We start from the raw sequence: 288,358 nt of genomic DNA on the forward strand, positions 1-288,358 counted from the left end.
ACAATTTAACATTTCTATTTAATTATTTAAAATAAAATAAATAAAAAAAATTACAGTCCACATTTCATTCATTCTGTTCCTCCTTTTGCATCCTTTCTTTAATGATTCCATTCCACCATTTCTTTGATAGTAGTTTAACTCCTGTCCAGCAGCGAATTGGCTGCAGCGAATTGTCATAGACCTGTCCCACCAGATGTACTTCCTTGATAGTGGAGAGCTGCACTATCAAGCCTTGCCTTCTTGCTCTGGTGAGCCAAGTAGATGCAATAGGGGAGAGGTGATGCACCAAATAACTTGGCCCCAAGCCATGTACGTTCCAAGCCAGGTAAGTTCCAGGAAGATGGCTAGGAAACCTGAAACCTAAGAATAGCCAGAAGAAAGAAGATGCAGTCTTAGACTCAGCAATGGTGGCAGAGCAAACTCCATGTGATTCGAATCCTGAATATTGGGCAAGAGAGAATTAAGAAGAGAATCTGTTAACATTCCTAAATTTGTAGTTAAGTCAGCATGAGGAGAGAGAATAAACTAGCAGCAAAGCAGTTTGTATGATAAAACTAGGACTTTTTTTTAATTTAAGTTCTAAGTATTAAGTTGATACCAGAGTACATACTGATGCTAAGTCAATATAGAAGGTAAATAAGCACCAATACACACTTGTAAATATATGTAAGACTATATTTGTACAGTAATTATCAATACTGTATTCACCTTTAAAGTGGGGCAGTGGCTCAGCAGTTAAGAGGCTGGGATTGTCGGTGGCAAAACTGGCAGCCCAGGTTCAAGACCCAAGCTCCATGCAACAGGGTGAGCTCCCGTCCTCGCCACTGCTCCTGCCCACCTAGCAGTTTGAAAGCATGAAAATGCTAGTAGATAAATAAGTGCCACTTTGGTGGGAAGGTAACAGCACTCCATGATCACAGAAATTCTTTGACTAGCACGGGATTGAAACGGAGACGAGCACCACCTCCTATACTTGGCAATGACTAGTGGATTAAAATCTGCAGGGACTCCTTTACTTTTACTTTACTCATTAACTTTTGTGTGTGGCTTCTTTCCCATCCATTTCCTTCTCCTAATGGTTGTAAGTCCAAATTAGAATAAGACCAGCCGAATTATGTATTTTCACATTTATTATCTTTGGGCTTAGGGCTATAATAAAGGTTTGATTCATAACTGGGTTGCAAAAATCCAGATGGCCTCCAGAAGCTAGCAAACCGAGTTCATCATTTTGCTTGCTAGCAACACACACACACACACACACACACACACACAGACACAGACCAGAACTGATTGAGACAATAAGCATAGCAGCACAAAAACAAACATTAAGCATTAGATCACGGATGTCAAACTTGATTGCATCATCATGACCTATCATGACGTTTTTTGCCTTTGCAGAGCCTGGGAGAGCAGGCCCTGCGAGTGACGCATCCGGCCCATGGGCTGCCACGCCTGCATTAGATCCACAGAAGCAGGATCTACCACACTAAACAGGACCCAAGCTGCAGATTACGCAGAGAGACTTCAGAGATAGTCCAATGCAGGATGTAAGATGCTGACAGGAACAGCATACACTGAGTGGGACAACCAAACAACTGGCATTGTGTATAGGAGCATCTGCACTGTGTATAGACTAGATCTTCCCAAGTGCAGATGGGAGAAGATCTGGAGAGTAGGAAAGCTAAGATCCTGTGGGACTTCCAGGCAAGTATTAGCCAATCAAACAGACATTGTGGTAGTAGCAAGGATCAGGAGACAGTAGTGGTGATAGATATAGTGGTTCCAAGCAGTGGTGGGATTCAAATACCTGAACAACTGGTTCTCTTATTGGATGCAGGCCTGGGCCTCTGAGGCCTAGAACGGATTTCCAGAAGTGGGATCCATGTATTTCTGGTGGGCTGTTCTAGGCCTAGAAGGCCTCCAGGCCTCCGAGGCCTAAAATGGACTTCCAGAAGTGGCATCCATGCACTTCTGGTGGGCTGTTCTAGGCTTGGGAGGCCTCTTCCAGACCTCCAAGGCCTAGACTGGACTTCTGTAAGCACTGTGCATTAAGCCAGTTCTCCAAACTCAGCAAACTTTAGCTATCGATTCTGCAGAACTGGTGCAAACTGGCTGAATCCCACCACTAGTTCCAAGTGACAATAACATCAGGAAGAATGAATATAAGAAGCTGGAGAAGGACCAGAGCCTGAAGGAGGAACTAGAGAGATTGTGAAAAGCAAAGGCCAAAGTAGTCGCAGTGGCGATAGGAGCACTTCGAGCTGTGACTTCTAATCAAGGAACATGGCCACAACAGGAACAACATCAAAGCTCTCCTTCTAGAAGAGTTCAGTCCTAGGAACAGTTAAGTTCTTGCACTGGACCCTCAAATTCCCAGACCTCTGATAGAGGACCCAAGATTGAGGAAGACACACACCACCCATTGAGATAAGGAGTATATGAGTTTGTGTGAGAAACAAAAATCCTTTCTTAGCCTTGTTTATGAATCAGCTAAGACATGTTTTGAGAAGAACTTAAAGCTACTCCTGATTAGTTGATTGGAGAGAAGATATTTTCCTGCATTATAATAGCTGTCATTCAGAAAATGATGGATATGATAAGAAATTTGGTGGGCCAGGCTAATAATATCTTTGGGGAGATCAGTAATAGGAGAGGTTAATTAAAACCCCATGCTGGTTTTAAATAAAACAGGAAAGCAATATTCAGGTACCTCAACAGGATGCCTAATATGATAACAATGAACATTTGAGTCTGTTCATCATTGTGTAGGGAGATAGATTTTAACAACCCTTATTTTCCTGTCCATTACTTACACAAAAGCCCCATAAGACAGCGAACTTATCCACATGATGCTTTGATTCCTTACTGGAAGCAACAGGAAAGTCCAATTATCATTATTCTAAATGCAGGACTGCAGCTGTGATATCTGAATGGAAGGCTTAAACAATGAGCTACAAGTGGCTCTTTGCAGTTTAGGAATTCTCCACTAATGTATTTTGCATTATAAGAAAGCTACTTTAACAGCTCACCTGTACCTAAGGTAGTTAACATAGCCTATATTCTGGGCCATCAAAGTAGATGGGAAGAGAAGCATCCTTATTTTAGAGCAGAAGCTAGTAACACTGGCTGAAGGGGTACATGGTGTATGGTGGAAACAGGGTTGGAAGAGAAGAAGATTCAAACCAGCAATCGGTTGGGAAACATATAGAAGATCTAGTCCAAATTCTCTGTATGTAAATTTATGTGACTTCCAAAATTGTCTGCAGTAGACCAATAAATTAGTATATGTTTGTGTCTGATGTATACATACTGTAGTTAATTGAACTAGCCTGGAAGAAGGCTTGCGTACAGTCACTCATGCCCTTGTGACCTCTCGTCTAGACTACTGCAATGCTCTTTACATGGGGCTGCCCTTGAGATCCACTCAGAAGCTTCAGCTGGTACAGAGTGCAGCTGCGTGAGTTCTTTTGGGGGTCTCCCGATACTCCCATGTTACACCTCTGCTCCGTGAGCTGCATTGGCTTCCAGTTGCCTTCCGGGTGAAATTCAAGGTGCTGGTGATGACATACAAAGCCCTACATGGCATGGGTCCGGATTACCTACGGGAGCACCTACTGCCGGCGTCAACTTCCCTCTGTTCTGTACGTTCCCACAGAGAGGGCCTCCTCAGGGTACCACCGGTCAGAGAATGTCGGCTGGTGACCCCCAGGGGGAGAGCATTCTCGGTGGGTGCACCAATCCTCTGGAACCGCTTACCGGCTGAACTCCGGATGGCCCCCGACCTTCGCTCCTTCCGGCGTGATCTAAAAACTTATCTACTCGAACAAGCCGGCCTGGCCTGATGGGTTTGGGTTTTAACATTATTTTAACTAACCTACTACATTGGGCACAATCATTTAACTTTAAATCTTGTATCCTGTATTCCTATTTTGTTGCCCTGTACACCGCCCTGAGTCCTTCGGGAGAAGGGCGGTATATAAATCAAACAAACAAACAAATAAACAAACAAACAAATAAATAAATAAATAAATAATAAAGATGCTGGATGTCAGCTGGAAAGGTTTGAGCTGAGCTCCCATTACTTGCCCCAGCTCCTGCCCACCTAGCAGTTTGAAAGCATGCAAGTAAATAAATAGGTACCACTTCAGTGTTCTGTGCACCTTGGTGTATAGTTATGCTGGCCACATGACCATGGGCAATGCTGGCTCCCTTGGCTAAGAAACAGAGGTGAGCATTGCCCCCGAGAATTGGACACAATTGGACAGGGGAAACCTTTACCATTAGAAGAATAGGAGAATAATGAACCATAGCTGTTTCTTCTGATACTCATCTGCTAGTGCTTAAAAAGAACCCTTCTCTGAATACTTTACTGGCTGGCAAGAAAAAAAAGGACAAACAGAGAAAGGATATTTGATTCATGGTGCAATCTTGTCCAACACCTGCTGTCCTCCATTTCTGGAAGGTGGGGATAATAAAGCTTTCAGAAATGGAATTGTCTTTCCATTTCTGGATGTTTTATCATTCTCAGCCAACAGGTACAGGTACTCTTTGAACTATGACAGTAACTGAGCAAAGAATTACAGTTGTAAATCGTTGAGGTCGTAAGTCAAGGCATCACGTAGGTGGACCTGATTTTTCAACATTTTTGGTGGAGTTAATACATTTTCTGCACTAATAATTTTTTCCCAATCAGTGTTTTTTTCCCCCCACCAGAAATTAAAAGTAAATGGTCAAAACCAGCAAAAAACATTGTAAATCAGGGTTACATGACCACGGGATGATGTAAACAGCCAAAACGTTGAGCCAGTTGCTAAGCACCCAAAATGCAGTGGTGTGACTTGGCGGGAGGGCATAGTAACTTTGAAAAGAGATCACAACTAGCCTTGAGGGGGTCCATCATAACTTCAGACAGTTGTTAATCAACTGGTCGTGGGTTGAGAACTGCTTGTAAGTATGTATATGTCTTTTTTTTCTTTAGATGGATGCTCAAATTATAATTAATTAAAAATATGTGCCTCTAATTCTTGTGGCAAACTTTACTAGCCCTGCTTTCTAAATAAAAATGTTTGGGAGACAAGCTTTAAGAAATTAAGTATGTAAGGTATCCATAGAAATAGACGCTTATCAATTATAACTCTCTAGTTGAGATCCTTGTTTATTACTCTCTTCTTCCAACACTATCTTGTGCCAATTTATCTGCAATTTGGTTTTAAACTGAGAGCAAACAGCTTTTGTGGTGACAGAGCCTTCTTGTATCTTTCAAGAATGTATAAAAATTCAGCAAAGCAATCAGGAATTTTGCTTTCAAATCCAGCCCCTGAGGCAGGAATAGGCAACCTTGGCTCTTTTATGACTCGTGGACTTCAACTTCCAGAATTCTTGAGCCAGCATGGCTCAGCTTGGAAACCTCTCCCTTTCCCCTCATGATGGCTGGCTGAGGAATTCTGGGAGTTGAAGTCCACAAGTCATAAAAGAGCCAAGGTTGCCTACCCCTGCCCTAAGGAATAGCTAAGCAAATCCAGCCTAAAAACATTGTTTGAATTTCCACCTTTATTTGTCTATATGGTGCTGGTTTCACTGGCTTAATTTTTTCACAGGCTTAATTTTTCTAAGAATAATGGCAAAATCTATGTAACCTCAGAATTTTAATTCCTAGCTTAATTCCTATGCTGTAAGTATTTAATTTTCTCATTATTAATTTATTATGTTGTGAAATATTTAATACCAGCCTTCTTCCAGTGATCCATCCAAATTCACTAATTGTAGCAGACCAACACCATTTTGTCATCTGCTTAGAACATTGCTCATATTTTTGTAATTGTTTAAATAAATTAGCTCATGTATGTTTATTTTATTTTCTTAAAATGAAAGTTGGTTTACTTTGTCCCTTATGAGATTGGTATAAAATTCAAAGTTAAGAAAAAAGATGCATGCCTTTATGCTACAAGGCCAGGAGTCTGCATAGAAAATATACATGTTCCCCTTTTAATCAACAGAAAAAACATACAGTTGAGCATCTTATCTCTTTCACAAGCTGAATTTGGAGGAAGGTGCAGGCAAGGCAGTCTATAGAACAGGGGTGTCAAACTCGTCACTGATGTGTCATGACGTATCGCAATGTATTGCAACTTTCCCCCCCCATTGCTGGAGCTGGGGTGGGCACGCTTTTGGCATGATGCATCTGGCCCCCAGGCCAGCAGTTTGACACCTCTGCTCTACAAGATAAGTGGTGAGGTCAGATCTTCTGTGTACAGAGTTATCCTATCTTGTATTTCAGCTAGTAGAAAGCATTATTCTAAGGATGGAATTACAGTTCATTTTGCTGTGATTGACCCATTATTCCAGCAATTCTCAAAATATGGTCTGGAGGGTCCTTCGGGATCCCCAAGACTTTTAGAGTGTGGTCAAATATTTTAAAATTTCTCAGTTCTAATTTCTAATATAATAAATATTGATAGATAATTCACACAAAACAATGCTTTTTATAGTCTCCAGTCATTCTTAAGAAAGTAAAGAATTCCTGGAATTCACAGCATTATGGAATACAATTCACAAACATCTTGCTTGATCAGACACCACACATCCTCCTCACGACCTGTTTTCCTAGTTACCTTCTGGGAGGAGGGGGCTCCGTGGTATCCAAAGCAGAACACCCAGATTCAGTCACAGCTTTGTTCCATACAGTATTAACCTTGTGAACTCTCAAGCAGTGATGGCAAACCTTTTAGAGACCGAGTGCCCAAACCACAACCCAAAACACACTTATTTATCGCAAAGTGCCATGGCCGCATCAGTATTGTGGTGCAGGGAGGCACCTCTGAGTGCTGCTTCTGGCATGCAAAAACTGGGGGTGCAAAAATGGCTAGTGAGTATCATGTAGGCACTCACGTCTGTACTCACGGCCCCGTGCACGCATGCACGCATGTAAAATGCTTCCCCCTCCCTTTTCTTCCAGTCCACCAATCGACAATGGTGGACTACTCCACCACCTCTACTCAAGCTTGCTAGTTGGCTGCTTCGTCTCCTTTGTGTTGGGCGGGGCTCCTGCTAAGGGCGGTTGCAGTGGCCCAATGGACCTGCTGCTGGCAGCAGTAGGGCCCGTGCCAACAGAGAGGGCTCTGGTGTCACCTCTGGCACGCATGCCATAAGTTCGCCACCACTGTTCTAAAGCTTCCTCCTTCTGTTATGTATTCAGGATGGACAGTGAATGATATTTACATGTTATTTATATGTAAGGGTGTAGGTCTATACATATGTTGTTTATAGTATGTTTTGAATGTGTTATGTATGTGTACACTTTGAGAGGAAGCAACTAAATTTCATTTTTGATGTGTGCCATTGTGCCCACAGGAAAAAATGACAATAAGGGTTATCTATCTATCTATCTATCTATCTATCTATCTATCTATCTATCTATCTATCTATCTATCTATCTTCTATCTATCTTGATAGCTTTATTTTATAATTCTTATGAACTTTCAGAATTTATTCTTAACTTTCTCATTACTATGTTTTATGGTTCATTCTTAATGTTAAATATATTAAATTATCATGATTCAGTAGCCAGGTATTGCTGTATATTACAGCATACAGTGGAGGTTGAAATCCACAAATTTCAACTTGCATGAAGATTCAGATTTTATATCCAGCTTATCAAAGTGCAGAATTCTTTTGTCTTCAATAAAAGTAGACAAGGGTTTCTGATAAGACATTTATCTCACAGGGATGAGAAGAAGTACCAGACACTTAAAAAAATATCTTCTCCTATTGATGTCCAGAGCTGTTCTGCATTACGAACTTCAAGAGTGTAATTTACCTGAATTGCTTTCAAGGAATCCTTGCAATGGCTAAATTTAAAAAAAAAGTCAAGAAAAAGCCAACAATCCAGACAAAAGTTTACAGATGCAATCTTAAGAAATGAGGTTTGAGTATCCTTTTTTCCCCACTATGAAAGAAATTGCTACAATGGAATAGATTTGAAGAACCAGACATAAGTGACACTTGCAAATGAGGACCCCGAGGGAAAAAAAATTGGTTAATTACAGATCACATATCCCATCTTTCACAAAAACTGAATTCTGCATGTAATCCTAAGGCCAAAAACTGCCTTGAAAAACATCTAAAATTAAGTATTTACAGGAACCGGAGCTAAAATACAATATATAAAGCTGGTAGCTTCCACGTTTCATGTAGGCTGTGAGCTACCAGATGCTTATTCCACTGTAAAGTGGAGTTGCAGAAGTTGGGTTTCATTGCAAAGACTATTTATGGGATCTTAAGTAACTCAGACCTTTTGAGAGCTGAGGTTCTGATCTCAAACTATGTTGAAAATAATGCTTATAGAAAGCTTAGTGCCAAAAATAATTGCTATAGAATATCCTTTAAGCTGTGTGCCGATTGTTTCTTTAAAAAAACATGTTTAGGTATCTTCTCTGCTTTATTTAGTCAGCAATTTAGATCTTACATTTGCTGAATGCCAAATATAAATATTGATTTCTGAGAAATGCATGATGAACATCTAATAATTGCCAGGCTTTTTTCTTTCCCCTTTGACAGCAGAACAATAATTCTAACAGTTCAACAACAGACTTGCACAATCTAGCAAGTGAAGTGTTTTCCCTCTAGAATTTAGAATAGAATAGAAAGAATAGAATAGAATAGAATAGAATAGAATAGAATAGAATAGAATAGAATAGAATAGAATAGAATAGAATAGAATAGAATAGAATAGAATCACAAGGCTAGAGAGATCTTCTAGTCCAGGGCTTTTCAACCGGTGGTACACATACCACTAGTGGTACGTCAGCACCTGGCAGGTGGTATACATACAACAGGTTGAACAGCACTGAAAAAAGTGTAAAAAAGTGTAAAATTGGATGAGGTGAAGCAGCAACAGTGCTGCACAGGCTTGTGGGAAAGTCAGCTGGAACTCTGCGAGGCATTGCCTGGGTCCTATTGAGAGCCCAGGATTGAGGTGCGCAGCTTCAGCTGATTGGGGGTGGCAGGTAGCCTCATGCAGTCTTCAGGCAGAGATTAAGCTGGAGCTGTGTGAGGCGTTGCCTGGGTCCTGCTGAGGGGGAGAGAAGAGAGGATATAAAAGAAGGAGGAGGGAGAGAATATAAAGGGGGGGAGAGAAGAGAGGATATAAATGGGGAGAGAAGAGAGGATACAAAGGGGGGAAGTGAAGATGATATAAAGGGGAGAGAGGCTATAAAGGGGAGAGAAGAGAGGATATAAAAGGAGGGGTGAGAAATTTGTTAAATGAGTTTTGCTCAATTTTATGACTTTTCTTGCCACAGTTGTTAAGTGAATCACTGCAGTTGTTAAATTAGTAACATAGTTGTTAAGTGAATCTGATTTCCCCACTGACTTTGCTTGTCAGAAGGTTGCAAAAGGGGATCCCATGACGCTGGGACAATGTGACCATCGTAAATACGAATCGGTTGCCAAGCATCCGAATGTAAATCACATGACCCTGGGGATGCTGCAATGGTCATAAGTGTGAAAAATGGTCATAAGTCACTTTTTCAGTGCCATTGTATCTTTGAACAGTCCCTAAGAGAACTGTTGTAAGTCAAGGACTACCTGTACTTTATCACTTATTTCCCTTTTTTTTTTGGTCACCAAGTTTTTGACATCTCGCTAGGCAACTGGTGGTACTCAGATTTTGCCATATCCTAAAAGTGGTACAATCGGTGAAAAGGTTAAAAAGCCCTGTTCTAGTCAACCCCCCTGCCCAAGGCAGAGACCCTATACTTGGGTTCCTTGGTGCTCTCTGAGCTTGGTGGTTTTCTTGCTGACATTTTATTACCAAACCAGGTAAGCATCAACATGATGATGATATCACCTAGATTGGTAATAAAACATCTGCAAGAAAAGCATAAAGCTCAAAGCACCAAGAACCCCATATTTCAACCCTGAGCTACAAATATTATCTTCTCTCAGTTCCTTATTCCAAACTGATCAAATGGTTGTCCAATCTATTCTTGAAAACTTCCAGTGATGGCAAACCCACAAATCCAGGAGGTAACTGTTCCACTGCTTAATTATTCTCATTGTCAGGAAATTTCTCCTTAGTTCCAGGTTAGATACCTTTTTTAACGAGCTTATATCCATAATGTCTATGGAAGGTCGGCAGTTTGGCGGGTCGAATCCCGAGTGCCGCGTAACAGAGTGAGCGCCTGTTACTCGTCCCAGCTTCTGCCAACCTAGCAGTTCGAAAGCACGTAAAAATGCAAGTAGAAAAATAGGGACCACCACGGTGGGAAGGTAACAGCGTTCCGTGCGCCTTTGGCGTCTAGTCATGCCGGCCACATGACCACGGAGACGTCCTCAGACAAGCGCTGGCTCTTCGGCTTTGAAACGGAGATGAGCAGCGGCCCCTAGAGTTGGAAACGACTAGCACGCATGTGCGGGGGAACCTTTACCTTTTTAATAGGAGAAAAGCCTAATAATTGGCCAGGTAGTAAGACTGAAATCTCCCCCAATTTTATTTACCCCCCCAAGCCAGTAGTGCTTTCACTGTTATTTTTTTTGTAAAGGAGAAGTGGGATTCCTGTTTTTATTTTGTTTTTCAAAATAACACCATCCCAAGAATTAAGGCAACAGAAAAAGTTTTTTTTAACTGTTAGTAAATCAGTTGTGGAATATTTTTGGGAGAAGAATGGGGTTTTGGTTTTTTAGATGAAGGCAAAATTCCAAGAGACATTGTAAATCTGGGTGGCATGGAGGAGGGATTTTAATTTAATTTAATTTTTTGGGTTTAGGTGGAGAAGACACATCAGGCAGATAAGAAAGTTCTACTTGTTATTGTTGTTCTTTGCTGTGTAAGTCTCCCAATTGGTGGTGCAATGTTTAAAATTTATTAGTGATACGAAAAGCTTTTCTTCTGTTACCACTCTACAAAGAATCTAAGGAAAGAATTTATGATCCAACAAACACACACACAATTTTATTCGGAGAGATCTGCTCTTATGGCATCACATTGTGGCTTTGGGTTATAATATTTGCTAGCTTGCCAAAGAGGGGGAAAAATCCTATCTTTACACTCTCTACATATAAATCCTGCCATTTTAATCTGTGATACACTGATCTGTCTTAAAGGGCTTCATGCTATATAATTCTTATTTAATTCAGGTCACTGTTTCTTCGCTCCCGTCACCATCATGACTTCAAGGCAAAAATCTCTCCTAAATTCCTTGGCTGGAAATAAATCTAGAACATCTGTAAAAGGTGATGTGGTGACACCTTCCTAAAAGGGATGTAGCAATGAATCTAATCCTCTATTTACCAGCATTAGAGCTGTTTCTTCCTGAAAAAGAAATGGATACTTTTGTAGTTGAACCAACACTTTTAGGTGATCCTAGAACACATTCATAACATTGTATGAATAATTGAAAAGGAAAGGAAGTTCCAAAAAAGACATCTCTTTTGCTTTATTAGTTAGGCTAGGCATTTCACTCTACACTCTACACCGTGGATAATACACAATACGGTTGTTACCAAACTACTTCATCTACCTGCAGGTAATCCTCAACTTACGACCACAACAACTGAGCTCAAAATTTCTGTTGCTAAGTGAAACATTTGTTAAATGAGTTTCGCCCCATTTTATGATCTTTTCTGCCACAGTTGTTAAGTAAATTGCTGCAGTTGTTAAGTTAGTAACCCAGTCGTTAAGTGAATCTGGATTCCCCATTGACTTTGCTTGTCAGAAGGTCACAAAAGGGGATCACATGACTTTGAGACACAGCAACAGTCTTAAGTATGAGTCAGTTGCTAGGCATCTGAATTTTGATCACGTGATCACGCTTGAAGGACAAATGGCAGGTATAGCTAGGAGACCTACATACAAATTCATCTGAACTGGGAGGCCTTTGGATAGTTACTCCTAGTTTGGATACTACCTCACATATGAACTACTGCAATGCATTATACGTAGGGCTGCCCTTGAAAACCACTTATAAATTGCATCTGGTCCAGAATACACCAGCAACAAGAAGGTCTATCTAACACTCTGGAAGGCCTAAAAAATTAATCATGAAATCAAGATTTTATCTGGGGCCATTAAATTTCTCTTTACCTGCAATGTCGGAAACAACTACCGTATATAGTCTTCTTAATTTATACCTGCTTTCTGTGGGTATCTCTGAGTCACTTACTGAATTGATTCAGCTGTTACAGAGACAGAGGATGAGATAGTTAAAATAGTGCCTCCGAGCTTGAAATAATCTCTGCCTTTCTTATCTCCTTTTTTGGGGTGTGTAGCAAAACCGTTAATAAGGCTTCTCTAGATGTGACATTCTTCCAGAGGTATTTTTTCTACTTTTGAGGGCTTTTTGCTTAATTAAATATGGCCTTGGTGAAAACTGAGTACAAATAGTTCTTGATTTCCAACCATTCATTTAGCAACTGTTTGAAGTTACAAAGGCCTGAAAAAAGTGACTTACAAGTCCTCAAATTCATGACCATTGCAGTATCGCTTTGGTCACCAAATTCAGGTGCCTGGCAACTGGCATGTATTTACAACTGTTGTAGCATCCCGTAGTCATGGGGTCACCATTTGCAACCTTTCCAGCCAGCTTTCGACAAGCAAAATCAATGGGGAAAGACAGATTCCCTTAACAACTGGGTGATTTACTTTAACAGCTGCAGTGATTCACTTAACAACCATGGGAAAAGGGTTGTAAAATTGGCATGGATCACTTAACAACCAACTTGCTTAGGAATGGAAATTCGGATCACACTTATGGTCATAAGGCAAGGAGGATTCCTGGATTCTGGTTCCTTGAATGTGTTAACAATTTCAGCAGAAATTAGATTGCCTGTAGTAGAACTAAGTCTATGATCAAAATTAAGGTTGATTTTTTAATGTCAGGGAAAGTTCAAGTTTGGTATAATTTAAATGGGGATACATGTTTTATTCCTCAGAGGAGGAAAAGAGGAAGAGGACTGTCTGAAAAGGAATAAAACTCCCATTGAGAAATGTGTTTGGAAAGCTGTTTGGTGCTTGGTAATTCAATATGTTGATACTGATAACATTTGTGTAAGTCTATAGCAGGACATGTGGCCTGTTAACCCCATCTGGAATTAAATAGATTTTAACCTGATTTGTTTGCAAATATTTAGGTCATTTAACATTTTTCCCTTTCTTTGGTGTGACATTTAATTAGCCAAGAATGGGAGGAACTGTTTGCATCTCTTAATTGTGCTAGCATGTATCCCCAGGCCCTCTTCTTATATTGTCTTTCAAACAAATGTCAAGATGTCTTTGAGCAAAAAGTTCAAAAGAGCTGCTGTCAAGTACTGCTCAAGGAGAGTAATAATGGTTATTGCTCATCCTCTTCAGGGAAGAGATACTTTCCAGACAAAGTTTGTTGTTATGGGAGATAGGAATATTTATTTATTTATTTTATTTTTATTACATTTATATCCCACCCTTCTCCGAAGACTCAGGGCGGCTTACAAGCTTAGCAGTAGCCTTCATTCTATGTATATGCCTGCTTATTAGGGCTTTCATACACCCCCCAAGCGGCATTATGGTCATAAATTGAGAACTATGTGCAGTTAAAATTGCTAACACATCCTACATGTGGGCCTCCTCAGGGTGCCACCGGTCAGAGAATGTCGTCTGGTGGCCCCCAGGGGGAGGTCCTTCTCTGTGGGCACCCCGGATTTATGGAATCGGTTGCCAGTCGAGCTCCGGATGGCGCCCGACCTTCGGTCCTTCCGACGCGATCTGAAGACGCACTTATTCGAACAAGCCGGCCTGGCCTGATGGGTGGATGGGTTTGGGATTTTATTGTTTTTTAATATATGTATTTACTGTTTTAGTTTGGGCATTGTATTTAATTCTTTTTTAACTTTTGTATTTTTGTATTTTTATATATTTGCCCTGTTCACCGCCCTGAGTCCTTCGGGAAAAGGGCGGTATATAAATAAAAGTATTATGATTATGATTATGATTATGATTATGATTATGATTATGATTATGATTATTTCCTCTCGAGTTGAAAGTTGGTATTGTTTCCTCCTACACTTTGGACTTTCTTACTCTCCATCCTGGATGGCAGTTTGTATTTTATATTTTCAGCCTTCCTATCATAGGAAATTTATTTCTTAATATGTCTTTCACAAATATGGATTCTTTAAATAATTCCTTAGCTTGAAACATGACTTTCAGGTTTATTTAAAGCAATCCTTAGTTTGCAGCAATCATTTGTCTTAAGTGTAACTTCACAATGTGATTCAGCTTGATCACAGTGCAGATATTCTTTATTAATTGTGCTGCAGTGACTATTTTTTTAAAAAAAAATGGGAGCATAAACCTACATTTAAAATAAAGGCTTTTAATTCAGGAATTATGCTTGTTAGTCAAACTCTGGTGAATGAAGTATTTTCTCAATTTAATTTTGTATAATCAATGGCATGATATACTGGATCAGATTCTCACTGATGACACAGGTAAGCTGTCAATCTCTTCTCCATTGCTCCTCTGTGGAAGCAGCTCATAGGCATAAAAGAGGATTCATATGATAGGTATGACAGCAACCATAGCAACAACAATATTAAACTTGAATGCCACCCAGATCCCTGGATGTCTCTGGGTGGCAAAATTGAATGACACTAGAATAGTTTGTAAGTGGACAAAGCTACAATTTCTGGGTTGTTCTCAGTATGTGTGGTTACTTCACTTTCAGTTGTGCTAAGATTATCTATCAGCCGATACACCTTTTTGCTTTCATTCCTGCCAAAATGGGGGAGAAAGTACACCTCTGCTTAGTATTACTACTAAGTACTACTACTACTAACTACTACTACCTTCCGGCGCGATTTAAAAACTTATTTATTTGAACAATCTGGCCTGGTTTGATGGGTTTAGGGTTGGATCTAATTTTAACATAGTTTTAATCATTGTATTATATTGGGCATGATGATTTAATTCTTTTAACTTCTTTTAACTTTTGTATTTATATTTTGATATTTATTGCCCTGTACACCGCCCTGAGTCCTTCGGGAGAAGGGCGGTATAAAAATTTAATAAATAATAAAATAATAATAAAATATTACTGTCTGATTTCATAAATATCGTTTCTGGAGTTTCTACTTCAAAAAAATCTCCAAGAATTTGGAAGTTGCTGCATGACAATCACCCATTGTAACATCAAGTAATTAATACAGGCTTCTGGTTTTGAGCAGTTAGCATGACAGCTGAGGGATAGTGGGGCTCTGCACCCTACAGCTGATTTCTCTCTGCTAGGGGACCCTAAATGGGCCTGAAGTTGCCTTGGAGAGGCAATGAAGAAGGAGCGCCTCATGGACCGTGGTGGTCAATACAGTCAGCTGGGGAAAACCCACCAGAAATCATCAGAAGAAAGGCTAGCTCCATTCCAGAGTCTACCTCAAGCTACAAGCAGCCAAAGCCAAAAAGTACTTATTTAAGCTTGATCATAAACAGCGTGATTGGAACTGGGTAAGAACATCAATTTTCTCTCTTCTACTTAATAATTGATTTCCTGGGGGGGGGGGGAGAAACCTCAAGAAGCAAAATCCTCCAAAAGTGAGAAGGAGGGGGAGCTTTGCCCCACCCTCCCATAGAAGGAAGTGGTGAATTAAACTTTTATGGGGGGCAGAAATATATTGAAATTAAATGAATATAAGACTTAAATCTGGATAAGTTTGAAACTGGTGGAATTTGTTAAGATTTTCTTTTCAAAAGATTATTGAAAACAGAAGAAAGTACTGTAATTGTTTGTTTTGAAAATTGAAAAATCAATCTGGTGCTGACAGGAAAATATACAACTGTATTTACTCTAATACAGGAACTGACAGTAAGCCCAGTAAAAGATATCTTGTTTTTGTGACCTTCAATGTCTTAACTAAACAGAGAACAGCTGCAACAAAAAGAAAACATTTTGGGCTATTTACAAGGCAAGAACTATAAACCTTGGGGGGGGGGAAATTGACCTTCCTGGATTATAAATACTTATAGAATTGTGACTTTAAAGCTGTCTGCAGAGAAACTAAAACTTTGATTCTTGGCTATCATGGAACATCAGAGACATGCAGAAAGAACATATCAAGAAAAAACAAATACCTTCCAGGAGGAAATGTTTCCTATTTTGCAACTAATCCAAATGAAAATGATTTCAAACCACGAGGAAATTAAAAACAACTTTGAAATTTCAAATGAACACATCTTCAATTTAACCTTACAACAACAAAAAACTCAGAAAATAAAAATAGAGAGCGATCAGATAAAGCAGACAACTGAATATAAACCAGAGGAAAGAGATTTAAAGATGGAACTCAACAATGGAAGGAATTATGATTTAACTCAGACAGAGAAAAACTTGCAGGAAATATTGGACATTGAAAAGATAACCTATACTTCAAGATTGCAAAATAAGTCTGAGGACAAGAAAAACGATTTGACAAAATGGATTACAGAGCTGTCAGGAGAACTACGAGAACTTGAGAGAAAAAAATGATAAGAGAAATTAAGAGAGAAAGAAAGAAAAAGATTTTCAATGCATATGAAGGGGCGAAACCCTCCCACAGAAACATTTTACTGGATTTGTCTCTTGTACCTACGACAACATCTACAAGACTATGGGAAGACTTTTTGGTCCAGCGGAGCATATTGATTAGGAAAGATGTTTGGCAAAAAAAAAGGCTAAAGTTAGAATTAATAAATTGATGATGGGACCTATCAGATGGAATATTTAAAGATTAAACATTTGTTTGAAGATGGTTAAAAAAACAGACAGATTCTGGATATAAATGTACTTTAGTTTAAGAGGGACATAACATAATATTTTTATTTATTTACTTTTTATGATATGAGAAATATAAAAATGTTGGGACGGTTTATATGAGGGAAAGGTTTTAGATATGTAAGTGTAATTGATCTTGAGAAAATCTCAATTGATAAGAATATTCCAAATAGATTCAAAACATTAGATGATTGGATTTATTAGATGGAATATTTAAAGAGTAAACATTTATTTGAATATGGTTAAAAAGAATAGAAAAACTTTGGATATAAATGTATTTTAGCTTAAGAGGGATATGTTTTTCAAGTAGTATATTATTTCCTTTTTTTAAGATATGAGAAATGTAACACTGTTGGGATGGCTTATATGAGGGAAAAAAATTAATAGTTAAATGTAATTAACTCTGAAAAAATCTTAACTGGTAAGAATGTTTTGAACATTGCAGGGAAAACAAATCTAAATAAGAACTTTGAAAACAGGATTTATGATGAGGTAATTAAGATGATTACTTAGAAAAGAAGCTTTATATTGATGTGGTTGTTAAATACTAGAAAAATGTTTATATTCAATTGATATCTATCAAAACATTAAGAAATGTACTAATTTAAGGTTGGAAAAGGGGAATATTATTGGAAGAAGAGAAAAACAAAGAAAGCTACTATGTGGATTATGGAATTATAGAAATTAATTGTTATAGATTGTTTTTAAATGTAAACCCAGACAACACACTGTTTACCAAATATTAAGGTGAATATGTTAAAAAAATCAATAAAATATAATAATAATAATAATAATAATAATAATAATAATAACAACAACAACAACAACAACAACAACAACAACAACAACAACAACACGATAGATATCCTGGGCATTCAGTACTGATAAAAAGAAGAATATAGTCCAAGGGCATGGTCTTCCATTTGTTTTGCATCCCAAAAACTTATTCGTGATGTCTTTTGCAGTTCATCAACCTTGCTGACATCAACTCCTGATTAACTCCTTTTTGTTATGCCAAACTTGGAAGATATTACATATTTAATTGCAACAGGCATGCCAGGAAAGTCCAAGGGGAGCTCTAAGAAAAAAGCAAAGTGCTGTCATAAACAGCCAAATAGCTAAGTCATAATGTTAAAAGTCAGAGAGCATCTTTCATAACAAATTTAAGCTGGGACTTGAAGGTCTGAATACATTCGATCCAGAGAATCTAAATGCCACTTCAAGATGCACCACATCCAGCTGCGGAAAAGTCTGGTTGTTGAACACCTATTGTGACAGTTCTGTGCCCTTAGGCAATGCATAGAAGATGTAAAATATAAAAAGACATCAGTATAGAATTAGATGTTGTTATGATGCATTGCAGTGTTTTATCTGAAGTGCTATATTTAACAGCCTGGATTGGAAACTTGCAGATTCTTCTGTGCCAGAATAACAGAGTTGGAAGGGACCTTGGAGGTCTTCTAGTCCAACCTCCGACTCAAGGAGACCTATCTTCGAGCGGTGGCACGCTCCGACCCTCCGGTTAGCACCCTCTTACCCGGGGATGAGGGTGATCAGGCCCCTGAGCTCAGGCTGGTCTATTTTAACGCTAGATCCGTAGTTAATAAAGCTCCCCTCATCCGTGATCGGATCGAGGAGGAATGTGCGGATCTAGCGTGCATCACGGAAACTTGGCTGGGCTCGGAGGGAGGGGTGCCTCTCACCGAGTTATGCCCGCCGGGTTTCCGGGTGCTGCACCAGCCACGGGCTCAGGGCAGGGATGGTGGGGTGGCAGTGGTTATTCGGGAGACTTTGTGTCCCCGGGAGGCCACCATTGTCCAGATGGCCGGGAGTGAATCCCTCCTCTTGAGGTGTGGTCCTCGGGTTCAGTTGGGCTTGTTGCTTACATACCTGGCGCCCAGCTGTGTGGCAACAGCCCTGCCCGAGCTGCTCGACACCCTCTCAGGGTTGGCGGTGGAGTTCCCCAGGCTTATAGTCCTGGGTGACTTCAACCTGCCATCACTGGGAGGGTCGTCGGAGTTAGCTCGGGAGTTCATGGCTTCCATGACAGCCATGGGCCTGACCCAGGTTATTGAGGGCCCGACTCATGAGGGGGGTCACACTCTCGACCTGGTGTTCCTGTCTGGACAGTGGTTGCATGATCTGGGAGGGGGCTCTCCATCCATCACCCCTCTGTCATGGTCAAATCATCACCTCCTGAGGCTGGTTTTCCGTCATGCCATCCCCCGCCGCTGGGCGGCGGAGCCGACCAGGTGGTTCCGCCCCAGGCGCCTAATGGACCCAGATCGGTTCCAGAGGGCGCTTGGGCCTATACCTATCACCCTTACCCACAGCCCAGTCGATGCCCTGGTGGAGGCCTGGGAAACGGCAGCCACCAGGGCACTCGACTGCGTTGTACCCATGCGACCTCTGACCCGACGCAGATCCCGTTGGGCCCCATGGTTCTCTGTGGAGCTCCGGGAGATGAAGCGGCGGAGACGAGGTCTAGAGAGCGGTTGGAGATCCAGCCGATCCGAATCCGACCGATTGCAGTTAAGAACCTTTATAAGGTCTTATCTTGCGGCGATAAGGACAGCGAAGTCTAACTACTTTGCCGCCCTTATCGCGTCCGCAGATAATCGCCCAGCCGCCCTGTTTAGGGTGACTCGCTCCCTCCTTAATCAGGAGGTGCGAGAGGATCCCTTGCAGGGACGAGCCGAGGAGTTTAGTCATCATCTGGTGGACAAAATCGCTCGGATCCGGACTGGCTTGGACTCTGACTGGGCAGAGTCTAATGTGGAGGAATCAGGCGGTCTTGAGCACGTTATCTGGAATGAGTTTGACCCTGTTTCCCCTGATGATGTGGACAGGATCATGGGGAGACTGAGCACCACCACCTGTTTGTTGGATCCGTGCCCCTCCTGGCTAGCTTATGCGGCTCGGGAAGGAACACGAGGCTGGTTCCATGCAGTAATAACTGCTTCCTTGAAGGAGGGTGTCTTTCCTGCTGCCTTGAAGGAGGCGGTGGTGAGACCCCTTCTCAAGAAGCCTGCTTTGGACCCGGCTGTTTTAAACAACTACCGTCCAGTCTCCAACCTTCGCTTTCTGGAGAAGGTTGTTGAGAGCGTGGTGGCGCATCAGCTCCCTCTGTTCCTGGAGGAAACTGATTATCTGGACCCGTACCAATCGGGCTTCAGGCCCGGACACAGCACGGAGATGGCATTGGTCGCGCTGGTGAATGATCTCTGGAGGGCTAGGGACAGGGGTTGCTCCTCTGTCCTGGTCCTATTAGATCTCTCAGCGGCGTTCGATACCATCGACCATGGTATCCTACTGCGGCGTCTCAGGGGGCTGGGAGTGGGAGGCACCATTCTACGGTGGTTCTCCTCCTACCTCCAGGGCCGCTCGCAGTCGGTGTTGACAGGAGGGCAGAAATCCGCCCCGAGGTCTCTCATTTGTGGAGTTCCTCAGGGGTCAGTTCTCTCGCCTCTCCTGTTCAACATCTATATGAAGCTGCTGGGCGAGATCATTCGTGGTTTTGGGGTGGGGTATCATCAGTACGCTGATGATACCCAACTTTTTCTTTCCACCCCGAACCAACCCAGTGATGCCCTCTCCGTGATGTCCCGGTGCCTGGAGGCGGTTCAGGTCTGGATGGGGAGAAACAGGCTTCGTCTCAATCCCGCCAAGACTGAGTGGCTGTGCATATCGGCATCTCGGGTTAACCAAGATATTCCATCCTTAATGATGGGGGGTGAGGTGTTACCCCCCGTCGATAGGGCTCGCAACTTGGGCGTCCTCCTGGTTTCACAGCTCAATTTCGAAGACCATATAGGAGCCGTGACCAGGGGGGCTTTTGCTCAGGTTCGCCTGGTGCGCCAGTTGCGGCCCTATCTGGACCGAGACGCCCTACGCACAGTTACTCATGCGCTTGTGACCTCCCGTCTGGACTACTGTAACGCTCTCTACATGGGGCTGCCCTTGAAGACCACTCGGAGGCTTCAACTGGTGCAGAATGCGGCCGCACGAGTTGTAATGGGGGTTTCCCGATACTCCCATGTAACACCTCTACTCCGTGAGCTGCATTGGCTTCCGGTTGCCCTCCGGGTGAAATTCAAGGTGCTGGTTATCACCTATAAAGCCTTACATGGCCTGGGTCCGGGATATCTGAGGGAACACCTGCTGCCGGCATCAAGTTCCCTTCGTCCAGTGCACTCCCACAGGGAGGGTCTTTTCAGGGTGCCACCGGTAAGAGATTGCCGGCGGGTAACACCCAGGGATAGGGCCTTCTCAGTGGGGGCACGTGCCCTTTGGAACCAACTGCCGGTGGAGCTGAGGACTGCCCCCGACCTCCGATCATTCCGCCGGGGCCTGAAGACCTGGCTCTTCGAGCTCTCGGGCCCAGACTGAGGAGAAATTTTTAATTTTGGGTTCTTTTTAATTGAGTACAGGGTCAATTTAATATTTTTTAATTTGGTTCTTAATTTTTGTATTTTGGATTTTTAATTCCCTGTAAACCGCCCTGAGTCCTCAGGGAATAGGGCGGTATATAAATATAACTAAATAAATAAATAAATAATGCCTCCTTAAGTAACACCAGCTGCCCGCAATTAGTGCAGGTTCGAGTCCCACCAGGCTCAAGGTTGACTCAGCCTTCCATCCTTCCGAGGTAGGTAAAATGAGGACCCAGATTGTTGGGGGCAATAAACTGACTTTGTAATAATGCCACTTGGGGTGTGTGTGTGAAAGCCCCAATAAGCAGGCATATACATAGAATGAAGGCTATTGCTAAGCACATTGATTTGTGCTTAAATTGTAAGCCGCCCTGAGTCTTCAGAGAAGGGCGGGATATAAATGGGATTAAAAAAAATAAATATTTACCCAAGCCATTCAAAACCCAGGTTGCTATGCAGAATACTATATACCTTCATTAATAAAGTGCATGTAAACCTGTCAAGGTTTTCAGGTTTTCTAAGCCTGGGTCAAAACACGAGAAGATTTTCAATTTCTGATGGGAAAGGCTGCCTATTAACACCACCAGCACCCTTTCTCACAGTAGGAAGTTGTCTTTGGGTGAGCCAAGAAAAGAATAGGTGGGTGGTACAAAGGCAACATCAATGTTTGGGAGTCAGGCTCTTTCAGCTTTGCTGCTGAAGAGATGCCCAGGGTGAAGCATTTTTAAAAATCTTGAGTGTACTGTCATGGTCAAGACTCACATCTGGACTACTGCAACATGCTCTATGTGGGGCTCCCCTTGAAGAGTATTCAGAAGCTACAGTTGGCACAGAATGCAGCTGCGCATACAGTTCTTAGAGCCCCTAGGGTGGTGCATATACTGTAGCCCCACTGCTGTATGAGCTGTACTGGTTGCCATTGCTTCAGAGTGTTGGTTATTACCTTTAAAGCCCTTCATGGCATGGGTGCAGGATATCAAAGGAACTATCTCACCCCAATGGGTCGACCTGCCTCAATTATACCAGCAGAAGTGTAGTATATGCGGCTAAAGCATACACAGGCTGTCAGCACAGCAAGGGGCTGGACAGCTCCAGGCTATAACCGCATTTGGCGGGAAAGCCTGGTTTGAACGAGTTTGACAGCCCTGGGCTATGGCCAGCCCTGGCGGGAAGCCAGGGTTTAAATCTATTGGTCACCTGCACTGGCAGGAAGCCCAGGTTTGAATCCATTGGTTGGTATTCACCTGGGCAGGTATAAAGATACGCCAGGTAACCCCCTTTCCCCAGCTTCGTTCCTGACCTAAATAAAGAAGTTACCACCCAGCTGAGTGTCCGTCTCTGTGTGCGCCCACACTACATTACAAGAAGAAACATTCTTGGACCCTGTCAATCAAGGAATTCCATTTGGTGGGGTCAAGGAGAAGAGCCTTATTCTGTCATGGCTCCCACCCGCTGAAACATCATGTCCCTCCAGGTGAGATCCCAGAACCTCGCACTGCTGATTGGCCTGGGGTCCCTTTGAGGGTATTTCCTACTGGAGGTGGTTATTGGACTGAGAAAAGATTCTGCCTCCACCTAGTTTGTAGCCTGCTTCCTTCCTTAGCCATTTTTAGTAATTTTAATGCTAATATTTACTTTCTTAATATTTTAATGTTTTATATTGCTGTTTTTGTTGCGCTGATGTTGAGATGGGCACCAGGTAAATGTAATAAATCAATAATGTTCCTTATAGCCAGTGGTGGGATTCAAATATGTGAACAACCGGTTCTCTGTGTGGATGCCGCTTCCAGGAGTCCATTCTGGGCCTGGGCAACAAAAAAATTAGCGACTGGTTCTGCCGAAGTGGTGCGAACCAGCTTTAATCCCACCACTGCTTCCAGCTATTACAGCACTCTGCCTATTGTTTTAGCAACATGGAATTCAACATCCAAAGTTCAGCTGCCATTTTAAGGAGGTTATCATTTATAATGTATGCTTTTGAAGTAACGGTCGATACAAAGCAGACTTAAACCATCAGTTCAATGTTGTTTGAACATTTAGAACTGCAGCCATGGAAGACTTTGCCCACCATTTCTTTTTTCCGTCTAATCTCAAAAGAACAGAGTTGGAAGGAACCTTAGATTGTAATCCAATCCCCTGCTCAAACAGGAAACCTACACCATCTCAGACAAATGTCTGTCTAATCTCTTTTTAAACGCCTCCAGTGATGGAGCACCCACAACTTCTCAAGGCAAGTCATTCCACGGGTTAATTGGTCTAACTGTTAGGAAATTTCTCCTTAGTTCTAGGTTGCTTCTCTCCTTGATTGGTTTCCATCATCTTCTCTTATTCAGGGCTCATAAAACCATGCAGATTCAAAGTGGGACCTCCTCTAAGATTAGATGAAATCAGAATTATGGCTTTTGCTTGCCTGGTGCTCTTTTCCAGGAGGCAAAAGCAAGAGAAATTTCAGAGACAACCTGTATCACCACCTTTAGCTATTGGAAGCTATTTTTGCAAGATCTACTTCAAAGTTGTTGCTACGCAGCAAAGCGCCAAATGACTTATTTGCAAAGATAGACATGGTGGGTGAAAGCATTAACTCTGCACACAATTTCATGATTTATAGCTTTTAACATTTGAGTTGACTTATCTCAACGTTAATTATAAGGCACAAGATAAGGAGCCATGAAATAATATTACAGCAATTCAGATCACTAGTCCATTAAATAACCCTGTACTTTTTTCTTTTGCCTGACATGAGAGGCTGCACCAGAGACATTTCTTATCTTCTGTTTTCTGGCTACTTAACTAAAGATGTTGTTAGGAACTTAATTCATCATCTATGTTTGCAGGTTCTACCTAATTATATCTACTGTTCAAGAGTCTTTCATCTTACTGCAAGGGAACTCTGCTATCTTTACAGTAAGTAAAGGTAAAAGTAAAGTTTCCCCCGCACATGCGTGCGACTCTAGGGGCCAGTGCTCATCTCCGTTTCAAAGCCGAAGAGCCAGCGCTTGCCGAGGATGTCTCCATGGTCATGTGGCCAGCATGACTAGATGCCAAAGGTGCACGGAATGCTGTTACCTTCCCACCATAGTGGTCCCTATTTTTCTACTTGCATTTTTACATGCTTTCGAATTGCTAGGTTGGCAGAAGCTGGGACGAGTAACAGGCGCCCACTCTGTTATGCGGCACTTGGGATTCGACCTGCCAAACTGCTGACCTTCTGATCGACAAGCTCAGCATCCTATTAACTATGTATTTCCTGCAGTCAATGTTAGATTTTCACTTTCTTCTCACTGAAATAATTGTTACATGACTTGATATATATTTTTTTTCCAGGGGAGCAAGAAGTAAATAAAACCCTCCCTTGTGCAGGAGTTGTCTCCATGAAGTTCAATCTCACATGGGATTTATGCAAACAAATTCAGAATCCCTTCATTGATCCATATTAAAGAACACATAAAAGAACTTAAATAAACATGCCTATTTCTGACCATGAAGTAGACATGCATTGTTTTAAAAGATGCATTACAATAAACTTTTTTTTATGAGTGTCACACAGTTATTCTCAAGAGCAATATAGATTTAAAAATATGGCGTGCCAGTAGCTTTCTTGCATATTTAACAAAACTGTTGTAAAATTTCAGTGTTGTTTAGCAGCAGTGCTTATGCTAAACACAAGATTTAAACTCACATAATTACACTCTGTGGTCAGAATTTAAAAGCTACTTTAGATGTTACAGAGTCTCCAATGCCCTAGTATAGTTTTTTTGAATAATATTTTTCCTGTCATCGTGGCCTCAATGGAAATTTCTCTAAATCAGGGCTTTTCAACCTTTTCACCCATTGTACCACTTTTAGGGTATGGCAACATCCGAGTACCACCAGTCGCCTAGCAAGGTGTCAAAAACTTGATGACCCCCCCCCCCAAAAAAGGAAAAAGTGATGAAGTACACGTAGTCCTCGACTTACAACAGTTTGCTTAGTGACTGTTCAAAGTTACAGTGGCACTGAAAAAAGTGCCCCCCCAAGCCACAGCTGAGCAAGACACCTGTCTGCCTGCCCGGCGGTGCTCTTCCTCGTGTCCGAGGTTTTCATTGTTGCGAGCATTTCTGTTGAAGATTGGCAGCAGGGGGGTGGGTAGGGTGGGGGAGTATTTGGTTTTTATTTCCCCCTCTGCTGGGTGGTTGCAGCAGGTTTTGGTCACTTCGCATGACCCTGGAACGCTGTGACTGTCATAAATATGAATCAGTTGCCAAGCATCTGAAAGTAAGTCACAAGACCCTGGAGATGCTGCAAGATTCCAGCTGGAGCCTGGCACTGATCCTGGCGCTTCCACTGAGCCCTGACAGCCCTGCAGCTCCAGCTGTCTCTCACTCAGGCTTGTGCAGTGCTGCCACCGGTTCAGCTCATTCCCCTCCCCCGCTACTATTTTTCTAGGATGGTCACGTACCACCTGCCAGGTGCCAATGTACCACAGGTGGTACCCGTACCACTGGTTGAAAAGTCCTGCTCTAAAGCAGAGGGAGAGAGAGAGAGAGAGAGAGAGAGAGCACTCTTGGTTGTGATGCTGATAAAAGAGCTATTACATAAGCAACACAAATCCAAAATTGGAATACAATCGTGTATAAGCAATACCTTATCAGATATTTTAATCCTAGCATTGTATTGGTGCACAGTTTTTTTCTTTCCAAATTATATGTATTTCTTCTTCTCACAAGAAGAATGTGATGCCTTTTATTATTCATAGGTTTAGACACAGGAAAATCAATTTCACAGACTGGCATGTGTAAAGCCATCTTCTTTTTTAAATAGAAAAATCTGTGGGTGACTGAAAGAGGACATGTTCCCCTTATAAACTACTCTTATCTTCAAGATTATTGGTGGAAACTCTTTTTGTGGTGGGTGGGTTATTTATTTCCAGAATATCCTTCCAGTAACAAGTTAAAATTCATTTACTCTGTCATTTTACCATACGGGAAAGAAACTTGTTAAGGGCATTTGTGGTTGACTGGATTTGAAAGATGCACTGCAGAAGGTAGAAACATTAATGAGACAATTAAAGGACTTGGTTTTAATAATCAGAAGACAAAGATATTAACGAAAATCAGCAATTAGAAAATCAAATAGAACTGATGGAGAAAGCTAATTTCAAAAAGAAAAAATACTTGTGTATTTCTATGATAAATGTGAACTTGTGTTAAGATATGGGACGGAATTAAGAAGGGATGTTAAGACGGGAGACATTAAAACTGGCACTGTTGAGAAGAATCTCTGTGATAAAAATGAAAGTTTTGCCAAAAATGATGTTTTTGTTTCAGACAATTCTTGTTTTAAAAAATGATCTACCCTTCAAGCAATGGCAAAAAGATAAATCTATATGGCTGCAGGGGTGGGGTGGGGGATATAAGTGTAAATATAAAGTGTTACAAGATGCAAAAAAAAAGTGGTATAGGTTTTGGGTGCATATGAACCAGAGCCAGCTGAGTGGTTAAGGCACCAGGCTAGAAAGCGAGATACTGTGAGTTCAAGTTCCGCTTTGCCACGAAAGCCATCTGGTTGACCTCGGGGCAGTCATTCTCTCTGACTAACTCACCTCACAGGTTTGGTGTTGTGGGGAAAATAGGAGCATGAAGGTGTGCTGGATATGTTTGCTAACTTGAGTTATTAGTAAAAATATAAAGGTGGAATACACATACATACATACATAAAGGTAAAGGTTCCCCCGCACATGTGTGCTAGTTGTTTCCGACTCTAAGGGCTGGTGCTCATCTCTGTTTCAAAGCCAAAGAGCCAGCGCTTGTATACATACATACATACATACATACATACAAACAAACATACATTCATAGTGTCAGTTCATCTTCTGTAGAATGTAAGGCAGAGGACCTTGAGAAAAAATATGGAAGAATTGTTTAATAAGGAAAGAAGGTTAAAAGTTTAAATTCCAAGAAGCAAAATAATTTCAACAGAAGAGAACATCTGCAAATTCATGGTTAAACTGTAAAGTCCTTGATGGTCTCTGAGCTTGATTGATTGCGTGTTTGTAGATATTTCATGATCCAACCAGATAACATCATCAATGCTGGTAAATCTGCAGTTGACTGCCTATATTTGTACTGAGGTAGTGACAGATTTTATTTTCCTGGGCTCCAAGATCACTGCAGATGGGGACTGTAGCCAAGAAAGTAAAAGACGCTTGCTCCTGGGGAGGAAAGCCATGGCAAATCTAGACAGCACACTAAAAAGCAGAGACATCACCCTGTCAACAAAAGTGCGAATAGTCAAGGCTATGGTCTTCCCAGTTGCAATGTATGGCAGTGAAAGCTGGACCATAAGAAAGGCCGAGTGCCAAAGAATTGAGGCCTTTGAACTATGGTGCTGGAGAAGACTCCTGCGAGTCCCTTGGACTGCAAGGCGATCAAACCGGTCAGTACTAGAGGAGATCAAGCCTGACTGCTCTTTAGAAGGCCAGATCCTGAAGCTAAAACTCAAATACTTTGGCCACCTAATGAGAAGGAAGGACTCACTGGAGAAGAGCCTAATGCTGGGAAAGGTTGAGGGCAAGAGAAGAAGGGGACGACAGAGAATGAGGTGGCTGGATGGAGTCACTGAAGCAGTAGGCGTGAGCTTAAATGGACTCGAGAAGATGGTAGAGGACAGGAAGGCCTGGAGGAATGTTGTCCATAGGGTCGCGATGGGTCGGACACGACTTCGCAGCTAACAACAACAACAACATTTGTACTGATGGTGTTACCCAGCTGGGTAATAAAATGTCTGCAAGCAAGCTCAGAGACGTCTGTTTACAAGCAGGATAATAATCACGCTCCTACCTAATTTATTGGAGTCTATGAAGGAAGGGAGGTGAAGCTCAATCAGGATTCTGTTATTATAATCTATATTCAATATCATAGTTTTAGTCTTCTTGTAGGGCTTGTTTCCTGGTCAGACCTGCCCAGTGGTGCTGACAGATAAAAGATACATTTAGTCAAATCATAAGTTTAATTAATTTAGCTACTGGAAGATGGGAAATTTCCTTGAGGCAACGTTTTTCAGGGAACATCCTCAGGGCTTTTATCATGCAAAACATACACTCTATCACTAAAATAATCTTCAATTTCTCAACTAGCTTTAAGATGTCATTAATCCAACAAGAACTAACTTTGCTTAATATACTTCCATTTTAGATAGCAATGGTTATTAGATTTTGAGTTTTAATTCCCAGGACTTAAAAAAAGCCTAACAGCTGCAAGCCTAAATCAATCTGTACTGTACTGCCTTCCCTGATGGGAGGAAGGAAGGATGGTAGGAACAGAGGGAGGGAGGGAGGGAAGGAAGGAAGGTCTTTGAATCAAAACAGTATCAAAGTTCTAAATAATTTATTAAAAATACAGGATACTATGTGAAGTCAAATAAACACAAAAAGCAGGGTAGGAAAAAAGAAAGCTCCAAATTCAGAAAACTAAATTTTATTTTTTGCAAATAAAAAGTAAGTCATGCAGATTATAGGGAGACTTACAGGATGGATTTCAAAGGGGAAAAAATGACTTGGAAGACTCTACAGAAACGTGATTATCTTGAGCCAACCTGCCCATGGATATTCTCACTAAACATATCATAAAATTCTTGACTTTGACAACCTGGCTAACTGTGTAGCATAAAAATATCTTTCTATATACTCTCCATATTCCTTGATCAATAGAAAAATCACTATGTAATGCATTTTAATTTCAAATATATTATTGTCGAGTCGGTCTGGATTATTTCCTTAAATTCCAGTTACTTTTTTGTTTTTATTCCTTCAATTCTTCTCTCTACAGCATCACAGTAAAACAGGAGGGGGCAACTGGAAAAGCATAACATTCCTTTGAGGATCTTCAAAGGTCACCTTAACCCAAAATATGACAGATCAAGCAGTATCACCATTATGGGTCCCACTGAATTGAACACATCAAGATGCTAGAATTAAACACAAAACTACCCTATTCATGTGCGGGCTTGCCCAGCCAAGTTATTTTTTAATCCAAGTTTCAAATACACCCCAAAAATGCTCAGGGAATTCACCAACTTGACTGAAACATTTATTCTCCAGTGTGCTGATCCAACACAACATCAGTGGGATTCAAATATGTGAACAACCAGTTCTCTGTGTGGATGCCACTTCTGGGAGTCCATTCTGGACCTTGGCAACAAAAAATTAGCTACCGGTTCTGCCGAAGTGGTGCGAACCGTCTGAATACCACCACTGCACAACATGAACCCTTACACTTCAAGCCACTTTTTTTTTTACTGTTTCTCAAAATACAACTCCTGAATTCATAAATACAAACCACAGTCAGCCAAAAATAAATTTGGTGAAACAGTGTACGACTCTTATTTCCTTGGTTACAGAAGGACGGCTTTTCTTTACATTTTTATTCAATATCAGACAAGTAAACAAATTAGACTAATTTTTGTAACCAATACTATATAAGAATTGTACGATAAAGATTCAGTTCCTTTCATCCATTTTACTAAGCTTTCTACTGTACCACTATAAATAGGATCCAGGCCAAGATTATGTGATGTGATCCTAATTCCTAAGCACCTAAGTAAAAACTGCATAAGTGTAAGTTCTAGACTCGCCTGTCACTTACTCTCAACCACTGAAAGAACACAATGGCCAACTACTTCCAAAGATGTTGCCAAGGCAGTTGCTAGGAGTCAAGAAAATACACATATGGCTGGAAAAACGACAAAAAACAAATTAACTGCAGCAAGAACTATATTTGCCCAATATTGGAAAAATGAAAACTTACCAACGGAAGAACTAATTAAGAAAATTTTAGATTGTGCAGAAAGCCCCAAAGGCCCGCGTGCACACACATGCACACATACAATTTTCTTAGTTGCCAAATGTATACAGAATTAAGTTGCTTATAGACTGCCGTGGTCGCTATCAAGGAAAGAACAGTGGCTCATTGATTTAACTGCTTAAGTTAATTCTTTTCCTGGATGGTTCAATGCCTCTAATTTTATTAGATAATTTTCATTCTGCTCAGAGGAATTCTCCAGTAGGAAAGCTATAGTTTTATGGATATACTTCTGATTTTTAAAAAGTTTTTGTATGCTCGGATAGCTCCAAATTGTCCTCAAACAGGGAACACACTGAACCTCAGAAAGATTTAAGTGCAATAGTCTTTTCTTTTAGGATGGCTTCTATTGTGTAGTGGGTTCTGGAACGCAGGAAAGACACCAGGCAGAGGAGTTCAGCATGCAGCTCTTTATTGGTGGTAGAAACGGTACTGGCCAAGCACCTGGGGATGCTGTAATGGTCATAAGTGTGAGGACGGGTTCCATATTGCTTTTTTCAATACTGTTGTAACTTCAAACAGTTGCTAAATGAATGGTTGTTAAGTTGAGGAGTACCTGTAACTAAACTGGCTTGATACACTTATCATTTCCTCCTCTTTCAAATTATGATGCAGTAGATTCTGAATAAACGGGCATATTTTTGACAGTGGCTATTTATATCACTTCAACAATTGACCAAACTGAAATAATTCCATTGGTGTTACTTTTGAAATAATTTGATTTTGTGCTTCCTGAAAATGATGTACTCTATGCATGTATTTTGATTTATGGCAGGCTTATACATTTATGCATTTGTTTATTTCCTGCCTTTATTATTTTTGCAAATAAATCAAGGCAATGAACACATCCAATGCACCTACTTCCTCCTATTTCCCCACAGCAATCCTTTTTCAGAAAGGTCATTATCTGCCCCTCCCCCTCCCCAAATCAGGAGACCAAGCTAGATGGCTGAGGCTTCTTTCAAAAACATATATTGCATATGACTTCATATATTTAAGCAACCTTACTCAAAATGGATTTTTTAAAATCCATAGTCTTTAATTATAAAATCTATGCTCTGTGGGAAAACTGAGCAAATATGTACATGAAATTTATTTTATAATTATCTCTTTTCCCCCTTCTTTATAACTTTTAGGCTAGGAATTGATCCAAAGGGTTGGACTAAAACTGAAGGATTCACATGTGCAGTGGTCCTCAACTTGCACCCATTAGTTTAGTGACTGTTCAAAATTACAACAGCACTCAAAAAATAAAATCGTTCTTCACACTTACAATTGCCACAGCATCACCATGATCATGTCATCAAAACATGGGCACTGAGTAACCAGCATATATTTGCAAGAGTTGCAGCATCTGTAGGCATGTGATCACCATCTGCAACCTTCTCAGCTGGCTTTTGACAGGCAAAGACAATGGGGGAAGACAGATTAGTTTAACAAATACACAATTCACTTATTGCAGTGATTTACTTAACAACCATGGCAAAAGGTCATAAAGTTGGGCGTGACTGACTTAAAAACCAACTTGCTTAGCAACTGAAATTCTGATCTCAGTCATGGTCATAAATTGAGAATTACCTGTAATCACCATTCAGCCCAAAAGCACACTGACTATCTTTCTGCCATATAACTGCTCTCAAACTGACCTATCAAATGAACAGTATAAGCAGAAACCCAGAGAATAATTATGTGTTGCATTCAATTCTTGGATGAAAAAAAATCTAGTGAGCAAACAAATCTCAAAGACTAACAGGAAACTCTACTGGAAACTGCAGATTACAAAAATAAACTAAAATAAAATAACATTATGTATTAAATAAAATATCTCAGGGGCTGCCACAAAGAAGAGGGAGTCAAGCTATTCTCCAAAGCGCCTGAAGGCAGGACAAGAAGCAACGGATGGAAACTAGTCAAGGAGAGAAGCAACCTAGAACTAAGGAGAAACTTCCTGACAGTTAGAACAATTAACCAGTGGAACAACCAGCCTCCAGAAGCTGTGAATGCTCCAACACTAGAAGAAGAGACTGGACAGCCATTTGTCTGAAATGGTATATGTTGTTGTTGTTGTTAAATGTGTTACTATATTATCCAAATTAGTTCAAAGAGGGATGCAACAATGTTAAGCTAATTTATTGCATTTGTAAATATCTCATCTTTAGGATTGTAATTCTTTCTAAAGAAACTACCTAGTAACAAGTTACAACTGGAAAAAAAACCCAAGACTATACTTTTATAAAAACCCACTATACTTTTATAATGAGAAACTTTTTTTTAACTTTTGCAATCACACTGTCCTGAGGTAACTATGTTAATATTAAAAAAACCAGGTAGTCCTCATTTAATGACCATTCAAAGTTTCAACAGCACTGAAAAAGTGACTTATGATCAATTTCCACACTTTTGACTGTTCAGCATCCCTCCTTTCATGTGATCAGACTTTGGGGGCTTGGCAATGGCACGTATTTACCATAGTGGCAGCATCCTTGGCCTCCAGGATTGTCCTTTGTAGGCTTCCCAGTCAGCTTCTGACAAGCCAAGTCAATAGGGAAAGCTCGACCACATGATTCTCCTTCAGCGATTCTCTTAACAACCAAGGCAAAAATACAGCATGATTCCCTTAATAACTGTCCTGCTTAGCAATGGAAATTGTGAGCTCAATTGTGTTGTAAGTCAAGGACTACCTGTAGAGCAATTCAGAATTAAAAGGCTCTTTTGGGGTTATGTATGGATATAGAAAGGGACGTGGTGGCTCAGTGGGTTAGGACTCTGAACTTGTCGATCGGAAGGTCGGCAGTTTGGCGGGTCGAATCCCGAGTGCCGTGTAGCAGAGTGAGCGCCTGTTACTCGTCCCAGCTTCTGCCAACCTAGCAGTTCGAAAGCACGTTAAAAAAAATGCAAGTAGAAAAATAGGGACCACAACGGTGGGAAGGTAACAGCATTCTGTGCGCCTTTGGCGTCTAGTCATGCCGGCCACATGACTACGGAGACGTCCTCGGACAAGCGCTGGCTCTTCGGCTTTGAAACGGAGATGAGCACCGCCCCCTAGAGTCGGAAACGACTAGCACGCATGTGCAGGGGAACCTTTACCTTTACCTTTATGGATATAGAGCATGGTTTCAAAGAAGTGTTTATTATGTATGCAAGACGTGTATAGTTAGTGCTTTTCCTGAACACTTAGAACAGCAACTGTTAGTTAATATTGCAAGTGAATACGGAATAAAACTTTACTGTCTGTTTAGCACTCATTAAAAATGAAAACAGCCAAACTTGGTATCCCAAATAAAAAAGAGACCTTTAGCAAGAAAAGAAAGCAAAACAAAACCCTGGGCTATTTGATGTGGGTTTAATCACACCTAGTTTGATCTTCTCTTTATGTGGACATCAACCATTTCAGGCAATTAAATATGTATGACTTGTATATACAATAAAGAGACTAGGGCTGTGTGAAGTTTTGATTTGGAGATTTAATCCAAATCACTGAATCAAACTGAAATGGAAAGTCAAATAAAATCTGAAAATGGAATCTGATTTTGCTGAATGGCAAACAGAATGCAACAGAATCAGAGTATCTTGAATAATGAGATAGTTTTAACTGCTATCTAAATTATTGAAGTATTATTCGGACATCAGACAGTTGTCCAGAATTTACAATCTACCAGACAGAATGAAATGCATTAAAACACAAAAGGGGGAAAAAAGCCTTTTTCTACTGCAACATCAAACATTTGCAAGACACTGCAAAATCTGATTGATCATGACATATATTTTATGGAGAATTATGAAATTACACAGTCTGGATTGAATCACATTGTAGTAAATCACTGGCTTTAATGCTGTGAATCTGGATGGTGTTTAACTGGGCATTAAGTAGTGTATACAATGAAACTGTATGCTTGTTTTATGAGATAATTTCATTATATTATATTAATACATATAAAATAAAGAAGCCAGTTTTGTGTAGTAGTTAAAGTAGAAACAGGGAAATTGTGAGATCTAGTCCTGCCTTGGGCACAAAGCTAGCTGGATGACCCTGGGCCAGTCCTTCTCTTTCTGCCCTAGGAAGGAGGCAATGGAAAGCTGCTTCTAAAAAAAACTTTGCAAAGTAAATTTCAGGGACTTGTCAAGAAAGTCTCTGAGAATAAGACAAGACTTAATAGGGAAAAAACCACACAAAATAATCACAGTTTTCCCCAAATATTCTACAAAACATGAAAAAGGTAGAATTTAGAACTAAGCATATTTTCTGCTCTCCTCAAAACGATAAGAGAGCTACAGTATTATGGATCAGGAGACATCACTGAAAAATTTATAACTAAAAAGTATAGTGCAGCAACATACAAAACAAATACAATAAATATCTCATTCCTCTGTGCTTCCTGTCTTCCACGTGTTGTGATGTGCTACACAATGCATGAAGATCAGAAAATTTCCTCTTAGTTGTTACTTGAGAAAAACAAGCATATTTTAGTATGAGTATAACCAGTGCTTTTTTTCTAAAATAAAAAAAGGTGCTGGAACTCTCATCTTGGCAGGCGCAGGAGGCGGGGGCAGGCGGCACTGCTGCAGTCACGGGTGCGAGGGGTGTTGGTGGTGGGCTGCCCCCCAGAGCCAGAGCTGGTGTGGCTGGTGCAGTGGGAGCAGCGGGGCCCGCTCTATATGGCGGGGCTGCGCGGGGCGGGTGGCAGAGGCGGTGCAGGCCAGGCGATGCAGGGCGGCCACTTAGGTGCGCAGGGCGAGGTGACGGTGGCGCAGGTCCAGCACCAGGTAGGCCACCAGCCTGGCTGACACGGGTGAGCATAAGGAAGGAGTGCACATGGACTCTGCAGAACCCACCTCCCACTCCTTGTCCTCTCTTACTTACCCAGTTGAGATGGTGTAGTTGGGCAGCAGGGAGGGATGCAAAGTTCCTGCCAACTTAACTTCGCTGCAGACAACTTGCCAGTGCAACATTTGCCAGCCAGGTCTTTTGGCGCGCTCACCAGCAATTCCTATTGGCTTTCAAAAGCCAATAGGCTTTTGAAAGCCAATAGAGGGAGTAGCATAGCTTGTGCAAAAGCTTTTTTATGTGTGTGTGTGTGTGTGTGCAAAAAAAGATGCTGGAATGCCATTCTGAGCATTCTATGAGAAAAAAAGCCCTGAGTATAACAGAGTTGGCAGGGATCTCGAACAGGTCTTCCAGTTCAATCTCCTGCCCAAGCAGGAGACTACATACAATCACAAATGGCTTTCCATCTCTTCCCAAAAATCTCCAGTGATGGTGCAACCACAATCCCTGAAGGCAAGCATTCCACTGTTCCCACTGTCAACGTCTCACTGTCAACTTCTCTAGGCATTTTTTTTTAAAAAACAAAAAACTGGCAATGCTGCATCTGATATAGTAGGCTGAGAAATTGGAACAAGTATTACCACAGTACAACAATACAAACTGACCCGGACATACTCAGATTAAATGAAACCTGGCTCAAAAGCAGTAACTGTGAGAGGGATTTTAGAGTCCTAGTGGACAATCACTTAAATATGAGCCAGCAGTCTGCTGCAGCTGCCAAAAAAGCTAATGCAATCCTTGGTTGCATAAACAGAGGGATAAGATCAAGATCACATGAAGTATTAGTTGTTGTTCTTAGTTGCGAAGTTGTGTCCAACCCATCGCGAGCCCATGGACAACGTTTCTCCAGGCCTTCCTGTCCTCTACCATCTTCTGGAGTCCATTTAAGCTCATGCCTACTGCTTCAGTGACTCCATCCAGCCACCTCATTCTCTGTCATCCTCGAAGTATTAGTACTATGTAACAGTAAGCAGGATCACACCTGGAATATTGGTCACCACATTATAAAGATTTTGAGACTTTGGAAAGAGTGCAGAGAAGGACAACAAAGATAATTAGGAGGCTAGAGGTTAAAATATATGAAGAACAGTTGGAGGAACTGGTTACGGCTAGTCCAGAGAAAATAAGGACTAAGGGTGACATGATAGCAGTTTTCCAATATTTGTAAGGTAAAGGTTCCCCCGCACATGCGTGCTAGTTGTTTCCAACTCTAGGGTTTGGTGCTCATCTCCGTTTCAAAGCCAAAGAGCCAGTGTTTGTCCGAGGACGTCTCTGTGGTCATGTGGCTGGCATGACTAGACACCAAAGGCGCACGGAACGCTGTTACCTTCCCACCGGAGTGGTCCCTATTGTTCTACTTGCATTTTTACGTGCTTTAGAACTGCTAGGTTGGCAGAAGCTGGGACGAGTAACAGGTGCTCACTCTGCTATGTGGCACTCGGGATTCGACCCACCAAACTGCCGATCTTCTGATCAACAAGCTCAGAGCCACTACATCCCTTATCCAATATTCGAGAGGCTGTCAAAAAGAAGAAGGGATTAACCTATTTTCGAAAGCACCAGAAGGCAAGACAAGAAACAATGGATGGAAACTAATCAAGGAGAGAAGCAATCTGGAATTAAGGAGAAACTTTCTGGCAATAAAAACAATTAACCAGTGGAACAACTTGCCTCTAGAAGTTGTGGGTCCTCCATCACTGGAGATTTTTAAGAAGAGACTAGAGAATCACTTGTCTGAAATAGCATAGGGTCTCCTGTTTGAGCAGGGGTTGGACTAGTAGACCTCCAATGTCACTTCTGAGTCTATTATTCTATATTATTTTGTATTCTATTCTATAACATCTATAATGCCATAAAGGGTGCTCATAGTTCCCCAATAATAAACTACTCAATTAAAAATAAAACGTTCAATATCTAAAAACATTCAATATCTAAACTCTCACATATAGTTGGCATAAATATGTCAACACACCCCTGTTAAAATGTCATGGTTTTGAGATGTAAAAAATATATATATCAGGCCAAGATAAAGTGCTTATATTTTCTCCCCACATTTAATATAATGTGTAAGCTGTAGAATTCAAAGGAATAGCAAATTGAAAACTTTTAGGGGGGAAAAATAGCAATTGAATATACGTGGGTGACCTGAAGAGGGCTATGCACAAAAGATGCCCTGGCAATCTGACAGATTTGGACCGCTTTTGCAAGGGAGAGTGGGCAAAGATTCCCAAGGCAAGATGTGCAGGCTGAATGCCATCATAAAATAAAAAAGGTGCTTCAACAAAGTATTAGTTTAAGGGTGCACATCTTTATGCAGTCACATTATTGTATGTTTTTATTGTTATTTTTTTCTCTCTCAAAAGATTTCAGTTTGGTTTTCAATTGAATCGTACAGCTTATATGGGATATTAAAGGTGAAAAAAAATCTGAAGTGATTTAGTTGATTTTTATAAAAGGGAGCAAAACTCACTTAACAAATGTTATACCTTAGCAACAAATTATGGGTTCAATTATAGTCATAAGTTGAGGACTACCTCTAACTCAGGGGTGTCAAACTGCTGGCCCATGGGCCAGACGCGTCATGGCAAAACCGCGCCCACCTCATTGCCGACAATGGCAAAAAAGTCATGATATGTCACGACACGTCACGTGACATTGCGAGTTTGACACCCCTGCTCTAGCTGTACAACAGTTGCTCAACTTCATGGGCACCAAATGTCACATCAGCTAACCAGTAATTCATGAGTAGGAGGGAAGTCTCAAATGTAAAGTCTCCCTTGATATTTTTATTGTTATAACATTTTGCATCATTTTATAAGCTTGCATGTCTTTCCTCTACTTAAAATTGTTGGTCCTCTCTAGTGTCCAGTTTTTTGAAATCATGACAGCGCTTACATTAGTTATGTCTTGTAAAAACCAAATGAAGATTAATTTCTCACAAGTTGTTTGTTGTTTATGATTAATTCCAAAATCTTATTGTAAAAGTTTAAATATTCCAATTTTATCTGGACCCTTCGTTTTGTAACAACAAAACCTTATTTAGCTTTCTGCTGTTTATTTCAGATTCTTTATATTCTTATTATTAACAAGTTTTTTTTTCCATTCAGGATTGAAGATAGACTTACCTGATATTCTCAAACTTGTCTTTCTAATGGTCAGTAACAGCTTAGATTTCCTTGGGAGGAAAGCCATGGCAAATCTAGACAGCACACTAAAAAGCAGAGACATCACCCTGTCAACAAAAGTGCGTATAGTCAAGGCTATGGTCTTCCCAGGTGCAATGTATGGCAGTGAAAGCTGGACCATAAGAAAGGCTGAGCGCCAAAGAATTGAAGCCTTTGAACTGTGGTGCTGGAGAAGACTCCTGCGAGTCCCTTGGACTGCAAGGTGATCAAACCGGTCAGTCCTAGAGGAGATCAACCCTGACTGCTCTTTAGAAGGCCAGATCCTGAAGCTAAAACTCAAATACTTTGGCCACCTAATGAGAAGGAAGGACTCACTGGAGAAGAGCCTAATGCTGGGAAAGATTGAGGGGACGACAGAGAATGAGGTGGCTGGATGGAGTCACTGAAGCAGTAGGCGTGAGCCTAGATGGACTCCAGAAGATGGTAGAGGACAGGAAGGCCTGGAGGAATGTTGTCCATAGGGTCGCGATGGGTCGGACACGACTTCGCAACTAACAACAACAACAACAAACAGCTTAGAAGTAGTTGTCGAGCAATTTCCAAAAGTGAGCAGACAGTGCGAGTTGCAAATTTAGTTTCCTTTAAAAGTCTCCACCGTGATTTTGAGCCAGATGGCTAATCCCATAGACTCCCAATACTGAACTGAATAACAGAATAACAGAGTTGGAAGAGACTTTGGAGGTCATCTAGTCTAACACCCCTGTTCAAGCAGGAGACCCTATGCCATTTCAGACAAATGGTTGTTCAATCTCTTCTTAAAAGCCTCCAGTTTTGGAGCACCCACAACTTCTGAAGACAGGCTGTTGCACTGGTTGATTGTTCTCACTACCAGGACATTTCTGTTTAATTCTAGGTTGCTTCTTTCCTTGATTACTTTCCATCCATTGCTTCTTTTTCCTGCCTGCTGGTGCTTTGGTGAATAGGCTGATCCCCTCTTCTTTGTGTCAGCCTCTTAGATGTTGAAACACTATCTTCTCACCCCTAGTCCTTCTTTTCACTAGACTAGACATACCCAATTCTCACAACCATTCTTCTTATGTTTTAGCATCCAACTTTCTAATCATCTTCGTTGCTCTTTTCTACACCCTTTCTAGAGTCTCAACATCTTTTTTCATATCATGGCAAACAAAAATGGAATATTCCAAGTGTGGCCTTACCAAGGCATTATACAGTGATATAATGTGATCTTGATTCTATCTCTTGGTTAATGCAGCCTAGAACTGTGTTGTCTTTTTTTGGGAGCTGCAGCACACTGCTGGCTCATATTTAAGTGATTGCTCACTAGGATACCAAGATCCCTCTCACAGTTACTACTGTTGAGCAGGTATACTATACTATACCTGTGTGCTTGGTTTTTCTTGCCTAAATGTAGAATTTTACTTTTTTCACCATTGAAATGCATCCCATGGAACATTACTGTCCTGCAGTTTCCTTATGGTGAACAGATGTCTGGAATACATGTGGGCAATCTCCTGTCCTCTCCTTATCTGGATAGGTGGTTTGTTTGTTTGCCACAGTTGTCTGCTCTGCTTTACAAAGCTGCCTTCAAGTTCACCATATGTTGCCCGGAAGTGTCAATGTGGCTTCATTCAAGATTTTCAACGAACCAAGCCCTGTGTGTGAATTTAAGTCTAGCTAAGCCATTAAGAGTTAGGAGATCTGTAATTTACTGCTAAGTATCCTAACACCAAGAGTAGTTGTGTTATTTCCTCTTATACTACGATAACATTTTCACCTGCACAGAGGTTAATTTTGAGGGGCTTATGTACAACACATTTGAATAGGAAGTGATTAACAAAGAGTGAGCCCGGGGGGAACCGGTATATATTTGTGACAAGTTGTTGATCTTTTTAGATAGTGAAAAATTTAAATTTGCAAAACACGTTTCCTTTAGCTAAACACCCAGACATGTGCGATGTCAGCCTACTCGGTGGCTTTAGCTTTTAGCATATGGCAGATTGAATAATAAAAGCAAACACCATACATTGCTCCTCCACATGGTAATAGAAGTTGTGACACAGAGGGAGAAGTGCTGGAACATATTTATAAGTGTGAAAGAACCTCTCACAAAAATCATTAGTGTTAGTCACAGCTGCCAGGAACATCAAAGGGAGCTCTTTAATATGGCCCTGAGTAACACGTTTGTTATTCTTTTCATAATTCTGACTCAAGTTGGGAATCCCCTTTTCTAGCAAGCCAGTAAAAGTGATTATAGAGGAGTGGGAGGAAAGTCCCAATTAATCAACTGAAAATCTACACCACAAACTTCATCTATGGCACTCCTCAAAATTCACTCACTCTTTCAACATAGAGAGAAAAAAGTAAAGGCCCATGTAAAAATGGAGCAGGATCTCAACCATTCAGTCATTGAATGAAGCACTATTCAATCACAGCCACCATTTTGATTTTTTTGTTTTTAATCCCATCCCGTCCCTTGCAACCATTCCTGAAATATGCCTTCATAAGAATATGAAGTCCTGCTGGGTTGGGTCAAGGTCCACCTTGATGTCCATTTTATTTCCGAAGACTGTCCTAAAAGATGCTTTTCGGATGCTCACAAGTGTGATATGAAGATACAACCCTTTCCTGCTGCAGCTCATCGTCAACTGGTATGGTACCCCAATCAGAGATAACAATGAATCTTCAAGAGTCATCAATTATCTCAAGACTTATCTTCCACGAATCTATCCAATTCTTCTCTGACTGAAGAATTCCATAGGTTAAATATATGCTATGGGATATGACACCACCCATCTCCTGTTTACAACACTGTCCTTTCAGCAGTTCCAAGAAGCTTCCACAACTATTTGCACTGTTCAGGTGACCCCGAGGGCAGAGATAAATCTCCAAGTACCCTCAATGACTCTCAGAAAGAGGGCTAATGACCAGATGACTGCAAGAAATGTAAATCCTTCCATCTTCCACCATCATTCTGAACTGAAGAAGCTTCTTAGTTGAGAAGCGAAGCATCTTCAAGCAAAAAGCAAAGTCCAGTTCCCTTTTGAAAAAAATGATATCTTTGGGGCAAATGCTATGGGAAGATACATTTCCTTTTGTCTGTTGCAAATCTAGTTCCAATCAGCTAATTAAATGACCCTTAATGCTAGTGTTGGAGCAGGGGGCCGAAAATCTTCCTTTTTCACTTTCTCCATAACCCACACGATTTTATATACTTTAACTATATTTGCCCATCCATCACTCTTTTTCCAAGCTAAAGAATTCCAAACCTTTTAGACTTTTCTTGTAAGGAAGATAATCAAGTTTACAATCCCTTTAGTTGTTCTTGTTGATTGTTTTTTTTTTAGATCTGTATTCTTTTTTTAAAAAAATATGCCAACGAGAAGTGTACATAATGCTCTAGGGATGGATTCCAAGGTGTTACAGCATAACAATTTCATTTTCAATCCCTTTCTTAATCGGGACTAACATGGCATCTGTCTTAATCTGGCTTTTTCTGAAGCGGCATTATGCCCCTAAATGACCTAAAAGGACTTGAATCCCAGAGTTAATACATCAGCCATGCTGACTCAGGATTTCTGAGAGTTGAAGTCCACAGGTCATAAAGGGGCCATGTTGCCCACCCTCTTTTATGCCTTTTTCTAAAGCCTTCTTCTGAAAAAAATTCCTTTTCCTAGTCTAGTCTATAATCATAGGAAATTCCAAGTGATCCATCAGCCAGGTACTCATGAGGTCTGAAGTCCACTTCTGCTGTGCATGGTTTGTTTTGGTGTCTTCAAATAAATATTTGACTCTTTAAAAACTCCCTGGAAAAGTCCCTGCAATTTTCTTAGCAAGGTTTTTCAGAAGTGGTTCACTACTGCATGCTTTCTAGGATTCATAATCTCAAGTTTCTAGCTTGGTGCGCTAATCACTACATCAAAATGGCTTATTTGTTGTTTTAGTACAGTGGTGACGAACCGTTCAGAGATTGAGTGCCCAAACTGCAACCCAAAACCCACTTATCGCTGGGTGCCAGGTGGGCGTGGCCCTCTGGGTGGGTGTGGCAAGGGCCTGACACCACCGGCTCCCACATGGGAGCCAATGGTGTCCGTCCGCAGCCACAGCCTGCCGGCCCCTTGACAGGCACACTCTGGGGCTCTGCAGCCCGTCGCCAGCAGTTCAAAGAAGCCGCCTCCGAGATGGATGGTCGGCCGACAGCTGAGGAGGCGATGCAGTGGGTCGTGCCTGGGAAAAGGAGAGCATGTGAGGCCAGGAGGGACGGGATGGGGGGGAGGGAAACCAGCCATGCCGGGATGCATTCAGCCACGTGGGACCTCAGCAAATTAGCAGGTGGCTGGTTGAAGAGGGACAGTTGCCACCTCTGAGGCATGGCGCGGGTGCCCACAGAGAGGGCTCTGAGTGCTGCCTCTGGCACCCATGCCATAGGTTCGCCACCACTGTTTTAGTTTATAACAATAGCAACAGCAAGGCAATAAACACAATTTGCTTTGGACTGATTCAAACTCCATCTCATTTTCTGTGCATAATTCACTCACAACCCATGTCTCAGTGTAGAAGCCCAATTCTCTCATGAACTATCCCTGGTCATAATTCAGTGGCTAAAACTTCTTTTTTACAAAAATATGAATACATAATATGCAGTGCTCTTTTTGTAAAAGAAAAAGGTGCCGGAACTCACACATGTCGTACAACCCGCCTTGCCTACTCTACAAGGTTCCATCCCAAAAAGGTGCCGGAACTCCGTTCTGAGCGTTCTATGAGAAAAAAAGCCCTGATAATATGACTTTTTAGGGGTGATACAAAGAATAGACCAATTTCAAGCAGGTGTCACTGTATCTCTTTTTTCATTTTGAACATGCTTAGCAAGTTAATTACAAAGGCTGTTCAGTTTTGGGATGCCAGGGTCAGAAACTGTTTAAAGCAGCTGTGTCTTTTACAGGGATACTGCAGATTCCCTCCTTGGCTGTAGTATGATCTCAGGAAAAGGCACAACGCCCCCTCCCAGCAGGGGCTATATGAGTACCCCCATCTGCTCTGAAGCACTTTCTCCTGGAATCTGAAGCACCACATAGCCTTTCTCACTGTCATGACTGACAGCTGTTTTTAACCCTATAGGCAAATGATCAAGAAGTGCTATTTATACCTGCATGGGCTTTTAAGAGTATGTTGAATCAGTTATCTTTAAAAAGCACAATTTAAACTGTTATCTTTAAAAGCATAATTTAAATTGGAATCTTTAAAAGCTCACTGTAGTTTAATTTCAGTCACGTGTGATGTAATGAAGGCAAAAAACATCATCTTTCCTATGATTTAAATGCAAACAGGGCTTGGAATTGCAGCCTCTACTCTAGTCCTCTGCAGGTTCAGCCTCCTGCTCTTTGGATTGCTAACACCATTTGGAGCCATGTTCCCCAAAGACCATTAAATGCCATCCCATCCATCACACTCTCCTTCTTCTGAAGTCTCCTTCATCACCAATCTCCATGATGTGGAGCAGGTTTTCTTCACTTACATATCTAATGCATTTCTCCATAACGGTTGAATAAAACCCATTAATCCCTCTAGTGTCCCCATCAAACTGCCTAGACACTAAACTTTCTTGTTCATCATATCTGACCTGTCTTTTACGTTTTACAAAAGAACATCCCTTCATTTTGCCAGGAAGGGGGGAGGTAGGGAGGGGAGGAGGGAGGGGGAAGGGGGTTTTTTAAAGGAAAACTGTACTTTAAAACTTTTCAATAAAAAAAAAAAGAACATCCCTTCATTTTGCCAGGAAAATAATTACTGCAGAAGGAAAATAAATGCCCTGAATTGGCTACTATGGTACAGAATGGAAATTTTTCTTCCATGTGTTTGCTGTGAACAAACCAACCAAATCACATCATATATTAAGATGTGGCAAGGTAACAAGACTCAGAACAAGTTAGCTATGGATTATAGTACCAATTAACCAGGTATGGTTTGCGTTTCAGTAAATGGAAATATTTGTGAAGAGAAAATACAATATACTTAAGTTTGTTAGTAGAAAGAATATTAAGCTTTTTCCTTGTTTGTGGCTTATATCGACACCAGAATATTCTGGCGCTCCAATGTTGATGCATCATCTATCTTGAATCCTTTCACACTCACGAGAGATCTAAGTCCAGCCCACCTTGAATTCCTTTGACTTTTATTTACCACCAATTCACTTTGACTGTTAGTAGTTCAGATTCTTGTAGAGAGCTTTAGCGTGCAATAAACCAATTCATTTGAATTGCCTGGATTCCTACTTTCCTGTGCTTGACAGTTGCACTTTGATCATATAATGATGATATGATAATGCATTTGTCATCGGATGTGTAGGTGAGGGGAAGAGATGCAGCCTAGGAAGCAATCAGACAAGAGAGTTGCCCCCCACCCCCAATGGATTAACAGAGGACTTAGGAAAGACCTGTCCTAATTGATCAGGTAGTTAAAAGGAGTGGCAGGAAGACCCTTACCCTTGCAAGATTCTGTTAATGTAGCCTTATTATAATAAAGTGGAATTAGCTTATCTAATTATGTTTCCTGCCTGGTTTACCCAGAAAGGGTGACCGCGCTGCAGTGAATTAAAGACTGAAACAGTATTAGGTCTATCCTTCACATTCTGAAAAATAATGACTTTGACCTACTTAATCCACCATGTAGCTTTGTAACAGAGTAAACTCTATTATGCTTCCTAATGTACATGCACACACACATATGCTCCGGCATTGTGGAACCAACTGCCGGTGGAGCTCCGGATGGCATCAGACCTCCGAACCTTCCGTTGCGGGCTGAAGACCCACTTATTTGAATTAGCTGGTTTGGCCTGATGGGGGATTATGGGTTTTTAAATTGGTGTTTTTTAGTAATTTATTATTGTTTTTTTAACTGGGCACTGGTTTAATTTCTTTTTAACTTTTGTATCGTTATTTATATATGCCCTGTGAACCGCCCTGAGTCCCTAGGGAGAAGGGCGGTATAGAAATCAAATAAAACTAAACTAAACTAATATGCAATCTTGCTCAGCCTCTGCTAGTTTCACAGGTGCCTGTATTTTAGGGTGGAGAACTAGCAACACTGTTACTTGCATACGAACCACTACAGTATACGGAATTGTCCTGTCCTTTCTGCAATTCTTGTCTGCAGAGAAACATGTCTGTAAAATCAAAACACGACTGAATGACTTTCTCTTTGGCTCAGAAGTGGAATTGATCTTCTGCACAGTAAAGAAAACAGAAGCTTGAAAAGCAAGAGGAACAGCAGAAACAAAAGAGGAGGAGGAGGAGGAGGAGGAGAAATAGGCACAGATCTGGATTTAACGTGCTGAATTTTAGTCCAGGGTTACAGGAGTGAGGGAGTCTTTCCCAGACAGCAAAAAGAGAGCAGAGTTTGGAATGTCTCGTGGGCAAGAAAAGAGCAAATCAGGCCCTCCCTAGCAATTCACAGAATATGCTCTAGAGTTATTGCAGACAATTGCTTCAGTCTGGCAAGATTCAGTCTGTAGGTGCAGAGAAATAAAAGAACTAATTCCACATAGCTCTTTGGGTTCTTTGCGTCTGACACTTAAGTGGCAAAATGTGATCTGGAACAAATATGGTCATGCACTTAAACCAAACTGGCCTTTCCTAGGAATATTTATTTATTTAGAAAATTTCTAAACAAATGTCTATGATCACCCAACTCAGAGTGACTCTAGGCAGCTCACAGAAATGAAACTCCAGCACAACCCAATAAACCCTGAACCCCTTGGAGACAACAATCAAACCAGCCACCATTTGAAGGGCTCCACGTTACCTTAGGGTCCCAGACCTGTTGGCAAAACCATGTCTTCAAGGCCTCTTATAAGAGTGTCAAAGTGGGGCCAATCTTATTTCCAGAGGGTTGATGTCCCACAAGGAGGGAATCACCACAGAGAAGGCCCTTCTTTTTGGTCCCAGCAGATGGATCTCCTTGAGAGACAGGGCCCATAATATACCCCTGAAATCACATTTTGCCTTTTAAATCCAGCTCTAGTCAACAGCAATTCTCTTTTTAACTATCTCAGCTGTAGTAGCTTATAGTATCAGCTTCTATTACAGTAGGGGTGTCAAACTGCCAGCCCACAAAACCATGCGCACCCCAGCTCCAGCAATGGGGAGAAAGTCGCGATACATCGTGACACGTCATGTGACATGGCGAGTTCGACACCCCTGTACTACAGTATCATTCATCCTGGCTTAGGCTATCTGAGCTTCTGTTACAGCAAATTAAGAGGGTTATCTGATTTATGATTTGGCTCTAAATCAGACATGTCAAACACAAGGCCCGGGGGCCGGATCCGGCCCGTGAAGTGGTTTCATGTGGCCCGCAAAGCCATCCTGGAAACAGTGAGGGAATGGCCCCGACTGCCTTGGCCCTGGCCCAGAGACCCTCCTTCTGCCAGAGACCCTCAGATCTGTCCCACTCCTGCCCAGGCCCCCATAGGCACCCTTGATGCGAACGATGTAGAGCTGGCCACGCCCACCCAGTAGGCCATACGCACTCTAGCCACACCCACCCTGGCCATGCCCACCCGGCCCCCTGAGGGCAACCACAATGCTGATGCGGCCCTCAATGAAATTGAGTTTGACACCCCTGCTCTAACTTATCTCATTCCTCACTATGAATTGACTGTAAATGGATGGCAAAACTCATTTCAGATCTACAGCTTTGTGAAAAAAACTTCTTCTCTGCTGGATGAATTCTTCATTTCCTTAATTTAGTTAATTTTTTTGTGCTTGTCTGCTTTTTTTTTAACTTCAGCAACTTTCAGTGGAAAGATAGAATGTAGATTTAGTAAATAAAATAAATAACTAATTCTTATCATTGGTTATGAGAATGCTGCATAGCGCTTTTTTAAAAGCAGCTTTGCAAATAAATGATCATTGTTTTATTAGTCTCATGTATCAGCACATTTTTCTTAGTTGCATGACAGAAGCATTTTTCCACTTGTATTTTTAGCAGCTATATTATTGCTTTTATTATATTTTTTAATTAATTAATCAAATTTATACAGCCACCCATCTCACAATTGATATTCTGGGCAGCATACAGTAATTACTCCTCTTATTGTTTTTTTATACTGAAATAGTTAAGCATACAAACATATTTAACCTGTAAAATATTGTTTAAAAAATGTATCAGGGCTACTATGTCAATGCTGAATAAAAGTGATAACTGTACTATGAAAAGTCCACTGTTTTAAAAATGTTCTTCACTCAAGAACCACTGTTGATGGTAACTATTCTTTTCACTGCTTATTCTCAATTATTTCCCCTTTGCCTTCAGCCTTTTGTTGCACTGTATTATTTTTAGACTCTGAAAAGCTTCTTTGCAAGAGTGTCGACTGGCGGCCCCCAGGGGGAGGGCATTCTCTGTGAGCGCGCCAGACCTGTGGAACTGTTTACCGGTGGAGCTCCGGACGGCTCCCGACCTTTGCTCCTTCCGACGTGACCTAAAAACATATTTATTTGAACAAGCCGGCCTGGTCTGATGGGTTTAGGGGTATTTTAATGTTTTGTAATTTATTAAACTGGGCTATTGTATTTAATTTTTTTTAATTTTTATATATTGTATTTTATTGTATTGCCCTGTACACCGCCCTGAGTCCTTCGGGAGAAGGGCGGTATAAAAATTAAATAAATAAATAAATAAATAAACAAACAAACTCAGTCATGGGTAGAGATACTGTATTTAATTGTTTCAGATTACACAGTAAAACATGCTTTCAAATAAATACTGTCCTAGTGTGTTTAAAATACTGTATATACATGTTCTATTAACCAGTGATTATTCTGATTATGCGCTATGAAGACAGGATTGACTCTTAGTGGCCACATACAAATAGTCCTCAACTTATGACCACAACAGCCCAAAATTTCTATTGCTAAGCAAGGCTGCTGTTAAATGTGTTTTGCCCCATTGTATGACCTGTCACAGTTCTTAAGCAAATTACTGCAGTTGTTAAGTGAATCACACATTTGTTATGTGAATCCAGCTTTCCCCCATTGACTTTGCTCGTTGAAAGCCAATTGGGAAGGTCACAAAAAGTGATCACATAACTCTGAGACAGTGCAACTGTCATAAATACATGCCAGTTGCCAAGTGTCTGAGTTTCGATCACATGACCACAGAGATGCAGCAATAGTTGTGTGAAAAATAGTCATGTCACGTTTTTCAATGCTGTTGTAACTTCAGTCACTAAATGAATGGTTGTAAGTCAAGGACTACCTGTAGATTTTCTCCAAAAGATCTGTCCCTAATCTGATCTTCAAGAGCACCAAAATCACCACTATAACTCAGTCCATTGCTCCCTTAGTACTGCTCATCTTCTTCTTTTGCTTTCTACCATTCCCAGCATCTAAGCATTCTTTAGAGATATAGGTTTTCTCATTGAATAATTATAGGCTATTGTTGTTAGTGACAATCTGTTTCTCACCTGGTCTTTCAGCTCTTCCAGCTGTTCACCCTTCACTACTGTACCTGAACATATCCACCTTGTTGCTAGTCACCATTTTCTCTTGCCTTCCATCATCTTGCCTTCCCTTATATACAATTCCCATAGCATCTTTGTAAAATAGGTATTAAGAAGAGAGAGGTATTAAGAAGAGAGAAGAGAGAAGGCAGTTAAAAAGAAAATAAAATTCCAGGTTAGTGTGTATGTGTGTGTGTGTGTGTGTGTGTTATATCTATCTATCTATCTATCTATCTATCTATCTATCTATCTATCTATCTATCTATCTATAGATATATAGGGACATGGTGGCTCAGTGGGTTAGGACGCTGAGCTTGTCGATCAGAAGATCGGCAGTTTGGCGGGTCGAATCCCGAGTGCCGCGTAGCAGAGTGAGCGCCTGTTACTTGTCCCAGCTTCTGCCAACCTAGCAGTTCGAAAGCACGTAAAAATGCAAGTAGAAAAATAGGGACCACTCCGGTGGGAAGGTAACAGTGTTCCGTGCGCCTTTGGCATCCAGTCATGCTGGCCACGGAGACGTCCTCGGACAAGCGCTGGCTCTTTGGCTTTGAAATGGAGATGAGCACTGGCCCCTAGAGTCGGAAATGACTAGCACGCGTGTGCAGGAGAACCTTTACCTTTACCTTATAGATATATAAAGATAGATAGATAGATAGATAGATAGATAGATAGATAGATAGATAGATAGATAGATAGATAGATAGATAGATGATAGATAGATAGATAGATAGATAGATAGATAGATAGATAGATAGATAGATAGATAGATAGATAGATAGATAGATACAGACAGACAGACAGACAGACAGACAGACAGACAAATAGATAGATAAATACATTAGTCCAAGACAGGAAATGATTCAGTGGCTGGAATTCTTGCAGCCCAAATTGCTGTCTTCTCAGTGAATTTTGCTAAAGAATTACTTTTTGGTTCAGGCAGATGGCAAAAACATGAAAAAGGAGGCAGGGGCAACTGTATTGATTATGGATTGAATAATTGCTCATGAAGCTTTGCACAAGTTCTTGAGCATCTGAAAATCTAAAGCAATGGTCTCCAAGCTTTCAGCCTCCAGGGACTGGCAGAGGTGGCAGCAGCAGCAAGGGATGGTGGGTTTCATGCTTGCCACCTAGATCCTGTGCATGCACAAATGAAGCTTCACCCATCCCACTGAACGACCGGGCTTGGGGACCCCTGGTCTAAAGAAAAAAGAACAGCCCATATGACTATCTATCCACACATGTATATACAGAACTTAAGTTTTAATTTTTTTCCTGAATTTAAAGTTCTAGATTTCCTCTTACAGTAAATAATACAATTTTCTATTCCAGATTTTATATATGCACTATATTTACAGTGTAATCTTATGCTTATCTACTCAGAAGTAAGTCCTGGTGAATTCAATAATGCTTTCTCTTAGGTAAATACTGGGTTAAAAACACAATAATCAGGACTCTTTTCCTTAAGCTGATGCCACTGAGATGTGTGATAGTATTGCATTTCCGGGAATTTCCAATCATTCTGAAGAATAACAAGTTGGGAAAGCTCACAAGTATCTTGACTTGTGTTGTTTTTCTGGTTCTGTTCTGAAAAAGTGAAATTTTCTTTCAAGTTTCCACCAAACCCTACTGCTATGTTTGAAAGCAAAAGGGTGCTTCAGAGCTTGTGAGATAAAAGGTAAAGGTAAAGGTTCCCCCGCACATGTGTGCTAGTCATTTCCGACTCTAGGGGCCAGTGCTCATCTCCGTTTCAAAGCCAAAGAGCCAGCGCTTGTCCGAGGACGTCTCCGTGGTCATGTGGCCGGCATGACTAGACGCCAAAGGCGCACGGAACGCTGTTACCTTCCCACCGTAGCGGTCCCTATTTTTCTACTTGCATTTTTTACCTGCTTTCGAACTGCTAGGTTGGCAGAAGCTGGGACGAGTAACAGGCGCTCACTCTGTTACGCGGCACTCGGGATTCGACCCGCCAAACTGCCGACCATCTGATCGACAAGCTCAGCGTCTACTTGCCAAAGTTGTTGTTGTTCTACAGTCTTTCTCCTGCCTATCTTTGAGAGACAAAGGAAGGGGACAACAAAAAAGAAACATAGCTCGGATTAAGTTATACCAACAGCATTCACCATACTGTGCAATTGGGTCCCATTTTCTGTGCATGTATTGGTGATCCTAGTTCATTGGTATTTGCTATTATTAGCATGATGGCTTTAACCAGTGCTTTTTTTGTAAAAGAAAAAGGTGCCGGAACTCACACATGTCATACAACCCGCCTTGCTTATCCTACAACAGACATGTCAAACACAAGGCCCGGGGGCCAGATCCGGCCCGCGAAGTGGTTTCATGCGGCCCGTGAAGCCATCCTGGAAACAGTGAGGGAACAGCCCCCACTGCCTTGGCCCTGGCCCAGGGACCCTCCTCCTGCCAGAGACCCTCAGATCTGTCCCACTCCTGCCCAGGCCCCCATAGGCACCCTTGATGCGAATGATGTAGAGCTGGCCATGCCCACCCAGTAGGCCATACGCACTCTAGCCACGCCCACCCAGTAGGCCACGCCCACCCTGGCCATTACCCACCCGGCCCCCTGAGGGCAACCGCAATGCTGATGCGGCTCTCAATGAAATTGAGTTTGACACCCCTGTCCTACAAGGTTCCATCCAAAAAAGGTGCCGGAATTCCGTTCTGAGCATTCTATGAGAAAAAAAGCCCTGGCTTTAACCTTGGAGCGCTGTGGCCATGCATTCCAAGGATTCAAAGATAAAGAAGGAAAGCGCCTGTTTTGCTGGATGCGATTCAGGAACTGAAAAGCTATTTTTATGCATGTGTTGTTTTTACTCTCGGTGTTGGTTTTAGCATGTGTGTTTCTTGTTGCTGGAAAAAAATTAATCAATAAATAATAAAAAACTTTTGGATTTAACAGACATTTGGATTTAACAGACAAACAGTTCCATCAATTAGTCTGTTAAATTAAAGGCTTACGACGCTTTAAACAACCTAGAGGTCCATACCTGCCATGTTCTTATTTAATTTTTAATTTTTTAAGTACTTCAGTATTATGTAGTTGTGTTAGTTTTATCTGTGTGATACAATCTTCACTAAAATTATTGGAAAAATAAAGGAATATAGTGAGTTGAAATTTGCAGCAATATTGATCGTTCTTTTGGAGAACACCAAGGCTAAAATCTGAGATCTCTTAAGAATTTATTGTGCAAAGGGAAAAAAAAATCTCCATAAGAAATGATTCGGTTTTGCTAAATATTATGAAGATAATTGAGAGCCAATCTTATACAGCTGCTGTTAACAAACCAGTCCAGAAATTGGGAGACTGTTCCACTTTAGGCATGAAGCCAGCTGTGTGACCTAGCCACACTCTCAGCCCTAGAAAGGTGCCAATGGGAACTCACTTCTAAACCTGCAAGGATTAATCCAGGCTATCACCAGGAGTCAACATTGATTCAAAGGCACGAAAAAGATAATGAAATAGAGTGGATACTTCAAAAGCCTTTTTCATTCAATAGAATGTCCATTGTTATACCATCCCACTAACTCAGACAACCTCGGCTCTTTTATGCCTCGTGGACTTCAACTCCCAGAATTCCTAAGCCAGCATGGCTCAGCTTGGAAACCTCTCCCTTTCCTCTCATCATGGCTGGCTCTGGGAGTTGAAGTCCACAAGTCATAAAAGAGCCGAGGTTGCCTACCCCTGCACTAACCCAATTTTAAAAAGATACATGTTTTCAGGATGATATAATGAAGCACATCATGTAAAATGGTAAAAATAAATGTTCTTTTTCTTAAACCCCCCCCCTTTCTGCAGTTGAATGACCTCACCAATGATGGTCTGATTTGAGGGCACTTGCCAGCTGTTCCCGAATGTAATCCTTACTCTTCGTTGTCCACAAAGGGTTTTCATTTCCACATTTAACTCAATGTTTAGACCAATCTGAACTACTTTAAGATATGTGGAGGAATTTAGATTTAGTTTTTTTAAAAATATCCTGCCTTTATTATTGTTATTTATTTATTATATTTTATGCCACTCATCTCCCCATAACATGAGTCTATTATTTACAAATAACACAGCGACCCTACCTAATATTCCCTTCTTCCTTCTATTTTCCCCACAACAGCCCTGTGAAATGGGTTGAGTTGAGAAAGAAAGTGATTGGCCCAAAGTCACCCAGCTGGCTTTCATGCCCAAGGCAGGATTAGAACTCACTGCCTCATGATGATTGGCCCAAAGTTATGCTGCTGGCTTTCATACCTAAGGAGGGACTAGAACTCCCATTCTCCTGGTGATTGGCCCAAAGTCATCCAGCTGGCTTTTGGGGCTAAGAGAGGACTAGAACTCACTGCCTCATGATGATTGGCCCAAAGTTATGCTGCTGGCTTTCATGCCTAAAGAGGGACTAGAACTCACAGTCTCCTAGTGGTTGGCTCAAAGTCACCCAGCTGTCTTTTGTGGCTAAGGGAGGACTAGAACTCACTGTCTCCTGGATTCAGGTCTGATCCTTTAACCACTAGACCAAACTGGCCCTAAAGTCCACACATTTTAAAGTTGCTGGTGTTGAGAATCACTGGTCTAGAGAAATATACGTGGACTAAAGATTATAAAAGCTACTGTGTAAATGTATGCCTTCTTTTTTCTAATATTGTTTCAAACTAGATAGTCCTGGCTGGGGATTGTTACTGAACTGGGCCTCATGCTACATGCCTCCGAATCAGGAGGGGAGGAGGGCATATAAAGTTTTAGAGCAGACATGTCAAACTCGCGATGTCACGTGACGTTGCGCAATGTATCGGGTCAGTTTTGCCATTGCCAGCAATGGGGTGGGCGTGGCTTCCAGATGATCTGTCTGGCCCACAGGCCAGGAGTTTGACACCCCTGTTTTAGAGCCTGTATTAGCTACTGACTAGTAGAAGGCCTCTAACAGGTAGATCTTGCCTTACAACCATTCATGTAGTGACCGTTCAAAGTTTCAAAGCCCTGGAAAAGTGACTTATGACCATTTTTCACATTTGCAGCCTCTCCATGGCCACATGATCAAAATTCAGATGCTTGGCAACTGGGTTGTATTTATGACGGTTGCAGTGCCCCAGTGTCATGTGATTACATTTTGCAACCTTCTGGCAAGCAAAGTCAATGGGGGAGCCAGATTCACTTAACAACCATGGCAAGGTAGGTTATAAAATGGGGCATGACTCACTTAGCAATGGCGTTGCCTAGCAACAGAAATTTTGGGCTCAATTGTGGTCATAAGTCGAGGACTACCTGATTACGACTGGTTTTGTCCTTCTGGAATGATTTCATCCTTATGGACTCTTCAAGTTTATGTATTGCCCAAACTACATACCTGCGTAGGAATTAGAGTTTGTTCAAAGCAGAACCTCATTCCCCTTTGGAGACCAGATTCATTGCTCAGTATTTATTTTTATGTATTTGTTTAAAACATTTACCTAGCCACCCACCTTCTAACAATTTTTGAACTCACAGAGCATTTTATCACTTTTCTCTTCCTTGTCACCTGTAATTATTCCTATCTAGGCCCATGTTTTAGCTGTCCCACAACTGGACTACTGTAACATGTTGTACATGGAACTACCCTTGAATATTAATAAGAAGCCTCAGGTAAGAAGTAAGGAAAATGACCTTGATACGCAAAGCATACCTGAAGCATTTTATTTAGTCTCCAAGGATAAAGATATTGTGGAGCCCTTGATGCTTTCTGAGCTTGGCTGTTTGTTTGAAGATGTTTTATCCTAACACTGATGTTACTTAATTGGGTAATGAAAGAACAAATAACCAGGTTCAGAGACCACCAAGGCCTCCACAGTTCAACATATATTCTCTTCTATTGATTCAAATACATATGTAGATTCAAGTAGACGCCTTCCTAATTTACTAAACTATAAGGGGAAAGATGCAGAGCAGAACCAGATTTGAGAGGTGTTGCTATTATGGGCCATCTCAATCAAAGTAACTTACCTTACCTGTGAGGTTGATTCCTGTCTGATCTGCCTACTGAGAATGACAATCTACTAATGTAGACAGCGGTAGCAGCTAGAATGTTAAGAGATCCATCCATTTTACAGTGATTCTAATGGAACTGCACAGATAATCTATTTGCTCTGGGATCCAGTTCAAGATTTTGATATTTTTAAGGCTGTAAAATATTTGGGCTCTGAGCACTTAAAGAACTTGCCTGTAGATGCTTGTCCCATAAAGATCTGCAGGTAGGACTGTGGGTATTAAGGCACTTTTAAGACAGCTCACATAGGCTAGAGAGCCCACCAATATCAATCTAGCAATCCTAGACATTTTCCATTGGCGGTGAGTATTTTAAGATGTTTATCTCACTGTGTTTTTTATTTCTTTCTCATGATGATCTTGAGACAGTAACTTTCATCATTTATTATATAGCTATATCAGTGACGATCATCCTGCCTCTAAAGGACTTTTCCCAAAGCATCTTTGCGTTAGAGAGGTTACTCTACCTTCAGAGAGTCTGAAACACAGTCTGTTGGGAGATTGTGTGACACCGGGGCTGCCGCCTTGTCGTGTATAAGAGACCACACGCACAAGATCCAGCACACTTTTCAGCAACACGTTTGCACATTTCACAGCGTTTATTTCGCTCCTTTCCATTCCACCAGCTAGAAAATGCGGAAATGCCAAAGATTCAGTCTGGTCCCGGGCAGTTCACGCTAATTCCTCAACTAAGACGCGCTGGAAACGCGCGGCAGGAAAAAGGAGAAGGGGATAAAACGCGATAAAAAGAAATAGCTTGGGATAACTTGCAAAGCAAGACACGTCGCCACGACGCGCCTCCCGTTTTGCTCTTGCAAACCTCTTCCAAGAAGCACCAACACCACCCCCACCCCCGTGCGCGGGCAGCTACGTGCAAAGCTGGGGGAAAACACCCCACAGCGCTGCGTTTTTAGATCTGCTCCAACGTGGCAAAGTACAGGTGGCAAAAGCTCGATCAGGTGAAGCGCGCCGTTCTCCAAACCTTTCCTAGGAAACAGCGTGTAAGTGTACATGCTTCTTAAAAAAAGCATAACTGGTTGTTTTTTTTTAAAGCATAATTGGGTGCACGCACGCGCGCCGTCAACCAGCAAATAACTTAGCTGTGTAAGAAACCAACGGGAGCTGTCCCCATTTACACACACACACACACACACCCCTTTCCTCTTTGTGCACCCCAAACTTTCCCAAGGCACATTCGGGGGCTTCCTTCTTCTTTGTTTTTTTTTTTAACCACAGAAGCCATCAGCTTCCCACATACCTTCATTCCTCCTTTGCCGCTGGGGCAGCGGACGGTGTTGGAAACGCCGGCCGTCTGGTTCATTTTTGCGAAGTTTTGCGGGAGAGGGAGAGGAAGGTCCTTCGAAGTTTTCACCCAGGCGCTTTCTTCCCTGGCGAGCGGGTCGCGTTGGAAGGCGGACAGAGAAGCCCAGCTGCTTCCTTTCTCGTGGGGACCCGGGAAGGGGGTGGCTGAGGTGGCGTTGCGTTTCCCAGGCGCGCGGGGAGGGGAGTGTCCAGAAAAAGCGCGAGGAAATCCGGCTTCCCTTTCTGGTGTGGAAGACGAAGCTGACGGAGCCGCAGCAGCCTCTTCGGCGAAGGTTTTGCTTGGAGAGTGGCTGGACTTTCCGCAGTAGAGGCGCTCCACCTCCACGCGGCCGGGAACCCGAAGTTTCTGCTGGAGAAGAGGGCGAGGCAGGAGAGGAGGCGAGGCGCTAGGCGCGGCGCCAAAGATGCCGCTGGCTGAGAAAACCGCTCTTCAAGAAAATGGGTCTGTTGCCCACGCTGGGGATACCCGGCATCCCACCTTCTTCTTCAGCCCCTTGGTTGCGCTGGAGGGAGGGGTTGTCTTCCTTCCAACCGGAGCTTTTCCTCACACCTTTTCCCCTCACGCCCGGCCACTCTGAGGCGAGGCTGTTTGGCAGTGGGCGCGAGAGGTGGGGCGGGGGGACTCCTTAACTGGCCGTCAAAGAAACAAAGCTCAGCCGCCGCCCCCTTTCCTGCCGGCTCCCTGCCCTGCCGCTTTCTGACGAGCGGTGCGTGACCCAGCCCGATGCGAAGCTGAAGTGCCTGTTAATGGCCAGGTGGCCACGCCGAACCGGAGAGGCGGGCCGGTAGCTGCGACGTAGGGGACCCCTCGCCCACCACAGGCTCCACGCTGGCCGAGCAGAGCTTCCTCACGGTTTGAACCCTACAACCCCGCCTTTTCTACAGACTTAGCCAGCTATGAATCCTGTTGGATTCCAGAAACCCGCTTCCCGCAAAGCAGGAGCCAGTCAGGGCTTCCAAGGCAAAACGCCAGCCTGTCTACAGCTGGTTTTCTACAGCGCGGGTTTCTGAAAGTTCCTTTCTTTCCGTGGTCCTGAAATTCCGTGACTTTTAAGAGCTGGACTGCACTTTTCACTTCTGTCCTAATATCATCTCTCTCTCTCTCTCTCTCTCTCTCTCTCTCTCTCTCTCTCTCTCTCTCTCTCTCTCTCTCTCTCTCTCTCTCTCTCTCTTTCCCCCCCTCCCCCATAGCCTCGGAGATGCTGGTTTGCACTTCTCGGGCACTCTTGAACACTGAAAATTTTTAAAGGAACCGGATCTTCCTTGCAACCATGGGCTCTGTTACTCAAATGTGGTGTCCTGAAAACGGTGAGAAAGTTGGGGAGAGCAAGTCTGTGGTTTGTTTGCCACAATAAAACCACGAGGCTCTTGAACTTTGGCAACTTTAAGATGTCTGGACTTCAAACTCCCAGAAATTCTAGAAGTCTAGCTATCTTAAAGTTGTCAAGTTAGAAACACAGACCCAAGTATTTGTAAGCACCAAGAGAAATCTAAGGCACATGTGTGCTAGTTGTTTCCATCTCTAGGGGCCGGTGCTCATCTCCATTTCAAAGCCAAAGAGCTAGCGCTGGCATGACTAGACGCCAAAGGCACATGGAACACTGTTACCTTCCCACCATAGTGGTCCCTATTTTTCTTCTTGCATTTTTACGTGCTTTCGAACTGCTAGGTTGGCAGAAGCTGGGACAAGTAACAGGCGCTCACTCTGTTATGCGGCACTCGGGATTCGACCCGCCAAACTGCCAATCTTCTGATCAACAAGCTCAGCGTCCTTACCCACTGAGCCACCGCGTCCCTATAAAAGAAATCTGTACAGATTTAAAACTGTGGACTTGGCCTTGAAATAGCTACACCAATTTTTAGATATCCTTGCTTGTTTTATGACATTTTGCCTAGGAATAAATATTTTAGGTAGCTGTAGAGCAGGGGTCTTCAAACTCGGCCCTTTTATGACTCATGGACTTCAACTCCCAGAATTCCTCAGCCAGCATGCCTGGCTGAGGAATTCTGGGAGTTGAAGTCCATGAGTCATAAAAGGGCCGAGTTTGAAGACCCCTGCTGTAGAGTTTGAAGTTTCCCCCATAGATCAGTACATCTACATCTAGTGCAATTTTTTTTGTATTCTTTATAATTCCTAAAGAGTTTCTATGCAACTATTAAAAGGAATACTCTATTTCTTTATCTCTGGTTATCCTAAATGCAGCAGGTTTTCTAAATTACCATGTGACATTGACATTTCTGTATTGTATGACTATCAAAAATATAGTTGCACATGTTTTATGTGGGATTATAGTCTAATAAAGGTTGCATTTCCATTCAAGTAGAAAATTATTCCACTTAAATTTTGGTTGTATTCCAGTGATTGTGGTTATCCCCGTTGAGTAAAATTTCCAGATTATTATGCCCTGCTTTGCACAACAGATTTTTTATATTCTGATTCATAAGACACAGATTGGTTTTCAAGGCCAACTTGTTAGTAGAAAAATAAGAACTTCACAGAACACATAATGCTAAAATAAGTGATATTTCCTTTTTTTTTCTTTTTCATTTATCTAGTCTGGCCAAACAAGAAAAAGCATACAGTGTACATCACTGATAAGCAAGCATGATAGGATGATTATAGAGTTATAAAGAATTGTTTTTTATTGTTACGTGGGCACTGGTTCAAAATGACACATCCACATTTTAATCCTTGAGATGATTGTGAGATTGTTCGGCTAGAAATGTAAATAAAACTTCCTTCCAAGACTGTGGAGTTCTTAAGCAGAAGTAATATCAGAATTTGTAATAACTCATCTATAAATTTGGTAAATAAATCCATTGGTGGGAAGTGCTGCCTGACAAGCTGTGCTATAAATTCCATGGTTCCTCCCTTCTCTGTACAGTGATGTTGAATCACCAGTCATTTGACACCAAAGAAGATTTAAAATATTCTGTTCCAAGTTCACGGTTTAGTAGGATGGTGTTCACTCTTTGCTGAGCAAAGTACTTTTCCTCTTATAAATCAAGCTACAAATTTTGCATTGCATCCCTTAAAAATATTAGTTGAGTTGAGTCTCCTGGATATGAAACAGTACAGTAACCTTGTACAAGGAAAGATATGATTAAGGTTGACTTAAGTCCCCAGCATCTTTGGACCAGTAGGAATATTTAGAACAGGAGTCTTCACACTTGGCCCTTTTATGACTTGTGGACTTCAACTCCCAGAATTCCTCAGCCAGGCACACTGGCTAAGGAATTCTGGGAGTTGAAGTTCACAAGTCATAAAAGGGCCAAGTTTGAAGACCCCTGATTTAGAACCTTAAAATCAGAACCTTGGAGGTCTTCAACCCCCTACCCAGGGCAGGAGTCTTTATACCACCCTGGACAAATGGTTGTCCAATCTTTTGTTGAAATCCTCCAGCAATGGAGCACCCGCAACTACAGGAAGTGAGCAATTCCATTGGTAATTGTTCTCCCTTTCAAGAAATTCTCCTTTTTTCCAGATTGCATCTCCCTTCTGCAGTATATGCCTCCCAGCATACACAAAGGACAGCACAGCAGGAGGCTGATGGTGCAGATCAGCAGAGGGGTTGGACAGCTCCGGGCGATGACTGCTCACTCAGGATAAGCCTAAGGAGTTAAGTTGTTGACAGCCCCAGGCATGGTCAGCCTGGTGGGAGGCCAGGATCTACACCCATTGTCACCTGCACTGGCAGGAAGCCCAGGTTTGAACTGATTGGATGCCATCCACCTGGGCAGGTACAAATAGACGCCAGGCTTCCCTGTTTCCCCAGTTCGTTCTGTTCAGAATAAACTCATCTTTACCCCAGCTTTGTGTCCGTCTCTATGTGAAGCACGCGACTTTACACCTTCTACCTGTTGTTTCTTGTCCTGCCCCCAGCCACTATGGAGAATAAATCAATCCCTTCCTCCCCTTGACAGTCCTTTCAAGTATTAGAAGACAGCTACCATGTTTCCCTCAAGTCATCTCTTCATTAGGCTAAACATCTTGACAAGACGTAGTAGGAACTTTTACATATTAATGGTGGTAGGGGAACTCTGCTCAGTCCTTGGCACTAAATTGGAAGTGGCCAGCCATAAAAACCTACTGTGCTTCCTTGAAGATAAACTGATGATTTCAAGCAAATTGGTAGCTAATTATTATGTTTCCATGGAAAACTCCATGTCCTCAGTTTTCTCTTTCTATGATTGTTGTGATTAAGTTAAGCAAAATAATAGATTTTTTTTTTGATAAATTTACCCACCAATTATGCCAATTTTCCTGGTATTCCACAAAGCCCAGTGATTAGAGCCAGCAACCCTACTCCTACTTACCTAAACAAATCAGGGAGCTTTTTTCACTGTTGTGCAAATACTCAGCAGCAAGGAAAGCAAGTAAGAACTTGCTTTTCAGCTGAAGGCAATTTTTATCCAAAAAATAGATGAGCATTTCTTTTCCTCTTACTAGTTGTTCTTCTCCCCAATTTGTCTCTCTTCTTTTATCACTAACATCTATCTGTGTCTTGCACTCCACACATCATGAATGTCTTTGCTTCTATTAGCTCCTTGGCTAATTATTTTCCCCTCCTTTCTTTATCTTATTCTACTCCTTTTCCTCTTCATTATTACCCAGCTAATGAACTATTCTTTAACTCTTGGTAATGTGCCAGTCTTTTAAGCAAGGTCTTCTCTGTTCCTAATGGAAGAAATCTTGTTTGGTCTTGCATCTCTGCTTTTTGTGTTCGTTCGTTCGTTTGTTTGTTTTATACTGTATCCCACGTTTATTATTCAATTCAAGGCGGCAAACATATCTAATATTCTTCATTCCTCCTATTTCCCCTGTAACAATAAACCTGATAGGTGAGTTGGCTGAGAGAGTGTGTGTGACTGGCTCAAGGTCACCCAACCAGCTATCATTGCTAAGGCTGGACTTGAATTCAGTCTTCTACTTTCTAGCTTGTGCCTTAAGTAGACCAAATTGGCTCCCTTCTTCCTTGTTTTAATTTTTATCATTCACGTTTCATTTTGTCCCTCCTTTTGCATCCTTTCTTTAATTATTCTATTCCACCATTTCTTTGATATTAGTGTAACTCTTGTCCTGCAGTGAGTTGTCTCCCAGCAAGTTGCCCATGGCAATTTGGCTGCGGTGAGTTGGTTGTGCTGAATTGTCATAGACCCTTCTCCACCTAGATTAGTATTTGCCAAACTTGGCCACTGAAGATGTATGGACTTCAGTTCCCAGACTTCCTTAGCCAACCAGGCAGGTTGTGGAATTCTGGTTTTGGTCAGAAAGGAATATGCAATATTCTAAATAAAAATCAAGGCCAGCAAAAGAAATGTTTGCAAAACAACAAGTTGCTCAGAAATTTTTATCTATCTAGATATCACTTTCACTGCTTTTTTTAACCCAAGCAATGATTAAAGAAAAGTAAAACAAAATTAAATTAGAGTGATGTAGATATTCAGGATTCCTGGCAAATAGATGGGGAAGAAATGGAGGTAGTCACAGATTTTATTTTCCTGGGCTCCAAGATCATCGCTGACAGGGGACTGCAACCAAGAAATTAAGACACTTGCTCCTGGGGAGGAAAGCCATGGCAAATCTAGACAACACACTAAAAAGCAGAGACATCACCCTGCCAACAAAAGTGCGTATAGTCAAGGCCATGGTCTTCCCAGTTGCAATGTATGGCTGTGAAAGTTGGACCATAAGAAAGGCTGAGCTCCAAAGAATTGAGGCCTTTGAACTTTGGTGCTGGAGAAGACTCCTGCGAGTCCCTTGGACTGCAAGGCGATCAAACCAGTCAGTTCTAGAGGAGATCAACCCTGACTGCTCTTTAGAAGGCCAGATCCTGAAGTTGAAACTCAAATACTTTGGCCACCTAATGAGAAGGAAGGACTCACTGGAGAAGAGCCTAATGCTGGGAAAGGTTGAGGGCAAGAGAAGAAGGGGACGACAGAGAATGAGGTGGCTGGATGGAGTCACTGAAGCAGTAGATGTGAGCCTAAATGGACTCCAGAAAATGTTAGAGGACAGGAAGGCCCAGAGGAACATTGTCCATGGGGTCACGATGGGTCGGACACAACTTCGCAACTAACAACAACAACAGATATTTAGGATGTCCAAGGAGACATAAATCTGCAGTTTGGAAACTGAGGCTGAAATCCAGATGATAGCTGGCGAATTCAACGTCATCTTTTAAGGACTACATTTGGAAGCTCTACATTCAATCACTGATAAGTCAATCCTCTCCAGTATCAATTATTTTACCTCATTGCTTGTCTTCAGAAACCTGAATGAGAATAATTTTAAGAAGTCACCCATTTAGCATACTTTGTACTCCATAGCAGCAGCAAGCAATATATATTGAAACTGAGCAAGGGAAGCATGCTCTGTACATTATATTCAAAATCTGTAATTAAATTAGTAGCCACCAATTCTATATTTGGGGTCTGTGATGTCAACGGCAAATATATAATACTTATAAAACAGGTAGTCATCAATTTACAACTATGGATAGATGGATATATGGATAGACAGACAGACAGACAGACAGATAGAATATATTCCTTCTGGTTTTTTTTTTGTTTTTTTTGCCGGCTCCAAAGATGGCGGACGTGCTGGGGAGAGCTCCGTAACCCCCCAGTGGTAAGGCGTCCCCCCAGGAGCCCCCCAGGGATGTCATCAGACCCCTGGGGTGGGGTCAGAAGTTTGGGCAGCTGAGTTGGGCAATGTGCCGCCCGCTGCCTCCCCGCATCAGCTGTAGGGGTGCCGGGCCATCCCCCCCCCGCCTGGGCCGTTGGCGGCCGTTTTAAATGGGGCCAACATCTTCGCTCTGCCTCAGCCGCCTGATCTACTCCGGGCGGCGTCGGCGTCTCCGAAGGATCAAAGGAGACACTGCAGATCATCTGTGAGGCGGAGGCGGCGACGGCGAGCACAACAGCAGCGGTGAGAGCGAGAGAGAGATCATCTTCCCCAGGGGGCTTAAAACAGCGGTGGCGGTGGCGGTGGCGGCGTGGCATCTCCGGCCCGCCCCCTGAGCCGCTGCAGCTGTACAGCCTCTGAAGTGAGACCGACGCCTCCGCACTACCACGGCTCCCTGATCCGCTCCCGGGCAGCGGCAGCGTCTCCGAGGATCAGAGGAGGCGCCGCGGATCAGCTGGGCGGTGGAAGCGGCGGCAACGGAGACGACGGCGGCCGGGACTGCTTCTCCAGGCCCAGTCGATCACCTTCCCAGGGGCCTGACAGCAGCGGTAGCACTGGCGGCGTGGCGTCTCCGGCCCGCCCCCTGAGCCGCTGCTGCCGTTGCAACCATCCTGAGCGAAGCCGGAGTTGCTGTTCTGCCTCGGCCGCCTAATCTGCTCCTGGATAGCGGCGGCGTCTCCGAGGGATCAAAAGGAGACGCCGCAGACCAGCTGTACGACGGAAGCAGCAGCAACGAAGACGCGGGCAGTGAGACAGCTTCTCTGGGCCCCGGTCGACCGTCCTCCGAGGGGCCTTGACAGCGGCGCTAGCAGCAGCGGTGTGGCGTCTCCGGCCCGCCCCCTGAACCGCTGCAGTCATCTTGAGTGGGGTCGGTGCCTTGTTCTTCTTCGACCACCTTGGGCTGCTCCTAGGCGGCGGTGCCTCCGAAAGATCCACACCAAAGGAGACGCTGGGCAATGGACGCAGTGTAGCGTCTCCGGCCTGCACCCTGAGCCGTTTGCAGCTTTCCCGAATGGGTGCCGACGACTCCTCTATGCCCTGGCCCCCCACAACCATTCTCCTGGGCGGCGTCGGCGTCTCCAAGGGATCAAAGGAGGCGCCGCGGACCAACTGTACGGCAGAAGCGGCGGCAACGAAGGCGAGGGCGGCGATGACAGCCTCTCCGGGCCCCGGTCGACCGTTTTTGCCCAGGAGCCTTTGACAGCGGCAGTAGCGGCGGCGGCGAGGCATCTACGGCCCACACCCTGAGCCACCTTCTACGAGGCACCTTGAACGGAGACGGCAACAGCAGCGACATGACACCAGGGACTCCCATACCTCTGGGAGGTCACGCTCCGGACGGTCCCCAACCAATAGGGGCCTATGGAGCTGCGGCCGGGAACAACGCCCAGAGTATCAGGGAGGAATCTGTTTGGGCGGCTGAACCACCAAAGCCGACGCCAGCTAATGAATCCCTCCACCTTGCCTTCTGCCCACTCTCAACCATCCTTGCCCACTCTCTCCCCACAGGACATGACGGGCCTGGGTGCAAGCCACGGTGGCAGAGTGGCTTGGCCTTACACCTGCAAGCCCATAGAGGTGGGAGCTCTATGGGGTATGCTCCACCCAGAGTACATTCTGGACCACCCCCGGAAGCAGAGTCACAACCCATCGTGAGAGGATGAGGAGTGGCCTGCTTCTGGGGTTCGCCCGGCCAAGTGACAGTGGCAGGGTGATGGTCCAGAAACCCACCTACCCGGCTCGACCCTCCTGCAAATTCACCATCCAGGGGACTGCCTTCCCGGAACCCCTTGTGACTATGCTCCTTCAATACTCCAGCACAGTACTGCACGCCCTCAGGGGTTCCCCCCTCTCCTGGGTGCGACCCGCCTGCACTACACCCAATCTCGATGACGAGCCCGACCACTGGGCCTCTGAGAGATGGCCGGGCAGGGTCAGGGGCCTCCAGCATAAGCCCAACAAGAGGCCCCTGATTAAGTTCTTAGTTAAGTTTTTTGTGGGGTTAGGGAGGGGGGTGGGAGAAGATTATGGTTGCTCGGGAAAGGCACGTCTTCCAGCCACTATAACGCAGGCCAGGCCTACGACCATTCGCGATGGTGTAAAACGAGGACCAGTCGCCGATAATACCCAGTGGCGTACGGACAAACAGCCCATTCCCAGGATGGTGGGGAACGGCAGAAGGTGCACAAACAGAGGGCCGTATCGTCACCGGGAGTGTCATCTCCGCTCTGTACAAGCGGTGAGACGCTCTGACCCTCTGTACTTCCCCGGAGGACCCGGGAGCGAAGGCGTGCAGCCTCCTATGCTAAGGCTGGTCTACCTGAATGCCAGGTCTGTAGCTAACAAAGCTCACCTCGTTCGTGACCTAGTGGAGAGCGAGCATGCGGACCTGGCTTGCATCACGGAAACCTGGCTGGGCCCAGAGGGTGGTGTCCCCCTGGTTGACCTCTGCCCGCCAGGTTTCCAGGTGCTGCACCAGCCTCGGACTCATGGGAGGGGCGGGGGAGTGGCAGTTATCATCAGGGAGTCCCTTAGCCCGCGAGAGACCACCGTCCCTCAGATGGTCGGGTGTGAGTCTCTCCTACTGAGATACGGCCCGGGGGCGCAGTTGGGCCTGCTGCTGGCGTACCTACCACCTAATCGTGCAGCGGCGGCCCTGCCCGAGCTACTCGATGTCCTCTCAGGGTTGGTGGTTGAATTCCCAAAACTCATGGTCTTGGGCGACTTTAACCTACCGTCCCTGGGAGGATCGTCCGAACTGGCTCGGGAGTTCATGGCTTCCATGGCGGCCATGGACCTGTCGCAAATAATTTCTGGACCGACTCATGAGAGAGGCCACACCCCAGACTTGGTGTTCTTGTCTGGACAGTGGCGTGATGATATCGGTGGGGGTGCCATGACTGTTACGCCCCTGTCATGGACCGATCACCACCTCCTGCGGCTAGACTTCCCCTTTGCCACCCCCCACCATGGGTGCACGGTGCCAGCCAGATGGTACCGCCCTAGGTGCCTAATGGACCCTGATAGGTTCCAGGCAGCGCTTGGGGACGCACATGCACTCCCTGCTCACAGCTCGGCGGATGCCTTAGTGGAAGCCTGGGAAAAGGCAGCCACGGAGGCTCTGGACCGAGTTGTACCCTTGCGGCCTCTGACCCGGCGCAGATCCCAGCGAGCCCCATGGTTCACCGCGGAGCTCCGGGAGATGAAGCGCCGGAGATGGGGCCTAGAGAGCCGTTGGATATCCAGTCGATCCGAATCCGACCGATTGCGATTAAGAATCCTCACCAGGTCTTATCTCGCTGCGATAAGGGTGGCAAAATCCAACTACTTTTCCACCCTCATCGCGTCCGCAGATAATCGCCCGGCTGCCTTGTTCAGGGTGACTCGCTCCCTACTGAACCAAGAGGTGAGGGAGGAACCCTTGCAGGGTCGAGCCGAGGAATTCGGTCAATATCTGCTGGATAAAATTGCTCGGATTTGAACCGGCCTGGACTCCAACTGGGCTGAGCTGGAAGAACAAGACATGGACAGTCTTGTCAACGTCATCTGGGAGGAATTTGATCCTGTGACTCCTAAGGAAGTGGACAGGATTATGAGGAGGTTGAGCTCCTCCACATGCTTACTGGACCCGTGCCCTTCCTGGCTGGCTTATGCAGCTCGAGAAGGGACACGAGGCTGGTTCCTGGCGGTCATCTCTGCTTCTCTGAGTGAGGGTCACTTCCCCACCGCCTTGAAGGAGGCGGTGGTGAGACCTCTCCTCAAGAAGCCCACCTTGGACCCATCCTCTTTGAATAACTTTCGTCCAGTCTCCAATCTTCGCTTCCTTGCGAAGGTTGTTGAGAGCGTGGTGGCGCACCAACTTCCTCAGATCCTGGATGAAGCGGTTTATCTAGACCCGAACCAATCGGGCTTCAGGCCGGGCTACAGCACGGAGACGGCATTGGTCGCTCTGATGAATGATCTCTGGAGAGCCCGGGACAGGGGCCATTCCTCTGTCCTAGTCTTATTAGACCTCTCGGCGGCTTTCAATACCATCGACCATGGTATCTTGCTGCGACGCCTCAGGGGACTGGGAGTGGGAGGCACGGTTCTGCGTTGGTTCTCCTCCTTTCTCCAGGGTTGCTCGCAGTCGGTGCTGGCAGGGGGACAGAGGTCGACCCCGAGGCCTCTCGCTTGCGGAGTCCCCCAGGGGTCGGTCCTCTCGCCTCTCCTGTTCAACATCTACATGAAACCGCTGGGTGAGATCATTCGCAGCTTTGGAGTAGGGTACCATCAGTATGCTGATGACACCCAGCTTTTCATCTCAACTCCAAACAACATCAGTGATGCCCTCGACGTAATGTCCCGCTGCCTGAAAGCGGTCCGGGAATGGATGGGTAGGAACAGGCTTCAACTGAACCCGGACAAGACTGAATGGCTGTACGTACCGGCAAGCCAGGATACTCAGAACATCCCATCCCTTAACATCGGGGACAAGTTACTACCCCCTGTTGATAGGGCCCGCAACCTGGGTGTCCTCCTAGACTCGCAGCTCTCCCTGGAAGATCACATAGGAGCTGTGACCAAGGGGGCCTTCTCCCGGGTTCGACTAGTTCGCCAACTACGGCCTTATCTGGACCTGGATGCCTTACGTACAGTCACCCATGCCCTTGTGACCTCTCGCCTAGACTACTGTAACGCTCTCTACATGGGGCTGCCCTTGAGATCCACTCGGAAGCTTCAACTGGTGCAAAGTGCAGCGGCACGGACACTCTTGGGAGCCTCCCGATACTCCCATATCACACCTCTCCTCCGTGCGCTGCACTGGCTTCCAGTTGCCTTCCGTGTGAAGTTCAAGGTGCTAACAATGACATACAGAGCCCTACATGGCATGGGTCCGGACTACCTATGGGAGCACCTTCTGCCAATGTCAGCACCCCACCGTCCTGTGCGCTCCCACAGAGAGGGCCTCCTCAGGGTGCCACCGCTCAAGGAATGTTGGCTGGTGGCCCCCAGGGGGAGGGCATTCTCAGTGGGTGCGCCAGCCCTCTGGAACTGCTTGCCAACCGAAATCCGGATGGCCCCCGACCTCCGCACCTTCCGGCGCGACTTAAAAACTTACCTGTTCCAGCAGTCCGGCCTGGCCTGATAGCTCTAATTGGGGTCCCAGTTTGTTTTTACTATTGTTTTTCACTATTGTTCAATCTGTATACCTACCTTACTCTGTACACCGCCCTGAGTCCCTCGGGAGAAGGGCGGTTTATAAAAACAAATAAATAAATAAATAAAGTTACCCCTGTTGTGCAGTTTATCTGTGGACACAAAAGTGGCTCTGCAGTCCCAGTTTGCAAGCACAGAACCTAACACAATGGGTGCACTGGAAATTCATTGTTTCAATAATTGTGATGACACTCATGGTTTTCTATCCGTTTCTGCAGTGCCTTCAAAGCCTTTCACATCACAAGGCTCACCAGCAAATTCTGCCAACAGCTGCAGATTCTATTTCCCTTGGCTGGAGGTGGCAGAAGCATAGGGTTTCCTTCACAGTATTGTTGTACCACTGGCACGAATAACCTTGAGGTCTGCTTCTGATCTCTAAGTTGCCGTATAGCAATTGGTGTAACATATGGTGGTCATCCATTCTGATGATATGTCTCACCTATTTCATTTGTCTCTGATAATCAAGCGCTCAATGCTGGTGGACTCCACACAATTCAAGACCTGGAGACACGGTCTTGCCAACAAATGCGAAGGATGGAGTGGCGAGCATGCATGTGAAAATTCCCCAGTTATTTTATTATTTTACTTTATTTTATTTTATTGACAATGAATTAGATGGTCCATAAGCCTCATAGGTGGCAGACACGATTACTTCCTTTCAGGTACATATGGAATTTTACTTTTTAAATTATAATATGATATATTTATCTTTCTTTCTGTCTATAAGTTTCCATAGAGATTGAGCATATATTGCATTTATTGGTATCTCCCATAGTATCTGCCCCATTGCTTTGATCTGGCATAGTTGGCACACTCTGGGTTCCATCAATTAAGCAGTGCCATCTGGCTGAATCCTAGAGCACTGTCTGCCCTCCAGAATCAGGTTTTCCCTGAAATTCAAATGGATTCCACCCTACTGGTATTTTCAAGGGTCTTCAAGACCTGGCTGTTTGCCCAGGTCTTTGGAGAGGATGATAAACACCCCCTTTTTCCCTTTTGTTCCCCACTGGGTTTGTTTTCTTTGCCCTTTGTGTTCTTTTCTCTTGTACTGTTTTTTTGTTTTTATACTGTCCTATGTTTTTAAGGGACGCGGTGGCTCAGTGGATAAGGACACTGAGCTTGTCAATCAGAAGGTCGGCAGTTTGGCGGGTCGAATCCCGAGTGCCGCGTAACAGAGTGAGCGTCTGTTACTCTTCCCAGCTTCTGCCAACCTAGCAGTTCGAAAGCACGTAAAAATGCAAGTAGAAAAATAGGGACCACTACGGTGGGAAGGTAACAGCGTTCCGTGCGCCTTTGGCATCTAGTCATGCCAGCCACATGACCACGGAGACGTCCTCGGACAAGCGCTGGCTCTTCGGCTATGAAACGGAGATGAGCACTGGCCCCTACAGTCGGAAACGACTAGCACACATGTGCGGGGGAACCTTTACCTTTACCTTATGTTTTTAAATGTTTTAACCGTTGTAAATTGCCAAGAAATGCATTGGCAGTGAATGGCACATCAATTCAATAAGATTATTATTATGGATATTTAGACTGCCTTTGACATTTTTTGACCACCTATCAAGTCCTTCCCAAGGACATGGGACAGACAGATGTAATGTTAAGATATCGTCACAGGATGTAAGCTGTTTCAAGAAAAGCTGCCTTTTGCGATTGACAGATGATGATTTTATTAATGTCAATGGTGTTCAAGCAGTGCTCCAGATGTTTTGGGATTGCACTTAAGTCACGTACTACTGCATGGATGAAGGGCGTGACTCATCGTCATTGTGTTTCTGGCTTTCCTCTCCTAAGTTTTTAGTTCTTCTTGAGTCCAGTTCTGTATTCCAGCTGTTTATCTAATGACTAGAATTGCCCTGGTGTTAATTGCTATAAAGGTATTTCCTCCACTGAGTTTGGACTTGAATATCTGCTTCATTCTCATGATATATTCACTTCTAAGCTTCTTCTTGATGTCACTGTGCTTGATGTTAGCAAGCAAGTTTTGACTATTCTTTTTCCTCTGTTCATGATGAGGTCCAAACTGTATTACAGTATCTTGGCTACTTATACAGACTGTATTGAGCAGCAATAATTATTATAATTAAATAATTATTATTGGACATACATGGGTTTTTTTCTTCATTGTATGATTTGCTAATTTTGGAGTAGCTAACTTCTAAATTTAATTAATAAAGTATCCTGAAAACTGAATTTATGACCCTAAAAATAAATATTGTGACAATTGTGTTGAAAGTTCTATGAGTGAAAGAATGTTTGCCTTAATTTTCCTTTTAAATTTCTTAGTTTCATAATTATAAAATATTTTATTTTCACAGAAATAATTTAAAATTTACTTATCAGCTACAAAGTAAAAAGAAGCAACATCAGGCCTGAATACTAAAAAGTACATTCTTATAGCCCATATATGATTTTTATAGCATCACAACCCAGGCTGTTTTTCTCTTTCGAGAAAGTAGCAGAGGAAAAAAAAATTAAGCACAATATCTGTTTTTAAATCACTTTCTGAGTTTTCTGAAAAATGTTATTGAACAAATCGCTTAAGCTGATCCTCGACTCAGTTTGTAAAATATTCCTTGTTGCAAATATTGTAAAGCTGATGCAAAATCCTTTTCATCAAATATCATGGCTTAAGATATTTGCAAAACAGGATCTTTTGAAGAACCCTTCATATTGTTCTCTTAAGCACACTGTTATTCAGCCAGCTCATGTTAAATGGTAAATTTTATTTCTTCTTTTTCCTGCACGGATGCATTCAAATGCATTTTTATATAATCTGTTTTGATACTTAATCATGGGGAAGGATAATCCACAAGAGGTATTTGGGTGGGCCATTTTTATAATCATATTTGCCAAAATATCTTTCCTTCTGAATAGGCACAAACTTTGGGATATTGATCTGAAAAGAAAGGAATTTCCAATGCTAATCTGAATACATTCAATGCTTGCCAAATGTATAATATGATTGTGCAGAATTTGTGTTAGACCTTTATACCTGTTCATACATTGCTTGCCATTAAATGGCTGTTTGATTTGGGTTTAGGATGTTGTGTGAATCCACCATTGTGGTTTGTAAACCATGGCTTCTGTTTTACCATATTGCATGAATTTTGCCGGTTACCGTTTATTCAGCCAGGAATAGTTAAACAACTTATCTGCTTTGATTTTCTTTTTATCTACCGTGTATTTTTCTTCTAATATGTAATACTGGTGTGGCCTAATTACATGGTTAATGGTGATGGTGAATTTATACCCATACAGATGGGTACCAAAAGTGGTTTCTTCTAGAAATATCATAGTTTCTATGACTAAGCAGGAAGGAAATGAAGTGGGCAGACTATGAAGTAATGGTGACACTGCATTGCAAAATCAAATTTATGAAGTCTCTTGCTTTAGGAAGTGTCAAGAATCTGTTGCAGTCCCATTAAATCTGGGCCCAATTTCTAATTTTTGCAAGTTTTTGGAATTTAAAATGGTTTAAATGCTGCAGTCCCATAAAGTTCTCATTCTGCTTACATTCATCATGAAATAATATTGATGGTAGAATAGCTATCTAACCAGGAGCTCAGTATTTTTTTATTTTTATTTTGTGAAAGACCTTTGTGAAGCAACCAAATGGAAATACAGATGTGTCACCATTTAATGCCTGAGTAAGGAACGATGCTTGTTTTCTAGAGCATGGTGAATAGTTTTTAGACATATCAGTGATGGGCTGAAGAAATATTGTTGGAACAAAATACGAGATTCACATCACTGCATGTAACTTGTTTCAGAGCCAGTCCAAAACGTGTTGTGACTAAAAGGCTGGAGATTCTTTAGTTCTGAAAAAAAGGTGGGGGTATCTCTTTACTCTCCTACCATCGGGTAGAAGATATAGGAGTATAGCCAGCCGGACCAACAGGCTGAAAAACAGCTTCTATCCGTGGGCTGTTAGGCTTTTGAATGAGAAATAACTTTTGTGAACTTTATGCAGAATTGACTTGGGAGGCCGGTGTGTAGTGTAGTTGGTTCACATGGTGTAGTAAGATGGAGGGTTTGTTGTCACTGTGTGTTGGGGGGTGGGAGCACAAAGGGAGGCTCAGCTAATCTCAATGTACACATAGTTGTACTTTGACAATAAAGGTTCATTTCATTTCATTAGTCCAAGCTGCTGCTTAAAGCAGAACTTATACCATCCCAGTCAAATGGTTCTCTGAACTTTTCTTGAAAACCTTCAGTGACTGAGCACTTATAATCCAGGAGGAAAGCTATTCCATTGATCAATTGTTGTCACTGTCAGAAAATTTCTCCTTAGTTCTAGGTTGGATTTCTCTTTGACAAAATTCCACCCATTATTTCATGTCCAGCCCTCAGGTGCTTAGCAGAAGAGGTTGCCTCTTCTCTTTTTTTTGCATAATATACAGAAGACTAGAATTGGAAAGTTTCAGCCTCTTCCACACACTGGAAAGAGCAGTGTATTCCCTAAACATCTTAGCATCTTTTGTCTTAAGCTGCCATAGGAGATAGTATCACAAATCACGCCATACTATATGTGTGTTTGTCCTTCGGGAGGTCATAGGAGGCATATGATGTCACACACCACAACAATGACACAAATTATGCGATTTGTATATTCTTCTTGTTGTTGTTAGTTGCAAAGTCATCTCCAACCCATCAGGACCCCATGGACAACGTTCCTCCAGGCCTTCCTGTCCTCTACCATCTTCTGGAGTCCATTTAAGCTCACGCCTACTGCTTCAGTGACTCCATCCAGCCACCTCATTCTCTGTCGTCCCCTTCTTCTCTTGCCCTCAACCTTTCCCAGCATTAGGCTCTTCTCCAGTGAGTCCTTCCTTCTCATTAGGTGGCCAAAGTATTTGAGTTTCAACTTCAGGATCTGACCTTCTAAAGAGCAGTCAGGGTTGATCTCCTCTTTGTATATTCTGCATGATATTATTCTGTGATATCAGCGTGGCTTCTGGTGACTTTTGCCTAAGTGTTCTTTATTTTGCTATTGCTAAATAAATTGTGTATCAATCAATCCTAAAGGAAACCAACCTTGACCGTTCCTTGGAAGGACAGATAATGAAGCCAAAGCTCAAATACTTTGGCCACCAAATGAAAAGAGAGGACTCATTGGAAAAGACCCTGATGTTGGGAAAGATGGAAGGCAAAAGGAGAAGGTGATGGCAGAGGATGAGATGATGGTTAGATAGTATTGATGCAATGAACATGAATTTGGGAAAACTCTAGGAGATGGTGGAGGTCAGGAAGTCCTGGCATGCTATGATCCATGGGATCACAAAGAGTTGGACATGACTTAGTGACTGAACAACAACAATAAATTGTGTGAACCCCTGCCATTTGTAAGTTTACTATATGGAATAAAAAGGGCCAATCTCAGTTTATTTAATGAACTATAGTTAGGTGAACCATGAATAAGTTTTATCATAGAATTTCTAGGTGGACTGGGGCAGTTATTGGATAAGATTCAAACTTTTCAGGATTAACCTCTACCCCCTCCTTTTTATTATGATGATGATCCCCCAAAGAAAGCAAGAAACCATAATTACTATCTAATTAATGCAGTTAGGTAATTGGAATTCAATATGTGAAAGTGTACAATCTGGGGAAAAAAATCAGTCGTAACATTTAGAAGTTCTAATCCTGCCATCTGCTGGAGACAAACGTCATTATTACTCTTGCTGGCAATATTGATATTTTTAATTATGTCATTTGTGGAAAGGGAAGTAAAAATCAGAATGTATTGAACAAGTGTTTTTCAACCGTGGTGACTTTGAGATGTATGGATCTCAGCTTCCAGAATCCCTAAATGAAATCTAGGTGCCTGCAATTAATACCCTTATTTCTGTTCCTAGTTTTAGTGGCAATGGAAATATTTGCTGATTGTATGCACTTTTTTGGGGTACCTGAACAATGATATCATTTCTCCCCATAATCTTCTTTTCTCCAGGCAGAACATTCCAAGTTCCTTCACCTCTTAGCGTAAGCCTATCTTCAAATTCCTATGTGATTAATGAACCTGTTCTAGCCTTTCAATATGCAAAGTGTGGACAGAATCACGAACAATATATACTACACGTCTCTCGGGAATGGACCAAGGAATTTGCATGTCCTTGCTTCAGTGCTTCTTCTAATTCAGTGTTTCTCAACCTTGGCAACATGAAGACATGTGGACTTCAATTTCCAGAATTCTGAGTGTTGAAGTCCACACAATGTCAGGTTGCCACAGTTGAAAAACATGATTTCTAATGCATTTGAACCTTCTGGCAGGTGAAAATGCTATCTCTTGTTAATAATCACATCCATGTACTTCTGCAGTGTAGCCCTGAATCTCCCATCTATCCTGTAAGTGCGAACTACATTCTTTTCACCCTCTTACATTCCCCCCCCCCGTTGAAGAATATTACATTGTTTCCAGTCCAAGCTTCCAACTAATCAAAATTAGATTGTAGTCTTGTTCTAGCCTCCTGAATGCTGGTTAGGCCTCCCAATGTTGTATCCTCGACACATCTGATAAACAGACCATCAATCCCTTGACTCAAGTCATTAATCAAAATGCCTGCATATTTTATGTAGTGGTGGAATATTTTACAATTTGCTGTTGCAGCAAGCAGTCTTATATCTTAAACCATTTTGCCAGCAAAAGTAAAAGCTGTACCCCAAAAGCAATATAAAACTTTCACTGTACTATTTGCGGTATAACTTAGTTGAATAATAATTAATCTCCTTTTTTTAATATAGGTAGGATATTTTGCCTCTAAAATCTCTAACGGTGATAAAATCCCAAAGGCTACCACATATGCATGCAATAATTGCTGAGAAAGATATTGGCTTCTGTGTATCTTAAGTGTTTTATTTTTCAAAGTCTGTTACAGATTGCACCGGGTTGTACATAATTTATTTTATAATTATCTTAAGAGAAACTATTGACCTTTTTCCCCCTGTGGCAAAGAAAGGTACAAGAAATATGGTTCACCACAGAATCTTTTCAAAAGATTTCAGAAGACAAGATTTTAACATTACACTAGAAACTGTAAGTAAAACAGTTCTCAAATGTGGCATGGGTGCCATTTTGTTTAATCTACAAATCAATGCAGTTCTCTTTAAAAAGACTATAATAATAAATAGAAAAGAAAATCAAAAGCCTAACCTTTTATTTAATAGGGATTCCTCCAAAATTATTTCTGTCGATGTGCTTTCCTAGGTTTTTAGGTATCTAAATCACCCCAATCTTGTTCCTTAATTGGATCTGATGCTCCATTCAAAAATTTCTACTTTTCTGGCTTTTATTATATTTTGTACCAAATGCATCCAGTTTGCCACAATTTTCAGTTCTGTGTTATATGACTTCCTCTATTTTTCAAGTATATCACTCTATCGATAAATCATTGTAGGAGATATTTTGAAGCCTTAATGTGTAAATCTATTATTATATTGTGCAGTAGCTTAGAGCAAACAAGGCATCATAATTTACTAAATCCATAAACATTTTTCAATGAACCTTGCAATGCAGAGAAGTGTTTTGTCGTGATCATTCAGAATCAAAGTTTTTTTTGCCTGTTACAGACAATGGGAGGGTCATCTAGTCACTTGATAAAGAGCAAAAACTGGGACCTATTTTAAGAGAGGCAGGTGGTGTGCTAAATGATACCCTGCCATTGTATTATCAGTGGAATTAATCAAATAGCACATTGCAGGTGTCTGTTTCTGTTACAAAGAGGAAAAAAGAAAACTTTGGTCAGTTTAATGCTCTCTGTTTAATGAAAGAAACCCATTTGAACAAACACTCTTGAATGTCAGGCAAAGCATCTACGTCCTGATCCGTAACATTGCTTGATTTTAATGTATTGGCTCCCTAAACAGCAGATTGCTTTACAGAAAATCCAATCTTGATTTCTTCCCAGGCACCAGAGATCAATAAAGACTCATTTGCATTAAGATGTTATAAAGATCCAGGGGAATTTATCCAAACACTGATGGGGAGGGGGGCAACGATTGGATTGTCTCATTCCAATTAATATTAAAAGGAAATAACCTAGACTTCCAGCATTCAAGTTTTAATATAGTGCTATCCATAGTTAAAACTTTTTTAAAAAAATTTCACTGGGTGTTTAAAGCAACAACAACAACAACAATACCACAAACCCAGGGCAGAGAAAATAAAGCATGAAATGTTTACTTATTTATTAAGAAAATGTATATGGCCTTCCAACTCAACTCATGGTGTCTCTGGCTAATTTACAGAAATAAAGTCCAATAATCCCCACCCTTCTGGTGACAACCACTTGCTGGGCTCCACGTCATCCTGGGTCTCTAAGCCAACTGTCAAAACCATGTCTTCAGGACTTTTGGAAAGAGTGTCAAGATGGAGCCCAGTCTTATTTCCATGGGGATGATGTTCCATAGGGAGGAAGCCACAGAAAAGGCCCTACTTTGCATTATTGTTTTTTAATTGGGCACTGATTTAATCTTTGTTTTAACTTTTGTATAGTATTGTATTTTTATTTATATGCCCTGTGAACCGCCCTGAGTCCCCAGGGAGAAGGGCGGTATATAAATTAAATTAACATTAACATTAACATTAACATTACTTGTTGGTCCCATCAAATGAACCTCTTTAAGAGAGGAGAATCTGTCAGGGAGAGACTGGCTGAGCCAGGGAGAGGAGTCAAGCAAGGAAATAGTCTGGAGTCATTGTGTAGACATAAGAGGGCAAGATTTGAAAAAAACAAACCAACCCCATTGTATGCCATTGAACCTTATCTAGTCTAGCCCAAGGGCAGACTACCAATCTGGAGAGATTCCTGTGTAATAGGCATGAGCAATAAAGTAGCTAATTGTACTCTTCACATCTGGATCTGGTTGTTCATGCCTGATAGGACCCATAACATAACCTCCCTCTCTCCTCCATTAGATCAGTTACAAGTAGCTAAAAATATTGTTGCTCAGATAACTTGGCCCCAAGGCAGGTAGGGCTTTAAAGGTGGCAAGTAGCACTTTGTATTGGACCTGGAAGCAGATCAGCAATCAAAGCATCTCCCACTTCTCTATTGAGAGCTGTTTTGGTTGCCAATAAACGAATGTAGACTTGCACAGAACCTTACCACCTCTCTTTTGTTCCAAAGCTGGATGGAATAGCTGTGGTTGATTTTCACTTTCCTCAAAGAGAAACTTGGCAAAGACTTCTGAGGATACTATGGACAGCCAAGAAAACAAACCAATAGATCATAGAACAAATCAACCTAGAGTTCTCACTCAAGGGATAAAGGACCAGGCTCCAATTGTCCTGCTTCAGACACATGGCATGGGTCCGGATTACCTACGGCAGCACCTGCGGCCGGCGTCAACTTCCCTCCGTCCAGTGCGCTCCCACAGAGAGGGCCTCCTCAGGGTGCCTCCGATCAGAGAATGTCGACTGGTGGCCCCCAGGGGGAGGGCCTTCTCTGTGGGCGCGCTAGACCTGTGGAACCGCTTGGCGACCCCGACCTTCGCTCCTTCCGACGGGATCTAAAAACCTATTTATTTGAACAAGCCGGCCTGGTCTGATGGGTTCGGGGTTTGGGTTTTAACATGGCTTTTAACTATTGTATTATATTGGGCATAATTATTTAATTCTTTTTAACTTTTGTACTTTGTATTTTGATATTTATTGCCCTGTACACCGCCCTGAGTCCTTCGGGAGAAAGGCGGTATAAAAATTTAATAAATAATAAAAATAATAATAATAACATTAGGCAAAGATCCAGGTTCTGGACAAAGCTCTGATGTTGAGGAAGATGGAAGGAAAGAGGAGGAGAGGATCTGCACAGTCAAATGAGGCACAGCTAGTTTTCATTATTTGAACTAAAATATCAAATTCAGCTGGTTCTTCTGGTTAGGCAGCCCATTTCTCTGTAGGATTAAACATTCACTGGAGTTGTCAGCAGTGTAAAGAGACGTGGAATTACAGCACCATAATCCTATTAAGCTTTAAATAAAAAATGTTTGGGGACAAAACTGAATTGGCATTGGAGGGATGCTGGAATTCTTGAAGCACAGGTAGTCCTCGACTTATGACCACAATGGAGCCCAAAATTTCCATTGCTGGGTTTTCCCATTTTATGACCTTCCTTGTCATACTTGTTAAGTGAACCATTGCAGTTCTTAAGTTAGTAACATGGTTGTTAAGTGAATATGGCTTCCTCATTGACCTTGCCCGTCAGAAGGTAATCACATGACTCTGGGAAACCGCAACCATCATAAATCCAGGATAGTTGCCAAGTGCCTGAATTTTGATCACACAACAATGGTCGTAAATGCAAAAAACTAGTCATAAATTACTTTTTCAGTGACACTATAACTTTGAATGGTAAACGAATGGTTGTAGGTCAAGGACTACCTCTATTTTTTTATTGAAAAGTTTTACAGTACATTTTTAAATACAAAACCCCTCCCCTCCCCCACCCCTCTCCCCAAACCTCCCCAACTCTCCCCTCCCCTCCCCTCCCCCCTCCCCGACTTCCCAGAGCTAAATACAGGGTATAAAAATACAAACAAGCATAATTTAAAATATGCAAACAACAATAAAAGATTAAATTCTATCGCACTTTAACTCTTAATAAAATAACTACAAGCTAATTATACATCATATAAATCCATTACTTATTCTGTGTACGGTCACTCATGTGCTCGTGACCTCTCGTCTGGATTACTGCAATGCTCTCTACATGGGGCTTCCCTTGAAGACCACTCGGAGGCTCCAGCTGGTACAGAACGCAGCCGTGAGAGTTGTCTTGGGAGTCTCCCGGTACTCCCATGTTACACCTTTGCTCCGCGAGCTGCATTGGTTACCAGTTGTCTTCCAGGTGAGATTCAAGGTTCTGGTAATGGTCTTTAAGGCCCTACATGGCATGGGTCCGGAGTACCTCGGGGACCACCTGCTGCCGGCGTCAACTTCCCTCCGCCCTGTGCGTTCCCACAGAGAGGGCCTCCTCAGGGTGCCTCCGGTCAGAGAATGTCGGCTGGTGGCCCCCAGGGGGAGGGCCTTCTCTGTGGGCGCTCCGGCTTTATGGAATCAGCTGCCGGTCGAGCTCCGGATGGCACCTGACCTTCGCTCCTTCCGACGCGGTCTGAAGACCCATCTATTTGAACAAGCCGGCCTGGGCTGATGGGGGATATGTTGGGGTTTTAATGGGGATTTTTATATTGTTATTGATTGTTTTAGCTGGGCCACTATTTAATTCTTTTTAAATTTTTGTATTTTGTATTTTTTATATGTGCCCTGTTCACCGCCCTGAGTTCTTAGCTACCTCTGATAAGCTGCAGCTCTATGTCCAGCACATATCATGGCATTGAGAATTACCCCCCCCCCCTCATTTTCTTCCCTTGAACTGCTTGAAATTTGAATGGAGAGTGTGGCTAGGAATAAAGTAATATATGTAGAACATTTTGAGCTAATACATCTTGTCAAGGCAAAAGTCTAACAGAAATTTTATAATTAGCAGTGCATTGGTTCATGCAACAAGTCAACACTAAAAACATCATCAAGCTTAATATGATGTATGAAGCCTATCACCTATGCCAATTCAGTGTAGAATCTAGCACAGGGGTCTCCAACACCCAGTCCATGGACCAATACTGGGCCGTGGCATGCCAGCAACTGGTCCACACAAACAAGGAAAGCCATATCCACAGGATGCAGGCAGCATACAAAATCACGCCCTATCCAGCCCGCGGAAAAACCTCTCTCCACATAACTGGTCCCTGGTGCCCAAAAGGTTGGGGACCTCTGATCTAGCAGTTAAAGCATCTGTGTAGAAACAAGGAGATGGGCAGTTCTAGTCCTGCCTTAGCCATGGGTGGTGCAGTGACTCAGCAGTTAAGACTCTGGGCTTGCTGGTTGGAAAGCAGGCAGCCCAGGTTCGTGACCTGAACAGCACATGACAGGGTGAGCTCCCATCCTCGCCCCAGCTCCTGCTAACTTAGCAGTTTGAAAACATGCAAATGCGAGTAGATAAATAGGTATCACTTTGGTGGGAAGTTACAATGCTCTGTGACATCACACTGGCCACATGACCATGGAAATGTCTTAGGAAGCGCCACCTTCAGTGGCTTTGAAATGGAGATGAGCACTGCCCCCTATAGTCAAAAATGACTAGCGGAGTAAAATTCACTTCTTAGGAGTGAAAACCAGCTGGGTAACTTTGGGCCAGTCACTCTCTATCAACCCAACCCCCCTCACAGGGTTGTTGTGGGGAAAATAGATGGAGGAAGGGGTATTATGTATGTTCGCTACTTTGAGTTATTTATAAAATTAATAAAGGCAGGGTCAAAATATAATTAAATAAAAGAATTCTAAGAGTTAAATTCAATACTTTCAAAGGACTATAATGAGGGAATGGCTGCTTTAAATTATTTGCTTATCGAATATCTTTTTTTTCCCCCAGGACAAATCCTGGATGTAAAGTTTTGTCATACATTAATCTTTCTTGCCTTTTAGTGTTTGACAAGTAACATTTGAGGTGACCTTTCTTTGCTATTAGATGCTACGCTTTACAGAATTTCCTTCTCAGATTCTCCATCAGCTTTTCATGGTAACTTGTCAGAGAACAAGTTCATTTTATTTAAGTATCATGAGTTTTTTCCACTGGCATACTTTTGGATTTCTATTTTTGCACTTTCAAGTTGGGTAACAAGGACTTACATTGCAACACTGGCACCAAATGGATATCGTCTTCCTAATAAAATGAGGTTGCACTTTAGGAGTTCAATGCCCTCTGCTCTTTCCTAATGGCTCCAATATAATGCCTTTAATGGACGAGAATATGAAACAACATTCTGAAGTATGTGTGTGTGTTTACACATTTTTACACATGTCTGGGATGGAGGAAAAAATAGTAAAGTGGGAAATAATAATAATAATAATAATAATAATAATAATAATAATAATAATAATAATAATAATAATAATAATGTAGGAAGAGACCTTGGAGGTCATCTAGTCCAACCCCCTGCTCAGACAGGAAACCTTGTACCATTTCAGACAAATGGTTGTCCATTCTCTTCTTAAAACTTCCAGTGTTGGAGCATTCACCGCTTCTGGAGGCAGGTTGTTCCAATGGTTAATTGTTCTAACTATCAGGAAGTTTCTCCTTAGTTCTAGGTTGCTTCTCTCCTTGGTTAGTTTCCATCCATTGCTTCTTGTCCTGCCTTCAGGTGCTTTGGAGAATAGCTTTACTCCCTCCTCTTTGTGGCAGCCCCTGAGATATTGGAATACTGCTATCATGTCCCCCCTGGTCCTTCTCTTCACTAAACTAGACATACCCAATTCCAGCAACCGTTCCTTATATGTTTTAGCCTCCAGTCCCCTAACCATTTTTGTTGCTCTTCTCTGTACTCTTTCTAGAGTCTCAACATCTTTTTTACATTGTGGTGACCAAAACTGGATGCAATATTCCAAGTGTGGCCTTACCAAGGCATTGTAAAGTGGTATTAACACTTCACGTGATCTTGAGTAGGAAGCCAAAAGATAACTGGAATAACAGGCAAGTTTGGCCTTGGAGTACAAAATGAAGCAGGGCACAGGCTGATAGAATTTTGTTAAGAGAATACGATGGTCATAGCAAACACTCTTTTCCAACAACCCAAGAGATGGCTCCACACATGGACATCACCAGATGGTCAACACAGAAATCAGATTGAATCAAAAGTTGGAATTAAGATTGCCAGAAGAAATATCAACAACCTAAGATATGCAGATGACACCACTCTAATGGCAGAAAGTGAAGAAGAACCAAAGAGCCTCGTGTTGCGAGTGAAGAAGGAGAGTGCAAAAGTTGGGTTGAAACTTAACATTAAGAAAACCAAGATCATGACACCAGCCCTCTCAATTCCTGGCAAATAGATGGGGAAGAAATGGAGGTAGTGACAGATTTTATTTTCCTTGGCTCCAAGATCACTGCAGATGGGGGACTGTAGCCAAGAAATTAAAAGAGGCTTGTTCCTCAGGAGGAAAGCCATGGCAAATCTAGACAGCACACTAAAAAGCAGAGGCATCACCCTGTCAACAAAAGTGCGTATAGTCAAGGCCATGGTCTTCCCAGTTGCAATTTATGGCAGTGAAAGTTGGACCATAAAAACGGCTGAGCGCCAAAGAATTGAGGCCTTTGAACTATGGTGCTGGAGAAGACTCCTGTGAGTCCCTTGGACTGCAAGGTGATCAAACCGGTCAGTCCTAGAGGAGATCAACCCTGACTGCTCTTTAGAAGGCCAGATCCTGAAGCTAAAACTGAAATACTTTGGCAACCTAATGAGAAGGAAGGACTCACTGGAGAAGAGCCTAATGCTGGGAAAGACTGAGGGCAAGAGAAGAAGGGGACGACAGAGAATGAGGTGGCTGGATGGAGTCACTGAAGCAGTAGGCATGAGCTTAAATGGACTCCAGAAGATGGTAGAGGACAGGAAGGCCTGGAGGAACGTTGTCCATAGGGTCGCGATGGGTCAGACACAACTTCACAGCTAACAACAAAAGCACACTGCTGGCTCATATTTAAGTGATTGTCCTCTAGGACTCTGAGATCCCTCTCACAGGTACTACTATAAACTAAGTTTATAGTATATACACTTAGTTTATAAGTTTGTATTAGTTTATAGTTTATAAGTTTATATTAGTTTATAAGGAAATGAAATGTTGAACATATAAACAATGATAATTATTTGATAATGTCAGCTCACAAAAACCTGTTCAGGTTTCATAAATATACAGTACTTACATGAACTTATTAACATGTAGATTCATACAACATGCTTATCAGTTGAAGACTTAGAAGCTTCATCTCACAACTTAAAAATGAATTCATTTAAAAATGGGGTAGTTTATGTAGCCTAGAGTGTAGAAAAAAATCCACAAAATGATTAATTGATTGCTTTCTGATTCAAGGTATTGGGTAAATCCAGAAAATGGATTTATTTGGTGACCAGGTTGAGCATGTTCAATGAACTAGCTAAAATGTGATAACAATCTTTTCTGTTTGATCAATACAACCTGAGAGCCTTACACAATTACACAAGTTTCAATTATACAATGAAATTAGTCTTTCCAATTATTTTGCTCAAGTAATGATACTTTTGAGGTCAGTCATGAAGTTTTCTGTTTAGTAGCATTAGTAGCTAAGTAGTGTTCTACTCACTGGCTTGGAAAATGAATGATTTCTGATGTCAGCTGTATTATAGCAGCCTTGAGTAAATTGCTGTTCTCCCCTTGCAACTCTGTGTATGAGAACCTGAAACGTGAAACAGGGCAATCCTTACTTAATGAGCATTTGTTCAGTGACCATTGAAAGTTACAACAGCAGGGAGATAGGTGGGTGGAAGGAATTAAAGCAGAGACCAGTATGACAGACCCAGAGAAGCATGAAGTCCTTGCCTGACAAATGATGGAGATGTAACTTAATGATCACAACCAGGTCTACTGGAACTGCTGGAATTGCTAAAAGTTATGGTCATGTGGTTCCACTTCATTTAGCAGTGGAAATTCTGGTCTCAAATAAGTTAGTTAAGCAAGTTCTACTTATAACTAGCAGCTCGAATTGCAACCAGAAGTAAATCAATCAATTTATGGAGCAAATGTTTAGCATGAATGTTATGCAACACTCAAGTTTACAAGTATTCTTCAAAGACAGCCCCATATGAAATGCATTGCAGTAATATCTCTTCTTAAAACTTCCAGTGTTGGAGCATTCACCACTTCTGGAGGCAGGTTGTTCCACTGGTTAATTGTTCTAACTGTCAGGAAGTTTCTCCTTAGTTCTAGGTTGCTTCTCTCCTTGGTTAGTTTCCATCTGTTGCTTCTTGTCCTGTTGGCACACAATATGAAGCTATGCAAAGGTCCTTTGGCCACAGCTGCCAACTGCTCTTCAAACAGAAACTGTGAATCCAGGAGGCTCCAAATTGTGCACTGATTCTGTAGAGCAACCCAAAATAGAACTAAGGATGGTAGATCATTAGATTCACAAGGTCCTAACATCCAAGCCCACTCCATCTTAACAGGGTTAATCTGAATCCTGTTTACCAACATCCAGACTTTACAGTTCCAGACGTGAAGACAAAACAGCATCCACAGCATCACTTGGTGGGTGCTGTGTGTGTGTGTGAGAGAGAGGGGGGGGGGAGAGGAGAGAAAATATAGCAAGAGTAGCATATTGCCTCCAAAATTCCGGATCTTTATTTTACCGACCTTGGAAGGATTGAAGTCAATCTTGAGACCTGTCAATATGAACTCCTGGCAATGGAATGCAGAGTTAGCCTGCAATACTGTATTTTAACCACTGCATCACCAACATATAACCTTAGGGAGCACCTGCGACCAGCATCAACTTCCCTCCGCCCTGTGCGCTCCCACAGAGAGGGCCTCCTCAGGGTGCCGCCGTTCGGAGAATGCCGTCTGGTGACCCCCCCAGAGGGAGGGCGTTTTCTGTGGGTGCGCCTGACCTATGGAACCGTTTACCGGTTGAGCTCCGGATGGCTCCCGACCTTCGCTCCTTCCGACGCGACCTAAAAACCTATTTGTTTGTACAAGCCGGCCTGGTCTGATGGGTTTTGTTTTAATTATTGTTTTAATGTAATTTATTTTCTGCATTTGGGCACTAGGGTTCAATTTGTTTTTAATTTCTGTATGCTGGTTATGACCTACAAAGCCCTACATGGCATGGGTCCGGATTACCTACGGCAGCACCTGCTGCCGGCATCAACTTCCCTCTGTCCAGTGCGCTCCCACAGAGAGGGCCTCCTCAGGGTGCCTCCGATCAAAGAATGTCGATTGGTGGCCCCCAGGGGGAGGGCGTTCTCTGTGGGCGCGCCAGACCTGTGGAACCGCTTGCCAGTCAAGCTCCGGATGGCGCCCGACCTTCGCTCCTTCCGACGCGACCTAAAAACCTATTTGTTTGTACAAGCCGGCCTGGTCTGATGGGTTTTGTTTTAATTATTGTTTTAATGTAATTTATTTTCTGCATTTGGGCACTAGGGTTCAATTTGTTTTTAATTTCTGTATGCTGGTTATGACCTACAAAGCCCTACATGGCATGGGTCCGGATTACCTACGGCAGCACCTGCTGCCGGCATCAACTTCCCTCCGTCCAGTGCGCTCCCACAGAGAGGGCCTCCTCAGGGTGCCTCCGATCAAAGAATGTCGATTGGTGGCCCCCAGGGGGAGGGCCTTCTCTGTGGGCACGCCAGACCTGTGGAACCGCATTCCGGTTGAGCTCCGGATGGCCCCGGACCTGTGCTCCTTCCGGCGTGATTTAAAAACCTATCTATTTGAGCAATCTGGCCTGGTCTGATGGGGTTGGGGTTGGATTTAAATAAGTTTTAACACATTTTTAGTATTGTATTTTTGGGCATAATTATTTAATTCTTTTTAATCTCTTTTTTTAACTTTTGTATTTACATTTTGATATTTATTGCCCTGTACACCGCCCTGAGTCCTTCGGGAGAAGGGCGGTATAAAAATTTAATAAATAAATAAATAAATAAATAAATAAATAAATAAATAAATAAATAAATAAATAAATAAATAAATAAATAAATAAATTTTGGGTATTTTGATATTTATGTCCCTGTTCACCACCCTGAGTCCTTCGGAAGAAGGGCGGTATACAAATGAAATAAATAAATAAATAAATAAATATTGGTGGGGTGGCAGTGGTTATTCGGGAGACCTTGTGTCCCCGGGAGGCCACCATTGTCCAGATGGCCGGGAGTGAATCCCTCCTCTTGAGATGTGGTCCTCGGGTTCAGTTGGGCTTGTTGCTCACATACCTGGCGCCCAGCTGTGTGGCAACAGCCCTGCCTGGGCTGCTCGACACCCTCTCGGGGTTGGCGGTGGAGTTCCCCAGGCTTATAGTCCTGGGTGACTTCAACCTGCCATCACTGGGGGGGTCGTCGGAGTTAGCTCGGGAGTTCATGGCTTCCATGACGGCCATGGGCCTGACCCAGGTTATTGAGGGCCCTACTCACGAGGGGGATCATACTCTCGACCTGGTGTTCCTGTCTGGACAGTGGTTGGATGATCTGGGAGGGGGTTCTCCATCCATCACCCCTCTGTCATGGTCAGATCATTACCTCCTGAGGCTGGTTTTCCGTCATGCCATCCCCCGCCGCTGGGCGGCGGAACCGACCAGGTGGTTCCGCCCCAGGCGCCTAATGGACCCGGACCGGTTCCAGAGGGCGCTTGGGCCGATACCTATCACCCTTACCCACAGCCCAGTCGATGCTCTGGTGGAGGCCTGGGAAACGGCTGCCACCAGGGCACTCGACTGCGTTGTACCCATGCGACCTCTGATTCGGCGCAGATCCCGTTGGGCCCCATGGTTCTCTGTGGAGCTCCGGGAGATGAAGCGTCGGAGACGAGGTCTAGAGAGTGGTTGGAGATCCAGCCGATCCGAATCCGACCGATTGCAGTTAAGAACCTTTATAAGGTCTTATCTTGCGGCGATAAGAACGGCGAAGTCTAACTACTTTGCCGCCCTTGTCGCATCCGCAGATAATCGCCAGGCTGCCCTGTTTAGGGTGACTCGCTCCCTCCTTAACCAGGAGGTGAGAGAGGATCCCTTGCAGGGACGAGCCGAGGAGTTTAGTCATCATCTGGCGGACAAAATCGCTCGGATCCGGACCGACCTGGACTCTGACTGGGCAGAGTCAGATGTGGAGGAATCAGGCGGTCTTGAGCATGTTATCTGGACTGAGTTCGACCCTGTTTCCCCTGATGATGTGGACAGGATCATGGGGAGACTGAGCTCCACCACCTGTTTGTTGGATCCGTGCCCCTCCTGGCTAGCTTATGCGGCTCGGGAGGGAACACGAGGCTGGTTCCATGCAGTAATAACTGCTTCTTTGAAGGAGGGTGTCTTCCCTGCCGCCCTGAAGGAGGCGGTGGTGAGACCCCTCCTCAAGAAGCCTGCTTTGGACCCGGCTGTTTTAAACAACTATCGTCCAGTCTCCAACCTTCGCTTTCTGGCGAAGGTTGTTGAGAGTGTGGTGGCGCATCAGCTCCCTCTGTTCCTGGAGGAAACTGATTATCTGGACCCGTACCAATCGGGTTTCAGGCCCGGACACAGCACGGAGATGGCATTGGTCGCGCTGGTGAATGATCTCTGGAGGGCTAGGGACAGGGGTTGCTCCTCTGTCCTGGTCCTATTAGATCTCTCAGCGGCTTTCGATACCATCGACCATGGTATCCTGCTGCGGCGTCTCAGGGGGTTGGGAGTGGGAGGCACCGTTCTACGGTGGTTCTCCTCCTACCTCCAGGGCCGCTCGCAGTCGGTGTTGACAGGAGGGCAGAGATCCGCCCCGAGGTCTCTCATTTGTGGAGTTCCTCAGGGGTCGGTTCTCTCGCCTCTCCTGTTCAACATCTACATGAAGCCGCTGGGCGAGATCATTCGTGGTTTTGGGGTGGGGTATCACCAGTACGCTGATGATACCCAACTTTTTCTTTCCACCCCGAACCAACCCAGTGATGCCCTCTCCGTGATGTCCCGGTGCCTGGAGGCGGTTCAGGTCTGGATGGGGAGAAACAGGCTTCGTCTCAATCCCGCCAAGACTGAGTGGCTGTGCATATCGGCGTCTCGGGTTAACCATGTTATTCCACCTCTAACGATGGGGGGTGAGGTGTTGCCCCCCGTTGATAGGGCTCGCAACTTGGGCGTCCTCCTGGATTCACGGCTCAATTTTGAAGATCATATAGGAGCCGTGACCAGGGGGGCTTTTGCACAGGTTCGCCTGGTGCGCCAGTTGCGTCCCTATTTGGACCGAGACGCCCTACGCACAGTCACTCATGCGCTTGTGACCTCCCGTTTGGACTACTGTAACGCTCTCTACATGGGGCTGCCCTTGAAGACCACTCGGAGGCTTCAACTGGTGCAGAATGCGGCCGCGCGAGTTGTAATGGGGGTTTCCCGATACTCCCATGTAACACCTCTACTCCGCGAGCTGCATTGGCTTCCGGTTGCCCTCCGGGTGAAATTCAAGGTGCTGGTTATCACCTATAAAGCCCTACATGGCCTGGGTCCGGGTTATTTGAGGGAACACCTGCTGCCGGCATCAAACGCCCTTCGCCCAGTGCGCTCCCACAGGGAGGGTCTGCTCAGGGTTCCGCCGGTGAGAGATTGCCGGCGGGTGACACCCAGGGATAGGGCCTTCTCGGTGGGAGTGCCTGCCCTCTGGAACCAGCTGCCGGTGGAGCTGAGGACTGCCCCCGACCTCCGATCATTCCGCCGGGGCCTGAAGACCTGGCTCTTCGAGCTCTCGGGCCCAGACTGAGGAGGAAATTTTAATTTGGGGTTTTTTAACTGACTACAGGGTTAATTTAATATTTTTTAATTGGGTTTTTAATTTTTGTATTTTGGATTTTTAATTCCCTGTAAACCGCCCTGAGTCCTCAGGGAATAGGGCGGTATATAAATATAACTAAATAAATAAATAAATAAAATAAATATAAAGCTATGTTGCATGATCTCATTTAGCCTATCCCTGACATAGGAGAGCTTGAGAGGCAGTCCTTTGTCACCCCTCAATAGCAACTGGAACTGAACACAGAGGGAGGAAGAGAGCCACTATGTCCCCAATTCTTAATCTCAGGAGCTGGTTTAGAAGGATATGGTCCATAGAATTGAAGGCCACAGAGAGATCAAAGATGGATGCATTACCTCCATTCCAGTTCCCCCCCCCCCCCGTTGATCACCTACAACTGCGACCTATGCTCTTTCAGTCCCATAGCTAAGCTCCAGACCCAACAGGAAGTAAATTTACTTCCAAGAAATTCCAATTTACTTCTGCTGCTTAATGAACATTTTTTCCTCTATTTTTCCACATAAAATCTTTTATCCAGATTAATAGCATTTTCTTTCCTCATGGATGATTATGAAACGTAACTCTCAGAAACAGCTGTATTGTTTATTTGCAGATCTCAGCCTCGAGTTATTTAAATTTGAGATGGGTGATATGATGGGCTTTCTGAAACCCCACGTTCTGTCTTAGCAGCTAAACTACAGAAATAAGATCCTTTGGGCTTTAAACATTACAACAGCATTTATTATTTGTTCTCTCTTAAATAGGCAAGAAGTTGCTAATTTTAAGACCCTACAGGGATTGATAATAACTCTGTATAACATCCATAGGGGGGCAAGTTGATCTGTCTAGGATTGTGTGTGTTTGCTACTAAACAGACCAATTTTAAATCCACTGTGGAGGCAGGCCTACTGGGTAGCATTATATTCCTTGGTAATCAAACAATTACTCACTCAGCCAAGAAATTAATGCTTAAAATCTATACCAGCTTTCTTACACTTCATTCAAGATGGGCTTGGATTATAATTCTTATATTAGCTAACCAGAATGTCTTAAAACTTAGGCCCCCAAACCTATCATCCTGATTGATTGAATGAATTAATCACTACATTTACATCTTTGTCTTCCTGTAGGAGTTCAGTACAATGTACTCAACACTGCATTGAATGTTGTCCTCCTTTTTTTTTTACTCCAAAGAGTGATCCTATGAGGAAAACAGGATTTGGAAAGAGCAATTGGCTCAAAATCACTCTGTGAACTTCTGTATCTGAAAAGGGAATTGAGCTCAGATCCTCCAAGTCCATCAACCTAACCACCTGGAATTCTGGAAGATGTAGATCCCTTGATTTGTTCTTCAACTTCGTGCTGTAAATTGTGCACGTCTGTCAAAAAACAGTTAGTTGAGCAAACTGTGGTTATGTAAATGTTGGATATATAACATTTTGGTTTTATTTTTAGGACACTAGGGGGAGGCCATAATGGGGAATGAAACTGATCTTAGAACAAAGACCAACCATCAACAAAATGACATCCAGGCTCTTAATATGTGGTTGACATTGATGTCCTACTCCAGTCTCGAGGCCTTCTCATTTGACGAAGAAGACCTAGAGCTGCATACCAAGAATCAGACATGGTCTTCTGTTCCTTAGAAAGCTTTGCTGACATTGAGCCAATAACTCCTACTATCCCTAATCTGGATACAACTCATCCTGACTTAGACCACAAAACCTCCCCCTGTTCATTTCTTGTGAAGGTTATGCTTTTGGGGCTGAAAGTTGAAGACCTAGAAACATAGGGATGTTCAGGTACAATGAGAAACAGCTGGACTATTGAGAATAGCCTGTTCAAGAATACCTGGCTTGACTAGAGCCCAACTGCAGGATCAAATATTCTGGTATTTAGGATCAGCTAAGGCACACCACAATCTGCTGGAACAATACTGATAATTGGAGACCAGCCTCAACTCTCAATTTAACTGGATTTTTTTTTACAACCAAATCTTTGGCATTGACTTCTCTATTCATTTACTCTGAGGGTTGCTGTCTTAGTGAACTTGTTTTGTGTTCACTAAACCTGAACTAGACCATGACATTAACTTGACAGATTTATGATGATAATAGCCTTGTGGATAATCATTCTTCTGAGATTAAGTCAATTGGAACCCCTTTAGCAGTTGGTAGCACCTGGTTAAGTTGACCAGCTCAGAAGCTAAGTAGGATCAGGGCTGGTTAATAGATGAATGGGAACTTTCAGGAAAGTCCAGAACTCTGTGCAAGCATAGGAAGTTTTTTTTTAAAAAAATATCCTGAAATAATGATAATTATTTCTGTATTGTTGCAAGGAAAGCTGCATTAGGCTTCACTGACATATATAGTGTGGAAATGTTGAAAGGCATCATGATATAGAAAGTGGGGAACACAAAGCAAAGGAATTCAGATTTTTTTGCCCATCAATATAGATCCTACATGTGAGAAATTTTGGTTTTGACAAATTTTGGAGTGTGATTTCAGCTGCACTGGTGTGTAAATAAAGGTTTCTGGTTTAGTGTTCTGTATAAGCCATCTTGTTCCATGAAGCCTAATTAAAGATATTAGATAATATATATTCAGTATACACAGTGAACCACACAGTATCCTATTTTCATAGAATTGTTGATGCTATAGGTAGTCCTCAACTTATGACCACAATTGAGACTAATTTCCATTGCTAAACAAGCTGGTTGTTAAATGAGTTATGTCCAACTTTATAATCTTTTTTGCCACAGTTATTAAGCAAAATATTGCAAGTTTTAAGATATTATGCAAATCTGGCTTTCCAATTGACTTTGTTTGTTGGAAGCTGCCTAGCAAGATTGCAAATAGTGATCACATGACCCGGGACTCTGCAACTGTCATAAATACATGCCAGTCTCCAAGTGCCCGAATTTTGATCATGTGACCATGAGGATGCTTTGACCAGTTCCTTTTTTCATTATCATTACAACTTCAAAGAATTGCTAAACAAATGGTTGTAAGTCAAGGAGAGCTACATCATCCAGAGTAGAGAGAAAAAAATATTCCATAAAATAAAAGCAAGGAGACATGGATAGCTGATGGAGCAGATAATTTTTGATTGGATAAGGAGCAGGAAACCTATGACTCAGTGTCAGAAGTATATAAGGGGATAATGGCTGGAAATGCTGAAAAACTATTTGTTTGCTGCATAATAAGCTTGATATTTTTGCATGCTTACCTGTTGATTTAATGCAAATATTAAATTGATATATAGAAGTTCAACTATTCTGGTGAACATAAAATATTGTTTGCTAAAACCAATTACTTCTGGTGGTCCTCATTTAGCAACTGCCTTATTTAGCAACTATTTGCAGCTATAGTAGTGATGAAAAATTAACTTTATGAATAATCCTCACATTTACGTCCTTCAACAAAGCAAAAAAATAAACAAACCTGAAATAAGATTAGGAGCACCATCATAATTTTATATCGTATTTGCTTTACCTATTGACCACCATTACAAATTACAATTGTGGTCACTAAATGAAAGCTACCTGTAAAGATTTCTTGATTTTGCTGAATGTTATTCTCACTAAAAGGTCAAAGGTTCTTCCAGATAAAGCTCTATTTAGGCACATTCTTTTTTTTTACTTCATGGAATTTTATGGCTATTTCATATTTGGAACCTGCCCATGTTTTTCTATTTCTTGTGTATTAAAAAAAAATAAGAAAAATGGTATTAATACACATTACCTTTCAAATTCTCTTTCCATCACCTAGCAAAGAAAGTTTCTAGCGCTCAGATAAGAACTATTTATTTTCATCTCAGTATATCAGGATTTAATTATAGATGAAAAATTTATACACTGCACAATGACTCGTAATTCATTTTGCTCTTGATAAGGGAGAATAAAGAAAGCCGGTGGTTGCTTCATAATGTTTTTCCCACAAGTGTCTGCTTTTTTTGGATCTAGCATGTGTTGATGCAATGGGATTGACAAGAATTGATCTCCCAGCTTGTAACTCAATCCTGACATTGTGGGCTGAGGATTTCAGTGGAAAAAAAACAAGATATCCTGAGCTGTGGTGGACTTGCCACCTTTGACATGAATAAAAATTGACTTGATAATGTCCTTTGTTGACGGTTCTTTGACATTCAGAAGGAGAAGCCTTGGATACAATGCAACAAACTAATAAAAAACTTAAGGTACATAAGGTTTGAGGCAATGATCCTTGGCTCCTCTATTTGGCAAAGAACATGGTCATCTGAAAATCTCTTCCTCAAGGCAGAGGCGTGTGAAAATATGATATGATCTGATAGAAGACAGCCTTCTAAAGTTTTTCAGGGGACGTGTTCAAGATTGCTATCTTGAACCTCAATATCTGTTTAAAAATATTGTAGTTTGTTAGCATTTTTGTAAGTAGCATTCTTTTTAATTTTATGAGACTAATGTCCATAGGAAGAATTCTCAAAAGGTCTAAAATCTAGAATTAAAAACTGCTGAGAAACTATGGAAAGATGGGTGGGTTTTCTTGGAAGATTTGAGATTCTTGTTTCCATCCTCCAACTGGGTTGGGTTTATTCTAGGAAAGTAGAAGTTGAGGCTTTAGAACAGGCGGGTCAAATTTGCAACATCACGTGATGTGTTGCGACGTATCGCAACTTTTTTCCCATTGCCAGCAATGGGGTGGGTGCGGTTTCACCATGACACCTCCGGCCCGTGGGCTGGCAGTTTGACACCCCTGCTCTAGAAAGAGTGGAGAGAAGAGCAGCAAACATGATTAGGGGTCTGGAGGATAAAGCGTATGATGAATGGTTGCAAGAATTGTATCTATCTAGTCCAGAGGTAGGCAACCTTGGCTCTTTTATGACTCGTGGACTTCAGCTCCCAGAATTCCTGAACCAGCATGGCTCAGCTTGGAAGCCTCTCCTTTCTCCTCAGCATGGCTGGCTCAGGAATTCTGGGAGTTGAAATCCACGAGTCATAAAAGAGCCAAGGTTGCCTACCCCTGATCTAGTCTAATGAAAACAAGGACTAGGAATGACATGATAGCAGTGTTCCAATATTTGAGGGGCTGTCGCAGAGAAGAGGGGGGGTTCAATCTATTCTCCAAAGCACCTGATGGCAAGACAAGAAGCAATGGACGGAAGACTATTAAAGAGAGATCAAATCTAAAATTAAGGAAAAATTTCCTGTCAGTGAGAACAATCAGTGGAACGGCTTGCCTCCAGAAATTGTAAGTGCTGCATTACTGGGGGGTTTTAAGAAGAGATTGGACAGCCATTTATCTGGAATGGCATAGGTTCACCTGCTCATGTAGGGGTTTGGACTAGAAAATATCCAAAGCCTCTTCCAACTCTGTTATTCTGTATTCTGTAGAGCAAAAATACAAAGAGTAATAATAACATTCACTGTCAATAATAACATTCACTGTTGCCCTGAGCCCATATTAGCTTCTTAAGTCACACCAATTTCAGCAGAACTTAGGAATCTTTCCAATGGTTAGGGACAGAGCCAGAAAGTATAATAAGAATTTGCAAATGCCATTCTTTTTTGTTCACTGTTTAAAGTTGCATTGGGATATCAAAATTAATCAGCTGGATCAAAAATTTCACTGATATTGGCACCAAGCCTTGTACTTAAACATGAGAACTATTGAAATACTTTAGATTTTATAAAAGTAGAATACAACTCACTGTTGACCTATAACTGTTCCTTTTGCGACTATTCATGTTCCAGCAGCATTTTAAAAAGTGCCTTATGACCAGTTTTTCCACTTATGACCGTTGCTGTTTCCCTACGGTTACATAATCAAAATCTGGCTAGACTTGACTACTGGCGTGTATTTATGACATTTGCAGCACCTCAGGGTCTTGTGATCACCATTTACAACTTTCCCAGCCAGCTTCTGATAAGCTAAGCGAGTGAGGGAACCTTGATTAGCTTAATGACTGTGTGATTCACTTAAAAAATGCACTGGTTTGCTTTACAACAATGGCAGAAAAGGTCATAAAATTAGACATGACTCACTGAATAACTGTCTTGTTTAGCAATGAAAATTCTGGTCCCAACTGTGATCATAAGTAAAGGACCACCTATATTTTTCAGAGAAATTAGAGCCCAGATTATTAACAACAACAACAACAACTCAACACCTGGACAATTCCAGTCATTAGATACACAGCTCGAATAGTGGACTGGACTCAAGCAGAACTAAAAGCAATGGATAGGAAGACCAGAAAAATAATGACAATGAATCATGCCCTTCACCCACGCAGTGACATTGACAGACTCTACCTACCAAGGCAAATAGGTGGATGTGGAATGCTGCAAGTACATCAGATGGTTGAAGAAGAAAAAATGGCTTTGGAAGAATATCTGAAGGACAACAATGAAGATGCACTGAAATTAGTATATCAGGAAGGCTTATTGACTACTGGAGAGACCAAACTGGCCTACAAGAAAGACCAAATGAAGAACAGAATAGAGGCATGGGAAGACAAAGCACTACCACACCTGGAATACTGCATCCAGTTTTGGTCACCACGATGTAAAAAACGATGTCGAGACTCTAGAAAGAGTACAGAGAAGAGCAACAAAGATGATTGGGCGACTGGAGGCTAAAACATATAGGGAACAGTTGCTGGAATTGGGTATGTGTAGTTTAATGAAGAGAAGGGTGAGGGGTGACATGATAGCAGTGTTCCAATATCTCAGGGGCTGCCACAAAGAAGAGGGAGCCAAGCTATTCTGCAAGGCACCTGAAAGCAGGACAAGAAGCAATGGATGGAAACTAGTCAAGGAGAGAAGCAACCTAGAACTAAGGAGAAACTTCCTGACAGTTAGAACAACTAACCAGTGGAACAACCTGCCTCCAGAAGTGGTGAATGCTCCAACACTGGAAGTTTTTAAGAAGAGACTGGACAGCCATTTGTCTGAAATGGTATAGGGTTTCCTGCCTGAGCAGGGGGTTGGACTAGATGACCTCCAAGGTCCCTTCCAACTTTATTATTATTATTATTATTATTATTATTATTATTATTATTATTATTATTATTATTATTATTATTATTATTATTATTATTACATGGCCACTACATTAAAAAAATAGCTGGGAAAGCAGATAATAACAAGACCTGGCAATGGCTAAGAGCAGGAAAGTTGAAGAAAGAGACCGAGGGACTAATTCTGGCTGCACAAGACCAAGCCTTAAGGACAAGTGCATACAAAGTCAAAATTGAGAAGACAGCAACAAACAGTAAGTGCCGCCTATGCAAAGAAGCTGAAGAAACAGTGGACCACCTGGTAAGCTGCTGCAAGAAGATTGCACAGACTGACTACAAGCAGCGGCATGACAAAGTAGCAACAATGATGCATTGGAAGATCTGTAAGAAATATCATTTGCCTGTAAGCAAGAACTGGTGGGATCATAAAATAGAGAAAGTCATAGAAAATGATAAAGTTAAACTGCTCTGGGACTTCAGAATTCAAACAGACAAGCACTTGCAACATAACACCCCGGAGTTAACAACTGTCGATAAGAAAGACAAAAAAGTCTGGAGAGTGGACATGGCAGTGCCTGGAGACAGCAGAATAGACGAGAAAGAACTGGAGAAGATAACAAAATACAAAGACCTACAAATAGAAATAGAAAGACTGTGGCAAAGGCAAGCAAGGGTAGTACCAATAGCAATAGGCACCTTGGGTGCAATCCTAAAACAACTGGAGCACCACTTGAACACCACTGGCATTGACAAATTCGCCATTAGTCAATTGCAAAAGGGGGGCCTTACCAGGAACTGCTTCCATCCTGCGATGATATCAAAGATCTACATCTGCCTATCCCAGGTCCTTGGTAAGGACTCGATAGGTAAACAAAAATGTCAAATCCAGTCTGAACATCTGGCTGACTGTGCAATGAATAATAATAATAATAATAATAATAATAATAATAATAATAATAATAATAATAATAATAATAATAATAATAATAATTGCTGCTGAACACTGTCCGTATATATAGCCAAGATATTCCAGTGGAGTTTGGCTTGGACAAATGTGTCACACTTACTCTCAAACAAGGCAAAATAATGAAAACTGAAGGAATAAACATCTGGCTGACTGTGATGATCAATAATAATAATAATGGTGATTATGTTGGAAGGGACCTAGTCCAACCCTCATTCAGACAAATGGCTGTCCAGTCTCTTCTTAAAAACCTCCAGTGTTGGAGCATTCACCACCTCTGGAGGCAGGTTGTTCCACTGGTTAGTTGTTCTAACTGTCAGGAAGTTTCTCCTTAGTTCTAGGTTGCTTCCCTCCTTGGTTAGTTTCCATCCGTTGCTTCTTGTCCTGCCTTCAGGTGTTTTGGAGAATAGCTTGACTCCCTCTTCTTTGGGGCAGCCCCTGAGATATTGGAAGACTGCTATCATGTCTCCCCTCACCCTTCTCTTCATTAAACTACACATACCCAATTCCACCAGCCATTCCTTATATGTTTTAGCCTCCAGTCCCTTGATAATCTTTCTTGCTCTTCTCTGCACTCTTTCTAGGTTTCAACATCTTTTTTACATTTCTTTAAAAGTAATACTGAGATGCAGAAAAAAAAATCATCCAAAACTTATTCTGTATTCGGGATCACTCACAAATTTTATTAATCTTCTTACAGCAGCAGGCTCTTTTTTTTAAAAAAAAAAACTAATTATGTACTTTTAATTCAAAACTCTAAGAAGTATAATTAGTTGGAAAAAAAAACGCATGAATGAGGAAAAACATTCTCTCTTGCTCCCTTTTTTGCAATGTTCTGTCTTGGGAGCACCTAACTTATGAAAGTTCAACAAGTGTGGCCATTAGAATTTTTCCGGTTTTTTGGTGAACTGTTTTGCATAGACACTTTAAGTTGTGTGCACATCTTCTATTTCTGGTATTGCTTTGCTAATTCTGTCTCTCATTTTTTATTGTTGTATAATAGTTGTTCTTATTAACCTTATAATTCTAAAACTTTCCGAGTATTGTGCCATATCTTAAAATTAATAATACCAATCTAAAAAAAAAGTTTTGTCTCAATAAGCAACTAATAAAAACAAATGCATTTTTGCATAACCTTAAAATAGTTTGATTTGTTTCAGAAATATTGTTTTAATTCTATGCAAATATATGCAAATGCAATTATAAGATTCATCACTTAAAACTCACCCAAATGAGAAATTAAAATCAATGGAAAAAGATTGCAAGCCCACTAATGATTCATTCCAGATCTATATATTTCCAGTTTGCATACCTGCTCACAGTTAAAATACTTTTTTGTGAATGTTATTAACCAGTTCATTTCCTCTAAACATCTCAACTACCTTTGATGTTATAGTCTTCCTTTTTTTATACTATACTTTTCATAATTACATTAAGGGGAACTGTGATTTATTGTCAATTGGTTAATGGATATAAAGCCAGTTTGTAGAGCTGTTAATGCATTAAAATGAAAGGAAGAATTATTTGGTATTTGTTTTTAAATCTTCAAGTTATAAACATTCATTTAATGCCCATTCAAAGTTACAATGGCACTGAGAAAAAAAATGGCTTATGATCAGTCCTTACAACCACCACAATATCCCTACTGTATAATCACCTGATCAAAATGTGGACACTTGGAAACTGGTGAATATTTACAACAGTTGCACTGTCTTGGGTCATGTGATCACCATTTGCAACTTTCCAGGCCTTCTGACAGGGAAAGCCAATGGGGGGAGCTGGATCCACTTAACAACCAGATGATTCACTTAAAACTGCAACCATTCGCTTCACAAAAAGGTTGTAAAATCGGGTATAACTCAGCTAATAACACCCTTTTTTAGCAGCATAAATTGTGATCGAAAGTTGAGGGCTATCTGTGTTTCAGTGTTTCTCAACCTTAGCAACTTTAAGAGTAGACTTCAAATCCCAGAATTCCCCAGGCAGTCTTGGCTGGGGAATTCTGGGAACTGAAGGAAATTTCTGAGAGTTGAAGTTTATTCATCTTAAAGTTGCTAAGGCTGAGAAAGCTGGTCTATTGTTAAACAACTGGGATAAACAATCCTTTTTTTTTAAAAAAAAAAGGATCTCTGTTGCTCTGATGCCCTCCAGACAGATTAGGACTTTAGCTCTTTAAATTCCCAGTCAATCTCTTTCAATCTATTCCCAACACATGAAGAGGGTACCAAATTGAAAACAATGGCCATTTCACAGTAATTTAGAAACACTGCCAATCCATAAAAAACCCCGATCAATTGCTATTTTTGTAACTATCTCATGCAATAAAGCAAACAAATGCGTACAGGTGGAAAAAAAGTGGATGGAAAGGTTTAAGAGGCCAATGCTATCAGAACCTAAAAGCTACCTCATTAAATTGCAATGAGTATTTATATGGGTAAAATGCACGGATGTTTAATGCTGTCTGTCCATTAACTTCCAGCGATAACTTCAGATTTAGCATTTTTAATGGTATCCATTTCAGACTGAGCAGAAACATTACTTGAAGCTTAACCGTCCCAAATGAAAATCTACAAAAGACAATCAAGCTTGGAAACTTTTCTGCACAGAGCCTGCAATAAAACAATTTTACATTTATCATCCCAGTTAATTGTAATGAGACTAAACTCTAATGATCCTTAACTCTAAACTCCATTTAAGACAATACTTAATTACTTCATTTTAATAAGTGTTGACAGAAAAGTGGACAGAACAATGATTGAACGTTCAATTACTACATAAGCTAGAAAATGAAGATGCTGAAGGCTGGTTAGGGTTATGTGCCACCCTAAATGGAATTAGATCCATCCAAAAGATAAGAAGAGGCATTGATTTCCAACACAAGGAAAAGAAGCAGCAAAAGGGTGTTTTGGTGTAAGAATATTTATTTACCTATTCGCAGGGCTTTTTTTCTCATAGAACGCTCAGAACGGAGTTCCGGCACCTTTTTTGGATGGAACCTTGTAGGGTAGGCAAGGCGGGTTTTATTTATTTATTTATTTATTTTAATTCCATTAATATCCCGCCCTTCTCCGAAGACTCAGGGCGGCTTACAAGCTTAGCAGTTGTATGACATGTGTGAGTTCCGGCACCTTTTTCTTTTACAAAAAAAGCGCTGCCTATTCATTCGTTCATGTTTACATTTCTAAATCATCCATCTCCCTCAAAGAAGGATTCTGGGCAGTGTACAATAAAACCAGGTAACATCTGGAGTGGGGTTTGCCCCAGTGGTGGGATTCAGCCAGTTCGCACCAGTTCGGCAGAACCGGTAGCTAATTTTTTGTTGCCCAGGCCCAGAATGGACTTCCGGAAGCGGCATCCACACAGAGAACCGGTTGTTCACCTATTTGAATCCCACCACTGGTTTGCCCTGTCAGTGTTGGTGGGAGAGGTCTTGATGCTTCTTTGAGTAGGCTGCTGTTTACTGCTCCAAGTTTCAACCAGTAGATGCTATTCGGTGTGTCAAAACTCCAGTCAAGGAATTACCAACTCAGACAAACAATCAGACAATAAACTCCGCTCCCTTCTAGCACAGATGACGTTACCTAGTTGGGTAATGAAATGTCTGCAAAAACAAAAAAAACCAAACCAACCAAGCGTAGAGACCACCAAGGTCCTCACAGCCAGCTGATTCCTAATCAGGGAGAGTTTGCAACTACATTTCTCACAGAGGTTTAGCTTGACAAACTGAGTCCTTTTAGGTGCTGTGTTGTTATTCTCTCCCCCCCCCATGAGAGTCCCTTTGAAGTAGAGTCCATTGAAAAGGATGGAGTTCCCCACAAGTATTTTTTTTTCACATTCAGTTCACTTGGGGGGAACTGCAGGTCAGAAGGCCATCAAGGTGTGGGAACCTGGTGTGGAGAAGTCAATGTCCACACAGGAATATTTTATTTTGATACAATTTACTACAGGAAACAAAAGTCAGAGGATTGCTGATTGGTTGCAAAATTACATGACAGTCGAGCCTATGCTTCCAGCAAAGCCATCCCCAAATACTCTATGAATGATTTAGTTCTACTTCTGTCATATAAGTTGATTACCTCTGATTGTGGTTTTTTTCTGTGCTAGGGATAAACTTTGCTTACCTTGTCTGGATGCCTCTAACTATTGCTTAAGCTAAACACCATATCACTTTTATTGATTCCAGTCCTTCTTACAAACATTCATTTAGTGACTGAAGTTAGAAGAACACTGGAGAAAAAAGACTTATGACCTTTGCAGCATCCCTATAGTCATGTGATCAAAATTTGGAGGCTTGACAACTGGCATGTATTTATCAGGGGTGCAGTGTCCCAGAGTCATGTGATCCTCCTTTGCAAACGTCTGACAAAGAAAGTCAATGGGGCAGCTATTCGCTAAACAACCATGTTACTAACTTAACAATTGCAGTGATTCACTTAACAACGGTGGCAAGAAAGCTCATAAAATGGAGCAAAACTCATTTAACCATCTTGCCTAGCAACATAAATTTTGGGCTCAATTGTGGTCAAGGGTTACCTGTAATGGGTTCACTTGTAAGGCATCTTAACTGAGGTTCAAAGTCACAATTCTGCTACAATTCTGACACATTTGTGGTCAACTCTCATACTCCCACCAACAGGTGTTAAAGAAATGTTACTTCTAAACAGGCAAAGGCACAAATAAGCTAATGGCTCTGGCTAAGGTTAATGTATAGCTTCCCAAAGCCTCTATTTATAAATAAGCTTTGTAAGCTGGAGGGGTGTCACACCTATAAGTAAGAACCAGGCAAATTTCCATTCATCCTGTGTCCCAAAGAGGCTTACAGTTCACTTCTCGCCCAAGAAGCTTCTTCAGCTCTGACTGGATGGTGGGGAATGGAAAGATTTATACTCCTTGCAGACAGCTGGCCATTTGCATTCTTTGAGAGGGTTGTTGAGGCCACCTGGAGGCATATATGTGTCATCAGGGTCACCTGAGTGGTGCAAATGGGCGTGGAGCCTTCTTGGAACTGCTGAAAGGACTGTGTTGTAGACTGGAGATAGACGATGTCGTATCCCTCCCCCTCTGTTGAGAAAGGGCTGTTAAATTTCCAGTCATCCTTTGGGGGCCCTTTACTTCAAGCCCTTATATCAATACTGCTAGAGAACAGCCATATGGTCTTTATTAATCATGCAAGCTTCAGGCACTTAAAAAAAAGCAGAACTCTTTTTCAATTGCTTTGCTCATCATTCAGAAGCTCTTGAGATATCTGCTCCCTGTTTACGCCAAGCTTGCTGCATTAAGAGGAAATAAAATCTTTCCAAGAGAGCCTTTGGAGCACCTGGACCTGGTGCCTTTATGTAACAATGCAGCAGTATCATCTTTTTTATGCACTCTATATTCTGTTTGCTTCTTAACTGGGCCGTTTCTAAACAATTTTGTTTTTACACCCTTCAGTTATGCACTCCAAAACTCTTGAAAACATTGAGTGGGCCGTTTTCATTTTATAATTTTGGTTTCAGGACAATGTTTTGCATTTTTGTCTCTTTATTTGCATTTGTCATTTAAGACACTGTGCTGCTGGATTCTACATACGTGGGGAAATTTAGATTCTAGTTTCATTATACATGACAACACCAAAAGAGTAAGCACAAAGGAAGTATTCCCAGGATCATCTCTCGCAAAGATTTATCACTCACTATTATTACAGGCATCCACCGAAAAGATTTTTCTCTTTGAAATCCTAGATAATTTCTAAGATCTCAGCTAATGAATTTCAGCCCCATGACTGTGCCTTGTTATTTTAATTAGCAGCCGAGCAATTATATTGTAAGCTGAATGGAAATCTGAGCACTTTGTAGTTTCCCATGGTATTACAGAAGCATTTAAAATTAGGATTACACAAGGCTTCTTCCATTTTGAGCATAGAAACTAAAAATAATCTTGAGATTATTTTGAGATTCAAGGTGCTGGTGATGACCTTTAAAGCCCTAAACGGCGAGGGTCCGGGATATCTGAGGGAACACCTGCTGCCAGCATCAATTTCCCTTTGTCCAGTGTGCTCCCACAGGGAGGGTCTCCTCAGGGTGCCGCCGGTTAAAGACTGCCGGCGGGTAACACCCAGGGGTAGGGCCTTCTCAGTGGGTGCGCCTGCCCTGTGGAACCAGCTGCCTGCGGAGCTTAGGACTGCCCCCAACCTCCGTTCATTCCGCCGGGACCTGAAGACCTGGCTCTTCGAGCTCTCTGGCCCAGGCTGAGAATATTTTTAATTTTAATTTTAACTGGGTTTTAATTTTCTCAGGGTTCTATTTAATCTCTTTTAATTTGTTTTAACATTTGTATTGATTGTTTTTTAAATGCCCTGTAAACTGCCCTGAGTCCTTTGGGAAAGGGCGGTATATAAATCTAAATAAAATAAAAAATAAAATAAAATAAATAAAAATCTACTTAGAATAAAAAAAACAATTCTACAATTTCCCAATTTGTTTCATTTTGCTGATATTAGTTTTTGTTCTGTTCACAAAATCTTGCTTGTTTTACCTTTTACAAAGATCCCAGCTAATTAGGTAGGACATATTTGATGTGATGGCATCTTGATAATACCTAGTACATTTCATTCTATGACAGTGTTGAAGATGGGTAAATGTCTATGGAAATCCTCAGTCATCCGGGTCCTGGCTGTGTCAAAGGCGCTTTTTCAAAATGTAACTAGACTTTGTTTTTTCTTGAAGAAAAAGTTTCGCTTCTCATCCAAGAAGCTTCTTCAGAACTGGTCACCAAACATCCTCATTTCCATAGATAGAAATTGTCATTTCTATCTATCTATTTTCATGAAAAGTAGAAACAAATTAATTAATAGAAGAACTTTTTTTCATGTATGGTCAAATGTATAAATATCACTTCATTTCATTTGCACAGAGGTAGCCCTTAACAATTATCTGATTTTCTATCTCTGAAAATGATTGATTAAAAATTGCCCTTAGGCAGTGAACAAAGATTAGGAAATCACAGCAAAAAATGGACCAGATATGAAACAGTGATAGGGTGGATAGCGAATTTTTCCTGAGTCATTTGGATGGCAAAATAACAAATTCTTATTTTTTTAAAAAAAATTTTAAATTCCATTTATATCCCGCCCTTCTCCGAAGACTCAGGGCGGCTTACAAACTTAGCAACAGCCTTCATTCTATGTATATGCCTGCTTATTAGGGCTTTCACACACACCCCAAGCGGCATTATTACAAAGTCAGCTTAATTGCCCCCAACAATCTGGGTCCTCATTTTACCTACCTGGGAAGGATGGAAGGCTGAGTCAACCTTGAGCCTGGTGGGACTCGAACCTGCACTAATTGCAGGCAGCTGGTGTTACTTAAGGAGGCATTAGCCCACTGCTCCACCAAGGCTCATAATAAGAATGACTTTATGAACTTCATACTCCAGAGAATTGTAGATACACCAAACAGTTGACCTGATGCCATGTACTGTAGCATCCTCATGGTCATATGATCAAAATCCAGATGCTTGGCAACTGGCCGGTATTTATGACAGTTGCACTGTCCCAGGGTCATGCGATCACCTTCTGCAACCTTCTGACAAGCAAAGTCAATGGGGAGGCCAGATTCACTTAACAACCATGTTCAACAACTGCAGTGCAAGAAAGGGAATAAAATGGGGGGAAACTACTTACCAACTGTTTTATTTAGCAACAGAAATTTTGGGTTCCAATGTGGTCATAAGCTGAAGACTATTTGTACATTGTGAATTGCGTTCACCCTCTTCCGTGCCGTGAATTACCATGTTATTTTTGTTACGGGCATGGCACAAAGTTTCCCTAGACTCCTGATCTTACAGCATTGTCCCCACCTCTTTCTGCTGTCTGAAGAATTCATAGAGCAGCAGTTGAAAAAGGGGAGACAGGAGCTTGAATCCTCTGATGGATCAGAACAGATGGGAGGGATGAATTCCACAGTAATGAAATGTGTGGACATAATTTTGCTCTCCTGCACATCTGGCTTTAGCAATGTGGTTGTAGAGGTTTGTTTTTTCTTCCTCTTGAGGTTCAGTATGATTCATGGCTACTTTCTCCTTGGATTGTCCATCTGGAGATCATCTTCAGAGAGAGGAGGGGTGAAAATCAGAAAGGTATATTCTGAAACTGCAGATATATATGCATGGGATCCTGATATTTATAGGCTGCCTGTAAGGGGGAACATCGGTTATTGTCCGAGATCAGATCAACTTATTTGCCCAGTTTTGTATGGATTTAACTGATATGGTTTTCATATCACATGCTAATTAATCAATTAACTGATGAAATAAACTTTAACCTGTACTAGTGACATATGGATGCCCTGCTGTTGTTCCTTAACAGCTTCTCAAACATTAATAGTCATAGTGTTTATTTATTCGTTGGTTTTAAAATCATACTAATATCTACATAGGTAATAGATGAATATGGATAGTAATACTCATATAATTCTGCTGAATTTATTTAGTTCTTCCTGCCTGGTAAAACTGGTTAGAACACAGTAGTGAAGAACTCTCTTAACAACTCTCCTGCTTAGCAATAGAAATTTTGAGCTTGGTTGTAAGTCGAGCACTACCTGTGGTTTATTAAAACATAGTCCACAAGTACACACATTGAAACACAGGCGTGCAATATGTCTACCAAAAGGGAAGGCAAGTGGAGCAAAAGATAAAGTGGTCTTCTGCTGGATAAAATAAAGTTTGGAGATCTGAAAAGCTCTTGCTGGAGAATACCAGCATTTCAAACACCATGTTTGATACTCTTTGCTATTCAGCTCATGGTATCTTTGCAAATCCTCTGCTTTGGCCTCCAGCCTCTCCTTCTTCTTGTAAGCCTTCTTCTTCTTGTAAGCCGCCCTGAGTCTTCGGAGAAGGGCGGGATATAAATGGAATTAAAATAATAATAAAAAATAAATAAATAGATGTGTCAGTACTTTCTTAAGAAAAAATTGCTGATTAGTACCAGCTCAGTAATCATGATAGATACGTATTTTCCTTAGCCTGCTTCAGCTCCAAGAGGCATCAAGTTGTGATTGCAGTCTGCATCTCTGGCCTGGGCTATTTTAATGTCTGTTTGAACCCCTTCAGGCATGCAGAATAGAAGGCAAATAAAATGGATATGGGATATCGAGAAAAATAGAAGAATATGTACAGATTGTTCTTGACTTACGACCATTCGTTTAGAAATGGTTCAAAGATATAATGAAGAAGTTGGATTTGCTTAATAATTGTGCAATTCGTTTAAAAACCACAATGATTGGCTTAACAACTCTGGCAAAAAAAGGTTGTAAAATTTTGTCCCTTGAGCAGGTAGTTGTATTTAACCCTGGGTAAATTCTTGCTTTTATTACTAAGGCAAAATGGTATGCAGGTTTTTATATTTCTTGTTAGAAGGGAATGAATTCATATGTCCGGTATGATTTCCAGAAGGAAGTCACGAAATCTATACTGATTTTATCCTGTATTTTAACTGCATCTCCAGAGAAGATTCCTTACTATTGCATTCATATCTGCTATTCATTTTTTCTCTTTATTTTATTGATCTTGCTGCATTAAGATAATAAATGTAATCTGAACCCTTTGTCAACCCACAAATTCAGGCTGGTCATCAATTCTTCCCATCAGTTCACAGAGGTTTCCAGATGTGTCAAACTTTGGTTCAGGAGAGCAGAATTAGTTGTACAAAATCTTCTGCATTGAAAATGACAGTATTTTAGGAAAAGACCTGGAGGAGATAATTGCATCTGGTTTAATATCCTGCAGTAAAATGCAAGTCATGCAGAAAGAAGAAATATTCTCTAACTACAGGTAATCTTTGAGACCAGAATTTCTGTTGTTAAGCAACACAGTTGTTCAGTGAGCCGTGCCAAATTTTATGACCTCCCCCACCCCAGGATTATTAAATGAATCATTGCAGCTGTTAAATAAATCACTGAGTGAACCTGGCTTTCCCCATTGACTTGCAAGATCCCAAATGGAGATCACATGAACCTAGGATCCTGCAACCATTCATATGAGAAATAATTCAGAAATAAACCTCTGTTTGGTTATCAATGACAGACACTCACAGATACAGAACTTTTATTATACACACTAGAAAACCACAAAATCACATTATTTTTTAACAAAATCACCATTCACATTGAAGCACTTGACATAACATCTTACAAGTTTTGAAATTCCTTCTGCAAAAAAATCTTCCACCCTGAAGCCACCCTGTAACGGCATCGTGAAGCACCACTTCTTGCCTCAATGGGCACATCAGTTCGTCCATCCTTAAACATGCGACACCATTGATATATGACACCTTCACTCATTACATTTGGTCCATAAACATTACACAGTTCACAATGAACCACAGCTGCTGAAAGTTTTTTCGCACACAGGAATTATTATTATTATTTATTATTTATTGAACTTATATACCGCCCTTCTCCCATAGGACTCAGAGCGGTTCACGAGGCAATTAAAAATAACACTACAATACAAAAAGTTAATAGCAATTAAAATAATTAAATTATCCTTGAGTAAAATATAAAACCCCTGTAACTCTAATTAAAACCCAATTGTAATAAGTTAAAAATTAAAATTCTCAGTCCTGGCCGGAAAGCTCAAAGAGCCAGGTCTTCAGGTCCCGGCGGAACGAACGAAAATCAGGGGCAGTCCTGAGCTCTACGAGTAACTGGTTCCAAAGGGCAGGCGCACCCACAGAGAAGGCTCTCCCCCTGGGTGTTGCCCACTGGCAGTCTTTTGCCGGCGGCACCCTGAGAAGGCCCTCCCTGTGGGAGCGCACAGGACGAAGGGAACTTGATGCCGGCAGACTGACATAGACTGAGGGTCTATGTCAAGACATTTGTAAAAAATAGGCTGTGACCTTCATCTCTGATCCTTTTTTGACCACACTCTTGCAGAGAGCTCAGCACTGCAGTTAGAATAAATTATTTTAATATGCACCAAAGAGACGAAGTTGAGATTTTCAGCTTTAAGTAAGATCATCGTTACATTCTGTAATGTTATTACAGTCATCCTTGATTTATAACTGTTAAATAGCGGGTTCTTTGACGCAGGAATGAAGACACGAACAGAGTACAGGTAACTCATAGTTTATTTCGTGCTGTGATTGTACTGAGGGAAATGGCTGCAACCAGCCACAATATATAGTTTAGCCCCTAGGCGGCAGCCAATAGGTTTGAATCAACCATTGCAGCCTGGGGATAGCCAATTGCAGCACAGGAGACTGGTAGTCTGGGTTGCTGGAGAGCCTAGCTGCTCCAGCAACCCACGTGGTATTCCCTCAATAAGCCCAGTACATAACAATAACCATAATACAACGTTTACAGTGGTGAGTTTATGGAGTAAGTGACATCCATTGGGACTTTAGAACTAAGTAGCACTGTGGGAAATCACTTGTAACTTTGAATGGTCACTAAGCAGCAGATCATAAGACAAGAACTTATTGTACTCATTTCCTGATCAATGGCTGAATTCCCAGAAGCCTCCGTGAAATTCCCCCCCCCCAAAAAAAGAACAGGGTACAGAACTATGTAAAGAGAAATAAAATCTCCTCAATCAATCAATCAGATCAATCAATCAACCAACCTTTATTATCAAAGTACAGCATGTGTACAATGAAACTGGCTGAGCCTCCCTTTGTACCCCACCACCACCACCACAACTCACAGTGACAACAAACCCACCATCTTGCTACACCATGTGAGCTAATTGCACAATGCGCCGGCCCCGCAAGTCTACCATACATGTAGTTATTTCCCATTCAGGAACCTGACAGCCCATGGATAGAAGCTGTTCTTCAGCCTGTTGGTACAGCTGGCTATACTAGGAGAGTAAAGAGGTACCGACCAGGGTGTGAGTCGCCCCTGAGAATTTTCCTCACTCTTCCAAGGCAGCGGGCCCTGGCTATATATGTTCACTGTTATTCTGGAGATTACAACAACCTTGTGAAGTTTATTACTACTATACTATACTTGGAAAGAACATTCTGGGGCCAAAACCTCCTTTTAAGTTTCAGAATTGGCTTTTCATTTCTGAATCAAAAAGTTTTATGCTGGCTACCCTGTACTTTTGATAAAGTCTAATAAAGAAGGATCAGCATGTTCACGTAGAATGTTCGGCCTGCAGATACATTTCCAGTTGTGTAGCATATATTATGTAGTTTGGTGTAGTGGTGAAGGTGTTGGCCTAGAAACTAGGAGACTGTGAGTTCTAGTTCTGCCTTACGCATGAAAACCAACTGAGTGACTTTGGGACAGACACTTTCTCTCAGCCCAAATCACCTCAGAGAGTTGTGGTTGTGGGGAAAATAGGAGGAGGGAGGAGTATGTTTGCCATCTAGAGTTATTTATGAAATAATAAAGGTGGGATAAAAAAATCAAATCAATCAAATTAAATATACTCAGAATTCTAATGGTCAGAATTCTCATTCAGAATTCTTACTGTCTAATCCAGTGTTTCTCAAACTCAGCAATTTTAAGGTGAGCTGAGGAATTCTGGGAGTTGAACCCCACACATATAAAGTTGCATATAAAGTTGTTGAGGTTTCTCCACTGATTTAGTGGATTCTTATTCTCAAGGTTAAGTGTGCAATGCCTGGCTAGATAGCAGCACATATCTGATCTTGATTGATCTCAGAAAACTAACTGAGGTCAGACCTGTTTATTATTTGAACGGTAGACCACCAGGAAATCCCACAGTTGTAGATTAGACTAGGAGGTAAAAAATAAAAAAGTCTAAAAACTGACAAATCACTTCTGTCTTCCAATAAAGGAGAATATCTGTAGCTCAGGACTGAAATGAGGGGCCCTTGGTGCTCTCTGAAATTGGTTGTTTTCTTGCAGACGTTTCATTACTCTAACTAGGTAACATCATCAGTGATAACGATATTATCTAGTTTGGGTAATGAAACATCTGCAAGAAAAAAAGCTAATGCAATCCTGGGTTGCATAAACAGAGGCATAGAATCAGGATCACATGAAATAATATGACCACTTTATAAAGACCTAGTAAGACCACACCCGGAATACTGCAGCCAATTTTGGTCATCATATCACAAAAAAGATGTTGAGAGTTTGGAAAAAATTCAGAGAAGAGAAACTAAGATGTTCAAAGGCCTGGAGACTAAAACATACAAAGAGCGGGTGCAGGCAGTGGCGTAGCGTGGGGGGTGCAGGGAGGGCCGGCCGCACTGGGCGCAACATCTGGGGGGGCATGCTTGCACTGAGCTACTCAGGGAGCCCCAAGGGCTGCACAGAGTCGGCTTGGCTCCGCTCTCGAGCTGCTCTTTCTTGCAAAGCGAAACGAGTCTGGCAGGTGAGATGGGCGGCCACATAAACTGAATAAAATAAATAGAAGCGCCCAACTCTCCGCCCAGGCTCAGGCCAACCGCAAGCGCCCTGCAGGCGCCCCAGCAGGCTTGGCCGAGCGAAGATGGACCCGCCGGCCAGCCGGCCTAGCTTCATGCGCATGCGTGGCTTTATTTAGCGGGGCTCACGTGCGAGCTTGAATGCAGCGGCTCTTGCAGGTCAGAGCCCCGCCCAGCCGCCCTCGAGAGGGACCCGGAAGCATCCTGCATGTACGCGACTCTTCTTGGAAAGTCTATGCCGCTGCCAGGCACGTCTTTTCGGCGGTGCCATGACGTCACTTGCCTTGCCCTGGGTGCTGACAACCCACGCTACGCCACTGGCTGCAGGACTTGGGTTTTGTTAGTCTAAAGAAAAGAAGAAATAGGGAAGACATGATAGCAGTGTTCCAGTAACTGAGGGGCTGCCACAAGGAAGAGGGGGTCAAGGTGTTCACCAAAGCACCAGATAAAGGACGAAAAATAATGGTTAGAAACTGATCAAAGAGAGAAGCAACCTGGAATTAAGGAGAAACTTCCTGGCAGTGAGGACAATCAACCACTGGAACAGCTTACCCCCAGATATTGTGGGGGCTCCATCACTGGAGATTTTTAAGAGGAGACTGGATATTCACCTGTCTGAGACAGTATAGGTTCTCCTGTTTGAGCAGGGGGCTGGACTAGAAGACCTCCAAGGTCCCTTCCTATTCTATTCTATTCTATTCTATTCTATTCTATTCTATTCTATTCTATTCTATTCTATTCTATTCTATTCTATTCTATTCTATTCTATTCTATTCTATTCTACTCTACTCTACTCTACTCTACTCTATACTCTATTCTATTCTATTCTATTCTATTCTATTCTATTCTATTCTATTCTATTCTATTCTATTCTATTCTATTCTATTCTATTCTATTCTATTCTATTCTATTCTATTCTATTCTAAAGTAAGCAAGCACCATAGCACTGGTGGTGTTACCTAGTATGGGTAATGAAATGTCTGCAAGGAAACAAGCAAGCTCAGATAGCACGAAGGACCCCTCATTTCTGTCTTCTTCTATTGGCTCTTCCATACTGCTAGTAAGAAAACTACATGTTTGGCCTTAACTTGAAGGGAACATTATTTTATCACATCCTTAATCCTCTCAATATAAGAGTAAATTTCTCCAAGTCCTCTTTCCTGTCAATCATGTGCATTAAAATGGCAGTTTTTGACAAGACCACATATATTAAGGAACATACAGTATGGTGCTTTCCCTGTGTGAAAAAAAAATAGTTCAAGAGTCAAAGAGCATACCTAGCACTTATTTTTCCTCTGTTATCACACCCCTGTAAGGTAGGTTGGGTTGAAAGACAATGAAGGGCCCAAAATCACACTGTGTGATTCATTTAAGCTCCTGCTCTTTTGCAACCCAGCACAACACAACATTCTTTCTTTTGCGAGAAAGATAGGATTGGGGCCACAGTAAAATTATTCATGCTTAAGGTGCCACGAAATCCATTACTTATGCAGAGAACAGAAGGCTTTTATTGAGAACAACAGCACCAGCCATTCCATTCCTGACTCCATCAATTGAAAATGCCAATAATCTTTGAAGCATGCTTGAATTACACATGGGAGTGAAAAGGGGATAAAATCAAACTCTTCAGCTCCTAAAACTCCAGCTTCTTTCATGGTGAACTTTTCATGTTGATTTTTGCACAGGTTTACTGTTAACTAAAGAAATAGCTTTGCTAATCCTGCCCCCTTTTTAATCACAGCTGAGACTATCATTTCCTGCTACTCAAGAACAAACTAAAATGTGATTTATTGCTGCACTAAAGATATTGAAATTATGTACCAATCATTAACAGCCAGTTCATGCTGGCATTTGTTATATTAGAAAGCTGTAAAGGTGGGATGGTGAAATGTTATTGAATTTGCATGTTTTAACAGTTGCTAAAAGACAGATGCTCTCTGTTTTGCTGTATTGATTTCACTGACGTGCCCTTGCGCCACATGATATTATCACGTACTGTGGACCTTTAAGTAGCAATTGAAATTAATGATGTTCTTTAGAAGTTTGGGAATTTTGTCATAACCTTTAAACATCATACAGAATAGAAATTAAAAAATGGGTCAAAGCTCCTTCACAACAGCGCTTAAATTGTACAGCTGGATGGATGTGCTTTTTCTTCATTTAAGGATTTCAAGAAGGACCAAGATTTGGTTGTAACTTTATTTAGATGTTTATCATGGTCCATGGATACTTCCCCACCTACATCTTTTTTTTCTGATGGTGATGTTATCCATTCAGTTGTGTATGACCCTTGGCGATTCTATGGGCCAGGTTCTCCAGATCTTCTGATCTTGCACTGCTCCACATCTTCTAGACTCACTCTTAAGCCAAAATAATGGTAACCAAGACAGGCTTTATATATCACTTCAACAATGGCTGTGTGATTCCATGAAAATGTTATTAATCTTGGTGGACTTGGCCTAAATTTACCTAGTATTCAGAAAGGTATACAGCATGTGATCATATTGGAGGATAGATATAGATATAGGATAGATAGATAGATAGATAGATAGATAGATAGATAGATAGATAGATAGATAGACAGACAGACAGACAGACAGACAGACAGACAGACAGACAGACAGACAACAGACAAATACACAGACAGACAGACATTTTAGTGACCACATCAGTAGATTTCCTCCATGATGATCTATCCCAAACCTTTTCTTCCAATTCTTCTTACAGGGTCTCCATCACCACTGTAACTGCATCCATCTATCCTTTGCTTGTCATACTCTTCTTCTCTTTCCTTCCAACTTTCCCAGCATCAAAACTTTCTTCAGAGACCTAGGTGTTCTCACTGAATGATTACATGCTTTCAATCTGGTATCAACATTTAGTGATCACATAGATAGATTTCTTGTTTGATGTTCTCTCACTAACCTGGTCTTTCAGGTCTTCCAGTGATGCCACCATCCCTACTGTAATTGAGTCCATCCATCTTCTACTGGTTGCCCCCTTCCTGTCTTTCATTCCACTTTTCCCAGCATTAAAATCTTTCCAGGGAGCTAAGTCTTCACACAATGTGTCCAAAGTAGGATAATTTGAACCCAGTCATTCAAATTATATATATTCCCAGAAGTCTAAATTTTCTTACAATTTGGTCTATTTCTAATCTGCCCTTCTGCTGTACAGTTCTTAAATGTTAAGAGCTTCCAAAAGCATTGAATGAAAATGTTAAGAAAGACAATCTGTAAACAAAGCTAGAAAAGGGATGCAGTGCATTATTGCAGTGTAGATAGAGAGGTCCCTGAATTCACAGTATGGAAGTATTTGAGAGAAAAAGATTATCTCTGCCTGTACTGAAAAGATATTAGCCAGGGCACCAACACGTCTTCTGAGATCATTCCATAAACAGACTCTACAACTGGTGAGTTGTAATCACCTACTTCATTCTTGACTGGGGAGTATGAGATCTGTGGTCCAGGGCACAAGGTGGACAATAATTCACTCACAGCATTACTGTGACTCATTTACAATATCATGCTTCCACTCTTCCAATAATTGTATTCTTTTTCCCCCTCCAGAGTTGGAAAGGCTGTAGGCTATTTGGAAGAATATATTTTCCCTAATCTGCTTAAAATTTAAGCCCTTAATCTATTTAAATATTTACAAAGAGATACATTTCTACCCAATATAGCTCCTACAATCCTCATACATGTTTATCAGAGACTACGTCTCATTGTGTCTCTTATTTGGAGTGCTCATGTACAAGACAGTAAACAGAATTTCTCTAGGCAAGGGAAGAAACACCAGTGAGCTGGTGGTTTTGTTATTTTTTCCTTGTGCCCAAGTACACAAGCAGTGCGGATTATAAATATCCATTATTCAGAAGTAGTCAACAACAGGCTTATTACAACAAAGACAGACGTGAGTGGAGTCAGCTCCTGGGAGTTGGTTCCATACAGTTTTTTGGCAGTGTTATCAAAGTGGATTGCCCTTGTCTTCTTGCAAGATGTTTTCTCAACTTCCAAGCCTAGCCAATAGCTCTAGAATTCCCAGGTAGTCCTTTATCCCTGGACTAACTAGGACTAACCCTTTTGAATTCAGAGAGGGTCAACTAGGAAATGCCTGGGCATATGGTGTTTTTTTCCCCTCTTCAGTTGTGTCTAATTCTCAGAAACTGCATGAGAACTTGCTGCAATTTTCTTGGCAAGACTTTTTGGAAGTGATTTGCCATTGCCTCCTTCCTAGGGCTGAGGGAGAGAAACTGGCTCAAGATCACCCAGCTGGCTTTATGCCAAAGCAAATCTAGAATTCTTGGTCTCCCGATTTCAGCCTGATGTCTTAATCACTTAATCATAAGCCTTTGACTTATGGCCACAATTTAGATCAGAATTTCCATTGCTAAGGAAGGCACTTGTTAAGTGTGTCATGTCCAATTTTACAACCTTGCATGCCATTGTTGTTAACTGAATCATGTAGTCGTTATAGGAATCCTGCTTCCCTCATTGACCTTGCTTGATGGAAGCCGTTTGGGAAGATCACCCTGGGGGCCGTGTAATCATTGTAAGCCCATGTGGATTGCCACGCCCCCAAATTTTGATACTGAGGCTGAGGAAGTTGCAATGATCATAAGGTGAAGAAAGATTGTATGTCACTTTTCTCGGTGCCCTTGCAGCTTTGAATAATCACTAAATGAATGGCTGAAAGTTGAGGACTACCTATATACCAAACTGCTCTATATGGAATATAAAGTAAAGGTAAAGTTTCCCCCGCACATGTATGCTAGTCGTTTCCGACTCTAGGGGCCGGTGCTCATCTCCGTTTCAAAGCCGAAGAGCCAGCGCTTGTCCGAGGACGTCTCAGTGGTCATGTGGCTGGCATGACTAGATGCCAAAGGTGCACGGAACGCTGTTACCTTCCCACCGGAGTGGTCCCTATTTTTCTATTTGCATTTTTACGTGCTTTCGAACTGCTAGGTTGGCAGAAGCTGGGACGAGTAACAGGCGCTCACTCTGCTGCGCAGCACTCGGGATTCGACCTGCCAAACTGCCGACATTCTGATCGACAAGCTCAGCGTCCTAACCCACTGAGCCACCACGTCCCTATATATGGAATATAGGAGCAATCAAATTCCTCATCATTGATGCATCTTTCCCTAGCAGGAATATATAGAACTGGCCCTGAGATGCTGTTAAAGTTGAATTTAAACTGCAATTAAACCATTGTTTAAGAAAAATGTAAACTTGTATTTTAAAAAGCATGTTTTGTTAGCAAGAGATGTACACCTCCCCTTTGTCCTTACCACTGTTTTGAAGGCCACATTTCTAAAAGAGAACCATAAGGGCACTAGTAATGACTGTTTGCATTGTCCTCTAATATATAATCACATTTCCCCCCCTCCTATCTGTTGTTTTCCTCCATACAGAATCCATTATAAGAAGAAAGACATTTTTATTGGTGGTATTAGGACCCTCCTGGATAGAATTTTCCCCTTGGCTCTGCTATTCTTTTATATTGGTTAATGATAATTTATTCTTTCTGTTAAAAAAAAATCAGTTGCATCCCTCGCCATAGTCAGAAACCACGGATTTGTTTTTCTCTTCTGGACTGTCAGCAAGGAAACAGCACAATTAAATACATCTTGAAGTCAATAAGGATACCAGCTGCTTGTTGAGCCATTGATTTGTAAATAAGCTTGCTTGTTTGTCTGATTTTTAAAGTTGAACATTTCAAACCTGGCAAGAGATTCCTCTTTTAGATGTTTGCAGAAATGCTGATTAGATTAGACCAGCCACCCCATTTGATAACTGTCGAAATCCTATGCAATATAAAAGTGAAATCTATTTACAGGTGGGGAAAATAAGAGAAGCCAAAGCTGGTGTTTGCTTCAAGATCCCAACATCATTACATCATCATTTCCGAAACAGCAAGTTAAACTTACTTAGGATTTATAAGAGAATGAGGTGGCGGGATGGAGTCACGGAAGCAGTAGGCGTGAGCTTAAATGGACTCCAGAAGATGGTAGAGGACAGGAAGGCCTGGAGGAACATTGTCCATGGGGTTGCAATGGGTCGGACACAACTTCGCAACTTACAACAATAAGGATTTATAATCCCAACACACAGTTGCACGTGGAGTATTTTTACATTTCATAGAAAGCTGTTGTTCCATGCAAAAGCTACACAACTAAGTTTCCATATTCTGAGCAGGATAAGTTGAGAACAAGTTTTAAGTCTTCTGAATCTCACCCTTCGATCCTCAAGTAAAAATGGTACCACATTTATTCCTCGATTAAATCCTAGATTTTAATTCTAGATTTATTCCTCGATTAAATCCTAGATTTTAATTCTAGTTTATTCCTAGATTAAAATGTTGATCCAGAATGGTTGCTTGTTAGTTAAGATAGGACTTTCTGGCCTCAGAATTCCTTGTCGGAATGCTGATTAAGGAGTAAGAACATTTAACAATATTATCAAAAGGAGGCAACATTTTGAGATTAAGGATTTAGAAAAAGCTAGGTCTTTGCAGGAAGCCTTGTTCTCAGACTTGGCAGCTGCCTAAAAGTGAGCAGCTGACTTCTTAACCCATCGCTCTCATAAGCATGATCATCTTCGCTAAAGCATATAATTGAACCTGTCCTAGTGTGGAAGAAGCCAGCATCAAGGTGTCTTTAGGTTTCAGCATGCTTACATATACATGTATGACCACAACTGAATCCAAAATTTCTGTTGCTAAGTGAGACGGTTGTTAAGTGAATTTTGCCCCATTTTACAACCTTTCTTGCCACAGTTGTTAAATGAATCACTGCAGTTGTTGAACGAGTCTGGCTTCCCCCATTGACATTGCTTGTTAGAAGTTCACAAAAGGTAATCACATGACCCTGGGATACCACAACTCCCCAAAATATGAGTCAATTGTCAAGCATCTGAACTTTGATCATGTGACCATAGGGCTGCTGCAACAGTTGTGTGAAAAATGGTCATAAGTCACTTTTTTGGTGCCGTTGTAACTTCAAATGGTTAAATTAAGTTTTGTAAGTCAAGGTCTACCTGTTTCCATGACATAAGATTCCTCACTGGGAAGCTTCATGTAATGTCTGAGGACTTCATGTAACTTCAATAAAGGAGAAACTTCAGTAGAAGCACAGCATCGATGTAGAAGTTCTTATATGGTGTTTCTACTACACATAGCCCTGAATTTATGACCAATCATTTAATGACTGTTCAAAATTTGGACAGATTGCTTTTGGGGTCTGTATGACCCAGATTCAAAATTTCTCCCTCCATGGTCTGGTCACTTTGGGTTTTCGGCAACTGTCTGGCATTTATGGCCATTTGCAGCGTCCCATGGTTACAAAAGTATGTTTTATGACAGTTTTACTGAAGACCAGCATTTAGCAAAGAAACCATGACTTTACTTAATAACTGTGGTGGTCACAGTTTATGACTATCACATTTGCTTAATGACCACCACAAAAAAGATTGTGAAATCAGGTGGATAATGTCAATATCCTGACTTATGACCATCATGACTGTAGTCTCCATTAAGGTCATAAGTTGAAGATTACCTGTAGAGGGTGCGTGCCACTTAATGGAAGTGCTGGAGAAATTGTCCTGCTTTATGAAGGAGCTTGGTTGGGTGATTTTCTTCCAAGTATCGTCAACTGCCTGCATCCTTTTGCAGCTTTGCATAGCCTGAGCACATGAATGTATCAAGATGATTTTACTCTGACTGTAGATCTTGTGGTTCACTTGCAAAATGCATAAATTCAGGAAAGCATACCTCAATCCATCGATTTTAGTACAATTGGTCCTGCTGTAATCTCTCTTATAACCTGAAGCAAATATCTCTAGAAAATTTACTTTCACTACTGCTGGGAATTATAAACACTACCTTTACAGCCTACGCCTGTCTGAGCACAGCAAGAGTAATGTTTTCTTTATTTCTTCCTTCATCTCTTCTGTCTTGCAGAAGATATCTCTGCCACAACTTCTTTAGAAAGCCCATCCCTAATTTTTCTGGACCAACAACATTTTGTTGTGACATTTACTTCAAGTCCCATAAAGGTGATCCTTGATTATGACCGGTTGCTTAGCAAAAGTTCAAAGTTACAATGGATTACGCCCCCCCACACACACACACCAAATAAGGATACTTAAGGCCTGGATTTGAAGTTCTGATGGCTGGGCCATGGTCACATGATTGCATTTTGAGTGCTTAGAATCCAGCTCACATTTACAACCATTTTTGGTGTCCTCCTTCCAAGGCATGGAAGAGAGAGAGTGACTGGCCCAAGGTCACCCAGTTGGTTTTGTGCCCAAGGTGGGAGTACAAATCACACTCTCCTGGTTTCTAGCCTGGTGCTTTAACCACCATACCAAACTAGCTCATTTATTGTTGTTTTAGTGTGCACTAACAATAGAGTTCAACTTGGGCTTTGTTATAGTAATAAAGACAATTTGCCTTGGACCAATTCAAGCACCGCTCCACTCTCTGTACAGTCATTCACTCACAGTCCATGTCTCAGCGCAGAAAGTGAATTCTTTTATTAACTATCCCTGGCTATAATTCAATGCTTAATTTTTTTTAGATAAACATGAATATACTGGATGATTTTCCAGCGTGGTAGTAACAACTTATGAAAAGAGTAACCTTGGCCAATTTCAAACAGGTGCTCATTGTCCCTCTTTTTCCTTTGAATCTTCTTACCAAATTCATTGCAAAGCTGTTCAGTTTTGGGATGCCAGGATCAGAAACGCTTTACAGCAGCTGTGTCTTTTCCATGTTTGCTGAAGTTCCCCTCCTTGGCTGCAATGTGATCTCAGGAAAAGACACATTGGGTTGTATTAAAAGAACAATAACAGGGGCCACATGAGTACCCCCATCTGCTCTGGAACCCTTTTCCCTGAAACCTGAAGCACCATACAGACTTTCTCAATGCCATGTGTGACTTTTTTTTGATACTTTAACCACTATTCCATTTTTTTTGTTATGTCTACCCCACTTTTTCTCTATGATATCAATGCTCTTCATGCTAGACTTCCAAGCCAACTTTTAACAAAAAGCAATGGTTTGGTAAATACCACTTAGCTTCATCAAAGCTACTGCATTCTGTGCCTTCACCCTATGTCCTGGGGCTAATGAGAAATCTGCTAAATACCCTGACATTTTCTTGCTATTTAAACCTGCTACTTTCTTTGTCTATGGCAAGATATAATATCTCTAGGAATTAATTGCAGTAAAGAAATTGGAGACGTGAGCTTGTGAGAATCTAAATACCATCTCAACCTTGATGCTTCTGTCTAATAGGATTTCAGAGGTATAATGCTATCACTAAGCATTTTATACAGATTGGATCTAAAGGATAGCAACAAAGGCTTGAAGGACAGCACTTTTACCCTTGCATTTCAAGGGCAGATAGTCCTGTCTAGCTGCTAAGTTGCCCCCAAAGAAAACTTTTTTATATGGAGAATGTTGAGAATGAGTAATGCAAAAGACCTTATTTTCTTTTGGAACACACTTCTATTAATGAAGTGATATAGCTGATAAATTTAGAGCATGATCCCAATTTCAAGTTCTTAGCTACTCACCATCTTAGATGAGACAATGCACAAGAATGAATGGATTAGTCAGTGTCTACGATTCTTCTTCATAATGTGCTAAAATAATTGTCCTTACAATAGATAAAGAAGCAGGAAAGAGGGGGCCCCGATCCAACTTTATTTGGTGTCAAAGCTCATTGGACACTTAGAGCAACCAGAAAGTGGAAATATGGCAAAATAAAGGTGTAGATTTGCCTGACATTTGCATATGCTGCTTTGTGTGTTTCCATGCAACTTTTGAAATAATTACAGTACATTTTACTTTTAATGGGGAAGAGTGAGACTGAACCACTAGAGCTATGTAGAGATTTGATTTTAAGAGTCAAATCAAAGATAATTTGGTCAAATCATTCTATTGAATTGATGCGTCAAACTGTATTAGACGTCCCTGAGTTGATTCAAAGTTTTGGTGGAATTTTTCCTCTTGTGAACACATACTTTTGCTACATCAAACTGAGTCAGCTACTGTTCATGTTCAGCTACTGATTTTAATTGGTGCATATTAAGTTGACTCAAATGCCACTGGCTGGCCTGTTATTCTGTCACAGACTGTTATGATTAAGCTGTGCTTCAGACAACAAAGGATCTATTCAAAATAAACATCTATCTTTCTACACCACTTACATTTGAAAATTATTCTCTGTAAGGCTGGAACCAGGATCTGTCCTCATGGTTACAGAAACTTAAATGGAAATCACTTGGTCAGTTCAACAACGATAATGTAGGGGTATGTAACATTCTCCACCTTACGTTTGACTGCTCCATTCCAATGGTTGCGTTTCATCAGAGGTGGTCCTTGACTTATGATGGTAATGGAAACTAGAAGGTCCAGTGTAAGTCATAACATAAGTCAAGGCACAAATGCCACTGGATCCAGCTTTATGACTTTTTGTGGCAGTTGTTGGCAAACAATGTGGACGTTAAACGAACCCATGTATTTCTATGGGTATATATGTATATTTTTTTTACTGAAAACTGGATAAAAAAACAGAGAATGGCAGAAAACATCATGAATCAGAGTAAATCTGCTCAGAGTTGCCTTAACTGGAGATGGGCAGCAAATAAATTTGATAAGTAAATAAAAATAAATCATGGTCACTTAAGTGTAGGAGATGACAATTCTAAGCCTGAGGGAGGGGTCAAATGTGTCATCAGTCAAGAGTCTCTTTGCACCTGCAAGAGATCTAAGTCCAGCCCACCTTGAATGCCTTTCTTATCCCCCTCTCATTTCCCTTGACCGCTAGTGGCTCAGATTCTTGTAGAGAGCTTAGGCTTCCAATAAATCTTTATACACATTTGAACTGATTTCAAATCTCCTGATTTCCCCAGAGCTTGACATTGACAGTGGATTGTTACAACCAGATGTAAATGAGTCAATTGTCAAGCACTCCCAATGCAGCCATGTGACTGTGGATGTGGGTGCAGCTGTCAAAACTCTGGAACCAGATCGTAAGCAGTTTTTAGCGGGTCTATTTTAACTTTGGTTGCTAAGCAACTGTTCGCTAAATGAGATGTATCTATATTCATTATATTTAATCTAACCTTGCTATGTCACAGAAGATGCAATGGGTCAGCATGCACCAGTTCTATATTTTATTTTATTTTTTCATAGAAGTCTTTGGTGCTTAGTAAACAACATGTTGTCTGGGTTCAAATATTTAACATTGACTTTTTCAGTATAAATCTGTTCAATACTACACAATCCAGTATTTTTTCCTCTTTTCTTCTCCATATTTTTTCCATTTTCCCTTCATTACACCATTAAAATTTTTGGTACTGTTAACATAAACAAAGTTAGATACAAGCATCTTCATCATATTTTACTAATATCATACAAATAACAATAATATCAATTCATAACTCAATAATGTCAATTCATTAATCAATATCCTGTTTTTCGTGCTCTTGTTAAAGTTTGATTTCCCATCAGTATTTGAAATAGACTTATATTTTCTTACTATTAATTACATTTATATAGCTGAACGTTTTTTTAAAATAAATTCTCCTATCTTCATATTTCCCATATTAAAAAAAAACCTAATTCTAAATCATATCTTTCATAAGAAAAGTCTAAGAGTCTGAGAGGCTGAGAGATTTTAATTGGGGTTTTATATTTTTCAGGGATCAAATTTAATTATTTTTAACTGTTTTTATCTTTTGTATTGTATTGACGTTTTTAAATACTTTGTAAACCGCCCTGAGTCCTACGGGAGAAGGGCGGTATATAAATCCAATAAACTTAAACTTAATTATGTCTAAAAGTCTTCCATTCTTTTAATCTTATTCAAAAAAGTATTTAAACATATAATGCCCCCTCTTGAAGGTTAAGTCTTCTGTTTTTTTAAATCTGACTCTCGCTTTCTTTCTTTGCCAAGTCACTTTCCATGTCAGGGCAATTAGATCAATCAGGAATTTTCTTTTTATTTTTGTGAAAATTGCTTGGCATGAGGGTATTCTTTAAACAACTCCCAGTTCCCTTCTCCCTCCATTTCTATTTTCATTTCCTGTCTCTCAAGTTGTGACATTTTCCTTAATAGCTCTATATTCCCTTTTTCAAAATCTTTTTCTTTGCCATCAGATATATTTTGCAGACCTAAGGGGTAAAAGGTCTTTTGCATTTTCATTGTTATAGCTAAGTCTTGTATATATGGTATATGGTATAGTGTTTCCTGCCTGAGCAGGGGTTGGACTAGATGACCTCAAATGACCCTTCCAATTGTTGTTGTTGTTATTATTATCATCATCATCATTATCATCATCATCATCATCATCACCTCTTCCATCTCTAAATCTATTTCCTCTGTTTTATCTTCTGATTTCTGGATTATTTGTTCATACTTTGTAGTTGTTATCTGGGAGCTTTCTAGCTGTAGATTTAATTTGGAGATTTGCTCATTTATATTGTCTAAATTGTTTTTAGTCTCATTATGATTTCTTTTTATATCTTCTTTGCATTCAACAATTGTTTGGTGAATTAGTTGTAGCACAGCATATATTTATTTCTGAAAGGTGTTTGTGTTTGTTTTTTCTTGAGACATCATTCCTGGAGATTAGTTTTCTGGTCTTTATATGTATCTTTTATAATCCAATATATTACAAAGTATACAGCTCTGAAGACAATATTTTATAGTAATCCCTTGTCTCAAGTATCCCAAAAGTTGTCAGTCAGACAAGGTTGTAATCCACAACATTCAAAGTGTTCCAAATGTGCAACTTCTCTGAAAACAGCTCAAAGTCTCTCCCAGCCAGGCGTGGTCCAACGTAAAATTTTTCTTTCTCTCCCACTAGCTCTTAAAGTTAAAAGTCCAAGCTCAGTAGGTATTTATAATCCAAGAAGGTCAGGATGATAAGTATGCCTAAATATTTTCCTTTATTTCCAGCTGTTCTCCCAGGGTACGAATCACCAAGCAAAGCAAATTATAGCACTATACATAAATCCACCACTAGATGTCACTCAAAGTCCATTTTCCACTCTTAAAACAAAGGATTGATATTTTATATTTTGCCTCAATGTTGTTTTTTTCTTTTTTCAAAGAGAAAATCTTAACAGTTATCTCAGTTCTCAAATTTATCAAAACCATAGCTTTATGTTACTTCCACTTTGGTATTGTATGTTTCTGTCCCCCATAAAATTAAAATGCCGCTTCCATTTACATTTGGAGGTTTTTCGCTTCTTGGGAGCCTTTCCGAGAAAATTCAGTTGTAAAATAGTAAATAAAGGATGAATATTCTCACCTAGTTCCAAACATGCTATTTACGATGTATTGGTGCTTTTTTCTTCTTCGGTTGTCAGCAGCTAATGGCCGGCCACAGGATTGTAGCCAGTCTTTCCCCTGCCAGTTTGGAGGGCTTTCCTTGGATCAATTGCAAAAACCACCATCTTTCTGTGATCGACAAGGCACTTCTCCTTTTCATCGTCTCTTTGGGGCAATTTTAGGCCCTCAGCAGGGCAAAATCAGGCGCAGAAGGCAGAGCCCTGCCTTCCTGCATCCCACTACAGTGAGACACAAACCAGAAGTCTCACCAGTTGTATATTTTAGATCAGGACGGTTGCTGGAATTGAAGAGAAGAATGAGGGGGGACATGATAGCAGTGTTCCAATATCTCAGGGGCTGCCACAAAGAAGAGTGAGTCAAGCTATTCTCCAAAGGGCCTGAAGGCAGGACAAGAAGCAATGGATGGAAAGTAATCAAGGAGAGAATTAACCTGGAACTAAGGAGAAACTTCCTGACTGTTGGAACAATTAACCAGTGGAACAACCTGCCTCCAGAAGTTGTGAATGCTCCAAAACTGGAGTTTTTTAAGAAGAGACTGGACAAACATTTGTCTGAAATGGTATAGGGTTTCCCATTTGAGCAGGGGGTTGGACTACAAGACCTTCAATGTCCCTTCCAACTCTGTTATTCTGTTACTTGATACCCCTAAAAATATAATTTTAGATTACCAATACCATTGTTCGCATAGCTCAATTATTTTTGAACGCTACAACTTCAAGGTATCTTGACTAGATTTGTCTGAAGTAATACACCAGTTAACCTTTGACTAAACCAACTCAACAAAAAAAGTGAATTTACTTATCAAGGAAGAGAATTCTGTATCCACACAAGGTTTTAAAAGTTTTAAAACTCTGATAAAAATAGACAACATAAAGAAATGTTTATTATAGCAGATCAGTTTTGCAACTGCCTAATGATGATACTTTTGAGGTTGAAATTTGCTTTTTTTAAACTCAGACAAGTACATATTAACATTATTTGAGAAAGGATTGGCAGTTTAACAGCTTTATTTCCTGTGGACACTGAATGTACAGTAGCCGTGGTTGTATTATACTAACCATTGAGGGGTTATTTTGCCATTGATTACTGAAGAAGTTTTATTGTCTTGTGTTTATAATATAATTAATGATTTAATGGAATTGAGGTTTGAATATTATCTATTTTATGCTTCTGAACAGCAGAGCCACTTTAAGGTGGAAGAATTTTTCTATTGTATAATTTGACAACTCTTAAAAACAGACTTTTGAGTGGGCTGATCTAAACATAACAGTGCTATTATTAAAAGTAACAAGAGCACCTGAAAGGGTTTACTGACAAGATGGAGTATTCAGCAGCTGAAAGGAAACAAATCTTTCTTTAATGATGAAATATAAATGTTATTCGCACTATACAGGTATGAGAAAAGGAAAGCAGATCATTTTTAAAGTTTTAGTAGTGGCATAAAATGAACCTGCTGCATTTGAATGTTCCATACATCAATAGTTTTATTACCAAATCATTTAACCTCTTTTAATAGCAGCACAGCACACTCTCTCATGCTCAAATCCCATCTGAAGAAGAATGAAACCTTGGCTACATTGGGGAACCATCTCCTGTGAATTTTAAAGTTTCATATCATAAGCATCAACCTGATCTTTTACTGTAAATCAGTTCTTGCAGTGTTGACGCAGACAGGTATCCAGCTATAGGTTCCCTCGGCATATCAAGGTATTTTTCAGAAAGATTCACCCAACTGAACTGAAAGGAATACAAATAGGAATAGGAATAGGAAAAAGAATAGGACTGGAATGGAATGGAATGGAATGGAATATGAAATAGAATGGAATATGGAATAGAATAGAATAGAATGGAATGGAATGGAATGGAATGGAATAGAATAGAATAGAATAGAATAGAATAGAATAGAATAGAATAGAATAGAATAGAATAGAATAGAATAGAATAGAATAGAATAGAATAGAATAGAATAGAATAGAATAGAATAGAATAGGTGTAAGGACCCACCTCAATCCACATCTTAGGAAATAAGAACTCTTGGATGCAAGTTTAGTCCAAAAGGAAAATGTTTACTAGGAAGGAATCGATTGTGGGAATACAAGACGGAATCTGAGAAAAGTTACATTTCAATCCTATATAAACCATTCCCATTCCAGTCCCTCCCCTCATCCATTTGGTCAGGCTGTCGTCAGTTGCTAGGTGTCAGGTCCTTCCATGGGAAAGGGAACTCTCCTTGGTTTTATGGTTATTGCTTCCCTTTTTCAGTTGTAAATGAAGACACAAACCAGATCTGTCTGTCCCCCTCCCTTCCCCCATTAAAACATCCCCTGTTGTTTGAAAATCGCTTTAGTAACCATCCTCTCCCCCCCCCTCGGAGAGATGGCAGAATCCCCAGTAATAGCACGTTGTTCTACCTATACAATTATGAAATGTGATATAAATGGATTCTGACATTCGGCTCTCCTTTCAGAAAAAAGATGAGTCCATCTGTGGGGAAAGAAAACATATAAATGTTAGCCTGGTTTGTTTGGATATTCTGTATGAAACCTCTTAAGCAACTTGGGTGCTTTAACATGGAGTTTGTTAACCCACTCGTTTTCTGAGGAGGGGAGGTGTTTCCATGCCACTAAATATTGTATCGTTCCATGGTGTTTTCTGGAATCTAAGATTTCTTTCACTTCAAAATGTTGTTCTCCTTCCACCATGATGGGGGGTGGTGGTGGTGGGATTTTTTCTCGTAGTGGAGATTGTTGTTCTCTCTTTAATAGACTGCAGTGGAAGGTTGGGTGTATTCGTCTAAGATTTTTGGGTAGTTCTAATTCAACTGTTACTGGGTTTATGATTCTTTTAATTGGAAAGGGTCCAATATATTTTGGTCCTAGTTTTTTACAGGGTTGGAGTGATTTCAGGTATTTTGTGGATAAATATACCATCTCTCCTACCCTAAATGGTGTGGGATCGGTTCTTTTTTTGTCTGCCTGTGTCTTGTATGCTTTTCTGGCATCTTCCAACGCTTTCCTAACGATTGGCCATGTATTTTGTAATTGAGCAATCCATTCCTTCAGATCAGGGATAACCGGTTCTTTTGGGGTTAGTTCTGGTATTGGGTTGAAACTCTGGCCTGTAGCTACTTGAAAAGGAGTGTAACCTGTGCTTGAGTGGACTGCATTATTATATGCTACTTCTGCAAAAGGCAGTAGGTCCGTCCAGTCGGACTGCTGAAAATTAATATAGCATCTCAGATATTGTTCAAGTATATTATTAAGTCTTTCAGAAGCTCCGTCTGTCTGAGGACGGTGACTAGATGACAGTCCTTGGGTGGTTCCTAAGAGGGATAAAAATTCTTTCCAAAATGCCGATGTAAATTGCACCCCTCTGTCAGATATGATGCGTTGTGGTACCCCGTGCAATCTGTAAATATGCTGTACAAAAAGTTTTGCTAATGCTTTTGCAGTCGGGATTTTTTGGCAAGGTATGAAGTGTACTTGCTTAGAGAACACATCTGTGACAGTCCAGACTACGGTGTTTCCATTACTTTCTGGCAGTTCTACGATAAAATCCATGGCTATTTCTTTCCATGGGGCTGAGGGGTTTGCCACCGGTTGTAACAGACCTGGCGGTTTCCCTTGCAGTCTTTTGGCCATCGCACAAATTTGACAGCTACCCACATAGCTTTCTATGTCCTTTTTCATAGATGGCCACCAAAATTGCCTTTTAGTTAAGTGTAAGGTTTTTAGAAAGCCAAAGTGTCCTGCTGATTTTGTATCATGGCACAGTTGCATGAAATTGATTCTCTGTGTGGCAGGTATATATAGCTTCTCCCCCACCCACGGCAGTCCATCTTTAATTGTGCACACATGTTTATTTTTCTGGAACCATTCATCACTTTCCAAAGATTTCCTGAATTCTATTCCAGTTTGGCTATCTACCTTCGGCTTCATTTTTTCTTGTGCCCTGGTGGTGACTGGTGCTGCCAGTTGTTGTTCCGGTACAAGTGGTTTAAAGTCAGTAACTCTTGTGCTGTTATATTGGGGCATGCGGGATAATGCATCTGCCAGGAAGTTCTTTCCCCCCGGTAAGTGTTTGAGAGTGAAATTGAATCGGTGAAAATGTTGGGACCAGCGGGCTTGCTTAGGAGTGAGCTTCCTGGGCGTTTTTAGTGCTTCCAAATTTTTGTGGTCTGTCCAGACCTGGAAAGGTATTTTATTTCCTTCTAAAAATTGGTGCCATGTTAGTAATGCCCACCTCAACGAGAATGCCTCTTTTTCCCATATTGGCCAGCGTTGTTCTGTTTCTGTGAGTTTTCTGGATGTGTATGCGCATGGTTGCAATGTCCCCCCATCATTTTCTTGTAATAGTACGGCTCCTACCGCTACATCACTCGCATCTGCCTGTATTACAAAAGGTTTGTCGGGATCTGGGTGTTTTAGAACAGGTTCAGCAGAAAAAAGTCTCTTTAGCCTCTCAAATGCTGCTTGACATTCCATTGACCATTTCAGAGGCTGGCTGGGTTTCACGGGTGACCCCCCCTTCGTTTTCAACAAATTTGTGAGGGGCATGGCTATTTGGCCAAATGCGGGGATGAATTGGCGGTAGAAGTTTGCAAACCCCAGGAAACTTTGCAATTGCTTCCGTGTGCGGGGGGGTGCCCACTCTAGTACTGCCCTGACCTTCTCAGGGTCCATTTCGATGCCCTCTGGAGATATGCAATATCCCAGGTAGTCGATTTTTTCCTGATGGAATTCACACTTCGATAATTTAGCATATAAGTGGGCAGCTCGCAACTTCTTCAGTTTCAGTTTCAGTTTCAGTTTCAGTTTTATTTAATTTGTATACCGCCCTTCTCCTTGGTAGGGACTCAGGGCGGTTCACAGGGCATATATAAAAAAGACAATACAAAAATTAAAAAAAAGATTAAACCCATGCCCAGATTAAAAACAGTAATACGAATCTAAAACGACAAATTAAAACCCATAATCCCCCGTCAGGCCAGACCAGCCATTTCAAATAGGTGGGTCTTCAGGCCGCGACGGAAAGTTCGGAGGTCTGGTGCCATCCGGAGCTCCACCGGCAGTTGGTTCCATAATGCCGGGGCGCCCACAGAGAAGGCCCTTCCCCTGGGGGCCGCCAGTCGGCATTCCTTGACTGGCGGCACCCTGAGGAGGCCCTCTCTGTGGGAACGCACAGGGCGGAGGGGAGTTGATGCCGGCAGCAGGTGGTCCCCGAGGTATCCCGGACCCATGCCATGTAGGGACTGCTCTGACTAGTTTGATATGTTCCTCTTTGGTTTCTGTGAAGATAAGGATGTCATCGAGGTAAACCAGGACCCCCTTATATAGGTGGTCTCTCAGCACATCATTAATTAATTACATAAAGACTGCGGGGGCCCCTTGCAGTCTGAATGGCAATACTTTGAATTGATAGCACCCCATTGGGCAGTTGAATGCAGTCTTCCATTCGTCTCCTTCCTTAATCCTAATACGGTAGTATGCTTCCCTCAGGTCTAGTTTGGTAAAAATCTTTCCTTTCGATAGGTGGGATAACATATCCTTCATTAGGGGAAGGGGGTACAGATTACATTCACTAATTGTGTTCAAATTTCTATAGTCCACAACCAAACGAAAGGACCCATCCTTCTTCTCCCTGAACAGAACCGGGGCGGCCACTTTGGGTTTGGCAGGCTCAATAAATCCTCTTTCTAAGTTTTTCTTTATGAATCTCTCCATTTCTTCCATTTCCCTTGGGCTCATGGCATACATCCTGGGTTTTGGGAGTTTTGCCCCAGGTTTGAATTCTATGGTGCAGTCTGTGGGGCGGTGGGGGGGAAGCTCATCTGCTCTTTCCTCACTGAAAACCTCAGCCAGGTCCCTGTATTCCTCCGGTATCTCTGGTAATCCCTTCTCTTTCCCCACTGCTGCTGTCTCCTCCCTCTGGGTTGGGGGGGTGCTTTTGGAGTCTACGTTCTTCTGCCCCCCCTTTGGGAAGTTGAGTTCTGCTGTCCTCCAGTTTATCCCGGGGTTCCATTTCTTCAGCCATTCCAGTCCTAGGATCATTGGGCATTCCATGCCTGGGGCCACTATAAACGTTATGTCCTCCTCATGGGGCCCCAGTGATAGGTGGATTGGTAAAGTGGCTAGGGTGGCTGGTCCTCCCCCTGCTATTGTCCCATCTAATTGACTAAAAGAGATTGGATGTTTTAGCCTCCTCACTGGGATGCTCAATCTCTCCAACAGCGTTGGGCTGATAAGGCAGCGGATGCACCCAGAGTCTATCAGAGCTTTTATTTTGGCTGCTTCAGGCATAGGGGAAGCTAATATAGTCACTGTCTTAAGTATGGGTGGAAGGGGTCCACTTACCAATGGTTCTCCCTCTGAGCTGTCTTCCGAGTTGTCCACCGTCCCTGCGGTGCAGGCCAGAGTCCAGTCCCAGTTCCTGGCAGGAATTGTGGACTCTACAGCCTCTGTCCCCTTCATGGAAGATTCTTTTGTGTTGCCTTGGGGCTTTCCCGGCTTCTTGGAGGATGATGCCTCTGGTTTTCATGGGGGGGCTTTTGAACGACATTCTGCAGCACGGTGGCCCTCTCTCCCGCAGTTGAAGCAACTTGTTGATTTTTTGGCTGTGGCTGGTGGTTTTTCCCCCTCGCGTGTTTGCTCGGGTGGCAGGCGGCCCCATGGTTTTCCTCTGCGGTGTCTCTTCAGTAGGTCTATTTCCACTTCCTCTGCCAGGATGTACCAGTTGTCGAGGTGGGGTGGGTCTCCTCGAGGCAGGCAAGCATCATACAGGTCGTAGTTCAGACCGTCTTTGAAATGGCTAAGGAGGATGTCTTCTGGCCAGTTCAGCTTGCTGGCAATGGCTCGGAATTCTTGGGTATAATCAGCCACTGCTCGCCTGCCCTGCCTCACCGTTTTGATTCTCTCCCGGGCCTTATGGTCAGCCAAAGGATCCTTGAACCGTCGCCTCAAAGATGACATGAATCGGTTGAAGTCGTTGAGTTCTGGGGCGTTGGAGTCATGCAAGTTCACCACCCAGTCTGCAGCCATCCCGTCCAGGGCAGATTGCACAATTCGGATGCGTGTTTTGTCATTGGGGATGTCCCGTCCATACTCTTCCATGTAGCTGAGGACTTGGGTTAGGAAAAATCCCAGTCGTGATGGCTCCCCCTTGAATTTGACTTCCAGGGGCGGGAGTCTTTGGCTGGAGCGTTGTCTGCGCCGTGGCCAGTATCGCTCCTCATCCTGGTCCCCATCTGTGGTTCTGGGGGGGGTGGGTACTGCTGAGGCAGCAATTCCTGTTCCATTGGATGGCCCCGGGGTTTCAGGTGTTGGATCCCCTCCGTTACCTTTCCAGTTGCGTCCCCAGGCGCTGCCTCGGTTGCGATTTTCAGCTCTCTCCTCCCTCAGTGAACTCAGGGTTGCTTTCATCAGATCAATGGCCTTTTCCAGGATCCGCTCCTCCTCGCTGGCATGCAGGGAACTCTCCATCTCTTGCCTCCATTCCGGTTGGTGGTTACTACGCCTCAGGGTCTTTTCTCCCGAAGCCTTTTCCCACTCACTTTTCCTTCCAACGCCCATCGACCACCGGGGTTTTCGGTCGTACTGCTCCACCGCTTCTTCCCCGGGGGAATATGCTGCTTCAGTTTCCCATTGTCTCTGGGATTCCATTTGGGGGGAAGACTCCCCCTCCATGGGGCTTCCCTCCTCTCTTGCTTCGTCGCCAGACATTTGTATTTGTTGTAAAGTCCCCCGGTAAGGTTTTCCCTTCCAGGTTGACTCTTAAAGCAGATTCCGTCTACTGTCAGGACCCACCTCAATCCACATCTTAGGAAATAAGAACTCTTGGATGCAAGTTTAGTCCAAAAGGAAAATGTTTACTAGGAAGGAATCGATTGTGGGAATACAAGACGGAATCTGAGAAAAGTTACATTTCAATCCTATATAAACCATTCCCATTCCAGTCCCTCCCCTCATCCATTTGGTCAGGCTGTCGTCAGTTGCTAGGTGTCAGGTCCTTCCATGGGAAAGGGAACTCTCCTTGGTTTTATGGTTATTGCTTCCCTTTTTCAGTTGTAAATGAAGACACAAACCAGATCTGTCTGTCCCCCTCCCTTCCCCCATTAAAACATCCCCTGTTGTTTGAAAATCGCTTTAGTAACCATCCTCTCCCCCCCCTCAGAGAGATGGCAGAATCCCCAGTAATAGCACGTTGTTCTACCTATACAATTATGAAATGTGATATAAATGGATTCTGACAATAGGAGTGGAGTGGAGTGGAGTGGAGTGGAGTAGAACAGAACAGAACAGAACAGAACAACAGAATAGAATAGAAGTAGAGTGGAGTAGAGTAGAGTAGAGTAGAGTAGAGTAGAGTAGAGTAGAGTAGAGTAGAGTAGAACAGAACAGAACAGAACAGAACAGAACAGAACAGAACATATTTATCTCTGATACTTGACTTAGGACCATAGTTGAGTCCAACATTTCCATTGCTAAGCAAGACAGTTATTAAATGAGTTTTGCCACATTTTACCCCCTTTCGTGCCACAGTTGTTAAGTGAATCACTGCAACCATCATAAATTTATGCCGTTCGCCAGGTGTCAAACTATCCTGTCTTCCCTTCTCTTATGCTATGAATAAACTCCAAAAGGATCTTCTGGTCTATAGCTGGATTTCATTTTGCCAAATTTATTTCCAAGACCATATGAGACCATAGATATATTTGATGCTTATCCTTAATTAAAAGCACTACTCATAGCTGGTAAATGTGACACGTGACAGGGCTCCTAATTTTAAGCACACATTTCTTCTGCTACTATGCCCTTTCCCCACTTAATAAGTTAGATTTTCTAGTGGCCAGAGCCCAACTGTCTTACAGTTGTTGCAGAATAATACAAAATCTCAACTTTCTTAGCTATACAGCTGTTGGCCGGCAGATTAAAAATTATCATAATCCTGTGTTTTCGATAACTATAAAAAATGCTGATGAAATGTTGCCAGTGAATTTTTAATATAAGCAAGGGAGAGAACGTAGAATATTCCCACAGCAAAAAGAAACCAACTAAAAAAGCCATTTATCTCTTACTCAAACAATAATCATTTGATTCAGCAATCCATATCTAAACAATGGCACGCTGTATAGTTTGGAGGTAGAACCAGTTCTTCTTTAGGATCTTGGAGATTTGAGGCTATAAGTTCTGCGGGGAGATTATTCAACTTGAATCGGTTCTGTCCTGGAGTTTCACCGTTCCACTTTTGGAAGTGAGCAGGACAGAACACCAGATATAGGAGAGAGGGAAGCCATAGTTCATTAATTCTTGAACTTCATTTCTTGGCTTTAAATTTAAAGGATCTAAAATGCAGAGTTAGAGTTGTAGAATGATTACCATCTTAAGGTGTTCATGGGCTTCATAGAGACATCCATTTTTTACTGCACAAGGTAGGAAAATAACTAGGCAGGAAACTAAATACCACACACAGAGAACAGCCGAAAGCATGCAGAGAAGTTCCCTGAGACGATGGGTTCATTCACAAGTCCAAAAGCTCGGAAGATTAAACCTCTGGTCCCAGTGACTGACCCAGACTGGACCCTGCAACATTATCCTTGGACCCATGTGTTTGCCTTCATTCATGAGGAAACTAACTCCACAAACCAAGAATGACATGTGGAGTTACTTCTGAACAGTTTTTTTATTGTTCACCCAAAGACAGACTCTTGCTAGACTAAAATAACTTTATGCATAAATGCAGTCTGCAAGGGTCCATCTTTACTTTTTCCTAAATACCAGATAATCCAAGCTCTGCTGGCATTTTGCCCTTTAAGAAACATCCTCTTCCTCCTGGGACTCTGGATTGTGTTCCTCCACAAAACTGGGTTCAAAGAGCTGCTCTTATGCACCGGGACTTTAGAACTGAACACAAATGAACAGCAAAGTTCAAAATGCCAAATACGACATGGATCATCTGATCCCAGGAGAGGGGAAAGATGGATGATGAAGTCAAAGAATTAGATGAGATAAAATGTGCTACAGCAAATGGGCCAAGAGTCCTAAAATTCTCTGAACAGTCAAGAGGAAAAAAATAAAAATAAAAACACAACTGCAAAATGAAAATCCAATGAATAAGAGAAGAAGATAGCTCCAGGATGATAATACACTGAAAACGGAGGGAGAGGTGAATAAAAAGTATGGCGAAGAAGAGGGGAAAAGAGGTCTTGACAAAAAAAATTTAAAAAAATATTTCCTCCAAATATGAAAAAAAATGCTTTAGAAAAACGCAGGTGGAAAGGAGGTATACTGTACTGTAGAAAATATACAAGTGGATGGAAAGGAAGAATGTGAAAACTTAAAGAAGAGCAAACCACCATAAATGGAGACCTGAACTAAGCAGAGATTCATGGTGACAGGGAAGATGTTGCTGCCCAAAAATGGATCATGGCAAATGAATGAATGAACCTTTATTGTCAAAGTACAACCATGTATACATTGAGATTGGCTGAGCCTCCCTTCGTGCCCCCACCCCCCCAGATTACAGTGACACAAACCCTCCATCTTATTACACCCTGTGAACCAATTGCACAACACACCGGCCTCACAAGTCAATCATGCATAAAGTTTATAAAAATTATTTCCCGTTCAAAAGCCTAACAGCCTATGGATAAAAGCTGTTCTTCAGGCTGGCTATACTCCTATATCTTCTACCCGATGGTAGGAGAGTAAAGAGATACTGTCCAGGGTGTGAGTTATCCCTGAGAATTTTCCTCACTCTTTCAAGGCAGCGAGCCCTGGCGAGGTCATCCAGTGGTGTCAGGGGGCAGCCCACAATGTCTTGTGCTCTGCTCACCACCCTCTGTAATGTCTTCCTATCCGCGGCTGTCAGACCAGCATACCAAACCACAATACCATACGAGAGGACGCTCTCTATAGTAGACCGGTAAAAGAGGGTCATTAGCTGTTGTTCTACCCTGTTCTTCCGCAAGACCCTAAGAAAGTGAAGCCTCTGTTGGGCCTTTCTAGCCACCTGGGTTGTGTTAACTTTCCAGGTCAGATCTTCACCGAGGTAGGAAAAATATGAAAAAACCCATAGAGGTGAAATAATGCCCGCAGTGTTTGAAAGGCAAAGGTCAAATGGAAGAAAATAAATCATGAGAGAGATGGGAAAATATGGTAATTGAAAGAATTAACCTACTGAACCGATCCCCAGGCAGAAAGCTCAAACAAGTGGGAAAACCTGCATAGAAAAAGCCACCATGAGATCAATTTAAATTCCGGTGGCCACAAAAAAAAAAAAAAAAGAAAAAGTAATAATGCATAGAGGTAGGTCTCAACATATGACCACAATTGGGGGCAGAATTTCCATTATTAAGCTACATGATTGTTAAATGAGTCGTGCCTGATTTTATGCCATTGTTGCCATGGTTAGGTGAATCGTCACAGTCATTTAGTGAATCACGTGGTCATTAGGCAAATCCAGCTTTCCCCATTGATGTGGCTTGTCAGGAGTCAGAATTACAGAATAAAAGAGTTGGAAGGGCCCTTGGAGGTCTTCTAGCCCCACCCTCTGCTCAAGCAGGAGACCCTGTACCATTCCAGACAAGTGGCTGTCCAGTCTCTTCTTCAAAGCCTCCAATGATGGAGCACCCACAACTTTTGGAAAGGTAATAAATGGTGGTTACATGCCAGCAGGCCTGGGGAACTCAGAGCAGGCTAGAGTTCATTAAATGGTTAGTTTGAATGTGTGTTGTCGCCAGGGTGGGGTCTGGAGGGGTTATTATTTCATTTTTTTTCTTCCTGTTATTTTTCTTCTTTTTTATAGAGTGTTTTTATATCTGTGCCACATTGGTACAGCAACTGAAACATAAGAGTTTGGCATGATTAACATGAGATTAACATGACTTCATAGGAACTTGAAGCCAAGAAATTAAAAGACGCTTGCTCCTCGGGAGGAAAGCCATGGCAAATCTAGACAGCACACTAAAAAGCAGAGACATCACCCTGTCAACAAAAGTGCGTATAGTCAAGGCTATGGTCTTCCCAGTTGCAATCTATGGCAGTGAAAGTTGGACCATAAGAAAGGCTGAGCACCAAAGAATTGAGGCCTTTGAACTATGGTGCTGGAGAAGACTCCTGCGAGTCCCTTGGGCTGCAAGGCGATCAAACCGGTCAGTCCTAGAGGAAATCAACCCTGACTGCTCTTTAGAAGGCCAGATCCTGAAGCTAAAACTCAAATACTTTGGCCACCTAATGAGAAGGAAGGACTCACTGGAGAAGAGCCTAATGCTGGGAAAGATTGAGGGCAAGAGAAGAAGGGGATGACAGAGAATGAGGTGGCTGGATGGAGTCACTGAAGCAGTAGGCGTGTGCTTAAATGGACTCCAGAAGATGGTAGAGGACAGGAAGGCCTGGAGGAACGTTGTCCATAGGGTCATGATGGGTCGGACACGACTTCACAGCTAACAACAACAATAGGAACTTGGGCTCTACCCAATAGCAATGCCAAATACAGAAGAGGTTGTTGGCTGTGGCCAATCCTTTCTCCAAAGAATTGTTCCCTCGTGGGCAGCCATTCCTGCTGTATGATAGTTAACAGCAATGGGAATGCTAAAAAAAAGCAGCTTTCCAAATCTTTCTGGAAGCAGAATGAATAAAACTGTTTACCCTGCTCATCTCTCCCCAAATATAATTCAACCTGATTGGCAGCTGAATTTGAATTTAACATGGGGCAGGAGTCAGTGGTGGGATTCAAATACGTGAACAACCAGTTCTCTGCGTGGATGCTGCTTCCGGAAGTCCATTCTGGGCCTGGGCCTCTGAGGCCCAGAACGGACTTCTGGAAGCGGTATCCATGCATTCCCGGTGGTCTGTTCTGGGCCTTGCGAAAAAGGGCTAGGGCTTCAGCCAGTTTGTTAAAGTGAACAAAAAATTAGCTACCAGTTCTGCCGAACCAGTGCGAATCGGCTGAATCCCACCACTGGGAGGAGTTAATGGCTTATACTGAATGTGTAAGCGAACAATTTACAATTCCCAGCATCATTTTTGGTTGTATTGGCTGGAATCCCTGGGTGTCCTACTTCAATAGCAACTGGAGGGGGACAGTTGAGCCATTCTGAGCCCTGATTTTCTGTACCTGAGAAGAGTTGGGGACTGGGAATTTTTCTTCATCTGCTGATATTTTTTTCTGCTCTTCCTACAGATAGGGCAAGGTCCGTCAGATCCAATATGTGAAGAAAATATGCCTAACTATGGGCTGCAGTGGATTTTTTTTTCCTTTCGATTTTACCAAGCAGGAAAAAAAAACTCGATCGCATACTCAATATAGCCCAGGGAAGATAAGAATCCAAAAGGGCCATTTTCTCTGTTTTGTTTTCTGCCCATTATTTTTATTGCTTTTTTTTCTACTGCTTTTATTGTCATAAAACTATTTGCTGCAGGCAAAAATAAGAACAAAAGGGGGGAGGGGAACAAAAGCTGAAAGCAATACAACTGTACTGTTAACAATTACGTTGTGCCGTACAGTATCAATATTTAAAGTAGTGACTTTTGGCTCCTAAGTGCTTTCTTTATTTTTCCTCTTTTCTTCAGGAAAAAGAATTATTACATCATCATTTCCCCACATTTCCAGTACGAGCAGGACTCAAATTATTTTGTGTAAACAAAAAATGTTGCCATGTTTGAGGATTTCTGTCCTCTTTAAAAAGGTAAAGGTAAAGGTTCCCCCGCACATGCGTGCTAGTCGTTTCCAACTCTAGGGGCCGGTGCTCATCTCCGTTTCAAAGCCAAAGAGCCAGCGCTTGTCTGAGGATGTCTCCGTGGTCATGTGGCCGGCATGACTAGACGCCAAAGGCGCACGGAACACTGTTACCTTCCCACCGTAGTGGTCCCTATTTTTCTACTTGCATTTTTACGTGCTTTTGAACTGCTAGGTTGGCAGAAGCTGGGACGAGTAACAGGTGCTCACTCTGTTATGCGGCACTCGGGATTCGATCCGCCAAACCGCCGACCTTCTGATCGACAAGCTCAGTGTCCTAACCCACTGAGCCACCGCGTCCCTGGGTTCTTAACACTTTGTGTTATATTCTGGAATCAACATTGAGAGAATCTCCTGTTTGATGAGGGGTTTGGACAAAGAACTCCAAGGTCCCTTCCAACTCTGTCATTATACCATTGAAGGAAAGTTGCTGTAAAGTTCTGTAAAGACGTTCTTTCAGACATGAGAATTACATTCAATGAATTATCTAGAGTACTTCCTGGTGGCCAGTGTGCCTTCTTCCATCCTTGTGCTGATATAAAAAGTGACTTTTCCTTGGTCTTAGAAATGACACACTACATCAGGGGTGTCAAACTCAATTTCATTGAGGGCCGCATCAGCATTGCGGTTGCCCTCAGGGGGCCGGGTGGGTGTGGCCAGGGTGGGCATGGCCTACTGGGTGGGCGTGGCTAGAGTGCATATGGCCTACTGGGTGGGCGTGGCCAGCTCTACATGGTATGCATCAAGGGTGCCTATGGGGGCCTGGGCAGGAGTGGGACAGATCTGAGGGTCTCTGGCAGAAGGAGGGTCTCTGGGCCAGGGCCAAGGCAGTGGGGGCCATTCCCTCACTGTTTCCAGGATGGCTTCGCGGGCCACATGAAACCACTTCGCGGGCCGGATTCAGCCCCCGGGCCTTGTGTTTGACATGTCTGCACTACAGGAAAAATAATTACCCATCGCTATCCAGAATGTATGGGAGGTTGTGTTGGGCAATCCCTGGTGTTCTTTCCTGCTTCATCCTGCAACTCTCTTATGTCCCATTGGCCAATCAACTTAAGTATTTGGGGGGGGAGGGGAGATCAATAATCCTGTATAAAAACAAACCAACTCCTTCCCCCTTCCTCCTCTTCTTCATCTTCAGACTCACTTCGGCTTTTTTCTTTGTGCATTGTACTGGTCTTGAGAGGCAAGTGGAAAAAGTTCAGGCTGGAAAACTGGCAAGAAAAAATATTTCTCAGTCCACAAAAGGAAGAAGAGCACGAGAAACATCTTAGAAGGGACCCTCCCTCATTTTCCAGAGAGTAAAGGAAAGGAGGGAGGCATGCTTTCTGTCTTGCAACATTTGACGCAGGGGCGTCAAACTCAATTTCATTGAGGGCCACATCAGCATTGCAGTTGCCCTCAGGAGGCTGGGTGGGTGTGGCCAGGGTGGGCGTGGCCTACTGGGTGGGCATGGCTAGAGTGCGTATGGCCTACTGGGTGGGCATGTTCAGCTCTGCATCGTTCGTATCAAGGGTGCCTATGGGAGCCTGGGCAGGAGTGGGACAGATCTGAGGGTCTCTGGCAGAAGGAGGGTCTCTGGGCCAGGGCCAAGGCAGTGGGGGCCGTTCCCTCACTGTTGCCAGGATGGCTTCGCGGGCCACATGAAACCACTTTGTGGGCCGGATCCGGCCCCCGGGCCTTGTGTTTGACATGTCTGTGTTAATGTAACTTTACAATTAAGACAGATTTAGCATTTTTGGTTATGCTTCTTGTCTGGATTACTTTGACAGCTTCCCAATGTTATTTATTTATTGCCTATCTTACCTAAAAGACTCTAGGTGGCTTACAACAAAATAAAGTTACAAAAGAACTTTCCCTGTGAAAAGAAAATAATCGCTTAAGGCTGTTTCCAATATTAGTGACTTATTAGGGCCTCGATAGAATGGACTTCATGGAAGACACCAAGTTGCCACAGGGATGCATGAGGAAAAATGATGTAAATGGATACAAACTACATAAATTGCATCATTAGTGTCACCACGTGATAGCATAAATTGCTATGATGATATACTGTACTTTCATATTTCACGGACATTCATGAACAACAGACACAAATGCATTTGCAACGTTGTAAATAGGAACCCAAGAATTTGATGCAGGTTGTCCATGACTATGGACAGCCTATGACTATAACTGGTACCAGAATTTCTTAAGCAAGGCAGTTGTTAAGTGAATCATGGGGTTGTTAAATGAATTCAGCTTCCCCCATTGACTTTGTTCAACTGAAGTCGGCTGGAAAGGCTACAAATGGCAATCACATGACACTGCAATTGTTGTAAATATAAGCTGGTTGCCAAATGCCCAAATTTTGATCATGTGACTGGGGGGATCTTGCAATAGTCATAAATGCAAGGACTGGTTGTAAGTCACTTTTTCAGCAACCTTATAACTTAGAACAGTCACTAAATGAATTATTGTAAATTGAGAATTATTTTTATTTAAGTCTGAGGCTGATTAGTTCAAATTTCAACTTTTGACATGATCTTAATTGAACCTGCAGGTTTTTATTTATTTTATTTATTTTAATTCCATTTATATCCCGCCCTTCTCCGAAGACTCAGGGCGGCTTACAAGCTTAGCAATAGCCTTCATTCTATTTATATGCCTGCTTATTAGGGCTTTCGCCCCCCCCCAAGCGGCATTATTACAAAGTCAGCTTAATTGCCCCCAACAATCTGGGTCCTCATTTTACCTACCTCGGAAGGATGGAAGGCTGAGTCAACCTTGAGCCTGGTGGGATGCGAACCTGCACTAATTGCAGGCAGCTGGTGTTACTTAAGGAGGCATTAGCCCACTGCTCCACCAGTGCTTAACCCCTGAAATCCTGTTCTCCAGTCTTCAGTTAGCAAGGATTTTAAGAAGTTTTAGGATATTTTGCTAGGTAGGTTGACTTCAATATTTTTTTGCCCTAAAGGTCCAGTAACCCTCTATTTTTCATTTCTTTTAGCTGGTTGTTAAACACTATATACTCTACAGCATTTCATGTCTGATTTCTTCTATTTTATTCACCTCCACTCATTTTAAATATTGTTTCGTTTGCTTCTGCACAAATTGTTTTTTTTCCCCTTAAGCATTTTATTCTTTAACGGAAGTGGCTTTGGAAAGCAAACTGTTTAAAAAGGAGGGCATTCAAACAATTAAACTCAAGGCCAGACAGCTGCATCAAAGGTTGGGAAAGTCCTCTATCTGAAAATACACAGCAAGGCCTGGAATGCTTCATATTTCCCACTAAGACCTGGTCTGTTTAGCTACGGTTTCTATGTGGACCACATATTGGATTGGTTGGATTAGTTTATGCCACCTGCTGAGCTAAACAAGCCACATTACAGTATTACACCGATCCAATCAGTATAGTAGACAACATTGTATTAGATGGATCAATGAAAATCATCAGCTAGTTGGAAAATGTCTTTGAATTCTGTCTTTGTCTCCTAAATGAAGGTCTGCAAAAATGAAGTTTGTTTCAATATCCTAGCAGATTGCTCCAATTTTCGAAAAACAAAAAATGAGACCAATAATAAAAATCCCTACATTAAGATCTAGAAAAATGTAAATGTAGATTTTACAAAAGAAAATTGGTTTAACCAGGGCTTTTTTCCTCATAGGACGCTCAGAACGGAGTTCCGGCACCTTTTTTGGATGGAACCTTGTAGGGTAGGCAAGGCGGGTTGTATGACATGTGTGAGTTCCAGCACCTTTTTCTTTTACAAAAAAAGCACTGGGTTTAACTCAGTCCTTGGATTCTGCAAAGTAACCTCGCCTCTCTCTCTCTCTCTCTCTCTCTCTCTCTCTCTCTCTCTCTCTCTCTCTCTCTCTCTCTCTCTCTCTCTCTCTCTCTCTCTCTCTCTCTCCCTCTCCCTCTCCCTCTCCCTCTCCCTCTCCCTCCCTCCCTCCCTCCCTCCCTCCCTCTTAAAAAAAACCACTCTGTTTTCTGAGTCATGTCAGAATAGGGAATACATGGAATGTTCAATAAGTTGCAAACTGTTCAGGCTGTATGTAAGATTGCTCTTGGATCTGAAGGCTTAGAGCTGTTTGGGAAACCTCCCAACCCAGCAGCTAGGACAGAACAGAAGAGCTGAATGCTAAGTGTATTCTTCAGAATCTGACCAAAAGTTGACCCAGCTCAAAGACTTCTGAGCTCCCAGCTGAGAGTTAAACTTGGCCTAAGTGGAGGGATCACTATGTTTCCTGCATCTTGCAATCCAATCAAAACCTAGCATATGTGTAATGAAGTGGGTCCGACGCAAGGAAGAGATGCCAGCCGGAGTACGTGTTCAGCTCTTTATTGTGGGGGGTTCGTACTAGAGAACAAGGGCTACCTGGCCTCCTTATATACCTGGCCAGGTGGGTGGCTAGCCAATGGGGTTGGCCCTAGGTTTCCCGCCAAAACTGGGTTTCCTGCCAAAACCGTCCAGGCCAACGCCCCTTGGTGGCTGCTGCTATGCAGATGCCTGCACCTGGATACATAACACCATGGATGAGAATTTATGGTTCTTGGGTGTTTCATTGTTAGACGTACCTTCGATCTCCTGGGTATGCCATAAAGGACACATGTGAGAATTGAGTTTTGCAAAGAAAGTGTCGATCTGGCAGTTAAGACACACTGTCTGATGGGCTCCTGCTCTGCAGTTAAGAAAATAAAACTTAAAACACGCACACACACAAATACACAGAGAGAAGCATTCTGTACAGGTAGTCCTCCACTTATAATAGTTTGTTTGGTGACCGTTCAAAGTTATAATGGCACTGAAAAAAAATGACTTACAACTTTTCACACAAGAGTTGCAGCATCCCCATGGTCACGCGATCAAAATTCAGATGCTTGACAACCGACTCATATTTATGAAAATTGCAGTGTTCTGGGATCATGTGATCCCCTTCTGCGACCTTCTGACAAGCAAAGTCAATGGGAAAGCTATATTCACTTAACAACCATGTTAGTAGTTTAACAACTGCAGTGTTTCACTTAACAACTGTGGCAAGAAAGGCCATAAAATGGGGCAAACATCACTTAACAACTGTATTGCTTAGCAACAGAAATTTGGGGCCCAGTTGTGGTGGCACATTGTATTCAAGAATATTTGAAACTACAAAACGAGATGACATGTGTTCCATTTGGGCATTGTTTCTCAACTTCACTCTGTCAATGCTGCTAACATCGGTTATTGTTGCTTTGACAACAAATGGAGATGCAACCATTTCCTTCTTATGTTTTACTCTTAGAATTAGAGTTAGAGTTAAATGATGCTGGATGGAAGAATGTCCATGAGAGTTTAGCTAGACATAACAATACTGAACCTAGTGTGAGAACCAAGGTTATTGAAATAAGAGATGATAAGAATTGGTGGGCTGGAGAACTGGAGGGGAAGCCTGCATTTTAAACTAATTAGATAATGTGATTTATGACTGCTAATTGGAGGAGGCAATTGTGTTTTGATACTAGGTGCGCAGGGGAGGGAAACTCAGATTTTGGCTTCAACTATGTAAGTGTCAATGCTATGCTACTTGAATAAAAATTATTTAAGGTAAAGAACGCCTTGAAGTTCTTTGAAGAGTTTCATCTGTCGGAACCATGACACTCTCACTTTCAGAAGTACGGACTTCAATTTACAGAATAACCTTACAATAAAGTTAGAGGTGGCACTTCTGGGTGTGCTTCCTATCTGGACTACCTCACAAGACCTCTTGCTTCAATATTGCAGATCTGAAATTACATCCGCCATGCAAGGAAACTGAACCAGGCTGTGGATAGTGGCATTTGTTGCACCGGTATGGTTGTACCCTGAACCGTGGAGCAGATCAGAAAATGTTGTCTGCAAATGTCAGCTTTACCAGGCAGACCTGATAGAAAACACGACACAAAAGCTTTATTGTAAAGCTACAATAAAGATTACAATTAACAAATTATTACAAGTCTGAAAGCACAATTCTCCCACTGTATCCTTTAGAATGGAATAACAGAGTTGGAAGGGAGCCTGCAGGTCTTCTAGTCCAACCCCCTGCTCAGACAGGAAGCCCTATACAATTTCAGACAAATGGTTGTCCAGTCTCTTCTTAAAAACTTCCAGTGTTGGAGCATTCACTGATTCTGGAGGCAGGTTGTTCCACTGGTTAATTGTTCTCACTGTCAGGAAGTTTCTCCTTAGTTCCAGGTTGCTTCTCTCCTTGACTAGTTTCCATCCATTGCTTCTTGTCCTGCTTTCAGGTGCTCTGGAGAATAGCTTGACTCCCTCTTCTTTGTGGCAGCCCCTCAAATATTGGAAGACTGCTAGCATGTCACTCCTTGTCCTTCTCTTCTTTAGACTAGACATACCCAGTTCCAGCAACCATTCTTTATATGTTTTAGCTTCCAGCCTCCAGACATCTTTATAGCCCAGTAACTTACAGTTCTGCCCACTTTACAAATAGGAGGATTATGTTCCCTCTTATCTAATTCTTCCATAGAGACCTTCTCTTTGCTGGTCTCCACAGGTAATTCCCACATGCCATTACAGCAAACCTACAGCTGTTGCCTTACCTGATTCTCAATGGAAGGATATCATTGCAATCTCTTTTTCGATCTGCACCCATGTCTGACAGTCTCTAAATTTGAGGATCTCATTCTGTGGCACTCCTGTTAATAAAGGGGCAGGAAATGTTTGAAATTACTTTGTTAAGAATCAAGATGAATGAGCAATGTCCTGCTCAGTAGTGTGATAGGAATATATGCTGTTTCTTTTCTCTTTAGGTAGAGCCGTGCCTTTAAAGATATTGGCAATTTCAGGTAGCCACACAGAGCCAGATTTTGTGTCAACCTCCTTTGAAGAGGCAGAAGCAATTTGGAAAGAAACCTTTGAAAATACATATTTTTATTCATTCCCCAGTACATCTCATGTGAAACCTACGTACACCAATCAGGAAGCCACAATACAAAAAAAAAATGGCAAAAATCAGGCTGACAAAAAAGTGAGAGAAGACTGTATACTTTCCCCTTATTTGTTTCATTTTTATGCTGAATATATATTATGTGAAACCGATGGGAAGATGATGAATGTGATTTTAAAATTGGAAGCCAAAACATCAATAAGCTGGGCAGTACTGAAGATACTATATAGAAACTTCAAAATGTAAAGGATATGCAGGATCTAATAATACAAGTCAAGGATCGTGGTGAAAAATATACCTAAATTGAATGTAAAAAGATCAAATTTATGAGAACAGGTAGAATAAATAGCCTTAGAATGGCCAATGAACATAACAAAGCAGTGGGTAGCTTCTGACTTTTAGAGTCAGCCATCAATAAGAAAAGAATAAGCAGTAAAGCAATAGACCAGGGACTAGCACCATGAAGGTCTTGAAAAAGATTCAGACACTATGATGTGTCTAAATGTAATGATTTGTGGGAATGGCCTTGAGAGACAGGAGGAAGAGCCAAGCCAGGGAAACAGTCAAATGAGGGGCAGTTCAGCCTGCAGAAGGAATGTGATATAATGCAAAATATCGCTTGTAAATCCCAGACTCCCAAAAGACCTTTTTGATTCCTATATCCCAAAAGACCTTTTTTAATTCCTATATTAATCTGCTTTCCTCTGCCTGCAAAAGACCTTTTTTGATTCCCATATTAAAAGAGTTTAACACTTCTGCCTTCCCCCCCATTTGCAAAGTTACATTCCTGCACTCAGTTTAACACTTCTGCCTTTTCTCCAAATCTGCAATTGTAAGGCCACATTCCTACATTCCATCTCTGCCTCTGGTGATATAACTCTTTTCTTATTTACAACCACATTCCTGTCTCTGATTCACATGTGTATACAACAAAGACTTGTTTCATTTAAATTGCCCAGTATATAGTTTTCCTGAAGTTGTCCTTGCTTCAAGATAGGGCCTCTGCCTTCCTGTGATAAACCTTTGCTCCTTGCTTCATTTATAACAAAGACTTGTCTTTTATATGTTTCAAGTTATGTTTCAAGTTATGTTTCAAGTTATGACAACCCTTGTATTCTCTGTAATATAATAAGCTATGCTTTATTGTTTCCTGTAATGACCTTTGCTTTCTTCATTAGCAATTGTATACCATGAGCTATGTTCCCCTTTGACCTTCCATGAGTGTTTTTTCCCCCCTCCCAAATGAAACAGCCTAATAAAGAGAGAGTGTCCAGAGGTATTCGGGGGCATAACATCTTCCCCGAGCACTCTGTGCTCTCACCTTGAGCAAACTTGTGTTGGTGTCTCAGTTTGTCCTAGGATTCTGCTCTAATCATCGCAGTTCCCAAGTATGACCGTTGGAACTTCCGGCATACTGGGTCGGTGGTAAAGGGCAAAGATCCTTCCATATTCAAGGTGATCACCCTTGTGAGGGTCCCTCTAAATTCCCACCCCTGTTAAGGGGCTCTAAGAGTTGAAGCCAGAACCCTGACCGGTCGCTCATCGCAACAATCGCGCAAGGGACTCTACTCCCAGTTTCTTGGGTTATTAAAAGCATTTGGGAAAAACATACTTTCAGACTTGATGTCAGTCTTGCGAGGTAGTCCAGACAAGATGCAGAAGTAATAGTTCTAAATTTATTGAAAGGTTACATTAAAAGAATTGTGTAAATCAGCAAATGCATATCTCCCTTGCCACCTTCACAGGCCAAGGAACTAAGGAGGGTCCCTTCTGAGAAGGTCTATGGGAGGGGTAGGCAACCTCGGCTCTTTTGTGATTCATGGACTTCAACTCCCAGAATTCCTGAGTCAGCTATGCTGACTCAGGAAGTCTGGGAGTTGAAGCCCATGAGTCATAAAAGAGCCAAGGTTGCTTACCCTGGTCTAGGACAACTTGCTGCAGGACAACTTTCTGCGGGACAATTTGCCATGGGACAATTTTGTGGGGTAACTGTTTCTTCACATTATTTTCATTTTTGTCACTCACATTTCATTTTGTCCCTCCTTGAGCAGCCTTTTCTTATGACACTACTCCATCTTTTGTTCGATATTAGCATAACTTGTCTTTCTCAATTCTCTTAGTTCCTTTTACCTACACTTAAGGTACACAAGATTGCCTTTTGGGTAGTTGCAGGTGCACCTGCTGCTATTGGATAAACCTGGTTTTTTTTTGGCAAGATTCACTATAGGACCACTGCTTTTAACAGAATAACAGAGTTGGAAGGGACCTTGGAGGCCTTCTAGTCCAACCCCCTGCTCAGGCTGAAAACCCTATTCCCATTTCAGACAAATGGTTGTCCAGTCTCTTCTTGAAGACCTCCAGCAACCGTTCCTTATATGTTTTAGCCTCCAGTCCCCTGATCATCTTTGTTGCTCTTCTCTGTAGTCTTTCTAGAGCAGACATGTCAAACTCGTAATGTCACATGATGTTGCGCAACTTATCGGGACGGTTTTGCCATTGCCGGCAATGGAGTGGGCACAGCTTGTGCATGACACATCCGGTCTGTGGGCCGGCAGTTTGACACCCCTATTCTAGAGTCTCAATATCTTTTGATATATATATATATATATATATATATATATATATATATGTAGGTACACACACACACACACACAGAAGAAATAACACAATGGGATTATTAAATAATTGTTGCTAAAGGATGGACAAATTTAAATGTGAATGACCAAAATGAAAAAAAAATGAAGAAACAGTGGCAGATAACAAGTTATCTCGTGTTGAATTGTCCTGCAGCAAATTGTCTCACAGTGAGTTGGCCAAAGGAAGTTGTCCCACAGCAGATTGGCCACCGCAGTTTGGTTGTGGCGAGTTGGTGTTGCACAGTGTCCCTTTCCACTTCTGAGATGTTACCCGCACCCCCATTTTTTCCCTATGAGCTAGCTTCCTCATGTCCCACTCTTCCCCTGGCTGTGTCTCTTCACCCAAGGTCATTCCCATATACCATTATTCTATACCTACAAAGATCGAATCCTGCAAGTCATGGTATTCCCTGCATTACTCTTTGGATGCAAAAGCTAATCTTTGAAGAGAGAGAATAGAAACTTTCATGCCTCTGGACTTTGGTGTTGGAGGAGACTCCTGAAAGTCCCACAGACTGCCAAGGAAAGAAGCCAACAGATCATTGAAAAAATCAACCAGGAGTTGGCTCAATTTATGCTACCTTGGGCACATTATGGGAAGACCTAGGTTCTGTCGCTGGGAAAAGTAAAGGAAACAGAAAGAAAAAAACAAATAGAAGGAAGTTGTGGGGATCAGTTATAGCGGTGCTGGATATATGTTGGGGAGACCTGAAAGGTCAACTTAGAGACAGATCATCATGGAGAACATCTCTCCATGTGATCACTAAGAGTTGATATCAGCTTGATGGCACATAATCCATTTTCATTCATTGGCAGAAGAATGATGATAAATGCAAACCACTGTTATGGCAATTTGTGGTTCTGAATGTTTTCTTCACCACGGACCCCTTTAAATACCTGTTGTGGCCACAGACTATGGTCACAGACCACCAAGACTTAACTCATAACATTTCTTCAAGCCTTCACAGACCCTCTGTGATGACATTGCAGCCCACCCCAGGGGTCCATGGACCAGAGGTTGAGAATCACTGCCTTAGTCTGTTACGTTAGATCTTGAAAGCCAAATTCATTTTATTAGCAGTGTACAGAATCAGCAGTGTTTGCAGAGATAATAATAAAAGTCAAGATGTTGATAATTGCAGCGTAGTGGTATGTGAAAAGGGGGCGGGGCTTCAATTGCTTTGCCATGATGGGTGCTGCCATGTTGTATTATCTAAATCAGGGGTCTTCAAACTTGGCCCTTTTATGACTTGTGGACTTCAACTCCCAGAATTCCTCAGCCAGGCACACTGTCCTCAGCCAGGCACATGGACAAATGTTGAAAGAAGCTACCAAATTGTTTTCATGTGTATCTGGGAAAAGTTGGAAAACCATGATGGAAAACCAACAACAGTTCAACTTCTTGTAAATGACATGTACAAGTAAATGTAAAGCTTAACTTTTCTATCTTGACTTCATATGGCCTCTGCTGAGCTCTTATCTATGGAAGGTGTATGGATGCAAAACTGTCATTTTGCAATACAGATTGAAATAATAACTTAGACAGAGGGAGGGGGGGCACTATTAGACAGGCACCTTATTAGTGGTACCTTCCTATCTCAGCATATCTGATGAAGCCTTGTCTTCTGAAGTAGGATGTAATGGGATTTTCTGAAGGAAATGGAGCATCCATAATTATTTCAGTTTTGTGTTGCAAGACATTTTATCACGGCACTCAAATAAAAGTCACTATACTCTGAAAATCTCAATGGAGCACTAGATGAAGGTGTTTTCTGCAGAAGGAACATTGAGGGAAGTGAGTAAGAGATCTTACATCAGAAATTAGATTTCAAGATGCCAAATCTCTCCCCCCCTCTTTCTTTCTCTCCCTCCATCTCTGTTTATCTGTCCATCTGTCCGTCTGTCTACCTACCTATCATCTACTTATCTACCTACCTATCCCCTGCTCTTCATCTTCACCTTCACCTCTGTCTGTCTGTCTGTCTATCTGTCTATCCATCCATCCATCCATCCATCCATCCATCCATTCATATATCAGAAAACATATCTAAACCGGGATGCCCTGTGTACAGTCACTCATGCGCTCGTGACCTCTCGCCTTGACTACTGTAATGCTCTCTACATGGGGCTTCCCTTGAAGACCACCCGGAGGCTCCAACTGGTACAGAATGCGGCCGCGAGAGTTGTCTTGGGAGTTTCCCGGTACTCCCATGTTACACCTTTGCTCCGCGAGCTGCATTGGTTACCAGTTGTCTTTCGGGTGAGGTTCAAGGTGTTGGTTACGATCTTTAAGGCCCTACATGGCATGGGTCCGGGTTACCTCAGGGACCACCTGCTGCCGGCATCGACTCCCCTCCGCCCTGTGCGTTCCCACAGAGAGGGCCTCCTCAGGGTGCCGCCAGTCAGGGAATGTCGACTGGTGGCCCCCAGGGGGAGGGCCTTCTCTGTGGGGGCCCCGGCTTTATGGAATCAGTTGCCGGTGGAGCTCCGGATGGCACCAGACCTTCGAACTTTCCGTCGGGGCCTGAAGACCCATCTGTTCGAATTAGCTGGTCTGGCCTGATGGGGATTATGGGTTTTTTAATTGTTTTTAATCTGTATTACTGTTTTATTGGGCAAGGGTTTAATTCTTTTTAATTTTTGTATAGTGTTTTTTGTTTTTTATATGTGCCCTGTGAACCGCCCTGAGTCCTACCAAGGAGAAGGGCGGTATATAAATCAAATAAATAATAATAATAATAATAATAATATATATATATATATATATATATATATATATATATATATATATATATATATATGTGTGTGTGTGTGTGTGTGTGTGTGTGTGTGTGTGTGTGTGTGTGTGTGTGTGTGTGTGTGTTTGTGTGTTTGTGTGTGTGTGTGTGTGTGTGTGAAATCTTTTGCCTGTATCATCCCAAACTAGGGCCGTCCATAGGCAGCAGTTGCAACTGCAACAATCATTTTTATGTTAAATTTGGATTGCTAACAAAGAATAAAAGGGAGACAAAGAATTAAAGATTTCACCCATATTTGGGTTGACAGGGTGTACAAAACACTCAAGACACATCTCCTCCCCTAGTCTCTTTCCTCCCCAATGCAGCTAACAAAAGTGACAAAGAGCCTGTGGCCTAGAGTTTAAAACAGCTGCCTAATGTGCAATCAGCCCAGGTTCGAATCTCAGAAGGGTGTGGCTGACTGATGAGAACAAATAAGTTTGAAATAGCTATATCAGTCTCCCTTTAATTCTTTGTTAGTAATCGAAATTTAATATAAAAATGATTGTCGCAGTTGCGACTGCTGCCTGTGGACGGCCCTAGTTTGGGCTGATACAGGCAAGAGATTTCACCCGTATTTGGGTCCACAGGGTGGGTGTGTGTGTGTGTGTGTGTGTGTGTGTGTGTGTGTGTGTGTGTATGTTAATAAACATGGAGATTATGTGAACAAGGAGGACCACATTAAAGGAAAGAAGAGCAAAGAGATTACTGTAATAACAGCAAATTTTGAAAGAAGAAGAGAGAAACAGTTGTTGATGGAGGTACATTTTCACAAGTTGAAATGAAGCAGCGAAGGAGTTTTTAGGCTGCAGATTTTGTGCCCATGGATCTTATGAAATCATGCCTAAAGAACAATTCGACAATCTTAAAGCCATGTCACATTGTTCTCAAAGAGATAGGTAGGGAGAGAGCTCATATGAGCTTTCTTTTTTTTTAAAAAAAAGCACCTACAATGCTATCTTTGGGAATCTTTTCTCTTATGTAACAACTATCTTGCTGCTTCTTAGTTTTCAAGATGAGTTTTCCAATAAGTTAAGTGGTACTGAGGCTCCTGGTGACAATCTCAATAAATACTCAGCATCTTGACTACTCTTCAGTAATAAGTTGTAGGTCTTCAAAGACATTCCAATATGCCCTTTGAACCCATCCAACCATTTATCTATTGTCTTCCCCTCAAACATGCTGAATGTAACTATTTTCTAGTCCAGTCTTCAAACGGAAGTTTCTCTGTATTGTTTGACTCTCAAGGGAAAAGTCAGTCTTGATGTATATGGTCAAAAAGGTATTGAATGGTTCTTTGTCAGACCAAAGAGCCTTGGTGGTGCAGTGGTTAGAATGCAGTACTGCAGGCTAACTCACTGCTCACTGTCAGCAGTTTGATTCTGACAGCCTTCCATCCTTTTGAGGCCAGTAAAATGAGGACTCAAATTGTTGGAGGCAATATGCTAACATTGTAAACAGTTGAGAGTGGGTCTGTAAAGCACTATGAAGCAGTATATAGGTGCTATTGCTATTATATTTTTGATAATCATCTCCAGATTCAACACTGGAAATGTTCTTTCTCATATATTCTCACTATCCCCCTTTCCCAATGCATATTATCTCTAGCAAAAGCATAACTTTAATTACAGATAGTCCTTGACTTACAATCACAATTAGGACCAGACTTTTTCTTGCTAAGCAATGCTCTTGCAAAGTCAGTTTCACCTGATTTTTTGCCAAGGTTGTTTAGCAAATCACTGCAATTGTTAAGTGAATCACATATTCATTAAGTAAATTTGGCTTTCCCTATTGACTTAGCTTGTTGGAAGCCAGCTGGGAAGGTGGCAAATGGTGATCACATGACCTCAGAATAATAAAATCTTCATAAACACATGCTGGTTGCTAAGCATCCAAAATTTGATCACATGGAGATGCTGTTAAGCAGTGGTGGGATTCAAATATGTGAACAACTGGTTCTCTGTGTGGATGCTGCTTCCAGATGTCTGTTCTAGGCCTGGGCAACAAAAAATTAGCTACTGGTTCTGCCGAACTGGTGCAAACAGGTTGAATCCCACCACTGGTTGTAAGTATGAGGACCAGTCATAAGTCACTTTTTTCAATTGTCACTAAATGAAGTTTGTAAGTCAATGACCACCTCTTTGCTGTTATTTAAAAATATCCCTAACTTTCATGATTTGTCATTTTCTTCCTTCCCATGTTTAAATCATCCCTTTATTTTTTTTTTCAGTTCTTGAGCTTAAAAACTACCTGTTACTTTTACTTTTTCATATTTTTCATTCTCCCTGTAAAGATTCAATCTTGAGACTGTTCTTTCTATACATTATATTTATAAGAAAGGCTATTAAAGAAAAATAGATTCCCCAATATCATAGATATCTGCCAAACTTTCACTTTTCAAAATTAGAAACTGTCAGGCTAATAACAGTTATAAAACATAATAGCATGCCTTAGTAAAAGGCAACAGTGATGCATTTCTTTGAAGATTGTATCACATCCCATGGTGTTACAAAATAGATGGGATCTTGCATGCAATGTCATAGTAAGATTTCTTTATCTGACCATTGTTTTGGGTACTGGTTCTTTCTCCTGTCCTTCAAGGTCATTCCTTCCATCCCCTTCATCAGGGGTGTCAAACTCAATTTCATTGAGGGCCGCATCAGCATTGCGGTTGCCCTCAAGAGGCCGGGTGGGTGTGGCCTGGGTGGGCATGGCCTACTGGGTAGGCGTGGCTAGAGTGCATATGGCCTACTGGGTGGGCATGGCCAGCTCTACATCATTCACATCAAGGGTGCCTATGGGGGCCTGGGCAGGAGTGGGACAGATCTGGGGGTCTCTGGCAGAAGGAGGGTCTCTGGGCCAGGGTCAAGGCAGTGGGGGCCGTTCCCTCACTGTTCCCAGGATGGCTTCGCGGGCCACATGAAACCACTTCACGGGCCGGATCCGGCCCCCAGGCCTTGTGTTTGACATGTCTGCCCTACATCCTTATGCATAGACCAAGCTCCACCTGGAAGATAGAAGTTTTCCCACAGTGTCAATTGTCTTTTAGACCCAGACAGAATGCAGCTTTTGCTGAGTTCCTCCTACTTTATGTAGAGAGAATCTCATCACTCGTTGACTTATATGTGACTCTGGTTTATATGGATATTGGTTGTTCTGTTATTATTTATTGCCTTTTAACATGGATGTTCAATCTTATTGTGGATGTTTTATGCTCTCATAATGTTGTACACCACAAAGATTCTTTTCACTATGGCTGTATAGACATTTAATAAATGTTTCCATAATATTCTGCATGGTTTTTCTGAACATGGGGGCCAGTGAGTTATAACTGTGATTATATGGCTGTGTTTCTGATAGGGTTTGTTTCTTTCTAACCCTCTTTTTCTTTTTAGCAATTTCATGAGACATGTTGAAGGATGAATTTGTTAGTCCAAAGAAAAAATCTTGCAAAGGTCTTTTAGAAAGCAAAAGCCTTGCTGCTTAAAATGGGTTTTGCCCTGCCAAACAGTTAAGATGCAAGGCAAGGACACCATCCAACATCATGATGAAATAAACACCAGTAGGGGAAGGTAATAATTTATATCAGAAATGTTTTCCCCTGTAAGAGGTATGTATAGGATGAACTGATTTTAGTTGGCAAGTGCAAACCAGCCAGGTCCTTGGTGCCAAGCTATTATTCAAACACATGACACCATTACCCAACCCACATGTGTCACAGAGATTTTAAAAAATGTCATTCTATAATCTAGAATCTGTGATATAGGTGGGGATACACTGAGTAAATCATAACATAACAGCATATTCGAATTCTCATGAAAATATATATAATTTGTTTAAAAAAACATTGCAAGGAGAGCTTTTTTCATAGATAGGTGATTAGATGTGTGGAGAAGAAGAATATGATTTATTTACTTAAAATATCTAGATGATCCTATGCATCAACTCTTGCAGTCAATTTTTTATGGAGGAAAATATTTTTAAACATCTTGGCTTAATCCTATGTCTCTGAGAACTCCAGTGGGCACACAATTTGTACAGATTGTCTTCAATTTACATGCATTCATTTAACAATCATTGAGTGTTAGGACAGTGCTGAAAAAGTGACTTTTACGATTGGTTCTTGCAGTTAAAACTGTGCATCCCTGCAGTCACATGGTCAAAATTCATATCCTTGGTAGCATGGATTTATGATGGTTGCAGAAATCCAATGTCATATGATTGCCCTTGTAATTTTCCCAGTGAGCTCCCAAACAGCAAAGTCAATGAGGGAAGCCAGATTACTTAATGACCATGTGCTTCACTTAAACAAACATGATGATTTATTTAAAAACCATGGCAAAAAAGTCCTAGAACTAAGGAGAAATTTCCTGACAGTGAGAACAATTAATCAATAGAATGAGTTGCCTCCAGACGTTGTGGATGCTCCATCCCTGGAGGATTTTAAGAAGAGACTGGACAGCCATTGGTTTGAAATGTTATAGGGTGGTTGGACTAGAAGATCTCCAAGGTCCCTTCCAACTATGTTATTCTGTCATAAAATTGGGTACAACTCAGTTAACAATTGTCTCACTTAGCAGCAAAAATTCTGGCCCCAATTGTAGCTGTAATTCAAGGACTATCCATATTTCAATTCTGGATCTCTGGAAAGTCACTTAATGAGTTATGAGTCTGATGCTATCTAACCTTAAAACTTTCAGCTCAAAGGGCTTGTAATAACATCGAAACCTCTCCATTTTGCCAAAAGAATGCATTTGTTCTAGGTGAAGGAACATCAAAATCTATGACACTTCCAAAGCTACTTAAACTGGGAATTGTGTAAGTTCTAATCAATTGTCTCCTAGTTGTACTTCCAAGCATGCCACATAAAATAAAATGTTCTCTGTTCCTTTCATTTATATGTCTTCTGAGTATGAAAAACGCTGCTAACCATTTTCTCCAACCCCATCCTGAACATAAAAAATATATATATAGTTAAATCTTCAGCCAGGGGTACAAGCCAAATATTGCACACCACATAAACTTGATAAATAGTCTTATTTGAAAGAGAAGAGCACCAAATGTTTCTGGAATCTGAATTGATTAAATTTGTTTTATATTATATTAGATAACTACTCCATTTACTATAGTTTGTACTATGAATACTGCCTGTATTTCTAAGAAGATGGGGAGTATTTCCCCCCCCCCAGTTTTATTGTTTGAAATATATGCCCCCACACAAGACTTCATTGCAGGATGCAGAGCCTTGCCCCATTAATATTCTTTATGGGGCAAAAGGGAAGAAAATATTAAAAGGCTATGTGGTGAGTAATCATGTTCATTTCCATAATCTAATTTTGAGCTTGATCATATTCCACTTAATTACTTAAATGAAATGAATTTTAGCTTCCCCTGCCTCACTCCAGCCACTCTTTGTTTCTGAACAGCCCTTCCCCCCAATATTAGCAAGTGATTGTTAGATCAATCTTGTTTTTCAATCTTGTTCCGTGCTGCTAAGTTCAACACAACCAAGTTAAGTTGATGTGTTGCTTATGCCAGGGGTCTTCAAACCTGGCCCTTTTATGACTTGTGGACTTCAATTCCCAGAATTCCTCAGCCAGTGTGCCTGGGAGTTGAAGTCCAGAAGTCCACAAGTCATAAAAGGGCCAAGTTTGAAGGGCCAAGTTTGAAGACCCCTGGCTTATACAGATGGGCACCTTCACTCATTTTTTAATATGAAAATATTAACTAGATGTCTATCATAGATCATCAAAGTTGCTTTATGTTGGTTCTTCCAGAGGACTCCTGGAGCCAGTAGCCGATAGTTCTCTGGAATGCTGGGAACTGTAGTTTTAGCCCATCTGGACAGCACTAAGTTGGAGAAGACTGTAGTAATCTAACTGGATGGAACTGGAGTTATGAGTAACATATATTAAAAAACTAATCCAAGGCACACATTTTTTGTTTCACAGATTTGAAAGACAACGTTCATTTCCTGCACTGAGAGAAATGTAGTATTTTCTCCATTTTTCTTGACAAAGAATTGCTTGGATTAGAGATGCAAAGAACTTGGGTTGTCTTGGACTTAATATTTAGAGGGGAAGGTAACATTTGATCAGATCTAGATATTTCATTAATGCACTTTAACACAGACTTGGTTTCCCAGCCTCAGCAACTTTAAGACATGTGGACTTCACTTCCCAGAATTCCCCAGCCAGCCAATTCCCCTTGTCATCTCAGCACCGCCATCTTGCTATGGCCACCTCGGCATGGCCATCTCAGCACTGCCATCTTGGCTCAGGACAAATCACCACAGGAAACTCCCCGAGGGACAACTTGACGCCCACCCCCCACGCACCTCTTTTCGTGGGAGGCAGATTCAAACATGGCTTTGCAACAGGCCATATCACTGTGGGCACAGCCTCCTGCGAGCACAGCCAGTCAGTCAAGTTGGAGCACATCCACTCCATGTGTCTGTCTGTGGTGTCTCCTTGCACTGCCCATGTGCCAGAGGTATCTCTATCCCTGGTGGGTGGCAGGTGGGCAGCATAACATGAAACTGGCATTGGATGCCATCCTCCCACAAGGGCCTGTGGGGACAAAGGAATGGCTGAATGTGGTCTGGGTTGAAGGCCTCCCCAGTGGGCAGCAGGCCAGATGTTCCTCTCATATGTGGGCAACACAACGCCTAGACTGGCACTTCTGCCACCCTCCAATGAGGGCCTGCAGGCAACAAGGAATAGCCAAATGCAGCCCGAGTAGAACGCCTCCCCAGCAGGCGGGTGACAAGTGGGATGTTCCTCTTGTGCACCAGCAGCAATGGTGACACCATAAACAGCCACACAGATGTACACGCTCTGACCCGACTGACCAGCTGTTCCCATAGGAGGCTCGATCTGAAGACTCAGCCCATCGCGATACCACAATCGATGGCTGCCTCCCATGAAGGGAGATGCCACAGGGAGCTTGAGCTGTCCCATGGTGAGGTTTCAATGGTTATTTGCCCTGCGTCAAGATGGCCATGGTGAAATGGCCATGGCAGGATGGAGGCAAGGAAACACTGTTTTAACATCTCTTTATCAACTGTTCTTGAACCATACAAGAAGTCCATTATTTGTTGAATCAAGAAAAATTGGCACTATATCCACTCCCTTCCCTGACTAGTATGAAGCTTCCAGGGAGGTCTACTAGCAAGGCAGTTTATTTATAGAATGAATATCTGGGAGTCCATGAAATGTATCTCACCATCTTTCTTGATAACCAAAGGGCATCACTACACCCCTTGAAGGAAACATCAAGCTGTTTTCCTAACAACTGCAGTGCATCTTCCACTTTCTATCTTCTGCACTCATTCTCCATTCTTCCCCTCCCCTCCCACTCTCCCTCTCTCCCTTCACTATTTTTACAAATAACTCAAGGTGGTGAACATATACATTCCTCCTCTTATTTTCCCCACAACCGCAACCCTATGAGATAAGTTGGGCTGAGAGAAGGTGATTGGCTCAAGGTTACCCAGCTGGCTTTCATGGCTAAGGTGGGACTAGAACTCACAGTCCCTTGGTAATTGGCCCAAATTTGCCCAGTTGACTGCTATGCCTAAGGTGGGACTAGAATTCTGTGTCTCATAGTCTCCCACTTTCTAGCCTTAATCACTAGATCAAACTGGCTTCATTGGAGGGGATGACTTGATAATCCACAATTCATGAAATCTTTGCAAGTCTTTCTCCATATGCTTTATTTCCACTCTGCATTTCTCCATTTTGCTCTCTCTGTTCATAATTCCAAAATAAACAGTTGCTTCATCAACTGTTTGTGTTCAGTCAATAGTACATTCAGTCTACAGCTTTTATTTTGGAAACAAACAATGTAGTTAAGTTTTCATTTTATTCTTTTCTTTCAGTTCCCTCATTCATAGAATGTACAGTAATAAAAAAATTCTAGAAGATTTTGAAAAACTCATAGGTTAGCTTGCCATGCCATCCAAATATACCAGGTCAACAAAACTGAAATGATATTGATTCAGATAGAAGATGTCAGTTAATGAACATGTTCAGGTACAAATTCCAGTTTATTCTGCAGCAAGGTCAGATAAAAAGATCCCAGAACAAGTTGGTAAAAGTTTTGTTTTAAAGTTTAGTTGATCCAAATGTATCCCAGAACAATTTTTTTTCTACAAAAGGTTTGCTAGTTTTGCTTCCAAGTTGTAATCAAAGCTCAGAATGACAGAGCAAATTCAAGATTCAAATGCTGCCAATATTAAAAACCAATAATCTAATGAACTACAAAAACATTGCCAATTTATGACAGTTGATCATTCAGTATCAGTTTACCGTACACTGAATTAATCCTGTACATTGAATTAATAGCAGATATTGAATTTTATTTTAGCAAGAAAACAGCCCTAAAATATTTAATAGCTATAAATAAATAATTCTAGAAACATTTTTCAGTCTCCTTGAGAAAAAAATACTTAGAAGCCAAACATACACTTTCAAGGAAATGAAAGCTGAAATTTTATTCATGTGTCTTGAATATAAATGAATAAATTAACTGCTTTTGTCCATACAGGGTAGAAGTGCAGGCAGAGGTGGAGGTGGTGGAGTTAAATGTGTCATCAATTTAGAATCCTTGTGTTTCCACAAGCAATCCAAGTCCATCCCCCTTTGAATTCTGTTGACACATATGTCTGTGTCCAGTGGTGGGATTCAGCCGGTTCACACCACTACGGCAGAACTGGTAGCTAATTTTTTGTTGCCCAGGTTCAGAATGGACTTCCGGAAGTGGCATCCAGAGAGAGAACCGGTTGTTCACATATTTGAATCCCACCACTGCCTGTGTCATTCTTTGGTGTAAAATCAAGATGTCCATCCAAAAAGTAAAAGAATCCTCATGGTGGCAGGGGGATGGCCCAAGCAAAATCTTAGTAAAGGATCATGTAACTCATTTATAATAAATTGCACCTTATTTTTACGTAAATATGTATCTCTCCAAGCGTCATCACTTGAGCCAAAGTTATTTCAGGAGATAAGGAAAGCCGACTGCTGTGCTCCATGAAACCATAGAATTCTTCAAAAATCAGTGAAGTTCCATGAAGGGGGGTGGGGGGAGAGAAAGGAAGAAAGAAAAAGAAAGAAAGAAAAAAGAAAGAAAGAAAGAAAGAAAGAAAGAAAGAAAGAAAGAAAGAAAGAAAGAAAGGAAGGAAGGAAGGAAGGAAGGAAGGAAGGAAGGAAGGAAGGAAGGAAGGAAGGAAAGAAAGAAAGAAAGAAAGAAAGAAAGAAAGAAAGAAAGAAAGAAAGAAAGAAAGAAAGATAGATTCAAACTATCAATTTTGTGCACTAGAATTTTGCCTCTGGATCAAAGCTTCTGGGATTTTTTCTTTTAAAAATAACAGGTTTGACAACCTGAGAAGTTTGAAAAGCCCTAATAGTGCTAATAAATGTTTTAATTCCAAGTTAACATCTGTGGTCCTCACCCCATATTTAAGAGGTTCCTAAGGGGGTGTTGCATGTTGCATAAGTGCACTTAACAAGCCTTTCATCCCAGTTTTCATTTTGCTTGTTCGAATTTGTAGTTTTCATTTGACAAATAAAAACATGGCGAAACATGTGCTGGGACATTTCAGCACAATTCCCAGGCTATTGTATCCTAATGTCACATTTAAGTCATAAGGTTTGCAAAGTTCAATTGCCTTTTGAAAAAGCAGCTTTGGGCTTGCAACCTGAGACCACTCTGTGTATTCCAACCCTTAACTCTTTCTCTGCAGATCCCTGTGAGTGGAAAACAACCCAAAACAGAGATGGGCAGGGCCATTTTAAACATCCATACAGGTAGTCCCCAACTTACCACACAATGGAGCACAACATTTCTGTTGTTAAGTGAGACATTTGTTTGGTGGGTTTTGCCCCATTGTACAACCTTTCTTGCATTAGTTGTTAGGTAAATCAATGCAGTTGTTAACTTAGTGACACAGTTGTTAAGGGAATATGGCTTCCCCCTTGACTTTGCTTGTTAGAAGTTCGCAAAAGATGATCAGATGACCCCGGGACACTGCAATGGTCATAACACAGGGAGGGCCTCCTCAGGGTACCGCCGGTCAAGGATTGCCGACGGGCGATCCCCAGGGGGAGGGCGTTCTCTGTGGGTGCGCCTGCCCTATGGAATCAACTGCCAACGGAACTCCGGACTGCCCCCGACCTTCGTTCTTTTCGCCGGGACCTAAAAACCTGCCTCTTTGAGCTATCTGGTCTGGACTGAGGGGTTTTAATGTTTTTAAATTGTGATTTTAATTTTTGGGGGCTAGACTTAATTTAATTTTATTTTAATTTTATATTGGATTGTTTTTAAATTTTGCCTTGTAAACCCCCCTGAGTCCTTTGGGAATAGGGCGGTATATAAACCGAATAAATAAATAAATAAATAAAATAAACTGTGAATCATTTGCCAAGTGTCTGAATTCTGATCACGTGATCATGGGGATGCTGCAGAGGTCATAAGGGTGAAAAATGGTCATAAGTTCGGTTTTTCAGCGCCATTGTAACTTTGAATGGTCACTAAATAAGTCTAGGGCTATCTATACCTATCAGAATGCTATCAGTTTATAGCATTTCCTTTCTTTGCAAAGGAAAGATTTTAAGAACTCTCTCCCCCTTGTTTGAGCTTTCAGAGTAGAGAGAGAAAGCTTTTCTTTGTTGTGGGTCCTAGTGGGTCCGTGATCCCTGCTTATTCCAGGGAACGGGCTATTTCAGCATATTATATTCCTTTCGTTTTATATATTTCTGCCTCCTGGTGGTCAAGTAATGCGTAAAACCACAGGAATATATACATATATATATATACTTCAAAAGAAAGGTTATCTTGGAATTTGCTGTCATTTGTAGAAATGAGAGCCCTTCCTTTTTATTACACTATCCATTCAATATTACAAAGTGAGGATAGTGAGTTTATGAAACAATTCTAAGATCCAGAGACAAAAGACAAGGTTAATATTCAATCATTTAAGCCTGGTATAAATTCTACTTTATGACAAAGGTTTGAGGGATTTCAAGAATCTCTTTGAACTGATGTGGATGTCACGCATGGACGCAAACTCATACACAAACAGCGTGCTATTATACCGCTCATAAGCGATGCCAAGAATTGTATAATATTTATTATTATTATTATTAAATTTGTATACCGCCCTTCTCCCGAAGGACTCAGGGCGGTTAACAGGGCATATATAAATAACAATACAAAAATTAAAAAGAAATTAAACAAATGCCCAATTAAAAATTACAATAACAATAAAAACAATAAAAGACCCATTAAAAAACCCTAATATTCCCCATCAGGCCAGACCAGCTAATTCAAATAAGTGGGTCTTCAGCCCGCGCCAGAAGGAGAGAAGGTCCGGTGCCATCCGGAGCTCAACCGGCAGTTGGTTCCATAACGCCGGAGCGCCCACAGAGAAGGCCCTCCCCCTGGGGGCCACCAGTCGATATGCTACAACAGTTCCTTTCCACCCCCATCCTGCTTGCAATCACTGAATGAAAAAAAATAGTTAAAAAGGCATGAAATTGCTCTATTAAAAACTGGGTGGAAGTAGAGACATCACACAAAAGAATAGGGTGCTAATGCGGTATGTGATTTTTCTTGGCTAGATGGTTAATTTCTAAAACCTGGGAAAATGCAGAAAACTTTTGCATAGATTAATGTTTTAAAAGTAGTTGGGGTTCAATCATAACAGGAAAATCCAGTGAGCATATTAAATTGCATTAGTGCACAAAATCTTCTTTGCAGCTAATTTGGCTACCTTTCCACCAATTTCAAAAAGAAGATACTATACAAATTATCTATAAGAAACGCAGTCTGTTTCTAGTATGTCATGTTGCATTTAAAAAAGGTATAGTTGTAGCTGCCATTTTTATTTTTTTTAACCCTCTCTGATGTATATCATCTCTTCTTACTTATTTGTTCCTACATTTTTTTCAACATTTAAGGTTTTGCAAAATTATCTTTAGCTTAATTGGTTTGAGAGCCAGTTTGGTATAGTGGTAAAGGCATTTGGCTAAAAATCCCTGGGAGACTAATCCTGTTCTAGGCACAAAGTCAGCTGGGTAATTTTAGGCCAGTCACTTTCTGTTAGCCCTAGGTGGAAGGCAATGGCAAGTCCCTTCTAAAAATGTTGCTAGGAAAACTGCAGAGTCAACACCACGTGGAAGGCAAAGGCACAAATAATAGTAATAATAACATAATAAAGATAGAAGCAATCTGGAATTAAGGAGCAACTTCCTAACAGTGAGGACAGTTAACCAGTGGAACAGCCTGCCTTTCAGAAATTGTGGGCGCTCCATCACTGGAGGTTTTTAAGAAGAGACTAGACAGTCACTTGTCTGAAATAGTATAGGTTCTTCTGCTTGAGCAGCGGGATGGACTAGAAGACCTCCAGGGTCCCTTCCAGCTCTATTCTGTTCTAACATTGACAAAAACCACCATCGGTCAATTGCAAAAAGCAGCTTTATTTAGAATAGCTTACACCCTGCGACAATACCTGTAACACCATGAAATATCAACATCCACCTATCCCAGGTCAATGGGAAGGACTCAGTAGGTGGACAAAAATGCCAAATGCAATCTAAATATCTGACTGACTGTGCAATGAACCATGATACTGACAAGGACCACACTAGATGTTGTTCTTGGACCTCTGTTGACAAATGGGCTACAGGACTCAGGACTATTGGCTGAGTAACCAGGGCCAGCAACTACAGGACTACAGGTGATCCTCAACTTATGACCACAATTGGGGTCAAAAATTATGTTGCTACATGAGACATTTGTTAAGTACATTTTCCCATTGACTTTGCTTGTCAGAGGGTGGCAAAAGGTGACCACATGACCCCATCATAAATATGAATTAGTTCCCAAGCATTTTAATTTTGATCACATGACTATGGAGATGCTGCAACGGTTGTAAGTGTGCAAAGCGGTCATAGGTCACTTTTTTCAGGGCCATTGTAACTTTGAATGGTCACTAAATTGAAGATTATCTGTGCTGGAAGGAAAGGTGTTTATCCATCACAAATATACAAAGGCTGAAAATAAAGAAATAATAAATGACTGTGGCAAAAGAAAGCAAACATAGTATCCGTAGTAATAGGTGCCTTGAATACAATCACAAAACAACTGGAGTTTCATTTGACCAACAAATGCATTGACAAAACTGCTATCAGTCAATTGCAAAAGGCAGCTTTATTGGGAACAGCTGATATCCTGTAATGATAGTTTAACACCATCAAACATTCATATCTGCTTACCCCAGGTGCTTGGAAAGGATGTGATAGGCAGACAAAAATGCCAAATCCAGTCTAAATATCTGGTGGACTGTGTGATAAATCATAATAACAACAACTGTTGATATACATGTGGCAAAAAAAAAACGATAATCCCAGCAAATCATGTCAAGACATGTGTGGATGAGGTTAAGCTTCATTGCCAAAAATATAATTTAGTTAACCATTCTTGCTGGGCAAGCATCCTTTTATTTTCCTTTAAATAAGAAATGCTACTAATGCTACTAATACTAAACATTGGATATGTAGGTCAGCTTGAATTTTCTATCATTTCATGCCAAGATGTTCTTTAAAATGTCAAAGGGAGGTCAGGCTGCTGCAGGCAATGAGGAATTTCATGGAGTTGGGCTCACCTGTTTTCCTTGTTACCTTTTTTTTGGGGGGGGGGCTTTGTGATATCCGAAGCAGAACATCCAGATTCAGTCACAGCTTTGTTCCATACAGTGTTAACCTTGTGAATCTAAAGCTTCCTCCTTCCGTTCTGTATTCAAGATGGACAGTGATTAATATTTATATGTTACTTATATGTAAGGGTGTAGGTCTACACATATGTTGCATATAGTATGTTTAAATGTGTGTTATGTATGTGTACACTTTGAGAGGAAGCAACTAAATTTCATTTTAATGTGTGCCGTTGCGCCCACAGTAAAAAAGGTTATCTATCTATCTATCTATCTATCTATCTATCTATCTATCTATCTATCTATCTATCTATCTATCTATCTATCCATCCATCCACCCACCCACCCACCCACCCACCCACCTACCTACCTACCTACCTATCTATCTATCTATCTATCTATCTATCTATCTATCTATCTATCTATCTATCTATCATCTATCTATCTATCTATCTATCTATCTATCTATCTATCTATCTATCTATCTATCTATCTTATCTATCTATCTATCTATCCATCCATCCATCCACCCACCCACCCACCCACCCACCCATCCATCTATCTATCTATCTATCTATCTATCTATCTATCTATCTATCTATCTATCTATCTATCTATCTATCTATCTATCTATCTATCTATCTATCTTATGGCTGCAGTGTTTAGAAGGAGAGGTTAGAGGCAGAGTTTAATTACAGGAGTGGAGTTGGCTACTAGGACATCGAATTTAGCAACATACTTAAGAAGGCTCTGTGAGTGAACTCATTGTGGTCAATATAGCTTCATTTATTTGGCTAAGATATGAAGACCAGCGTCAAGGTTAACTTCATTTGCTTTCACAACATTTGCATTGCAAATACAAAGGATCACAGTTCACCATGCCCTTGTGGTTATATTAAAATTCTTTGCTAGGTGATGATCAATAAACTCTAAGCTCCCAGGATTGCCAAGTAGTGCTGGGGAAAAAAATTATAATCATGCAAAGATTAGCATTAAGGGCAATAAATAATTACTACAGTTACCAAGAAATAAATATTCTTATTTATCAAGTTTAAACCATTCTCGCCTAAGGATTAACAGTGACCCACATTAATTACTGAATATTTAAAAGTGCAGGAAGACAGCTCAAGACTATAAGAAAAACTGCAGCATCAATTCACAGCTCGTTTTGAAGGCTTGCAGTGTCTATATAATCTAGAAGTATAACCTCCTTTTGAGACGATTCAGGATATAACATATAATTATAGGAACAAGAATGATATGTGTAAAGTTGCGTGCTTCACATAGAGACGGACACAGAGCTGGGGTAAAGATGAGTTTATTCTGAACAGAATGAACTGGGGAAACAGGGAAGCCTGGCCTCTATTTGTACCTGCCCAGGTGGATGGCATCCAATCAGTTCAAACCTGGGCTTCCTGCCAGTGCAGGTGACAATGGGTGTAGATCCTGGCTTCCCACCAGGCTGACCATGCCTGGGGCTGTCAACAGCTTAACTCATTAGGCTTATCCTGAGTGAGCAGTTATCGCCCGGAGCTGTCCAACCCCTCTGCTGATCTGCACCATCAACCTCCTGCTGTGCTGTCCTTTGTGTATGCTGGGAGGCATACACTGCAATATGATTGCCAAACACCTTTGGAGGAAGTCTCAGAAAACAGGGAGGAAAACAATTTTTTTCTCACATCATCTCTGAATTATAAAAGCTGCAATCCATTCGTGTCCAAGTGGTCCTCAATTTACAATCATAATGGAGCCTGCCCATCATGGTTGTAATTAGTGAGGGCCGTTAAATGGGTCACCCACATGACTAAGCCAATTTTATAACCTTTGTTAAGTGAAAGCCACAGTGAAACCAATGGCCTGATATGGACCGGTGTTCCTGAAAACTGAAAGTAGTGCCAGGCTTTCAGCAAAACTGTCATAAAATGTGAACATGTGACTTAGCAAACAGCTGCAAATGTGGGCTGGTTGTTTGATATGGTCACATGACTGTATGGGGCAGTCACTGGAACTTCAGAACTGGGTTGTAGGGAGGTCTAGCATAACTTTGAAAGGTTGCTAAGCAACTGGTAATAAGTTGAGGACTACTTGTAATACGCAGCATATTCATAGCAGAATCAAGACAAATGAATTTGTTTGTTTGTTTGCCTTAGAGGATGCGTCAATTGTTTAGGATCTAAACAGTGATGGCACAATGGTTAGAATGCAATATTGCAGGCTAACTCTGCCCACAGCCAGGAGTTAAATCCTAACTGGCTCACAGTTGACTCAGCCTTCCCTCCTTCTGAGGCAGGTAAAATGAGGAGCCAGATTGTTGCGGACAATAGGCTGACTCTGTAAACCACTTAGAGAGGGCTATGAAAGGGTATATAAGTGCTATTTCTATTGCTAAACCACAAGTTAAAATAATACCACAATACAAAAACAAAACAACCACCACATCAAAAGTTCGGAAAAAGCACTTGGACATGATAAGCATGGAATATACTGTGTAATTCATCTCTCTGTCCTTTGCTGTATCTTCTAATAGCTGGTAGACAGCATTGTTCAGAATTATTGGAGATTTGTCATTTGATTCTTCCATAATTTTCAAGCTGACCCTTTCCAAATTAGAGACTCAGTATCTTCCTGGCTAGTGGGAAAGATGATCTTGAGTCACCCTATCTATTTCCTACATCCTGGCCCTGCTCAAATATCTTTGAAATGTAGTTCTAAGCATCTCATTAAAAACCATGCATAGCTTTTACCCAGAATACTTTGCCTAAGGGGACAATGCAAGAAGTAAACAACAGCGTGCAGTGTATCTGCAAAGAGACTCACAAGTTAAGATGCAAAGTTATGCCATTGCTGTGATTCTTTTGAGTTTTTTTATCTGTTCCCAGAGAGGCCCAGGCTGAATAGACTGCTTCATTGCCCTGGATTCCAAACAATCAGCAGGACGTCCAAATGGATGTTTCTTCCTCAAAACATTTATGGATGTAGCTACCTTCATAACGGAAAATTCATGTAACGTCACATGGTGATCATATAATTTTAATACAGCTAGTCCTCGAGTTACAGCCATAACGGAACCTATCCATTATGGGTTTAAATCAAAGTGGGCATAAAATGAGTTATAACTCCCCCTTCTATCTTAGTTAAAGAGCTCTCGTTCTCTTCACCGCCCTCTCCGTGTTTGTGTGTGTTCTTATTGGAAGATTTGAGGTCTTCCCTGAATCTTTCACTTCCCTTTTTTAAAACTTCTTTTATTCAACAGACTTTGTCTGAGACATCTGAGACCTCTCGGGATTTCTTTTTTAGCCTAAAAGGTAAAGGTAAAGGTTCCCCTGCACATGCGTGCTAGTCGTTTCCGACTCTAGGGGCCGGTGCTCATCTCCGTTTCAAAGCCGAAGAACCAGCGCTTGTCTGAGGACGTCTCTGTGGTCATGTGGCCGGCATGACTAGATGCCAAAGGCAGACGGAACACTGTTACCTTCCCACCGTAGTGGTCCCTATTTTTCTACTTGCATTTTTACGTGTTTTCGAACTGCTAGGTTGGCAGAAGCTGGGACAAGTAACAGGCGCTCACTCTGTCACGCGGCACTCGGGATTCGACCTGCCAAACTGCCGACCATCTGATCGACAAGCTCAGCATCCTAACCCACTGAGCCACCACGTCCCTTTTTTTTAGCCTACACCCTTCATATTCTAAGCTACACAGTTCCTCTGAGGTATGTGGGAACACACACCTAGCATCTATCCACAGCTAGATAAAACTTGTGACATAATATGAAATGTCATGAAACATTTCCTGTGCTATCATTTGACTCTATTGTCAGTACAGCATCACTCAACAGGGTCGGTTTCTCTCTGAGTGTATGCCGTGCTTTTAAAGTGAAGGCATTACATTGGGAGCTTTCTCCTTCTTGAAGGTGCTGAGGATCCTGGTAAGGAAGCAGCTTCAAAGAGATGACCCAGCGGGTCATAGGTTGTCTGCTAGACATTTAACGTTAAGTATAACAATAGCAGAGATCCAAATCTATCCTTATTTGCTGAGGATGTCTTCTCCTATACCAGGGGTAGGCAAACTTGGCTCTTTTATGAATCGTGGATTTCAACTCCCAGAATTCCTGAGTCAGCATGGCTCAGCTTGGAAACTCTCCCTTTCCCCTCAGCATGGCTGGCTCAGGAATTCTGGGAGTTGAAGTCCACCAGTCATAAAGCGGCCTAGGCCTAGGCCAGGGGTAGGCAGCCTTGGCTCTTTTATGACTCATGGACTTCAACTCCCAGAATTCCTGAGCCAGCATGGCTCAGCTTGGAAACTCTCCCTTTCCCCTCAGCATGGCTGGCTCAGGAATTCTGGGAGTTGAAGTCCAAAAGAGCCAAGGTTGCCTATCCCTGTCCTATACCATTGGTCTTTTCTTGGGGGGTGGGGAACAGGCAACAGGAATCTCACTTTTAGATAAAGCATTATGTTGTCACCACCCACCCTGTATTCTGCTCCTGTAGGTCATAGAAGCATTCATGGAAATAAAGGTGACTGGCATTCTGCTTGCAGCTCATCAGGTTTATATTACATTTTTGCTTTCAGTATTTATTTTTGACATCCAAATTGGGGGCAGACACCTTGGTGGATGTCTGTAAAACTCTGGCTGCCAGTCCCTATCTTAAAAGGCAGATAAATTCTAGGATGGATGTAGAATGAGAAGACCTTTGTTCTGATAAACCTTTTTTTTGGGGAAAGCTGGGGATGTCAATACCTGCGTTTCTTTTTTATATGAAGCTTCTCATTATGTTTGTGAATTGTAGTGAAACAGTTGTGATCTCATATGACCTCACAAAAAAGGTACTGCCAAAACTGTGAGAAAGCAACTACCTTTACAGTTCGGCCTTTAGGAACAAGGTGAGAATATTTCCCACCTACTGCTCCAAAACTTTACTTCTAGAAATTGTTTTGAATTGTTTGTGGTTATGGAAGAAAAAAAAAGTTCTATGGATTGAAAGACTTTTCACAGGGAACATTTATGCATTATTAGTTTAATAGATTAGTAGATTGATCTATTAGGCAGATGGAAGATAGTCCTTTCCTGCATCCCAGAGTTTGGAAGGCATAAGTTGTTGCATTTGGCTACCATTCTGTCTTTATAAATACATTTTTAGTCCGGTCTTTAGGGGCCAGTGGTTTTATTGTTTCAATTTTAATTTACCAATGAAATTTTTCATCATTGTAACTATTCCTCTAGTTCCTTTGAGAGAGGAACATTATTTATTTGCTTATCTTTTTATGCTACTTTAAATTATAAATTGCTTGGCTGTTCAACAGTTGTCCTAAAGGGGGAACTGGAAGGCAAACACATTTAGAATATTATGTGCTGTTTTGGATACTGTCTCTCAAAACCTATATTCTGATTCCCCCCCCCCCAAAAAAAGGGGGTTTAATCTGTTCCACATTCCCACTGATTACTTTATCTTCTAGCTGCCAATTGTCACTATTTCACGACAGAAGGCAATTTCCTAAGGAGATTGAGAAACTTGTTGATGGCTTTCTGAGAAGAGGTAAGAGAATATATATTTTTTCCATCACCCATATTAAATGCTCTTGATGCGCCATATAGAAAAATGATAGGTAGGCAGACAGACAGACAGACAGAGAAGCTGGCTGGCAGGCAGACAGACAGACATAGTCAAGGCAGTCCCTGAAAATCAAACACAAATGAATGGAAAGGAGGAAGAAAAGAGTGGCCTGGAGTCTCAATTGCATGTTGGACAGCCATATATTGGATGAATAAATCAGTGAATTTGCAGACCTATCTTAAGTCATTGTAAAAATTTAACATATTTACTTGATCAGTTTCCTAACGGAGATGTTTCATGACTTTAGCATGAATGCGGTTCATCTTTTGTGCACTTTCCACTTAAAATGAAAGGGCAGAATAATCCCTCTTTTAGGGCACCCCAAGATCTTCCAACCCTGATTAAACTAGGACAAATGTAAAAGGGAAAGAAAATAATATTCTGTTCTTGAAATGCTTTAAAACACGCACACTGATATACACACAGAGGAGGAACAGCATTAGAATATTTCAAGGATTTGTCCATATTTTTTGCTATTGAGGGATATGGTGGAAAACTTTCTGTCTGTCTCATTTCTATTTATTCCAAACCTTAATGCTTTTTTTTATTTTAGTAACTTCCAGTATTGTACTACAAATATCCATATTTCTGTAAAACATACTTCCAAGAGAACAACAATAAAACCCCTTACTATGTATAAAGATATTGTTACTACTGTAACTATTGGTGTTACTACAAATAAATTTTATCATGAACATTTATATAAAATTACAATGGAGGTTTTAGGACAATGTAACATTATTAGCTGAATGTTACATATAACTCTCTTCAGTTATTGATCAAATAATGAATTAATGAATGAATTATGGCTCATTATACTTAATTAATGAATTATGGCTCATTACACTTAATCCTGCATGTACAAATTTAAGAGTGAGTATAGGACAGGGGTCTTGGCCCTTTTATGACTTGTGGACTTCAACTCCCAGAATTCCTCAGCCAGGCACACTGGCTGAGGAATTCTGGGAGTTGAAGTCCACAAGTCATAAAAGGGCGAAGTTTGAAGACCCCTGATATAGGAGAAGACCAGGCTGAGGCCAAGGGTGGGGTCTGTAGTTTGAAGTTGCTATGCTCATGCAAGTCTAGCCCCTGGGAATTCCATTGCCTCTTACCTAGCTCCAATTTGCCTTGACCATTAGTAGATCAGATTTTTGTAGACAAATAGTGTGAAATAAATTCACAGTACTTTTGAACACTATCCTGGCTCCTGATTTCAAGTGCCTGACATTAATCTGATCTACTCCCCCCAAACTTTCACAAACTATAAGAAAACCACAGTATGGCATCCAATCCACAAGCTGGAGAAACAGCAGACTAAAATGGATGGATACCATCCTCAGGCACCAAGACAGAATAGGAAACTGAGGCGCAGAATTTAGCAGCTAATATGTATCAGATGCTCCAACAGATGCAAAGGTTAGCTCAACAATTGGCTTCCCCCATCCTGTACTGCCTATTGCATTACAACGACTTCAAGGATCCTTAGAAAGCTTGTCATTTTCTACTGAACCTAAATCAATTCTGGAAAAATGGCTTCATGATTCATCGAAAAACCTGGACAAGGAAGATTCTGAATCATCCAAACAAGATTCCAAAAAAAAAAGAAAGAAAAAAGAAAAATGGCTTTAAATATCTATAAAGAACCTCAAGGAGGAAGGACTAAACTACCTCATCTAGGTACTTAGGAGTGCTTAAAACATACATTAAATGCATTCAGGATCTACAGCCTACAGTAGAGTTTTTAGGATGTCTGTCATAAATTCAAACATTCATACCTCAAGTATTACCTATACTGCATTAATGAAACCACACTTGGAGTACTGCGTCCAGTTCTGGTCACCATAATGCAGAAATGATGCTGAGACTCTAGAAAGAATGCAGAGAAAAGCAACACGGATGATTAGAGGTCAGGGGGTTAAATTATATGATGAACGTTCAGGGAACTGGGAATGTCTAGCCCAGTGATGGCTAAACTTTTAGAGCCCAAGTGCCCAAACTGCAACCCAAAACCCACTTATTTATTGCTGGGTGCCATGTGGGCGTGGCCTACTGGGTGGGTGTGGCTATGGTGGTCATGGAAGATTGGGTGGGTGTGGCCAAGGTGCTCACCTCAATGTCGCTCGTGGGGAGGGACACCTGTGGGGGTGGGCAGGGTTGGGGGGGATCCAGGGGGTCTCTGGTAGGTGTGGCGGTAGGCAGGAGGCTCATCCTATGGGATAAGGTGAGGCAGGGTGAGGGTGCCATTGCCATGGGGCAAGGCAAGGGCCAGGGCGGCTGCTGCCTGACACCATCGGCCCCCGCACACAGAGGCCAGCGAGTGCATGGGGGCCGACAGTGTCCATCCGCAGCCACAGCCTGCTGGCCCCTCGACAGGCACACTCTGGGGCTTCGTAGCCTGTCGCCAGCAGTTCAAAGAAGCCACCTCTGAGATGGATGGTCAGCCGACAGCTGAGTAGGCGATGCAGTGGGTCGTGCCTGGGAAAAGGAGAGCATGTGAGGCCAGGAGGGACGGGATGGGGGGGAGGGAAACCCGCCACGTTGGGATGCATTCAGCCACATGGGACCTTAACAAATTAGCAGGCAGCTGGTTGAAGAGGGACAGTTGCCACCTTTGAGGCATGGTACGGGTGCCCACAGAGAGGGTTTTGAGTGCTGCCTCTGCCATCCGTGCCATAGGTTCGCCGCCACTGGTCTAGCCTAATGAAGAGAAGGACCAGGGGTGATATGATAGCAGTCTTCCAACATTTGAGGGGTTGTCACAAAAAAAGAGGGGGGAACCACCTATCTTCCAAAGCACCTGAGGGCAAGACAAGAAGTAACAGATGGAAGATTATCAAAGAGAGAATTAAAGAAAAATTTCCTGTCGTTCAGAACAATTAACAATTGGAATGGCTTGCCTCTGGAAGTAGGTATTCCATCGCTAGAGGTTTTGCAGAAGAAATTGGACAACCATTTAAAGTAAAGGATGGAATCTTATCAAAGAAAGATCCAATATACGTAGAACTAAGAAGCAGTTTCCTGAGAATGAGAACAATTAATCAACAGTTTGCCTCAAAAGTTTGTAGGTGCTCCATTACTGGAGGTCTTCATTTGCCCAGGATGTATTATGTTTTCCTGCCTTAGGCAGGAGATGGATTAGAAGACCTCTGGACCTCTTTCCAATCCTAGGTTTCTATGATCCTAAGAGATTTGTATTTCAAAATCAGCTCTACATACAGCGCTCCAAGCTCGGAAACTATGTCAAAAGCTTGTCTTAAAGTATTAATATGAGCAGAAGAATAAAAAGAAGCCTTTTCCCTTCCTCTTGCAATTCTTGCTGGATCGTGTTGCTATCAGAGCCAAGATGAATTGGATTGAAAGGTAACACATTCGACATTTATAGGGGGAAAATGTAGTTGGATAAGCCTAAGCTGGAACTGAGGGAATTTTCCCTGTGGTTTCAGCGGTAATGAACAGCCATCAAGTTTAATGGCTATTGATAGAGCAATGCTCCATGAAGTTGTACAACCTTTCCAAAAAGCTAGCCATCATTTTATGGCAATCAATTCCACTGTTCAATTATGTATTCTATAAAACAATTAGTTTGGGCACAATTTCCCCAAATTAGTATTAATCACACACCCCAATTCAAACATTATAAAGAAACCTCCTCCCCATTCCAATTCTCTGTAGCCTTCTTGAAAATTTGATGGAAGTGGAAAATTGTGGACTGTGGGGGATAGTCATGGTATGATTGGATGAACATGCTGGCAAGTTTTGTCCTGACTATTTCCTCTTCCTGGCTCTGTCTGTATTTTGGAGATAAATTCAGCAGGCGTCAGTCAAGAGCCAAAGGGACCAATTGAATAGAACAAGGTTGTGTTGAGCACTGTTGTCCAACCTTACCATCTTTAAGATGCATGGATTTCAGCTCCCAGAATTCCCCAACCAGCATGTTCCTCAGTCAGAATCCCCCAATCCAGGAATTGAAGTTGTTAGTGTGGTGGAGAAACACAGCTCAAGAAGAGGAACCTTTACATCCTTGTGTCTGCCACAACTGGTTGCCACACTCATATACTACATTATATCTTCAAACCTGGCAATTGTTGTGGGTAAAGGAATTGTAGATATATGTAAAGTTGTAAAATTGGGTGCAATGCACTCAACAAATGCCTTGCTTAGCAATGGAAATTCTGATCTCAGTTGTGATCATAAGTCAAGGACTACCTGTACAGGCAATTAAATTGCATGGCCTGGTTCAAACCTTTTATTGCCACAAAACACATTCAATTAATCTTTAAACCACAGACTTGGATGCCTCTTTGAACAGACACAGCTATTTGACCTTGAACCCTGGAGGCTCTTGGTAATGACTCCAAATTCTGTAATGTCTTGATAAATACCACAGCTATTTATTCCATTTGCAAAAGGAGTTGGGTATCACTTTATTTTTTTTTAATGGAAGGCTTAAAACCTATTCTGGGAAGCCATGCCTCGTCCTTCTGCAAATGTTTAGCAATATGATGTACCAATGACAAAGATGTAAAGCATACCTATGGCCCCAAAGTGGCTTTCATCAAACTTCCCAATCAATACCACACTAAACATAATCCAAACCACAAGGGCTAAAGAAGAAGTTGATCAAGCTCACTTAGGAAACGGGGCTAAAAATAAAGATTATGGTTTGATACCATTGTGAGGTCTTTGCCCTTTCTAAATTCACACACTGCACACAGGAACAAACTCAGACAGAGAGGGAGAAGCTAAGTGACCTCACAGAGACTGTGCCTTCAGGAAATTGGTGCTTGTTTAACAAATCCTAATGGAAAAGTTAGTGCAAGTCAAGAGGAGGATTTTATGCTGCGTTTCTCATCAGAGGTTTATCCTCAAAATGCTCCACAGTGATACAGATAGTCCCTGACTTATAACTACAGAAGGGATTGAAACTTCCATTGCTAAGCAAGAAGGTCATTAAGTGAGTTGCACCCAATTTCATGACTTTTCTTTCCACAATTGTTAAATGAATCACTGCAGCTATTAAATGAAACATCCGACCATTAAGCGAATCTGGCTTCCTCCATTGACTTTGCTTGTTGGAATCTGGCTGAAGTCACAAATGATGATCATGTGACCTTATGATACTGCAACCATCATAAATCCAGGCCAGTTGCCAAAGTCCAATTTTTAAATTGTGACTGCAGGGAAACTGCAACTGTCATAAGTGTGAGGATTGGACATAAGTTACCTTTTATTGTTTGCAAAAGCAATAGCACTTACCACTTAGACTTATATACTGCTTCACAGTTTTACAGTCCTCTCTAAGCAGTTTACAGAGTCAGCCTATTGCCCCCAACAAATGGGTCCTCATTTTTCTGACCTCGGAAGGATGGAAGGCTGAGTCAATTTTAAGCCAGTCGGGATTGAACTGCCAAACTGTTGGCAGCTGGCAGTCAGCAAAATTAGTCTGCAGTACTGCATTCTAACCACTGGGCCACCAGGGCTCTTGGAGGAGTTGATATTGCTTTTTTTTAAATGGAAGGCTTAAGGTCTATTCTTGGTTTTAAGCCTTCCATTAACTTAATGTCATAACTCTGGATGGTTGTTCAAGAATGGTTTTAAGTACCTGTAAACAGAAACATGAGTTCTCTTTTTAAGTGAGATAGAAGTCTCCTTCCTTTGTTTATTTAATTATATCCCATCTTTATTATTTTTACAAATAACTCAAAGTGGAGAACACATTCTTTATATTCAAGTCTTGAAAGCACAGAATTGTTGTTGTTGCTGTTTTAATTATTCAACATTCCAGCACTTGGCCAAGCTATACAAAGGTCACTTTACTAGGTACAGAATAACAGAGTTGGAAAGGGACCTTGGAGGTCTTCTAGTCGAACCCTATGCTCAGGCAGGAAGCCCTATAACATTTCAGACAAATGGTTGCCCAGTTTCTTCTCGAAAACCTCCAGTGGTGAAGCACCCACAACTTCAGAAGGCAAGCCCTTCCACTGGTTGATTGTTCTCACTGTCAGGAAATTCCTCCTCAATTCTAGGTTGGTTCTCTCCTTGTTTAGTTTCATCCATTGCTTCTTGTCCTGCCTTCTGATGCTTTGGAGAATAGCTTGACTCCCTCTTCTGTGTGGCAGCCTTTTAGATATTGGAGCACTGTTATCATGTCACCCCTAATCCTTTTTTTCATTAAACTAGACATACCCAATTCCTACAGCTGTTCATATGTTTTAGCCTCTAGTCCTCTGATCATATTTGTTGCTCTTCTCTGTACTCTTTCTAGAAATCTTAACATCTTTTTATATCGTGGTGACCAAAACTGGGTGCAGCATTCCAAGTGTGGCCTTGTCAGAAGAGCAAAAAGCTCTGTCAGAGGGGATGGATTGTGGTTCATTTTTAATGCATGATAAACAAAGAAAACCCAAAGCATATCTTCTACTGTTAACCTTTTTTAATTACAAAGAAACTTATAAAAACACAGAAAAGACGCCTGCCTACATGTCTATCTTCCCAGAGAGCTCAAAGAAGAGGAAAGAGAAAGTAACTTTTTGCTTTGGACATGCGCACACAGTAGAAAACTGGCTAAACATGAGACACTCACCATGGTTACAATGATAAGAGAACAAGACAGCTTGCAAAAGAAATGCAAACTATACCTTGCTTTACTGAGAAAACAGAAAAAACGCAGTGGCAGGCCTTAACCAGGGTGTTGTAAAGTGGTATTAATTAACACTTCATGGGATCTTGATTCTGTCCCTCTGTTAATGCTGCCTCTGTGCCTCAGAGTAAAGAAGGAGGAAGCAAACCAGCGTACAAATGGATTAAGCAAAGCAGATACGGGCATTACAGTCTTCATCATTTCTCCTGCAGATAAGAAAAGGCAACAGCCCTTGATTTCTAGGCCACTCTCCTGATTAAGGTTAGCTGTTATATGTCAGTTTGTTCAAGTTTCGATACTTCCTTTTGTTCCCCATTCATTTATATGAGTGTTTCTCAACCTTGACAAATTTAAGATGTGTGGACCAACTCCCACAATTCTACAGCTATAATGTACTGACTGGGGAATTCTGGGTGTTGAAGTCCATACATTTTCCAGCTGCCAAGGTTAAGAAACACTGCTTTTGTAGATTAGCAGTGAATGAGGATGAGCAGAGATGCCAGCTAAGATCCATGCTAGAAATTTATCAATCAGAACAAAATGTCAGTGGGTAATGGTCTGACAGCTGGGAGAATGAATCGCTTTCATTCATTTAAAAACCAATCTTCAGAAGTAGCACGTGGAACAAAGAAGCTTCCAGTCACACCTCAGAGTGCAATGATGCTGATGTTGTCCAAAAAAATTTTTTTTTAAGACCAGGAAACCCTTAGGCATCCAGTTGAATTGAAAGGGGGATCTAATCTACTAGATAAGATTACAAATCTAGAAGGAATTAACTAGACATCCAAAAACTGCATTGGTCCAAAATGCTGGAAAAGAAGAAACTTGTTTCAAGAAAATAAAATCACTATGAATTGTGAGGAATTTACAGACGCAGGTGTTGGAATAATATGACCCAAATTAAATCAGATTTCTTAATTCAAGTTTTTTCTTGGAGCATGAAATGAAGGTTGTGCATTTGCAAACCCTGAATAATTGCATTTTTTTCCTCAACCTGGTTCATGGCGAGCTACGATTACAAGTATCATGGCTTGGCCATGAATGCAGAGCTCGCCACACATCAAATCTTGGTCTTGAATTCTGAATAGAAATTGCTACTATTTCTGATAGACAATTGTGCATCTGCAATTGTGGCTGTAACTGGCTCAGTTATTATTCTACAGCAGTGTTTCTCAAACTTAGCAATTTTAGCATGCTGGATAGGGAATTCTGGGAGTTCACACATCTCAAAGTTGCCAAGGTTGAAAAACACAGTTCTACAATAATAAAGGTAAAGGTAAAGGTAAAGGTAAAGGTAAAGGATCCCCCGCACATGCGTGCTAGTCGTTTCCAACTCTAGGGGCCGGTGCTCATCTCCGTTTCAAAGCCGAAGAGCCAGCGCTTGTCCGAGGACGTCTCCGTGGTCATGTGGCCGGCATGACTAGATGCCAAAGGCACACGGAGCGCTGTTACCTTCCCACCGTAGCGGTCCCTATTTTTCTACTTGCATTTTTACGTGCTTTCAAACTGCTAGGTTGGCAGGAGCTGGGACGAGTAACAGGCGCTCACTCTGCTATGTGGCACTCGGGATTCAATCCACCAAACTGCTGACCTTCTGATCGACAAGCTCAGCGTCCTAACCCACTGAGCCACCGCGTCCCTACAGTAATACCTGAGGTCAAATAGATGTGTGGCTTTTTGAGGCTGTGTTGTTATAGGCTTGTTGCTAGAACTTTCATGAAACAGTTCTGTGAAATAGGACTTGTTCTGAAGAAACTTGAGTTGCTTTGTCATGATATAGTAGTGTTTCTCAATCTCAGTAACTTTTAAGTTGTGTGGACTTCAACTCTCAGAATTCCCCTGGGAGTTTGAGAAACACCTGAATAGATGATCAAGGAAAGGTGGCAACTGTCCCTCTTCAACCAGCTGCCTGCTAATTCGCCAAGGTCCCACGTGGCTGAATGCATCCCGGCACAGCTGGTTTCCCTCCCCCCCATCCCGTCCCTCCTGGCCTCACATGCTCTCATTTTCCCAGGCACAACCTACTACATCACTTCCTCAGCTGTTGGCCAACCATCCATCTTGGAGGCAGCTTCTTTGAACTGCTGGTGACAGGCTGCGGAGCACTAGTGTGCCTCTCAAGGGGCTGGCAGGCTGTGGCTACTGATGGACACCATTGGCCACCATGTGCTCGCTGGCCTCTGTGTGTGGGGGCCGATGGTGTCAGGCAGCAGCTGCCCCAGCCTTTGCATTGCCCCATAGCAATGGCACCCCCACCCTGCCTCACCTCACCCCACAGGATGAGTCTCCTGCCTACCGCCCCACCTGCCAGAGACCTCCTGGAGCTCCCCCAACCCTGCCCACCCCCCACAGGTGTCCCTCCCCACGAGCAACATTGAGGTGACCACACCGACCTTGGCCACACCCACCCAATATTCCATGACCACCACAGCCACACCCATCCAGTGGGCCATGCCCACCTGGCACCCAGCGATAAATAAGTGGGTTTTGGGTTGCAGTTTGGGCACTCGGTCTCTAAAAGGTTCGCCACTACTGTCTCCTTCCCACCGCATTTCGACAAACACCAGTTTGCCTACAGGGGGAATAGGTCAACAGACGATACCACAGCTGCTGCCTTACATTCTGTAGCAAGTCATCTGGAGAAACCAGGAAGTTATGTCAGGATGCTTTTCATTGACTATAGCTCGGCTTTCAACACTATTCTGCCGAGCATCCTTATTGAAAAGCTGACTGACTTGAATTTTTCCCCCTCCATCTGCGATTGGATTAAAGACTTTCTAAGGGACTGGCTACAAACAGTGAGGGTCAGGTCTGAAGCTTTAAAAAAAATCTCTAGATGGTGAAATATAATGAGAATAAAGTCAAATTTAGTCAACAAGTATAACCATTTGTTTAGCAACTGTTTGAAGTTACAATGGTATAGAAAAACGCAATTTATGACCAATCCTCCATGGTCATGTAATCAAAATTTAGGCACTTGGTAAATGACTTGTCCCCTTCATGGATTACTGCCTTGTCGTGGCGAAGGGGCTTGCGTAATTCAATGAAGCTATGAGCTATGCCGTGCAGGGCCACCCAAGACGGACAGGTCATAGCAGAGAGTTCTGACAAAACGTGATCCACTGGAGAAGGAAATGGCAAACCACTCCAGTATCTTTGCCATGAAAACCCTATGGACAGTACCAAAAGGCAAAACGATATGACGCTGGAAGATGAGCCCCTCAGGTCGGAAGGCGTCCAATATGCTACTGGGGAAGAGCAGAGGGCTAGTACTAGTAGCGCCAGAAAGAATGAAGCGACTGGGCCAAAGCCGAAAGGACGCTCAGCTGTGGATGTGTCTGGTGGTGAAAGGAAAGTCCGATGCTGTAAAGATTTTTTCTCCATAGGAACCTGGAATGTAAGATCCATGAATCAAGGAAAACTGGACGTGGTCAAACAAGAGATGACAAGACTGAACATTGACATCTTAGGTATCAGCGAACTAAAATGGACAGGAATGGGTGAATTTAATTCAGATGACCATCAGGTATACTACTGTGGGCAAGAATCCTTCAGAAGAAATGGAGTAGCCTTCATAGTCAATAAAAGAGTAGGAAAAGCAATACTGGGATACAATCCTCAAAATGACAGAATGATCTCAGTTCGAATCCAAGGGAAACCATTCAATATCACAGTAGTCCAAGTCTATGCCCCAACCACCAGTGCTGAAGAGGATGAAATTGACCAGTTCTATGAAGCACTACAGCACCTTATAGAACTAACACCAAAAAATGATGTTCTTATCATCATGGGGGATTGGAATGCTAAAGTAGGAAGCCAAAAGATAACTGGAATAACAGGCAAGTTTGGCCTTGGAGTGCAAAATGAAGCAGGGCACAGGCTGATAGAATTCTGTCAAGAGAATACGATGGTCATAGCAAACACTCTTTTCCAACAACCCAAGAGACGGCTCTACACATGGACATCACCAGATGGTCAACACAGAAATCAGATTGACTATATGCTCTGCAGCCAAAGATGGAGAAGCTCTATACAGTCAGTAAAAACAAGACCAGGAGCTGACTGTGGCTCAGACCATGAGCTTCTCCTTGCAAAGTTTAGGCTTAAACTGAAGAAAGTAGGGAAAAGCACTAGGCCAGTCAGGTATGAATTAAATCATATCCCTGTTGAATATACAGTAGAGGTGACAAATAGATTTAAGGAATTAGATCTGATAGACAGAGTGCCTGAAGAACTATGGACAGAGGTGACATTGTACAACAGGTAGCAACCAAAACCATCCCAAAGAAAAAGAAATGCAAGAAAGCAAAATGGCTGTCTGAGGAAGCTTTGCAAATAGCTGAGGAAAGGAGGGAAGCGAAAGGCAAGGGAGAAAAAGAAAGATACACCCAATTGAATGCAGAATTCCAGAGAATAGCTAGAAGAGATAAGAATGCCTTCTTAAATGAACAGTGCAAAGAAATAGAAGAAAACAATAGAATAGGGAGGACCAGAGATCTTTTCAAGAAAATTGGAGAAATGAAGGGAACGTTTCATGCAAAAATGGGCATGATAAAGGATCAAAATGGCAGGGACCTAACAGAGGCAGAAGAGATTAAGAAGAGGTGGCAAAATTACACAGAAGAACTATACAAGAATGAGCTTAACGTCCCTGATAATCACAATGAGGTGGTCACTGACCTCGAGCCAGACATCCTAGAATGTGAAGTGAAGTGGGCCTTAGAAAAGCTGAGCAACAACAAAGCTAGTGGAGGTGACAGTATTCCAGCTGATCTATTCAAAATCTTAAAAGACAATGCAGTAAAAGTGCTACACTCAATTTGCCAGCAAATTTGGAAAACTCAACAGTGGCCACAGGATTGGAAAAGATCAGTTTACATTCCAATTCCTAAGAAAGGCAGTGCCAAAGAATGTTCAAACTATCGCACCATTGCACTCATTTCTCATGCTAGTAAAGTCATGCTTAAAATCCTACAAGCTAGACTTCAGCAGTATGTGGATCGAGAACTACCAGAAGTGCAGGCAGGATTTCGAAGAGGCAGAGGAACTAGAGATCAAATTGCCAACATACGCTGGATCATGGAGAAAGCTAGGGAGTTCCAGAAAAACATCTACTTCTGCTTCATTGACTATGCTAAAGCCTTTGATTGTGTGGATCATAACAAACTGTGGCAAGTTCTTAAAGAGATGGGAGTACCAGACCATCTTATTGGTCTCTTGAGAAACCTATATGCGGGTCAAGAAGCAACAGTGAGAACTGGACACGGAACCACTGATTGGTTCAAAATTGGGAAAGGAGTCCGGCAAGGCTGTATACTGTCGCCCTGCCTATTTAACTTATATGCAGAGCACATCATGAGAAAGGCAGGGCTAGATGAATCAAAAGTTGGAATTAAGATTGCCGGAAGAAATACAGTATCAACAACCTAAGATACGCAGATGATACCACTCTAATGGCAGAAAGTGAAGAAGAACTAAAGAGCCTCTTGTTGCAGGTGAAGAAGGAGAGTGCAAAAGTTGGGTTGAAACTTAACATTAAGAAAACCAAGATCATGGCATCTGGCCCTCTCAATTCCTGGCAAATAGATGGGGAAGAAATGGAGGTAGTGACAGATTTTATTTTCCTGGGCTCCAAGATCACTGCAGATGGGGACTGTAGCCAAGAAATTAAAAGACGATTGCTCCTGGGGAGGAAAGCCATGGCAAATCTAGACAGCACACTAAAAAGCAGAGACATCACCCTGTCAACCAAAGTGCGTATAGTCAAGGCTATGGTCTTTCCAGTTGCAATGTATGGTAGTGAAAGTTGGACCATAAGAAAGGCTGAGCGCCAAAGAATTGAGGCCTTTGAACTGTGGTGCTGGAGAAGACTCCTGCGAGTCCCTTGGACTGCAAGGCGATCAAACCGGTCAGTCCTAGAGGAGATCAATCCTGACTGCTCTTTAGAAGGCCAGATCCTGAAGCTAAAACTCAAGTACTTTGGCCACCTAATGAGAAGGAAGGACTCCCTGGAGAAGAGCCTAATGCTGGGGAAGATCGAGGGCAATAGAAGAATGGGACGACAGAGAATGAGGTGGCTGGATGGAGTCACTGAAGCAGTAGGCGTGAGCTTAAATGGACTCCAGAAGATGGTAGAGGACAGGAAGGCCTGGAGGAATGTTGTCCATAGGGTCGCGATGGGTCGGACACGACTTCGCAGCTAACAACAACAACAACAAATGACTTGTATTTATAACTGTTGCAGTGTCCGAGAGCTGACGTTTTTGGCCTTCCTAGCTACTTACACAACAACCAAAGTCAATGGGAGAAGCCAGATTTTATTAATGGCTGAGTGATTCACCTAACAACTGTGGTTATTTGCTTAACAACCATAGCAAAAAAAGTTGTAAAATCAAGCATGATTCACTTAACAGCATTCCTTAGCAATGGAAAATCTGCTGTCAGTTATACTTGTAAGTCAAACTATATTTGGACTTATGAGACCCTACTGCATTTGAAAAGAAAATGAATAAATACATCTTTCAATGAAAAGAATGTCTAAGTTAAACATATGTTTCTACAATGTACTCAAATTGTTATATTTTAGGAAGACATCATTACATAATATGGGGTTTGAGACAGGTTTTAATATTTTTGGATGTCCGTTTTCTGACTCTACTACATTGAACTGATAGCTGCTAAATGAAAACAGATTTTCTGTACCCTGCTTACTAGCATATTGGTTCATCAACATTAGAATGATAAATTTATGGACCCAGTTACTCACTGGACTGAAGAAATGATCTGATGGTGGATCAGCAAACAAGCTACTGACAGCCATAGATTATTTGCAGATGATTTTACTGAAATATTTTCATTTAAACTGTTTGTATAAAACTCTATACACATATGCATACATCAAATGTCCTAGTTTATAAATAAGATTTCTTATGTCACTTCAGCTAGCAATTGGGAAACATTCTGCAGAAAATGTTTCACTCCAAGTCTCCTCTCATTGGGGTTCATGAAAAGTGGGGGCTTTGATCTCGTAATCAAGGTCTCATCCTTATTTTATATGGACTGCATCTTGATTTCTTTAAATGAATTTTCTCTACTACCACTCACCCAGATGCACCTGGATTCTCACTAAATACTCTATGGGCATAATTAAATTGTTTTTATCTATGGTTGTTCAGTTTTTAAAAAGCGGGGGGGGGGGGATACGCATGCAGACAAACTGCAAGAATCATCAAAACAACTGAGTTATTGAGAAGATGCAGCTGCTTCAATGCTTCAAAGAGAGAAGTGTTATATCTGCTAATATTCTCTGGAAAGCACCTCTTTCTAATGATCTGCTTTAGATTTGATTGGAAAGAGCTATTGTAGAATGTAAAGCCAGCATTCCTTTGTCATTCATTAAAGCAACCAACCATTTTTCCAAGGGAGATTTGTGTTGTAGCAGCCGTACAACACCAAAACAGATCTGGTTGCCTTAATGAGTTCCAGACAGTACACATATTCCTGTGTATTCTGAAGAATCTCTTCTTAATTAAATGACTAGGCAGCAATAAGATAAGAGGAGCTTAGCCTACAGAAGTAAAGGGGAGATGCCAAATGTCTCAGAAAAGACACTCCCTTGTTTCTTGGGTTCTAAAAGTGAGGTGTGTGTGTGTGTGTGTGTGTCGAGATGTACTTTCACACTTGCAACATTAACATTAGCCCATCCTAATAATCCAGGCAAGAAGCACCCACCATGAGTATTATTACTACCTTCATGTTTAAGTTACTGTAACCAAATCTTGCAATGCTTAGGGTATCAGCTGGCTTTAATGTGATCCTGATCATGCTGCTCAAGCAAAGTCCTGAAAATGAAGTCATTCTCCTTGGAACTATATTTCAAGGGATCAGCTGGCAACCCCAAATCATTCAGTTGAGAAAGGTTCCTGGAGAAGTTAAAAGTTAAAACAGGGCAATCAGCGTGAGAAAATTGTAGTTGAGCTCATTTCTAGCACTGATATCCTTGGGTTGCCAAGCTTGAAATGGGTTCCTAGAATTATAAAGGACTCGGCCTTGGGCTGAATTGCTGCAGAGCATTGGTTCAAGCAGCTATAAAAGCAGTTTAGCATTTGACATGCTTTGGCATTTCCACCGAAGTTATTTGTAGAATGTTAATTCCTTCAGAGAGACTGGATGGTTAGTTTGGGCAAAGGAAGAGAAAGAAACTTGAGTTTATTTCATTAATTGGCAAAAGAGTTCTATAGGCACTCTATCATTGATAATGTAAAGTTCTAAGCATTGTTTTGTGGTGGCAAAGTGCTGATGCTAGGATGTAGAGCTGTTTTAAGCAATGCAGCATATATAGTTTTAATAGCTTGTGTTTTGGACCTTCTGATCTGGATAATTATTTGTTCTGTTCTGGATAGCTGCACGAAAGAGATCTTTACTAACGTATCCTTAGGAGGACATATGGAGCTGAGACAATTAAATAGTTCTTGAGCAAGTACAGTATCTGCTGTCCCCGTAGCTAACTTTCCTTCTGAGTTGGATAGTCTGCAGATTGTTTTTTTCAGTGGAAGAGACCCAGCAGAGAAATTTAGAAACAAAGATTTGATGTTCAAGTCCCAAAAATAAATTTGTGGAAAGATTTGAAAATATTCTAAATATGTTTGCATTTTGAAGGACACAAACAGGACAGCTTGTTTGAAGTTAAGATTCTGCAGTTGATTAACTACAGAACAATCTATTGCTTTGTTTCTACAAAGAAAACTGGAGCTTTTAAGAGGACGCTGAGCTTGTTGATCAGAAGGTCGGCAGTTTGGCGGGTCGAATCCCTAGTGCCGCGTAGCAGAGTGAGCGCCTGTTACTCGTCCCAGCTTCTGCCAACCTAGCAGTTCGAAAGCACGTAAAAATGCAAGTAGAAAAATAGGGACCACTACGGTGGGAAGGTAACAGCGTTCCGTGCGCCTTTGGCGTCTAGTCATGCCGGCCACATGACCATGGAGACGTCCTCGGACAAGCGCTGGCTCTTCGGCTTTGAAACGGAGATGAGCACCGGCCCCTAGAGTCGGAAACGACTAGCATGCATGTGCAGGGGAACCTTTACGTTTACCTTTACCTACCCAGTAACTTGCAAGAATTCCCTCTGAATTGGCTGGCAATGTTGTTTCTTATAATGAACATTAATTGAGTTGGTTGTAGAATGGAGTAGATGGAACATCAGAAAGGTGAGGTGTTGTCACTTTGATTTCTTCAGAGAACAATAAATTGGCCTTCTTTCCATCTTCAAATATCCAGTCAAAAGTCAAAGGAATGATTTGTTAAGTGTACAGATGATCAATTTTTTCATTACAAAGCACTGCCTTAGCAGCACATCGAGTTGAAAAAGAGTGGCTGCTAAATGTTTATGTGAATGTTCTCTGCCTGACCTGTTCAGCTGGTAATCTGAAAATTCCACTTCGAATGTTTCATTTTATTATTGAACTGTAGGTCTTCAAATTTGTTTTCTATTAAACAGAGAGAGAGAGTCAAACCGGTTACTTAAAGTGAATATCATTCTCACTTATTAAGATTCAGTCCACAGTTGTCATTAATTCATCAGTCTCAAATTGTTTGAAAGCTTTTCTGGTACATGGTTAATCAGAATTTGGACAGCTTTCTTCTTTTTCATGATCAAGATTGCTTAGAGTTTATTGTCCTAGGAATAAGCTCCTAAAAGGTGGGTGAAGTGAAATGCAATAAATGGAATAAAATGGAATAAAACAGATGGCTAAGAAAATTAAATAAGTGAATGAAGTAATATAAAAAGAAGTTTTCTGCAAAGACTGGAGTTTAAAACAATAGAAATAGCCAAATCTGCAACAGTTTCAATGCCACCATGAAAAGAAAAAAAAACTATGATAAATCTACATATAGGAAACAAAAAAGGCAAAACGTGTCCTTTCTAGTCAACAAAAAAGAATTTCAACTTGGGCATTGCTAGCACCATTTCGACACTTTGACTATTACACCGTACTGCCAGTGGTGGGATTCAGCTGGTTCGCACCATTTCGACAGAACCGTTAGCTAATTTTTTGTGGCCCAGGCCCAGAACGGACTTCCAGAAGTGGCATCCACACAGAGAACTGGTTGTTCACATATTTGAATCCCACCACTACGTACTGCCTCATTCACAGTAATATCTCTCTTTTTGATACAATACACACAATGGGAAGATAGCATTCAGTCTGGTTTCCCCAAGAGCAACCAAGCAATACCTTTATGGAAATTGACCTTTACTCTCCAGTGTCAAGTCAATCACAAACTCTTACAGCCATCAAAGGTGCAAAAGAAAAAAAACAATCTTGGTCATCTTCATAATTATTCTGGTTCCTGTATGAAATCAAAAACAAGCAACTAGATGCTCAAGGAGATCCGAAAAGATATTGGATCACATCCTGCAGTTTAGGGGAAAGGCAGATACCTCCATGTCTACATCTTGATGGGTATTTATAGACCAATGAAGGATGGAACTAATTTATGAATTACTTCCTTATAAATATCCCTGTAGTAAATGCAGGCTGGCTGGACTAGCTTTCAAAAGCCTCACCAAAACAGCTACAATATTAACCCAAGAGAGATGTAGCTATCCTTGTCAGAGGTACTACCTATCAAGGAAATGTTAAATGATGCCTCCTGAGTCTTCAGTTATGGGCACTGATTCCCATGTTGTATCAGGAAGGTTATTTATCAGCAGAACTATTTTCTAGTTTTTTTATTTCATTTTATTTATTAAGAAAATTTATATGGCTGCCCAACCATTCATGGTGACTCTAGGACACTTACACCCTTCTCCCTGGCAACAACTGTCAAACAAACCACTTGATGGGCTCCATATCATCCTGGGGTCCCTAGGACTGCTTGCAAAACCAGGCCTTTTCGAAGAGTATCAAGATGGAGGTCAATCCTATTTTGGAAGGGATGATGTTCCACAGGGAGGGAGCGACCATGAAGAAGGGCCTTCTTCTTGGTTCAACTAGATGGACTTCCTTAAGAGAGGAGATCCATATATACCCTGGTCTCTGCTCTGGTAGGTCAGGTAGATGTAACACAGAAAACGTAGTCCTTCAAATAACCTGGCCTTGGGTCCTATAGAGCTTTAAAGATGGCAACCAGCACATTGAATTAGCTGGAGCCATTTGAAGGGAAGATGAGCCATTCTGTTCTTCAACTGCTCTAAAGCCATCAGGGAAAGAGTGTAAATATGGAAGCAAGGCTTTGTATGAGATGTTAGAGCCCCCTTGGCCATACCCAGCTCTTTGGCTGCCCCTGGCTGGCCTGGAAGAGGTCAATAGGATGTTAGAAATAAAATGTAAATAAGTATACAGCCTTAGTGGTTCAGCCCTCTACAACAACCCAAGTTTCTCCTGTGGCCTCTTGGGAAAATTAATTGCCCACCCCTGCTTAATACTGAAGGCAAAATTGTTGCATTGCTAGCAAAGAGTGGTCAAACCATGAGTGCCCAGAACACTACCAGAAGTACAATGGACAGATGTAAGGGGAAAACAAACATTCCCATTTTATGATTCACAGAAGCATAAAGTTGGAAAAGCAGGCTTCGACTCAATCCTGCCAAGACTGAGTGGCTGTGCATACTGGCATATCGAGTGAACCATTTTTCTCCATCATTAACGATGGGGGGTGAGATGTCCTCCTGGATTCACGGCTCAGCTGGAAGATCACATAGGAGCCGTGACCAGGGGGGCTTTCGCCCAGGTTTGCCTGGTGCACCAGTTACGGCCCTATCTGGACCGAGATGCCCTATGCACAGTCACTCATGCGCTCGTAACCTCCCGGTTAGACTACTGCAACGCTCTGTACATGGGGCTGCCCTTGAGGACCACTCAGAGGCTTCAGCTGGTGCAGAATGCAGCTGCGTGAGTAGTAATGGGAGTTTCCTGATACTCTCATGTAACACCTCTTCTCCGCGAGCTGCATTGACTTCCAGTTGCCCTCCGGGTTAGATTCAAGGTGCTGGTGATTAACTATAAAGCCCTAAATGGCATGGGCCCAGATTACCTTAGGGAGCACCTGCTGCCAGCATTAACTTCCCATCATCCTGTGTGCTCCCACAGGGAGAGCCTTCTTAGGGTTCTGCCAGTTAGGGATTGCCAGCGGGTGATTCCCAGGGGGAGGGCATTCTCTGTGGGCGCACCCGCCCTTTGGAATGAACTGCCGATGGAACTTCGGACTGCCCCCGACCTTCGCTCGTTTCGCCGGGACCTAAAAACCTGGTTGTTTGAACTGTCTGGCCTGGACTGAGGGGTTTTAAATTAAATTAATTTTAAATTTTAACTTTGTCTTAATCCTGTGGGCTAGTATTAATTTAATTCTATTTTATCTGACTTCCGGTGGCTGCGCGGTGCCGGAGACAGCCTTCCCGGGCTGCCCGCGGCTCAGCTGAGTAATTTTCACCCGAAACAGCACCGATCAGCTGTTCGGGTGAATTTGAAGCCCCCTCCTCGGGAGAAGAGGAGGGGGTGAGGCCCCAGGTAGGGGTCGAGTTCTCCGGGGCCGCCTGAGCTTGTAGCTTGGGCGGCTGAAGGATCGAACTCCCCCGTAGCCTGGGTTACTCCCAGCTGGTCAGCGTCTCTGCTCCGGATTTCTTGGAGCAGAGCCAGGCGTTTGCGACCACCCCTGCCTGAAGGAAGGACTATGGAATAAAAGGAGCAGGCAGAGCGGTACAAGAGGGAAAGGTGAAGAGGATTATTATATTTTACTCTCGAGCTTGATGGACTTTTTAAACTTAAAGTGAAAGTGCATCATAAGAGAAAGTAAAAGATGGCGGCTAAACCTCCTTCAAAAACTCTTCGGAGTGCTGGAACTTCTCCGGTGCAACAGACATCGTTGCAAGCCTTGCTTCCTCCTGCTGCATTGACATCGAAAGATTTAGAAGATGCCCTTGAAAAGCATGCCCAGGTAATTTTAGTAACATTGAGTGATAAACTGGCGAAAATGGAGGAGAGAATAGATGAGAGGATGGAAGAGAAATTTAGAGCGATGAGGGTAGACATTCTGTCTACAGTGGAAAGTGTGGCTGAATGTGTACAAGGCCTGGAAGAAAAAGTGGAAGATTTGACTCAAAAAAATGCTGTACTAGAAGTTAAGGTATTGGAGAATGAAGACAAAGCGGACAGAGAGTTAAGCCTTGTTCAGTTCTACCAGATGCAGTATGCTATTAGAATTAGGGGCTTAAAAGAAAATATTAAAGAAGATTTGAAGCAGCTGATTTCTGAAGCCCTGGAAGCAGTATTGGGTCAGCCAGCATCTGAAATAAAGGCATGTATGGATAAAGTTTTTCGTGTAAACTCATGGATTGCCAGACAGAGGAAGTTACCCAGAGATGTGGTGGTTTATTTTACAAAAAGAGAAATTAGAGATGAAGTTATTCAAGCTGTCTATGATACTAAAGTAGTGGTTGCTGACCAAGAAGTTTTGGTTTTAAAGGAAATCCCTCCAAAGATCTTAAGGAGAAGAAAGGACTTTGCATTTTTGGTGCAGGAACTTAAACAACGTGACATAAGGTTCAGATGGGAGATTCCGGTAGGGCTGGTGGTAATGCATGAAGGTAAAAGATACTGTCTGGTAATTGTGGCACAGGCGCGTGAATTCTACAATAATGTTTTAAAAGCAACTCCACTATCACTTCTGGAAGCAGCAAAGGGATCTGGAGAAGGGAAACCTCAAGAGGCTGAAGATGGACAGACAGAGGAGAATGGTGCAGGAGTGGATCAAACTATAACTTTGTTGGCTGACGCTGGAGAGCAGAGGGTGACGCGTGCTGCTTTAAAAAGAGCAAAACAAGTAAAAGAACAAGACCAGCAGAAGTTTTTGGAATCTTCAAAGCGCACTTACAGCGAGGCAGTGGGAGGAGCGCGGCCTAAAGACGGCAAGGCCATTGGTGAGGTGCTCCAAAAGCTTCGGGGCGATAAGAATGGCGACTAAATTTTTGACTTGGAATGTTAATGGATTGAACTCGCCTCAGAAGAGAAAGAAAGTTTTTTTATATTTAAAACAATTTAAGACTGATGTTATATGTTTGCAAGAAACGCATATTAGGGCTATGGACCAAAAGCTTTTATTGAACTCAAGACTGGGTACGCACTTTGTTGCCTCTGCAATGAATAAGAAAAATGGAGTTGTTGTTTATATTAAAAGTGCCATAACAGCGGACTTAATTGAAGCAGACAAGCATGGAAGATACGTAATGATAGACTTGTTGCTAGAAGGCAAAAAAACGCTTTTAGTTGGACTGTATGCCCCTAATCAACAACAACAACAGGCTGACTTTTTTAGTTTACTTCATACAAAGCTTACCCAGTTGGATTACAAATCGTTTATTTTTATGGGGGATTGGAATGGTGTAGTGGACGTACAGATGGACAAGGCTGGCTTTTTTAAGCGTATTCCGTGTCATGCCAGATTGCCAAAGTCTTTTTTTGAAATGAAGGATGATTTGGAATTGCGAGATATTTGGCGTGACATACACCCGTATGAAAAGGATTATACTTTTTTTTCTGATAGACATCAATCTTTTTCTAGGATTGATTTTATTTTGTTGACTAATGATTTTTTTTTCTAGGATTAAAAAGGTGAAGATTTGTGCAAGAGCTATTTCTGACCATAGCCCAGTATGGTTAGAGATTAATAAGGACAATAGAGATAGGCGCTCGGGGCGCGTAAATGAGAATTTGTTTAGAAACCAGAAAAATGTTGAAGAGTGTAAACAGCGAATGAAGGATTTTTTTGAACTTAATATGAATAAGGATACCTCTATGGATATGGTTTGGGATGCTAGCAAGGCCTATATGAGAGGAGTGTTGATATATATGAACAATAAACATAGACGTATTTTGGAAGCTAGAAGGAAAGAATTGGAGAATGAAATTAAGGAAAAAGAGAATGCTTTGATTCTGAATCCATTGGATGTGAAGATTAATGCTAGCATCCCGGTGCTTACACAAGTACAAAAAGAGGAGATTAATCAACTGATTGCAGAAGAAGAAATACTTACAGTAATTAAGGAACTGAAGGTAGATAAAGCGCCAGGTACAGATGGTTTGACGGCGGCCTACTATAAAAATTTACAATTAGAGATGGTTAAACCGTTAAAGGAACTGTTCCAGACAATCCAGCGAGGGGGAAAGGTGCCTCCATCTTGGAGAACTGCTTTTATCTCTTTGATTCCGAAGGAAGACCAAGATGCTACTCAAGTAAAAAACTATAGACCGATATCACTATAAGATATTTGCTAAGGTGTTGGCTAATAGATTGATGAGGGTTCTGCAACGGGTGATTCATGGGGATCAAACTGGGTTTATTAGTGGTAGGCAAATGAAAAATAACGTGAGGCATATAGTAGATGTGTTGGAATTTTTGGAAAGGAACAACCAGATCCCTGCGGCGCTAATCTTTTTAGACGCTGAAAAAGCTTTTGATCAATTGAATTGGCAATTTTTGATGAAAGTTTTAGACAAAATGAATTTTGGGGATAAATTTTTACAACCAATCAGGGCATTATATCAAAAACAAACAGCCCGAATAATAGTTAACAATAGTCTGACAGAAGTATGTAATATTGAGAAGGGCACTAGGCAAGGGTGTCCGTTATCGCCCTTGTTATTTGTGTTAACATTGGAGATATTATTGGTAAAAATACGTAATTTGGAAAGAATTAAGGGTATACAGATTAGAGATCAGGATTATAGATTGAGAGCGTTCGCAGACGATCTGGTTGTTACAGTGACCCAGCCGAAGAACTCTGTTGTGGACCTGATGGAGATAATAATGCAATATGGGAAGGTTTCTGGATTTAAAGTTAATGTACAGAAAACTAAAATTTTGGCTAAAAACATGACAGCATCGCAAAAGGCCCTTTTAGAAGGGTTAACTGGATTTGAGATTGTCAAAAGGGTTAAATATTTGGGGGTGTTTTTGTCGCCCTCTAATACAAAATTATATAAAAATAACTATGAAAAATTATGGGGAAAAATCCAAAAAGAAATGGAGAGTTGGGAAAAACTGCAATTGTCTTTGTTGGGGCGAATAGCAGCAGTAAAAATGAATGTCCTGCCTAAATTTTTATTTTTATTTCAAATGATACCGGTTCTTAAGAAAGATTCCAATTTGGAGGAATGGCAGAGAGGTATCAATAAATTTGTTTGGGCAGGGAAAAGGCCACGAGTTAAACTTAAGATTATGCAGGATACTCGTGAAAGAGGAGGTCTTAAAATGCCTAACTTTAAATTATATTATGAAGCTGCTGCGTTAGCAGGTATAAGTGATTGGATTAATTTGACACAAGAGAGATTATTAAATCTTGAGGGCCACGACTTGCTGTTTGGCTGGCATGCATATTTGTTGTATGATAAGAAGTTAGATAATGTGTTTAGAGTGCATATTTTAAGACAGGCTTTGCTGAGAGTTTGGAAGAAGTACAGACATAAGTTAGATTGTAAGATACCATTGTGGGCAATTCCAAAACACGCAATAGAAAATATACATGCTGGTTTCAAACATGATGTGACTACGTACAAGGAGATTTTAAGCTTGGAAAGAAATGTTTGGTGTTTGAAGCCATATAGTCTCTTCCGAGATGAGAAGATTGTTCAAAACTGGTTTCAATATACTCAGCTACGGGCCAGGTGGAAAGAAGATCAGAAAAATGGTTTTACAATGACTGATGAAATCTGATGAAGCAAATTAGAAATCAGGGACCAGCACATATTAAACGGATATATCTTGCATTGATAGAGATTGATTCAGAAACAGAACTCGTTAAGGATTGTATGATAAAATGGGCCCAAAACATCCAGGAAGTTATCACAATGGATACATGGGAAAAGATTTGGGTGAGGAACGTAAAATTTACACAAGCTCAAAACTTAAGAGAGAACTTTTATAAAATGTTTTATAGATGGCATTTAGATCCTAAAAAGCTTGCAAGTATGTATCCGAACTATCAGCCAAAATGCTGGAGATGTGGAGATGAAGATGCAACATATTTTCATGTATGGTGGACTTGTAAAAAGATCAAGGTTTTTTGGATAAAAATTTGGTGGAATATGCAGAAGATTTTTAAGCAAAGGATAAAGTTTTGTCCGCAACTCTTTTTGTTGGGAATAATTACGGATGCTACGGTTGTGGACACTAAGTTGATGTTAAATTTAATTACGGCAGCAAGACTTTTGATAGGTCAGTATTGGAAGAAAGAGGAACTGCCGACCATAGAAGAGTGGACTTTAAAGGTCTCCGACCTGGCAGAGATGGCGAAGATTTCGGCCTATTTGAAAGATCACTCGCAAGAACGTTATATTATGGAATGGAGAAAATGGATTGAGTTTATCCAGAACAAGTATAGGGTTAAGAAGTTTCATGTAGCATTTGAATAAGTCTTCTTTCTTTTTTTCTTTTTCTACTTTAGTTTCTTTATATATATTTAATATTACTAAGGTTTGTCTTATCTTATATAAGCTAGAGAGTGATGGATTTTAGAGTTTATGGTTGTTAGTATATGGTTGTTTATGTTTGTTTTTTTATATATATACCTTGTATTTAGCTCTGGGAAGTCGGGGGGGAGGGGGGGTGGGGGGAGAGGTAGGGGGGGAGGGAGAGAGGGGGAGGGGGGATTCTTAAAGAAAAATTGTATGTTAAAACTTTTCAATTAAAAAAAAAATTCTATTTTATCTTTCCTTTTTGTATTGTTTTAACTTGCCCTGTGAACCGCCCTGAGTCCTTCGGGAATAGGGCGGTATATAAAATCAATTAATAAATAATAAATAAATAAATAAATAAAGCCTTCTTACCATCCTTCAGCATACAGTACTTTATAACGTATTGTATCTCAGCAAATTATACTAGGCAACAGTGGAGCCTTTTACGAGTTAAAAGTAAGAAATTTATTACAGCCTATCAAAAAGATCATTCTCTGCACATAAAAATATTTATGGCACATTTTGTTTTTGCGTTCTGATCTTCTTCTCTTCTCCTTTCCAATGGGTGACTGAGTTTACATTCAAGAAGAGCTAAGTAGGTTATATGAAACCTTTACATTCAACTAGCTTGTGGATCCTACTTCATACAGTATGTAGGAAATATTCCACAGTAGTAATGAGCCAAGAGCCTTGGTGGAGCAGTGAGCTAATGCCTCCTTAAGTAACACCAGCTGCCTGCAATTAGCGCAGGTTCGAGTCCCACCAGGCTCAAGGTTGACTCACCCTTCCATCCTTCCCAGGTAGGTAAAATGAGGATCCAGATTGTTGGGGGCAATTAAGCTGACTTTGTAATAATGCCGCTTGGGGGTGTGTGTGAAAGCCCTAATAAGCAGGCATATACATAGAATGAAGGCTACTGCTAAGCTTGTAAGCCGCCCTGAGTCTTCGGAGAAGGGCGGGATATAAATGGAATTAAAATAAAAATAAAATAAAATAAAATAACGGGAGACTTAAGGTTTGCCCTGCCAGTGTTACTGAGAGCGTTGTTTTCTTCTTGCTACAGGTAGTCCTCGACTTACAACAGTTCATTTAGTGTCCATTCAAAGTTACAACCATACTGAAAAAAGTGACTTATGAGCATTTTTCATGCTTATAAGCATTGCAGCATCCCCATGATCACATGATCAAAATTCAGATGCTTAGCAACTGGTTCATATTTATGATAGTTGCAGTCGTCCAGGTTCATGTGATCACCTGTTGCGATCTTACGATAAGGAAAGTCAAGGAGGAAACCAGATTCACTTAACAATCATGTTGCTAACTTAACTACTGCAGTGATTCACTTAACAACTGTGGCAAGAAAAGTCGTAAAATGGAACAAAACAAATGTCTTGCTTAGCAACAAAAACTTTGGGCTCAATTGCGGTCATAAGCTGTGGGCTACCTGTAATTCCTTGATTTGCTGTTTGCTGTTCGATTGTTGTTTGACTGAAGTTTGAATGTCTGAATTGGTAGGTTTTTTTTTACTGCTTTGCTGTTGGACTAGTATTAATCCTGATCTTAATACCTGCTTATCTATGTTTCTTAAATTTTTCAAATATTTGTATATTTGTAAAAAAAGATTAAGCCTCTAAACTCACATTCTTGGAAAATCCAACTGAATTCAAGACTTCTAGAAAATGATCCCCTGGATTGAAGCCTTACCACTCTAGTAAAAAATGTTTATGGCTGCAATCCCATTGTCACACTCATATGAGTAGCACACATTTAACACTATGACATTGCACTTATACGGCGGATAGTAAACACCGAACAAATAGATTCTAGTTCCACTGCAACAAATTTTGAGAACAAGCCATAAGTCACTGAAATGGAATTCAGAATGAAAACAATATTGATTCACAGAATACCAAAAAACATAAACTTTGATGTTTTGTTCATCCTGGAAAAATGATTCAATTTATATACGCATAGCAAGAAAGAGAGAAAAAGAGAAATCAGGACTTACAGATAGAAGACTAGCAGAGCAGATCCATGAACACCAACTAACAGAAGACATGATGAAAACTTCTTAATTTCACAGCACATGGACAGACATAACCATAGTTTCAACTGGGAAACTATAAGCATCCTAGAACAAACTAAATCCACAATACCAAGGAATTCCTGGAAGCTTGGCACTCAGTCAAATCAGCCATCAACAGGCACATAGAAATAAACAATATTTACACACTATTGACAAGAGAAAATAAAACAGGTTAAAAAGGAAATAGAGACCAGAATACTTCCTTGCCAGCAGTCAACACCCAGGGATTAATGCCAGACAAACAAGCAGTAAATAATATGCTAATCAGAGAACTATCAAGAAGAAAACAACAGCTCACCAAAACTGAGAGGCGAAAAAAATACGATTGTAAGTTGTGCCACTCATTAAACAGATCATCCCATGACTACAGGAAGGCCTTGCTGTTGAAACTTTGAATCTAGGTCATAAATTCATTTTTTTAGTCTGTCATTACTTTGACCAATTGATAAACAACTGGTCATAAGTTGAGCTCTACCTGTATTTGGAAGCATCCCTGCTTCAGACAGGAAGGCAGTGCAGAGAGTGGTGAGGATGGCCAGAAAGATCATTGGCAGTTCCCTCCCTGCCATCCAGGACATAGAACAGAAGCGTTGCTTGAGCAGCATCCGTAAGATTATCTGGAACACTACTCATCCTCTTCACAACCTGTTTTCCTTGTTACCTTCTGGGTGGAGGGGGCTTCGTGGTATCCGAAGCAGAACATCCAGATTCAGCCATAGTTTCATTCCATACAGCATTAACCTTGTGAACTCTCAAGCTTCCTTCTTCTGTTATATATTCAAGATGGACAGTGTTTAATATTTATTTGTTATGTATATGTAGAGGTGTGGATCTATACATATGTTGTATATAGGATGTTTAGGTATGTGTCATGGATGTGTTCACTTTGAGAGCGGGCAACTAAATTTAATTTCTGATGTGTGTCATCGTGTCCACAGTAAAAAAATGACAACAAATCTTATCTTATCTTATCTTATCTTATCTTATCTTATCTTATCTTATCTTATCTTATCTTATCTTATCATCTTATCTTATCTTGTCTTGTCTTGTCTTGTCTTGTCTTGCCTTGCCTTCCCTTGCCTTGCCTTCCCTTGCCTTATCTTCAGATGCAATGAAGCATGTTGTATGACCCCAGAACAGAAGTAATTATATCCAAATACATATTCAAGAACTCCTATCCATTGCACAGAAACCTTTTTATCCCTCCATACTAAATGTAAGGGAAGTTGACCGGTGCATTTAACTCATCTTATGTCCATGCATTCAGCAAATGAGATGAAAGGCTGTTCTTGCATCTCTAAACTTGAAAGGTTGACAGAATTCCCAGGCAAGTATAAGACATCATAGCTGCATTTTAACACACTTTCACTTCAATCAACCATATTATGTAAGCCAGTTCTCAAGAGGAAAACAACCAATAGATACATACAGCAGGAGGAAAATGGATAGGAGAAAACACAGCATCCTCCAAAAGGACAAAAGAGAATGGTTTTGAGGGGGGGGAAATGCATCTGCTAATTTTTACACATGGATGCAAATGTAGAAATCGTTGTAATTTAAATAGAAATACACTGCTAAAGTCTGGGGAACACTGTGACTAGTTTACTTGAAATACTGCTGATGATCCACGGTCCAGTTGCCAGTTGTTGATGTGTCATGTGAAGATTTCCTCTCTTCTTTTTCCTGATGGTCCTTTCTTATCAGTCCAGAGTTAAACTAAAAAACCTTGCAAACAAAGGGCTGCCCTTTGAAAGTAGGACACACAACCTTGGAGCTTTTTAATGATCCAACATAAAGTCCCTTCAGAAATGTGAACCAACATTATAATTTTGGATAATGACCTTCACTTCTGCCTTCTCTGTGTTGATGGGGAGGACAAGGATGAAGGAGGTTCTGCAAAAATTCCCCAGAAGAAGTGGGGCAATAGTATCGCCACATTTAGCTTCTGAGTCCTTCTGCCTAAGTATGGAATTGGGGATGATCCATGTGGCTTGACCAAAACATATACTTCTACATACTGAAATCTTGTCCAGATTCCCCGGAGGGAGAGAGTGCATTCCAGAAAAGCAAGAGAAAACACAATATAAATTCCCAGAGTATATGTTTTATGGCGCAAATACTTCGCTTTAGTTTAATAAGATTTCTCTTGATGAGTGTGATGGAATCTTTAACTAGACTGGGGAGCAGAATGAAAAGACTGGCAAGCTTGGAGTCTTTGCAGAGGAGGAAGTGAGAGAACCCAGAATTCCCACCCACCCTAAAAAAAATTCCTGGAGCTTTTATCTGGCTGTTCTCAAAAGAATGTAGTCAGGCTGGAGAGGTTCTTGTAAAATAGTTAGGCAACAATAAAGAAGCACCTCTGATCAGCTCATGGTGTCCTTCTAGTTCCTTGCAGTCAACAGTGAGGAACTCTAAAGGCTGAGAGCAGATAATCTCAGCTAATTCATTTCCTTAGCCTTAAATTTAAATGAGTAATTTAGAAAAGGGATGTATATTTGCTAGGAACATACAGGTAGTCCTCTACTTAGAACTATTAGTTTAGTGACAGTTCAAAATTACACTGGCACTAAAAAAAAAAGGATTTACAATTAGTCCTGATACTTTCAATTGCACATAGCAACCCCACGATCACCTAATCAAAATTTAAGAGCTTGGCAACCAACGTGTATTTATGATCTTGCAGCATCCTGGGGTCATGAGATCATCATTTACAACCTTCCCAGCTGGCTTCCAACAAGCAAATAGGGAAGCCAGATTCACTCAATAACCATGTGATTCACTTAACAACTGAAGTAATTCACTTAACAACTGAAGTGATTCGCTTAAGAACCGTCGCAAAAAGGTCGTAAAATCAGGCATGATTGACTTAAGTGCCTTGGTTAGCAATGGAAATTCTGTCCCCGGTTATGATGATAATTCAAGCACTAGTTGTACGTATGCTCACCCTCTATCATAGTGTGTTAAGATTTGCTGACTTGCAATGATTTTCAGAACAAGGGCAAATCTACAGGGAAAACACTGGATAAAATGTGCAAACTCTTCGTTTAATCAAAAAAGGAAAGTGAATTAATACAAAGCAATTAGTCTTGTTGAAGCTGCTAGGTTAAAAAGTACTTGTCTGGTTTGATAAGGCTTGACTGCTTCTCTAATTGCTTCTTGCTGACTCTACTATAAAAATGGTTAAAACAGTTTTTTAGGTTTATGGATTGTTGATTTCCCCCCCCCCTTGCGTTCAGTTTACAGAGAGAAAAACAACAAACCTGGAACCTGTGTTGTTTTGCCTGCTTTAACTAGTTCTCTGAATTTGCGTATAAATATTGGAGGTTGTGACCCTTTGAGAGCTGTATGCAACAAAATTTCATTTTAATGTACGCTGATCATGTACGTTCAAAGTGACAATAAAGTTATTATTCTATTCTATTATTCTATTCTATGCCATCCTGGTAATGGGTATAAGAAAGCAGGAAGTACCCATTACACAAAGGTATTGCTGAGTGTGTTAGTTAGCTCCATATAACAGGATGGTGACTAAATCTGAAATATTGCAAGCTTCATGAGAACGTGAGTCAGATAATTGTCCCATCTAGCTTAACGCAGCAGAGTAGCAATTCTCCAGAATTTCAAACAGGAGTATTTGCAGGCTGTAGCAAATGTGCTACTAAAAACCATCTCAAGACATAATAAGAGAACTCTTAATTATGGGGAATGCAGCTCATGAATGAAGTACAGATACTCTTTTTCTTTTTTTTTACTTTTAAAACTCAAAGGTTTTAAAGGCATGCTGGCTGAGGAATTCTGGGAATTGAAGTCCACAAGTCATCAAAGGGCCATGTTTGAAGACCCCTGTACTAAACCATAATATACAGCAGGTCTTCTCTGGAATAGCCCCCGTCTTAGGAAATTTCCCTCCCCCTGAAGGATGGGTAGCCATCAGCTTGTTGCTATTCTGGACAGAGGTTATAGCTGGATTATTTCAATGAGCTTTTTGATGGGTTGTGGGAACCTATTTTGGGTTTCATAGGGGAGTTTATCCTTGCTCTCCTTGCATGTTATTCTTTGTTCTTGATAACAATTTGCATTGAACTATTGTCTTCCCCCCCCCATCTTTGTCATGATGTTCTATTGCCTGGAGTGGAGTGGGATGAGAATGGTTTATGTTACTAATTAATAATAATATTTTATTATTAGTTAAGTGCTGGTCTAGAAACCAGGAGACGATGAGTTCTAGTCCCAGCCTAGGCATGAAAGCCTCTGGGTGACTTTAGGCCAAACCCCAGGAGACAGTGAGTTCTAATCCCTCCTTAGACATGAAAGTGGTTGGGTGGCTTTGAGCCAATCATCAGGGGATTGTGTGAGTTCTAGTCCCGCCTTAGGCATGAAAGCCAGCTGGTGACCTTGGGGCAGTCATTCTCTCTTAGCCCAACCCACCTCACAGGGTTGTTGCTGTGGGGAAAATAGGAGGAGGAAGGAGAAATAGGTATGTTTGCCACTTTGAGCTATTTATAAAATAATAAGGTGGAATATAAAATGAATGAAGGAATGAATGCATATATACATACATTACATATAGCTTGCTTGGTTTGGGTTTATTGTGTGAGTCAAGCCAACTATAGATTATCACAAACCACCATTTCAACCAGCAATGACAAGCGTGAGCCCAATTATGTGTCAGTAATTTGGATCATTCTAAGGTCTTATCAGGCACCGTTTTTTTTCTGCTTATGGCCATGTTTTATTAAAATAAAATACCTGAGTACAAATTAAGTGTCAACAGATTGGGTCAAGAGGGGGAGATATAATGGCCTGTGATGCATTCATAATGCTCATGGAGACCATTTAATGGGTTTTTTGCTCTTTTCGTCCTTTTACTCCAGCTCTTTCTCAGGCTGAAAAATAGAGATATTTATTGTTTTTCCCTGGGTGGGTATATGCAGGGTGAATCCTTAAGGCTGTGATAAAAGAAGGAAATCTATGCCACAAGTAGAAACAACAAATCTCCATAAACCTCCATCAATTGAGTGAGCTGGCAAGATCCTATCTAACGTGTGCGACATATCAAACGTCTCTTGCGCTCCTCATCTGCAGATTGAACAATGAATTTATTACTTAATGCACATATTAATTGGAGGCTATTCATTTCTCAGACTATTTCAGAACGTTCTTTCCTTCATGAACATCGTCCTGCTATTTTCATTATTGCAGCACCCTGATGTTAATTTGCTTTAGGTAGATGGAAAGTGCAGAAAGGCATAAATCTTCTCTATAGAACAAAGGCTGTGTGACTTCCTGGCTGTGAAAAATGGACAGCAGTGAGATCTTTCCCTGTTTACAAATTTGCCCAGCTGATGGTACCAGTGATGCGATCTTAGCATTTTATTTGTATGAAGTTTCTCAAAAAGCTTATTAATGGCATCTTTGCAATCCCCCAGAACCCCAAAATGTTATCAACAATCTCTGAATGCTATCTTGCTGTAAAAACAACCCATAAAAACTATACATGAAATCCTTGACTTATAACCATTCATTTAGTGACTGTCCAACATTACAATGACACTAAAAACTGTGGCTTACAACCAGTTCTTATACTAACAACCAACACAGCATTCCCATGATCATAGTTTGGTTGGTATCTAGCATGCATTTACAATGATTGCAGCATTCTGAGGCTACAGCCATTTATGACCTTCTCAGTTGGCTTCTAGTACGCAAAAATCAATGGGAAAAGCCAGCTTAAAGAATGTAGAATAGAATAGAATAGAATAGAATAGAATAGAATAGAATAGAATAGAATAGAATAGAATAGAATAGAATAGAATAGAATAGAATAGAATAGAATAGAATAGAAAATATGGAATAGAAAATATGGAATAGAATAGAATAGAATAGAATAGAATAGAATAGAATAGAATAGAATAGAATAGAATAGAATAGAATAGAATAGAATAGAATAGAATAGAATAGAATAGAATAGAATAGAATAGAATAGAATAGTTGAAAGGGACCTTGGAGGTCTTCTAGTCCAACACCTTGCTGAAGCAGGAAAGTTTGTACCATTTCAGACAAACGGTTGTCCAATCTCTTCTTTAAAAGTTCCAGTGTTGGAGCATCCACTGATTAACTGTTCTGTCAGGAAATTTCTCCTTAGCTCGAGGTTACTTCTCTCTCTGATTAGTTTCTCTCCTTGATTAGTTTTCATCCATTGCTTCTTGTCCTGCCCTCAGGTGTTTGACTCCTTTGTGGCAACCTCTGAGTTATCATGTCACACTTAGTCCTTTTTTTCAAACTAGACCCAATTCCAGCAACCGTTCCTTATATGTTTTAGCCTCCAGTCCCCTAATCATCTTTGTTGCTCTTCTCTGTACTCTTTCTAGAGTCTAAACATCTTTTTTACATCATGGTGATCAAAACTGGATGCAATATTCCAAGTGTGGCCTTACCAAGGCACTGTAAATTGGTACTAACACTTCATGTGATTAACACGTCACATGATCCCTCTGTTAATGCAATCTAGGAGTGTGTTGAGTTTTTTTGGCAGCTGCAGCACACTGGTGGCTCATATTTAAGTGATTGTCCACTAGCACTCCGAGATCCCGCTCACAATTACTGTTATTGAACAAGGTACCACCTGTACTGTACCTATGCATCTAGTTTTTCTTGCCTAAATGTAGAACCTTACTTTTTTCACCATTGAATTTCATTTTGTTAGATAGCGCCCAAAGTTCAAGTCTGTCAAGATCTTTCTGTATCTTAAGCCTATCTTCTGGAGTGTTGGCTATTCCTGCCAGTTTGGTGTCATCTGCAAATTTGATTAGATGAAGATGTTGAAGAGTATTGGGCCTAAAACAGAGCCCCACTGAATACATCTCTATGTAGATGCAGTTCCATTGAGGACTACACATTGAGTGCAGTTGGTCAGCCAGCTACGAATCCATCTGGTGGTGATGCTATCTAACTCACATTTTTCTATCTTATCAAGCAGTAGGTTGTGGTCTACTTTATCAGATGCCTTACTGAAGTCCAAGTAAATTATATCCACAGCATTCCTTTGGTCGACTAATTTTCTCAAAGAATGCAATAAAATTTGTCTGGCATGATCTGTTTATTGAAATTAGATCTCTTAAAGTCCAAGACTCTAGTTGGACTTTGTTCTATTGCTTGCGCTTGCATAATGTTGAATTCCAATATTGCATGATCACTTCCCCCCATAGGTTCCTGTGGCTTCAACACCTTCTATCATTTCAACTCTGTTAGTAGAATTAAGTCCAATATGGCTGATCCCCTAATTCCCTTTTCTACTATTTGGGAAACAAAGTTGTCTGCTAGGATTGTCATGAACTTGTTAGATTTTCTACTTGGTGCAAAGTTTGTCTCCCAGTTGAAGGATAGTTAAAAACTGGATGGTGGGGAATGGAAGGATTTATACTCCTTGCAGACAGCTGGTCATTTGCATCATTCAAAAAGAATGCAAATGACCAGCTGTCTGCAAGGAATATAAATCCTTGTATTTCCCCACCATCTAGCAGAGCTGAAGAAGCTTCTTGGATGAGAAGTGAAACGTCTTCAAATAAAAACAAGAAAGTCCAGTGATTATGTTAAAAAATCAATAAAATATATTTTAAAAAAAGAAAGAAAGAAAGAAACTCCAGTTGCCTCCCCAAAAAGCATCTTTGGGACAATTATGCTTGTATGTGATGACAGTCATAAAACAGTTTGGTCATACAAATGAACCACTTTATGATACTTTTTGTGATAGCCATTAACCAAGTCACCATGGTTGTTAAGTGAATCAATGGTCGTTAACTGAATAAATATTTACTGCGGGCATATTTTGCAAAAACTGGATGGAAGTGCCAATTTTTGGCAAAATTGTTGTACAACACAGTCACATGGTCATGGGATGCTACAAACAGTCGTAAACAAGCTATGTTGCTGAGCACTTGAAGTTTGTTAGCTCTTTGAGTCCAGGTCATATGTCCTCTTTTCAAATGAATGAATGAACTTTTATTGTCAAAGTACAACCACGTAAACATTGAGATTGGCTGAGCCTCCCTTCTCCAGTTTAGATGCAACTTCAAAATGGTTGCTAAGCAAGCTGTTGTAAGTTGAAAAGTACCTCTGTACAATGGATTTGGGAGGTATAATACCCAGCACAGATAGGCTAATGTGATGGAACGTCCTTGGGAGGCAGGAAGAAGACATGCAGGCTGAACAAGCATCAAGTATCAAATAGCTCACAGAAGGAAGTGGGGTAATGGGAAGCATTTCAAAGGGACCCATCTTGTTTTCTGAAATATTTTCAGACTTGCAAGGTTTGGTTTACAAGAGTGTTAGTACTCCTGGTAGTGCTTTTTGTGTGGACTAATGTATCCCTGCAGGGCTAAACAGCTAGTTATTGAAACAAGCCTAGCATGTAAAACTAGGCTTTTTAACAAACAGTAGTCCCACACTTTTACTAGTTTTTGCTCTTGTTCATGGTAAACTAAAATGTACTGGTGTCCTTGGTACTTTCTGAGCGTCTTTGTTTTCTGCAGACATTTCATTACCCAACTAGGTAATATCGTCAATTCATCCCTGAGCTACAAATATTTTCTTCTGTCAGTTGTTGTTAGCTGCGAAGTCATGTCTGACCCATCGCGACCCCATGGACAATGTTCCTCCAGGCCTTCCTGTCCTCTACCATCTTCTGAAGTCCCTTTAAGCCCACGCCTGTTGCTTCAGTGACTCCATCCAGCCACCTCATTCTCTGTCGTCCCCTTCTTCTCTTGCCCTCGATCTTTCCCAGCATTAGGCTCTTCTCCAGTGAGTCCTTCCTTCTCATTAGGTGGCCAAAGTATTTGAGTTTTAGCTTCAGGATCTGGCCTTCTAAAGAGCAGTCAGGGTTGATCTCCTCTAGGACTGACCGGTTTGATCGCCTTGCAGTCCAAGGAACTCGCAGGAGTCTTCTCCAGCACCATAGTTCAAAGGCTTCAATTCTTTGGCGCTCAGCCTTTCTTATGGTCCAGCTTTCACTGCCATACATTGCAACTGGGAAGACCATAGCCTTGACTATACGCACTTTTGTTGACAGGGTGATGTCTCTGCTTTTTAGTGTGCTGTCTAGATTTGCCATGGCTTTCCTCCCCAGGAGCAAGCGTCTTTTAATTTCTTGGCTACAGTCCCCATCTGCAGTGATCTTGGAGCCCAGGAAAATAAAATCTGTCACTACCTTCCCCATCTATTTGTCAGGAATTGAGAGGGCCGGATGCCATGATCTTGGTTTTCTTAATGTTAAGATTCAACCCAACTTTTGCACTCTCCTTCTTCACCCGCAACAAGAGGCTCTTTAGTTCTTCTTCACTTTCTGCCATTAGAGTGGTATCATCTTCTGTCAGTAATACTAATGAATTAACTAGCAAGTTGGATTTCAGAGCATGGTATAAATATTTGTTATGTTTTATCGATAGGAATAATAACATACAAAATAGAAATACAAAACAGAAAGAAATACATCCAACAGTAATAACAAGAACAAAAAGGAAAAAAATGTGTACATAAAAGGGGGGGGGAAAGGAAAAATATAATGATCAAAACATCCAACATTAAACATATGAAAAATTCACCTTGGCTGGATGGTGAAAAGAAAAAAAAACCCTGATAAATTCTCCTCCCCTTATATAATGGGTCTAAATATTTATAAACTTTCTCATCCTTCTTTAACAAGAAAAATATATTATTTAAACACATTTTAGATGAGGAAGTCTATAATAATCGAATTGGCCTAATATCTAATATATATATAAAAAATAAAATAAAAAATAAGTTAGCAGGTTAGCCCAAATACTATGCTAGTCTTCAAATCCCTCTGTTAACCAGTATAATTCTGATCCTATTTATTTATTTATTTTATTTTATTTATTTAGATTTATATACCGCCCTTTCCCGAAGGACTCAGGGCGGTTTACAGGGCATTTAAAAGAAAATCAATACAAACGTTAAAACAAATTTAAAAAGATTACATAAAACTCTGAGAAAAATAAAAAAAACCCAGTTAAAATTAAAATTAAAAAATTCTCAGCCTGGGCCAGAGAGCTCGAAGAGCCAGGTCTTCAGGTCCCGGCGGAATGAACGGAGGTCGGGGGCAGTCCTAAGCTCCGCAGGCAGCTGGTTCCACAGGGCAGGCGCACCCACTGAGAAGGCCCTCCCCCTGGGTGTTACCTGCCGGCATTCTTTAACCGGCGGCACCCTGAGAAGACCCTCCCTGTGTGAGCGCACTGGACGAAGGGAGCTTGATGCTGGCAGCAGGTGTTCCCTCAAATATCCAGGACCCAAGCCATTTAGGGCTTTATAGGTCATCACCAGCACCTTGAATCTCACCCAATTTAGCATATTGGTTTCAAAGATGGTGTTCTGGAACCAGCTTATTATATCCAAATAACTAAAAATTCAAATAAGATTGTAGCAGCTCAGAGTTTACAGAGTATAAAATAATAACAGAGTTGACTATACAATCTTGTCAGAGGATACTGCCTTTCATGGTAATATTCTGTTGCCTCCTTCTTATTTCATCTAAAACTGTTCATTATTCAGGAGTCTCACTGAGCTTTAGAGAATATTAAATTAACTGACCTGGGGCGAAATTGCCTTGTCTTTAGGATAGAATTGATACTGGATGTTTTCAGATCTGAATTTTCTATTATTTTTCCTTTAGCCTTTATGTAGTTTTTTAAAAAGCTACAATTAATTCCTATGCTTTATTATACAGACAGAAAGCAGAACAGGTGAGCATATAAATGCATTGCACACCCACTTTTGAATCTGAGCAAATTATACACCCCGTTTCTTGGAAATATTTGGAAACACACACCCACGGTGGGAAATACTAGCAAAGCACTTCAGAGATTTGTCTTTTCATTGACCTGCATTTAAAAATTTAGCATTCTTGTACTCAGAGAAGAAATAGAACAAGAGAAAAGATCGAAAAATTGGCTGCTTAATAGTAAAAACTTCAACAAAGGAAAATTTTATTTGGGAGAAAGCTCCATAAATTGTGACAGTTCAATGTGTATTGATCAAACCTGAAACAGCTGTAGCATTAGCTAACAAATTAACAGTGTCTTCATTTACACTTCTTAGAACAAGCTGTCATTCTTTTTTTAAAACAATATTTATTTATTTATTTTATTTTATTTTATTACATTTATATACTGCCCTTTCCTGAAGGACTCAGGGCGGTTTATAGGGTGATTAAAAAAACCAAGATACAAAAGTTAAAAACAAATTTAACAAAAAATTATATTTGTCCCTGCATAAATAAAACCCCAGTTAAAATAAGATTAATCCTCAGCCTGGGCCAGAGAGCTCGAAGAGCCAGGTCTTCAGGCCCCGGCAGAATGAACGGAGGTCGGGGGAAGTCCTCAGCTCCACTGGCAGCTGGCTCCAAAGGGCAGGCGCCCCCACTGAGAAGGCCCTATCTCTGGGTGTTACCCGCCGGCAATCTCTTACCGGTGGCACCCTGAGAAGACCCTCCCTGTGGGAGCGCACTGGACAAAGGGAACTTGATGCCGGCAGCAGGTGTTCCCTCAGATATCCTGGACCCAAGCCATTTAGGGCTTTATAGGTCATTACCAGCACCTTGAATATCACCCGGAGGGCAACCGGAAGCCAATGCAGCTCGCGGAGTAGAGGTGTTACATGGGAGTATCGGGAAACCCCCGTCACAACTCGCGTGGCCGCATTCTGCACCAGCTGAAGCCTCCGAGTGGTCCTCAAGGGCAGCCCCATGTAGAGAGCGTTGCAGTAGTCTAAACGGGAGGTCACGAGTGCATGAGTGACTGTGCGTAGGGCATCTCGGTCCAGATAGGGTCGCAACTGGTGCACCAGGCAAACCTGGGCAAAAGCCCCCCTGGTCACGGCTCCTATATGGTCTTCAAAATTGAGTCGTGAATCCAGGAGGACGCCCAAGTTGCGAGCCCTATCAACGGGGGGTAACACTGAAAGCATTATTTCATCTAAAAATGCATGCAACATGTAAGCATTCATTTTATTGTTTGCTTTGTCTTCGGAAAGGACACTCAAGTAGGATAGCAGCTAAAAATAGGGTAAGAATAAACAAATTCAACCAAGTTAAAGATCAAAAACCAAAATAGATTGTTAATACCATGCAAACCCTTCCGTGGCTAATCCAACTACACATTTGTTTTAATTTTGCCTGATTTGTTTATGGTTCAGCTTCAAAGATATAATGTTTGTGAGGTTCTTGCAGACGTTTCATTATCCAACTAGATAACATCATCACTGCTAGAAGGCAGTGGGGTTTGCTCTCTGTTTATATATAAGTGTCAGTGATGATGGGAGGGTCATGTTAATTTCTTGATCAGGTTGTTATTTACTGTTTGGTTGGGGGGGGGTTGTCCGAATTGGCACTTGGTTGATTGAGGTATTGTTTACTGCTTGACTGTTCATCTGGTATTGTTCCTGGTGTTAATCCAAGAAGAAAACAAGGCTTCCACCAACACTTGACAGGGCAAGCCGCCTTATATAAACACAGAGCAAACCCAGTGGTGTGATTCAGCTGGTTCGCATTAGTTGAGCAGAACCGTTACCTACTTTCTCTTGAGTTCCACGAACTGGTTGTTAAAATGGCACTTGAAAAAAGCAGAGTTCATGTGTGCACCTACCTCACACTTGCCCTGCATCCACCATGTTCTTCCCAGCATGCTGCAGCTTACCCGAGGCAGCCAGCCAGGCACCGAAGTGCTGCCAAAAACAGCGGAGTCTGTGTGCATACCTGCCTTGCCTGCATCAGCCATGCTCTCCACGGTGTGCTGCAGCTGATCTGAGGCGTGGAGAGCACGGTTGATGGGTGAGTGTGTAGCAGGCACATGCACACACTCCACTGTTTTCAGCAGCACTTCGGTGCCTGGCCAGCCACCTTGGTGAGAAGAAAGAGGAAAAGTAGCCAAGTGAGAAGTGGGGCCATCCTGGCTGGTCAGGCACTGAAGCACCACTGAAAACAGCAGAGTCTGTGTGTGCACTTGCTACACATTTGCCCCACATCAGCCATGATCTCCATGCCTCGGATCAGCTGCAGCGCACTATGGAGAGCATGGCTAACACAGGGTGAGCATGTGGCAGGCAGGCACATGGGCGTGTGGGCAGTGGGGGGGGGAGGCTCTGACGTACTCCTACACCGCTGTGGGCAGTCCACAAAACAAAGGAAGTTTGTGGGACAAAAAAAAAGTTCAATCAATTCCAACCTCTTGCAAAAAAAAAATAATAAGATCTTGCAAAGTTGGAATTGATTGGCTGAACTTACTTTTAGTCCCACAAACTTGTGGAACTGCCCACAGCGGCGGCAGAGTGCACGAGAGATGGAAAGAAGGTTAGCAAAGAAATGCTTTGGGAAGGGAGGTCATCTGGGCGAAGCAGGCTCTCCAGCTCCACGGTGGCAGAGAAATGCAACGCTTTCTGGCTCCAGAATTCCACCTGGTGTTTTGGTGGCTGTGTGGGCAGAGCTGTGAAGAGGGCCAGGTGGCCGAAAGCACCAGCAGTCTGGCTCGGAAGGGTGCCAGGCCTGAAACAGGCCCGTCGCTCTCTAGCAGCTGCCCAGACCTGCCAGAAGGAAGGCTGGCATCTACTGCTATCAGCACTTATGGTAAACACGGTGGCATTCTGGCTCTGGCAGGGAAGGGGCAACCGGCATGGGTGCTGCAGGCAGGACACTGGCTTGCTTCAGCACCCTCCCTGACCCTTCGGCGTTCTGCCGGTACTTTGGCCTTGGGCTGCCGCCCCATGTGCAGGCCATGCCCTGCCCCCACGTGCTCGCCACCTGCTGTAGTGTAAGACATCCCCCCAAAATAAGATCTAATGGGTCTTTAGGTAAAAAAAAAAAGACCCATTCTTATTTTGGGGAAAACATGGTAACATAAACTAGTTTTGTGTACCTCTTTTATTATTCTTTTTAAAGTATTAAATAGGGATGCAGTGGCTCAGTGGGTTAGGACACTGAGCTTGTCGATCAGAAGGTCAGCAGTTTGGCATGTCGAATCCTGAGTGCCGCGTAACAGAGTGAGCGCCTGTTACATGTCCCAGCTTCTGCCAACCTAGCAGTTCGAAAGCACATAAAAATGCAAGTAGAAAAATAGGGACCACTACGGTGGGAAGGTAACAGTGTTCTGTGCGCCTTTGGCATTTAGTTATGCCAGCCACATGACCACGGAGACGTCCTCGGACAAACGCTGGCTCTTCGGCTTTGAAACGGAGATGAGCACCGGCCCCTAGAGTCGGAAACGACTAGCATGCATGTGCAGGGGAACCTTTACGTTTACCTTTACCTACCCAGTAACTTGCAAGAATTCTCTCTGAATTGGCTGGCAATGTTGTTTCTTATAATGAACATTAATTGAGTTGGTTGTAGAATGGAGTAGATGGAACATCAGAAAGGTGAGTTGTTGTCACTTTGATTTCTTCAGAGAACAATAAATTGGCCTTCTTTCCATCTTCAAATATCCAGTCAAAAGTCAAAGGAATGATTTGTTAAGTGTACAGATGATCAATTTTTTCATTACAAAGCACTGCCTTAGCAGCACATCGAGTTGAAAAAGAGTGGCTGCTAAATGTTTATGTGAATGTTCTCTGCCTGACCTGTTCAGCTGGTAATCTGAAAATTCCACTTCGAATGTTTCATTTTATTATTGAACTGTAGGTCTTCAAATTTGTTTTCTATTAAACAGAGAGAGAGAGTCAAACCGGTTACTTAAAGTGAATATCATTCTCACTTATTAAGATTCAGTCCACAGTTGTCATTAATTCATCAGTCTCAGTGCAGGGGTACATTTATTTATTTATTTATTTATTTATTTATTTATTTATTTATTTATTTATTTATTTATTTATAATGAGACTTGTATGCCGCCCTATCTCCCGAAGGACTCAGGACAGCTAACAACAATAAAATACAAATGAATACAAATATTAAAAAAGAATTAAATTGTGTTGAAGTCCCACTAAAACCAATAAAAACATTTAAAATCATAAATAAAAACCCCATTATCATCAGTCCAGGTCGGCCTGTTGGAAAAGATATGTGTTAAGGTCATGGCGAAAGGACCGAAGGTCTGGGGCCATACTTTACCTAAAGTATTAAATACATGAAATAATAAACTACCTTTCAGTATGTTGGGTTTTTATACTTAAAACGGTCATTAGGGCAGAGAACCAGTTGTTAAATTATTTGAATCTCACCACTGAGCAGACCCCACTCCTTTCTAGCACTGATGACATTACCTAGCTGGGTCATGAAACGTCTGCAAGGAAACAACCAAGCTGAGAGAGCACGAAGGACCCCACAGTTCAACCCTGAGCTACAAATTTCTTTTCTGTTGGTGTAGTAACTTTTCCCTGCCCTTCATTAACCCCTTATTGAACTTAGCTGAAGACTTTTTTTGGAAAATGGTGAGAATGTCCATCAAACTCAACTGCTGATGGAGCCTGTGTATTCCATGTTTTTAGAACGACATCAGAGCTGTGTCCTTCAGACCCACCAAATAAGCTTCTGAGAATAGTGGATATTTTTCAAAGGACATCCCATTCAAATGTTAATATCCAGGTAGGGATATTCAGATATTCAGGACCAAATAATGTAGAACATTAAAGGATAAAGCCATTATATCTTAAAAGCAATTGGCAATTAGTGCAAATTTGTTTAACAGGGAGATAATATAGTGCTGATATCATATCTCAGTTGGAAGGTTAACTATTATACAATAACCTTGATTCAAATGTTCCAGGAATAGCTTCATATGCAGATCCCATTGCAGTAATGTAATTATAAGGGAAGCAAGATACAAATAGACCTCAACTTATAACCACAATTGGGGGCAGAATTTCCACTGGTTAACAAGGCAGTTATTAAATGAGTCACAGATGAGGTTTTTTTTAACCTTTATTACCACAGTTGCTCAGTAAATCAGTGAAGTTGTTAAATGAATCATGCAGTTCTGGCAAAAAAAACCACCCACTGCAGAATGGATTTGCTTAATGACTGCTGCAGAAAATCAGGTATGATCACATGGTGATCTGCTTAATGACTAGCATGACTTACAACTATAATTCCAAGCTCAATTATGGTCATAAATTGAATGTTTGTATACTATTACAGGCTGTATTATAATCAAGAACTTGAAAAATATTCCAGCATTTCATACATTTACCAAGAAAACAAATAGGGCTATACATGAGTACTAACGTACTGAGTAAAAATCAAGAGCAATTTTACCTTTATATAAAGAATAATTTGGTTGTTTAGTGCATTTATAGATTTAAAACAACTGAATGTCCCCTAGAATTATTTTGAAGTTTTCCATTCCTGCCTTTCTTACTATTGCAAACCAGGACTCAATTAGCACAAACCTCAATGGGCATTTTGTTGTGAAACACCTTTAGAATTTTGCTAATACAGGAGCTAAGGTAGGTTACAATAATAATAATGCTGCTATTGGCTTGATTTTGTTGTTGGTAATAATTGGATGTGATTTTTCAAACATTTCATTCGCCTTCTTATTGTCCCAGTAAACCCAATTCTTTGTTTTGCAATAGAGGTAAAATGAAATTGAACTGTTTGGGGTTCCCCTGTGTAAAACCTGCAAAAGCTCATCTATAATAGTTGTCTCAAAGCCATTATGTTCTCTTAGGGGGGGGGGGGGAACCACTAATAGCATACCATTTTGTTTGCTTCATTTCCCATATATGCCACTATGGAAAGGTTGGCACTGCTTGGTTGCTGGGATTGACCTAATAAATGGACACATCTGAGCTACACTAATGTAGATTAAGTAGCTTCAGATCTTCTCTTAAAGACACAGCCAGTATCAGCATTAAAATGAATAGCTAGAATGAGCAATGCTATTACTCCCTGATCTGAAGTCGCTACTAAGCATTGCAGAAAGTAATAATTCTGCATTGTGAAGTAATTCACATCGTAATAATTGAGCTCATGTGAAAAATCTAATGGTCCTGGGCTAAAAGCTGTGAGGTACTGAGCATAATCAATAGCAGCGAATGTTTGTAGCTCAGGGTTGAACTGAGGGGTCCATGATGCTCTCTGAGCTTGACCATTTTCTTGCAGGCTTTTCATTATGCAATTAGGTAAAATCATCCGTGTTAGAAGGGAGTGGGGTTGTGGCTTTTTTAATATACAAGTGGTCAGTGTTGATGGGAGTGTTCTTGGTGGTTCCTAGATGAAGCTATTGTTTTACTGTTTGCTTGTCTCAGTTGGTAGTTCCTTGATTGGGGTGTTGTTCACTGCTTGGTTGTTGGTCTAGTGCAGGGGCCTTCAAACTTGACCCTTTTATGACTTGTGGACCAATCCCCAGCATGCCTGGCTGAGGAATTCTGGGAGTTGAAGTCCACAAGTCATAAAAGAGCTGTTATTTTTTCTCTTCATTGGTATTGTGCTAGACTGGGCTTTTATTATCTCACTTTTCAAAATTTCCCAAGCTTCTTGAGTTGTTTTCCCCTTGAGGATTCTTAAAGTCCAAGACTCTAGTTTGGTTGTATTCCATTGCTTGTGCTTCCATAATGTTGAATTCCAATATTGCATGATCACTTCCTCCCAAGGTTCCTGTGGCTTCGACACCTTCTATCATTTCATCTCTGTTAGTGAGAATTAGATCCAAAATGGCTAATCCCCTAGTTCCCTTCTCTACTTTTTGGGTATTCAGTATGGGATGGAAGAAATCAGTATGAAAATATGTAGTTTCTAACTTCATTTTTTTTATCCACCATCCTCTGAAATTCATTTATTCCCCAAATTCTCAAGTCTCTGAATTTTTCAAAACAATTTTTTTAAAAAAGGAAAGTTGCAGCAAATTGCATATAACGCACAAAGTAATATCCCAAAATGTATTATATTAGGTAAAATATATAGATGAAAAAACCCCTGTATATATCTTGTGAAATTGCGATTAAACGACACCCATTTGGAGAATAATGCATCTAAGGACATCATTTTAGCACAATGATGCACACGCAACCCACAAAACAGAAATAAGATGGACTGAAAATTGAAAAGAAAAGGGAAAAGGAAAAAGAGACTGAAAATACTAACTATGTCTTTACAAGTAATCCCTGACTTATAACCAGTAAGGTTGCAAGAGTATTGAAAAAAGGGATTTATAATCAGTCCTCATACTTATGACCATTGCAGCATTCTCCACAGTCACATGCTCAAAAGCTGGGCACTTGGCCACTTGCATGTAATTATGATGGTTGCAGCAACATGGTTGCTTACTTCAGGGCTCTTCAACCAGTGGTACGGGTACCACCTGTGGTACATTGGCACCTGGCAGGTGGTACGCGACCATCCTAGAAAAGTGGTAGTGGGGGAGGGGAATGAGCTGAACCGGTGGCAGCACCGCACAAGCCTGAGCGAGAGACGGTTGGAGCTGCAGGGCTGTCAGGGCTCAGCAGAAGCGCCAGAATCAGTGCTTCTTCTGGGCTGTCAGGGCTCAGCGGAAGCGCCAGGATCAGCGCCAGGCTCCAGCTGGAGCTCAGCACTGATCCCGGTGCTTCTGCTGAGCCTAGAAGTAGCACCAATCAGCTGGAATGTTGCAGCATCTCCAGGGTCTTGTGATTTACATTCAGACGCTTGGCAACTGATTCATATTTATAATGGTCACAGTGTCCCAAGGTCATGTGAAGTGACCAAAACCTGCTGCAACCACCCAGCAGAGGGGGGGGGAAATAAAAACCAAACACCCCTCCAACCCACCCTAGCTGCCAATCCTCAACAGAAATGCTCACAGCAATGAAAACCTTGGACAGGAGGAAGAGCGCCACCAGGTGGGCAGGCAGGTGTCCTGCTCAGCTGTGGCTTGGGAGGCACTTTTTTCAGTGCCATTGTAGCTTCGAACTATCACTAAGTGAACCATTGTAAGTTGAGGAGTACCTGTACTTCATCACTTTTTTTCCTTTTGGGGGGGGTCATCAAGTTTTTGACACCTGGCTAGGTGACTGGTGGTACTTGGATGTTCCCATATCCTAAAAGTGGTACAGTGGGTGAAAAGTATGAAAAGCCGTGGCTTACTTGATCACTTTGTGGCTTTCAACACCATCAACCATGGTATCCTTCTGCATCGGCTCAGGCGATTAGAGGTGAGCAGCATTATGTTGTGCTGGCTAACTTCCTTTCTCCGGGGTTGGTTTCAGTCAGTGTTTAGTGGGGGGGAAATCCCACCCTCAACCCCTACTCTGGGGGTGACACAGGGTTTGGTGCTTTCTCCTATTCAACATTTACATGAGGCCACTGGGCCCAATATACATCTCTACCTCTGGCAAATTAAATGATGCCATGGACATCTTAAGCCCAAGGCCATAAGGTTGTGAGTGTCTGCATCAGGAACTGTAGGTTTCAACTGAACCCTGGGCAAGACTGAGTGACTTTGGATTTGGGGACCTGATGGTTCTAGAACTATGCCATCTTTGGTGTTGGATGAAGTTGCACAGACCTAGTACACAACCTTGACATTGTTCTGGAGTCATGACACCTGTTCCAAAAGCAGGTGGCAGTCATGGCTAGAAGGGCCTTTGCACAGCTTTGTATTGTGCCAATTGTGCCCATTTCTTGATCCAAAGACTCTGCTCAGGTCTACTCATACCCTAGTCATCTCCTGATTGACTACTGTAACTTGCTTTACATAAGGCTGCCCTTGAAGAGTATCTAGAAGCTTTAGGTAGTGTGGAATGCTATGGTGTAGGCATTTATGCATCCCTCGAGAACAGGGGTCTCCAACGCCCGGTCCGTGGACCGGTACTGGGCCACGGCACGCAAGCAACCGGTCTGCACAAACAAGCAAAGCCCCATCCATGGGATGCAGGCAGCACATAAATCCACGCACCCTTCAGTTCACAAAAAATCCCTCTCTCCACGGAACCAGTCCCTGGTGCCCAAAAGGTTGGGGACCATGAGTTCTTCCTAGTCCAGTTATTTAAGAGACCACTTCTTGATTATATCTGCCTGTCCCTTTCAGATCAGCTGAAGAGGCATCTACAGTTCCTATCTGATAGGGAGCTACACTTGGTAGATCCCAGGAAGGAAATTGTCTTATGGATCATCCCCCTTGCCCCCCACCTAGAAGTGAGGCTGGCTCAATCTGTGTTGATTTTCCAGAAGTCCCTCAAAACTTGGTTATGACATCAGACTTGGGGCCCCAGGTGACCAACAAGAAACCATGGTAGCTGAGTGGTTAGACTGCAGTATTGCAGGCTAATTCAGCTCACTGCCAGGAGTTCGATCCTCACCAGCTCAAGGTTGACTCAGCCTTCCATCCCTCCAAGATTGGTAAAATGAGGACCCAGATTAATGGGAGCAGCATGCTGACTGTAAACTGCTTAGAGAGTGCTGTAAAGCACTATGTAGTGGTATATAAAGGGATGCGGTGGCTCAGCGGGTTAGGACGCTGAGCTTGTCGATCGGAAGGTCGGCAGTTTGGCGGGTCGAATCCCGAGTGCCGCGTAACAGAGTGAGCGCCTGTTACTCGTCCTAGCTTCTGCCAACCTAGCAGTTCGAAAGCACGTAAAAATGCAAGTAGAAAAATAGGGACCACTATGGTGGGAAGGTAACAGCGTTCCGTGCGCCTTTGGCGTCTAGTCATGCCGGCCACATGACCACGGAGACGTCCTCGGACAAGCGCTGGCTCTTCGGCTTTGAAACGGAGATGAGCACCGGCCCCTAGAGTCGGAAACGACTAGCACGCATGTGCGGGGGAACCTTTACCTTTACCTTTAGTGGTATATAAGCCTAAGTGCTATTGCTAATGTTACTGAGGTGGGTCTATTGCTGTGAACATCTGCAGTCCTCTCTTAGTCTTTGAGATTTTAAAAAATATTTTTAATAGTAATTGTTTTACATGTCAGTTGTTTTATAATTTGTTACCTATCACTCAGAGATGAACAGCCAGGGCTTTTTTTCTCATAGAACGCTCAGAACGGAGTTCCGGCACCTTTTTTGGATGGAACCTTGTAGGGTAGGCAAGGCGGGTTGTATGACACGTGTGAGTTCCGGCACCTTTTTCTTTTACAAAAAAAGCACTGTGAACAGCCATATAAATTGAATGGATGGATGAGTAAGTGGGTGGGTGGGTGGGTGGATGGATTGATGGTTGGATGAACAAATCACACATGTGATTCTGCATGGATTACAAAAGTCACAGACCAAGATAGTATATAAATGTAAATATCAGAACTAATTCTAGCTTTTGTGTTATTGGGTTTTGCCCCCTATGGATTAATCTCTTTTTAGTTTACAGTAGCTGAGTTTCTGTCTTCTTAACATAGTCAGCTGCATCCAAGCATCCTTTTCTGCTAAAGTCTGTAACGGAAGAAGATGTATCAATGCTTGAATACCCACATGCAGTAACAGAATGTATGTGTTTATTTCTAAGAATAACTAAAACAGGTGGATACACAGAGAAGCACCCAAATGTTCCATGAGGTCAGTAAGGGATTAAGAAGACGAATAGAATGAAACAAAATGTACAAGTACAGAGAAAATGCTTCTTTAATTATATCTTGTTTTCTGCTCTTATCAGGAAGAACATGTGTTTTAAGCTAAAAAAAATCTGTTTAATAAAACAGAATTAAAGCTATAACCTTAAGCACATCTGCTGGAGTATATCCACTGAATTTCATTTGACATTTGTAAGTATCTCTGCCTAGTAGGTTTCTCTCATGGTGCATTGATTATCTCAGGTTGGGGTGATCAGATAAATGTGAATAAAACTATAAGGTGGTGCAGTGTTTTCAGCCTTGATGCTTTCCAAGAATCAGACATGACTGAGCAGAAGGGAAAAAAACGTAAGTAGTAGCTCACAGCCAAAATACACGAAATAACTCATACATTTGTGCAACATCTTGGACAGGATGTTTACCTTATGTACTAAACCTCTTCTGTCTGTTTGTCTGCTCTAGTTAGCTCAAACGGTGCATTATACCACAACAATTTTTGACTCAAGGTAGCTCAAATCCACTAATTTAAAGAATGTGCAAAAAAAATCCAGGAATCATTATTCTGTGGAACTGAAATTTCCACAATGTTCACATGAGTTTTAATGGCAAAGTTCTAGCCATTGCATCATCCATGCAGTCAGTCCGTTCCATCTTTAACCATGGGGGGTGAGGTGTTACCCCCCGTAGATAGGGCTCGCAACTTGGGTGTCCTCCTGGACTCACAGCTCAGTTTGGAAGACCATGTAGGAGCTGTGACCAGGGTGGCTTTTGCCCAGGTTCGCCTGGTGCGCCAGTGGCGACCCTATCTGGACCAGGATGCCCTGCGTACAGTCACTCATGTGCTCGTGACCTCTTGTATAGACTACTGCAATGCTCTGTACATGGGGCTGCCCTTGAGGACCACTCGGAGGCTTCAGCTAGTGCAGAATGCGGCCGCGCGAGTTGTGATGGGGGTCTCCCAATATTCCCATGTAACACCTCTTCTCCACGAGCTGCATTGGCTTCCAGTTGCCCTCCGGGTAAGATTCAAGGTGCTGGTGATTACCTATAAAGCGCTAAATGGCATGGGTCCAGATTACTTACGGGAGCACCTGCTGCCGGCGTCATCTTCCCTTCATCCTGTGCACTCCCACAGAGAGGGCCTCCTCAGGGTGCTGCCAGTCAGAGAGTGTCAGCTTGCGGCCCCCAGGGGGAGAGCATTCTCTGTGGGCGCGCCAGACCTGTGGAACCGCTTGCCGGTTGAGCTCCGGATGGCCCCCGACCTTCGCTCTTTCCGCCGTGATCTGAAAACCTATTTATTTGAACAGGCCGGCCTGGTTTAAGGGTTTGGGGTATTTTTAATTATTTATTGTTAGGGCATAATTAATTTAATTTTACTTTTCACTTTTGTATGTAATGTTTTTATTGCCCTGTACACCGCCCTGAGTCCTTCGGGAGAAGGACGGTATAGAAATTCAATTAATAAATAAATAAATAAATAGTGATTTTTGGATGTTCTCTGACAGCTTCTCACAATCAAAGTCAGTAGGAAACCAGCAGGAGATCAGGAATTACTTCCACTCCTGGTGCATTATACTGCAACCGTTTTTTGAATCAAGGTTAATTTCCAACCAAACCAATAGCAATACAACTCAGGAAAGTTCATTCTGCTCACTGCCTTTCTCTTAAAGGGTGACCCAATGTATCTAAGTTTCTCTAGTAGCTTATAAACTTTAGGATGCCATTGTTTGGGTGGCCAAAACACACCATGTCTTTGAAACCTTTCCAGAAAGATGGACCAAACAGTTGCTGAAGCTGTGAAATTCGTAAATAGAGCTGAACCCAACCCACGAGATCAACGACTGTTGCCGGTTGCTGCAAGACATTTTCCCTTAAAATTGGCCATATGTCACCCATACCTGTTGTAATAGTTCAAGTTCAATAAAAAAAAATCTGCACCATTTTCCAACCAAATGAGAGATTTTATAACATTAATATGTATATTGGGCCCAAATGAGAATTCTGGCAAAATATAAAGATGAAGATGCTTTGATTTTTGTTTTCTTCATTTGTGCCTGCATGGTAAATTTGTAGAATAAATTTATTCTGGAAAGGGGAGGAAGAAAAGCAGACAAAGTTATTCCTAAGGGTAATTCGGCAGAAAATAAATGTGCAATGTTGAATCCACCAGGTCATCATCTGCCGACAATCACCCTTAAATCCCAGTAGGGTCTGAGAACTGAAAGACAGCATGAAATTTTAATCAGAGGGAGATTTGCCTCTTCTAGGAAGCTTATTTTCAAAGTAGAAAATCTTGATGATTTCAAAGGGAGATGTAATCCTTGAAGAGGCATAGATTGGAACCAAGAATTGCTTTAAAACCCCTGGCGGGTCGGGTGAAATAAGGCCAACAAGCCAAGGCAAATAGAAGCTAAGGCTGCTGAAAATTTTCCCCCTCTCTGATACTTTAAGCCTCTACAAATAAATTGCATTATGGAATCTCCATCATTTTCAGGGTGCTTAAAGCAAATACATTTGTTCTTTCTATAAGCCTTTCCTGTAGATAATGCTAACATGTGAAACATTGCTTCTATATTTGTCTTGGGAATATTGCTGGGGCGCCTCAAATGACAGAATAGGTAGTCCTCAATTTATGACCATCATTGAGCTTACAATTTTGGTTGTAAGTCTTTGCAGTCACCAAGTGGTGACTGATTCAATTTTATGACTATTTTCATAATGGCTACTAAGGCAGTCACCATGATGGTAAATTGTATCATGTGGTTGTTAAGTGAACCATATGGTTGTTAAGTGAATCCAACATATCCAATGGGGGAGGTTGTTTTCTGTGGAAAAGGACAAAAAAAATGGGAAGAGGGTCAGACGAGGAGACCCAAACACATTGCAATAAGCAAGGACATATATTCGATTTTGCAGCTACTAAGATTGTTGGATGAGCAAGCACAAAAATAGCCAGGAAGATGATTGAAGAATATTGGTCTCAGGTTGTACAGAGGTGTGTGTGCATACATGCACAGGTGTGCACATGGGTGCCTTTGAGTCAGTCTTCACTTCTGTCAACTGCTTGGAGACGTCCTTGTGGTTTCCTTGTTAAAGTCTTTCAGAAGTGGTTGCCATTGCTTCCTTCCTTTAGCTAAAAGAAAGTGGCTGGCCCAAGGTGACCTAGCTGGCTTTGTGTCCAGGATGGGAGTAGTACTCATGGTCTCCTGATGCCTTAAGTACTACACCAAACTAAATTAAAAAATGATCTGTGTTCTGAACTAACAGAGAACAAGTCGCAACATACCTTCAGCTATCTGAAAATTCACAGCAAGAAGTGTAATTCTTCCCTCATGCCACTTTTCACCTGCATTTGCCTTCAGCCCTGGGAGTAGATTCTTGTTGTAACTGGAATGTTATATTACTGGTAGTCCTCAACTTATGACCACAATTGAGCCCAAAATTTCCACTGCTAACCAAGATAGTTGTTATGGGAGTTCTCACCCAACCTTCTTTGCCAAAGTGGTTAAGTGAATCACTGCAGTTGTTAAGCTAGTAACACAGTTGTTAAGTGAATTTGGCTTCCCCATTGACTTTGCTTGTCAGAAGGTCACAAAAGAGGATCATGTGACTCTGGAACTCTGCAACCGTCATAAATACCTGCCAGTTGCCAAGTGTACAAATTTTTATCATGTGACCACGAGGACGCAACTGTTGTAAGCTTGAAGACCAGTGACAAATCACTTTTATTGGAGCTGTTGTGACTTTGAACAATCACTTAATGAATGGTTGTACATAGAGGACTACATGTATTTAATTTAACAACCTCACAATGCCTCACAAAGATTCTTCCTTTTATAAAGTATGGAAGAGAACAGTTTGAAAGTAGCACTTTATAAATCTTTAGTAAGACCACACCTGGAATATTGCTCATCATATTACAAAAAAGATGTTGAGACTTTGGAAAAAGTACAAAGAAGAGCAACTAAGATGATTAAGGGCATGGAGACTAAAAGATATGAAGAACAGTTGTAGGAACTGGGTATGGTTAGTCTAGAGAAAAGAAGGACTAGGGGTGACATGATGGCAGTATTCCAGGATTTGTGTTGTTGTTAGTTGCGAAGTCGTGTCCGACCCATCGCGACCCTATGGACAATGTTCCTCCAGGCTTTCCTGTCCTCTACCATCTTCTGGAGTCCATTTAGGCTCACGCCTACTGCTTCAGTGACTCCATCCAGCCACCTCATTCTCTGTCGTCCCCTTCTTCTATTGCCCTCAATCTTTCCCAGCATTAGGCTCTTCTCCAGTGAGTTCTTCCTCCTCATTAGGTGGCCAAAGTATTTGAGTTTTAGCTTCAGGATCTGGCCTTCTAAAGAGCAGTCAGGGTTGATCTCCTCTAGAACTGACCGGTTTGATCGCCTTGCAGTCCAAGGGACTCGCAGGAGTCTTCTCCAGCACCAGAGTTCAAAGGCCTCAATTCTTTTGCGCTCAGCCTTTCTTATGGTCCAACTTTCACTGCCATACATTGCAACTGGGAAGACCATAGCCTTGACTATACGCACTTTTGTTGACAGGGTGATGTCTCTGCTTTTTAGTGTGCTGTCTAGATTTGCCATGGCTTTCCTCCCGAGGAGCAAGCGTCTTTTAATTTCTTGACTACAGTCCCCATCTGCAGTGATCCTGGAGCCCAGGAAAATAAAATCTGTCACTACCTCCATTTCTTCCCCATCTATTTGCCAGGAATTGAGAGGGCCGGATGCCATGATCTTGGTTTTCTTAATGTTTAGTTTCAACCCAACTTTTGCACTCTCCTTCTTCACTCACAACAAGAGGCTCTTCAGTTCCTCTTCACTTTCTGCCATTAGAGTGGTATCATCTGCATATCTTAGGTTGTTGATATTTCTTCCAGCAATCTTAATTCCAACTTTTGACTCCTCTAGCCCTGCCTTTCTCATGATGTGCTCTGCATATAAGTTAAATAGGCAAGGCAACAGTATACAGCCTTGCCGGACACCTTTCCCAATTTGGAACCAATCAGTGGTTCCGTGTCCAGTTCTCACTGTTGCTTCTTGGCCCACATATAGGTTTCTCAAGAGACAAATAAGATGTTCTGGTACTCCCATCTCTTTAAGAACTTGCCACAGTTTGTTATGATCCACACAATCAAAGGCTTTAGCATAGTCAATGAAGCAGAAGTAGATGTTTTTCTGGAACTCTCTAGCTTTCTCCATGATCCAGCGTATGTTGGCTATTTGATCTCTAGTTCCTCTGCCTCTTCGAAATCCTGCCTGTACTTCTGGTAGTTCTCGATCCACATACTGCTGGAGTCTAGCTTGTAGGATTTTAAGCATAACTTTACTAGCATGAGAAATGAGTGCAATGGTGCGATAGTTGGAACATTCTTTGGCACTGCCTTTCTTTGGAATTGGAATGTAAACTGATCTTTTCCAATCCTGTGGCCACTGTTGAGTTTTCCAAATTTGCTGGCAAATTGAGTGTAGCACTTTTACTGCATGGTCTTTTAAGATTTTGAATAGCTCATCTGGAATACTGTCACCTCCACTAGCTTTGTTGTTGCTCAGCTTTTCTAAGGCCCACTTCACTTCACATTCTAGGATGTCTGGCTCGAGGTCAGTGACCACCTCATTGTGATTATCAGGGACGTTAAGCTCATTCTTGTATAGTTCTTCTGTGTAATTTTGCCATCTCTTCTTAATCTCTTCTGCCTCTGTTAGGTCCCTGCCATTTTGGTCCTTTATCATGCCCATTTTTGCATTGAACGTTCCCTTCATCTCTCCAATTTTCTTGAAAAGATCTCTGGTCCTCCCTATTCTATTGTTTTCTTCTATTTCTTTGCACTGTTCATTTAAGAAGGCATTCTTATCTCTTCTAGCTATTCTCTGAAATTCTGCATTCAATTGGGCGTATCTTTCTTTTTCTCCCTTGCCTTTCGCTTCCCTCCTTTCCTCAGCTATTTGCAAAGCTTCCTCAGACAGCCATTTTGCTTTCTTGCATTTCTTTTTCTTTGGGATGGTTTTGGTTGCTACCTTTTGTACAATGTTGCGAACCTCTGTCCATAGTTCTTCAGGCACTCTGTCTATCAGATCTAATTCCTTAAATCTATTTGTCACCTCTACTGTATATTCAACGGGGATATGATTTAATTCATACCTGACTGGCCTGGTGCTTTTCCCTACTTTCTTCAGTTTAAGCCTAAACTTTGCAACAAGAAGCTCATGGTCTGAGCCACAGTCAGCTCCTGGTCTTGTTTTTACTGACTGTATAGAGCTTCTCCATCTTTGGCTGCAGAGCATATAGTCAATCTGATTTCTGTGTTGACCGTCTGGTGATGTCCATGTGTAGAGCCGTCTCTTGGGTTGTTGGAAAAGAGTGTTTGCTATGACCATCGTATTCTCTTGACAAAATTCTATCAGCCTGTGCCCTGCTTCATTTTGTACTCCAAGGCCAAACTTGCCTGTTATTGAGGTTATCTTTTGGCTTCCTACTTTAGCATTCCAATCCCCCATGCTGATAAGGACATCATTTTTTGGTGTTAGTTCTATAAGGTGCTGTAGGGCTTCATAGAACCGGTCAATTTCATCCTCTTCAGCACCGGTGATTGGGGCATAGGCTTGGACTACTGTGATATTGAATGGTTTGCCTTGGATTCGAACTGAGATCATTCTGTCATTTTGAGGATTGTATCCCAGTATTGCTTTTCCTACTCTTTTCCTACTCTTTTATTGACTATGAAGGCTACTCCATTTCTTCTGAGGGATTCTTGCCCACAGTAGTATACCTGATAGTCATCTGAATTAAATTCACCCATTCCTGTCCATTTTAGTTCGCTGATGCCTAAGATGTCGATGTTCAGTCTTGTCATCTCTTGTTTGACCACGTCCAGCTTGCCTTGATTCATGGATCTTACATTCCAGGTTCCTATGGAGAAAAAATCTTTACAGCATCGGACTTTCCTTTCACCACCAGACATATCCACAGCTGAGCGTCCTTTCGGCTTTGGCCCAGTCGCTTCATTCTTTCATTCATTCATTCCAGGATTTAGAAGTTGTCATAAAGAGAAGGGGGTCAGTTTATTCTTCAAAGCACCAGAAGGCAAGACAAGAAGCAACAGATGGAAACTAATCAAGGAGAGAAGCAACCTGGAATTAAGGAGAAACTTCCTAACAGTGAGGACAATTAACCAGTGGAACAGTTTGCCTTCAGAAATTGTGGGCGCTCCATCACTGGAGGTTTTTAAGAAGGGACTGGTAGGCACGTCTGAAATAATATAAGGACTAGAAGACCTTCAAAATTCCTTCCAGCTATATTCTGATTAATAGGAATGTGTTTTTAATGGTTATCTTCATTTTGATTTTTTTAGCTTTTGTTGATTGGATGAATTATTACTGCCTAATGATGCTGTCAGTGTTATCACAGGGATTTTGTTGCACTGGGGTTTTTTTTTCTTTCTTCACCATTTCACTTCTCTTCACACATGTCTTGATACCACTGGTGGCACTTTTCAGCAATATTATAATTTGATCAGCAGTTAAAAGTAAAATGATATTTATTCTTACAAAGAACTGTAAACTCTTAAATTTTCTTCAGGATGATAGAAGTAAACATCATAAGGATGCATTATTTAAGATTAAATGCCAATGCAAATCCTATTTGCAAAAGGCAAATTACTCAAAACTTGGTTAAACGACTCACGTTTTCCTGTATCTCAAAAATATATGAAATGTATGAAATATTTTCCATCTGCCTTAAATGCTCCTGGGGCTCCGGTTTAGGTCTTATGAAAGCTGTATTTCATCTTCACTTCAATTTTATATATACAGAGAGGTTTACTGCTGCGGGATGCTGTTAGCTCCTTTACATCGGCAGAGGAGACTCAGGAAAGAAAATAATTATGTGCTTTTGGGCCATTACACTCACAGTTTCAAAGCAATCTTGCTCAGCAACTCCATCACCAAACACAAGTTGACTTTCCCGCTGGTTCGGAAGATGGTTTTGTCTAGACGAGGGATGCCATCTGGAGTAGAAGCAGAGAGGTGGAATTAAGATATCCTGGCCCCCTCCCCCAACTTTCCACTTTTCATTTTATTCTTGGGAGTGGGAGGGAGGAAAAGAAAATTGTCCTTTGGTTTCCCAAAAGCTTTTTTTCTTTTCTTCAAAGAGGCTTTCATTTTGTTTCCTAACTTGTGGGATATTCATTGAATGATAATCCAACCTCAAAACTCCTAGAACATAAGATATGAAAAAGACGTGAAAACAACGGGACTCTATAAGGAACAGACAGAACTTGATCTTATGTTGTTAAGATTGTTAAAAACAGATGAAAAGCTGATTTAAAAACTCTATAGATTTCTGCTTAATTTAAAGATGGAGGAAGAACAAGTTAAAGAAACAATGATAATATGGGCAAAAAACATTGGACATACTATAGAGCTTGAATAATGAGAAAAGTTATGGGATAGAAATATTAGATTAACCAAAGCTGTAGCATTGGCTACCAGTTGTCTTCCGAGTGAGATTCAAGGTACTGGTAATGGTGTTCAAGGCCCTACATGGCATGGGTCTGGAGTACCTTAGGGAGCACCTGCTGCCGGCATCAACTTCCCTCTGCCCTGTGCGTTCCCACAGAGAGGGCCTCCTCATGGTGCCACCGATCAGAGAATGTCGATTGGTGGCCCCCATGGGGAGGTCCTTCTCTGTGGGCGCCCCAGAGCTATGGAATCGGTTGCCGGTTGAGCTCCGGATGGCGCCCGACCTCCGCTCCTTCCGACGCGATCTGAAAACGCATTTGTTTGAACAAGCCAGCTTGGCCTGATAGGGGGTGGGTTGGGTTTTTTATTGCTCTTAACATTTGTATTTATCATTTTTACTTGGGCATTATGTTTAATTCCTTTTAACTTTTGTATTTTTTGTATTTTATACATCTGCCCTGTTCACCGCCCTGAGTCCTTCGGGAGAAGGGCGGTATATAAATAAAATTAATAATAATAATAATAATAATAATAATAATAATAATAATAATAATAATAATATAAAGAAAATTTGTATAAAATGTTTTATAGATGGCACATGACACCAGTGAGACTAATGAAAATGTTTAAAAATATTTCAAATGTGTGTTGGAAATGTAATCAAAGACTACAGTAGGTACTTATTATCATGTCATGTCCTAAAGCTAAAAGGCTCTGGTTTAAGATACATTTATGGTTTGAGAAGATGACTAAAAAACAGAATTTAAACCAGAATTGTTTCTGTTAGGAATGATAGGTCCCAACTATGATACGGAGAGCGGATACCTAATGTTACATGTATTAATGGCAGAGAGAATTGTGTATGCCCAATACTGGAAAAATGAAAAGTTACCGACTGAAGAAGTATTAATTAAGAAAATATTGGATTGTGCAGAAATGGATAGATTAACTCTAGAGATTAAAGAGAAACAGCATTTAGTTTACTATAGAATTTGAAATAAATTTTATCAATGGCTAGATAAGCGAGTTAGAGAGAAATATGAAGATATGTAATTTTGAATTTATTTATTTCAGTAAGAAAAATCTACACATTGAAAACTTAGTATTGTTTATGATAATTTATTATATCTATTATTGTTATCAATTATTACCTTTATCACTTTTATTTATATATATTTACCTAGACAATATGCTGTTTGCCAAATATTGAATACTATTGGGAGGAACCCCAACCCTCACCCCCAACCTTCCCTGTACCCTAACCCTAATTCCCACCCCCTTACCCTCCACCCCAACCCTATAAAAACTAATAAAAAATTTCCAACCCCACCCTCCTAGAACATGAAAGGAAGAATTGAGCCACACTAAGAATATAATGTTTTCGACTGCAAATTCTGATTATCAAAAGTGGAGAAAAAGAATCGAGTATATATATATATCCATTTGGCTTTCATGCCTAAGGCAGAACTAGAAATCACAATCTCCTGGTGATTGGCCCAAAATTACCCAGCTTTCATGTCTAAGGTGGGTCTAGAACTCACAGTCTCCTGGTTTCTAGGCCAGCACCTTAACCTTTAGACCAAACTGATGAAGATGGTGGTGATGATGGTGATGGTGATAATTATGATGACAAGGTCTCACTTTTCTTACAGGAGTTCAAGGCCACAGTCTTCTGGTGATTGACCCAAAGTCACCCAGCTGGTTTTCATGTCTAAGGCGGTACTAGAACTCACAGTCTCCTAGTTTCTAAGTCACCATTTTAACCACTAGACCAGGGGTGTCAAACTCAATTTCATTGAGGGCCGCATCAGCATTGCGGTTGCCCTCAAGGGGCCGGGTGGGTGTGGCCTGGGTGGGCGTGGCCTACTGGGTGGGCGTGGCCAGCTCTACATCGTTCGCATCAAGGGTGCCTATGGGGGCCTGGGCAGGAGTGGGACAGATCTGAGGGTCTCTGGCAGAAGGAGGGTCTCTGGGCCAGGGCCAAGGCAGTGGGGGCCGTTCCCTCACTGTTTCCAGGATGGCTTCGCGGGCCGCATGAAACCACTTCGCGGGCCGGATCCGGCCCCCGGGCCTTGTGTTTGACATATCTGCACTAGACAAACCAGTGGTGATAATGGCGACAATGATGACATTTCACTTTTCCTATACCTTCCATGATGCAGTATTTTCCTTACCTGCATTTCTGCCACACCTTTTCCACAAAATCTGCAACATCAGCAAAACAGGTGATACATAAGCAGACTGAATGCACAGTCCTTTTGAATCAATATTTAACAAAATCCTAATCAGCTTCTGGGATCTGGAGGCTCTTTAAAAACAACCCACTTTAGAATTGCTGATTTATACTTTCATACATGCATATCACTGAAGCAAGAGGCAAGTAATACAGTGCATTTTTGTGTCCTATGTATGCATCCACTTGAAATAAAACAATCTTTCAAATCCAATCCTCTGTAAATTTAATAATACTGTATATCTCAACTAGGAGGAGAAACACAACTTCTTGCAAGCAGAAAAAATGTCTTCAACCAACAAGGCCCTTGGTCATTTTCCACCAACCTTCGATCCCTTATTTAATTTAACTTAATTTAATTTAATAATATTTCTATACCGCCCTTCTCCCGAAGGACTCAGGGCGGTGAACAGGGCAAGAATAAAAATACAGAATTACATTCCATAGCTCCGGGGCGCCCACAGAGAAGGATCTCCCCCTGGGGGCCACCAATTGACATTATTTAAATGAACCAGCAAGCACCAGAAGATTTAAAACTCATAGCTGAAAAGTTATTTGGAAACATAAATCCAGAGATTTTATCTACAGCTAGAGAGTTTCAAAATAAATGAAATGCTGATGGAAGTCCTGTATATACAGACATTAAAAAAAAGCTATATTTTGAGAAATTCAAGACTCCAGTCGCACATTTTTGGACTACAGGTATAGGTAGTCCTTGACTTATGACCACAATTGAGCCTCAAATTCTGTTGCTAAATGAGACATTTGTTAAGTGGGTTTTGCCCCATTTTACGACCTTTCTTGCCACAGTTGTTAAGTGAATCACTGCAGTTGTTAAGTTAGTAACACAGTTGTTAAATGAATCTGGCTTCCCCATTGACTTTGCTTGTCAGAAGATCACAAACGCAGGTCACATGACCCCGGGACATGGTGACCATCATAAATATGAGTCAGTTGCTAAGCGTCTGAATTTTGATCATGTGACCAAGAGGATGCCATGATGGTTGTAAGTGTGAAAACAATCAGATAACTTTTTCCAGTGCTGTTGTAACTTTGAACAGTCACTAAACAAACTGTTGTAAGTCAAGGATTACCTGTAGTCATTGTTGCTTAGCAACCACTGTTGCTTAGCAACCACCATAGTTATAACAGGCCTCCCTTCAGGCTATAAAAGTGACATGGCTGAATTTCGAGGACAGCAGCCCAAGTGACATGACTGCATTTTATGATGGTTTCACTGAAAACTGGTCCTTCTGGTTTTTGGCAAAACTGCCATAGCAAGCAATGAATTTGCTTAATGACCACAGCATTCACTGCTGTTTGTTTTGCAACCGTGTTGTTTGCTTAACAACCACTGCAACAGAAGTGGTAAAAATTGGATTGGTTATGTGACTAACCCCTTTTCCAACTGTCACAATTTACGATCATGAGCAGGCGCCATTAGAATTGTGTGTCAAGGACTACACGTAAGACATTTTTATTAATAGGTCTAAGCATTCTTTTTTTATTGAAAAGTTTTACAATACATTTTAAGCATAAACTCCTTCCCTCCCCCTCCCCCCCAGCTTCCCCTCCCTCCCCCTCCCCCCCAAACTTCCCCTCCCTCCCCCTCCCCCCCCCCGACTTCCCAGAGCTGAATACAGGGCATTCTTGAGCTTCAGTTCCCAACAATATGTATAAGATTTAAAAAGTGCTAATTGAATTTTAGCTATCAGAAACTAACACAGCTATCCTCTGGTAACACTAACAATTTGAAAACAACCCTATGGGAGAGTTAAAAGAACTCATTAAAAAAAGTCAATATGGATTTTGAAAAATCTGGATTAACTTCAAATATCACTAAAAGAGGCCAAGCATCAGGTGAATTTTCAGTTGACAGTGAAGAAGATATTTTTTTTCTTCTTGAGCTCAAAAATAGGGGAAAAACAGATAGTGTGGTGGTGATACAAAGAGGGTGGTAATACCTGACTTGGAAGAGACCTTAAAGTTCTTCTAATCCAACATCCTGCTCAGGCAGGAGACCCTACACCACAGGTCTGCAACCCGCGGCTCCGGAGCCGCATGCGGCTCTTTCAGCCGTCTCCTGCGGCTCCCAGTCCTCTGCCATGTGCAGTCCAAAAGAAAAAAGAAAAAGTGGGACTAAAAAAGTTCAACCAATCAATTCAAATATGCAGGGTAGGTGCATATCTCACGTTGGCTCCACTCTTCAGTCAAACCCTGTTCTGCGCATGCACGCATGTACGCGCATGTGCACACATTTTTTGCGGCTCCCAGTTTTTCCTTTTGTGAGGGAACTGGTTCCGAGTGGCTCTTTCACTGTTTCAGGTTGCTGACCCCTGCCCTACACCATTCCAGACAAAAGGCTGTCCAATCTCTTCTTAAAATCTTCAGCTGATTTCCCATGAAATTTCACAGGAAATTTTTTCCTTAATTCTAGCTTGGCTCTCTCTTTCATAAGCTTCCATCTGTTATTTCTTGTCCTGCCCTCAGATGCTTTAAAGAATCAGCCAATTCCCCCTCATCTCTGTGACAACTCCTCAAATATTGGAAGATTGCGATCACATCACCCTTAGCCCTTCATCTTCATTTGATTAGACATACCTAGTTCTTCAACTGTTCATCATACAGGCAACCAAAACTGGATTCAGTAATGCAATTTTTAATATCACTTTATAATGCCTTGGTAAGACCACACTTGGAATACAGCATCCAGTTCTGATCACCCTGATGTAAAAAAGATGCTGAGACTCTAGAAAGAGTGCAGAAAAGAGCAAGAAAGATGATTAAGGGACTGGAGGCTAAAACATATAAAGAACGGTTGCTGGAACTGGGTATGTCTACTTTAATGAAGAGAAGGACAAGGGGTGACATGACAGCAGCGTTCCAATATCTCAGGGGCTGCCATAAAGAAGAGGCAGTCAAGCTATTCTCCAAAGAATCTGAAGGCAGGACAAGAAGCAAGGGATGGAAACTAATCAAGAAGAGAAGAAATCTAGAACTAAAACTAAGAAATTTCCTCACAGTTAGAACATTTAATCAGGAGAACAACTTGCCTACAGAGGTTGTGTATGCTCCAATACTGGAAATGTTTAAGAAGATATTGAACAATCATTTGTCTGAAATGTTATAGGTTTTCCTGTCTGAGTAGGGGTTTGGATTAGAATACCTTCAAGGTCCCTTCCAACTCTGTTATTCTATTCTGTTATTCAGTATTTCAAGTGCGGTCTTACCACAATATTATAAAGTGGTACTAACATTTCACATAACCTCTCTTGATGCAGCCTAGGACTGCCATGTTCAAGTCTGTCGAGATCCTTCTGGATCTCGAGTCTAACTTCTGGAATGTTGGCTACTTCCTCCAGTTTGGTGGCACCTGCAACTTTAATAAGTTGCTCTTCTACCCATCTAAATCGTTAACACGAAAGATATTTTTCTTCTTCTTGGATTTAAGAATAGAGAAAAAGCAGAAAATGTGGATGCCAATCCTGGGGATGAAAACACTAGGAAAACATAGACAAGAACATGACAACAAAGATCTGGATAGTTAAAGCAAATGATCATTCTCGTCGTAAACACATATCATGGTTCACAAGAAGAACCAACCAATCAATCCTGGATTAAATAAAAGCTGGCTGTTCCCAAGGCTATGATTTGTAAGTGGATACTCTGAGCTTTCAGCTGGAGAGATGGCAGGCTAGGTTTGAGACTCAAGGCAACAGAGTGAGCTCCCGTTCCTTGCCCCAGCTCTTCCCTACTTAGCAATTTTAAAGCATGCAAATATGAATAGATAAATATGTACCACTTCAGTGGGAAGTAACAGGATTCCGTGTGCTTCAGCGTTTAGCCATGCTGGCCACATGACCACGGAAAGTGTCTTTGGATAATGCAGACCCCTTGGCCAAGAAACGGAGGTGAACACCATGGACACAACTGGCAGGGAAATCTTTATCTTTTTACACACAAAGTTTGGGCTATATCATGCAAGTGAACGGTAGACTAGAAGAAATAACTATTCTTGAAGGCTGATGGAAGTAGAAGATAACTGTAATAAAGAAACTGGATGGATGAGATCAAAGATAAATTACTGTATCCAAGGGAGTGCTGTAAATCACTACTGGAGACAGATTAAGAAGCTGAGTGTTTGCCCAAACAATCAGTAGGAACCAAGTCCAACTTAATGGAACCTAACTAATTATTACCAGTTAAAATAATTTCCACAAGCTATAACCTGTATGTACAAAAAGCATGATATTACCAGACAAATATAATATTGAAGCTTTGGCTTTATTCTTCCAACTCAGTGCATGTCCTACAGCTTGTAAACAGGTGCAGTATGTACTGTAGTTTTATGTTTCTCTTACACAGAAATAATTCCCACGAGATACAGTAATAACAAATGGATTATCTATGTCACTAAAGGGAAAATTTAATTATTCTAACATGCCAGATGTTAAATCTACTTTCTCTCATGTTTCTTTGCAATGTTTCAGCCATTGGAAATTTGCTGCTGTAAAATAGATGTGTCTACCTTGAATTCATTCGCGCAATGCTGCTGTTCCCATATTATGATACATAGTCATTAAAATAGTCTTCAGCAAAGTTAATCTTTTGGATTAGAGTCGAAGGGGGAGAATTCATATTTTCTTATATGTAAATCTATATTTTTGGGTAGCCCTTTCCATTCTTCAGAGGGTTTATTTTACCAAGACTTACACACATAGGTGCACAAATACATCTGATTTAAGAATTACTTGGCCAAGGGCTGGAAAAACAAGCTTCCATCTGTTTCACTTTGCTTCCTTTGGACATAGCCTAACATTAGCAACACAGCATTTAACATCTGCCAGAGTTCTAATCAGTTCTCAGTGGATGATGCTGGCAACTATTTCCAAACCACACCACAACTGAGTTAGAGCAAACTTTTACTCTACCAAATATTGTGGGAAAAGAAAAGGGTATTTTTTTATTCCAAGAAGAGAGAAGTAAATAAAGAATGCAGCCATTTAAATAAACAGTTTAGGAAGCGACTTGGTTATATCATTCTCCAATGGATGACTCAATGTTATGCCAGGTGTCAAGGCAGGGATCAGGTGCCCAGGCAATTAGTCCTTTTGGATCCAGAGACAATGAACACTCCAGTAAATAAAAGGATTTTAAGCTTTATTATTAGCTCAAGCAAAGTGTAACATAAATAGAATCCATACTGAGCAAGATGATACCTAAACCTTTTCAGTGCCATTGTAAGTTCAAATGGTGACTAAATGAATGGTTATTAGTGGAAGATGACCTATATACTCTCCCTGTCATAGAGTGGGGCAGGGCTGCTTGAGGCCAGGTGCATAAATAGCTGGATTTTTACCTGTCAATGTGTGCTGCAGTTGCAGAGATGCTCCACTTCTATGACCTGTCAATCAATTGGTTTCTAAGAATGGATCTAGAAAGTTTCTCAAAGTACTTCTGGCTTATGTCCAAAAATAATCTGGCTAATAGATGGCACTGCAGAAGACAAATGCAAGATGAAATAGGAGGGTGCAAGCAATAGATAGAAAAGTTGTCTCCTCTTCAGCTGATGTTGCAATGGAATAGCAAGCTGGTTTCATGTCCAGCAGCCTCTAGAAGAAGCCCATGGACCTCTGTAGAGCCAGAATGAAGCAGGCAAAGGCCTTCCACTAAAACAAAGAGCAACAAAGATGATCAGGGGACTGGAGGCTAAAACATATAAGGAATGGTTGGTGGAATTGAGTATGTCTAGTTTAATGAAGAGAAGGATGAAGGGAGACATGATAGTACTCTTCCAATATCTCAGGGGCTGCCACAAAGAAGAGGGAGTCAAGCTATTCTAGAAAGCACCTGAAGGCAGGACAAGAAGCAATGGATGGAAACTAATCAAGGAGAGAAGCAACCTAGAACTAAGGAGAAATTTCCTCACAGAGAGAACAATTAATCAGTGGGACAGCTTGCCTCCAGAAGTTGTGAATGCTCCAACACTGCAAGTTTTTAAGAAGAGATTGGACAACCATTTGTCTGAAATTGTACAGAGTTTCCTGCCTAAGCAGAGGGTTGGCCTAGAAGACTTCCAAGGTCCCTTTCAAATTTATTATTTTGTTCTGTTAAATAAACAATAAATAAAATAATATAAGGTATAGCAAACCCAGTAATAACTGTAATATACCCAATGCTGGGCCTTTGAACTATGGTGCTGGAGAAGACTCCTGCGAGTCCCTTGGACTGCAAGGTGATCAAACCGGTCAGTCCTAGAGGAGATCAACCCTGACTGCTCCTTAGAAGGCCAGATCCTGAAGTTGAAATTCAGATACTTTGGCCACCTAATGAGAAGGAAGGACTCACTGGAGAAGAGCCTAATGCTGGGAAAGGTTGAGGGCAAGAGAAGAAGGGGACGACAGAGAATAAGGTGGCTGGATGGAGTCACTGAAGCAGTAGGCGTGAGCTTAAATGGACTCCAGAAGATGGTAGAAGACAGGAAGGCCTGGAGGAATGTTGTCCATGGGGTCACGATGGGTCGGACACAACTTCACAACTAACAACAACCACCCAATGCTGATAGAACCAACAACAGCTGGAAGAAAGAGAGCACTAATCCTGTTTTATCGTACAGATCTAGCCCTCTTTTTTTAAAAAAAAATGCTAAACCTGAGTTTATAAGGAGCTTCTTCAAGACTTGAACATAGCTAGACCAATCCCATCCCTGACCACATTGGCAAATATGCTATTAATGAAGCATCCTACATCCTACACACAGAAAACATTGTGCTGGGAGACAAAAAAAAATTGTTACAGATGACCATAGTATAGAAATGGGATAATATCTGGAAGACCTAGCATGTCTACATGATTTAGCACACCAAAACAATTATCAAACCCTGTCCATGCCATGATTAAGATGTAAGAATTGACCTTACGCAGTTGTATCATTGGTGTTCCCACTGTCCTCTTTTTGCTCATATACTATGATTTTCCTCATTTGATTAAATTTCTTTTTTTTACTTCAGTTCTCATAATTCCCAATCATCTTTCAGTCTCATCAGCTCAGTTCTGGGAGGTGGAATCCCAAAGCCGTTTCTTTCTGAAGAAGTGCAAACAGTTCTGAAAGGCTTAATGGAATTGTTTGATATAGAAGTTAAGGTATTAAACTCTCACTGAGTGACCTAGAGTTACATGAGGTTTTAGTGTTGTATAACATGAGTGAACTCATTACTGGGTAATCCAAAAGTATGTTAAACAAAACCAACATTGTCGAGTAGACTTTTACATTATAAACAATACCATTTCTGGGAGGAAAAAGTGCAGGAAATATTAGAGAAAAGTCAGAGAGGCTCCTGCACCAAATGAATGTATCTGTTAAATGAAAATGTGTGATCAGGAAAGTGGAATTTCTTCCTGAGCTTTGCTATTATGAATGGCTTACACTGGAAAGGCTCCATAACTCAAGTGTGCAATACCATTAAAAGCCACCTGTGATAAACTACGGTACCTATGATGTATACCCAGACATAAGTAAGAACTGAAAGCGTGTTGAAATAGAGTTTACTACTTTAGCTGACTTATGAAATGCCAGGCAGATCAAGGCAGATTATACATCCAAGGATACCTGTTGCATAGCTCTGGTCTACCCTCTATGTATCTCATGAGGAAGAGGGACCCTTAACAAATTCTGTCTAGTTGTCCATAATTAGCAATAAATGTTGATATTTGTTTTTCTCTGTCCAAACTCATTTAGCTATCTCAGCATGGGTCAGGAAGAGTGCAGGGGATGCCCAAGAGTACAGGTTGGGGAAGGTGCACAAGGGAAGGTGGTGTGGGTTAGGAAGGATGTATGGTGATGCGCTAGAGATGCTCAAGGGTCAGAGAAGCTATGTGGATAGTGGCATGGGGTCAGGGATACTTTACAGGTAGTCCTCGACTTATGGGCGCAATGGAGCCCAAAGTTTCTGTTGTTAAGTGAGACATTTAAGTGAATTTTGCCCCATTTTTACTATCTTTATTGCCACAGTTGTTAAGTGAATTATTGCAATTACGGTAATAAGTTAGTAACCCATTTGTTAAGTGAATCTGGTTTCTCCATTGACTTTGTTTGTTAGAAGTTTGCAAAAGGAGATCACATGATCTTGGGACACTGCAACTTCATAAGTACATGTCAGTTGCCAAGCGTCTGAATTTTGATCACTTGACCAAAGGGATGATCAAAGTTCATAACTGTGAAAAACGGTCATAAGTCACTTTTTTCAGTGCTGTTGTAACTTTGAACAGTCACTAAATGAACTTAAGTTTAAGTTTATCAAATTTATACGCCCATTTCCCGTAGGACTCAGGGCAGTTTACAAGGTATTTAAGAACGTCAATACAATACAAAAGTTAAAAACAATTAAAAATAATTAAATTTGATCCCTGAAAAATATAAAACCCCGATTAAAAACTCCAATTAAAAACTCTCAGCCTGGGCTGGAAAGCTCAAAGAGCCAGGTCTTCAGGTCCCGGCGGAATGAACGAAGGTTGGGGGCAGTCCTAAGCTCCATGGGCAGCTGGTTCCAAAGGGCAGGCGCACCCACTGAGAAGGCCCTACCTATCCCTGGGTGTTATCCACCGGCAGTCTTTTACCAGCGGCACCCTGAAAAGGCCCTCCCTGTGGGAGCGCACAGGACAAAGGAAACTTGATGCCGGCAGCAGGTGTTCCCTCAAATATCCCGGACCCAAGCCATTTAGGGCTTTATAGGTCATCACCAGCACCTTGAATCTCACCTGGAGGGCAACCGGAAGCCAATGCAGCTCGCGGAGTAGAGGTGTTACATGGGAGTATCGGGAAACCCCCATCACAACTCGCGCGGCCGCATTCTGCACCAGCTGAAACCTCCGAGTGGTCCTCAAGGGCAGCCCCATGTAGACAGCATTGCAGTAGGTCATGAGCACATGGGTGACTGTGCGTAGGGCATCTCGGTCCAGATAGGGTCGCAACTGGCACACCAGGCGAACCTGGGCAAAAGCCCCTCTGGTCACAGCTCTTATGTGATCTTCAAAATTGAGCCGTGAATCCAGGAGGACGCCCAAGTTGCAAGCCCTATCAACGAGGGGTAACACCTCACTCCCCCAACTGTTGTAAGTCGAGAACTACCTATGTTAGGAGAGCATAAGGCATGCTGTGCAAATCAGGGAAGGCATATGGGGAGGTGGCACGGGTCAGGGAGGGTGCAGAAGAGTACCACAAAGGGTCAGGAAAGTGTACAGGGGTAGCATTGGAATGGAGCTCATGGGAGTGGAATGGGGGACAGGGCAAGAGACTGTGAGAATGACTGGGAAACTGCTATGGAACATTCAAAATGAGCATCACATGACTGCAGCAGCAACCCAGCAGCCCCAAAGCAACTACAATTTCCCCAAATTTCATTCCTTGGGAGTCATGGGTTCCAGATTTTGGATGCCTTCTGTAAGTTAGTCCATTTGAGGTACCTTGGCAAATTTGTCAGTGCCAATGGTGTTCAAGTGGTGCTCTAGTTGTTTTGGGATTGCACCCAAGGCGCCTATTACTATTGGTGAAGGATGGAATACAAGTTCCCACTGCATTTTATTCAAGGACACTGTCCTCTGCTGAGGGTAATTACGCTCAAATTGACAAAGAGGCATTGGCCATTGTAGCTGGAATTAAAAAATTCCACTACTACTTATATGGCAGGAACTTCACGGTCTTCCCAGACCAAAAACTGCTGTTGGGGTTATTCACCACAGACAAACAGACACCCCAGATACTGTCCCCCAGAATGCTGAGATGGTCTATTTTCCTATCAGCGTACACGTTCAAGCTGATTCACAAACCCAGCAAAAAAATGGGCCATGCAGGTGGCCGAAGCAGGCTTCCACTACCACAAATCGAACCAGATCAGGCCCCAGCAGCCCAGGTTTTGTCCATCCAGGACTTGCCAGAGTTTCCCCTCCATACAGGGGACATAGCTGCAGAAACAGCAGCTGATAAAACACTAAGTAGAGTACTTTCTTGGGTGCATACAGGGTGGCTGGATAAAGGCCCAGGCCCTGAATTTCAGAGTTATTTCACTAGAAGACATGAGCTATCAGCTCACAAGGGTTGTATCCTATGGGGGAACAGGGTCATAGTCCCCACTTCACTTAGAGACAGGGTTTTGCAATCACTACATGAAGGATACCCAGGTATTGTCCGTATGAAAGCTTTAGCTAGAAGCTACCTATGTTGGCCAGGATTAGACAAGGCCATCGAGGCCCAGGTGCATGGCTGTTATTTATTTTATTTATTTATTTGTTTCGATTTATATACCACCCTTTTCCCGAAGGACTCATGCCAACAATCAAGGCCTGAAATGCTGCATGCACCAGTTCACAGGTGGGAGGAGACTCACACTCCTTAATCTAGAATTCACATAGACTTCACTGGGCCCTTTCAGGGACAGCTCTTTCTCATGGTGGTTGACAGCCACTCTAAATGGCTTGAAGTAATACCAGTTGCAAACATGACTACTACTAGGACCATCCAGGAGCTTAGGAAACTCTTTGCCATGCACGGGCTGCCAGACGTCATAGTATCTGACAATGGAGCCCAATTTACTGCGACTGAATTTCAGACTTTCCTGAGAGCAAATCTCATCAGGCACGCAATATCGGCCCCATTTCACCCGTCCACCAATGGTCAAGCTGAAAGCATGGTCTGGACCACAAAGGAGTCACTGGGGACTGGCATCACAGACTGGCAGATTTTTTACTTTGCCAGCATTCCACGCCCTGCACGGCTACAGGGAAAAGCCCAGCAGAGCTGCACTGGGGGAGGTGGCTGATCACAAAACTGGATAGGTTACATCCAGATAGGGTGGCAGCAGAGGTTTCGCGTCCAAAACCCCCGAGGGGGCTGCAAGTGGGTGATGCAGTGTGGGCCAGGATCTATGGGCATGGGAATCTGTGGGTACCAGGGAAAATGACTAAAACTTCAGGCCCCCTCTCTTACAAAGTGGGGCTGGAGGGCGGGCGAGTTGTCAGGCGCCACATCGACCAACTCAGAAAGCATTTTCCAGAATGGCCACAAAGTGAGGACTTCATCATAAGTCCTTACCAAAGCCCACAAACTGGCAGCCAAGTGAACCCAGGCATAGACTCTGAAGGCTCACACAGCCCAAGCAATGAGGAGTTGGCCATAGAGGAGAGGAGTCCAGAAGTGCAACATGGGTCCCCTGACGGAGAAAGCCAACCAGACTTTTACAGCCACTGTGCTAACTCTGCTGAACAAACTTACTCTGGGATGGGCCAACCTGGAAAGGACAGCCAGAGAACACCAAGCCAGCCTGAATCAATTGAACCAAGAGACACTGGACTACCCAGCCCAGCGGGCAAGTTGGTAGGCCAGGAAGCACCTGGGTCCCCCAGGCACTCCACAAGGGCATGTAAACATCCTGCTTATCTGCAAGATTATGTGCTGAAGGAATAAAGCTATAATGTTGTATGTACATTGTGTTAACTGCTATCCTACAAGGTTGTATCAAAAACAATAGAGCTATAATATTGTAAAGTATTTTATTATGCTGCTAAGTGGAACCTATTCACACAGTGTTAAGTCTTTTGTAAATTGTATTGCTGTAATTACTTTCTGTTGTTGCTATAATGTTGTTTGTTCTAAGGGGGGAGGGGTGTAATGTATTGGGCTTGTTGTTAACAGCACATGGTAACTGCTGGAAGGCTGCTTAAGCTGGGAGCTTGCTAATGGCCCCCAGCACCTCAGACAACCCATCTCCAGCAGTGCTATTGGCTGCCCCTAGGCGGCAATGGGTTGCTTCAAACCTATTGGCTGCCGCCTAGGGGCCAGGGGTATAAATTGCTGCATCTGCAGCCCAGTTCTCTAGTTCAGATCCTGCAAACAATAAACCATGATCTTTGCTGAACTCACTCGCCTCATCTTCATTCCTGCGCAACGAACCCAGTACACAACATATACCATTTCAAACAGGTGACTGTTCAGTCTCTTCTTAAAAACTTCCAGCGAAGTGCCTTTTAGCGAGGTGGCTTGATTTCAACTGAGAGACAGCACCTGAGAGATGAGCCAGCTGTGATGTGATTGTTGCTTGCTTTTCTGTTCTGAGAGCTGCTTTGAAAGTAAGAAGGTAAGTATAAGGGTGTCGTCTAAAAAGGTCAAGCCAAAACCAAAACTAACCCAGGTCAACAAGAGATGAGGATGCCATGTTGAGAGTCCCAATCCAGAAAATGAAACCCATTCATTCATTTCCCACAGGAAGTAGCTACCAAACATTTATGAAAGCTGTTTATCTTCCTAATTCATAAAAAATCTACTTATAGTTTGCTTTTTCCTACAAATTCCAGGTCTGCTTCTTAATCTGCCATCTTAACCAGCCATTTCACTGGGACTTATTTAATGGCTTCCATTATCCAACCTTGGTCTTCTACAGGTAGTCCTTGATTTGCAACTGTAATGGAACCTGGAGTTTCCATTTAGGCACCCATACCAGGGCTTTTTTTCTCATAGAACGCTCAGAACGGAGTTCCGGCACCTTTTTTGGATGGAACCTTGTAGGGTAGGCAAGGTGGGTTGTATGACATGTGTGAGTTCCGGCACCTTTTTCTTTTACAAAAAAAGCACTGCATGTAACCAACCCAGTTTTATAACCTTTTCTGCAATGGTAGTTAAGCAAGCACCACAGCTGTTAGGCAAGTCAATGCATTCCTATAGGCCTTTTTGCCAGAAACTGTCCCAAAAGCCTGGGTTATGGCAAAAAAAAGAAGTTGTTGTAAATCATGTTATGTGACCATGGAATGGTGCAACTGGCCATAAAATGAGCCAAATGCCAAGTGCCCCAAATATGGTCATCTGAACACACGAGGCGTGTGTGTGTGTGTGTGTGTGTGTGTGTGTTGCCATCAGAACTCTGCAATTAGTCATAAGTACCTTTGGGAGAGTCTGTCTTACCTTAGAATGTCACTAAGTGATTGGTTGTTAAATGAGGATTATCTATAGCTGTGCCTCATTTTTATAGTTTGTTGCTTTGGTTATTCACACTGGATTCCATTATTTGCTGATTTTAATCCAGCTGTTCTGCTTTCATGCATGTTAATATGTCTTGCTGTATGTTTTATGCTTCAGAAAGCATGTGGTCCTGTGTAAGAAATGTAATTTTACACCTTTCAAAACCCTCCCACTCCCAAGACAATGGTCCCTTACAAAGACCTCAGCAGGTAGCAAACGAGCTTTATTGATCCCAGCTGATCAAATATTTATCATATAGCAACGTACTGAGATACCCTGAGAATTATAATGCCGATTTTACTTACTTTCCACAGATCCCAAAACACCTTTATGTGCTGTTGGCCGGGAGAAAGCTCTACTTGTCACCACCCATCCCAGAAATGCAATTTCGCAGATAAATGGTTAGAACTGTACAAAGAAAATGACACACACGCAAACACAAATGAATCTGCACGGTGATTTGTATTCTCATTGACTGCCAGAGACTAAAGCTACATCCCAGGAGAGAATATCTCGTCTTTTGTATTTCAATCAGAGGAACAAAAGCGAAAACACTCCAATGAGCCATTGCTGAAATGCCTAGTAAATACCCCATTGGCGCACAGCTTTTGTGAAATAAATCTTACTTGGTTTGCCAGCTAATGAAATACTTTCATTTCTTCTATGGTTTCAGCTAATATGCCCAGATGATTGCTTACAAGATATAATGTCTGATCATTTGTATTCCAGAACAGATAAACTGCTGGAGTCGCAAACACAGACTCCAAATCTTTGCTCAGGAAAAATATTAGATTTAATACATGGCTCCTATTTATTATCTGTCTCCCTTTATTGTTTCATGTTGCCCAATGAGAAGCTATTCTCTCCAGCTTTGTGGGTTGCATTTTAATGGTGGTGCTTGGACTTATCTGAGGTAATATAGGAAGAAAGTCTTCTTTGGCAAAACAAAAAACATGGATGGACAACTGAGGCCTTTGGGGCCTCACAGGCTTCCGTGGAGCAATACCTGAATTGTGGGATTCTTAGTGTTTTCTGATATTTTGTTTTCTTGCAGATGTTTCATTGCCTGAGTAGATAACATCATCAGTGTTAGACAAGAGTGGAGTATGCTCTTAGTTTATATACAACTGACTTGCCCTGTCAGTGTTGTGGATGTGTTGTCTACCTTTTGGGTAGATCCTCGATTGGACTGTTGTTTACTGTTGTTTGTTTGAGATGGTAGTCGCTTGACTGGGCAGTGTTTGCTGCTTGATTGTTGGTCTAGTGTTAATCTCTGTTTATTTGGGTGTTAATTGCTGCTGAGGAGGTCTTTTGTTCTTTTTGTTTTCTTTTTAGCTTTTAAATTCTCTCTTTTGTATGTTGGGGAGGGGAGGAGGAAAGGGGAAGGATGAGGAGAGGAAAGGAGAGGAGAGGAGAGAAAAAGTTATAAAGAACAGTCTTCATAATATCAGCTACAAGGTCATTTATATTTTATTCTTTTTTAAAAAAAACAAATTTTCTTGATTTTCCAGCTTTACATCCAAATATTTAGAAAGCAGTGTGGTGATTGGGTAGTCAATAGTTCAATAACAAAATCTTTTGTACATGTCTCAGGTTAAGGTATCAGCAAGGACAAAGTTTATAGTAGAAATGTTAATATTTTAGGAATATGAATTTCAAAATAGAAACATTCAGCATGGGCACACATAATATGCTAATGCACACAATGTACACATAATCAGCTAATTCAGGATAATGTACAAACCCATACAGTATAGTTAGATTATGGTTCAGACCAGGGCAATAGAGTTAATTCTACAACTCATGGATGGTTAATCATGATTCAGTGTATTGTCCATGGTGTATGCTTCTCAGTAAGAGGTTGCCTATTTCTAATATTTTTAATTAGCTGCAAGTATGATAAGTAATTCATCCTGATGAAATTTTTCCTAAATTTGATTTAGAAATGAGGATAAAATTAGCAAAAAAGTATGTTGTTGTGTGTCCTGCTAAAAATCTGAAAGAGAAAAAGAATATTGTATCCAAAATGGCAAAAAGATTCCATACTGCAAGCCCATCTACAGATTATCAAGTATCTATTTATTAAATCAAGTTCTCTTTTTCATCTGTGTCCGTGTTACACAACAGCATTAAGATAAACACCCATTTTACATAAATATAAAAGGAAGAAGCTGATTCTAACTACACGTGAATCAAAACAGCCCCAAACTGACTTACCAACACAACTGAGGCCAGAATTTAAGTGAGAAATTTGTTAAGAGAGTTTTGCCCCATTTTATGACTTTTCTTGCCAGAGTTGTTAAGTGAATCACTGCAGTTATTAAGTTTGTAACACGCTTGTTAAGGGAATCTGGCTTCCCCATTGACTTTGCTTGTCAGAAGTTCGCAAAAGATGATCACATGATCCCGGGAAATTGCAACTGTCATAAATATGAGTCAGTTCTCAAGCATCCTAATGTAAATCACGTGACCATGGAGATGCTGCAATGGTCATAAGTATGAAAAATGGTAATTGGTCACTTTTTTCAGTGCCATTGCAACTTCAGACGGTCACTGACTTGCAAGGCCGGTGTGTTGTGCAATTAGCTCACGTGGTGTAACAAGATGGTGGGTTTGTTGTCACTGTGAGTTGGGGTGGGGGGGCACGAAGGAAGGCTCAGCCAATCTCAATGTATACATGGTTGTACTTTGACAATAAAGGTTCATTCATTTATTCATTCACTAAATTTACTGTTGTAAGTTGTGGATTACCTGTATATACACAAAACCATAACCAGGGTTCTAAATCAGTGTTTCTCAACTTTGACCACCTAAAATGGGTGCTGATTGGGGAATTCTGGGACTTGGAGTCCACTCATCTAAAGGATGAGAAACTGTTCTAAATTAACTAAAAGAATTTTAACTATACGTTTTGGAAGTATTCATAGGGAGATGGGGAGGATCAAGAAATTCAAGATGGTAGCCATGACACCCAATTAAAATCCCACTCCTTTTTGTGTGTGTCACAAGAGGATTTTGTTAAATGTAGAGTAATCCACAGCCACAGAAGCTCCTTAGATGAATTTGGCCAGTCATTTTCTCTCTTATATTGGACTGGGCCCTAGATTTCAGCTGCCTCTTAGATTCAAGAATATAATGCTGGGTTTAAAATCATGAAATCAACAGTGTTATTCTGTTACCTACTGAACTTGTATGGATAGTCTTGTATAATAAGGTGAGGTTGATGGACCGGATGTGAAAGTTCTCTTGGTGTCAAGTTTTAATGTTGCAGTCCTAAGTTGCATCAACAGAGCAACAGTTTCAAGATCACAAGAAGTGATAATATTGCTATATACTGCACTAGGGAGGCCATACTTGGAATACGGTGTCCAATTCTGGTCACTATGATACAATAGATATTGAGACCCTAGAAAGAGAGCAGAGAAGAGCAGCAGAGATGATAAGGGGTCTGGAGGTAAATCATAATCAATGACTGAGGGAATTAGGTATGTCTAGTCTAACAAAGAAAAGGACTAAGGGCAGTGGTGGGATTCAGCCAGTTCACACTGGTTTGGTAGAACCAGTAGCTAATTTTTTGTTGACTTCAGTGAACCAGCTGATGCCCTAGCCCTTTTTCGCAAGACCCAGAACAGAGCACCAGAAATGCATGGATGCCACTTCCAGAAGTCCATTCTGAGCCGGGGAGACCTCCCAGGCCCAGAACGGCCCACCAGAAGTGCATGGACACCACTTCTGGAAGTCCATTCTGAGCTGGGGGGGCTTCCCAGGCCCAGAACGGCCTGCTGGAAATGTGTGGACACTACTTCCAGAAGTCCGTTCTGAGCCTCGGAGGCCAGGGAGAGGCTCCCCAGGCCCAGACTGGCCCACTGGAAGTGCATGGATGCCACTTCCGGAAGTCCATTCTGAGCCTCCGAGGCTTGGGGGAGGCTTCCCAAGCTCATAACGGACTTCCAGAAGTGGCATCCATGCAGAGAATCAGTTGTTCAGCTATTTACTGTAAATCCCATTACTAACTGCATTGGCTGCCGGTTACCCTCCGGGTGAGATTCAAGGTGCTGGTAATGACCTACAAAGCCCTACATGGCATGGGTCTGGATTACCTACGGCAGCACCTGCAGCCGGCATCACCTTCCCTCCGTCCAGTGCGCTCCCACAGAGAGGGCCTCCTCAGGGTGCCTCCGATCAGAGAATGTCAATTGGTGGCCCCCAGGGGGAGGGCGTTCTCTGTGGGCGTGCCAGACCTGTGCAACCGCTTGCCGGTTGAGCTCCGGATGGCCCCCGACCTCCGCTCCTTCCGGCGGGATCTAAAAACTTATTTATTTGAGCAATCCGGCCTGGTCTGATGGGTTTGGGGTTGGGTTTTTAATATGGTTTTAACTATAGTATAGATCGGGCATAAATTATTTAATTGTTTTTTAACTTTTGTACTTTGCTTTTTAATATTTATTGCCCTGTACACCGTCCTGAGTCCTTCGGGAGAAGGGCGGTATAAAAATTTAATAAATATAAATATAATAACTAAGGGTGAAGTGATAGTAGTCTTCCACTACTTGAGGGGCTGTCACAGGGAAGAGGGTCTACCTATTCTCCAAGCACCTGAGGACAGGACAAGAAATAACAGATGGAAGGTCATTAAAGAGACATCCGACTTAGAACTAAGAAGACATTTTCTGGCAGTGAGAACAATTATTCAGTGGAACGGCTTGCCTCCAGGACTACTGGGTTCTCCAACACTGGAGGTTTTCAAGAAGAGTCTGGAATGGTACAACATCAATAAAGAAGAATATTTGTCGCTCAGAGTTAAAATGAGGGGTCCTTGATGCTCTCTGAGCTTGGTTGTTTTCTTGCAGATGTTTTATTACCCAAACTAGGTAACATCATCAGTGATAGTGATAATGATGTTACCTAGTTTTGGGTTTAGAAATGTCTGCAAGAAAACAACCAAGCTCAGAGAGCAACTAGGTCATAGGTCTGCAACCCGTGGCTCCGGAGCCACATGCGACTCTTTCAGCCGTCTCCTGCGGCTCCCGGTCCTCTGCCATGTGCAGTCCAAAAAAAAAAGTGGGACTAAAAGAGTTCAACCAATCAATTCAAATATGCAGGGTAGGTGCATATCTCGCCTTGTCTCCACTCTTCAGTCAAACCCTGTTCTGCGCATGCACGCACGTACGCGCATGCACACATATTTTTTGTGGCTCCCAGTTTTTCCTTTTGTGAGGGAACCGGTTCCGAGTGGCTCTTTCACTGTTTCAGGTTGCTGACCCCTGACCTAGGTGAAGGAGTTGAAGACTACCACAGTCCCTTCCAACCCTATTATTCTATGATCTATGGTTTTAATCAATATATTAATAAGTATTAATGATATACTGAGGTTTTGTTTTTTTAAATTAACCATTGGTTGGGATCCACCCAGTTTTTATACAAGATGGGTGGCTTTATAAATGTTTTAAATCAATAAATAAAATCTTTATCAACTGGACTGTATCTATTCTATCTCTCCTTTCCCACCCTTTGAGTTCTGTGGAATAGTGTATCCCTTGGCCAGATGGAGGCAATTGGCAGAACACAGTAAGTCCTGAAGGCAGTTCTCATGCTAAGCACTGAAAAAGGCTAGTATCAGAAGCAGCACCAGAGTTTCTGGAAGAATAACTGGGAAAATGCAAGAAAGGACTACATTTTAAAAAATGGTTGTCTTTGCACCAAGTTGCATTGGATATTATAACTTCAAACCCAGATTATACACTCATATATATACGTTTATAAACTGTAGCACCCCAATCCAGACCAAATTTTCTTAATCCAGCTGGCATCAATTAAAAGAGAAAGACAGCTAAATCAGCAATGTAGCTATGCTTTCCTTTGAATCTGTTTGGCAGATTCCCGTTTTATGATATACTTAGTGATGTTTACTACAACTCTTAGGAATTCGTTAAGCATTAATAATTCTTCAACCTTGCTGGATCTGAAGGATGAAACAAAATGGTTGGTGAAAAGGTGTGAGGTAAAAGCAGAAGGAAAAAAAACAAAAGTCACAAGGATAGGAATGCAATGCAGTGAGCGGAACCGAAGTTTCAGGCAGTCATTCAACCATGCAACTCCTCAATCTTCAAACTCTATGCTGTCTTATAGACATTGCAATGAAACCATTGGAATCTGACTCTTAGGAAGAGGCCAGCACTTACAGGCAATTTGTTATGCTGCTAAGAAAGGATCTACAGGTAGTCCTTGACTTATGACCGCAACTGGGACTGGAATTTTTGGCAGTTGTTAAATGAGTGATGCTCGATTTTCATAATCTTTTGCCACTGTGAATCACTCCAGTTATTAAATGAGTCATTCAGTTGTTAGGTGAACCCAGTATCCCTCATTGACTTTGCTTGTCAGAAGCTGGCTAAGACACTGCATGCGTGTCCCTGGGACACTGAAACTGTCATAAATACATGCCAGTTGCCAGGTGCCTGAATTTTGATCACATGGTCAAGGGATGCTCCAAAAGTCATAAGTGGGAGAACTTTTTTCAGTGCTACTATAATTTCAAAAAAGTTGCTAAATGAATTATTGTAAGTTGAGGATGATCTGCATTAGCTCTTTTTGATGCATTGTGGATGCACAAATGTTTAAAAATGAGAGAAAGAGGTTTTACACATTCCTGAAGTTAAAAGTCTGACCGGACTTTCCTATTATATCTTGATGTTCAGGATGACCTAAGTCAGTTTTTTTCAACCTTTAAGATGAGTGGACTTCAATTCCCAGAATTCCCCAGCTACATGTTTTTTATGATGTTCTCAGGAGTCTTTTCCCTACTAATTTCCAAAGGCATCAATGCTTTTTCTACTTTTCTTCAAAATCCAACTTTTGCTTCCCTAGAGTAAAAGGTAAAGGTTTCCCCGCACATGCGTGCTAGTTGTTTCCAACTCTAGGGGCCAGTGCTCATCTCCGTTTCAAAGCCGAAGATCCAGCACTTGTCCGAGGACGTCTCCGTGGTCATGTGGCCGGCATGACTAGACGCCAAAGGCACACGGAACGCTGTTACCTTCCCACCGTAGCGGTCCCTATTTTTCTACTTGCATTTTTACGTGCTTTCGAACTGCTAGGTTGGCAGGAGCTGGGACGAGTAACAGACGCTCACTCTGTTACGCGGCACTCGGGATTCGACCCGCCAAACTGCCGACCTTCTGATCGACAAGCTCAGCGTCCTAACCCACTGAGCCACCGCGTCCCTAGAATATCACAAGACAAACCATTGCTTGAACAATTCTGGTCTTGATAGGTATAGACATATCACAGTACCTCAATATCCATCCCAAGACATTGTTACTCTACTAAATGTTAGTCTGTGATGTGCATTTTTGACTGCTGGTTCTTTTATTGCGGATGGTTGATCTAAAAAAACAGAAGATATCCACCCCTTCAGTATCTTACTAGTTATTTAATAATTTAATCTTGTATTAATTAAATATGCAGCGACTGTCCTAGGCTTTTAGGAGGAGTACTCCTGAGTAGATCTGAAATAAAACAACAAAGTGTCCTTTCACTATTCTAGTGCAAAGATGTTTAAGATTTAATGGTTAACAAGAGCACCTTCAAGTGACCTTAGAACGGAATAGGAGCCAGTTTTGGTCTTATAATTTAACTTCATCTTAGTGTACAACACAGAATTTGGCAGCAATGCAGGCATTTGCTCCTTGAGGGCAACTTTAAGATTTCCTGTTGCTTTCTTATATTACTCTCCAGACAGGAAATGTTTTAGTTTACCTATTTCCTTCTGCTGCATTGCAGTATAGTTCGCTAATGAAATCAGACTACAAATAGTCCTCAGCTTATAACCATTCATTAACTGACCGTTCAAAGTTACAATGGGACTGGGGGGAAAATGACTTAGGACTGTTTTTCACACTTATGTGAAAAACATCCCCAGGGCCATGTGATCAAAATTTGGATACTTGGCAACTGACTCATATTTATGACAATTGAAGTGTCCTGGGCTCATGTGATCACTGTTTGTGACCTTCTGACAAGCAAAGTCAATGGGGAAGCCAGATTCACTTAACAACTATGTTACTAACCTAAGAACTGCAATGATTCACTTAACTGTGGCAAGAAAGGTTGTAAAATGGGGTAAAATTCACTTAACAGCTGTCTTGGTTAGCAACGGGAATTTTGAACTCAATTGTTGTATGGTCTATGGCAGAGATAGGCAACCTTGGCTCTTTTATGACTCGTGGACTTCAACTCCCAGAATTCCTGAGCCAGCCAATTCCTGGCTCAGGAATTCTGGGATCTGAAGTCCACGAGTCATAAAAGAGCCAAGGTGGCCTACCCCTGGTCTACGCCATAAAAAAATCAGGAGGAGTCTAGCATTCTTTAATATATTTTATTAAAAGGCAGAAGCTTTCATGGGGTCTGGTTCCCCAAAAGATGTTTCTGAATGCAATTTATTTATGTCACATAATAAAATTTAATAGTTGGAAGAGATGCTGCCACAAGGTAGTCCATACACAAAGGCAGCTCCTGATTGCTACTACTCAAACTAGCTGGATATTTCCCTTGAATCCAAATCACCTTTGAATTATTATTATTTATTATTATTATTTATTGAACTTATATACCGCCCTTCTCCCGTAGGACCCAGGGCGGTTCACAAGGCAATTAAAACAACATTACAATACAAAAAGTTAATAACAATTAAAATACATTAAATTATCCTTGATTAAAAATCTAAAACCCCTATAACTCTGATTAAAAAACCCAATTACAATAAGTTAAAAATTAAAAATTCTCAGTCCTGGCCGGAAAGCTCAAAGAGCCAGGTCTTCAGGTCCCGGCGGAACGAACGAAAATCAGGGGCAGTCCTGAGCTCTACAGGTAACTGGTTCCAAAGGGCCGGCGCACCCACAGAGAAGGCCCTCCCCCTGGGTGTTACCCGCCGGCAATCCTTTACCGGCGGCACCCTGAGAAGGCCCTCCCTGTGGGAGTGCACTGGACGAAGGGAACTTGATGCCGGCAGCAGGTGTTCCCTCAGATATCCCGGACCCAAGCCATTTAGGGCTTTATAGGTCATCACCAGCAGAATTATGGTTTTAAAGATGGGAAACAGCCATAAAAACTACCAGCCGCTGGAGAGTTTCACACCCATGAATAGCAGAGTAGCAGAATAACAGAGTTGGAAGGGACCCTGGAAGTCATCTAGTCCAACCCCCTGTTGAAACAGGAGACCCTATACCAGGGGTAGGCAACCTTGGCTTTTTTATGACTGGTGGACATCAACTCCCAGAATTCCTGAGCCAGCCATGCTGAGGGGAAAGGGAGAGTTTTCCAAGCTCAGCCATGCTGACTCAGGAATTCTGGGAGTTGAAGTCCATGAGTCATAAAAGAGCCAAGGTTGCCTACCCGTGCCCTACACCATTTCAGACAGTTGTCCAACCTCTTTTTCTTATTTAAAAAGTTTTACAATACATTTTTACTTTAATCCCCCCCTCCCCCACCCCTATCTAGCCCTCCCTATCCCTCTCCCCCATTCCCTCCTCCCCCCCCCGACTTCCCAGAGCTAAATACAGGGTATAAAATCGAAAAACAAACATAAGCACCCCTATGTTAACAACAATAAACTATTAATTCTATCTCCCTCTAGCTCATATAAAATGAATACAAACAATATTAATATTACAAATAAAGTAAAAAAAAGAAAAAGAGGAAAACAGAAAAAGAGCTTTACTCAGAATAGATTTTCTTAATCCCAGTCCTTATTCATATTAATTTCAAAAAAAGGAAAAAAAACTTTCACCTACTATTTGCATTCTCCCACCTTTCTCTAATTTCCAAACAAATTCTCAGTTACGCGCCAAAAGCGCCTATCTCTGTTAACCTTAATAATCTCCAACCAAACTAAACTATAATCAAAAATAGTTCTTGCATGTATCACACCAAATGTCTCGCAGTTCCAGATCATCCTTGAGTTCAAATAAAAAGAGTAAAAAAAGGTTTAGACAGTCTCTAAGACAACTTGTTGTTAATTAGGAGCTTGCGTACCCATTCTTAGTTCAACACATACTTTTAGTCCATAACCCTAATATACTTTTCTAGCAAGCAAATGACATCAATCTTAAATTGTGTTAAATATTAAAAAAACTTTCTTTCTCCTCTATGATAAATTTAATCCATTGACATTCTAATTTAAAAATTTAATCACCAATCTTGACGCTCCAAAGCTTTTGGAGCACGTCTGTCATGACCCCCATAACTTCTTTGGACCGCGCCCCTCCCACAGCTTCACTGTAAGTACGCTTTGGAGATTCCATAACTTTCTGCTGGTCTTGCTCTTGCTCTCGTCTCGCTCTTCTTAGGGCGGCACGCGTCATCCTCTGGCCTCCTGCAACAACCAATGAGACTGTAACTTGATCCCCTCCAACACCATTGTCCTCTGTCTGTCTATCTGCAACATCTTGAAGCTTTCCCTCGCCGTATCCCTTTGCAACTTCCAAAAATGATAGGGGGGTTGCTTTTAACACATTGTTATAAAAATCACGTGCCTGGGCCACAGTAACCAGACGATGTCTTTTACCTTTGTGCGTCACCACCAGTCCAACTGGAATCTCCCATCTAAACTTAATATCACATTTCTTAAGTTCCTGTACTAGAAATGCAAAATCTTTCCTTCTCCTTAAAATCTTCGGAGGAATCTCTTTTAAAACCAAGACTTCTTGCTCAGCCACTACCAATTTAGTATCATAAGCAGCTTGAATGACTTCATCTCTAATTACTCTCTTTGTAAAATAGACCACCACATCTCTGGGTAACTTCCTCTGTCTTGCAATCCATGAATTTACACGAAGAATTTTGTCCATATTTCCCTCAATTTCAGATGCTGGCTGGCCCAATACCCCTTCCAGAGCCTCAGAAATCGGCTGCTTTAAATTTTCTTTACACTTCTCCTTTAAACCCCTGATTCTAATAGCATACTGCATCTGATGATACTGAACAAGGCTCAATTTTCCATCCATTTTATCCATTATATTTTATCCCTTATATTTTCATTTTCTAATACCTTTGCTTCTAATATAGAGTTCTTTTGACTGAGATCCTCCACTTTTACATCCAGCTGTTGCACACATTCAGCTACAGATTCAATCATAGACAACATGTCCACCCTCATTGCTCTAAACTTCTCTTCCATCTTCTTCTCCAATTTCTCCATTTTCTCCTCCATTTTCTCCTCCAGCTTTTTCAACTTTTCATCCATCATGTCAGACATCAATTGTGAATGCTTTCCAAGAGCATCTTGTAAATCCTTAAGCGTCAATGCTGGAGGAGTTGCAGGAGGAAGCAAAGCTTGCAATGAGGTCTGTTGCACCAGGGAAGACCCCACACTCCGAAGAGCTTTAGAAGTTTTAGCCGCCATCTTCCCCCACTTTCACCTATTGCGCACTTTCACTTTAAAGCTATAAAATCCATTGAGCTAGAGAGTAAAGATAAGAGTCCACATCACCTTGACCTCCTGTACCGCTCTGCCTGCATCTTGATAATCAAAAGTATTTCCTTTTGGCAGGGATGGTTGCTAATGCCTGGCTCTGCTCCAAAAATCCCGGAGCAGGGGGGCTGCGCAGCTCGGAGCAACCCAGGCTTCGGGGGGGCTCAATCCTTCAGCCGCCCAAACTCTCAGCTCAGGCGGCCCCGGAGAGCTCAACCCCTACCTGGGGCCTCACCCCCTCCTCTTCTCCCGAGGAGGGGGCTTCAAATCCATCTAAACAGCTGATCGGCGCTGTTTACGATGGAAAAACACAGCTGCGGAGCGGGCAGCCCGAAAACAGCTGTCTTCGGCGTCGTGTCGCCACCGGAAGTCCTTCCAACCTCTTTTTAAAAACCTCCAGTATTGGAACACTTGCAACTTCTGGAGGCAACCTATTCCACTGATTAATTTTCCTCACTGACTGGATTTTTTTTGTTTTTAGTTGTCTCCTTGATGAGTTTCCATTGCTTCTTGGCCTGCCTTCAGGTGCTTTGGAGAACAGATTGACCCTCTCTTTTCAGTGTTCAGCCCCTTAGATATTGGAAGTCTGTTACCAATTTGTCTACAATCTTTTTAAAACCACCTTACTTCAACATCTGGTGACAATATACTGTAGAATAGAGAGGCGATAGCTATGTTATATAATAATAATAATAATAATAATAATAATAATAATAATAATAATAATAATAATAATAATAATAATAATAATAATAAAGTTGGAAGGGACCTTGGAGGTCATCTAGTCCAACCCCCTGCTCAGGCAGGAAACCTTATACCATTTCAGGCAAATGGCTGTCCAGTCTCTTCTTAATTTTAATAAATTAACTCTGCATTGTGTAAAGAATTAGTACTTTTTATCCATCCTGAATCTCCATGCATTTAGTTTTAATGGATAGGATTGAATTTTAACAATGAGAGAGGATTTTAAAGTGGGCTTAACAAGATCTGGGCAGTAGAAGCTAAGGTTTAAAATAACTAATTTGGTGTAAGAATGTATCCCTTGGTGAATTTCTCTTAATGGAGTGAAAATGAAAATCCTATTTTGTTATAGCAACCAAAACATTATTTATCTCTTTAGCAGACTCTTTCTTTTACCAAATTAAGCCTAATAGGGACTATTAAGAATTAGATGACTTCCAGCATAACTGAAATCCCAAAAGAAGCAGTCTTTAAATTTTCTGAAATACTTAACCATAATTTGTTTTGTTCAAAGATTAGGTGTGTGTTACTCTTGAGATCAATTACACCTTAACTGTTGTGAGGAGAAACCTTTTCTTTTTCCCTTTTGCTTTGCTTTCCTTTTTTTTTTTTTTTTGCCTTTTCTCCCCCCTTGAACCAACTCCTATTTTAAAAAACGCCAATAACTCAGCACTTTATGTTTAATATGTTTATTAATTGATCTATTTATTACTGTAGTGGGCAAGTCATTCAACCTGCCTTTACTTGCCATGCCCTGTTTCTATTTATTTATATCCCACCTTTATTATTTTTACAAATAACTCAAGTGGGCAAACGTATCCGATATCTTCCTTCTTTTTTCCCCACAACAAGGTGAGCTGGGCTGAGAGAGAGAAAATGACTAGCCCAATATCACCCAGATGGCTTCCATGCCTAAGGCGGGACTAGAACTCATAGTCTTCTGGCAATTGGCTGAAAGCCACACAGCTGGCTTCCATGCCTAAGGCGGGACTAGAACTCATAGTCTTCTGGCGATTGGCTGAAACTCAGCCAACTGGCTTCCATGCCTAAGGTGGGACTAGAACTCATGGCCTCCCATTTTCTAGCCTGGTGTCTTAACCACTAGACCAAACTGGCTCTGTATGCTAGAAACCTAATTGATTCTGTCACATAAATCCAACGTTTGCACTGCATCCTCCAGATATAGTTCAGATTAATTCGTAAATAAAACATTCAGAAATTGAGGACACCTTTTTCACACTTACAACCGTTGCAGCATCCCCCATGGTCACCTGATCAAAATTCAGATGCTTGGCAACTGGTTCATATTTATGACGGCTGCAGTGTTCTGGGGTCACGTGATCACCTTTTTCAAATTTCTAACAAGCAAAGTCAATGGGGAAGCCGGATTCACTTAACAACCACGTTACTAACTTAACAACTGCAATGATTCACTTAACAATTGTGGTGAGAAAGGTCATAAAATGGGGCAAAACTCACTTAACAAATATCTCACTTAGCAACATAAATTTTGGGATCAATTGTAGTCATAAGTCGAGGACTACCTGTAATCGTGATCACATGATAATAGGATAGTGCAACTTTTAAAAATGCAACCTGGTTGCCGAGTGCCCAGATTATAATCACATGACCATGGGAATGCTGTGACAGTCGTAAGTGTGAGTATTGTTCATAAGTCTCTTTTTTCAGTGCCAGTGTAAATTCAAATGGTTGTAAGTCAAAAACTATCTATATTTTCTCTAAATAAATCTTTCTGTCATAGTAATAAACACTTTCCCCTATTCTGTCATGGTCAGATTCCTGCTCTCAAAAATCCTCATACACACAACTGTGCACAACAAGACACAACATTTCAGTTCCCCACAGTGAACAGCGCATGGAGACAGGAGAGCAGCTGATTCATTTCCAGAAGGAATTAACAGCCCAGCTGAGCACATGTGGCAGAAGTGAAGCAGCAAATGTTGTGTATCTCACAACCCTCCAGGGGAACAATTGCCAAATAGCTCTGATCCATCCAAGGTAGAAAGTCTCACTCATGCCTCTCCTCCCATTAAAATAACATAAAAATCAATAATTTCTGCCCTTCAGGGAAACACGGTGCCTTTGTTCCCACATGGTAATTAACTGTAATTAAATAAGGAGTTTGTTGTGTAATGAAAACACCAAAAAGGGTTAACTGACTCAGCCAACTGACCCCAAAGACATCACATTAGTTCAGGGGTAGGCAACCTCGGCTCTTTTATGACACATGGACTTCTGGGAATTGAAGTCCATGAGTCATAAAAGAGCCGAGGTTGCCTACCCCTGCATTAGTTGAAAAAAAAAACGATCCAGTTGTGTTAAACTGATTCCACCCAATCGAGTTGTGGGAACATCTAAACCCAATCAGCTCCTCTTTAGCAGAATCTGCCATCCTTTCTTCCTTCCAGGCACAGAAGAAAGATATACACAGAAATTATGTAACTGCTTATAATCACCATAATGGGAGAATGGAGGGGGGGGGCCGAAATCCTGATGGAGTTAGCAGAGAGGGCCAAATTTAAGTGCTTTAAACAAAGAAAATACATCTAGTTTTGTCTCAGCTTGGAAACTGCTTCTAAATATTGTGCTTGAGGCAGAAAAAAAATGAAATTGTTATGGTGGAATTTACTAATTAGATAAGCTTGTTAAAGAAATGGCTAGTGTATATTAAGTATGTAAAAATATAAAGTTCAGGCTGTGATTTATTATGTTTATGCTACTGTGCTGAAAAAGTTGGAAATTAATGCTTTTTTCCCCCTTTTTCCTTTACCCCACACTTATATTTATATTTATATATTTATATTTATTAAATTTTTATACCGCCCTTCTCCCGAAGGACTCAGGGCGGTGTACAGGGCAATAAATATCAAAATATACACACAAAAGTTAAAAAAGATTAAATAATTATTTCCCCTCCCCCATTTCCCTCCCCATTTCCCTATTATCCATTTTCATTTGTATTTCATATTAGATAATTTCCAGAATACATATACATTTGCTTATCTATCTTTGTCTCTATCCTTATCTAAGTATATCTATCTAGCTATCTATTCCTTCCTTCCCTCGCTCCCTCTTTCCTTTTTTGCCTCCTTTCCTCCTTTTTTTTCTTCTTAACTCCTCCATTCTCTTCTCCTTCCCTCCTTCCTTCCTTTTTTCCTTCCTTCCTTTTTTCCTTCCTTCCTTCCTTCCTTCCTTCCTTCCTTCCTTCCTTCCTTCCTTCCTCTTCTTTCTTTTCTTCTTTCTTTCTTTCCTTTCTCTCCTTCCTTCTTTCCTTCCTTTCTCCCTTCCTTCCCTCCATCCCCTCTGCCTACCCTTCCTTCCTGAAACAACGACAGTTCCTGTTTAATAGTAAGTTTAAGACAGCCCCAAAACTTTCACAAAACTCTCCCCGCTAACAACTTAAAAGCAAAAGATGTGGCAGCTTTTTTTTTTTTTGTTCCAAAGAAACAGTCTTGGTGAAGTCCCTCTGTCTCTCACCTGCCTTCCAGCCTCAGCAACTGCTGATCAATCACCTGCCCTCCAAGACAGCTATTAGTCAATCAGTGGAGAGGCAACTCAGCTACTGCATGCCCAAAGCACATCAATAATTCAAGGAACTGCTTTGATAGTTCTTTTCTTTTACAGAAGACCTTTATCTGCTTATGACTTGGCTAATGAGCTGCCAGGAAGGAGTCCAGCAAAGAATCCAGAACTAGGATGATCTACCATGAGAGATAGTTGACAGTCATGATCATGATTAGATTGCAAACCAGAAAGAAAGCGGAGATGGTTTGTTTCAAGCAGAGAAAGAAGGGATGATCAAATCATCAGAACTGCAAAGCCAATAGAGAACTTTGTTCTTTTTTTATTATTATTAAAGAGTTTCACAAAAACAAGATTTTACAATATATCCCCAAATCCCCCCCCACCCCAAACCCGCCCACTTCCCCCCCCCCACTTCCCAGAGCTAAATACAGGATTATGGTTATAATAATCATATTCTAAATAAAAATTATGCAAAATATACAATTAACCAAATTCATAATGTGCTTTAACTCCCCTTTAGAACGTTGTTCTTTTGGTCATTTCTTGTCTTGCTAGACATTAAACAGCACTGCTTGATTCAGTGCTGGAAGAAGGACCTGCAAGGTGACTCTCTGTAAATCTATCATAGCCACTTGCACTAACATTGAGTAAAGTATCGGATTGGTTAATCTTCTCAGAATGAGCCACCTTTAACCTTGCATGTGAGAATTTACAAGCCTGCATCCTCCCTTTTTATTCTAAGTATCACGTATTTCAAAGCATTAAGCCAGAGGCTCACCTAATATTCTTCAGGTTGTCCTTGGTGCTCTTTGAGCTTGGTTGCTTTCTTGTAGACATTTCATTGCCCAAACTAGGTGGTATCATTAATTTTTTTATTTTATTTTTTTAAATTCCATTTATATCCCACCCTTCTCCGAAGACTCAGGGCAGCTTACAAGCTTAGCAGTAACTTTCATTCTATGTACCGTATATGCCTGCTTATTAGGGCTTTCACACCCCTCCCAAGCGGTATTATTACAAAGTCAGCTTAATTGCCCCCAACAATCTGGGTCCTCATTTTACCTACCTCGGAAGGATGGAAGGCTGAGTCAACCTTGAGCCTGGTGGGATTACCTAATTTGGATAGTGAAACATCTGCAAGAGAACAACCAAGTTCAGAGAGCATCAAGGATCTCTTGTTCTACTCTCTTTTTGCAAGACCACGCTATGTATAACCCATGATGTCACGGATGCAATGATGTCAAAATGAGAATTCATAGTGTCATTTTATCATTGCAGCAAGAATGTAATATAGCACTTTTGTCATGAGATAGGTAGTTAGGTAGGTAGATAGATAGATAGATAGATAGATAGATAGATAGATAGATAGATAGATAGATAGATAGATAGATAGATAGATGACTATTGTCATTTTTTACTGTGGACACATTGGCACACATTAAAAATAGAATTTATTTGCTTGCTCTCAAAGTGTACACATACATGACACACATTTAAACATACTACATACAACATATGTATAGACTTACACCCTTACTTATAAGTAACATATAAATATTAATTACAATCCATCTTGAATACATAATGGAAGGAGGAAGCTTTAGATTCACAAGGTTAATACTGTATGAAACAAAGCTGTGACTGAATCTGGGTGTTCTGCTTTGGCTACTACGGAGCCCCCTCCTCCCAGAAGGTAACAAAGAAAACAGATCATGAAGAGGATGGACGGTGTCCCAGACAATCATACGGACCCTGCTCAAGCAATGCTTCTGTGCTATGTCCTGGATGGGAGGGAGGGAACTGCCAATAAATCTGGCCCAATCATGTGTATCATACTATTTCCATCATTAAAGGTAAAGGTAAAGGTTCCCCCACACATGCGTGCTAGTCGTTTCCGACTCTAGGGGCCGGTGCTCATCTCCGTTTCAAAGCCGAAGAGCCAGCGCTTGTCCGAGGACATCTCCGTGGTCATGTGACCAGCATGACTAGACACCAAAGGCGCACGGAACGCTGTTACCTTCCCACCGGAGTGGTCCCTATTTTTCTACTTGCATTTTTATGTGCTTTCGAACTGCTAGGTTGGCAGAAGCTGGGACGAGTAACAGGCGCTCACTCTGTTACGCAGCACTCGGGATTCGACCCGCCAAACTGCCGACCTTCTGATCGACAAGCTCAGCGTCCTAACCCACTGAGCCACCGCGTCCCTTTCCATCATTACACATGGGCTATTCTCTGCTTATCAACACCAGTTGCCCTATCCCTGTGGACACCTTGACATGGAAGTGTCTCTATTGCAGATGTAATGTAAGAGCAGTGGAAAACTACTCTTAGTAGACCATTTGCATGGGCAAGAAAACAAATAATTCAGGAAAAAATAGAAAGTGCATGAAGAACTGAAGCAATATGAGGGAACTCTGTACAGATACTCCACTACTTATGATTGGTTGATTAGCGAATGTCACATTACAATAGATGTCCCCAAAGGTACTTATGATCCATTTTAGACGTTCTGACAGCTGGATTTCCCCTGCAGCCATGTGACCACATCCTGGGTGCTCAGCAGTCAGCCCACATTTGTGAACATTGCAAGGTCCCATGAAAACAAGTTTGCTTTATAATTGCACCATTTTCTTAATGACACTGCAAAAGCCATAAAAATTGGGTCGGTCACATTTACAATCCTTATGACTTACAATTGTTATGGGCAGGCTCCACTATGGTCATAAATTGAGCACCACTTGTAGTGTATTTAGATTTTTATGCAGTCATTTAGTGTTTATAGTGGTGCAATAAAAGGATGCTTACAGGACACAGCACATCAATCATGTCATTGTTAACAGGTAAGAGCCTCATTTGCGGCAGTATATTTCTGGTTGCTGAAGGACAACACCAATGCGGTAATGCTACCAGATCTGAGCTACAAAACACCTCAGGGATGGTCAGGATTCTTCCCACACTAATCTTCTAGTCTTAGGACGTAGAGAAGAGCTACTCCTGGAGAGCTAAACGGATGGGAAGGAGAAAATGAAAAGATCTGTGGCACTCATGCAATTTTAGATGGAGGGCCTTTGGAAGGAGCTTAAAAAGATCTCTGCCTGTTGAAATGTTCACATGGGCCTTGCAGAGGGCAGTTCAACCCTCATATTGAAAAATGGAGAATAGTTACAGGTAGTTCTTGACTTACAAACATTTGGTTAGCAACTGCTTAAAGTTGCAACGGCTCTAAAAAAGTAGCTTACAACTAGTCCTTGCATTTACAACTGTTGTAGCATCCCTATGGTCACATGATCAGAATTTGGATGCTTGGCAATTGGTGTGTATTTGTGATGGTTGCAGCATTCCCACGGCCACCTGATGGCCATTTGTGATCTTCCCAGGGTCAAGCAATCTGGATTCACTTAATAACCACATGATTCTCTTAACATCTGCAATGATTCACTTAACAACTGTGGCATGAAGGTCATAAAATTGGGCATGACTCATTTAACAGCTGCCTTGTTTAACAATGGAAATTCTGGTCCCAATGAGGTTGTAAGTCAAGGACTATCTGTATGTTTTCCTGTAAAAGTCACTGCACATATTTGTAATTACTTTTTTTAAATAAAAACTTACATGCAAATTCAAGAAGGGAGAATAATATCCTCCCTTGTTATGCTGCTATCAGAGCAAAGAGGTGCTTGACATAGATAAACTGAAAGATAATTCTCCTGAAACCCACCCAGAAGAGAAAAGGGCAAATTAATTGTGCCCCCAAGAATATCCCCATTAGAGTAAAATTTGGTTTTAATGGCCGATACTTAAAAGTCATCATAGGTTCCTAATGAATCATTTGTCCTTGCCAAAAACAGCTTATGTAATAACAAAAGTTTCCATATTTGATGTCCTTTTAATGGTCCATGAGTTTCATTTGTAATGATCTAATTAAGAGCCAGGGCTGGGGTGCCTCTAACCATCAAGTCCTAATATTGTTTCTGTAGCAGACCATTATTATTTTACACCCTGTTACCTCACCTTCTGAACAATAGATTTTGTCCCTCCTCCACCCCATCCACATCAAAAGATTTAGCAGTTCATTAAGCCTCAGTTTGGGAATGAGATATGTAGAAAGAAAGGAGAACAAGGTCTGAGACCATTCCTAAAGGTGGGTTGTTGTTGTTGTTGCCTCTTTTTTTAAAAAAAAAAGGGGGGGCATAGAATGTGAGTAAAGGGATGCGGTAGCTCAGTGGGTTAGGATGCTGAGCTTGTCGATCAAAAGGTCGGCAGTTTGGCGGGTCGAATCCCGAGTGCCGCGTAACAGAGTGAGCGCCTGTTACTCGTCCCAGCTTCTGCCAACCTACGAAAGCACGTAAAAATGCAAGTAGAAAAATAGGGACCACTACGGTGGGAAGGTAACAGCGTTCTGTGCGCCTTTGGCGTCTAGTCATGCCGGCCACATGACCACCGTTTTATTTATCCATTTAATATGTTTCATTTAGAAGCCAGCTAACTCCGAACATCTCTGGCTGCCTTACAGAAAGGCCCATGAAGCCAAGGAAAACAATCAACAGCATTCAAAACCTTTTCTGCCGCTTACACTTGTTCATGAGTACCGTCTTCATCAGCCACTGCCTGAGATGAAGCAGCAAAGACCCTGGCAAGAAATATTTGCTTAATGTGTTCAACTAAATGATATTATTTATACTATCCCAATCTCAGGAGAAGACTCCTGGAAATACCATGGACAGCCAAAAAAACCCCCCAAAGAATGGATCATTGAACAGAGTTCTCATTGAAGGCACAAAGGACTAGAATTAAATTATCCTACTTTGGATACCTTGTGTGAAGGCCTAGCTTTCTAAAGAAGGTTGTAATGCCACAAAAGGTGAAAATAAAGAGGACAATTTGCAGCAAGATAAATAGACTCAGTGATGCTATACTGAAGACCCGAAAACCAAGTAGTCTGCCACTGTATAGCAAACATAACTTACTGAACCCAGACAAGACTGAATGGCTGTACGTACCGGCAAGCCAGGATATTCAGAACGTCCCATTGCTTAACATCGGGGACAAGTTACTACCCCCTGTTGGTAGGGCCCGCAACCTGGGTGTCCTCCTAGACTCGCAGCTCTCCCTGGAAGACCACATAGGAGCTGTGACCAAGGGGGCCTTCTCCCGGGTTCGACTAGTTCGCCAACTACGGCCTTATCTGGACCTGGATTCCTTACGTACAGTCACCCATGCCCTTGTGACCTCTCGCCTAGACTATTGTAACGCTCTCTACATGGGGCTGCCCTTGAGGTCCACTCGGAAGCTTCAACTGGTGCAAAGTGCAGCGGCACGGACACTCTTGGGAGCCTCCCGATACTCCCATATCACACCTCTCCTCCGTGCACTGCACTGGCTTCCGGTTGCCTTCCATGTGAAGTTCAAGGTGCTAACGATGACATACAAAGCCCTACATGGCATGGGTCCGGACTACCTACGGGAGCACCTTCTGCCAATGTCAGCACCCCACCGTCCTGTGCGCTCCCACAGAGAGGGCCTCCTCAGGGTGCCACCGCTCAAGGAATGTCGGCTGGTGGCCCCCAGGGGGAGGGCATTCTCAGTGGGTGCGCCAGCCCTCTGGAACAGCTTACCAACCGAAATCCGGATGGCCCCCGACCTCCGTACCTTCCGACGCGACTTAAAAACCTTCCTGTTCCAGCAGTCCGGCCTGGCATGATAGCTTTAATTGGGGTCCCAGTTTGTTTTTACTATTGTTTTTTATTGTTTTTTATTGTTCAATCTGTATACCTTCCTTCCTCTGTACACCGCCCCGAGTCCCTCGGGAGAAGGGCGGTCTATAAAAACAAACAAATAAATAAATAAATAAATAAGGTGGCAGCTGAGAGACATCTGAAACTGGATTCAAAATTCTGATGGTCAGGCTCTCTCCAAACTTATGTGACTGAACTTTGGCTGCTGCATTTACCGCCATTTACAGTATCCCACATTCATGTGACTGCGTTTTACAACAGTTTGACCAAAAACTGGCACTTACTTCTGGTTTTTGGTGAATCCATGCCATTGGTTTGCTTAATAATCATGTTGTTTGTTTAATGACATCGCAAAAAAAGGTCATTAAATCAGGTTGGACACATGACTGACCTGTTTTATGACCATTACAATATAGGACCATAAGGGGCAGGCTTTAGTCTAAACAATGACATACTGTAGTAAGGAAAAATTAATACTGTGAGATGGTTATCCTGCTTCTCCTTTAGAATTAAAAGGATCAAATGCTACTTAAAAAGAGTTTTAGGAGCTTCATAGATACTAGAAACACAGGCGGGGATCAAATATTTCTCCAGGAACAGTACAGTCCATATTTAATTACTGAAAGGCAGATGCAAATCTAGCTTTTAATCTGCCTTGGGGGGAAAAAATTAAATGTAACCTTTTCTTCAGAAACAGAAAGAATGAACAAGAAAATCCTACATAATGCCAAAATAGAGAGAATAGAGGCTTTAGGGTTATAAGAAAATAAATTATTATATAATAAGCTACTTAAAAGAAATATGAGCCATGCTGCTGTTATTAACCTTAATGAACAATCCTTAATTTTTATTGCTTAATTATTATTCCCCTGCATGAACACTATTCCATGGGCTTAGTTTAAGATCTCACCTATAACAATGTTTCTCAAGCTCAGTAACTTTAAGATGTGTGGAATTCAAAACCCGCAATTCCCATGCTGGGCAGGGAATTTTGGGAGTTAAAATCCACAGCTTTCAGAATTGCGGAGATTGAGAAACACTGATTTATATTTGAAGTAAAAAAACTGCAAAAAGACAATAAATCAACTAGAACATTCTCACTGAGTCTAACAACGTTGCCAACATTCAGGGGGAAACAATGAAAATATTTTTAAAATTTATTTTATATACAGTATTTAAAAGATTTGTATGGTCACCCATTCTTAACAGCTCTTGGGTGGCTGACAATAACTAGTAAGATAATTACTCACAATGCTGGATAAATTATTTTCCAAACTCAAAAAAGAACACTGTTGATAAGGCTTTCTTTGAAGTATAAGGTCATTGACGTAGAAGAACAGAGAAGGCTAAGACTGTTAAATCATGTAAGAGAACTCAAATACAATTTCGTGAATAGGTACAAGGAAAAATAATTCTCCTGACTTATATGCACCCCACCTTTGTGGGAGAGAAATACTGCTGTGCCTAGCAATGTTTCATAGAAATACCTCTTCATTTCTTCACAGTAATTGCAATATTCACCTTTTGCCCCTGGAAGCAAGAACCATCAGCCAACTTGTTTACGCAGACATCCCCGAAAAAAGCTCTCTGGACAATTTCCAATCCTTGAAATATTGCAGACATACTTTTTTTGCTAGAAGAGCTATCAAGCTAGGCTAATAGTTCAATCTGGGGGTCAATCTTAAATTTCTGTATGGGGTGTTGGAATTCCTGCTCAGCGTGTTATGTAATTGTGTAACAAAACAAGAAGAAGCTGAATGCTATGGAATGGCCCAAATCTTCCCACTAGATGACCTGATGAGAAAGTTTCAAGGAAGAATCTCCTTAGAAAAGAGAAACTTAGGCTAGAACACAGAAGGCCATGAGTTTTAGTCCTGTCTTAGCCACCAAAATCACTTGGATGGCTTTGGGTCAATCCCTGTTTCTCTCTGCCCAGCCTACCTCACAGACTTGTTGTTGTAGGGCAGGGGTGCCAAACTGGCAGCCCATGGGCTGGAAGTGTCACGCACAGGCCATACCCACCCTGGCTCCGCAAAGGCAAAAACCATCATGATATATCACAATATGACACAGGACACAATTGAGTTTGACACCCATGTTGTAGGGAGAATAGAAGGTACATTACATAAAATTGCCTCCTTGTTTTATTTGTAAAAATAATAAATAGGCAGCCACATAATAACTATTGTCAAAAAAAATTGCCAAACACTGAATGAATAAAGTTGACTTACAAAAGGGCCATTCAAAGTTACAACACCAGGAAAAAAAAGTGACTTGTGATGAATCCTTGCATTCGCATTTTTTGCAACATGTGCACAGTCACATGATCAAAATTTAAGCATTTGGCCTCTGGCAGATATTTATGACAGTTGTAGCCTCTGCGGGTCATGTGATCACCGTTTGCCATCTTCCCAGGTCTTCCAATAAGCTAAGTCAATAGAGTTTTCCACAAGCAAAACCAATGAGGGAAGCTGGATCAGCTTAATGACTTTGTGATTCACTTCATGAACACGATGCCAAAAAAGGTTTGTAACAACCGTGCCAAAAAAAGTTTATAAAATGAGGCACAACTCACTTAATGACTGTAATGCTTAGAGAGGGAGGGTCTAGTTCCTATTGTGACCGTAAGTTGAAGATTACCTATAGCAATGTTTTTGCCTGTCAGCAGAAGAATAATGATAGGACTAAACCAGTTTTCCTTACAGAAAATTTCAATGTTTAAGAAGTCCCAGGAAAGGATGCCCCCCAATTATGGGTCCTGTGAAGCTGGTTGTACATGATTTACCTCTGTTTTTCAACAAATGGGTCTCAATATGATTTAAAGTGAGTTGCATTAACATCTAGGAAATATATAGTTTTATGTTCTTGGTTCAGTTAGGCATTGATGAGGCAGAGTGGTGAAACAGCAAGCATGTTTATTAAGTAACAACAGAAGCAACCCTAATGGCTGCTGAACAGTGTTATATACAGTTTGCCTCTAGGTGGCAACCAATAGATTTAAAGTAACAATTCCCACCCAAAACAGCTTGGAGACAGGCAGTCTGGGTTGCAGCAACAAGAACCATTAAGCAATCATTAACTTAAGTATAGCAATTAAGGTCACTACATTGTGCAACTGATTGCAGCAATTAGGCCAATACATTACACCCTTTCCCCCTAGATATCTCATACTCTCAAATGCTTGACATAGTCCTGCAAATAGTTAGGCGATCGGCATGAGCGTTCTGAACATCTAGAGGTCACTGGAGGCTCCCGGTCTACCCGCTCGCCTGCCAAGCTGGGTAGGCTGGGATTTTGAGGCCTGCTTGCTTCAGACCAACTTGAGTCCCTTTGGCTAGCCTGTTCCAGTAGGCCCAAACCAAAGTCCATTTGGGGAGCAGAGTCTGCTGGGCTGAAACTCAGTGCCGCTTGCCAGTTCTGCTCAGTGGACACAGTTTGTGTGTCCGGGAAAAACTCACCGCCAGCCACTCCCCTGTCTCCTCGGCAAAGAGTATTGTCGGAGCATGTGGACTCCTTTGTTGAGCTGTTGTCGTGCTGCCCCTGTGGACAGCCCTCTTGAGAATCCTCAGCCAGCGACTGGTTCACTAGCCTTCGATGCAGTTGGTCGATGTGTCAGCAAATGACACGACCATCTTCCAGGACCACCTTGTAAGAAAGTGGCCCTGACACCTTAGCAACCACAGCTACCATCCACAAAGCCCCATGACCATAATTCTGGGCCCAAACCCTGTCATCCAGTTGCAGACTTCACGGTGGTTTTGGCTGTGCTGTGTCCAAGGCAACTCAGTCAGGATGCAGCCAGTCCAGCTTCGTAATTAAGCGCCGACCCCATCTGAATTCAGCCAGGCTCCTGCCTATGGACGTGCAGGGTGTTGTGTATTGGCAGAGTAAGAAATCTGCCAGCCAATGGGGCCAGTTGCCGGTGTCAATTCTTTTGAGCAGTTCTTTGGTCATTCAGACCATGCGTTCCACTTGGCCATTCGTGAGAGCCGAAGTGGTGTGCTTATAAGGTTAGCCCTGAGGAAGGACTGGAATTCTGCGGCGGTGAACTGGGCTCCATTGTTTGAGACCAGCACATCTGGTAACCCATGTGTTGCAAAGATCTTGCGCAGTTCCTGGATGGTCCTGGCAGTTGTCATAGTTGGAACTGGTGTGACCTCTAACCATTTGGAGTGACTGTCCATCACAATTAGGAACAGCTGTCCCTGAAAAGGCCCAGCGAAATCAATGTGGATTCTTTTTTTTTTAAACATTTTATTGATTTTCTAATATTACATTCACATATTTGGAAAGCAACATGGTGGCTGGGTAGTAATAATTCAATTACATACAGATATCATTAGTACAGTGTTCAAATTGCTACCATAAATATTTCCTCTCTTTTTCCCTTCATATATACTGTCTATTTGTAAATTGAAAGATAAGTTTTATCCTATCCATCACATAGAAAATAACTTTCTTACATATATCCATAGTTTTTAGTTTACACATATTCTAATTGTTTTACCATACAATCTTTTAGACAATCAATGACCTAATAGATTTTTCAATTTTAATTTCCACTAACATTTAGATTTAATGTTTGATATTTATCATTCCCAAGATTTTTAGTATGCTCCCAATTCATCTATCACCATTCCTCATGAAATCTAATATTCAAAATACACATCCTGTATATTTAACTTCTCACCCTCTATGTCAACAAATTAAGAATACAATATGATATCCTTCCTTTTTTATTTTATTTATTTTTATTTTAATCCCATTTATATCCCCCCCTTCTCCGAAGACTCAAGGCGGCTTACACTCTAAGCACAAATCAATGTACTTAGCAATGTACTTTTTGCTAATTTTCAGTTGTTGTTGTTTTAAGTAATCAAAATTGCTTTTTATTTCAATATTTAATACTTCCTCTCTTCCTCTTTGTATCTGCTATCACTTGCTTAAATGGATAATTTTTGTTTTTAACATTCCATATAGGCCTATTTATTACTTTCAACAATAGGTTTTTAGCTTGTCTATATTATTCACCTTTACATGACCTTTATGCACAAATCAATATTCAAATTAGCTATTAACATTTATACTGCTAAATTTTAATGACCAATTTTTTTTCTTTATCTCAGTTCATAAGAATGTCTTGTGTTCAACATACACATCTTATCTTGGTGGAGCAGTGGGCTAATGCCTCCTTAAGTAACACCAGCTGCCTGCAATTAGTGCAGGTTCGTATCCCACCAGGCTCAAGGTTGACTCAGCCTTCCATCCTTCCAAGGTAGGTAAAATGAGGACCCAGATTGTTGGGGGCAATCAAGCTGACTTTGTAATAATGCCACTTGGGGTGTGTGTGAAAGCCCTAATAAGCAGGCATATACATAGAATGAAGGCTACTGCTAAGCTTGTAAGCCGCCCTGAGTCTTCGGAGAAGGGCAGGATATAAATGGAATTAAAATAAAAAATAAAATAAAAATCTATTTAAGTACATTCTGTTTTAGATTTCAATAAGATGAAATCTTATTCTGGCTTATTGCGGTTTGTCATGCAGCCGCTATGGATGGCTGGGAGACTTGCTCTCTCTCTCCCCCATCCAGTTTCACATCGCTGGGGGCCCCTGAAAAGGGCCAAAAGTCACCCCTAAGAGGCGACCAGCAAGGAGGGGCGCTCGCTGGATCGTGGGAGAGCTGCAACTCTCCTGTTAAATTTGGCGATCCCTCCAAACTGGCAGACAAAAGGAGTGGCTATTGTGGCTCATCCCTAGGCTGTGAACAGCCCAAGTCACATTTTCTACCAGGCAACTCTTAAAGCAGCGTGGAAGAGACTGGGTGAGATCTACCTCTTTTACACCCTAATTACATTCTGTACCTCCTTAAGCTGCTAAGCATTTTCCCCCCTGCAGTGAGGGAAGGGGGACTTTTGCCCTCCCTTCAGAAAGAGCAGCAACTAAATACCCAGGGGTGTTTTAAACATTGAAAAAGTAACTGAATCCCAATTGGAACTTTATTTCTCAAAGCATGTGGATTGAAATATTTTTTATTTCCTATTTTTCATTGTCTACTTCTGTTGGAAATCTGGATCCTTTCTTATGAAAAAAAGAAACAAAAATTGGGACTCAAAGGGAAACTTTAAAAGGGGCCTGGCTGACTGCCCAGGGGAATAGATAAGATACATAACCTTGAGAACTTTGAAACAACAGCTGTGAAAGGCTTTGTGTTCCCTACCTAGAAAAAAAAATATCTCTCTTTTGGATTTTCTAAGTGTAAAGCCTTTACCTTAAAATACCAATATGGAAGAAGACCAGGAACAAAATTTATTTATAGATGAAGATCAACAATCTCTTGCTATGTTGAAAACACTAATCCAAATTCTTACCACAACCAATGAAATACTAAGAGGCTATGTGAAGGGACGTGGTGGCTCAGTGGGTTAGGACGCTGAGCTTGTCGATCAGAAGGTCGGCAGTTTGGCGGGTCAAATCCCAAGTGCCGCATAACAGAGTGAGTGCCTGTTACTCATCCCAGCTTCTGCCAACCTAGCAGTTTGAAAGCATGTAAAAATGCAAGTAGAAAAATAGGGACCACTATGGTGGGAAGGTAACAGCGTTCCGTACGCCTTTGGTGTCTAGTCATGCCGGCCACATGACCACGGAGACATCCTCAGACAAGCACTGGCTCTTCGGCTTTGAAACAGAGATGAGCACCAGCCCCTAGAGTTGGAAACGACTAGCATGCGTGTGCGGGGGAACCTTTACCTTTACCTATGTGAAGGAACAAGAAGACAGCCCAGATATGAAAACCCAAACTTTAACCACAACTAAAGAATCATCTATACAAAATACAATAGAAAAAAATGAAACATTCAGGTATGATGACAGAAGAATCTACTATTAAACAAATATTGATATTTGAAAATCCAGAAAAGACATTGACAACTTGGAAAAAGGAAAAGGTTTCTTATACAACTCAGAAGGAACTAGAGGATCTAGAAAAAGAACAGCTGGATGAGAAGACAAACAATTCAGAACAACTACATCAATATGAAAAAATAAAGAGACGGCCCACTAGACCTACAAGTCCTCTCAAAAAATGGTGACTGGATGGTTCTGCCAATATCATTTAATATACATATTACAAGGAGATTGGTTCAATGAACCAAAAACAAGGATATGGAAGATGATTTGACAAAAAAAAGAAGCAATGTGGATTCTTGACCACGGTTTCTGTGTATCGTCCCATCGGTGGACAGGGGTTTGCAGCATCTCGGGCCTGGATTGCTGGCAAGTGTAGAAGCTGTGTACCTGGGTCTCAATAGCTTTATCTAGTCCTGGCCACCAAAGGTAGCTCCTTGCGAGTGCCTTCATCCGGACTTTTCCTGGATGTCCCTCATGCAGAGACTCTAAAACACTGGGCCTCAATGAGCTCAGGACTATGACCCGACTCCCTCAAAAAATGCAACCTTTATGAGCTGAGAGCTCATCTCTCCTTGTGTAAAAACTCTGGAATTCTGGCCCTGGACATTTGTCCAGCCATCCTGTGTGTACCCAGTTTAACACATGGCTAAGCGTCTTGTCCATGGCTGTCTCAGCAGCCAGATCCCCAGCATAAAGGGGAGACTCCAGCAAATCCTTGATAGTCAGGATGCGTGCAGCTGGAGCGGGATCTGGCTCTACGTGTGGCAGGGGCAACCTGCTGAGGCTGTCTGCATGGCCCATTTCCCTGCCTGGTTTGTGAATCAGCCTGTAGCTGTAGGCTGAAAGGAAGATAGACCACCTAAGCATTTGAGGAGACAGAATCTGAGGTGTCTGTTTATTCATGGTGAACAACCCTAGTAGTGGCTTGTGGTCCGTGAAGAACATGAACTGGTGGCCAAACAAGTAGTCATGGAACTTTTTTATGCCGACCACGATGGCCAGAGCCTCCTTATCTATTTGCGCATAGTTGCGCTCTCCTTATCTATTTGCAGATGACAGGGTCCTAGAGTAGTAAGCGATGGGAGTCTGCCTCCCGTCAGCCACTAAGTGGCTCAACACAGCCCCAACCCCATAGGGAGATGCATCACAAGTGATGCAGACAGGCAGCCTCTCATTAAAATGGGTGAAGATTGAGTTCAAAGACAGCAGTGTTTTGACTGCCATGAAACTTCTCTCATGGATGCTAGTCCACTACCACTGTGCCTTTTTGTCCAAGAGCCAGTGTAACGGCTCTGCCACTACACAATTGTGTGGAAGGAAGGCTGGTAACAAATCAAAAGCCCCAAAAAGGCCTGAAGCTCCCCCTTAGACCTCAGACTGGGGGCCTGCTGGAATGCCTTTAGCTTGGGTCCGCCAGATGAATGCCTGCGGCATCGATGCGGAAACCAAGGAACTCAGTTGAATCTACCCCAATCTTACACTTCTCTCTTTCTAGTTTCAGTGCCATGTCACGGAACCGCTGAAGGACGGCTTTAAGCCATTCAGCTGATCTCTATTGATTCCCCAGCTATGAGAACATCATCGAAATAGGGGCACACTCCTGGAATGCACTTTTTGCTCCATCACTCCCTGGAAAAACCCTGGGGCTACACTCACCCCGAATTGAAGGTGCTTAACCTTGAAAGCCCCCTGTGGGTGACAATGGTCTGAGCGACTGCCGTGGCCTTGTCCATGGATAGTTGCTAGTAGGCTTGCACCAAATCTAATTTGGCAAACACGCGGCCTCCTTGTAGTGATGCCAAAATATGGCTGACTACCAGCACCGGATATGCGTGCTGTTGAAGTGCCTTGTTGATAGTGCACTTATAATCCATGTATATGTGCACCTCACCGTTGGCCTTAAGTGGCATGACTATGGGGGTCTCCCAGACCCCACTGTCTATGGGCTGCAATACCCCTTGTTGCACCAGCTTGTCCAGCTCTGCATTGATTTTGGGCTTGAGGGCGAAAGGCACTCTAGGAGGGTTGATCCGTATTGGGGTTACAGTAGGATCAAGGTGAAGGGTGATAGGAGGACCCATGTACTTTCCTAGATTTGAGCTGAAGACATCAGCAAATTCTTGGCAGACTGTAGACAGGTTTGCCGCTTGTGTCCTATGAATGCTGGTCACTTGGATGCCTAGGGCATCAAGCCAGTCGAGGCCAATGAGGCTTGTGTGTTGGCCCTCCATTACTACGATCTAGTGGACTCTCAAACCCCTTGAATTGCACCTGGAGTGTGGCTTCTGGTGGACCATCTGTCTGGAGACCTCTGCAGATAGTGGTGATGTGGCCTGGTTTGCCACATGCCCAGCATGTTGCTGCTCAGAACCGGCATTCTGAGTGATGATGGCAGCCTCCACAGCCCATACATCTAGGGAAAGGAACTGCCTTCTCAGCTGCCCTCTGTTCCTTCTCTGGTTGTTTCCGCAGCTGATCGACTTCAAAGTCCAAACAGAGTCTTCCGTATGCTCAGTGTCCTTGTGGAGGATGGCTTCTGGGCTGGGCATGCTCTTGGAGGGCCACAACACTTTAACGGCCCCTCCAGAGGTTTTGGCGGCCATCACCTCCTTCAAGGCATCTTGTAATGAGAGGGTCTCCTTGGTGAACAACTTCTGCTGCAGCTCTCGATTTCTCAGCCCAGAGAATAAGTGGTCCCTCAGTCTTTCCTCCAAGTCTGCAAAGCCGAGACACCTGTTGGTGGGCAGCTACGAACTCAGTTGCAGACTCACAGGGCTGTTGCTCCTGCTGCTCAAATGTGTGCCTCCACACTATGATGGATAGTTTCGGCTCAAAGTGGTCCCTGAGCTTCTTCAGATCTGTGCAGGTGACTGACTTGAGCAGAGCAGGGGTGACCAGGTTCTTGGCTATGTTGAAGGTAGCCAGGCTGCACACGGACAGGAGTGTTGCGGCCTTCAACCCGTCTTTGCTAACCTGGTAAGCACGGAGGTAATTCTTGACATGAAAGATGTAAGAACTCCACCTCTCGGGGTGTGCCATGTTGAATTACTCCAGTTTTCCGACTTTCACCATGGTGAGTTGCTTCTTGCTCACAATGCCTTGTGCTGCTGGCTTCTGTGCTGGCCCCAGGACAGTTCCTCAGGGCGTGGTGGTCTACAGCATGGCTTGCTGGCAGACTGAGGGGGGGAACGTAGTTCCTGCCAGGCCCTGGTGCTGGCCTCACCCCCTAGTGATTTCAGGCTCTCACATTTAAGCAGCACATCCCACCCTCATCGCCACTGTTACGTCCTTGGTTCAGTTAGGCATTGAGGCAGAGCGGTGAAACAGCAAGCATGTTTATTAAGTAACAACAGAAGCAACCCTAATGGCTGCTGAACAGCTTTATATACAGTTTGCCTCTAGGCGGCAACCAATAGATTTAAAGTAACAATTTCCGCCCAAAACATACTTAACAGCTTGGAGACAGCCAGTCTGGGATGCCGCAACAAGAACCGTTAAGTAATCATTCACTTAGGTACAGCAATTAAGGTCACTACATTGTGCAACTGATTGCAGCAATTAGGCCAATACATTACATATAGTACTGGACAAGATTAACAGGTCATCCTGAAATGCTTTTTGGAAGCAATTATGGGTTCTGGTTTTGAAAAACTGAAAGACTCTTTACCCATTTTAAGCATGAAAATGTTCAACAACCTTCATAAGCAACTCTAGACCACAACTAAGATTTGGATTTGTCACTGGTTCCATTATACCCTAAAGGAGTCCTCAGTTGACTCCCCTTCAATGGTAGCATTCTTCCTATATCAGAAGATATTTCCAATGTAATGGATTCAAAAATGCAAAGAGTTGATTACCACTAGAATCACCAACCTGATTCTATGAACTGACTAGCCCTGTAGATCCACGTTCTCCATGCTGGCTGGGGAATTCTGGGAGTTGAAGTTGCTAAGGTTGAGAAAAACTGCTCTAGATAAGTTAAGAAGGAAGTCAGAAAGAGACAACCCCACTCTATCCTGTGACTGGCAGAAAATCCTTTACCACTTTTCCTTTCAAAAAGGCAACTTTGCCAACATCAATGTAAAGAAATTGCACAATTTCACTGGATTGCTTACCTTATAGTATAAATCAGTTTCCTATTTCAAATTCATCCAGAAAAGTCTTCCCATTTGTGTATTTCTCCAAGTTAGGGAACTAGAAAGAGTATAGTACAGCAGAAAAATATCTCTGTAATATTTATGTATTATAAATGATGATCTTTTTTCCATAGCATACCCTGCTATCTTTGCATCTCATGTGCCACCTTGTGGCTACGGTGGAAATGTTGGGGTGAAGCCTAACATTAGTTAACCTTTTGGTGCTGTAAGAGTTGTAAGTTGTTTGCGTTTGTGGGAAGCCAAACTGAACTTTAACTTTCCTTAATAGTTGCCAAAAGATACATCACTGCAAGCATAATTCTAGTTTGCTTAGTAAAATAATGCTTAAAACATTTTTTTACATTACAAACTTCTGATAAATTAAGTCACCAATGCTGAAATATCCAGTCTATCTTTTACCCTAAAGTCCTTCTGTATGAATATATGACTGTTAAGCCCTGTTTACAAAGCTTTCATGATTTTATTTTTCCTACAAATCTACCACTCATTTTTCTGTCAATTGTAGAATTTAATATTAATATTTAACATTCTTTTCTCATGATTAAAGAAGACATTTATGTGTAAAGTTCATTACCAATTTTAACTGTTTATCTTTGTTCACTTTCAAAGCAGACATTCAGAAAAATTCAATGATGTTTTTCAAATCAGGTTCTGGTACCGTATTTAAGGAAGGAAGGAAGGAAGGAAGGAAGGAAGGAAGGAAGGAAGGAAGGAAGGAAGGAAGGAAGGAAGGAAGGAAGGAGGGGGGGAGGGAGGGAGGGAGGGAGGGAGGGAGGGAGGGAGGGAGGGAGAGAGAGAGAGAGAGAGAGAGAGAGAGAGAGAGAGAGAGAGAGAGAACTATTTTATGGAGATTCAGTGGAAGATAGAGCTCCAGTCTTACTCTTCCTTCTAGAAATTAGTTGTTTGGGCCATGCCTATTGTAGCATCCATTTTATGGAAATGCACATGATGTTCTATCAAAATTCTCAATGTGTTTGAACTCCCAAAGTTTGGGCTTCCCTCCAAAAGGATTCATGAGAAGGGAAACGGATTATAGGAAATACTTGACTTACAATTGGGACCAGAATTTCCATTGTTAAGAAGACAATTGTTAAATGAATCACACAGATGGTAGGCAAATCTAACTTTCCTCGTTGATTTTTGCTTGTTGACCAAAATCCAAACATCCCCCTATTATTATTATTTTTTGTGAGGTTCTGGTAGCAACCTGATGAGGTATCATTGTATTCTGTCCTTTTTTTTCCTTAAATGGAAGAAATGTTGTTTGACAAGCTCTCATTTGTAATTATAAGGCAGAGAAATCCTGACAAGGAGGCTAAAAAGAAATTATTGCTGAGCCCTAAAAAAATGAGAATGGTATCTTCTCCTTTACCTGTAGTTTCTCAATCTTGGAAACTTTAAAATGTGTAGACTTCAACTGACTGGGGAATTCTGGGAGTTAAAGTCCACATATCTTAAAAGTTGCCAAGGTTGAAAAATACCTTTGGAAAGTGAGGGGAAAAGAGAACAAAACAGGATACTCCCCTTACAATTTATACTGTGTTCCTTCAAATGCCACAGGAGAAGGGTGCAAAATGTCTGGGACAGATTTGATTGCTCCATGGTAGTTGAATTAGAATTAGAATAACAGAGTTGGAAGTGTTATGTATTGGGCTTGTGGTGTTACACCACGTGCGTTGCTGGAGGAGCTAATGGCTCTCCAGCAACCCAAACTGGCTGTCTCCAGTCCTGCAATTGGTTAGCCCCAGGCGGCAAGAGTGGGTTCAAATCTATTGGCTGCTGCCTAAGGGCTAGACTGTATATTGTGGCTGGTTGCAGCCCAAGTTCCAATACAGTTCTAGCAAGAATAAAGCATGTGTTATCTTGTACTCAGCCTCATGTCTTCCTTCCTGCACCCAAGAGCCCACGACTTAACAGGAAGGGACCTTGTAGGTCATCTAGTCCAAAATCTCCCTTGCTGTTTAAGCAGGAGACCCTACAGAATTTCTGACAGATGGTAGGCCAGTCTCTTCTTGAAAGTTTCCAGTGATGAAGCTCTCACAACATCTGAAGGCTAACTGTTTCATTGGTTGATTGTTCTCACTGTCAGAAAATTTCTCCTTATTTCTAGGTTGAAATATCTCCTTGATCAGTTTCCATCCGTTATCCCTTGTCTGGCCTTCAGGTGCTTTGGAAAATAGGTTGACCTCCTCCTCTCTCCGGTAGCCCCTCAAATATTGGAACACTGCTATCATGTCTCCCCTAGTCCTTCCGTTCACTAGATTAGACTAGTAAAACAGCCTACTTTAGAGTCTGACAGATGTGTTATTCTCTCTCTTTTCATCATCCTTCTTAAATGTACACACATGAGCACACAAACACTGTTCATATGCATACTCCATTTCACTTATGCATTCATTTCAGTTCGTTTATATAGTCCCCTATCTTGCAACACTTGGATGTCAATCATAAAATAAAAACTAAGTTTATAAAAACCATCGATAATATTGTCCCTGAGGTGCAACTAGACTTTCTTGAGGTTTCTTCTTTGAAAGTGTTTCACTTTTCATCCAGGAAGCTTCTTCAGTTCTTTAGTTCAGAGAAGGGACATCCCATAAATAACCCAGCCCTGTGTGGTGAGAACCTTCAAAGGTCACAACCAACCATTCCACCTGGGGCCAGTGCAGCTTGCTGAACAGAGATATAAGATGGGCGTGTCAAGGGTTGCCCATTATTGCTTTGGGGATGGATCTCTCTCTTTCTCTAAACACACACACACACACACACACACACACACACACACACACATCTTAGCTCAGTGGAAGAATTGCTTAAGACAGACAGAGACCTCTGAAACAGGGAGTGTCTTATGTACCACTTTATTCAACCAAAAACAAAGTCCAGTGAATTTTCTCCCGTCTTTTGCCACCAGTAGCACCTAAAAAGTAGTTTGGTCCTGAGATGGATTCATTCAACCTTGGCTGATGACTGCTCCTCCACCTCTCCATATCTGCCAGCTTCTTCATCAGTGCATGGAATCTCTTCTGTCCACCCATTTAAATTAGGGGCACCAGTGACTTTTCCCATCCACGTCCTCTACTTTCTCAAACCCTTGGTGAGAAGTTCTGATGACTCCTACTCTATCCTGGAAACCGCTGCCATTATCCAATCTGGCTCGTGCAGAAGGGCAAATCTTTCACACTACCTTTTGCTCCAGCATCTTTCCCCAGGGGGCGGGGGCTGTGCAAGAGTGTGATTTTTTAAAAAAGACACAGTTGGCAATCACAATGGTATCCTTGAAGCTCCATTCTGCAACGCGCTTAGAAGGAAGAGTTCTAGACCCACCACTGTGGCTTCCGTATTAACTTTTTTAACCATGCCTGCTGAGTTCAAGGTTCTGGTAATGGTCTTTAAGTCCCTACATGGCATGGGTCTGGAGTACCTCAGGGATCACCTGCTGCCGGCGTCAACTTCCCTCCTCCCTGTGCGTTCCCACAGAGAGGGCCTCCTCAGGGTGCCTTCAGTCAGAGAATGTCGGCTGGTGGCCCCCAGGGGGAGGGCCTTCTCTGTGGGCGCTCCGGCTTTATGGAACCAGCTGCCAGTCAAGCTCCGGATGGCACCGGACCTTCGCTCCTTCCGACGCGGCCTGAAGACCCATTTATTTGAACAAGCTGGCCTGGCCTGATGGGGGATGTTAGGTTTTTTAATGGGTTTTTTAACATTGTTATTGTTTTTATCTGGGCTATTATTTAATCCTTTTTGATTTTTGTATTCTCTATTTATATGTGCCCTGTTCACCGCCCTGAGTCCTTCGGGAGAAGGGCGGTATATAAATATAATAAAATAAATAAATAAATAAATAGTTGTCAGGCTAAAGAGATTCCTTACCTTTGGATTAACAGCAACAGCAGCGGATGGAAACTAACCAAGGAGAGAAGCAATTTAGAACTAAGGAGAAATTTCCTAACAGGGACAGCAATCAACTAATGGAACAGCTTGCCTTCAGTAACGAATAATAATAATAATAATAATAATAATAATAATAATAATAATAATAATAATAATAATAATAGTTGTTGTTGTTTGTTGTTGTTGTTGTTGTTGTTATTATTATTATTATTATTATTATTATTATTATTATTATTATTATTATTATTATTATTATTATTATTTGTGGTTCTCCATCACTGGAGGCTTTCAAAAAGAGATGGGACAACCACTTGTCTGAAATGGTATAGCGTCTCTTGCTCAAACAGGGTGTTGGACTAGAATACCTCAAAGGTCCAGATCAATTATTCTATTCTATTATTGTATATAATGAAATGGTATTTACACAATATAGGAATAGTCGATTGAGCTGATTTGTTTCGATCCTCTGACTGAATTTTCAATCTAGAATGGAAGACTTTTTTTATTCAATCACACCCCACCGAACAAGAAGGGCCAAGCTTGGTCTGTAACGAAATTTCCAAAGCCATCAACTACACCTTTAATACAGAGGGAGTGGAGGAAATATAGTCAACAGAAAATCAAAGAGTGCTTTTTAATTAACAAGGACAATTACTTCTAATTGCAAAGCTCATACATTTTTCAAAAGGGAAGATATTTTCTCCTTAATTGCTATAGGTGTGTTTGAATAGGCAATTAAAAGCACATTAAATTAAGAAACGAAAGATAAGAAGCCTGTCCTGAGCAGATTAAGGATGAAAATTGTAGCAGTAACTCCATTTTAGTAGAAATAAGGTCTTCTTTTTATATATTGTTTTTCCTTTCCAAGCAATGCAAATAAAATGCGTATTATGCATGATTTCCTGGCCTGCTGTGTATAGGTAGAGTGGAAAAATTATATTTCTTCAAAATATTGATACAATCAAACTAGCGGAAAATTTTACCCTGTTTATTAACGTTTCAGCAGGTGGCAGCAATGGCTGTTCTTGTCCAGGCTCAAAACTAAGCAGCATTGTACTAGTTAATACAGGGATGGAGCACCAATAGGAAATCTCAGGGCTGTAGAATTGGAAATTGGGGGGAGAAAAAGCATCCTGAAAACAAAGAGAAGCAAAACATTTCTGTATTGTTGCCAAGAAAATAATTTGGATTAATGCATGAAGCCATCTAGAAATGCACTTGTAATATCAATATATAAACACACAAACATATAACGGCAATACAATGGAGTACTTAATATTAAACAGTTCAAGACCAAAACTATTATTATGTAATTAATACTTTGATGTGACTTACAGCGTTCTTTTTTCATGTTACGCTTCCTTTTGGATGAAAACTCAAGAAAACTCATCTTAACTCTGTAATATTCTACACGGCAATTAAAATTGTTAGAAAGTTCACTTTTCTTTTTTTTTATCTGCAGTGCTGTAAGGTTCCAAACTAATAGAATGTTCATGATTTTAATCATACTGCAAAAATATTATTGCACTGAAATCTGCATTGAAATAATACAATATATCAAGATTTGTACTATTATAATAAAAAGGAAGGAAGAGAATTGAGCTTGTAGTTTTTCACCCAGCCTACTTTTAATCAGTGTTATGTCAGAAAAAGCACACATGTTACCTAGTTCAGCTACCGGTAGTTAAAAAAAAATAGTTTAATGTTTATTTATGTCAGCAAACATCAAAACTGTTACCTGGAAAAATTGGGAAAGCAGGACGGTAAATGATCCCTCCTCTGTTCTGCACCAATAAAGAATTTTGTGAATGAGGACAATGTATCTAATCAGGTCTTTGTGTCATCTTAAAAAGAGCTCCTGGATGCCATTCGGCAGATTTCATCATATTTACCTGTTTGACCCCTCGGCAAAGGTGGCCCCCATCAGCCCTCTCAAATAGATCAGACAAAAATCATGACCTGATGAGCTAAGTCTTTTTTACAGCCTGAGAAGTGAGGGAGATTTATTCTGTTTTTCTTTCTTTGCCCAACTGTGAGCTAAGTCCTCTCTTAGCTGTTCTCTAGGCAACATCCCTGCCTTCCAATATCACTTCTTAATCCAGCTCTGGTGTTTTGACCATTGCATTCTACAACTTCATAACCTGTGAGGTAAGTAAGATACTACCTAAGACCACAACTGAACCAAAGATTTCTGTTGCTAAGCAAGATGGTTCTTCAGCGAGTTTTGTCCCATTTTACGACCTTCCTTGCCACAGCTGCTAAGTAAATCACTGTGTCTGGTAAGTGAATCTTTGATCATCGAGCAAATCTGACTCCACCCATTGATCTTGCTTGTCAGAACCCAGTTACAAAGGTTATAAATGATGATGACATGAGCTTGGGTTGCTGCAATTGTCATAAATACATTCCACTTTGCTGAGCATCCAATTTTTGATCAAGTGACCCTTGGGATGCCACAACGGTTGTAAATGTGAAAAACAGTCATAATTCACTTTTTCAGTGCTGTTGTAGCTTACAACAGTCACTAAACAAACGGTTGTAAATCGAGAACTATCTGTATGCCCAAAAGTTTCCATTCAAGTTATTTATTAGAAAACAAAAAATGCTGCGCCCTTGAAGTCCAAAACCCCTGAAATCTAGTTTTCAAGAGCACAAAGAGATTTCAGCATAATTAAAGAGCTGGGGACATCTCATTTCGCTTGGACTTTAGAAGTTCATTGATTTCTTGCTGTTGTGATTTATGGACATCCTGGTATTACTTCATTCAGAGATTCTTATAGAATTAATAGGGAAATGAAAGAGAATCAGAAGGCCACTTGTCCCACTGTTGATAACAAATGAGCCATGTGATTAATTACCATTTCTGATTATCTACTCAAAATGTAACATCCCATGAGAAAAGTGTTAACTATATTTTTGTGGTTCTGTTTTTCAATCATTTACTGATGAGAACCCTGACAGAGTTAACTTCTTCCATGATGGTACAATTTTGAAGACCAGGCACCTGACTCAACATTTAGGAAGGCAAGGGAAAGCAAAAATGGGCAAGGTCCTATAAACTATGTGGGTGAACCCAGGATTTGCTGCCTTTTTCTTATGTTGGGGGCAAGAAGAAATGGGGGTTTGTGCCCTTCGCTTATGTTTAAGCCTATTTAAAATCCACACTACATTTATATTTCTTATCTAAAAATAGTAGGAAACTATGATACTGATTTTGGACAATTGGAATTAAAGGGGGCCTTCCAAGCGATGCAGACAAGAGGGAACAAATTGCCCTCATCTTGGAAGGTAAAGTTCCAACCTTCAAGGCCAACATGGGAAGCTTTAGAGTTGTAGAATGGAGGAGTTGGAAGGGACCATAAAGTTCTTCTCATCCAGGAACTTCAAGAGGTTTGGATTTCAGCTCCCAGAAAGGCTAGCTTGGGAATTCCCCACCTCCTGATGTTGTTGAGGCTGAGAAACATGGATCTAGTCAAGCTCTGTGCTCTGTGCAGGAAAACCAATTCAACCATCCAGGAGAATGTCTTTGGAGAGTCTCAGTCATCCAGGTCATGGTTCTCCTGAAGGCATTTTTTCTAAAGACTACTGGACTTTCTTGGTTTTTTCCTTTAAGAACTTTTCACTTCTTATCCAAGAAGTTTCTTCTTCAATTTATCCTCCAAGGAGAGAATCCATGGTTATATAGGAAGTTTTTTCTTATATTTAAAGGAAATCTATATATTAAATGTTGTATTGACATTTATGAATCTATGTTAGAGAAATAAAAACAATGGATTGACATACTGATCCTCATGCGAGGAAAGAACTATTGGATTCCATTCTTATTGTCTCACATATGCTTGTCAAATTAAGCCAAGCTTTGTCATGTATCACATAATCTAACAAAGCCTCAGCATGTTACTTGTAAAATATTATTTCAGTTTTTATCACTCCCATGTTGCCAAGCATTGGTTCTTCCCCCACATGTCAAAACAAATGGCAGGATTCATTTGTAAAAGCCATAATTAATTTGCATTTTATTGCCCAGCCTAAAGATTGTTCACAGACTTAAACTATTGCTTAACTGAAGAATATAGGAAGATTAATCACATGCCATATTTTTATTATGTAAACAGTAAGGTGCCAGCTGCATAAATTACTGTGTATAAACATTTTTAATAAAAGATGAATGAGCATCAGTTTTAATTTTAAAAAGGGAAGGAGAAAATTAATGCCCCACCGGTAAAATATATGGGCAATAAACATCCATACAAACAATTGTTTTACTTGTAGCTTCTAAAATTATTCATACACACAATCCATTTATAACCATGAATAGTTTCAGATTTTCAGCTTTACTATTACTGCTCTCTGGAGAGAAGGATGGTGTACAACTTTACAGCAAGTGTGCTCATATTTTATTACCTATATGAATCATCTTTATAACATTGGCTCAGTTTTCAGATAATCGTGCTCGTTTAATTATAAGGTGACACTCATATCTGAAGACTTGATGACCATCTGAAGTAAAAAAAAAAGGAGGGGGTTGATTGTCTCTTTGGAGCTGAGAAGTTTGTTTAAAGCATGTTTTGGCTCAGATCATCTGTTCTACAAAATCAAGTCCCTTTATGCACATTCTAAGGGGAATCCACATAAGGAACAGTGGGGGGGGGAAGTGTTATATAAAAACAAATAAGGTCTGTTATAAAAATTTAGCCAGAAGAATAAAGTTAAGAGCATGCTAGCAATTCTCATCTCAATTTTTAATCACGTATCTCCAAAATGTGACTCTGAGCAGAAGACACCAGTTAAAATTACGATATTTCAGGAAAACCCAAAGGCCCAAAGCTACAGCACAGTCCAATTCATAAAGAATATAACAACCACATTTACCAGCAGAGCTCGTACAGTCAAACAGCCCAAATGATTGGGCCAACAGTCAGGTCTTTAATGCCTTAGGAAAAATAACCGGGTCAGTGCCATGAATAACGTGTGTGAAAATTTCAAAAATGTAGGGAGGAAAATGAAAATGTTGGCTCACATGCACTATTAAATGTGATAGCAGATGAATGAGAGCTGAACTGTTACTGTTGGCATAATCAACAAGTGAACTCGAAGAGATTGTGTTGTATCTCCAAACACAAAAAGCAGCAGATGGGGGAAATCTAATTGATTCCTATTCAGCCCTGCCACATTCCCCCCCCAAAAAAAAATAGATTCAAAAAGTTTTAAGTGACCCTTGCCTTAAAGAACCTACTAATAAAGGAGTTGTGTCCTCAGTATTTTGTACTTCAGTGCTTAATTTTGGGTATAATTAGAAGAAAATGCTGGCTGTAGACCTGTTTATTTAATAAACACAGATCTTGCAATGTTGTTTGGGATTATACTAGCAGCCTGGTATATTCTGATGAAGCAACATGGTTGTTAAGCAGCTTACTGCTGTTGTTAAGTGAATCATGTGGTTGTTAAACAAATCCAGCTTCCCCATTGATTTTGCTTGTTGAAAGCTGGCAATCACATGATTCTTACAATCATTGTAAATACATGCCAATTGTGAAGTACCCTAACTTCAATCACGGAACTGTGAGGATGCTGCAATGGTTGGGACAGTCACCAAATGAATTATTGTAAGTTGACAGCCACATGTACAGTAGTTTAGACCTTATGTCAGAGTTTCTCAAACTGGGCCAGATGAAAATGTGTGGACTTCAACTCAGCTTGCTGGCTGGGGAATTCTGGGAATTGAAGTCCATACATCTTCAAGTGGCCAAGGTTGAGAAACACTGCTATGTTATTTTGTTCTATATCATTTGACATGAATTTTATCCATCTCATTTTCAGGAATTTTAACACACTGGAAGAGTAAATTCTCTCCCACCTTGGTTTTATTTTGCAAAAGTTCAGATCTCAGTTAAAGAAGAAAACTATGTTCCAGATATAAGTTTATACCAAAATACCTACCATTTTTAGCTCAATTAAATAGCAAGCTGTACTTGTTGAAACTGGCATATTTGACACTCCATATGGTGGAGAATGTTACAAAGTATCTTAGAAATTATGAATTTCCTTATCTTACCATTTTAGCTATTAATGTACATAGACATCTATCTGATCCTTCTGACTTTTCAGTCAAACATGTTATTTATTTATCTATCTATCATCTATCATTACAAATAGATAATATACACTGACACAGAATCAGTGGCTTTTCAATCAAATATTTTATCTATCATCAATCCCTCATCATAAAGTTTAGTTTTGCAAATATTTTATCTATTTCTCTCTCTCTCTCTATCTCTCTCTCTCTCTCTCACACACACACACACACACACACACACACATATCACCACCACCACCATCATCACAATCATCAGATCTGCACAAAGCAATACCAGAGGCAATTGCCTGGACGACTAAATTGGATGTACAGTTATGAGGCCACTGCCATACTCCTGTAGAAGTTTTGTATATAATTACATGCATTGTGTATATGTTTATTTCCTTTCTGTCATGTTCTCATTATACGCTAAAAAATAAATACTCATCATTTATCATCTTATTTTTAGTTAGAAATAGTGTTATTACTTCTGTCTTTATTTAAATACTCATCCAGATTTTGGATTTTAATCCTGTGCAGAAATAGCATATACAATATGTGAAAAATGGACCAAGATTTCATTGCAGCCATCCTCTTAGCTTTTTTGACATTTCTAATTTTTATTTTTAATAGCTTATTCCAAATTATTAAAAGGGGCTTAAACAAAAACATCCAGGCTCTATATTCACAGATATACAAAAATAAATGGAAGCCATGAGTAATTACAATTATCCTGTCAACATTCCCAGGTAGACTAGACAGGAGGTTGCAATTCAGAGAAATAAGAAACAACTCAGTCCAGATATTCAGTGTGAGGGAAAGAGGGTGAAGATAGTCCTTCCCTAATAGTTCACAGGGTATGTGTTAAGATGCAGATAGAAGAGTGTTTAATCTGGCAAGATTCTGTCTATTGGTGTGGAAATAATAAAGAACTCAGCTCAGAGGAATCATCACATGTCATTCTTTGTTTTGGGGCCTTGACAGGCTACATGAACAGAATTTTGCAAGTCTGAATATCTAAATCTTCCTGTCTCTTTTACAGTCCAAGAAGCTAGAAAGACTCTCCCCTCTTTCTTATGTAGCCTATGAAGATGCAGGCACTCTCTTATCTAACAGTGAGAACAATTTCCTGATAGCAAAAACAATTAATCCGTGGAAGGACTTACCTCTGGAAGTTGTGGATGTTCCATATCTGGAGGCTTTCCAGAAGAGATTGGACAGTCATTTCTCTAGAATCACCTGTTTGAGCAGAGGATTGGATAGAAGACCTCCAAGGTCCCTTCCAATCTTGTTATTCTATATATCTGTGGAGATTCTCAGTCATCCAGGATTTAGTTGTCTCAAAGATTCTTTTTCAAAAGGCAACTTGACTGTTTTTGCCTTTGAGGAAGAAAAACATCTTTTAAAAAAGCACCTTTGAGAGAGACCTATTATTCTATGTTCCATGTGATCAAAATCTTCTGCAGGCATTTCTTCACTTGGTCTCCCGAGACCTTTCTCACATACCAATACACATCCATAGCTAATCCCTATTAATCAATTTTGCAAACCACTAAATAATTGGAGCCATATGTTTGTTGCTCCAATACTGAATAGATTTTTTTTTTTGAGTCCCCTCTGCCACTTCCTTCAAACTAAGGAAGCAAATGGACAACAAAACTTTTCTTTGTTCCTTTTCCTCAGTTGAAATCACCCACATCTTATTGAATTTGCTTTGGGCACCTTTGCCCTAGCTAATAACCTCAGTTGGGGGATGGGAGAATGTGATTTTGAGAGGCAACCAGGAAAAATAAAAATAATCTTTTCTGTAACTGCAGGGACCCAAATTGGTCACTTCTCTTTCCAACCAATGGTAGCTTTTAAGTTTCATTGTTTTTAAACCTTCAACAAATCAAGTCAAGGATCTTTGCAGTTTTGGCCAGAGTTTTTTTTTTATTGAGGAAAAGAAATCATTCTTGACAAGGTGGCAATAACAAGGATATGAGGTTAAAATTGTATCGCCTTTTCAGGTCATTTCATGTTTTATTTCCTCCCTACGTGTTTCGTGTACTTTAAGCTCTCTCTGGGCAGAAAAGGGTGTAAGACTATTTCTCAGAATGAAAATTCTAGAGCAATGGAATTATTTTATATACATGGTGCAGAGAAAGATCTAGCATTTATGTGCATTTATTCAGATTCTATTCTTATTCTTCCCCTTCATGGATTACTGCCTTGTCATGGCAAAGGAGCTTGCGTAATTCAATAAAGCTATGAGCTATGCCGTGCAGGGCCACCCAAGACGGACAGGTCATACCAGATAGTTCTGACAAAACGTGATCCACTGGAGAAGGAAATGGCAACCCACTCCAGTATCTTTGCCATGAAAACCCTATGGACAGTTCCAAAAGGCAAAACGATATGACTCTGGAAGATGAGCCCCTCAGGTCGGAAGGCGTCCAATATGCTACTGGGGAAGAGCAGAGGGCTAGTACTAGTAGTGCCAGAAAGAATGAAGCAACTGGGCCAAAGCCGAAAGGATGCTCAGTTCCTGGCAAATAGATGGGGAACAAATGGAGGTAGTGACAGATTTTACTTTCCTGGGCTCCAAGATCACTGCAGATGGGGACTGTAGCCAAGAAAATAAAAGACGATTGCTCCTGGGGAGGAAAACCATGACAAATCTAGACAGCACACTAAAAAGCAGAGAGATCACCCTGTCAGCAAAAGTGCATATAGTCAAGGCTATGGTCTTTCCAGTTGCAATGTATGGCTGTGAAAGTTGGACCATAAGAAAGGCTGAGCGCCAAAGAATTGAGGCCTTTGAACTATGGTGCTGGAGAAGACTCCTGCAAGTCCCTTGGATTGCAAGGCGATCAAACTGGTCAGTCCTAGAGGAGATCAATCCTGACTGCTCTTTAGAAGGCCAGATCCTGAAGCTAAAACTCAAATACTTTGGCCATCTAATGAGAAGGAAGGACTCACTGGAGAACAGCCTCATGCTGGGAAAGATTGAGGGCAAGAGAAGAAGGGGACGACAGAGAATGAGGTGGCTGGATGGAGTCACTGAAGCAGTAGGCGTGAGCTTAAAGGACTCCAGAAGATGGTAGAGGACAGGAAGGCCTGGAGGAACATTGTTCATGGGGTCGCGACGGGTCGGACATGACTAACAACAACAACAACAACAACAACATTCTTATTCTTGCCCTTTGCTGTTTACTAGGGTTAATTCTCTATATTGGTATATAGGAATAAATAATTGTAATAAAAGATATTCACCTTTTTTTCCTCCTTACTAGGAAGAAAATATAAACCTTCTGCTGAAACTGGGAAAAAAGACTTAGTTGTATTTCTTGGTGGCTAACTTGGAAGGATTTTTTGAAAATGTTCAAAGTTTGTTGACTTCTTAAGTTAAAAATTATACATAACATGCCTGGAGCAAAAACCAATTCCTACTGCATTGCAATGCATTGCATGCTGGACCTGAAAGAAATAAAATAAATAAGTAATCATATGAGGTGGCATCCAAACCTTTGTCATGACTTGCTGCTTAAATAAAACATAAACTGAATCTGAATACTCCACAGTTGTCTTTATTTCAAAGAAAGTTGTCCTATTTCCAGAATACTTATTAATTCATTTGTTTTCTATATTAAAGATGTGGTTATAAATGTGTTATTTCTAACGTCCCCTTGAACTGCTATCACAAAATGTACATAATTTAATCATGGGAGCTGTTCTGAACAACTCACTTTCTAAATGTGCATAAATTACAAGTTCTATGTAATCTCCATAAAATAAATTATAACTTTGAAGATCAGCTAATTAAGAAGCATTAATATGATTGATTCTGGAAGGTGAAATTATCACATCTTGGTGGTGTCAGCAACTTAAATGTTGACCTGCACAGTTTTGGCTATGTGGGTAGAAGGTGTTTGATATAGGGTGCCCCCTTCAGTAGATCACCTTCTAAGTGATTAAGGAACCATTCTGTCAAAATATTTTACTGTCCTTTCATAACCCCATTCAAATTATTGCTCCTTCATCACCCTAATCTGAAGCATTTAATTGCTTCTCTAGTTGACTGCTTATTCTTCATGCACAGGTGCTCCCTTATTCATCAGATGTAATTATTTTATACTGGTGGATCATAGGGTTACCTTTTTCAGCAGTACAAATACATTGTGATAAAATTAACTAGTTGTAAATTCAAGGTACTGGTAACGGTGTTTAAAGCCCTCCATGGCATGGGGCCGGAGTACCTTAGGGAACATCTGCTGCCGGATTCAAGCTCCCTGCGCCCTGTGCGTTCCCACAGAGAGGGCCTCCTCAGGGTGCCACCGATCAGAGAATGTCGATTGGTGGCCCCCAGGGGGAGATCCTTCTCTGTGGGCGCCCCGGAGCTGTGGAATCAGCTACCGGTAGAGCTCTGGATGGCGCCCGATCTTCGCTCCTTTCGTCGCGATCTCAAGACATTTCTGTTTGTTCAAGCCGGCCTAGCCTGATGGGGATTGGTGGGCTTTTTTTTTGGGTTTTTTTTTATTTTTGGTGTTTTAATTTTAACTTGGTGTTTTAGAATTCTATTCCAATTGTTTTAACTTGGGCAATCATTTAATCTCTTTTTAATGTTTGTATTTAGTATTTTATTCTGCCCTGTGAACCGCCCTGAGTCCTCAGGGAGAAGGGCGGTATACAAATATTATTAAATTAAATTAAAATTAAATTAAATACAAAGGAGAGTGGGGGGTTTAATGCTCATTATGATGGCAGGAATTACAAACTGTATGTAAATGCGTGCAGAATATATTTTTTAAAAATCCCTTCTTACTCTTATGGGTAATCTGTGTTTACCTCCGTCTCTAATCTTCTACCAGAGGCCTAGGAGTTTGGGGGCTTTGCACAGCATCTTAACTGTTCCCAGTACTGCCCTCTTCTGGACAGTCATGGATCCTGGAATGTTTTGGAGTCATTCTCCCAGCAAAGAGTCACAGCCCAAGTGTTCCTGCCACCACTGGGACCACTTTGACCTTTACTTTCAACATCCTCTGTAGTTCCTCCTTCAGGTCATGGGATTTCTCATACTCTTTCCTGATATTGTGATCACTTGGCAGATGATAGATAGATAGATAGATAGATAGATAGATAGATAGATAGATAGATAGATAGATGATAGATAGATAGATAGATAGATAGATAGATAGATCAGCCCCCCCTCCTGAGAAAGAAACATTAAAGAGGCAGAAGAGCATGCCCAGTATTTTTTTAAAGGCCCAAGTCTCCCTCCCCCAAGCAGAAACCAGCTCTGTAGAAATGCAGATGTAAACCATCCAGGAAGGTTGGAGGCCCCCAGCTAGAAGCTTAGGAAGACAGACACCTAAAATCTACATACCCTACATGTCAGAATCCATTTATATCACATTTCATAAATGTATAGGTAGAACAATGTGCTTATTCTGGGGATTCTGCCATCTCTCCGAAGGGGGGGGGGGAGAGGATAGACTTAAGGTGATCTTCTAACAACAGGGAACATTTGAACTGGGGGGAGGGAGGGGGAGAGACAGATCTGGATTGCATCTTCATTTACAACTGAAAAAGGAAAGCAATAACCATAAAACCAAGGAGAGTTCCCTTTCCCACGGAAGGGCCTGACACCTAAGCAAATGATGAGAGCCTGACCAAATGGATGAGGGGAGGGGCTGAAATGGGAATGCTTTATATAGGATTGAAATGTAACTTTGTTAGATTCCGTCTTGTATTGCCACAATCGATTCCATCCTAGTAAACATTTTCCTTTTGGACTAAACTTGCATCCAAGAGTTCTTATTTCCTAAGATGTGGATTGAGGTGGGTCCTGACACTACCCAAATTCTAAGGCAGGACATAATAGGATTAACCCACAGATGCCAAAGGGCACACTCAGACTTTTTTGGCTGCTGCCACACACAACTGGCTCATATTTAAGTGATTGTCCACTAGGACTCCAAGGTTCCTCTCACAGTTCCTGCTATTGAGCCAGGTTTCACAAAATCTGTTCTTGTACCTTTGGTTTTTCTTGTGAAACCTTTCTTTCCTCTCCCGTGAATTTCATTTTGTTAGAGAGGGCCCAGTGTTTGAGTCTATCATGATCCATCTGGATCTTGAGCCCACCTTCTGGGGTGTCGGCTATTCCTGCCAGCTCAGTTTTATCTGAAAATATGAATGAGTTCCCCTTCTATTCCGTCATCTAGATTGTTTATAAAGATGTTGAAGAGAACTGGGCCTAAAACACAACCATGGGGTTTCCCACTACTTCCTTCCCTCCATGTAGATGCAGTTCCATGAATGACTACTTGTTGAGTACAGTTTGTTAG

The sequence above is a fragment of the Vipera ursinii genome (assembly GCF_947247035.1).
Source record: "Vipera ursinii genome assembly, chromosome: Z".
NCBI lineage: Eukaryota > Metazoa > Chordata > Lepidosauria > Squamata > Viperidae > Vipera > Vipera ursinii.